Raw genomic sequence first — 265,275 nt, forward strand, 5'->3', positions numbered from 1 at the left:
CAGAGTGGCTCGGGCGTTTTTCACATTTTTACACCATATAAATTCCCAGGATGCGAGTAATAAGAACGAGCGTGGAAAGAGCGCCATTACTCCGGCTGGCGCGTGCTGGAAGATGACACTCACCGTTCCTGAGTGTGATCTCGCTTCCTTCTTTTTATTGACTTGCTCAACAGAGATCATGAAGGAGTCGAGGGATTGATGGGAACTTTAAAGAGCATGTAGCCATTCTCTGGGGTACACTGTATGTTGAGACGAGAAAGAAAAAAAAATGAGGGGAACCCTTGCGATATCAACTGCGGGCCCCCTGTTGTCCTTTTCCCTTCCTTTGCACACGGTGCATTCTCCAAGAGCTCAGAAGCCATCGCCAAAGTGAGTGAACCATGACTGCAGGCAGATGCTCCCCACATCTTTCCCTCTCGTCGCGCCCTTCCCACTTTACACCCTCCATTTCTCTCAGCTAAGTTAACACTCCTGCTCCAACAAGACGTCAACACGTTCTTATGGGAGGACTTCTGCTTTTAGCACATAGACTATTTTAATTTGATCGGGACTTGATTCCAGAGCTTGAGAGGTAAAAGCTTTGATCCTATTTTCAGCATTGGCCGCGAGTAGTTTGGTGTACAACGACAACATATTTGGTACTGTTCGGCATACACATTCTACGTGGTTTCTGTTGTCGTCCCATTTTCTGAGCCGATGCTATTTGATCATTTCGCCAAATCCCCTCTGGGCGATTGGTGACCAAATTAACACAGATGGGACATTTTCAGGCCTTTGGAAATGTTCATTGGACAGAATATGGACCTAAATATTGCACACTTTACAAATCTCCCTTGGCTCTATCCACTATTACAGTTCTGCATGTTGAAACGCACGAGAAATGGTTCAGAAACACAATACGCTTGTATTCGTCACATCCTCTTCATTATTTTTTCAAAAACAAGTTGACTTGGCTTGAGGCAAATCAACATCAGGCAAGTCGAAGGCACAAATCAAAATACGAGTACGTGCTGATGGTATGTTGTAATGAACAATTTCACATTCCGTATTTAGCACAACAGAGGTGTTGCTTCCCCCCTTTGTTCGAGGCATTCAAAACATGTGGGTGACAGCATTGCAAAGTACACATTTAATCGATAAAACAGTCAAAGAATTATCTTAGGAGAAGAATCAACCTATTCTGAGATGGGGGTTTTTTTCAATGGGTTTAATGTACATGAGATAGTTTCATCAGAGCAAGAAATTACCTTGGAGAAAATTACCTGACTACTCTGCGCTGCCTGACAGAGGCAAAGGACTCAATTCACAAATTCGGCCTTGAGAGAGTCAGCTGGGATCAGAAGAGAGAAGCTATTGGAAAAGGATGGATGAATGGAAAGGCATTCTGCGCAAGATTCTCACAAACTGCAAAGCATCCTTGCATTCAAGCACTGTCGTTCTGATGAATGATGTCATATCATGTCACGGGAAACAATCATTTTGGCTCAATCAGGACACACATCAATGTGTGTATGTATGCTGCAGAGTGCTTAAAGGCAAATATATATTGGTGATTCTTGAAAAGTGCCCAAAGTTCGCAAAATCACTTGGGAGCTTTCATGTGTCGGCTCTTTTATGTCCTCATTTCCATTTCCCATATGGAAAAAAAAAAAGAGTAGACATTTATTTCTAACCTACACATTTACTTATTATCTTTTATCAAATATTGAACACATCTATATGTAAAAATAAAACCTTGGACTGCTTTGTCTGTTTTTTATGGCATTGTTTTTGAAAACAATGATGAGCATTGTTTGATACGTACTGCGGATATAGACAGTATTACTATTATGTGTCCAACATCGACCTTATTGAGGTTGTCGAAACATTTTTTAAAATCGGTATGGCTTGACTCACCCAAAAACATGCTTGCGAGGTGCTAAAGCATTCGGGAGACGTGCGCCAAAATGGAATCTCAGCGGCCTCCTTGATTTTTCTCCTATCACCTGCGCGACGATTATCGGAGGGGCTCTCTGACCAGGAAGCTTGCGCTTCACTCATGTGAGCACTTCAATTGTTCTAAAAGGTCAAAGGGTTTTTTGGGAGGTAGGGCTGTACAATGTTTTGATGGCCTCATTTCATGTGTATCAAACACCGTGATGTGTGACAGACATGATACCGTATAATCCCTTTCCAGGGGGGGAAAAAAAAAATCCCCCCTCGCTGTACCAAATAATGCTGTAAATTGAAACTGCACTATTGGTGTGTGTATCATCCTTACGGCATCTTATTGCTGCAGAGAATTTCACTGTTTGGAGCGGCGGCTCCATACGCACACACGAAGGGATAGCCTGATAAAAAGGTAGCGTCGACGGGGGAGGAGGGTGTAGGATGAGAGGAGATATGGCACCGAGAAATTTCATTTCCTGCCCTGTACGCAAAAATAAATAAATAAATAAAATAGTATCAGCTGAGAAAACCTGGCTCAGAGATGGGATGTTTCCCCCACTAACATTGATAACCATTTGTTCATTTCCTGACAACAACAGGGAGAAAAGTGCAAAAGGCTCAGCCGAAATGGAATTATGCCCAGTTTTCACCTTTTCGTTTGTTCTGCGAAGGACAGGCGTCACGGACAGCTTGCAGTCGCGGTCCCAATCACAGCATCAGTTATTAGTTGAGAGAGCACCGCTGTGTGGTGAAAAGAGGGGTCAAATTCTCCGGCGTTTCTGCCGCTTAGCTTTTCTCCACCAGGTCGCATTTGCATTTTAATGGAAGGCTTTTATAGACTTCTCGGTGGCGTTCGCCGTGCCACAAGTGGCATCATTAAGTCAACTAAGCCGGATTAGTGGCGATATTGTGGTCAGATATCTACGCACCATAACAGAAACCCGTCTCTCTCTCTCGCTCTCTCTTCCAGGATTAGACAGAGACCTAAAAATCGAGGAGGGCTTTTCATACAACAAGTCAAGACGACAGCTAGTTGATGTATTGCTTGTTAAAGTGGGTCATCTTCAGCTGAAGGGGGCTCTCTGCTCCCTATTTCTGCTCCGAGGCCAGTGACTGACAAAATGATTTGAAGCACAGACCTGCAAATAGAAGTGTTTTCGAACAATCTGGAAGGTTCTTCTGTGGGCCTTGAAGTCTCAGGTGCACATATTAGAGAAAAAAAAAGTCACTTCCCTTAATTTGGTGCATCAACACAAGTGACAAAAATGCATCGCACCCCCCCCCCCCACCCCGACCCATTTTAAAGGAAATTAAACCGACAAACTTTGTCCTTAAGCTTGACAGAGAGTCTTCACTTCATTTTGTGCGCTCCAATTAACCTTTAAAAGGGTCCAACCTTTGCACAGAAGGACATGGATCAATGCCCCCAATGATACACATCTGCACAGCACCTAGAATGGCCTGAAAAAGTGGCTTTGCAAATGCTGCGTAAATATCAACCCATGGGTATTTGCTTTGAGTCCACAGGTCTGATGTGTGCCAGGTGCGGATAGAAAGCGTCGAGTTGATGAAGCGTTTGAAAGTTGTGCAATTTGGGATGTAAGGTCAGCCTGATCCTGAACTGCGCAAAGCGGAACGCATGCAGCGAGTTGGGAGATTGTGTCCTCTGTCAGTTGGTGAAACATGCATACAACGACAAAATATTTTGAGCCGAAACTTCCGTGCACCTTTAATTAGTTTCAACAAGGCTCTCGCACTCGAGATGGAAGACAGAACCATTCTTTGGGTTCCATCTGTAGTGTGAAAGGAACGAACCCACAGTGGAAAATGTCCTTGCTGTATGTTGTGACAGAATCAACCAACCCGAGATGTTTGTATTGAAAATGAGTCAAATTAGACTCTTGCATATTTTTTATGAAATACAAATTTGGTGTGTTTTGTCAACCACAAACGTTCAACAAAATCTGTTCCAAGATGCAGTTCGATCTCCTCTTAGTTAGAATTTTGAAACTGGTTTTCAGTTTGGACATAGAAACCCCTTTTATGTTATTGTATTTTTTTCTTGGTCAGGCTTTGATAAAAACATTAATGGTACACAGAAATTTAAAGTTCTTGAGTTACCAGTAAATTTGCACCAATAACAAGATAACCACTGTTTACTATACTTTAATGCCCGCTGTTCGCTGGGAATAGGGACGAGACTGGCCCACAAACTGCAAAAACTGGCAAATGATTGAAGCCCGTTGAAATGCATTGGGGGGAAAAAATTGCTCCAAAAAGTCTTCCGAAAAATGATGTTAAACAACAAATAAGCATTTTCCATGAAAAACATGGGAGAATTGGAAGAAACATTCCCCCGTAAAAATAAATAAATAAATAAAAACTGAAAAGAAATCTGTGACTAACTCAAGTACTTCAAAATTACAATACGTTGAAAAAATATGTCAAAAGAATAATACAAAGATGAGAGATGCTCTGCATGAATCTACTTTTTTTTTTACATTGTTATCGTTAAACAAGTGGAAGAAGAAGTTAACTCATTGTGAATGTAAATCTGTTTTAACCCTTTTGACAAGCAATGACAGGATGCTGGAGATTACTGTTTTAATCCATGTGTCATTCTTTCCATATTCAACTGATGATGGAAAAATCACAATGTTAAAAAGTCACTCATTATTTACTCATTTTGTGGGGGGGTTTTATGTATAGAACACCCCCTCAACACAAAAAGATTGAAAATGGACGGATGGATGGATGGATGGATAATCCCCTATACCCCCAACAACAACAAGAAAAAAAAACATCTTTTTTTTTTCAATGTTTGGTTCAGATCAAAAATTTGAAATATTTGAAAAATCAGGCCTTCATATATAGTTGGAGTTTGATTTGAATAATTGGTGTTTTTGGGACCGGGAAGGTTGGAAATGAGCGTTACCTAAGAAATGTTTAATCAACCAAGGCAGACTGCATACACACAGTTCATCGCTTAGATCGTTATGACACAATGGTTGAAAGAAGAATGGAAATACAGTAACTGACTGGGTTGTTTATGTGATTTTCATGTGCTGTGAAGTCTTTTAGTCATGAATGAACCGGAAACAATGCCATCAGACAGCAGTGAGAGATCTTGTCATGCCTTCCTCCCCAAGAATTAGGTCTTGTCCCTCGAAACAGTTCACAGCGGTGTTGTCCATGCTAAGACGGCTGATGCATCTTGGCCTCGACGCACTCTGACTGTGGCAACCAAGGAGCTAATGTCTAAATGCTTGTTACCAAACTTCTGGGTCAGGCAAAGCTGAGCAATTAATTCATCCATGAATATTAATGTAATAATAATAAATTGTTTATGTTAATGGCAATTCAAATTCAAATCTTTCCTTTTTTTACATGTTTTGATCTCACCCAAAAAATGTAAATATGAAATATCTGGAAATTTGGGCACGTTGTGTTAGGTCCGATAAACAACATAATAATGGGTCACTTCTGCATTCTTTGGTTGCCACTTAAAAATAGGAGGAACAAACGTAACTTGGATTTGCTTTGAATGTGAGTCCTCTACGTCATGCTTCTGCTGGATATTGTACATCCCTTTTTGCATTCTTCACTTCTTATCACCCCCTGTTCACGTTTTTTTGGAATAGATGTTTTCAAAACGTCATACAAAAAGTAAAAATAAGCGCAACATTAATCCTCTGACGCTCGCTGAACCGACCTCTCCTGAAGTCCGCCCTTGTGGCCTGTTTGACGAAACAATGCACTGCAGTGGCAGGACACCTTTTGTAATAAGTGTTAGAAAATGGCAAGTCAAAAACAAAAACATGCCCAGAGTTAATCCTTTGATGCTTGCTCAACTGATTTCCATGGAAGTCTTATGTGACAACATGCATGACAGCGACTCGAAGCAACTCAAGCCAACAAGGGGCACAATTCCCCCCCAATTTGGCTCCTGAATTTCAGTTGATGCAATTTGGTACCGTGTAAGGTTCTAAGAGATGCAAGTCATTATTGAGCATGGACAGAAAGTTTGTATCGTGGTAAGCAGGTGTCACATCAGGTCGGGACTGATAAGAGTCAGTGAAGCTTTAATCTGACAGGCGAGGTCATGTTTTACAGCTAAAATGTATACTTTGTGCTTTGGATGCACACTGACCAAACACACTATCACACACAAAAAAAATAGATGTCACTTGTGCATGTGCAAATATCGCTGTATGTGTGTAGTGCCCCTGTGCAGAGATGAGCTGCCTGTCACTCAGCAGGTATCTGGCCATGGAGGTCACACCCCGATAGTTGCCGGAAGAAGAGATTATACTGGTGTGTGTGTGTGTGTGTGTGTGTGTGTGTGTGTGTGTGTGTGTGTGTGTGTGCGTGTGTGTGTGTGCGTGCGTGTGTGCGTGCGTGCGTGTGTGTGCGTGCGCGTGTGTGTGTGTGTTAAAGAAAAAGGGCATAAAAAGCAGATTATGCATTGTGATATCAGACTGGGTGAACGCAGTCGACTGACTGTGTTTGCATACAGAGGTGTCACGGCCTTGCAGGTTGAGCTTTAATCCCCGCGCACACTGAATCCTTGCTGGCTGATTTGGCACTTTTTCAGGGTATTAGGCTACCAGGCGAGGAAGCTTTGTTTACCTAACAGGAAAGTCATCATGTTTTAAGGGGGGCGGAAAAAAACATCCAAACTATGCTCCTCTCTTCTCTGCTCTTGTGTAAGTCGTCTTTTACCTCGGTTTACTTGAGCGGCATTGAAGCCCCATTAATGCCAGCGAGTCTCTCACCTTGACAAGAATGTGATACCATCAAATAAAGTTCCTCGTGGTGAGAGGAGACATTAAGTTTGCTGGGGGGGACGGGGGGGGGGGGGGGGGGGGGGAGAACCTTGAACTGACGGGAATAAGAGGGAAATCAAATGCCCAGACTCTAACTGTATGAACATAACCAACGCAAAATGTCATGAATACCGTCCGATAATCCGATGTTGATTGTTTAGAAGAGTGTGTCAGGTTTGCAGAGAGCCTATAGCCACTTTGTCAAATTGTCCTACAAACACATTTGCAACTGCGTGTAGGAGTAGGAGACCTTGAACATGCGGACTGTCACAGTGCAGAATTCAAACTAACATTTATAATTATTGCTGATTTCATGCCAGCAGGAAGCAAAATGCAGAAAAGGCAGATTAGCAACAAAGGAAATGAACAAAATTGAATATGTATTCAAATCGATAGGAAAAGCTTGCTCTGATCAACGGTCTCTGAAATAATAATAAATTAACGGTGAAAGGTTTTGGTACACATTATTAATCCCACATTTTTTGAACTCATTTGGAAAGCTGCAGGGTTTATTTCCCATTAAGTTGACAATACCAGTCTGGTTTGCCGAGACCCTTTGTGCTAATTGTGTGTTGTTTGCAAAAAGCCATTTTCTGTTAGAGTGCACAAATCCATTACAGAGCTCCTCTTACCTCATATAATGGAGATTGAATTAATGCGAAGGCTAAAACATGTGGCCCGGGATTCCCGAAGATATGATTGATCATCTTATTGCAGGGTATTCATCCAGCTTGAAGCCGTTAATCGATACCATTACTTCTTCTTGATCTCACACTGGCCGACTAAAAAGACCCAAAACAAAGTAGAACGAGGGAGTGGTTTCATTGAATTGAAAAAAAAAGGTGTTTTAGAATTTAAACAAAAAAAGCAAACCAAAAAACAGCAACACTTGGGATTTTGCGCCTTAAGTGGAAACCTGAAGCCTTCCGTTCACCTCTTCTTTGGCATACTTGCCGGTGTATGTGACAATGTCAGGACTGCACACATCCAGCGTGCGTCATGCTGAGCTTTCTCCCTCTCTGTCTTATCTGCTCCTCCATTAGACATTATCTGCGCTTCCACATTCCCGATTTCTTTTCCCTCCTTATTAATTATGCTGCGACTCACCTTATACAGAGGGGTTGAGAGAAGCCCCCTGTGCCCCTGTGCCATGCTAGGGGGCCATTTTCCTCTCTGGTCCTCTCATGTCCTGCCCTATTGACATCAACACCTATTCAACGTCATGGGGGCTCTTTGAGCGCAATCCCCCAGTGCCCGGGACAGCCCGACTCAGTGATAAAACTCCCCCGACGCTCCGCCTTTATGCTGCCTGGACGAATGCTCCGGTGCTAGCCAATACATACAAATACAGCGAAGGCAACACGAAGGAAACGGCAGCGTGGAAATAATTCACGCTCGTGCTTCCAACGCTGCCTTATCAACCGACTGCATGAGCCGCATGCCGCTCGTCTCAATCTCCCCCCCGTCGCCGGTTTGCTTCATTTCTACTTACGCCACTTCCGATGGCTCGCTTCCATTTATCCGTTTAACACGCTGACAAAATGTGATATTACTTTGGAATGTTCGTCTTACATTCCGGTCCTCAGCTCTGTGAGGGCAATTCAAAATTGGTTGAAAAAGTGGTCACACTGTGCAGCCCAAACACAACCGGTGTTGCAGAGGAAGCACGTATGTGTGACATCCAAAGGCAGCGCTCTTTGTGCTCCTTATTGCGACATGTGCAATACACGTGCACCTAGCTGGAAAAGTGTGAAAAGGACACACAATCGTACATCAAGTGCATATGTGTGTTTGCATGAGAGGTCACACAACAGGTCATCGCACGTCAAAACTGACCTTTTGTTTTTGTTTTGTTCTTTCAATCATATTCAGGCTCAGGCCTACGATTTGAGGAAAATCTAAAATATGAAAATATTTTAAAGCATTGCATGTGTAATATCCTTAACAACGGAATACACTGCATGATAGAAAAGGTTATTATTCGACTTTTGAAACGACGTTCCCTTTGGATATTTTCCACGTTTCAATTTTGCTATGCTAACCTGTTCATCTAAATGTATTCAACGCAATGAGTCAAAATATTAGAAACAGCTGTCATGAAAAACTTTGAAACTCCATTTGTTTCTGGAATGTACACTGGCTTGATGAATGTAAAATCTTCTCCCCGCTACCTCCAAAAGCGAACATTTTATTCATGGGATAAATGGGAGGTCATGGTAGCACTTGTCACAGCAGGTTGTTTCACAAGGGTCAAGCACTGCCGACAGCAGCCGCTCCAGAATGTGAGTGTATGTGCGTGTGTGTGTGTGCGTGTGCGTGTGCATGTGTGTGTGTGTGTTTGAGGACCGAAATGTGATAACCCTGACACCCTTTGCCTCTCCCAATCTACATATTGATCCCAACACACACACACACACACACACACAAGCGCGCGCGCACGCACACACACACACACACACACACACACAATATGTGATGTTAATGAACCTAATCTCCAGAATCACCAGGTCTATGGGCCGGGAAATTAACGAGAGCAGGTTAAACACACACACAGTACATTCACTGACACCCTTTTCAAACTGTGTGTGCGTGTGTGTGTTGGGGTGAAATTGGTTTTCCTCAGGATTAAAGGATTAAAAAGGTGGTTAGTTCCTCAAAGTGCTCCAAATGCCCCCCTCAATATTCATTACAGCGGGTACAAAAGGCAGAGAGGAGCTCATAATGGCTCCAACCTTCTAATCATTTCAAGCAGGGTCGCTCCAGATCTATCGCAAGCCACCACACACACACACACACACACACACACACACTCACACATTCGCTTTTATCATTAGCTGCACTATTAGCATGCAATAAGTACTGTCTTGAAATCACAACAGGGCAGATTCCTTGCTTGAGATTATTGTGGAATTGGACTCTGAAAATGGCTGCAATATCATTTTGCCACCTGCTGTTTTAAGAGTCACCTCCGGTCTCCTCCTCTGCTCAAGGCCAGTTGCGCCATGATGCCGACAGGACTGGTAGCCATAAATATTGTTGGTGGGGTAATAAATCCATATCTGTGTGTACTATCGCAGCCAGGAGGCAGTTTAAGTTTCATGAAAAAGAGAGGGTGGCGGTTTTAATTGAAAAGGATTGAGCTTTTTTTACTGTGCTCTTTTTCACCCAGCGGGTTGCCACTTGTTCCCTGACAGCAAGAGAGGGACCGGTTTACATTGCGTATGCGTATGCGTGTATGTGCGTGTGTGCGTGCAACTGTTGGAATCCTAACAAGGCAAAATCGGATGCCATTTTAGGCCGCTGGGCCTTTTATTTGATCGTTTTGATGGTCACTGACCTTGATTATAGCAGCAATGCAATGGATGCGGTGGACGAGAAGATTGTTGTGACCGGGGCAAAAATCAAATAAAGGTTCCAACAAATGACAGCGATTTGATTGAGTCTCTCTTTTGCGATCACTTTGAAGCAAGTGACTTATTTTATGTTGACATGTCAAGATAAGCCACAAATACAATGCGTGCATTAAATCATGTCGGACACTGGATCAAATCTTCGTGCTACTTAAAATAAGATATCACAGTGCATTTCATTTATTGTTATATAGCTTGTTAAGTACATAGAAATAAAATGAGCAATCTCGATTCATTTTGAGCTGTGTTTTGCACATCTTGAAAAGTGATTGCTAGAGTTTGTGGTGAAAAGGATCACCATTGCCTCACTTGAAATGGAAATAAATCAAGACTCATTACAGGCTGAAATGATAAACAGGTCATCAGCAAACACTCCCACAGTGGCTTTACTCTGCAGGGGAATACAAACTGTATATTTAGGGGGGAAAAACACCCCATCAGCAGGAGATGGAAAACTATTCTGCACGTCATTTATCTTGCCTGTTGGCACCCACCACAGCACCACTTCAATCATGAGTCGCTGCGAGTACAGAAACACACTCACAAAACCAACTGGTGGTTTTTAATGGGGGAAAAGGTTTTTGACGAAAGAAGCAGCATGCTAACATGTGACTGACACATTCAAAATGTCAAGTTCACTTTTTTATTTATTTTTTAAACCATTTGATTTACTGTATTTGCTGTTCCTCTCATTTAGATCAATGCCCAGTATCTATTTTTTTCCTATTTGGATTTGCGTTATTAAAGCACAAAGCACCCAGTTAACTTCCCAGACAATCAATTGTGCTGACCTCTGCTCATAACTTGCTCAAGATTGTGATCATTAGCCGATTATTCCTGCCAATCTTATTGATTATCCATTTGGCCACAAGATGTGCAGGTAGACTATGGTGGGCTCCGAGAGGATATACTTTTCCAGTCATTTTTTTTTCACCATCATTTCTCTTGTTGTCTGTGGTGAAGAGTCCTGAACCTCCCCGTTTCATGCATCCGGAAGGTTGTATGGATGTCAGTCTAATGACATTCCCATGTGCTTGTAGAGTTTCCTTATCATTTTAAACACTTGGGTGAAGCTCTTTTCATTCTGGGTAAAAAGGAAATGACAACAAAATGGACGCCACGTTGACAATACAATTATTTAAAAGCCCAGTTTATTTAATGTTTTAATCAAAGCCTGTTTTTTTCAATAAAATCTTCTCAACAAACTCATAGTTACATAATAATGACAATCAAAATCTTATTCCGACGAAGCACTTAAAAAGTCAGGGACTAAATGGATGTCTGTGAGAGAAGCGAATGGCGAGTTTTGTCTTTGTGAGAAGTTATCTGTGCATCTCCAGGAGACGAGCCTCTGAAGAGTCCCCTCTGAGAGCTGCCAATGATATTGTTCTCTGTGATGTGCATCTGCTGCTTTGATAATCCAGTGATTTCACTTTCGCGGGGGGATTCTGGGAGCGCAAACATGCAACGACACACAAACTCCTCGACTGTGACTGCAGCCATTGTTCCTCCCGAACAATGTCTTCACTTTGATGCCTGTGACGCATGGCCGGTCGAGGGGAGGTTTTTGCAATCTGTGCACCCAATTCCCACTTGCTTTTTTTCTCTTTGAAAGCCCTTTCCTCCCTCCTGTGTCTTTAGAGATACCTAAACTATAAAATTCAAAAGTGCATCATCAACAGCTTCAGAATATTGGTGAAAGTGGCACGGCAATACTTAAGAGTGCACCACACTATGTAGAACATGACATTCAGAGAATCCAAGAGTTTGCTTTTTATGATGACGTCACATGTATTGCATTTACACGTTTTCTGTGCTTTTAAAAGCTGCGCCAAAACCTGGGATGGGGTTTTGTTGTCCTACAGCAGTGGCAACACGTCGCACAATCCTGATTGACAGGCTCAATCCTCCAATGTGTTTTGGCACAAAAGGCAACAAGCGGATAGGAAATTGGCTTTTGTCCCCGCCTCTGAGCTACTTAACCTGCAACTGATTTCTCATTTATTAAAACAGCCCTTACGCCCTGTAAATGCAAATGTACCGCAGTGGTGTCATTTGGAACACTGACTCATTAGGAGAACAGTGAGGATTGATCGATTTTCTAAAGCAGCCATAGTCCATGATTTGCTCGGATTTTTTTTTTTTTTACTTGAGGGGGAACATCAAGAAATTGTTCATTCTGTCTTCTAATACAGTATAGTTAAGGGCATTTTGAATGAACTACTCATTAATTATCCATAACTACAACTTGAAAGTAATTTATATATATATATTCATGCGTGATTTTTTTTTTTTAATGAAAAGCAGACGGTGTGTATTTAGCGGCTCTGAACTAACCCTAACTAAATGAAAATTTAAAAAAACTGCCAGCTGGAGCTTGAGGCCTTCGGCTCTATTCTGGTTGGCCTGTTAAAGCCAATGTAACAGTGGTTCTGCGCCCCCTACTGGCGAATTATGGCCGCGCTGATGCAGTCGTCATAGATAGGAGTGAGATACAAGGCTTGGAACTCGATGAGGGTTCCGCTTCAAGCTGCGACAGGACCAAAAACCTGCAGCGTACACAGGTAAATTATAACAACAAGCAAGACGAATGAGTTTCAGTTGCACTCTGCATTGTGCAAACTCTTTCAGAATTTATTCCAAAGCAATATGTAAACAGATAAGCATTATGGGACATAGAGAAGAGATTTATTAAAATGGAATTAATAACCCTTTTCACGTTTGGCAGAGTTCAGCTTTTTATTTATTTATTTATTTTTGGTTGAAGGAATCAATCATTCGGATGGAAATGACTCCCCATTACAGTATTGACAATCCAGTCGAGCTTTGCTTGAAAGGGGCGGAGCAACAGGGTGGCCAGGGATTTTGGCCATTTTCACATTGACTCAGGATTTTTAAGATGCCTTGATACTCCACTGGAAGTTGTGTTTTTAATTCTGGGCATAAATGTACACAAAATATGTTCTGAATTAAACACATTGAAAATTGTGCAAACTAAATTCATCATAATTCTTTTCACACCACTGTAAGCAAGTGGCATGGCTGAGAAGTCATTGTTTATCACACCATACACAGTCATGGTTTCTTGGAAAAAAAATTACACATGTACAGAAGCTTGCCGAACACACTCATAATATAAGCAGGAACAACCCTAAGTAAGAATCGGGGTTTAGAATGGTAAAAAAAAAATGTTGCGACATTTTTGTGTCATTGTGCTCTTAAGATATTAGATTTGAATGGTGGTCGACTAGTTAGTGGATCCGCCTCACAGTGCAGAGGTGCACAGTTCGATTCTAGCTCCAGCCTTCCTGTGTGGAGTTTGCATGTTCTCCCCATGCCTTTGTGGGTTTTCTCCGGGTACTCCAGTTTCCTCCCACATTCCTCTTGATCACTTCTCACTGAAGTGTTGTGCTGTCATGACCACACCACTTTAAAATTTCTGGCTAGACTAGCTAACGATGGGAAATCAAATCAAATCAAAAGGTGATGCGATCGTGGCAGTCGGGAATATTTACACACAAATGAAGAGTCAGCAGTCAGACAAAGAGGTGCAAATAAACCAAATGAAAATGTAGGGCAGAAAAGCAGGCAGTTGTGCGGAGAGACAAAACACAGGGGGGCAGTGGGACGTGACACAACATATTTCACTGGAACCTCAACTGAAAAGGGGAGAAGACATCAGTGCTTATTGCTCGACTCAAGGGTGCAGGGAGGAAGGTGATAGGAAGGAGGAAATGTGAGTACATTAAACAAATCCAGCAAAATCCATTGTTCAGCATTTCCAGAATATTAAAACAAGGGTGAATTACATCCTATATTTTACAACTAGGCAGTTGTGGGTTTGTTTGTGTGTCATCTGTCTTCAAATATTTCTTCTTTGTTTTTGTTTTGAATTAGTACGACACACAGTGCTGTGTCTACAGAGATTTCATTATGAGGCATGTTCTCCAAAAATTAAAACCTTTGTCATATGCTGAAAATGCAACTTTAAAATTACAAGCTACAGCTGTAAATCAGAGACAAATTGAGCAAAAAAAAAAAAAAAAGTTCAAGATAAGTTTCAAAAAGAAGTATACACGAGTGGTAAATCAAAAGATGACATTATCAAGTAATCGGGTCACTGGTGTTGACAAAATGTGGTCATTTGAGGAGACGGTGATCTGAGTGGTGAGTGGCTTGCTCACCGGGTCAGCTCACGGACAGGTCAGACTGTGATTGTTTGTCGCGGCATGCAAGCGGGAGGGGAAACAAATCCGGTTTTAATAAGGGCGTGTAGTTCCTAATCCTCGCCGATCAGCAGGTGAGGGCCAACATATGGGTCGAGACCACGACGAGGAGGCATACACACACACACACGCACACACACACACACAGCAGCTGTCACTTGTTTTCCAAGGCAAGACGGATTCAACAAGAGCACCGTGGTGCCGTTGGCAGCCAGGCCAAGGCAAGGAAAGGAAAAAAAGGCAGGAGAAGTAAGGAGGAGGGAGAGAGCATTGATGCTAAAGACAATTTCCTTCGGCCGCACTATTAGACACAAAGCACTCTAAATGAAGCATATTTCACTGAGTGGAAGCTCTGTAGCTCAACTAATTTACCAGTTTGTTGTTGTGAACACAATACGTTGGACTTGTTCATGGTTCCTTTGCTCTTGTGTGTTTTATGGGGATAGGATGCTCTCAGTGAGAAGGAGAGAGGAAAAAAAATCAATTTCCCCCCTGACTGACTCAGTTGCACACATCCATGCGCTGGCGCACAATCACACCTTGTCTTTTTACTTCTGTTTTCGATGAATGAAGGGAATTTGTGTTGTGTTAAACGTGAAACGTTAACCACACCAGGATTGTGGCGAATATGCAGAAAGGCTTCGAGGGCTGGATTTGGCTGTCTCCTTCCATTCTTTGTTTCCTCTTATAGAGTGCCAGCAAGGACTTCGCTCTGTTTCTCTATTTTTCCTTACCATCTTGTCCCATGATTCATCCCTCCTTTCTCTTTCTCTGGCCACCCTCTCTTAGTTGCCCCCCTCCCCTCCCCGCACCCCTTTCTGCTACCTCCCTCAGCAGCATCGCAACCCATTTCTGCCTCTTATGAAGTGTGAAAAATGATCGCTCGCAGGATCAAGTGGACAGAATTTGCCGGCGTAATGGCCTGACAAAATGAATCGTGGCCTTGCTTGCCATCCATCACCACTCCGAGGCGACCGTGGTTAAGATCTGTGAAGGTGCTGGCTTATTGATTACTAGTTGTAACTACAAAGTGTCTGATTCCGTGTTTGTTGCACGGCAGGAGAGGGGTGAGAGTTGGGGAGGAGTGGGGGAAGTCGGCGCTGGGTGGAAGGGAATACGTGCTCAGAAATCCTTTTTTGATAGATTTTAAATGGTGAAATATTGATTTCTGTCTGGTCCAAGGCCTCAGCCTGAGTAGGCCGCAGCCATTTGTTGGAGTGATAATGCCGGACACTCGCTTCGGCTGGTCACCATCACTCATCCTGACACTTGGAAAAATGAGGGAGGAAAGAACAAGTCGCGGAAGAATTGAGAAGAGAGGTGGATAAATAAATGGACTGCACAAACGCCTCACCCTCATTCAGTGGCGCCACCTGAAAGTGAATATTCAGTTTGCAGCAACATTTCCACGGTGCTAATATCAAAGGAACGCACCGAACAATATCATCACCCTCCAAGCTGTCGACATCTTGCAAAAGGTAAAATGGGGCGGCGGCACTGGCGGTTTGAAACAGTTTTCCCTAAGGTGGCGAGAGGGTGGCAGGAGGTTCAGTTGGGAGGGCAGAGGTTATACAGACCCCCCCCCCCCCCCCCCGCACCCCACCCTCCAGACTGCACAAACACTTTTCTAATTCAGGTTTCATTTTATGCATTCCCCGGCAAGTTTTATGTTATGCATGTCACGTGAGAACCATAGCTTAATGTTCACAATTCTGTGTAGGCGATCCAATAACAATTCACAACTGCCTGCTACAAACCATTATTTTGCTATTTTGCGAGCTTACCTGGCCGGCCTACAGTACTCATGGGCTTATCAGTTTTTTTTGTTGTTTTTCTTTTAAATCCCAATTTGTTTACTTTCCTGTCAATCATTCTACATTCTTGGCATGAGTTGACCAACCCAGAGGTGATTCTATGCAGCAGCAGTGCCATAATTATAGTGTCTTAACAGTCTGAATAGTTTCATCTTATTCTGCCACTTGTTGAAGTTTTTGTCAGTCACTTTGCCGCTGCAAGAGTTGACAAAGAAGCCCGCTAAACGGGGCCTATAGTTTAATGTCAACGGGCCTGTCGGAGGGCATTACATTCCACATTATTCTGCCAGCCGTCTACCATTGTTAAAGTGTGGTGTTTCCTCAAACTAGCGACAAGTTTTCTACCCTGCCAAATGACATTTGCATTTGGCACAGGACATTGCCAACGTCCAGAGCTTTATTATGTTTTGTACATTTTTGTACTTTATTTTATTACTTTTTAAATACTATTTTGAGCTTAGCAAGTATTTGTTGGCACAAGTGTGTGCAAATGTGTTTAAGTGGACTGTAGTTGTTTGTTATATCTGTGCAATACAATTATTTTTATTTTTATTTTTTCATAGGAATGATTGGAAATTCTCAAGTGGTTTCTAAAAAACATATTGTGCGAACCTTTTGAGTTGTTGGCTATTCTATTTGTTTAAATGTATTACATAAATATGTATGCTGATCTCTTTGTCAATGCTGAAAAATTAGTTCAGCATCTCATTTAGGGTTTGGGGGGGCTATATTTGGTCTTTGCCCAGGGGATGCGTGTGGGTAAAGCCGGCCCTGCATGACGACTACTTTATACACTTACATCATGAAAACTCTTTAAGTATAAATACAAAACTACATACCTCTAAACATACTTCACTCCTCGGGAATCAAGCAGTTTTTTTTTGTAAGGCAGAGGAAATTAGATGAGTCTTGTTTTTTTTGTTTTTAAAGAATTGTTGAGATAGGCTCCAGCACCCACCGCGAACCTTGTGAGGATAAAGCGAATCTGAAAATGGATATATATCCATCCATCCATCCATCCATTTTCCGAACCGCTTAATCCTCACTAGGGTCGCGGGGGATGCTGGAGCCTATCCCAGCTGTCTTCGGGCAGTAGGCGGGGGACACCCTGAATCGGTTGCCAGCCAATCGCAGGGCACACAGAGACAAACAACCATCCACGCTCACATTCACACCTAGGGACAATTCTAGAGAGTTCAATCAGCCTGCCATGCATGTTTTTGGAATGTGGGAGGAAACCGGAGTACCCGGAGAAAACCCACGCAGGCCCGGGGAGAATATGCAAACTCCACACAGGGAGGCCGGAGCTGGAATTGAACCCGGTACCTCTGCACTGTGAAGTCGACGTGCTAACCACTGGACTACCGGGCCGCCATGGATATATATATATATATATATATATATGTGTGTGTGTGTGTGTGTGTGTAATTTAATAGCACTAATCGATCAATTGATTGATTGAAATGTGATATCCACCCTGTCGCTGAACTTACTTTGACTTCTTCAACTTATAAGTTCATCAACGCGGCACTTCCGATCGCAAGTATGGCAGAGAGAGAAAGAGAGAGAGAGAGAGAGAGAGAGCGGGCACGGGCACGTCGTGTTTCATCGTTTTTCAACTTCATAAGGAGATTTTGTCGCAAATAAACTGCCGTGAACCTTGGAAGGCAAGAATGTTCCCTCTAATTTTCCATCCATCTGAGCATTCACACAACTCCCCAAGCACTCCTTGGATCACGGTGAGCAACATCAAACATGCACACGACGGCCAAACCAGTACAGGATTACACGTGTCCAAAATCTGCAATGATAACAAGGTACATGATGTACAGTAGTATGTTATTTTTAAAAAAAATAAATCGAACTACTTTTCTGTCAAAGTAGAACATATCATCGAATGGAGATTTATTACACAAATAAAATTGACATTGTTACTTTTATTTTAGCATACAAGTGATTTTAAGCATAATTAATTAAGCCTGTCTGTGCAACTTTGGTCACACAATTGTCCACTCATAAATATTGGAAAACATGTCATTTAATAAAACACAAAAATTCCAAGTCACCTGACCTTTGAAACGCGCGAAAGGGTCTAATTCAAGGGGTTCATAAACTACTGTATGTCCATGTTTGGACTTCCTGAATGGAGCGGTCCGTGCGTTGCCTGCAGCCTGTCATCTGTGGTGAGTGTGAGTGAATGTGTGTCAACGTCAGCATCAAACTACCGTACAACAACTCAGTGCGCACCCTCGGTCTTACTCGTGACACTGTAATGGAAATGGGAACAATCTGGTGTCCTGTTTGTCGATCAAAGTCGGGTGAAAATGAAGGAATGTGTGTAGAAAGCAGTTTTTCTACACACATTGTACTTGGGGTAATAACAGACATATGACAGAATTAAAAGGTTTCTCTGTTATGATTTAATGCTGCAGTCCAATTCATTATACCGCTTCCTCGAGTGTTGGAGTCTTGGCACCAGGAGACTATAATACTGTACAGTCATACAGATACAAAATGAAGAAGGGTTTCACAAATACTGTAGGTGACTCATATTTTGCAGAGGATATTGTTGTTTTCCTTCTATATGTGCTGCTTCACCGTTTGTGTTCAAATATCCTTTGCTTCAACTTTAAATGCTATCCGTCAGCATGTCAAGTTATTCATTGTTTGTTAGCATTAAGCTCAGCGGACTTTTTTCATTAGGCAAACCCAAAGTATGTTTACATACACAAAAACTCTTTGTTTTATGTTTTGTGTGACAACTTCAACTTCACCTTCAGCTGCGATTGACATTGACAGCTTGAAGTCTCTTTTTTGATGAAGAGTTCAATATTTGCTGAGCTGCTGCTTATTGTGAAGTCAGTAAAATTGAGTTCACTGCCACCATACGGCACTCATATCTTGCGCTTGTGAGCCAAAGCAAAACATTTTCCAAATAAGAGCTCCTGTATCAAAAAACTCAGTAAGCCACTTATACGATCTCAGGGCACCGCTGTACATATTTTCTTTATTAAAACCCATATTTTTAAAATATTGGTGATTTGCGAGGTTGGAGAGGATTTACTGGCTGTAGTTTCAATTCATTTCAATGGGGAGAATTGTTTTATATACTATTAAATGGACTTATAAGGTTGGTCGTGAAACAAATTGAAGCCATAGAGTAAGTCAACACTATACGGTACATGGTAGAGTATGGACCACCTCATATTCAAATATTTGCATTGTGTTGCCAGTGACAACTTTCAATATTTATTCTGCAGTGTCAATACCTTGTCTAAGAGATAACTACAAAACATTTTGCCCCAACCGTGATGATGATTACACCATGTAAATGTGATGAATAAACTCACACAGGTAACATTCATCTACATTAAAGACCTTGGCAACATATCTGCTGAGCCACACCGATTTAAGGCTGTTTGTTGCCCTGATAAGCAAATGGCACTTTTAATTTGGAACTATGGTCACAAACTGTGGCGTTTTCTCGGTGGTCTGCACCTAACGCAGGCCCATGAGAAAGGGAAATGCTCGAAATGCCTAAAAAGATGCATTCATTTGATAGCTAAATTAGCAGACGGATACAGGTAAAAGATCTCCCCTTTAACTGGTTCCACATTACTGCATTGTCTAATTACAAGACATCCAGATCAGCCTGGGAATCTGATGAATTAACATACTCTTCTATTTCTCAGACAACAGGGGATTAAATGCAAATTTCACATTATGGGGTCTAAATGATCATTTCCATTTCAATTAATTAAGATGAAGGATTTTAGGATCTAGCCCTGCAATGTATTTATCTTACTGCCCACAGCTTGACTGTTTATTAAGATATCCTTTATTCGTCCCACACTGGGGAAATGTTAACTGCTATGTTAACTCTTTTGAACATTGCAGGGAACTCAGCCTGGGACCAAACACACAAGCGAATGTACCTGACTTTAGTCTTTAGGGGGGCACATGAAATCCATGTGAGGGCCCAATTATAAGTGTTACCCTGAAAACAACTCTGTGAATGCGTGTGTGGCTCGTATGCAACCGTGCAACTTCTACAGATTTTTTTAGAGAAATGTGATCTTATTAATCATGTTTGGCTTCAGACAGGACCGCTCACAATTTCAGACGTTGTTCAAAAAGCCTCCACACCAACCCTGCACAGGGCAGCAGAGAGAGCAAATATAAAATGAGACAAAGAGTTACCAATAGGAGTAGCATGTGCACCAGTGTTATAGGACCTCGCAATAAGGTCTTCTGTCACCCGACATAGAGGGTGAGGACATCGCACGCCTGCCGAAGTGTCTCCTCCGAGGACACGATGAGGGAAGCCATGATGGGCTAAACATCAGGCATCCAAACTTAACCACCAGCAGCAGCGTCATGCACAGCTGCGAAAGCCTTGCATTTCGCTAAGAGCTGGGAGAAAGTCCCGCCATCACCCCAGCAGGAATTGATTTCCGTCAGAAAGTCTCTTGACACAGGGACAGAAAAGGCAGAAGAAGGACGACCGCACTGGGAGAAGGCACTCTCAGGAGGTGACTGAGACTGCTGAGGCACTCCAACAGGGCGTGCCTTCGGGCTACGAACAGTTCCCAGTCAACAGCCAACGACTGGGTCTGCAGGTACCCGGGTCGCTGCGGCTTTAGGACCCAGTTGGAGGTTGCTCAACAGCAACAGCAACAGCAACAGCAGGTGCAGCGAGGCAATTTGCAAAACAGCCTCCATCAAGCCATCCTCTGCATCACACAACGAGCATGGGGAGACTCCGAAACGACAGAGGCCGACTCCATCCTCGAACCCTGGAAATAAGACTCAGAGGAAGCCCGAGGAACGGCATCAAGCACCGGCAGGGCAGATACACCCAACACCACATTAGATTCAGGAAGAAAGAGGCACCTCATCTCCTCCAACTCAGCATGTAAACCTTCGAAGCAAGATGCCGCTCCACTAAGAACCTCATCTTGGAGGGACCAGGAGCAGTGGCAGTTGCAACTCGGAAACACTCAACCTGGTTACCTACTGCCTCAACATGGGAAGTACAGTTAACACAACTCTCCATCGCAAAAATGGCCCACGGTAGGACAAAGGTAGGGGACGCTGACTGCAAACCAGCAGCACACGCGCAGCACATGGCCAATGGTCGACGAAAAGACATGTGGCACAAAATGTGGCGATAAGCTGAGGCATGGTGGGCGGAGACGCGGGAAACTAGAAGGTACAAAGTACCGGTACTTCAAGGCAAACTTGTGGCAAAAATGTGGTAGCAAGACTGCTGGTAAATTCTGGCAGTAGAATTGCCAATATGAAGAAAGATAGATGAGATGAAAGGACAGGGGGCGCTGACGCCACCAATATATCCCTATAGCCAACTACAAAGCAACTCTGCGAGAAAGCCAAACGACAGCAGAGCACAACAGTAAGTAAGACGGACGCAAACGGTGGCCAAACACAAACACAAACACAAAGTCAGACCGCGGCAAACGTGGCAGAGGGCCGCAACCGCACAGAACACCACCTCGGCTCTCATAAACCAAGCCATCACAGCCACAGGAGGTCAAAAAATAAATCCACGGCTCCCTTGTCCAATGAGGTCACAAAGCACCCAGCGATGGAGATAAACAACAACTGTGATCTGCCTGCAAAAAGTGGAAACTGGTGGCATGCAATCAAAGGCTTGAGAAAGTTTTGAGATGTTCAGGGTGTGAAGGGCTCTTACACACACCCTGGGTCACCCGGGGGTCATTTACTGTACGTTTGCAGGGATGCATTCTTGACCTGCGTTTGCGCAAAGGGTTTCAAGCGCCGCCTCTACCGGTCTGGAGGAAAGTAATAGAAACGCTGTTGTGTCTTGTTTGTTTCACGTGCTGCACTGTAAAACAATGTTGTACTGGCTTTCTTCTTCATCGTGATTTGGCATTGGCCGGCCTCACCTGACATGGCACGGCAAGCATGAAATGAGGTTTGTGACTGGCTGCCTTAGCATTGCATTTGCAGACAAGTGTAGAATGAGGAGTACATGCAGTTCCAAGCATGGAAAAGCTATATCCTTCACTTTGAGATTAATATCTTGGACTTTACTATCTTGATATAGCTACTATAATGGTCAATTCTTCAGTCACACAGCAATTACAGCCAGCTTTGGTGAGTGCAGGTTAAGGGGTCAACAGAGGGACATAAGCAAGGGCAATGCCAACACACACACACACACACACACACACACACACACACACACACACACACACGCACACATGCTTTTAAACCATTTTACGGTGTGACAGCCTGTTAAAGATTAGATTCTTTATCATTTTAATGTCACAATAAAGAACTCAACACTTGTATTTCTTAACACAAAATATTTTGTACCTACTATGATGAAATCAAATTAATTTAATTTTTTTTTCAACATTGTTTTGATCAGAGAAGAAGACAACAGAAGCCTCAGTCTGTCACTGAGACAGACCCAACACAGCAGACGTCATCAAAGACTTTATTCTTTACACGTTGAATAGCACTCTCCTTAGTTTGGAAGGTGTAGGCAGGGATTACATTTAGATTTTATATGCTCGTGTAAATTCCTTTCTTTAGAAATCTCATTTAATCTTTAAAGTGCATGACTATATTTTTCAATACCAATTACTTGTTAAAGTTTTGTGCCTTTGTACAGTCAGTGGGATCAGTTGCAATGCATACACAGTATGTGAATGATAAAAGTAAATTGCACATTTGTCTAAGGAAATCTTAGGTGCTTCATGAAATGTTTTGTAAAAGACATGTTCATTAAATTTCAACATTTTCCTAGTGGTCTTGTGCTTCCTTAGACCAAAACAAAGGAAAGACATATTATTTTGGTTATTTATAGCAGAGTATGGTATAATTTTAACGGTCCGGCCCACTTGACATCTACCGAGGCCGTATGTGGCTCACAATGTGAAATGAGTTTGACACCCCTGCTTTAATCTATAAGCGTGAGTTTAACCGAGTCTACTTACAACTTACAATCGCCACCAAAATTCATTTGCACGTTCCTACTCTTGTTCACTTCAACCTGTAAAAAATAAAAACAAAAAAACAACAACAATGTGGTACAATATTTTGGATTTTGTGGAAGTTATCGTAATTTTTCCTAATAGGGGCACATGTTTGATGTAAATAAAATTCAAAACAGTGTGACGGTCACTTTTATATTTTAAAAAGTTGAAGTGGACATGAGTAGGAATGTGCGTATGAATTTTCGTGGAAGTTGGTCACCCTTTTCAGGCACTAGGTGAAAAAAAAAATGTCACAAACCAAGTGAGCAAGCAATATTACAATGCTTGCCTCCCTTCAATGACATGAGCAGGCAGAGAGGAGAAAAAGCAGGCATCTGGTAAGTCATCGTAAAAGAAAAAAAAAGTTGAATCACTGTAGATTTTTTAGGGGGTGAATTTCAGTTCTGTCACACTTTTTACAAACAGAGCTTTGACATGCGGATTTGGCCCAAACAAGTGTCTCTATAGTGACAGAAAAAAATTAATTTGAAAACAGGGTTTTTTTGTCACGTGTTTGCATGAAATTAAATCATCTTAATCCAGATACATTTTAAAGCATACTATACATCTCCTGAAAAAATGTATCTAAATCAAAATGATTCTTTTGTTTGCAGCCACTTGACAATATAAAATTGAGTAAATTAAGACACCATTATTTTCAGTGCATCTGCCCACTTCATGAAATAAACTTTTTATGTAACACAAAAGCAAAAATACTGCTACCAAGTAATAATACAACCCTCCCCATTTTTAAGCATTATGAGGATGTGATGTGTGATTCAACAACATCAAAAATCTGACATGCACATAAAAGTACCAGAATCAGTGCAGCCAAGGTAAATGCTCCAAAATTATGGGAAAAGGACTGTTGGGAATACATTCATACAATCTCTTGAAGCAAGTACTGTATTATAATTTGGATTGTAAACAAAGTTCAGTGCTTTTAAGAGGATTTAGGCCCGCTTGGAAGGCCTTGCTGGTTCTGACTTACCGCCACTGCATAAAACATGCAGGTTAGATTAATTAAAGAATTGACATGTTGTGATTGTGAGTCCAAGTGATTATTGTGACATTGCCTTTGTGTGTTGGAACAGGGGTGACTGGAAACAAATATGTTCTCGGTATTTTACCATGCTGCACAGGTAAGCACCAATTGTACACCAGCATTAAGGTTAGCATTGTTATGGGCGCCTGGGCTAGTCCGCAGACACAGATATAGACCACCAAGAGCCACACTGCTACGATGACAAGCAGGTGTAGCATTGGCGTCATAGCGAAGCGTGGATTCAAAGTTCATGTTGGTTGGAGTTTTGACATTTCAGCCACCTCCTTTGGGATGAAACCCCTGTACAGTGCAATATGATGTTTGGGTTCTGAGCAACACTGAAATTAGGCTGAGAGCAGGTGGTGACCGCCACCCATGTGTCTTCCATACGTAACACACACACACACACACACACACATGCAGCATGGAGGAAGCTCTGGCCTGCTGGGAGGTCTGAGGTCTGGCCCTCCACATTCCTTAGACAAGTGTCTCGCACCTGCTTCGCCTCAGTCAGTTTTTACTGGCCAACACACACACTCTCAGTCCACTGGTTTTATAGTCACTCTGAGGCAGATGGAGCCCATACCGTCATTCTGAAGCACATAAACAAATGCTTTGTGATAGAAATGATCATTCGCGTGCATGTTTGCAATACATATTTTTATACAAATTATTAACATGTCTGCCATTTCTATCCCGGATGACTGTTAGTCATGTGAAGGCAGTATCCTGATTTTGTCTCAAAGAAGAACAAAGCACAAACCAATTTCGGCCATCAAAACACACATACTGTACATCTTGTAGTACATACAGAAGGAAACAACTTCAACGGCCTTTGTGAGACAGGGGCACATGTCACTTGTTCAACCTGGATCAGAGCATTTGGTGGCACCCAAAATGCGCACGCCCTTGTGTGTGCAACACAAGGAACCGGTGCTCAGTACCCAGGCACAACCCAAATTGTTTTCTTCAGTCATGCTATAAAAAGAAAAAAAAAAGAACATAAAAGCCGATTTGGAGAGCAGTCTGGCACTGGAGCACACGGATGCATGACTGACTTGTCCTAATGGAGTTTTCAGTTTAGGATTTACAGTACACTTGTGCCGCTGTGTGAGAGGCAGCCACCATACATGAGTGCAATCTGTCTGTAGCAACTATGTCAGTGCGCCGATATCCTCCTGCAACTGTTGCTAAGTAGTGTTTGCTTGGCGGCTAAACCTCAAGCCATTCTTCTTCATGCCGTAACTCTCCCAGTGTCAGCACATGGAAGCTTGAGGTTAGCTCACCGCAGATGGAAACCAACGGACTTAACATCAGAGTACTCTTATCGTTTTCATCCTTGTGCAGCTAGCTCGCAGAGCATTCGAAATGTTGATTTTTACAAACTTCCCATTAGACCACCTAAAGCACATGAGAGCCACACAAAGCAGGCTTCTTAAAGGTACCCCCCACCCACCACCTCCTAACTGGGTATGAGAAGGTGTTAACTCATCAGCAACATGCCTCATGCATTAACCATCCCCAGCAGCTACAGCTGGGAAGTGGGAGCTCCAACGGCAACGTGTAGCCGAGGACTGAACGGGTTTCGTGTGTGTCGGATCGCTTGGAGCGCCATCACAACTGTGGAACTGCATGCAGCTGCCCCCCAAATGCTGGCTCCAACAAACAACCCATTTCACAGCTCACAAATCACCGCCACTGCGAACTATGAGAACCGATCCATTCCGGCCTTTGGAAGGAGACTAGCTCCCATGTGATGGTAATATTTCTATCAGCTCTTCCAGCACAAACATCGCTGGCTATTTCTGTACGTCTCATCGTCATGTCACCTCAGTTTGACTGGCAACTGATGAATGGTCGCATTGTACATCCTGTTAACAAGCTATATGATGCAATAGTCCCCCAAACTACAGAATTTCCCTCTCCCGCTGTAATCCAATCAGGTCTGGCCATGTGCGAAAAATATGACAATTGCATTTTTTAAACGAGGTTGCTCTGCGAAGTTTTGCCAAAGCGAGAAGGGAGATGGATGCTCCAGACTGTGTGGGAGCGAGCTGAGTGCCAGTTTGGATGCAGACCTCCTGCATTACTACTTCATTTTGCCGGGACTGTCAGGGGATGCCGGAGTGGTTGCATTGGCCAGCAAGTCTGTTCATCATCAACTGTTGGCAGAACACACAGCTTGTGAATGCAGCCTGGAAAACTGATTCCCTTAATCCACTTGGATTTGATGGCACACTAAGCCTATTAGACCACAGAGCTGTGGCAAATCATGCACTGAGTGTTGAAATACAAGCAGCGGGAGACTGACGAGCAAAGGACTAGTTTGCAGTCGGGCCGGGTAATCCAAGAACACTTGATTGACGAGTGGGAAAGTTAATCATGTGTTCTTTTGTTTTTATTTCTTTTCTTTTTTTTCAAGAACATTCCAAAGAAATCATGTTATTCTGTGATCTTTACCAAGACTAGAAATACTATTCAACAATCCTTTGCTTGAACCAAAGAAATGAATACTGAATGAGCAGCGGTGAGTGTACTCTGCCAGTACTTGACTAAATGTTTGTTTTTTCGATATCTGTACTTTCTACTCCTTGTCGGAATAGGCTCTTTACTTTTTCAACCCCCTTGGATGATGACACCCAAAAAAAAGAGAAAGATCAGGTCAACCTTGATTGATTGATTGATTGATCGATCCATCGATTGATTGATTGTGATCTTATGTTTTATACTGCAGAACAAAACAGGCACAGCAGGGGCAAGGAGGAATGTGAACTAGGGAACATTCATGACAATGAGACCACAGGTTCGGAGAAGGAAGATATTCCCTACCAATGGCCAGTTGAAAAATCACCAGTTTCTGGCATTCAAAATTTCTTCGTCCAATAAAAAACATTTAAAAAGACAAGCAGGTAACTACGTACTTCTATTTTTAGGGGAGTGTTTTCTTTACACAAACATCTGAGTGTGAGTATGTTTTCCACCCCGGCGAATAAAGGAAGAAAAAAAATGCCCAGTCGAAGTTCACAAGAAAACCTTACTTCATTCACTTTCCACCAGTCTGCTTTAGAGGGAAAAAAAAATCTTACAATGAATGCAGCACCAGCACAACATTCTGTTGTTGATTTCAAACCATTTTTACCGGAACACACGATCAACTGCATTCTTTACAAGAAAATGATCACTTGAATTAGCATAGGAATACTTTTGCTTTGAGTTTATTTCTACACTTTGAGTGTGTGGTGACATCAATGAAGCCCCAAAATGGAGGAAAACTTCTACTAGATGGCTGATTTCTTTATTGCCTACTATATGTTACTTGAATGTATCTCTGGAGTTTCTTCTGTAGTTATCGTGAAGGGAAGAAAGAGACCAAGGGAGGACAGAAAGAGACAGCAGGCTCAAGGTTCCTCCCTATAATTACAAAGATAGCACGCTCCACCCGGAGGAGCCGAGAAGCCAAGACTGTTCTATCAGCCCGGGAATGGCATCATTGCTGGTAAATTAATTTGGGGTTCCTGTCACTTGGGCCTTTCTGCGCTCTTATCACGAGCAGTGTAATATGGGGAGCTGAGAGGCTAGGGAGATATTGCTGAGGGCACTGAAGAAGGAGGAGGAGGTAGGTTAGGGTGTGGGATGTGTTGGTTGAAGGCCAGCAGGATGGGGAGAGTGTATAAAAGAGGGGGAGCTCGATAAGGTGAAAGACAGAAGCACGGACAAAACAAGCAATGCAAGCCCGGTCCCTGCTGGTTGTCAACAGCCGATTTCAGAGAGCGGTAAATTCGGTCGATGATAAGTGAATATGGCCTGGCATCCTATTTAGGCCTGTGGTCAGACACACACACACACACACACACACACACACAAGCGATTCATCTCTCTGACTGGCCTCCACACCAACGGCCTTCACCTATCACCACAATTTGTCTGCGTATCACAGCCCACGGATAAATCATCTCTGGAGGGTCCTTATTTAATTCCGCCCCCCATTTCCAAAAGGTCCAGCCTGCTCATGATCAAATGTGGGCGACACATACACCTCTGACCTCCTCTGTTGTGTCTAATTAACCCCTCACACACTACATTTAGCCTCAATTCCCTAATGGTGATGAATGACAGGGAGTCGTGATGGTGAATTCGGAGGGACACCGAATACATGCAGGGGTGTATCTTTTTTGTCATCCTACAGCCTGTGCATCCCGAACATCTGAAGGTGTTCCTCATTACACAAAGTAGATAAGACTGGAAACAATGACCATTTAAAATTAATAGAGATGTATTATCTCTGAGAAGGCTTCATTTTGCTCATTTTCAAACGTCGCGTTGAAGGCAACTGCTGAGAGAAATGACTGAGTCGCCAAAGGAAAATCAAAGGGGGGAAAAAAACAGCTCAATTTTGGACAGAGCTTATGCTAATAGTTTTGCATTGACGCAAAGAGTTGATCGACAAAAAGAAATTCTCAACGTATTCCTCCATTCAAAAATGTAATATCTATATAGCTGATGTTTATATACATGTAGATATAGATGCAAATATTGTGTAGCTAGAGGGGAAAATGAAATAGTATTTATGGAAACAGAGTACTAGGCCTTGATAGAGTGGAAAACAACAATGCAAGCTCTCCATTTTATTAGCTTTTCACTTACTGTGTGTAAATCCAGACACAATAATGGAAAACAAGCTTTGAATACACCACATATTGAGGTATATGGCGGAGGTCCAAAATGGAAAAAAAAAAAAAAAGAGTAATTTAAGCAAAAGACAATAGGACATGCATCATCAATTGAAGCCAATCCTGCTTGGATTCCTGCTGCAGAAATTGGTCCATGTCCAAGTATGTGTTGCGGTAAACGGGAAGGTGGTAACAATGGTGACTGTGACCCGTTTATGTCACCCAGTTATTTTTTTTCTCGACGCTTCCCCCTTTATAGGCCAAAGAAAAATAAGGTGTGCATTTGAATATCAATAGATTGGCCCCCGACCAACCCCCTCCCACGACTGCTGACAAAAAATGAGGGGAAAATATATATTTATGCCTAAATATCTGTTACATTACTGAAAAATAATTAAATTAAAAAGGCAGTGAGCATAACAAAACAATGAATATCTATAATTGTATAATAAGTAACATATTGTCAGTTGCGGGCGGCTGCTTTTTTTATTATTTATTTGTTGCAATTTGTTTCCTTTTCCCGCCATCTAGTGGACATGTACAGACATACACGCTGCTTACAATTAGCTCATCAATAAAATACATTTTATGAGATGGCTGTTGTTGATTTAGAACATTTTATGACCACATTTTCATTTCAGTCATTATGCAAAACGGCTGTACGCCAGTAACAAAAAGCTAATGTTGAACGAACAGAGCCAGTATTAGAAGTATTTTTCCATTCGTCTCGGATGTGTGAACATTGATTTAGTCATGTAAGACACAGATTGATCCCCCCCTCGTCTCACAGAATCCATCACATGCACATCATTTGCCGAGACAAGGTTAGAACTGACATGGAAATTCCGTCTTAATTAAAGCGGGGACATTTGATCATTCATTAGTTTATCGGGAACATGTTGTCACTAACTTGGCCGCGAATGCCCGAGAATAGATTACAACATTCGGGATTTATTTGCGATTCAATCAGGGGACATAAATAAAAGTGCATCTGGACACATGTCATGGGTGGAATGGGGATTTGATATGTTTAAAAATCATAGTTTTTATGACTCTTATTTGAAATAAGTGTTATATTGCTTCAATCAACTGCTGTTCGTGTATTGTGTCGCAGACACAGAGCAGATATTACCATTTTCTATGTGGCCACAAGATGGTGCAATAATACGTGTTATTTCGTGACGCACCGCAAACCCAGCATATGAGCATTAAAGATAACGATAATTAAATGTTTGTTAACCGAACAAACCATCCTCTGTACCGCTTATCCTCAGCAGGGTCGCAAGCAGTTATATTATACTTGAGGTAGCAGGCAGAAATGTTAAGGAGGAATCATGTGACTGGATATTTTTATATTACCGTACTTTATCATTTGCTATCACTTTTCATTATACTGCTACTTTAGCCATTGCTACATGGCATCTTTCACGATTTACATCGTGTAAAGCAGTGACTCCTACGGAGCCCCTAAGACTCCCAACCAGTGTGTCGGAGCGCACTAGTGAGCCGTGAGAGCTCTTGCAGTGTGTGTTGAGAAATTATCAGATTGCACCTAATTCGTGAGGTTATTTTTTCATTCACAAATAATGCATCTTTGTCCAGCTATCTTTGCCAGCAACTTATAGTTACAGAAAGAACAAATAAATGATATTCCATTCGATGGCAAAAAGTATGAAATTGACAAGTGTATCCTCTGTTTGTGACAATTTTGTTTGGTTATGTGCTGTGTCATTTTTTACACTTAAAATACATGCCTTGGCTCAATAAAAGTCGGGGATCACTGGTGTGAAGCATTCTGGCAACATACTCGGTGTAGCACAGTGGTGGCCAACCCGCGACTCGCAAGCCGCATGCGGCTCTTTGGCTGGTTCAATGCGGCTCCCAGGCTCTCACACGACAAGCGTCGAAAACGCCTCGGCAGTGGTGATGCCATTCAAACATGGCGCCAACTTCACAGAACGTACTCCGTTAGCCTATCATCAATCCCGTTACTTGATTGACATAGAGAGCAACCAATCAGATGACTGCATCACCGCTCATACGCAAACAACGGCGCTAAGTGCTAAGTTAGTCGGCGAATTACCTCTGATTTTAAGGCAGGGGTGCCCAGTACGTCGATCAGAATCAACCGGGAGCCAGCGAACCGGTCCCAAGTCGACCGCAAGGGGTGGGAGGAGGAAATGCGTGGGGGAAAAAAAGATTTGTTTGATTGTATCTTGAGCTTTCATTCGTTTACAGCCAGTTCCAACTGTTACTCATCGTGGTGTGCGTGCATATGTGCGCGAGTGCGTGCGTGCGAGCGAGCGTGCGTGCGTGTATGCATGCTTGGACGTGCGTGATCGAGTCGTTCGTGAGAAGTTGGTTGCTTCAAAAGCCGATCTTTGGCCAAAACCGTGTGTGTGTGTGTGTGTGTGTGTGTGTGTGCACGCGCATGTGCGGGGAAGGATATGATGTGGCTCTTTGCAGGAACTCAGTAAAGAAATTGGCTCTTCGTCTCTGACTGGTTGGCCACCCCTGGTGTAGTAGGTGCAGCATCGGTTGAAAGAATAATCAGCCGTGATCCTTTTCCGTATTTCTTCAAAGTAAGACTTTTGCCTAACAGGAAGTCAGAAGGAATGGTCCGATTTTGCAGAAAATTTGGCAAAGCAGGTGTCACGTGGCAAGGTGGTGGTGGACCCCAAAAAGCAGGCAGGAGGGAGGAGCAGGGTGTACTTGAAAGATTGTATTAAAACTCAGAAAACTAAATCCAAAACAAACAAAGTCCAAAGTAGCAAACAAAAATCACAACTGAAGCTAAAACAGAACCGTGACCAAAACATGACCGAAACAAACCTGACAGCAGCAGACAAACGGCAACAAACAAACATGACAGTAGCCAAGAGCAAACAGCAACAATGACCCGACCATGAGTGTTCGAGGCGGGAGTCCTTTTATAGAACTGATTACCTAACGACCAACAGGTGTGCAGCTGCAGGGGAAGCCCTACAGTGCCACCTGTTGGTCCCAAGCCAAATCATGACTACAGGTAATGGCTCTTGCGAATGGGGCACTATAGCCATGTGTATACTCTCACTTCTCACTTGTTATTAACACAGAGCTGAATATATAATAATAATAATACATAAACTTTGCCATTTAACTTGACGCAGCAAGAGCAACACTTGAAGATCTCTGTGTCATTTTCTTCTTGCTTAGAATAGATGTTTGTCTTCCTTGGATCCCCCCTCAGGGTTTATTTTTTGGTATGTTGTGTTTGAATGTATCTATCTATCTATCTGTCTATCTATCAACATCCATTTTCTAATCCACTTATCCTCACAAGAGGCGTGGCGTGCTGGAGCCTATCCCAGGACCCTTGGAGCAGGGGGGGTTGGTGGGGACAGGGGGGGGGGGGGGCACCTGAATTGATTGCCAGCCAATCACAGGGCCACATAGACAAACAACCACTCGCGCTTAAAATCACACCTAGGGACAATTTGGCGTGCCCAATCAACGTGCCATGCATATTTTGGAATGTGGGAGGAAAACAGAGTACCCAGAGAAAACCCATGCAGGCACGCGAAGTACATGCAAACTGGACGTGAATAGCAGCAGTGGTGTTGTCATTGTTGCCCTTCTGTAAATACATTTTCAGGTTAGTACACTGTGAAAGCTAAACAAGAAGTAACTGTAATTTTAACAAAATGTTTCATTCATTAGTCGCACTGTTATTGAGTTTGAAAGCACTTTTGTTGTGTGTTAAATACGATCTTTGTTGGTCATGGCCAAGTGTAACAGTGGGGCTTCCGCACTCGGAAAGGTTCCTCGGGCTGTGTAAATTCGGCATGACATTCCTAGCCTGAAACACGTTTCACAAAAGGCAGCTATGTGTTAGCATTCAAATATTTTGTGCTCAAGAGAGAGCCTTTTGCTGATGTTAATTTGTATTATTCATTTGTTGCATTTGTTCGACAGAGAATACCCCACTCTTTTCAAAGAGTATGCTATCAGGGCCGAGAATACCACATTCATTTCGATGGGTATGCTACTAGGAGCCAGAATACCTCATTTGTTTCAAGACTGTAGAGATGATCGTGGACTTGAGGAAACATCCTTCTCCACAATTGCCCCTCACACTATCCAACTGCTCTGTGTCAACCGTCGAGACCTTCAAGTTCCTGGGAATCACAGTCTCCCAGGACATGAAGTGGGAAGTCAACACCATCTCCATCCTGAAAAGGGCCCAGCAGAGGATGTACTTCCTGAGGCTGCTGAGGAAGCATGGCCTGCCACAAGAGGTGCTACGTCAGTTCTACACGGCAGTCATCGAATCAATCCTGTGTTCTTCCATCACGGTTTGGTTTGGGGCCGCCACAAAAAAGGACAAAAACCGACTTCAACGGGCAGTTAGGACGGCAGAAAAAATCATTGGCACCGCCCTACCCACTCTTGAGGACTTGCACACTGCAAGAATCAAAACAAGGGCACTTTCTGCTTGGCTCTCGACGAAGGCGGATGCTTCTGCTCTGCTCCCTGCCCCCCCCCCACCTTTTTTTTTCCCCCCTGCTCGCCACTTAGTCTTCTTGTGCTGTCTTTTTGTCCAACTTTTTTCCCTAGCCTCCTACCGTGTTTTTCATCCGAAGAACTAACCATGGAATTAGTTGGTTGGTCTCTCGATGTAATTGACAAAAAAATTTCGACGAAAAGAGCGGGCAGTGGGGAGCCTGCTTGCCCTCCGGGGACACTTGCTGCCGGATACGCCCTAGATCCATGGAGAAAGTGGAGACCGGTGTGCCTGACAGTACTGTCCGTGGAGGATGGGGAAGACATCTACATTATTGGCCTTTTGATAACAGGTATGCTGCTGTTTGGTGTTGGCAGCTTGCTGTTCTATCTCAAGATTCAACCGACGGGAGCGGCTTTATTGGAAGTGAAGAAGCTGCCGGTCATTCTGGATGGTTTGGCGCGAATGTCCAACACTCAGACTCAAGCGGTGACTGAGCTCAACCGCAATATAGATGCGGTTTTGGAGCGACTCCGTACGATCGACAACAACATGGAGACGTTGGAATCCACACTGCGGAAAGAATTTCTGGATCAGACTGATCGGCGCCACTGAGGAGATACAGACCAAGGACTCAAGGCTGTCTGGAATTGTTGGCAGCCGTCTCTCCAAAACAAACAACGCTATCTGGCCTTTCCCCTGGATGGAAATACGCACGGAGTCTAGGGCCCCCACCACCACCACCCCCCTCCTTCTCGGCCATCGACGGATAAGCCGGGACTGTCTTCACGATGAGCAGACCTCGACGATGCAGCTATGACCTGCACACGCATACACATACATAACTGGACAACCACACGCGCATACACATCCTTGTTATCACCGTCTTCATCGCTCCGATTGTTTTCCCCCGTGACGTGGTTCGACATGCAGAGCGCTCGTGTGAATCCGTGCAGCTGGTCATTTCGGACGCGTCACGGTTACCCCTCTCAACCCCCCCCCCCCCCTTCCCATTCATCCTCCCCCTTATTACATGGTATGTCTTGTGACTTGTTGTAACTGTCATATGCTTATTTCTGTGCTAGGGTCTTTTTTTTATCCTGGACTTAAATTATCCTCGGAAGAGGATAGTTCGAGCGTGTTTTTTTTTTTTTCCCTCTCCCTACCCAGCGTTTTTTCCTTTCTGAATTCTGATTGTAATTTCCCCATTGCGGGACAAATAAAGGATATCTTATCTTATCTTGAAAATCCTCCTGGATCCCCCGCACCCTGCCCACCACCTTTTCCAGCTACTCCCCTCCGGCAGGCGCTACAGATCCATGCGCACCAAATCCAGCAGACACTTAAACAGCTTCTTCCCTCTAGCCATTAACTCCCTAAACAGTCACTGACGTAGTCACTCTTCTTGTACAACAAATACTGCTACTGGTCACTCTAAAAGGGTTCAATGATTTTCTGCACCAACTGTACAAACTGTCATCGTATTGTATTCTACCACTGATCACTTTAGCTCTTCTTGATACTTTGCACATTGTCTCACAGTTGTCACTGGGTGGTACCACCGAGCTACTGTTCACTTACATTACGAAATGTCCTTCCATACCTATTTGTCATGTCCTTGTTTATGATGATACTAATGCAGCGTGTTATACCGGAGACCAATAAAGATGATTCTGATTCTGATTCTGGTTATGGTAACTGTGGAGAGTGTCCCCCGTTCATTTCAATGGGTCTTCTACAAGGGATGAGATTACCCCATTCATTTTAATGGGTATGCTACCTGGGGCCAGTATCCCCCATACATTTAAATGGGTAGGGTATGAGGGGCAATGTCCCCTACTCATTTCAATGGGTTTGCTCCCAGAGGCGAGAATACCCCATTCATTTCTATGGGTATGCAACCAGGTGCGAGTTTCCCCCCATTCATTTCCATGGGTATCCTACAAGGGGCAAGATTACCCGATTCATTTCAATGGCTATTCTACCAGTGGTCAGAGTTTGCGATTCATTACAATGGGTACACTACTATGGGTGAGTGAACCCCATTCATTTCCGTGGGTATGCTCCCCAGGCCGATAATACCCCATTCATTTCAATAGATAAGATACCAGGGGCCAGCGTCCTCCATTCATTGTAATGGGTATTCAAAATGGGGTAGGAATACACCTTTCATTTCAGTGCATATGCTATCAGGGGTGAGAATACCCCATTCATTTCACTGGGTATGCCAACAGTGGCCGGTGTCCCTCATTTTTTTCAATGGCTATATTACCAGGGGCGAGAATACACAATTCATTTTAGGGGTTATGGTACCAGGGGTGAGTTCCCTCCATTCATTTTAATGGGTCTGGTACAGGTGGTCAGTGTCCCCCATTCATTTCAATGGGACCTTATGTGGGTGTTACCAACTGAGTCATATACTGAGAAGGCTGTACAACGGAGGGCTTTATTGTCAGTGTCGATCCAGCATCATCCTGTTTTAACTCATTGCTGGCTTTCAACTCCATCTGAGCTCTATCATAAATTGCTAGTTTTATTGCTTGTGAGCAAGTCACTTTGATTAAAGGTATTGTCCAAAAAAACAAAACAAAAAAACGTATATACAAGTAGGTCAACTGAAGTCTAGTGCAGTGGTTCTTTACCTGGGTTCGACCGAACCCTAAGAGTTCGGTGAATCGGTCTCAGGGGTTCGTAGGAGCCTCTGCCGTGGAGGTTAAGACACACCTGACTCAACATGTTAATTAGTTATGACACGCCGGCTTGGTCATCACTGGCTGGTTCATTTTTTGCACAATTAAAAAAACTTATACTTATGTCTTGAAATTGTATTTGGGTTTTTTCTATTTTTAATAAATGTGTTTTTTAATGTCTTGAATTTGTAAAAAAAAATAATAATCTTGTTATTTTTCACGAATGAATGGTTCGGTGAATGTGCATGTGAACTGGTTGGGTTCAGTACCTCTAACAAGGTTAAGAACCACTGGTCTAGTGATAGACTTGCTTGACTTGTGTGCAGGCAGTGTGGGATCATTGAGGGTGTGAATGTGGGTGTGAATGGCTGTTTGCCAGCAGCAGCAGTATAAACAAATTAAAGCAGCCAAGATTCAGTCAAACCTTGATTCACAGGGCAACCTGCTGTCCCAAGTGAGACAGCCACCCAGCCAGACCACCATGCTGTTACCCTGCTGGAGGCCAGCTATTACCAATTCCTGGCTGGACCCGAGCAATATGCTGGGCGGCTGTGGCTCAGTTCATTGAGCAGGTTGCCGTGTGACGGAAGGTTCGGCTGTTTGAATCGTGCGTATTTTGTTTTTGCTTTTCTCTTGCTAATGACACCTGCAATGCCAGCACAAAAACACATCAAAACCATGCTGGTCTTTGTTGTTTTGTTTGTTTTCAGGGAAATCCTTGTTTTCTTTTCTTCAACTTGTAGACATCATTGTATTCCGTTAGCTAGACCTCTGCCATAGTGATCACACATTCAAGCATTTTGACCTGCAGTGCTTCCACAATGCCGTAGAAGCAATGCATTTTGAGGTCACCGACTATATGAGAAGGGAATTTAGTTTTGACACATGGGTAAACTGTTTTGGGAGTGATATGAGGCACCAATCAGGTTATTTTGGGCAAAAGCACTAAGTGAATGCAAATTAGCCAAAGCAATTGAGAAGGATCACTTTTGGTAGAACTGACTCCTTATATATATATATGAGTAAGGGATCTATCCATCCATCCGTTTTCGAATACACTTATCCTCACAAGGGTTGTGTGCATGCTGGAGATTATCCCAGCTGTCTTTGGTCAGTATGTGGGGTAGACCCTGAACTGGTTGCCAGGTAAATCACAGCGAAAGGTGTCTAGTTTGTAGCATATGTTTGGTTTGGTTTGGTTTGTTTATTGAACATAAAACACATATACAGTAATAATTTGACAGAAAATAAGGTAGATAAAAAAAGAAAGAAATCAATCTTCATACAACACAGTTATTATGTTCAAGGGAGTAGGAAGAAGTAAAAAACTTATCTAGTCCTACCCCGTTATGTGATTGTATCTAATAAATCATTTTTATATCAATCAGAAAAGAAAAAAGTAAGAAGAAAGAAGTCTCCATTAAGGCTCATACTTTACCCTTAACCGTGATATTTTTACAACTTTTGGTTTGTATCGGGATTATATACTTCCACACCCTGACACTCTTGTGTCAATTTTCTCTTGTATTCATAATGGATATTTATATACCTTTCTCTATTTATCAACTTAGTTCTGATTTATCATTATATTTAATGTTTTGAATTTATCATTGTAACTCTGATTGATGTAGGTTGTTTGTACTATTTTTTTGAATTTGTTTTTGAACTCAGCAAGCGATTTACTCATTTTCAGGTCCGTTTCGAGATTATTCCACAGATTAACACCTTTGATAGATACACTTCTTTGCTTGATGTTTGTTCTTGTTTTGAGTTTTTTGAATAAGTTGGTACCTCTTAAATCATAGCTGCTTTCTCGAATTTCGAAAAACTTCTGAATGTTTTGGCAGAGCAGGTTATTGTGTGCTTTGTACATTAATTGGGCGATTTTAAAGTCAACCAGGTCATAAAATTTCATCGTATTTAATTTGATAAATAGTGGATTTGTGGGTTCCGTATATTTTGATCTATTAATAATTCGAATTGCTTTTTTTTGTAGGTTGAGAATAGGGAGTGTGTTTGTTTTGCAGGCATTTCCCCATATTTCCACACAGTAGGTCATATATGGTAATAATAATGAAGTGTATAATGTGTACAAAGATCTCTTATTTAGCACTTCCTTGGTTTTGTAGAGGATCCCTACGGTTTTGGCTATTTTTCTTTTTACGTTATCGATATGTGGCTTCCAACATAGTTTTGAGTCTATTACTAATCCGAGAAACTTGGTTTCATACGCTCTTTCTATCTCAATTGAGTTTACCATAATTTTAGCTTGGTGTTTGATTGGTCTTGTGCCAAAAACAATTAACTTCGATTTTTTCAGGTTAAGTGACAATTTATTTCTGTCGAACCAGTTTTTTAATTTGTTTAATTCGTTTTCTACGGTTGTCAGGAGCTGTTTCAGATTTATTCCAGAACAGTAGAAAGTTGTATCATCAGCAAATAGGACACATTTAAATTGTTTTGAGACCTTGCAGATATCATTTATATATAGATGAATAGTTTTGGACCAAGCACTGACCCCTGAGGAACTCCGTGAGTGATTTTTAGTTGATTCGTTTTTTTATTGTTGAGTTGCACGTACTGATATCTGTTTTCTAAATAACTTTTTATCCATTTATAAGCTACACCTCTAATGCCATATCTTTCTAGTTTTTTCAATAATATACTGTGATCTATTGTGTCAAAAGCTTTTTTTAGATCTAGGAAAACCCCAACAGTAAATTCTTTGTTGTCTATATTAGAGGCTAATGCTTCCACAAACTCCATAACTGCCATTGAGGTGGTCCGTTTTTCCCTGAAGCCATATTGATTCTCACTTAACAGCGCATGCTTTTGTATAAAGCTATCAAGTCTGCGAGAAAATAGTTTTTCTAATATTTTTGAAAATTGTGGTAGTAGTGATATTGGTCTATAATTTGTAAACCGATGTCTTTCTCCACTTTTATAGATTGGAATAACTTTAGCAATTTTCATTTTTGATGGAAAGATACCAGCTTTGAATGACAGGTTGCATATGTGCGTGAAAGGTCGCACTACATATTCTATAATCTGCTTTATTATTGTCATGTCAATATTAAAGCAATCAGTTGACTTTTTATTTTTAAAAGTTTTTATAATATTTGATACTTCTTCTTGTTTTACAGCAGTAAGGAACATCGTGGAGGAGTTTTTTTCTACATATCTATCTATTTCAAACAAGTTTGTTGGATCAGGAATTTGTTTTGCTAGGTTACTGCCGATGTTGACAAAATACTCATTAAATTCAGTTGCTATTTCTGCAGTTTTTTCCAAAATAGTATTTTTGCCTTTGATAAAATACTCTGGATAATACATTTTTTTAGGACTATTTCTGATTACTTGGTTAAGTATCTTCCATATTTCTTGTGTGTTACTTTTATTCTGCTCTAATAGTGCATGATAATGATCTCTTTTACTGGTTCTTATAATATTTACTAGTTTATTTTTATAGGTCTTATATTTTTTTTCTGCTTCTTCAGTTCTCAATTTTAAAAACAATTTATATAAATTGTTTTTCTTTTTACATGCGTTTTCTATGCCTTTCGTTATCCATGGCTTACTTGGGTCTTTATACTTTTTGGAGACTTTAGTTAATGGAAAATGTTTATCATATAAAGAGATTATGGTAGACTGAAATACTTCAAACGCTGTATTTGGGTCTTCGTTTGAGTAGACCTCGGTCCAGTTTTGTTTTTCTAGGTCTTGCTTAAAGGCGTCGGTGGAGCGTTGGGTTCTTAGTCTTATTTCTGTTATGTGAGTTGTTGACTTAGCTTTTCTATCAAAATAATGATGAAAAACTGCAAAAACAGGTAGGTGGTCACTTATGTCATTAATGAGAAGTCCACTTTCCATTTTATGGTCAATCTTATTTATAAATATGTTATCTATTAATGTGGCCGTGTCAACTGTTATTCTGCTAGGTTTCAGGATTACTGGGAAAAAGCTGTTGCTGTACATAGTATTTATGAAGTCGGTTGTTTTTTTGTGTCCATTTGGGTTTAATAAGTCAATGTTAAAGTCACCACATATTATTCGTGTTGACATATCTCTCCTAAAACTATGTGAACAGTTTTAGGAGAGATATGTGGTCTTGCTTACGAACTGTATTGTTTCGCAGAACTGACTTGGACAGACTGTTTGGCCAAATGATCTTTGTGTTTAAGAATGCCATTTCAGTTGAAGAATTGAGCCAAACCAATGGCGTAAAACTGCAAGAGGTGGACTGTGTCACTCAAAACCAACTAAAAACAAAGGATCAAAATGAACTGCCCAATACTGTGTGAACCGGGCAGCAAAAACAATGAATTCAATTCAATTCAATTGTATTTATAGAGCACTTTCGAACAGCCATCGCTGCATACAAAGTGCTGTACATGGAGCAATTTAACATATACAATAAACAGGAAAACAAATCGGTAACAAAGACGGTAGAGAGCACCGAACAGTAAAACCAAGAACAAATCTAAGTCATGCTGAGTCGAATGCCAAAGAATACAAGTGAGTTTTGAGGAGGGATTTGAAAATGGGCAGCGAGGAGGCTTGCCGAATGTTCAGTGGGAGGTCATTCCAGAGAGAGGGACCAGCAACAGAAAAGGCTCGATCCCCTCTGAGCCTCAGTTTAGTTCTTGGTACTTCTAATAATGTCTGGTCCGCAGACCTGAGGCGGCGGGCAGGTGTGTAGGGGCGGATGAGCTCAGAGCGGTAAGGTGGCGCGAGATTATTTAGAGATTTGAAAACAAATAAGAGGATCTTGAAAATAACTCTAAAATGTATGGGGAGCCAGTGAAGGGATGCCAGAGTTATGTGCTCCCTCTTACGAGTACCAGTCAAGAGGCGGGCAGCGGCATGGAGGACTGGCTGACTCCAACGTAAAGGGAATTGCCGTAATCGAGCCGGGATGTGACAAAGGCATGAATTACTGTCTCAAAGTGTTCATGAGAGAGGAGAGGTTTTACTTTGGCCAGCTGTCTAAGGTGAAAGAAGCTGGATATACTTTGAAGTCAAGATGGCCCGAGTAAGCAGCCGGCAAGTGCTCTCATGAGCCTTGCTTTTTTTGTTGTTTTTTTGGTTTGTTTTGTCACTTTGTGTTTGTTGTTACGTCGTGTGGACCTGATGTGGACTTTTTTCAGCATTTTTTGGCCACGACATTCATCAAGGAGGAAACTCTGTGCTTGGTGGTTGCGCCTTCTCTGCAGCATGGGTATACCAGCACTGTTTTTGCCTGGTAGGAATGTCGGCGCCATTTGACTGTCGTTGCTGGACAGTCCCGGGGCGCTTGTGTCTTGCGCCTGTTATGGGCAGCATTTTTCACAGCCCCACTTTGTTCAGCAGAGAGATCGGTGCTGTTGAACGGTCTGCGGCTGGATGGATGTAAGGCTCGAGGAGCCGACGATGAGAAGAAAGGAGCGTTAGCGCGGAGCGCCGATGCGGATGTGGAACTGGGAGTCGCGGCTTGGAATTGAAGTGGATTTACATGAGACAGGAGATGTGAGCCAATCTCTTTTTCGTCAATGGACGCTACAGCTTCGTGTTTGCTTTCAAAACTTAGCTTTTAGCAGACGTGTGCACATTTTCAGCATGACGTCTCTGATCCACTGGTGAAAGGACACTTTGATCCTCTCCTCTTTCATCTATAACTGCTTCAGAGAACAAAGTGTATGCAGAAAAGTGGTGAAGATTGCACGACTGTCTGTGTCCTATGTGTTGTGTTGTGTTATTTTTGTTATTTTGACTTCAAAATGGCGCCGCGTGAGTGGCTGCCTTTCCAGCATCTCCTATATTTTGTTGTTCTACTTCTGCCTTTCATAACTTTGCTGCTGTGAATCGGGAATTTCTCCATTGCGAGACTAATAAAGGTTTTCTTATCTTATCTTAACAACGGCACCAATTTGACGATCAAGTTTGAAATCACTGTCCAGTCCAGTACCAATGAAGGTAGCTAATTCAGAAAAGCAAGACATTACTATTCCACTATCTTATCTAAGAAAAGTGTTTCATGTTTTTGGTAAATTGATAGCACAAAAATCGAACCAATACAGTACTTGCTAGCCTTTGGTTAAAAACAAATTACATTTAATGTGATTTTCTTTTTTTCTTCCCACGCCCCACACTCTGTTGGTGAAGCATTTTGCGTTCAGTGATTTATTTTGTTCCATTGTGCCAAGTTAGTGAGTTGAATGTAAATATTTTAATCTTGACAATGCAATACAGTACAATCCAAACTATCAGTAGAATGTTCTACTTAATTTTACATTTTACATTTTAGAGTTATTTTCAAGATCCTCTTATTTGTTTTCAAATCTCTGAATAATCTGGCGCCACCTTACCTCTCTGAGCTCATCCGCCCCTACACACCTGCCCGGCGCCTCAGGTCTGCGGACCAGACATTATTAGAAGTACCAAGAACTAAACTGAGGCTCAGAGGGGATCGAGCCTTTTCTGCTGCTGGTCCCTTTCTCTGGAATGACCTCCCACTGAACATTCGGGAAGCCTCCTCGCTGCCCATCTTCAAAACCCTCCTCAAAACTCACTTGTATTCTTTGGCATTCGACTCAGCATGACTTAGATTTGTTCTTGGTTTTACTGCTTGGTGCTTTCTACCGCCTGTATTACCGATTTGTCTTACTGTTTATTGTGCATGTTAAATTGCTCCATGTACAGCACTTTGTATGCAGCGATGGCTGTTTGAAAGTGCTCTATAAATACTGTTGACTTGACTTGACTTAATCACATTTGTTTTCTGTACTATTTAATTGTATTTATTTATTCAGCACTTCTACTTCTTCACTTCTTCAGTCGTTGAACTACTTTTGCTGCTTTTGTTTTATCATTATGAGATTGTGACAAGTAGGTTTGTTGTTGTTTGAGGAGAGCAATGTCCTGGCACGTGACGTCACGTGGTGGGTGGTACTTAGACGTGAGTGGGTAAAGCTTCGCAAAGCTGGGGACAAGAAGGAGACAGTTGTTGGGGGATTATCACCAAACTTGGGTTGAGGCACACCGCTGATATGGTTGCACGTCAAAGTGTCTCCTTTCGGACTCCCCGTGTCGGGCGGGTCAACATGGACGCTTTCCTAATGACGAAAGAAGGCCCGAGTCATTGTTGAGTTTTGCGCTAGCCGTTTGACGTTAGCTCGCGCGGCTAGTAACTCCTGCTGCTGGCGGCTTCAAACAACTTGTCAACAGCCAAGGCGATCGATAGCTTATCCCAGGCACAAATCGGAAGTGTTTTCGACACGCACCCACTGTACAGCCCTGCCGCGGTCTGTCGCTGTGCCGACGGCCATCGAATCAGCAGCACTTTAGAGAGAGGTAAGTGGTGTTGGCAAGTCGGCGTTTAAAGGCACCCACGGGAATGTGGGTCAGCCACGCTAACGCAGTGGTGCCTACTGCCTATCAAGGTTAGAAGCTAAGTAGCTAAGTTAGCATGTCGTGTTGAAGTCTTCAACGGTCCCCTAAGCCCCACCTAAAGTACACTGCTGGTGTACTTTATAAAATTGACTGCTCAAATACTGGAAACGTTTTACTAACCTATCGATTCTCGTAACGTATAGAAATTCCGATAACTGATATTGCCTCCAGTCGGTCGCGGGCGAGTGCAATTGTAAGGAAACACATTTCCACCACGTATTATCACGTTTGTCTTATAAGCAACTGGAACGGTCCAGTGGTCTTGCGTTAAGGTTTTATCGTGAAGAAGAGGTGAAGCTACGTCACGTTACGTTGGTTTAATCCACTAGGTGGCCGTGGAGCAGCCACCCCGCATCCCCCACTCAAAAGACCCCAAACCCACCCTCCCTCTGGCTGCAGCGAGCAACACAGCTCACAGCAGTGTGTACACAGTGCATACACCATGCCCCCTTGTACACGGTACACCCTTGTTCATGAAAGCCAAGCAAACAACAATGCAGATGGCTCCAGACAAACGTCAACTAGGTTTGAAGATAGCAGAGAACACAGTGAACTTCCCACTCACGATTCATCCCGTTCCTGTGTTTTTCTTGCTGATCTGGACTTTTGTTTGCATACCAGTATTGCTTGTTTAAAATGAATTAAACTCATGCAATTACATTTCTTATGACTGTCGTATCAAAAAATACAAATCAAAATGCAAAGCTATACTCTACTCATAAGACGGGTCCAACTGACGAGTCAAAATAATAATAATTGGGTGGAGTTTTGCCGATTAAACACAGACATATTCTTTATTTCTCATGGACACAATGCCTGAATAGCACAACTTAGTTTTGGGGATGGAATGGTTAGATTGTGTTTCCATCCATTTCAGTGGGAAACACCTCAATTTCTCAAAGTTTCTGGTTGTAAATGGGCTCACGGAACCAATTCGATTTGTATCTTGAGATTCCACTGTGTGTGTGCGTGTGTATCTAGCTATCTAGCTTTATACAAATGTAAATTCTTCAAAAAAAACGCTAATAATCATTCACGGTATGTTTCCCACAGAAAACGGGGCAAAATGGGTGGCGGAAGTCGGGGGGGAAATAGAAAATGGCCAAAGTATGAAAAAAAAAGCCTTGTGAATATGAGCGTCTGCAGGTATAAGCAAGGGTTGGCTGCTGTTTTTAGTTGTAATATCACTATTGAACACACTGGCATACATTGCTTCAGTCCTACAATGCCCTATTCTATGTGAGTAGGCTAGGCCTAATAGTTTACATCTATTGCAGTGTAGGAAAATTAGTTCTGCAATGAAAAGGGAAAAAAAGTAATCAGGCAGTACAGTGATATTGCTGTTTGGATTGCTACAGTCATATAGAGGTGCATTGTTCTCCTTGAAGTGAACAGAGATCTGCATGTCACCCACAATCGTTTTCTCAGCTCGTGGGCCAGAATGGCAACGTGACAGGAGAGAGGCCAGCCGAGCGCGCCTCAAAAAAAATCATGGAGGGCTTACAACACCCTGCTCCCGAGCAGCAGAACAGGGTCAACGGCGACCGCCTGCCAAGTTCTCCTGAGGATGTGGCTGATGTTAAGTGGCCTACGCCCCAGGGCTCAGATAGCAGCAGAGGTGCGAGTGCGTCGGAACATGTGGATCTGGATCAGCCCGAGAGCGACGTCGAGGTCAAGGAGGAACTGCAGGATGTGTCCAGTCAACAAGGCAAGCGGGAGAGAAGAGAGAGTGCAGATGAGGAAAACAATCACAGCAGTGCAGCATCAAGCTACACCGGTGAGACCCCCTCTCCCCTCCAGCTCTTGTTACGTTTTGAGTGGATATGCAGAGCCGTACTATTTATTGATGTTTTTCCCAAAGCAGACCTTTCCCACACGCCGTCACCATCGCTGTCTGAGCAGCTGCGTCTGGGCCGTGAGGACAGCACGACCTCCGGTATCAGTGTGGAGTGTAAGGTGTGTGGGGACAAGGCGTCAGGCTTCCACTACGGCGTACATGCCTGTGAGGGTTGTAAGGTAATGCCACCTGTGTGTGTCTGCCTTTCAAGAACACCAAGCACTCTGGTGTGAGTTTCTTGTGTTCTTTCCCACCCCAGGGCTTTTTCAGACGAACTGTGCGCATGAAATTGGAATATGAGCGCTGCGAGCGTTCCTGCAAAATTCAGAAGAAGAATCGCAACAAGTGCCAATATTGTCGTTTCCAGAAGTGCCTTTCTTTGGGAATGTCTCATGATGGTGAGTGAGAATGACATTTTACTTGATGGGTTAGGATAGACACTGTAGATAATCAGGGATGAGATTTTTCCACTTTTTGGCGGGATTCCGCTTTTTTCCAGTCAAAATGGACCTTTTTAATATTGTTCCAAATCCATTGAGAAAATTTTAGGGGGGCTATGGTGTTATTTCTGGGCTGCCGGACTTACTTGTCTTCGGCAGACTTGGGACTCGTAATGTTTACAAATAAAGTTTGCAAGCATCCATTTTGAATAAGGTTTTTTCTCGCGATGCGTTAGTTTGTAGTTACTTCGTATATGGGCTAAAACCAATGTCTTACTTGTTGTGATTGGTCGCTATGTCGGCAAATGCAGAATCGCAACCAATCCGTGTTCGCCTTCCTAAACCCCTTTCTCGCGAATTCTGAATGGTTTTGCACAAGGGATGTAGTGTATTGAAATTACTCGTGTATGTAGTCTGTATAAAACAAATGCCGAATGTTATCGAGACTTGTGACGAAGCTAAAGTGTGTCGGATAGATGCGGATCTGAAAACCAAGTTTCGATGGGACTGATTGGATAGAAAGCTGACGGTGTCCCCAGTAGGAACCAGTAAAGAGCAACCGTTGTCTGTGCTTGTGTCGGATTTCGTGAAAAAGCTCGATGTCACTGGTAAAGCTCTGTGTACAGTATGTGACGATGTCATTATACGCAAAATACCTTCTATAATAATAATAATAATAATACATTTTATTTATAAGTGCCTTTCAAGACACCCAAGGACACTTTACAATCATGAACAAAAACAATAAACCCATGTATAGTAAACAGTTTGGGACTTCACTATCAATGTATGAGGTAAGAATCAACAGCTTTTTATCACATTTACACAACATTTTATAAATACAAGTCATGAACAAATCTTAAATATGGCAGGGAATGTGTTTCCTTTTTTAGTTTTGATTTGGAGCAGCAAATTTGAAGTTACATGTTGGTGCTCACCAGGAACGCATAAGCAAAAACTTATGTATGTACTCCAAATAAACTTCTACTTGAGTATGAAGTGTCAATTTTATATGCAACTAGAGGATGGTATTTCAACAAAAATTATAAAATTATGTTGATAAAATTAATGGTGTTAAGGCTTTATAATCTCAAAAACCCATTAGCTTCCGGGGGCTTTGCCCCCTCTGCCTCTGAACCCCACTTAAAAAGCGATGATTTCTGATCTCGTTAAATGCAACCAGTCTGGAACAAGCTTGCTTGTCACCAAATAATTTACACATGTTAAACTTCTATTTTAAGGTGCATTGTTTGGATGCATCTCAATTGCGAACCTTTTCTGTTGCTCTCAACTTTTACGCCGTTCAGTGAGGTGGCTTTATATCAGTAAACAGACTGGGGCAATTTTAGAAGTATCTTTGAGCTTAGCCTGTTTAAATATGGTTTGTGTCCCGTTGTTGCTCCAAGCAATTTACATTGTGCTGCAGTGCGGAGGGACGTCTGCACAGACAGACATACCTCGGTGTGCGTGCGTGCGTAGGGCTTACTGCCACTCCGTCCCCAACTTGAAAAACATAACATTTTGTCATACAAAATGTAGCTATTACTGCTCCATTTGACAAGATATTTATAGCTTTGGCTTATTTGGTCACTTTGTGACCTATAACATTTCAGAAAATCCCTGGTATGAATAAAGTCCAATTAACAAGACAATGGCCAAAAAAAAAAAACATTACGGCAAATACTAGGGATGCAACTACAGTATTGCCCAATAATTATTTGGATGATCTTGCGAATCGTGTCATCATATCGCCGACTTGTATGCAGCGATGGCTGTTTGAAAGTGCTCTATAAATACTGTTGACTTGACTTGACTTTATTGAAAAAAGCTCAGATTCAAAAATAAATAAACCTCCCAGAATGAAGGTGAAAATCCAATCCAATGAGGCCGTACTTTGCCGTCAGTCTGTTTGGGTGGACAAATCAGGTGCCCTTTTCAACTTATTATGGGCTGTCGTAAACTCTTAGACAAACTGTCGCTTGTGACAAACATAGCTTTGATCGTGTCGGGTTTATTCACTGTTTTAGAGGAAGACATTTCACGTGCTATTTGCATTAAGTGTTCTGCAAACATTCCACGAGGGGAAAAAAAACTAAAGGATATTCAACTCCACAAATCTTGTCAGCGGCGGAAACTTCATTGGTACAGCGGCGTTTTCAAAGCCTACAAAAACACCCGTGCTGCCTGAAAGCCTGCCACAAAGAAACCTCATTGCCCGCTGCATTTGAAAAGTGCAAATATTTCAACAGATGACCCGAGGGCGAAAGCGATTACATCAAGGAAATGGACATTTGCCCACCATCGTTGATGACACTGGCTTTTGTCAGCGAACAAACCACTACAGTTAGTAATGTGTTGGATGCAGGGCTCAGTTGTGTACTTATTGTATTTATTTATTTATTTTACTATGCACATTTTCAGCTTGCAGTACATGTTAACGCACTTCATGAAACCTTGCCCATGGGTGTGTGGAGTCCTAGAAGTTTTTATTTTTTTAATTTTGTATCTCCGATGTGCAGGTGTCAAACTCAAGGCCCAGGGACCAGATCTGGCCCGCCACATCATTTGATGTGGCCCGCGGAAGCAAATCAAACATGTCGACTTTTATGATGCATACATTTTTTACAAAAATGTCAAATATGTAAAAGAGCTATTGTACGTTTTCTTGTTTCCAAACCCCTCATTACAATAACTTAAACTATATTTGAACAAACCATAATTCTTGACTTCCTTTTTGGTTTCACAGTCATGACGGCCCGCAACAAAAATGAGTTTGACACCCCTGCAGTAGAATGACACGGAGTAGTTATTTCAGTAAAAGAATTCCGAGAAGGTGATGAAAGCTGCTGTACGATTTCACACAGCCTCATGTTCAATAACATGCTCCACAACTTCACTCTGAGCGGCCCCTTTAATTTTAAACCCCTAAAAAAAATCTTCAGAAAATACCGAAAGAGTGTCATTTTATGTATTCTACGAAACAGGGTTATAAAGAATGGAGGGAAAAAAAATCCTCGAAAAACTGGGAAAACCCAAAATATTGAAAAAACCGAGAGAAAAAAATCGGAATTTGCAAATTTTCAGGTGCTGACTGCAAATATGCATTGACTGAAGTTTTAAGGAGAGTGGATTTTCTTTTATACAAGCATTGAGAAATATATTATGAAAAATGTGCCGATGCACATATTTAGAGCTAGGCCAATGTGGGGTTTTTTTCAGGGCAAACACTGATTATTTGTAGTCAAGGAGGCCAAAAACCAGTAAAACTGAATTATTTTATTTCTTTGTTTTTACGTCAAGTCAAATTCTTTAATTTGTTGAAATTTCATTCAGCGTATGTTTATTTACAACTTTTCAGATTCGCAAAATGTTGACAATTTTGTTTTTTCAATCTTAGACAATCAATATCTTTGTTTGGAAACTCGACAAAAAAGTTCATGGAGCCCTCAGCATCATCAGCACGTCTTAAAAAGTTAAATGAAAAGTAAAGTAACCCCATAGTTTCTACATGAAATAAGGTTTTTAAAAATTCAAAATAACAGATGTTAAACTCTAACTTTTTTCTAACAAACAAAAGGTGCAGAGTTCCCAGCATCAGCAGCATCTCTTATCAAGCTAACTGAACATTTAAATAAATAGTTCCCGGAAGTTAACACGGTTTTAAATGGATCTCTTATTGGTTGTCAGATTTTTAAAAAGGCAGATGCTGATATTCATCAAAATGCTGAATATCGCCACAGACAATCAGACCGACAGATAATCAATCGCTCTACCCCTAATTTAAAATGGCATTTTTGTCCTACATTTGGTCAGGAAATGCATGATCCCGTGTGGCCCCCAAATCGCACTGGTGAAAAATTGGGGCTCCTTCCAGCATTTAAGTTGCCTGTTCCTGGTCTACGTATATCTATACTAGGGCTGCAGCTATCGAGTATTTTGCTATTCGAATATCCTACTGAAAATTTGAGTTGAATAATCAGGTATTCAGACAATTTTTAGTGAAAGATGCAATAGGGCTGAACTTTATCCATTTATCGACAATTTGTCTCACCGTGGACTGATGGACATCAAGGCTTTTTAGAGATACTTTTGTAACCCTTCCCAGCTTTATGCATGTCAACAATCCTTAATCGCAGGTCTTCTGAGAGCTGTTTTGAGCAAGGCGTGGTGTACATCAGACAATGCATCTTGAAAAGAGCAAACTCTTAACTGGTGTGTGTTTTATAGGGCAGGGCAGCTTTACCCAACACCTTCAATCTCAACTCATTGATTGGACTCCAGGTTGCTGACTTCTGACTCCAATTAACTCATTAGCCTACGGGTTCACATCCTTTTTCCACCCCGCACTGTGAATGTTTACATGGTGTTCAATAAAAAAAACAACAACACGGCAACATTTTCCTGTGTGGCATTAGTTCAAGCAGACTGTTTGTCTATCGTTGTGACTTAGATGAAGATCAGAACAGATTTTATGACCCGGTTTATGATGAAATCCAAGTCATTCTATTATTCAAATAGAAATGTGAAAACATATCAGAATGTTAAAAAAAAAGTGTCTTTCTGTTTGCACAGCAATCAGATATGGTCGTATGCCTGAGGCAGAGAGGAAGAAACTGGTGGCGGGTCTGCTTGCAGAGGAGTTAAACCTCGGCAAACCGGGAGGCTCCGACTTGAAGACGTTGGCCAAGCAAGTCAACACAGCCTACTTGAAGAATCTCAGTATGACCAAGAAAAGGGCCCGCAGTATCCTGACGGGAAAGACCAGCAGCACCTCAGTAATACTCCGATTTTTCTAACTATTGATCAGAAAGTGTTATCGCGCAGTTCCTTCCAAACTGCAATTTTTAGGGCGGCGGATCACAAAGATTTATGATACGTCTCTTTCTCTCTCGTCTCGGCATTAGCCATTTGTGATCTATGATGTGGACACGCTCTGGAAGGCCGAAAGCGGTTTAGTGTGGAGCCAGTTGCTCCCAGGAGCTCCCCTGACTAAGGAGATTGGGGTGCACGTGTTCTACCGCTGCCAGTGCACCACGGTAGAGACGGTGCGGGAGCTCACCGAGTTTGCCAAGAGCATTCCGGGGTTTGTCGACCTCTTCCTCAACGATCAGGTCAGTCGCTTCTTCGCGCTACGGCGACTGGCGAGGTGAAGCCGTGGGGAGGACATCATCGGTGTGCCATTTGCGTCTGTTGCTGCAGGTGACGTTGCTGAAGTACGGCGTGCATGAGGCTATTTTTGCGATGTTGCCATCTCTCATGAACAAAGATGGACTCCTGGTGGCCAACGGTAAAGGCTTTGTGACCAGGGAGTTTTTGCGCAGCCTAAGAAAACCTTTCAGTGAGATCATGGAACCCAAGTTTGAATTTGCCGTCAAGTTCAACGCTCTGGAGCTGGATGACAGCGACCTGGCCCTCTTTGTAGCCGCCATCATCCTGTGCGGAGGTGCGAGGAAAACATCTCGGTGCTCCATGTGCTTGCTCAACTGTGACTGACGCTCATGTCTCTCCAGATCGCCCCGGCTTGATAAATGTGAAGCAGGTGGAGCAGAGCCAGGATAACATCCTGCAGGCCCTGGACCTCCACCTGCAGGCGAACCACTCGGACTCAGTCTACCTCTTCCCCAAATTGCTACAGAAAATGGCCGACCTCCGCCAGCTAGTCACGGAGAATGCTCAGCTTGTGCAGAAGATCAAAAAGACAGAGTCGGAGACATCGCTGCACCCGCTTCTGCAGGAGATCTACAAAGACATGTATTAAACTGCTCCGAGCAGTACTGTTACAGACGGAATACACAATTAGAACAATAAACCGTGTTCAGTTAAACACTGCTCCAAGTGAGGTCACGGCTGTGCCCAAGCACACAAATTGTCATGTGCGCATGCGGAATAGGTCACATAACGCTGAGTTTTCTTACCAAAGCTCCTCCCTGCTTTCCAGGGGAAACATTGTACGTTACATATACATAGATTTGCGCGGTGCTGTGGAGAAGAGCCGTCGGTGTGGGCATGGCGCATTCAAGCGTCTTTGGGTGGAGGGATTGGACGAAGCTGATTGCTTTTTGTTTACATCCTTCAGTCAGTGACCTCCAACTTTACCGTTTGGCCTTGTTGACCTCACTTGGCGCAGGTGCCTGTGCAATAGCATATCCAGTAGTCGCTGTGGACAGCCAAGCCATCTAGCCATATGCAATACACATCTGACCTGCACAAGTACAAGGGACACATCCTGTTTTTAGATCGACACATTATTTTGAAGTTTTTTCCTCTCCCTTGTAATTATGTCTAATTATTTGTAATTGTTGATTATATTTGTCAAACATGAACTTCATCACATCATCGGATGTACTTGACTGTATTTGTTGCTTCTTACCTTCCTGCTTGGTTTGTGAGAAATATCAACTTTACACGTTTCCTTTCATACAGTGACATGCACATATGAAATCAGTACAGTAGGCCAATATGCACATAACTTGTACAATTTTTTTTTAGACCCCACCCCTTTATATTTTTTTTTTGCAAGTGTTTTTTTCTTTTAGTCCGCCCTCATTTATCTATTCTACCTCTATTGTATGACAATATTCTGCTGTCATGTTACAGCATATGCCACTTTTGCCTTAATTTTTTTGTAAATGGGTACAATGTATTTCAGTAGTGGTCAAGCAAGCAAAAAGAAATGTGATTGAAATGTCAAAAAAAGTGCACTGGAAGTAATTGTGGTCTACCTCTAAAATGTGCCAAATACTTCATGTTCACCCAATGACTTGAAATGATCGGAATATGTTAACCAGAGAAATGACATCTCTTTCATAAACTACTAGAACTGTTTTCCACTCGTGCATAATTATTTTTTTAGTGGTGAGTGCTGATGATGACTATTTTTAGAGATAAAAGTTAGTAATACACAGTGCACAGTTGAGATTGAGAACAGTGACGATCAAGGGTCGACGTCACGTTTCTATTGGCTCGTCACTTCCTTAATTGGCGAATAAACACCAGTTGCACTCTTAACATAGTCGGAGGTGGAAGCGGGGCGGCTTGCACAGCAGCAACTTCAGCAGCGGGGACGGCAGCACACGCACAAGCACAAGCACAAGCACGTCGGCTGGCCGCGGACATGGAACGTTCGCGTTTGGCCCGTAATGGCAATATCTGCAGGTAAGTGCAAATCTAGCGAAAAATTGAGAATTGCAACAGGTAACTTTTACTCGTCGACAAACGGCAACCCTTGGCAACTATCCGTAGAAGGAAATGTTTCGAGGCGGGCGCAAGGCGGAAGTTAAAAAGCTGAGATGGACGTTGATGTTTTCTCGTGAGTGTAAACCGTTGTCGCGAATCTGTTCACGTGTAGTGACTGTAGTCTTGTAAATATCCACGCGCTTAAGTTTTGGGGACCCAACCAAAGCCGACTGTTGGCCAGGAGCACTAACTTTTGAATCTCAATAATTCCGTTGGCTAGTAAACAGTCGTGGAGGAATTGTTTTGTGTGCACGCGGCGCTTGCAGACAGAAGTCCATACCACACAAAGCTGGCGAGCCAGTTTGTTTTCCTATTTTTCGTTGTCGCTCACTCCATATGATTGCGCTCGTTGCTTTGGTGTCGCGCTGAAACTCTTATTTCCAAGATTCCAAAGCCCAAGCCTCGTACGTGTGAAACCTGGACTTTCAACGTGCATAACGGAGCAACCTTTATTTGTTGGCACATTCCGTTAAAAGCGTTGGTGTCGACGTGGATTCACTGACCTTAGATGTGATTATTTGACCGTGTTTTATGCAAGTGTGATTTCGGCTCGTCTTGAACAGGAAGAAAAGCTCATGCTCATTTGTTCTGGCTTTGTTTTCCAAAAGCTTTTCTAGTCATTTCTATTTTAACTACCGTGTTTAGTGGACCAGTGGTGGGAAGAGGGACTGCCGATACAAAACTGCGGTCAGGCCAGAGGCCAGCCTCCGCTGGCAAAATTTAAGTCAAGCCAGCCGACACAGTTCATACTCTGCCAGCGGCGTTGACCACCTTCGAAATAAAAGCTATCCAACTGATGCATGCACGTCAGTGGTTTGGATTTAAAAATAATCTTATCAAATAATTTCTTAGTGGTCAGGCAATGAGTTCACCCAGGGAGAATGAAAACTGTCTCAGAATAGCGCCAAGAAGTGTTCGGAAATTGAGATAGAAAAAAACGTTAATGTTGTTAACGCTACATCGCTGGTGTCAAACATATGGCCCCCGGGCCGGAACCGCCCCACCAAGGAGGTTCGATCAGGCCCGCAGAATAATTCAATGGTGAAAAAATGCATAAGACATGGAATCAATATTTTTAATAAGGTGCAATTCATGGGGCATCCGCTAGGAAACGGACTGATCAGAGTAGAAGACAACACTGTTTTGGTCAGAGAAGAAGACAACAACAGCCTCAGTCTGTCACTGAGACAGACCTAACACAGCAGACGCTATCAAGGACATGTGAATACTTTATTCGTTACACATTTAATCGCACTCTCCTTAGTTTGTAAGGTGTAGGCAGGGATTAATTAAATTTAGATTTTATATGCACATGTGTAAATGGTTTAAAAATTACTTTCTTTATAAATCTTGTTTTATCTTAAAGTCCGTTACTCTATTTTTCAATACCAATTACTTGTTAAAGTTTTGTGCCTTTGTACAATCAGTGGGATCCGTTGCAATGCATATATGTGAATGATAAAAGTAAATTGCACATTTGTCTAAGGAAATCTAAGGTGCTTCATGAAATGCTTTGTAAAGGATATGTTCATTAAATTTCAACATTTTCCTAATGGTCTGGTGCTTCTTTAGACCAAAACAAAGGAAAGACATAGTGTTTTGGTTATTTATAGCAGAGTATGGTATAATTTTAACGGTCCGGCCCACTTGACATCTACCGAGGCCGTATGTGGCCCACAATGTGAAATGAGTTTGACACGCCTGCTCTACACCAATGACTAAAATTTCACCTTATTTAAAAAAAAAAAAAAAAAAGTAAATAAATGAATTTTCATTATCCTGGAACCAGACCAGGGCTTGGGAACACTAGTACACCCCAGGTATCAACCCTACAGTACTTGCATTAGGATCTGATCTGGCATTTGGCAGCGGTTATTTTGCTGTAACCGGCAACTCGCAACCTGGTGTTATTTTGCCGTGAATCACACAAGAACTAAAAGTACAAATTCTGCCCCGTAAGAACTGGTTAGAAAGGTCTCCCCGAAGGTGATACTTTATTCAATCACTTCACGGGTTCAAATTCTGCTTTTATACCTTTTTTTTTAATGGAATTAGTTTACTATATTTACAATTTCTTGCAGCCAATCAGGAGCTGTAAATGAGCCATTTTGTTTTACCTGTTTATTGAAGGATTGAAAACGAGTGGAAAGATTTTGATTGAGCTTGTGAAAGAAAAACAAAAATAATTGGCAAAAATGATTAGGACAGCCCAACAATAAAAAGTTATTGTTCAGGTTATAATAAGCAAGGGGAAATAAAAGGTCAAATGAGTAAAAAAAGAGAGGAGTTGGGTTTTGAATAAAGTTCAAGAGTCTAACCTATGTGTGTATGTATGACGTATATTCATCACAACATAGTCACCGTACATAACAAACGTAGGATGTAAAATTAAATGTAAGAGTCATTGAAAATTAATGAATAACAAAGTGGGCAAATGCAAATAACAAGTACTACTGTGTTGGGAAAAGATAAACTGACAACAAACCTGTAATTATTAACTACCCAAAAAAATGGGTACGCCCTCAAATTATACAAGCATCGCAGTTAATTTGAGCCCCATCAAAACACCACAAATGGAATTAATATTTTTTAAGTTTGTCCAATAATTGCAAAGCATAGACATCTCAAAAAGCTTCTGTGGGCTGCCCATGTCACTTGTAGCCGGGTATTCGGCAGGAAGAGGCAGCTAGCGATAGCAAGTTTAACAAGGAGCTTCGGCTGGCTACTCCTGCCAACTGAATATGTTGCTATTTGGCTGCTAACTGCATTCTCGGCTCTATCATCACACCTCCACAGCAGTGAATAAGATAAACCTCTGACTTGTATCGTTTCTACGATGAGAATACTCGGAGAAATTTACAGAGGGGAAGCCGGAGAATCAATCCATTTTCTAATCCGTTCATCCCTCCGATTGGCTGGCAACCTGTTAAGGGTGTACCTTGCCCACTGCCCGAAGTTAGCCGGGATTGGGCTCCAGTATGCCCGTGACCCTTGTGAGGATAACGCGGTTCAGATGATGGGTGGGTGGATGGATTACTCATATTGGATTAAAAAAAAAAAAAAAATATTGCTTTGTGTCAAATCATTACCTCTTTCATGCACCCTGTAGCCTGATAACAGGATAAGATGTTGACTATAGTAACCGCTGTCCCTGAAAGGGTGAAGCCCTATATCAATATGTAAGATGATTGGCGAGTGAACAGTGCGACCAAGTGCTGGAAATTGTTGCGTCTTCTATTGGCATGTCAAACTCGTTGTGACTATCTAGCAACTATTTTTGTTTGCTCAAACAGGTTTGCTCAAACACGTTTTCAACCTGTTTGAGCAATCTGACCCATGGTTTAAAAAAAAAAAAAAAAAATATGGACATTACAAGTGCACTGAACTTGTCACCATTGTAATAAACGCGCCACAAAGTCAGCAGTAGGCATAATTAACAGAGACCAAGCCCTGCGCATGGACAATGTCATGTTACTGTGGTACATTAACATCACTGTAAAGAAGCTGCGTAGGAATGAAGAAGAGCGTCACCAGAGAGCAACGCCGTCCGCGCTTAAGCTTCATTGAGGTGCTTCACTGCGATAAACAGAAATCTCTTACCGGGTGGTAGCATCACCAAGCCCTGCTGTAGTGCTGTCCCTGCTTCTGAAATAACAAATTTGCTCCAATTGCCTTTATTAATGATATTTAAGAAGACACTGATCATGTTAATGGTTTCTCACAATGATTAGGAAACATAAATATGTATTAATATGCCACACTTTATTTCGATAAAACTGACGGTGGACAGCTTGGGTAGAAAATCACAATAATCCATTTCAGGTTAAATGTATTAAATCTGGCCTGAGGAAATATTTGGTTCACTCATGGTATTGTGCCCTTTTGGTATAATCTTAGCAGCAAGAGCTTTCAGCAATTTTATTTATTTATCCCCCCCCCCGCCCCGCTCCCGTCTCCTTTGATTGATGTCTGGTGTTGTGACTGGACTCCTTGGTTCAAATAGTTATCAGGTCTGGAAACTGCTTTACGAATGACCCACCCACCTCTGCTTTCTTGAAGGCATTTCTTGAATGGCTCATGCAGATATGGCTCGAGATGCTATTATCGACACGAATTGCCCACTCCACCGCCAGCTCAAATATGTCGCTACTACCAGAAAGGTGCATGCTGGTATGGTGAACACTGCAGGTAGTGAATGCTGCTTTTTGTTGGTTCCAGTCATGTCCTAAAAATGTCCATTTTATTTCAATTACTTACTAGAATTGTACTTCCCTCCAAGGTACATCCATGTCCCCCAATCTGAAGCTGGTGCAGATGTTGCAGGTCGAAGACTGTCTGTACCAACGATCTTCTCCTCCACATCCTCCTCCTCTTCCTCCTCCACCTCCACCGCAGCCCAACGTCCAGCTGACCGAAGGCGTTCCGAGACGTTTGCTCGTGCGCAGGCTGATGTGTCGCCAAGGCGGCGACGTGGCACTTTGGGGTCCGCGGTCAACTCAACAAATGTCACAGACACTGGGAACAGAAATGCTGAGAGACGATTACAAGGTGGGTGCCGTAACTCACGATTGGCTGCGTGCTGTAGAACGTTAGGTGTACTGAACCATTTGCAACGCTACGATACAGGGAGTGTTCCATTTCCCAAGTTATCGTTATGAATTCATCCTCGAGTCCATACTGCCACAAATCTGTCACAAAAATGCTTTCAATTACACAAAATCGATACATTTTGAAAAATTTCAAACACTTGAGCTATTGAAAATGAAAACAAAAAGAAGATGTTACTGACAGATTGTCAGTAAGTAAAATAAGTGATTTCACCCCACGCTTACCCTCAAAAAGGGGTGGGGAGTCGTGGACCCTAACCCAGTTGTCATCGGGCAGTCAGCGGGGTACCCCCAATCTGTCTGCCAGGCAATCGCAAGGTACACATAGACGAACAACCATTCATGGTCACAGTCACACCTAGGGACAATTTGGAGCGTTCAATCAACCTATCATGCTTGTTTTTGGAATGTGGGTGGCAACCAGAATACCCAGAGAAAACCCACGCAGACACCAGTTGAACATGCAAAAGTGCTGCAGTTAAATTATTTACAGCTGTCCAATAAAATGCTCTGTGCTAGATGCTAAAGTGCTATGTGCATTCAGTTACTCGCAATTAGGAGAGGGAGGGGCGTTCTCGAATGCGGACACGTCAGCCTGCGTCCTGATGGGAGCCACCCCAACATTGTATGTAGCAGGGGTGCCCATTACGTCGATCCTGATCTACCGGTCGATCTAAAACAGGTCCCAAGTAGATCCGAAGAGTGTCGAGGAGAAAAAAAACAAACAACCATTTGTGTGTCTTTGTACATGTTAGTAATATATATTTTTTTGTGTTAATGTACGCTGCACCCTAATCATCCTATCAGGCTCCTTTTCACAAAATAAATATTTTAAAAATAAAATAAAGCAGGTAAATCTTGAATTTATGGTGGCGCGTGATTACGTCACCGGAAGTTGTTTGCGCTCAGCAGTCTGCAATTGCAGCTTGTGATCAGAGCTGTTGCGCTCTATCTTTTATCGTCATTATTCTCATTCAGAGTTTGCTTCGTGTACAATTCACCGAGGGCAAAGAATAGGAACCTAGGAGGCAGGGGCGGTTCTGGATCAATTTCACTGAGGGGGCCGGGCTGGGGCCAGGGGTTTTGATGGGGGGGCACATTCAACCCAGGGCTAAAAAGACAGATTCGAAATCTTATTTGACTTTTTATTTCTTCAGACTTTGAAATTGTAGTCATAACATTACAGTGATGAGAAAAAAACAGTATTAGGAGGGCTAAAATGTCTGCAAGCGTAACAATACGTCTGTTGAGAATATTCAAGCCAGGGGATGATATGGTACCAGCCTGCCGGGGACAAAAATTGCAAATACACTGAAGCTAGAAGGCAATGTCTTATATATTGATCCTGTTAAATAAAAAGGGAGACTAAAAAAGTTACACACACGCGCGCACACACACGCACACACACTCACACACGCGCGCGCACACGCACACACGCAAATAGCACTCGTGTCGTGGTAATTTCCTTCTCTGCGGACTGTTTCTCATTTTCCCGCTCATTTTTAAATGGCGCAGCGCACTAAAGGGTCCGACTAGAATGTTAAATCACGCACTTTGGTTCCACCTTTCGCGTCGGCGACTCGGCACGGCTGCGTAATCTGCGCTCGGAGGGGGGGCCACAGGGGGGGCCAGAATCGGTGCTACAGGGGCACTGGCCCCCGTTGCCCCCCCCCCCCCCCCCCAGAACCGCCACTGCTAGGAGGGCCCAGGGAAGCACTTTAAAACGGTACGTGTGAGCTATGATAGTTAACAGGGTGCAAAAGTGCATCGCCATGCCTCAGTTTCAGGCTGTTTCTCATCATGGCGTGTGCGTGCGTGTGTGTGTGTGTGTGTGTGTGTGTGTGTGTGTGTGTGTGTGTGTGTGTGTCTGTAAGGGTAGATCCCGTGAGGTTAGTTGATCGAAAAGTAGATCTTTGGTCCAAAAAGTTTGGGCACCCCTGGTATGTAGTGTTTGTGAGGGGGACATGCAGGACTTTGTGAGTGGACTGGAAGGTTTGACAGTCGCCCAAAGTAGACCGAGCTGCAACAGGGTGTCCCACTAATGTTTGAGCAGACTTTGGTGTTACTTGGTAGGCAAGTGATATTACGCCGACTAAAACTGCGCCTCATGGTCCGTACTTATGACTTACGTGCCTTTTCTGTTTCTTTTGAGGACCAGAGATGTTGTTGTCCATTGAACGTGGTGTTTTTAGATATCAGTATCTTTCGAAATACAGCCACATATTATGTGGCCACAACTTTTAGAGTGACAAAAAAAAATGTAATCGCTATCGGCCGACCCTCCAGGCTACCGTATTGGTATCACCAACCGTTGAGGCAGCTCCACTACTTTTTTTAACAACTGAATCACAGAGGTCGAGTGTAATATGCCGATACAGAGTTGCGATTTGGTTTGACTTTTGAGGCAACCTAAGCGATGATGAAATTTCAGCGTACATCTCGTTTGCAGATGCTCACTCCCGAGTGTCGCCCAAGAGCTCTGAACAGTGTTCTACAAGTGTATGTGAAAAAGAGGTTTGTGTTTTAATCTCCATTTTTGTGTTCAATTGAACCCGACAAGATCAGGCTCATGTTCTGGTTTTTGGACAGGAAAGCCTTGCCGGCGGCACGGAAGCCACCGGTGGCGCTGCAGCCTCGTGCGCTGACGGTACGTTGGAGGCTTTCCTCCAGAGTCGAGATGTCATCTGTGGCATATGCATGGACAAGGTGTATGAGAAGATGGACCGCAGTAACCAGGTGTTTGGAATCTTGCCCAACTGCAGTCATGCCTTCTGCCTGCAGTGCATCATGACCTGGAGGAAAACTAGAGACCTCGGGTCTGATGTTGTCAAGTAGGTTTTCGTTTACACACGCGAATGCTTTCAAGCCTTTTGTGACTTCACAAGCGCTCTCTCTGCTTCAGGACCTGCCCACAATGCAGGGTGAGATCAGCCTTCTATGTGCCGAACAAATACTGGGTGGAAGGTCAAGCGAAGGAAAAACTAATAGCAGACTTCAAAAAAAAGTTCAGGTAAGCTCTTCAGTGCTCACCACGGTTACATTTAAGAACCTGATCTGAAGCTCAACTGTTAAATTTGTGTGGGTCAAGATTTAGGGGTAAAATGAGTCCTAGATTTAAAAAAAAAAAAAGCCAGAACTCAGGTTTCATTTTGAATTCAGAATGCTGTTAATATGTTAATTACGCTGTCCCTGTGAAGAATTGTCTAATATGATGCCAGTCCTCTGCCTTGCATGCTACCTGCTAACAGGAACTGCTTTGTATATGCTGGCAACAACCACCGGAATACTTTTCAAAGGGATTTTTATTCGGCAAAAATTTGCAGTCTTTACCATTTGATGCTGACAGCCTAGCAATCAGTTTTAAACAACGTGGGGGCCTCATTTATTGAAGGGCGTCGAAGAGCTTTGAAATGCATTCGTACGACTGAAATTTAGAGTGTGCCTTAGTACAAATCCGTATTCATCAAATATGCGGGCACCTGTAATATGCACGCCAATATTGATCGGATTGGCCAATATTGGCCATTTGATGCAAAATCTGTTACCTGCTCTCATGTCATAATTTGCCGATCGGTCAATGGCGTCATTGATGGGATCCACGAAATAAGACATTACAGGAAACACAATTTCGGTCATTCCATTCTGCCATCGTGTTTTGTGTGAATCTGAAAGCGAAACTATTTTTAGCCTTGCCGCGATTAATGTGAACAGACTTTGCTCTGGGGGGCCCGAGTTATGCCTCTGCGCCTTCAACCAACCAACCAATCACAACGTGATAGCGTTCGTGTAAGTTTGTGAATGAAATATCCGGGGGGAAAAAACATTTTGTTGAAGTCAAAAAAGAAGACGGCTTTTTTTGACCGAAGCGCTACTCTTCAAGCAGCCAACCTCCCGCAATCAACCAGTTACCGCACGTGCAGACACATGCGTGCACGGATGCCATGATGAGCAACAGCCATAATGGACCCTAACTTGCACGAAAAATAAAGTAGATACAAGACGAGACTGAATTTGTGAACAGGAAATCACTGCCTACCTTAGTGGGAGACCTGAAGCGAAGGCAGGGACGCACTTTTGTTGCGTCTTCAGTGCAGAAACGGCACACCGTAGCTTGCGTGGACCGTTTTAGAATGCTTCTCCTGGCGCTCCAGATTCCCCTTCTTTGCCAGTGCCATCGGTGAATTGCAGATTATTTTGTAGGAGACTAATAATGATAATAAAAAGATATATTGCAATAGGTCTGATCGTAACCTGACCGCTAACAACTTCCTGTTATGCAGGTCATGCGCCACCGTAGGTCAAAAGTGACTTTTTTTTTTTTTTTTGGTGGGGGTCTGTGAGAAAATGAAGCCGTTTACGGTGCATTGTACACTAACACAGCAATTTACAACATTGATAACACGCACCAATTTTTTTCCCGACACCCTTGCGGTTGACTTGGTAACGCTCCGCGGACTGCCGGTCAACCGTGATCGACTGGTTGCGCTCGCCTGAGCGACAGTATGTGTGTGCTTTCATTTTAGCATCTCTTTAATGAAGACCTCGAACAGTGACTATTAAATAACCTTCATCACAAGGTGGAAGTTCTGTGAGACTTTTGTGGCGTAGGGCGTGAACTTTGCGAAGATTCGCCGGGTGCCAAGTCTCACACGAACATCAGGTTTTGGTTAGGAGACGCGACAGTCCAATTAGCCAACCTCTGAAATTGTAAGCGGGATCGCTGCTATATTTTATGGACAGTAAGCGTTTTTGTCAGTAAGATTAGCGAGCGGGGAAGATGATATGCTGATAAAATTTTTAATATTGGGGCCAAGCGTTCTGATATTTGCTGCGGTTGACGTAAGTAGAGAGAGATGTTCACATAAACTTTGAAGATTGATTGCAGTTTTATGACACAGCGCGACGTGCGATGGCTCATTGCCTCACGTCTGAAGCGACAGTGTTTGGAAAGTAGCGATCATCATCGATGAGAAAGAGGCATTGAACTGTTTTCTCTTCTGACTTTCTCACATTGTCCGGACTTGTCATAGAAAACAAACCTCAGCTTTGGCTTAATATGAAAGTCTCGCACGTAACTCACACAAAGGCTCATGCGGGGTAGGTGGATAGGCGTTGTATCTATAATTTCACTGTTCTTCCACAAGGCTTTGTGTGTGTGCGTGCGTGCATGACAAATGGTTGGAGCAGTGCATAAATTTCAGCACATTCTCACAAATCCAAATGGATGAATCCCAAACCTTGCCTGTGAATGTTCCTTATTCCTACGCGTGGTCGAGAGGCAAAAATGCTACTTCTTCCCATTCGCTAAAATCTCACCTACAAATAGCCCAAAATTGTTTCTCGGCATGAAAATAGGTTTCTGTCGTGTGCAATTTTAAATTGAACTATTTTCTTACAAGTCAGGTTTTTCAAATTGGGAGAGCATTGTGCCAGCCATTTTTGACCATTTTGACAAATTTTTGAAGGCCAACAGAAAATTTAGTTCTCGAGCAATATAAGCATGGACCCTACCAAAAGAAAGCTTTAACCCTCTTCTTTCTTCAGGGGAAAAAAAAGTACATTTCTACATTTTACCTTTCCTTAGTAAACACCAGTTGAACATTTGTAAATTTCTCATTTCCAAGAAATGTTTTAGTTATTTATTTTTTAATTAAAAAACCACCAAAAGCGTGTTTATACGTTTTGGCACTCAATGATGGTGTTTTTGCAAATCAAATGAGTTAAAAAGGATCTGTCATGTAAAATCAACATTTAGCCATGTTAAAATGCTAGTTCCTCACCCGAAGCACCCCATGCCCCCAAAGGGTGATTTCCTCCATTCAGCCATCTCTGAGCATTCTTGTTCTCTAAGCACCAGCTCAGCCCAATTCAAGAAAATGATTGGGTCCTCAGTCCACCCCTGTACGGCCCCTGCAGACTGAACACATGCCCACTTTCTCAAGCAGCTATCAGGACGCCCAACAAGCGTATCTGGGAAAGGGGCGCTATGAGCGGTCATTTCTCAAGGACTGCCTGATAAACTTTGGCCAGCAGTTTTTTTGCGAAAAACAATGTTTATCAGTTTAAACATAAAATGTGCCAAATACAATGCTGATTGATCACAAACCTGAAAATTGATATAAAAATATTCACAAATGCTACTATTCCAACTCGCGATGGAGTCGCGTATGAGGCTGAGCCCACAGTGGCAGAGCAATTAGGTCAAGATTCTGGAAGTGACGTGAGGAGTCCCCGCAAGTCAAAATCCAGAAAACAGAAAGCCAAATTCACCTGAGGATGGCGGACACTCGGACGGTTTTTGCCCCAACAAACATTCACTAAAATGTCAAAATAATGACCAAGACCTGAAGAGAGCCTTAGTACTCACCCCATTTATTCATCTTATCAGCAAACAAAACAAAAAAGTTGATTTGCAGGCAGGTGAGAATCCCTTTAAAACTGGCACAATATCTACAATCAAACCTGCTGGAGAGGCCAGAACTGTAAGTAAATCAAACCGCTAACTAAATGATGACATCATGTAAGCATTACTGCACAAACGTTAGCGTCGTTGACAAGCATGATATGTCGGACATATTTTGTTGTGTGATAGATGCACTTCATTGTGACACACATTACCATGTGCATGAATGAATAGTACATCAATGATGTATAAAGATTGATACACGACTTTGAATCGAGGACGCAAGGCTCAAACGCTATGTTCTTCTATCATTGCCACAGCTGACTTTAGGGGGAGAGGGACAATTGTATTACTTTTAAAAAATAAATTACCATACTTTGCACAATCAATACTAATGTCCTACAATCAAATGCGTGTACGTATGGCTTGAGTGCAACAGTGACAACGTTTTCTAAATTCTAGAGAGGAACACTAGATTGTGGTTCATCATGTATGGGGAGAGATTTGTGTCAAAATTAGTAACACGGGTGCATCCAAAATTGTCATGTTTGTCAGATTCACAAATACATCGGCAACCCCCCCCTCCTTTTTTTTTTTGTCCGTCTCATGACTTATTTGTAAATATTCAATTCTGTGTGTGACGTGGCAAATGTGCATTTGTGGATCCATAGACACACCCATTCATTTTTCACACAAACGTCAAATCATTTTAAGATCTACACACACACACACACACAGGTCTCAGATATTCGGATGTTAAAAGATCATCCCTCCTCCGTCCGCCAAGAGGCAGTGTTGCTGTCTCCCATCGAACGGAGCGAGCCATCGCCAGTTTCTCGTTTTAAAACTTGGAATCTGAAAAACAGAAAATGAGCCAGAATTTCATGCGCACACCCCGCCTGATTCCGAATGGGTTGGTGAGGAACTGAAATGTACATTTTCTTTGCTTTTCAATGTATAGTAAGCAAAGCTGCTCTTACTATGTCCGCTACCAATACTGCCCCTTTGAGACGGAGTGCCTCTACCGGCATGACAGGTCTACACACCACAGATCATTCCTGGTACGTATGCTTTGCTGAACATGCCGTGCGCTGTTGCCACCACCTGAACGTGCCCTTGCGCTTCTCTTTTTGCCCCATTAGTGTAATACAGATGATGACGATGATGACGACGACGATGATGAAGAGGACGATGATGAAGAGGATGATGATGAAGACTACGATGGTCTGCTCAATTTCTTCATAGCCATGACTCTTCTTCGTGCTGACGGGGAGGATGATGATGATAATGATGATGGTGACAATTTTGACTTTCCTTTTTTCATAGCGGGGTATGGCTTCTGAGCCTCCTTTCCCTTCCCACGCAATTTTCTCCATGTGGAAAATGGTCCTAGAATGAATTGTCACCACACGACGATGTGGCTATGTTATGATACGACTGACTGTCCCACTTGGATGTTTTTTGGGGGGTTGGTGGGGAGGGGGGGGGGATAGGCGAGTCTCAGTTGTTACTTAGTAGGTCATGTGACTGACCTGCTTTCCCTCAACCAGAGAGAAACTAACCTGAATTGACTCTCCTGCAGTGGACAGCTTGAAATAAATGGTGCACACTGCTCAGATAAACTGTCTGGATAGGATAAATCTAACGACAAATTCAAAGGCTACTTCTTCCAGCTGGTTTTTTCCCCCTTTCTTATTGCAGACATTGACACCTTGCACATTTTTCTCTATGCCTCTCTCATTAGATTTAAGTGCTCATAACTGAGTTTACCAGATAAATGTTTTTAAATGTTACGTGGATGGACCCTTTTAAATTGTCTAAAGATAAAAAGTGTACTGTGCCCCTCTTTGGTTGATGTCCAATCCTGAATATTCCTGCCTTGGTGTACCCTGATGATACTCTAACCTTGTTTTGGCATAACTGAAAATTAGATTTTTTTTTTTTTTTTGTCTTTTAAAACAAGTTGTACTCGTACATTGAAAATAAACCTTATTTCAAAGTTTGCCTCACTGAAAATGTTCTGCACTCCTTTACTGATCATTTGAATTGGATGCTTCATTTTCTTCATTTCCCTTTCTGCAATGGCTCTCGGGCATTATATTCGCCGTATCACCTTAAACAATTCACAACTCTTGGGTACCAGCATGACTATCAATATAATAAAGTAGTAGCATAGTAGGTAGTGTTCAAAGGCAAAGTCCTCGATATAAGTAATTAGTGTAAGCCACTTAAACGCTACACAAAGTTAAACATTATCCATGTTGAAAAATGTACCTGTGACACAACCCTGGATACTTGGAAGTAAATGGATAGATGAATGTGTTAAATCAAAGCTCTTGACAAAGAATGTTTAATACCACTAAAATAAGATGGTAGTGATAGTCATTGATGATGTTTTGGATGAAATTTAAATGTTTTTGTATTTTTTAAAACTCAGATATAAAGGTCAAAATCCCTATTTGTCTTTCTATCTCAACGTCCATGGTGTAATTCTGAGACAGTTTGTATTCTCCCTGGGTGAACTCATGATGTCCTGATAGGTTGATTATTTTTAGTTATCATATATTTGCTTATCATTAATGTTATTATTAATGTTATATTGATATTAAGTGATTGAGTGATTAATTATGCTCGCAAAGAAGAAAGCTTATGCCTGACATGATAAATTAATTATGCTTGCAAAGAAGAACGCTTATGCCTGCAATCATTAATTGACTATGCCTGCAATGAAGAACGCTTCTGCTTTTAAAAAAGATATGTTCTTCATTATGTACTCACATTTATCCATTATATACTCACATTTATAATCAAGAATGCTTGGTGCACTGTGTGGAAGTTTAGGGACGCAACCACCTTTCCGAGGACGTGGTTGGGAAGAGATACGTGTTAAGACTAAACAGTGAGCAAGGTTGGACAGTTGAATGGAGCCATCAACACCAGCTGCAACGTGATGTTTTTGTAACAATTGCACACATGTACGTAATTTACACTCACATACACACACATAGTCGAATAAGTTCAGTGTGTGTTCAACAGCCCCCGCCCTTTAGGTTGGACACACCTATGTAGTAGATTTCCCAATAAATGAGGAGGTGAAGGGGGAGATAGTTAGGGTGACGTGCCGAGAACTGAAACCGAACGCTTCTCCTCGTTCCCTCCTGGTACCAGAATTGAGTCTCCTGTCTCCTCCTTGTGTTTTATTCCTGAGGGTCAAATTGGACAAACCGCAGAGAAGTTATTCTATCACATTTTACTACCAAGCCACTGATGAGCATGCATTATTTGGGCTGCTTTTATTTTCAAGCTGGTAAAAGAGGAGACGGGACTGCATACATTGTTTGTTTTAAAACTACCCTTATCTCAAAGGAGATCATCTTTTCAACACCATTCCTTTTTAGCAGTCTTCTTATTCTCTGTATCACTGTCTATTGACCTCCCCATAACACCACTCCTTTTATTAGTGAGTCATCAGAGTTTTAGTTCATCGGAATGTGTGCGCGTGCATGTGTGCCAACTTAAATCAATTAGTATTCTATTTTCAACAGCAACATTTTTAGTTTAATTTAAAAAAGTCACCATCACATCAGGATTCGAAAGCACAACCCATGTCCCGAGTTTTAACAAAATGACATCTCGGGTGCAATTGGATTATTTTATTTCGTTCTGTACCAATATGTACATATAAACATATTTGATGACTGGACCGCACGAGTTGTAATTGTGGTGTTTTTATTTCAACAAATACGACAGAAGTGCAGCGCCACGGCCTATTAACTAAGTGTCCACACGGTGGCAGACGATGTACACATGCGCAGTGTAGATGGCGGCAGATTCTGTTCCTTAAATTAACCTCGCCTACTACCAACGAATGCCAAAGGGCATTTGGGCAGTACCTCTGTGGTCGAGCTCACCTGGATATGAACGCTGGCCAGTTGCTGAGTCGCTTTGACGGTCAGTGGAAGCTTTTGGCTTGGTCGCTGTTCTCCGGGTTTTCCGGCGCCCACAGAGCGCTGGAAGTCTTCAGGCGGCAGCAGCGGGCCGGCCCCGAGAGCTCACTCTCCGACTTCATCGAAACACTTTGTCGAGATGAAATCAGCTGCCCGGGGATGGATGGGGCACCCTTTACCGTGTAAGTCCCCGCTGGTGGCAGCGAGTCAACAGTTACATTCGCTTTGTTATGCTGCTCTCAAAGGCGAAGAGACGATGAAGAAAATAATACTTTGTTTGGCGGATGGTTGTTGTGGGAGAGTTGCGCAAGTATGCGAAAAGAATGCGCACAACTGGCGTTTGTTGGAGCTACACAACCTCCATTTTTAAAACGAAATTTCCCATAGATAAAATCATAATCGAAATAATGAAGTCCGTAGTGTCACAACCGTGTAACCTCACTTTACTATACGAGACTGTACTGTAAACACAAACGGCACAATACCATACACGTCTTCAGTATAAATACTACGGTGGCCGACAGGGGCAAACGCAGGAATGATTCACAATAAGTTGTAAGCAAAAGAGATCATCATGATCAGATCATCAGCAAGCTCTGCAGAAGCCTGACATTGAACCTGTTCATTTGAATCAGGTGTGTTGCAACAGGGAGACTTGGAAAACATGCAGGGCAGCGGCCCTCCAGGACCTGAGTTTGACACCTATGCTCTAAATTGTCCCTTGGTGTGAGTGTGAGCACGGATGGTTGTTCATCTCTGTGTGCCCTGCGCTGAGCTGGCAACCGATTCAGCCTACCCCAGCTGTCTTCGGGCAGTAGCTACTGCGGGCTACTGCCCGAAGACAGCTGGGGTAGGCTCCATCACACCCGCGACCCTTGTGAGGATAAAGCGGTTCAGAGTATGAATGGATGGATATTCCAGTATTTGCAGAGTTTGGCCGTTTGCAGCATTTTTTTACTTGCAGCGTTTATGTTTTGTGCGTTTTGATTTAGTTTGCATGTGTGTGTTTGTAGTTTTTTTCGTGGCATATCTGAAATTCAAATTTATCCATTGCAATATTGTGTCAGTTGTTTTTGCAAATTTCTCACGGCCATTTTCCCCCTCACATGCAGTCAACCTCTGGTGTGGCTCTTTCCACCACTGTTCCAGCAAAACTTGCTGACGTTCATCTACCTGGTCCACTCGCGGTTCCACAAAGCTGCTGTCCTCCGTCTACTCCGGTGTCTTGGTCGGGGGCCCCATCCCGACCCGTGGGTCACCGCATGGAAGAAGCAACTGGAAAGAACCTTGGGCTGTCCCATGGAGGAACCCCTTTACAGCCCAGCGTGCGCTCGGCGACTAACGGCACTGTCACGGCGAGTGGGTGGTGAGACCGGTGGGTGGGCTCAGTGCTCTGGCCTTCCAGCAGAGGAACCTCAGACTGCACCTGTTTTGTCTGAGGCGGGAACTCACAAGAAAAGGAAGGGCCATTTTGATGCTCTAAGTAATGAGGATGAAGAAATTCAGCTGCAGAAGAAACGAATGAGGACGGATGAACACACCGCTGGGCGAGCACATGATCACGAGCCTCTGCTCGAAAATATGACGGTAAAGAAAAACAAGAGACAAATTTGTTCATTCAGCTGTCATCTTTTTAATGGTCTTTCTGCAACTGGTTAAAGAAAAAGGAGTGAACACTTCTTGCTGCAATGGCAGCCACCAACGTTGTAACACTTTTCACAGATTGCAGAGGAAGTGGACATGGATGCTTCACGTGAGATCCCAGGGTCGGAAAACTCCCACAATCATCTGCCTGAAAAAAATACTGTGGTAACAATAACTTGACTCCAATGCACGTTTTCCAATTATGGAGAAATTTGAAGATTAGACACTAGGGCTCTGCAATTATGGAAAATAATCAAAGTGTAATCACACTGGGACTTGAATCTTCTTTTTTTAAATTATTTTCAGCAGGAAATGATTCTAAACCTTGGACATTCTCTGTCTCCAATGCACTCTTTCCTCCTGCCTCATTGCTTTTGTACCACCTTATTGCTAGTTGCGCATGAGTCAGCGATGATAATAGTCCATCTGGAAAAAAATGATTGAATTATTCAATTCATTCTTTCAATCCGACTTGTGACTTTTGTTCCTAGATGGCAGTAGAATCAGAAACGGATGCAGCAGAACAGGGCAACACCCGGGATCCTCTGCCTGAACACATGAAGGTAAAGATGGATGCATTTAAATCCATCAGTTTGACCAAAGTTCTTTCAGTAAATGATGAAGCATGATGATTGGACACCCTCTTTGGTACTTTGCTAACCACAAATTTTCATAACTCCAGTTCCTACTGAGCAGATGTGTTGTCTTTTTATGTGCTCACTCAGGCGTCTATTCTTGAAATCAAGGAATTACTCCAAAGTCAGACCGAGGTATGAAGCCCATTGGTTTTCATCGTCTACACTGTAAGTTTTTTGTGACTGTGTTTTATCCTTTTACAGTGGGACCACCGCTCTCTTGACATGTTTGAAGTGCTGAATAACTGTAATGCCACTCAAGTATGTACTGTACTAGAAACCATTTTACACGGAAAGCTGCCACATGTGAGATCAAAGAGTAGCTCTGGCATTTATCTGCCTGTGCCTTTCAACCCAGCAAAGCGAAACATTGCCATGTCTGTATAGGTGTGTTCACACGGCAACTTTTGCTCCGGTGCAGCACCGGGGCTGCCCCCGTAGAGCGTTCACACGTGGAAAGTTACACTGGTGTAGCCCCTGAAAACAGCTTAAACCAGAGCAAATTTAACCCTGCTCCGGAGGTGGTTTAAAAATTTACTCCGGAGTAAATGCTAGTTTGCGGGGCAGCACCGATATAAAATGGTACGTGTGAACGCTACAGGAGTAGACTCGCTACGCATGAGAAGAGTTGATTACATACGGGTAGAATGTGTTGCTTTCGTGCTCTGTTGTACTTCCGTCATCTTTCCTTTTGTAGGAGACTGGACTGTCTCGGAGTTGTTTGTGTAGTTTGCTCCTCTGTTGTGTGTTCACCCCCGCCCCCCATAGACTTATTTTGTGATTTCCTCTCGTGATTTTCTGTTTGGCGCATTATGTTTGCTTTTCTGACTGTCATTGAAGTCATTGTTGATTTACTTTTTTGGGGGCGGTCATTGAACGCCTCTCGAGCAGAGAGCATGGAGACCGAGAAGGAGAAGCACGTGCCTGTAGTTGCTTGAGTTTAACAAATTAATAAGGTGTATGTTTTAAAAAGAACCAACACGACAGCTCTTTGTTTTATTTACATATTAATACAGAACTATCGTATCGCACGGCTGCAGAAACTGCCGTGTGAACGCAAGTGGGGCTGCACCGGGGTAAACACGCTTCGCTTTAGTCAGCAGCTTTTTACGTGTGAACGCTCCACAAAATTTGCTCCGGTGTAAGATATATCGCAACAAAATATGTCGGTGCAGCACCGATGCAAATGTGTGCCGTGTGAACACCCTATGTGTGTTTTTCACACAGCTGCGACGGCTTTCCGCAGTCCTATCCTTGTAGAACAGCAAAAATTGTGTTCAACACAACAGGGCAAGAGAAGTGAGTCTCAGGTGTTAAACTTCAAGCCCTGGTCCCAGCTTTCCACTATTACCCTTTGCACCGCTGCCGTGCCCCATCTGTAAAGCAACTGATACTACTTCCAAAATGGGTTATTTTGAGGGTTCACTTTAAACCCGTACCTTTTGTTCTGAACATCAAACTGGCAAAAGATAGCTTTATATGTCGTGGGCATCATTAGATTATCTGTCCACATGTGTTACGCCACCATTTGTGCTCAAACATTTGTTCCCTCTAAATGCTGGATCTATGGGTTACCTGTCTGATGTGGCCAACCTTGTTGAAAGATGCTCAATGGGAAATATGCCCCCAGCTCTCAGCCCCCATTCCGTGTTGGTATCTTTCACACAGGGCAGTGACACAGGAAATCACCAGCCACAGTACCTTTTTGGAGCCTTTTTGACTCCGCAAATGCCACATGTTGTTCTTTTGTATACAAGGTGCAAGTACTGTGTGGCGAATTGAGTTTGTCCGACTTAGCAGAGCACGCTCTGCCGCAGCTTTGCAACAGCATATTGGCTCTGTCGCCCGACCTCAGCTTCAGCACTGCATCGACGCTCATCAAGAATCTACTGCTGCCGAGGGTATGTGTCACAACTCACTTCTTAGGGTCACTGTGCAATGAAGTGCATGGCTTCACAGAAGTCGCTGTCTGCAGGTGCTGGCCCTCTTCGAGCCGGCATCCAGATGCCTGGTGAGTGCTGTGATGTCATTCTGCAGCCGTTACACCAGGTCAATGTGCCACGGTCTGATTGGCCCGCTTTTAGAGCAAGAGAACTTAGGTGAGACTTAAAAAATAGAAAAGATGCTGTTGTGAATCGGGAAGTGTCTAATAATTGGAGCCATTCGTTCTTTTAGGGAGTGCACAAGCTGAGCTCCTGAACAAACTGATAGAAGGCTGCCTGGATTCTCACAACAGGCTGCTTGTGCTTCAGTAAGACAAAACATTTCAACACTTTATTTTTTAGTATTGTCTGACCCCTCTTTTCCTTCCAGGATGACACTGAAAATATCATGGAATGAGACTCTGCTTTCTATTATTCACAGCTTGCTGGATTCTGAGGTTGGCAGATGTTTTTGCGTGGCAAGTGGCATCTCACAGTCAAAATGTGTCATGTTATATGTAACATGTCGGTTTTGTTACTTTTTTTGCAGCCTGACATGAATGAAGAACTGTTCACGCAGTTGATTGAACAGTTAGTTAGCCAGGCCCTGCTATTCACAAAATCTGTCAATTTTGCAAAAATAATGTTGACTGTTCTCACAAAATATGGCAACCTTGTAAGTATACAAAACATTATTGTTTGAATATTTGACAGTTTCTTTTAACAAGTAATTTTTTAAAACCAATATTCATGTTTTATTTTCCAGGTACCTGCTTCACACAAACAATCCCTGTCTGGTTGCCTGATGCTAAATGAGACATTCCTAAAAAAGTCACTTCAAGCAGTGTTGAAAAGAATCCCAGATGCATAATACAATACAGTTATTTATGTTTATATTGCTATATACAAAACTGTTGTTATTGCATATACTGCAGATAGCGTATACTTCACTTTTTTGTTGTTGATGGTTGTGTGCTGTATCCTTTGCTGCACTTGCAAAAGTACACACGTCACTTATCACCAATACAGTACAGTTGACTGAATATCGTTGCAGAATTTCTTGTTTTGACAACTAAAGATTTTTTATTCATCGTATTCAGTTTTATTTTATTCTATTTGTGTTGCTTTTCTTTTGGCACAAAAAAGAAAACCCATCAAAACAAATATATTGTATCACTATTTAATATATAAATCTGAAATTATTCTAATGCATTCTATTTATTTGGTGGGAAAAAACGATAGAATAGGAGAATAGAAAAGTTTTAAAGACTAATATTATAAATACCTAATCATAACCGAACTCCTTGGATGAATCCCCGTTTCAGGCGTTTGATGATGACGTAAAGTCCGGCAGCTTTTATTTGACGCAATTTCCCCCAGCTCTTCCTTTCTAGCGTAGCGAGGCCAGAGGGACAAGCCGCTAAAATGAGGTACCGTCTCTTTCAGTAAATTCATGACAAATTGAAATAAGGTTTGTACTAGTATTTAGCCGTATATCATTATTCAACCTAAATGAATCGAATGTGAAACGTTTGATCATTTCGTGTCATCATAGCACCTTGTGACCGTCCTGGGGACACCTAGCACTTAATCGTTGCGCTGCACGAACTTACGTTTCAAGATCTAATCCTCGTGCATCCATTATCATCCGACACATTTAAGATTACTATTTGGCGTCTAAATCATGGAACATTTGTTAGCCATCACTTTTTTGACTATATAAGTGCAGTTTGTGTGTTTCTGTGGGACTGGTTCGAAGCTCTTGACGAGCTACGTTTTTCCATTTCAAGTCAACGGTGAAAACACAATTGGAAAAATGCAACAACGATAAATACTCTATATGATTCTGTAATCAATAAAAGGGTCAATTCTGATCCCGTATATGGTGTTTTTTTCAAAATGAAATTTTAACATGTAGGAAGACAGCCAATTTGTGTTTGTGTCCATTTAGCTGCTATTAATACTATCAAGGATAGATTTATTAAGTAGCATCTTAATCAAATGGAGAGTATTGTCTCCCACGGAATAAAAGAGACACATCTAATCAATCTCGGGTCGTCATTCTTGTAATCCTACACTACATGCAAGTGTGAATGATGATGATTTTAAACTCATAACTCAATGCAGAAATTTCGTTAAAGAAAGTTGCGTGTTCACCTCACATTTTTAGTCTGGGTGCTTTGGCTCTCTTGTGTGCCATGTGTGTCATAAGTGCAGTGGGACGTTATCCATATTCACTTCATTTCTGAGCCTATTATACTTTGTTCATCTGTACACTAGCAATGTTAAGTGAAAGGCAGCTTAATTAAATGCACTTTCATCAGATGGCAGAAGTCAAGTCAACTGTATTTATAGAGCCCTTTCAAGCAGCCATCGCTGCATACAAAGTGCTGTACATGGAGCAATTTAACATGCACAATAAACAGTAAGACAAATTGGTAATAAAGGCGGTAGAAAGCAAAGGCTGCAAAAAAAGTAACAAGTAGAAGGTGCAACGAATCTGAGTATCTCCCATAATTTATGGTTAACTCTGCGAATTTGTGTCATAGTAAGGTTTCCAGAGACACCTTGTATGAGGCCGTGAGAGAAGTCCTGACGGGCTCAAAAACTAAAAAGAGGAAGTAAGTTTTCAGAGCAGCATTTGTCTTTGCCGCTGACTCTTCTACATGGCTAATGTGTGTGTGTTGCTTTGTTAGGTTTGTGGAGACTGTGGAGCTGCAGATCAGCCTGAAAAATTATGATCCCCAGAAGGACAAGCGTTTCTCCGGCACTGTCAGGTTGGACCATTTACTGTCTCACCCAACCTTGTCCATGTTTGTGTCTGGCTCTTGTCGGAATGTTGGCTAAAGAAGTAAGGTGGTAGTGTATAGACTTTTTTTTTTAAGTTCTGACAGGCCAGGCACTTGCATGGAGAAGTAGTTTGGGTAGTCTGCCTGAGTTGATCCAGTCTCGGCAGGCGGACCCCTACCCTGGGTCTTAAAACATGAGGGGAGGCTTTGATGGGCTGAGCTTGGAGGTTTTTTTTGCTCACGACCTTCTAGCCGACCAATGTTCGCTATATTATGAATGAAGACTCCTGGGTATGGCGGTATGGTAAGACTTTTAACATTGAAAATGTTAAAGTTGTGAATTGGATTGAACCTTGTGTGTGTGCTCTGAGTAGTGGCAGTGTTGACCTATAAAGCAAATCTTAAATTATTTCCAGAGGTGATGGATAGCAAGTAACATAAGGTTGCCAGCACCCTTCATTTTTGAGGAAGTAAAGTGGAGTGTTTACCTTTTAAGTACATATTGGGAGCATAAAAGAGTTATAAGATGGAGTAAACCCTGATGCAGTGCTGTTGCAGTTCTCCAATTCTGACTTGTGACTCTTAATGTCTAGGCTGAAGACTCTTCCCAGGCCAAAGTTCTCAGTCTGCCTTTTGGGAGACCAGCAGCATTGCGATGAGGCCAAAGCCGCCAACCTTCCGCACATGGATGTGGAGGCACTCAAAAAGCTCAACAAGAACAAGAAACTGGTTAAAAAACTTGGTGAGGACTCATTCACAGCTTGCACCGCTAAATGTTTTGTCTCCCTGGAATCTTGACCATTTGCACCTCTTCCAGCCAAGAAGTATGACGCATTCCTGGCCTCAGAGTCTCTGATCAAGCAGATCCCTCGTATCCTGGGCCCCGGGCTCAACAAGGCCGGCAAGTTCCCCTCGCTGCTCACCCACAATGAGAATCTAAACACCAAAGTGGACGAGGTCAAATCCACCATCAAGTTCCAGATGAAGAAGGTAAGATGAGCCACAAACGTCTTACGTGGCAGCCTCTCGCAGCACTTCATCCTGCGTTGGTGCGCCTCAGGTCCTCTGCCTGGCTGTGGCCGTCGGACACGTGAAGATGACCGAGGACGAGCTGGTGTACAACATCCACCTTGCCGTCAACTTCTTAGTGTCGCTGCTGAAGAAGAACTGGCAAAACGTGCGTGCCCTGTATGTCAAGAGCACCATGGGAAAGCCCCAGCGCCTCTACTAAAAGATGAGCTGTTCTATAAAAAATAAAAATGTGGACTTTCCAACCATGTTGGTGTGTAGTGCTCATTTTACCGTGCTGAAACACGATCATTCAATGAGTCGCGTTGTTGGTCGTAAACCTGCCGGATCAATCTTCTTCCGTCATGTTCACACAAGTGTTGGTGTTAGAAATTTAAAGTTCCAAATTAGGTGTGATGTCAACTTGAGAACTGTCAACCTTTGTTTGCTGTAGACAAACATGGCAAGGAGGAGGTGCAAAGCGACTTGTCCTCTTCTGCCTTGACTGTGGATCTCATAATGGGATTATCTATTCTCAGTACGGCACAGAGCGAGTCCATACGCGAAACAGCCACCATAAAATAGCTATGAGCTAGAGCTAAGGATTTGCATTCAACTGAGTGAGAAAATGGAGCAGTTTGAGATGGCCTCCGTCCATGCAATCGAGCGCCCTCGGGTGAGTCAACGACAGCGAAACATTCACCAAAATTCCACACGTGCAGAGGCTCCATTGTCTTTCAGCTGGATGTGGCGACCAATGGCTGCCAGGCACCTTTTCATAATGACGACGGCAGCGATTCAGGTAGGTTTCCTTTCCATTACAGGTAAACATGAGGGTCCTATGGGTCTAACCCCCCCCCCCCCCAAACAGCAATCCGCTGAGTATATTTAATGTGCTGTTAAAAAGCAGACAGATGCAAAAAAATAAATAGTGAAAATGAGGAAATATGCGGTTGATCCCAGAATGCACTGACGGTAATGGATGTAAATTGAAGATTTCAAAATTGTCAAAATGCAACATCAGACCTTAAGGAACATACTTTTTTTGGTTCCTTGTGGTGTCTGGTGTGCCCTAGACTGGGTCTGGGTGCGAGAGAGCACATTTTGTGTTTTATATAAGATAAGAAAACCTTTATTAGTCTCGCAATGGAGAAATTCCCAATTCACAGCAGCAAAGTTATGAAATATGATCTTTGAAGGAGTAATGGTTAAAATGAAAGATTTCATGATGTTTCTGGGTGCACTCCTGAGATAGTATGCTCTATCCCTAGGACTGGTTGCCTGAAGTGCATAGGTTATTTTAAATCCAAAGCACTGATGTCCATGTGGTCATTGTTTCACATTTACACATAGCCTTTTTATAATCCACTTATCCTCACAATGGTCGCGGGGGTGCTGGAGCCTATCTATCCCAGCTGTATACAGGCAGGAGGCAGGGTACACTCGGAACTGGTTGCCAGCCAATCGCAGGGCGCACAGAGACGAACAACCATCTGCGCTCACACTCACACCTTGGGACAATTTTGAGCCATGCATGTTTTTGGAATGTGGGCGGAAACGGGAGTACCCGGAGAAAACCCACACAGGCCCGGGGAGAACATGCAAACTCCACACAGGAAGGCCGGAGGCGGGATCGAACCCGAGATTTATGTTTGGTATCTAAAAGTTCAGTTTATGTTTAGATTCTAAATATACTACTGTGTTTTATAATTGTATTCAATTACATTATTTACTGTATTTCTTGGTTAACAAATGCTGTCGACTGTCATAAATGTGCAAAATTGTGACTCAAAAATTCCTGAAAAAGGAACTGACAGCACCAGCGGACAAGCTGCCTCTAGGCTGTGTACAATCATTCTGCTTATTTAAAAAAATGCATAACCAGTAATCAAGATTGAGACTTACATGATGAAAAAAAGGTAGAAGTGAACAATAATTACAATGTTCCTCCAGCATCCCCGCGACCCTCCTGAGGTTAAGGTCCTCCGTTAAGGTCATGGATGGATAAATTTGCCCAAGTGGGACAAAGACAACATTGATGTTGATTATCTTGGGCTGTCATCAATAAGTGTTGCACCGAAAACACACAAATTATACCGGTAATCGCGTCTTTTGAATGACAGAAAGCAGTCGGGAGGAGCCACCGCCAAGTAACTGGAACGAGCTGTCCATCATAGATCGAGTGGGCTTCAACAGGTCTCAGCCTGATATCCACAAATCATGTGTTTACTGTGTAGATTGAATGTGTTAACTGAGCTTTTGTTTTCTTGACAGTGGGGAGATGTCAGAGACTGATTTGGAAGTAAGTTCATTTAAGATAAGATAAGAAAACCTTTATTAGTCTCGCAATGGAGAAATTCCCAATTCACAGCAGCAAAGTTATGAAAGGAAGAAGTAGAACAACAAAATATAGGAGCTGCTGGAAAGGCAGCCACTCACGCGGCGCCATTTTGAAGTCAAAATAACAAAAATTACACAACACAACACATAGGACACAGACAGTCGTGCAATCTTCACCACTTTTCTGCATACACTTTGTTCTCTGAAGCAGTTATAGATGAAAGAGGAGAGGATCAAAGTGTCCTTTCACCAGTGGATCAGAGACGTCATGCTGAAAATGTGCACACGTCTGCTACAAGCTAAGTTTTGAAAGCAAACGCGAAGCTGTAGCGTCCATTGACAAAAAGAGATTTGTTTATTTCTATAGTTTTAGAGATTCCAATAACAAGGTCAGCTGCTAAAACTCACTTTTCATGCCTTCGCTTTCTTGAGAGGTCCTCTCGTTTTTAAAATGTAAGTGTCATGCACGGCGACACGATGGACGACTGGTAGCACAGTGCAGAAGTGCAGAGCAAATAACCAAAAGACTCCCAACTCCCCTCCCCGCTCTCACAAACACACGTGGAGTATGGCTGCAGCGAATTGTATTGGACCACAATGGCTACTTACCATACTGTCCCGAATATAAGACGGTGTTTTTTGCATTGAAAAAGACTGACAAAGTGGGGGTCGTCTTATATTCGGGGTCTAGACATTATCCCCATTCACGACGCTAGATAGCGCCAGATACCATTGAAGCGAATGCTGAACTTGACTCCTCAGGCCAAAGCGAACCCCTGTCGCGAAGAATAAAAATAAGAATAGCGGTAGCACAAAGAAGAAAAATAAAAAACAGCGGTAAGAAAGAAAAGAGAAGAAAATAATAGAAGAGATAACAGAAAATGGAGAAACGTAGCGACAATCTGGAGAAAAGTGGGTCGAAGATCGGCCAGGTTAACCGGCAGCTGAGGAGAAGTTATGATGTAATTTACATTTCAAAAACCAGAAGCCATTCATTTACGAATGTGATTGCACTTTAGTTTTTAAATATTTAAATCTTCAGATGTTAAGATTTGAATGAGGCAAAATAACATGCTTTTTCTCTCAAATATATTGTTATAATCATTTGTTTCAGCTGTACTGTAATTATTTTCTGTATAAAAATTAATTTGGTGTTCAAAAAGTCTTTTTTCAAACTTGAGTCTTGAAAAATAGGGGGTCGTCTTATAATCAGGGCCGTCTTATATTCGGGCCAATACGGTACTTGTGAGCTTAAAAAATGCGTTTGTAAACGTAGGTGTGAATGCATCCTTAAATAGATGAATAAATCAAATTGCTCAGGGCAGGGTCGCCATGCGTGGCAATCACATAATCAAAACGCACCGTACTATACATTACTACCATTGTTACAGGTATGAATTGGAACATGTAAATCGATACGGCAAATTGTGTTCCTTTTTGGGCATCCTCGCCGTCGCTCTCACAGAAGAACTTCATTCAGATCGCCTTGGCCTTCCGCTGCGACCAGTACACCCTGAAACAGAGGCTCCAGGCGGACGAGCATGCCCGCAACCTGGCTGAGGAGAACGTCCTGCTGGAGCTGTCCAGAGGCAGAGAGACGCTGGAGGTGCGCGCGGTGCACAACAAGATGGACACTTTAAACAAGGCATTTTGTTTTGCGTTTTTACCTACAATTACAAACAGCTCCCGGTGTCTTAACAAAAGCTCTTGGAAGTAAACCACTTTTCAACTCACCCCCTGTACTGCAATGCCGAGTACAGCTTTCGTTACCATGACAACCGAGAACAATTTCAAAGCAACTTTTCCATCACATGAGCAGAAAGAGGGTGAAGTGACAATGAAGTACAGTAAAATGTGTGCTTGTGGTGTTTTTATAGGTTCTAAAGGGCTTGTGTCTGGACAGCAAGCGCAGTAAAATCCTGCAGAGGCTGGAGTTGTCGTTAGACATCCTCACTGGCACCGTTGAACGTATCTCCAACACGGCCGAGGTTCTTGGAGCAGTGCACCAGGTACCTGTATGCAGCCAAGTTATTTATTGTTCACTTTTTTCAGGATAAACATCAGACAGACTTTCAATGAGATTTTGCAGTACGAGCTGTTTGTGTTCTTAGTGTATTGCTCGTTACACGTGGTCGGCAGGAGTGGACTTTTCCATTGCTCATCAAACGAACATAAGATGATCAGCTCTCCTCCAAATCTGACAAGGCGAGCACTGATGTGGCGCCGAACCCGCTGCTGACTGAAACTTCGCCGCCGCTGTCCCCCACCCTCCGGAACTCTGACTCATGAGAAAACTTCAAATCCCTTCTCCGAGCCACCTCCTCAAACTGGCTTTCCTTTCATTTCTGATGTCCCTTGTTCTATAGTTGTCATTGTTTTTCCCCCAATCTGTGCCCCCTGCCCCCTCCACCCGAAGCGCTATATAAATCCAATGTGTTATTAACTTTATTATGATTACAAGCTGCTGAAATGAAATGAATTTCCTCCATTGGGTGTCCAGGTTCTCCCCTAGGGCTCAGAGTAGGGCCGCTGCTCCTCTGCATTGAGAGGAGCAGGATGGAGCAGGTCGGCTATCTGGATAGCCATGCTCCAAATTGAAGGCATGCCCCAACCATTATATCCCATTCAGTTGTAAACGAGTAGTGGGGCTACTTCAGCTGCTTTGGTGTTTGGTGGAGGCAAAAGCATTGAGTCTTTTTGGTATGGAAGACATTGTATTTGGTGGCCAGGTGGTGTCGCAAGACACCTAATCTGTTAAGAAATGGATTTTCCACCTTCATGTAGATCAGGGGTGCCCAACCCTTTTTTGCACGAAGAGCTACTTTTTGATCCATTACCGCCCGCACTCGCTGGCCTACGCGCGCACTTGCACACGCATGCCATGATGAGCAATAGACATAACCGCTCCGAAAATGAATGAAACAGAAAAATAAAGTAGGCGCAAAAGTTTATTAAAAGGAAATCAATGCCCACCTTCGTCGAGACCTGACGCGGGGCCATGGGGCGCACCTTTGCAGCGTGTTAACTATCGTAGCTCATGTGTACCATTTTAAAATGCTTCTCTCGGCCCTCCAGATTCCCGTTCTTTGCTAGTGCCCTCGGTGAATTGTACGTGAAACAAACTCTGAATGAGAATAATAATAAGAAAAGAGAGAGCGCAACAGCTCGCAAGCTACAATTGCAGATTGCTGGGCGCTAACAACTTCTGGTGATGCAGGTCACGCGCCACCGTTGGTTAAAGATGATCTGCCTGCTGATGGGCACCTCGACGGTCGCTAGCAAGCAGGCCGCGCCGTTGGACACGACTCATTGTGGAGAAATAAACATTCACGGGGCAACAACTTTGGCATTGTGGTGTTTCATAAAACTCCACAGTTCCGAGCGAACCTTTACGGTGGACATCCTATAAGGCAAACCTGTGCAATAATCATGCTGTCCAATCAAAATCTTGATATGCCACACCTATGAGGTGGATGGACAATCTCGTCAAAGGTGAAGTGCTCACTCGGACAGATTTCAACAGAGCGAGGCCTTTTTGCGTGAAAAACGGGAGAAGAAAAACAAGTGTTGAGTTTCTATTCTTGTTCAGTGTAATCTGCTAAGAATAGTTTCAAAATTGAATTTCATTCTGAGCAATTGTCCTGTGGTATTGGGTGCTGACAATCATACGTGTTATGTTAATGGTGTAAAATCTGGACCGGTGAGTGCCTAACAGTTGCTGGCCGCCATGTACAACAGGAGGCTCGTGTGAGTCGGGCAGTGGAGCTGATGGTGGCTCACGTGGAGAATGTGAGGAGGCGACTGGAGCGACATGAAGCAGTGCTGGAGGAGGCCAAGAAGATGATCCAGCAGCAGAACTCCTGCAGGAGCATCGATGACACTGGAGCTCCTCTTGGTCTCTCATCGTTTTTCTTTACGTTTTTGTTTGCTTTTCCTGTGTTTGATTTGTCCGGATTTGTTTCACCCCTAGATCTGGATGAAAGTGACAGCTGGAAGAAAAGCTTTCAACAGGTAACATGTTGTCTGTGGCAAGATGGCTGCCGCTGCTCGCATTCAACCCTCTGCTCTTTACCAGAATGGCAGTCGCCGCAGAGTCAGCGTGTCACTGATTCCAAGTGACATCCAGGTGAGGCTTCTCTTACTGAGCAGGGTTCGAAATTCACATTTTTGAACACCAGTCATTGTGTTTCGTGACTCTCAAAAAGTTACCAGCCAATCAGAATTTCCATTGGTTAGCCCTTTTTCAAATATATACAGTATATTTCTTGGAAATGTAGGAGTCATTGCCAGTAGTTCAAAGGATTGACACCAAAACAAAGCAACGACTGGAAGGGGGCATCTTTTGAACTGGAATGATTCTGGTTCCGATTCCTGTTCCACGTTTTCAATGCAGTCCCATACAATTCTCGAATTTGATTCTTTTTGTAGTGTTGGGTATTCGTTTTGAGCGACTCTCAGCATAGAGTAAAATAACATTTGACTCGGGAGCCTCTGGCCAGCCTGTTTTTTTCCCCAAAAAAATTGATGTGTCTCGATTCAAATGGGAAGCTCATTGGCAAGCATTGCACAAGTCTGTTAACGATCCCTCATTTGAATCAGCTGTGCTGGAAGAGGGAGACATCTAAAACAGGCTGAATACGGGCTCCTGAGGACCGGACTTGGAGACGTCTACACTGAGTGACGACGCAGGAGAACTGAAGTTTTTTTTCCCCATCCGCCACTTCTTTGGTTTCAAGGAATCAGTCATCATTCGATAGCCCACGTCAAAGTATTGAAACGTCAAAATCTTGAAAAATAATTATTTTTGATTTCTTACCTAGCTGGTGTTTTTTTTTGCACCTATACAGTACATATAAAAATGAATACAGCTTCACACACTGGTGGATCTAGACAGTTTTAAGGTTGTCTATATACTGTATGTATGAAGCTACGGAGCCCCTAATGTGACATGGAAGGAAAAGAAACAACTTTGGGTAAATAACGCAGTTTTTAAAATGCACGTGCGTGGATACTGTAGCCTCTAACGCGCGGCTGTTTGAGAGACGACAATACGCGTCAGATGTCTTTCGCTTATTTGGAAGATCAAAGCAGATTTTATGTATTTGTATTTGAATCCAATCTCAAAGTAAAATTCAAATAAACTCGCCCGAGGATGAAAACTCTCCATCCTTGTTGCTTTCATTTACCCGGTAGATGACCTGAACGTACATTAAAAAAAGCGTTCCCTTGCAAATAAAAAAATAAATAAAAACAACAACAAATAAAAATACCCCCCCTGCGTTAGCTCGCAATCTTTGCGAGTGAACACAAAGTTTCTTTTTCCTTCCATGTCACCTTAGTGGCTCCGTATGTATTCGGGACTTACCGATCACCTTTTTTGGAACCAGAAAAAAATTAAATAAAAAGTGCAACAGCATCATTTCTTTCTTGAGATTGATAATTACGCTGAACATTAATCAGAGAATAGCTTTATGTGTCCTGAAACATATTTTTTACTCAGATTTTCAAAAAATGTCTTTACTTTTTTCTCCCAAAATATCTAATGAAGAAACTGCTCAATTCAAAACGTTTCAAAAAAGCGCCTTATTTGAATGTCCCCATCCCACAGAAGAGGGTGTGATGATAGTGCAACAAGCACACCCAAACTACGACATTTTCCCCCGGAGCTTTTACCAAAAAACAGTAAAGCATACAATACACCCATTCCTTAACATCTTTAATTGTAACAAATATATATTTCATTTGTAAAAATTTAATTTTGAGCCTGATGTGCGTGTGTGCGCGCGCGAGCGTGTGCGCAACAGGTTTCAAAGATGTTTGAAATTCACGGCAGCCTTGCTTTTCTCCATCTATTTATAATGAATTAGCCAATGATATAATAAAATAAAGAAATAATGTTAAACGGAAATACTGTATTAAATCGTTTATTTGGCTATTTTTTAAATAGTTTATTTCAAACGAATCAATGGGATCACTGACTCTTGCCATGATATTTCGTATTAGATCGTGTGTTCTCATGAAAATGATTTCTTTGCGAGTCAGCCTCTCCAGAAGGCAAAGCGCGAGTCCAAGAAGCGGGCTGCTCGTGAGGAGGCTGACCGGAGCCATAAATTGTTCCCCGCCTGCTCATCTCCCTGCTTGAGCTCGGCATCCAGCTGCAGCGGCATCAACAAGGACGACAGCTGCTCGGTGGATGGCAGGTGCTGCTTCGTGCCACCTCCTGTCCTCCTTTCTTCTTCTTCTTCCTCAAACAGCTTTTCTTCATCTTCCAGGGCACTTGATCTCGACGAAGTGTCTGCCCCTGCGCCTCACTGGGGGCCACCTCCCCAGCCGTCTCCCATCCCAGAGTGCTCTGTCCCGTGCAAAGCAACTGCTGGTGGAAAGGTGCCGCACAAGAGGTTATTCATCCTGTTTTCATCATTTAGGAGGACCGCAACATTATGACCACTTGGGACATTTTAGTATGAGCCAATTTAAATATTCTGAAGAACACCGTCTGTGAGCTATTTATTTACCTGCCCTGAGACTGTATGTTGGAGGTGAAATTGAATTCAAGTTTATCCCTTTCATGCACCAATAATGATAACCTGATAACATGATAAGCTGTCCACTGTAGTCACCGCTGTCCCCGAAAGGCTGAAATTTAGAAAATGGTACTATTCATTCCACCTTATACAATTTCTGTTGGTCTTGCTCATCTCTTAAAATATTTTTATCTTGACGCATCCTAAATGGATTGCACTGACACAAGGGGCAAAAAGAGGATCAAAGACTCCCCCCCCCCCCCCCGCAATTTTTTGCAAATGAATGTTAGTAGTACTCAAAGAGTACCATTATATTTGATGTCACACGCACACCTTGTTCCACCTCAATTTAACACACAGTTTCTGCACGGATGCACAGTTCATCTCAGAATGTCTAAAATTACATATTTTGCAAAATAGTAATTTTAAGAATTATTACGATATATAAATAGTACTGTCAATTAATTACATTTTTAAAGTTAATCAATAACACACTTTCCTGTCTTTAATCACGTTTTTTCCAATTTTACCTTTATTTTCTACAGTACGATGCTCGTAACTAACTCAAGGAAGATCTTGGAATGATATAAAAACCATGCAATAGAAAGCCAAAACTGGTCCAACAGCTTCTTTGATCCTTGAATACAATTATTCTCCTGTAAAACACAACGGTTGAACAAAACGATCACAACTGACTATTAATATTGGAGCCAGTGACGTGTTTAGTTCACGAATGATCAATTTTATCCCGAACTGCAAATGTGCCTCCCCATGATGGTCTTTCAGTTGCGCCCCGGACACAACGAGGCAGAGGTACAAGAGCAAAGCGTCCTTGGCAAAGAAAAAGGCTGACAAGGAGAAGAAAAAGTCCAACATCTGCCGGCGGATTTCCGTGTAAGTCTCCGTTTTTTATTGAATAATAGATCCCAATAAAAGAATGCACTGGTGATGACGAAGATGATGTTTGATGGCTGTCGTCTTCAGAGATGGCTCGTCCTGCGGACAGCGCCGTCAAGCCTGCCGCCGCTCACTGCTTCTCTGCGTCTTTGTGTTTCTCTCCTTCATCACCTGGATTTTTCTCTTTGTGTAAGAAAAGGTAAAAGAAGACAGGAAATATACTTTTTCCAATAAATACCTAAATAGTTGGCTCTTTGGAGTGCCTGCCCTCCCATTGCAGTATGTGTCCAAAAAAAAGGAAGTATTTTGTTAGCTGCCTGTTTGTAACTAAAAGTGTGGCTGTGAGTGGGCGGTTGCTGAGTTGGGATGTTCAAGTGCCGACTCCACGAGGAAAACACAAACGGTGCTTCACTTTTGGGATGCTCACTTTTCCTTCAGGCCGTTTGAGAACAAGTCACTGCGGCTCCGTTCGCAACACGGAACCGCCTCCCCAACAACGAGTGATTTCAAGTGGAATGTGTGGATGAGTGCTCCAATTCTTGACCCTTTCTATGATTTGGCCAAAGAATGTCACAGACCTTTCATTAAGAATGTGGGGATTTTTTTTTTTTTTTTTACATGTTGAAAACAGGGCGGCCCGGTGGTCCAGTGGTTAGCGCGTCGACCTCACAGTGCAGAGATACCAGGTTCAATTCCAGCTCCAGCCTCCCTGTGTGGAGTTTGCATGTTCTCCCCGGGCCTGTGTGGGTTTTCTCCGGGTACTCCGGTTTCCTCCCACATTCCAAAAACATGCATGGCAGGCTGATTGAACACTCTAAATTGTCCCTCGGTGTGAATGTGAGTGCGGATGGTAGTCCCCCGCCTACTGCCCGAAAACAGCTGGGATAGGCTCCAGCACGCCCCGTATCCCTTGTGAGGATAAAGCGGATCGGAAAATGAATGAATGTTCAAAACAATGCCATCATAGTTTCATCCACACTCTCTGCTTTGTAGTTTTGTAAAAACGTATGCCCAAAACAGACAATGTCCACAACGTTAAGTTGTACATTCTTTACTAAATAAATATAGAAAATAATTACAATGACCTGGTTAGTCTAACGACATTCTGCAAGAACAACAGTCATCAAAGCACCTTCAAAGTCATCAGTGAGGAATAATAAATCTTCCAATTCAACATACTCCATGTTACATTTGAACGATATGTTACACACAAACCAATACATTTATGTCAACCCTGTAGTAGTCTTAAGTAGGCATGAACAACAACCTTCAAATAGATGATAAATAGAAAAATGTTATATTAGGAATGCTTGGTCAACATTTTGTGTGCAAATTGTACGAGTTCTGCAGAAAACATTATGAGTGCCAAACCGGAGAACAATCTCCAAAAAAAAAAAAAGAAAAAACATTTGAACATAAATACCTGACGTGAAGTTTTAAATGACAAACGAGGGAGAGGTATGCTCATCTGGGGGTGCACAGTTGCTGCAGACGGGATAATCTCAAGAGTCAAAACACTTAATAAATACAGACTTAAATAGGAACGATAGAAAGGGCTAGCTAGCAAAGATCATACAAAGACTAAAAGGCGTTATTCAAGGTGAGCTACACCTGGCTCACTATTTCATGGTCCTCCGCCACAAACCACTGGACTGGGGTCCCGTCTGCAGCCCTCTGGAGAACCAAATTACCTGAACCCTGCGAGAAAACACAAAAGAATAGAAATGCTTTCAGTGTCGGTGTAGAGCAGCACCATCTGCCCATAGGGTGTCATGACATCAGATGGTGGCGAGGGGTGCCAGCATTCGGGCAGCACACAGCAATGGCATTTAGAACTCGCACACTATCATAAATAACTATTTATTATCATAAATAATATACCACATAGAGCGGACGTAAAAGGTCTACACACCCCAGATCAAATGCCAGTACAAAAAAAAAAAGAGATCAAGATAAATTATTCCAAAACTTTTTCCTCTATTAATGTGAACTATGACCTATACAAGTCAATTGAGGGAAAAAAGGAAATCTATTAGACCAGGGGTGACCATTACATCGATCGCGATCGACCAGTAGGTCAAGGACTGGTCCCAAGTTGATCCGAAGGGTGTAGAGCGGAAAAACCCCAAAACATTTGTGTCTCTGTGCATGTTGGTAATATCTTTGTTGTGTTAATGCACACTGCACCCTAATTATCCGATCATTCTCACTTTCACGAAAAGTATTTAAAATAGAAAAGAAAAGAAAGCAGGTCATCTTTAATCTACGGTGATGCGTGACTGCATCACCGGAAGTTGTTAGCGCTCAGCAGTCTGCAGTTGCAGCTTGTGATCGGAGTTGTTGCGCTATATCTTTTATCGTTCATCATCGTCATTATTCTGTTTCAGAGTTTGTTTTGTACAATTCACTGAGGGGAAGGGCAAAGAATGGGAATCTGGAGGGCCCAGAGAAGCATTTTAAAATAGTACGGGTGAGCTACGATCGTTAACAGGCTGCCTAAGTGCTTCGCATGGCTCAGCGTCAGGCTGTATGTCATGGCATGTACCTGTATGTGTACAGTACGTGCGCGTGTATGCGCAGGTGCGCTGTAACGGGTCGATCGCTGGAGGTTGGTTGATCGAAAAGTAGATATTTGGTCAAAAACGTTTGGGCACCCCTGTATTAGACAGTGAGAATAAAAAAACAAAGGGAGATAAGTTTTTGCACAAGTGTCCACACCCTCTTATAATGGAGTCCTTTGAGTAACTCCAAATAAAGTTCAGATGTTCTCTCTATCTCGTGTATGTGTGTGAAAACTATTTTTTTCCCACAAATTAATAGGTCAGTCCACATGTGTGCGTGTTATTTTTTCCCCAGTCAAAAATGTGGAAAAGAGGTTGCGGTCTTTTTGATGATGCAATGTTCATGGTTGAACAAACAGGCTCTTTTTTTCCTCATCTCCTGAAAAATGCTGATCATGGAGGTGCACAGATTCCGCTCGACGCCAGCGATATATCAAATCACATTATTATGGACTAGTGTCATGACTTGGAGACATAAAGCATTGATTATAACTGGTCACAAAATATACAGTGTATGCATTATGTTACTACACACTTGTATCATGACAAATGTTATTTGTCTTAATGAAAAAGAAAGGTAAAAATAGGGAGGTTTTTTTTTAAATTGTTTGATTATTTTTTTCTTTTAGTGAAAAAAAGCTCAGTGGAAAAAAAAAAAAGTGGTATTCTTAAACGAGATCAGCATTGTACTTGCACAGTGACGTTTAAGTGCGAGTCTCCCAGCCGGATGACGTCGTACCAACCTGATTAAATGGTGGCATGTGCAGTAAAGTGGGGCTCTTGGCTCCCAGTGGACTTTGCAGCTCCTCACAGCCTCGGACCAAGTTGTGGCTCTGACTGCGCTGGCGCCAGGACTTGAGCTCCTCTGACACCACCTCCTTGGGCATGATGCTGGGGTACTCCTTCAGCGAGGGCGTCCGCATCACCCTTGTATAAGGGGGCGGGAGCTTGGGCATCTTCCTTTCAGAAGCTGTGCCCTCTTGCCATGGTCTTTCCGACACCAAGTGCTTGCTCGAATCCTGAGGGGAGAGGAGTGGCGCGTTCCCGCAACCTGGTGGCATCTTCTTGGGTGCTGCCGAGTGGAAGCCGTACGGTGGAGGGGAGAGCTTGGGGATCTCAGTGGGCACATCCTGGCCTGGCATGTAGGAGGAGGTGGAGTGCTCGGAGCTGCTGTCCTCCGAGCTGGACTGGTACGCCCGCAAGGAGGACGACTCCGGGGAGAGCACCAGGAAGTCGGCAACGCAACGTCGCTGCGGCAGGCGGGATCGCGCTCTCAGAGACGCTGAGCTGGGGCACTCTTTGTCAGCAAATGGCTTACTTTTGGGAAATCTGTGTCGACATCACGCACACTTTTAGGTCGTCAAAGTAGTGCAACACATTACAATTCAGTCACACTGTACTAAAACTGACTTCAGCTGATAGTAATCCCACCCCCGCCCAAAAAAAAACTTTGTGCGTGTGTGTGTGTATACACACACACACACACACATATCTACTTTCTTCACAAGGATCGCGGGCGTGCTGGAGCCCATCCCAGCTGTCTTCGGGCAGTAGGCAGAGGACACCCTGAACCGGTTGCCAGCTCAGAGCAGGGCACACAGAGACGAACAACCATCCGCGCTCACAATGACACCTAGGGACAATTTAGAGCAGGGGTGCCCATTACGTCGATCCTGATCTACAGGTAGATCGAAGACAGGTCCCAAGTAGATCCGAGGTGTGTCGAGGAGAAAACAAACAAACAGCCATTTGTGTGTCTTTGTACATGTTAGTAATATATATTTTTTGTGTTAATGTACGCTGCACCTAATCATCCTATCAGTCTCATTTTCACCCCAAAATGTTTTTTTTCAATCAAACAAAGCAGGTAAATCTTGAATTTACGGTGGCGCGTGATGACGTCACCGGAAGTTGTTAGCGCTCAGCAGTCTGCAATTGCAGCTTGTGGTCAGAGCTGTTGCGCTCTATCTTTTATCGTCATTATTCTCATTCAGAGTTTGCTTCGTGTACAATTCACCGAGGGCACGGGCAAAGAATAGGAACCTAGGAGGGCCCAGGGAAGCACTTTAAAACGGTACGTGTGAGCTACGATAGTTAACAGGCTGCAAAAGTGCATCGCATGCCTCAGTTTCAGGCTGTTTCTCATCATAGCGTGTGTGTGTGTGAGGTAAGGGTAAGGTAAGGGTAGATCCCGGGAGGTTACTTGATCGAAAAGTAGATCTTCGGTCCAAAAAGTCTGGGCACCCCTGATTTAGAGTGTTAATCAGCCTGCCATGTATGTTTTTGGAATGTGGGAGGAAACCGGAGTACCCGGAGAAAACCCACGCAGGCTCGGGGAGAACAGGCAAACGCCACACAGGAAGGCCAGAGCCGGAATCGAACCCTGCACCTCTGCAATGTGAGGCCGACGTGCTCACTAGTCGACTACCTAGATGTGATTGTGACCGCGGATGTTTGTTTGTCTCCATGTGCCCTGCCTTCCTTTAAATTCTGATGTTTCCTTCACATTTTGGAACCTAGCAACAGCGCTTATAAAGTAGTGTGCACTTTTCTTCTTTTTTTTTTTGTTGTTGCATGTTTTGTCGCGTGTACCTGAAGGACTGGGAGTATTGTCGGCGCACATGCAGCTCTGGTGTGGAGGGGGCACTGGCGGAGTGACTCTGCCGCAGCGCAGAATTCTTAATGAACTGCGAGAGAGGAATTCTGTTGGAGTCTGCCGAGACCTGCGTTCCCGTTGTACTGCTTGGTGCAGATGACAAAATGAGAGGGGAGACATTTTGGAAATACTGACACGAGAGAGTCGCAATGGAGCTCCATTACTACAGAGGCTGGAATTTAAAACTCTCACCTGGAGCTGCTGCTGCCAGCAGGCTGAGGTTTTGCAGCCTTGAGATAAGGCTGGTCCAGACTGGACTCCTTCCAGGGAGAATTCTGGATGGGAGAGCGCTCATACTCCACAATGGACATCCGCAGGTTGGAGACTGAAGCAAAGGCAGGACCGAGAGAGTCCACGTCTGTGCAGAAGTCAGCATATGGCGTGAGAGCACTCAGTGAAGAGTCATGTACTGTCCATGTCGTACCAACCTCAGTGAACCTCATTTCCGACGGTATCAAAGGATTGGATTGACATGAGGATTATGGGATTTCTCTTTGGCTTTTTGTGGCTTTTTCGGAATGGACGAGGGTCTTTTAAACGGTCAAGACTATGGCGATGTCCAAGCAATTTTGGCCAGAGTTTCAGTGTGAAGATAGATGACAGGTCTTGCTGGTGTCACTCGCAAGACCAGCAGCAAAAGTACAACAAAAGCGGTCAAGAATCAAACACTCAAACATTCAGTCACTGCGCAACCCACTCTCGCAACTGAGCGTCACACATGACTGACTAATATGTTGTTGCGGCCCTGCTGGTAGCTGGTGACACGAGCAAGATTCCAGATGGTCACCAGCTGGCATCAGCGGCTGGCAGGGCCCCAGAAACATGCTGATTCGCTGTGGCTCAGTTTCGAGACCCGTTTGCCCATTGAACAAAAGTTCCACTGTTCCAATCTTGGCTAGGGATGAGATTTGATAGGATTTTTAGGAATCCGATCCCATTATTGATTCTTTTGAACAATTCTTTACCGATTCTCTTATTAATCCTTTTTTTTTAAGAAGATGAAACAGGTTGATTAGCATGTACTTTGTTTTATGTCTTAATTGTATCTGTGAAGAAGATACATTTTTAAAAGTACCACGACATCAAACCCAACAGTTTGCTATGCTCTTGCATATTGGTACCGTTTTCTCCCCTCGACAAAATAATATACTTTGCAGGTACTGCAAGTGGTCCTGTTATGCTTTCTTGTAAAATGGAAACAAACTTTCCAGGAACCATGTTTCTTGCTAGCCACGCCAGTAAATAACATCGCTACACAACCTGCGCGGTAACGTCATTCGTATCGACTGGAATTGATTGGGGATTTGTTTTTGTTTTTTGACAAAAACAGCAAAGGATGCCAAGGAATTGAAATTGGTGATAACAGCAAGACCAGCACGAAAACACAACAGAACCATGCTGGTTTATACTACTTATTTATTTAAAATAAGATCATGGCCAGTCGTCATGTGGATGACTGACCAGCCAAAGATTGTGTGTGCTGTTGCCAGTTTTATGATTCAACTTCCTGTTTTCATTCCATTTCCATTGACTTGACAGGACTCTCAGTCGCTATTGAGCAGATTTTGTGAGCAAACGACTTTGAATTTGTACCCGTGACTCGTATAGTGCGTTTGAGTCCATACGTTTTGTCTGTTCCTATGTTAGCTTATTGCGCAAACCAATGACTGGACTAACTCAAGGTCATGTGTTAGTCACATGCCAACAAAAGATAATTACATTTTACATGACAGACTAAATATGGTTGATTTCCCTTTACACTTGTGCGTGTGACAGCAATTGTTAATAAAGAATACATGTTTAGAGATGTTTATTATGCCTTGTTAGTCATTAAATTCAAAGAGTGTTGTTTCAAACACATGAATGTTCGACTAGTTAACGTCAGCTTATATTTGTATGACATTGAATAGAAAAGATTGTGGTCCAACTTTGAGGTCACACTGTTTTGGTCAAGCAATGTTCTGACAGTTCCACTTGAATTTTTGTCTTAGTGAAAGCAGAATTACTCCATTAGACCTCATGTGGTTATGAAGGTGTGCCAAATATGTATGGACATCTCAGACCAGTAACTAGGATGAGAATATTTGTCTTTTCTTACCTTCATCCAGGGCCACCACATCAGACAGCGAGCTGTCGTCAGACATGTTCAAATCTGGATTAAAATAAAAAATAAAAAGTCAAGTTGAAGCTAGTGCAGTACCAAATTTGGTCTTAGGGGGGCAGAAGCGTGACTAACCTTTGCTTTTAGCAGTGGCTTCGCCGATGCACGGAGAGCTGCACTCACTCCTGATCCTACACTGGAATAGGGCCTCCTGCAGCTCACGCACCTTCTTCTCCTCGCGCTTGCACTGCTGCATGCGGCTCTTCTTCTGAGGCTTGCTGAGCTTCTCCTCCAGCGAGAGTCTGCGCGCCGCCTCGTAGATCTGTCGCTGGAGAGCCAGCTCCGTCTCAAGGCCGTGCAACTCAGAGTCCTACGGCCAAGACACTCAGTTATAGCAGGAGATAGACTGGACTGGGGCATCTCAATGAGTTTGAATATTGTGGAGACATTTTATTTCAGTTGCTCAGTTCAAAAATTCTAACTCATATATTACATGGTAGTTTCACTACACACTCGGGCTAGATGTTTCATTGATTTTTAGAGATTAATTTGTCATTATTGACCAGGTCATGATTACTTTATTTTCGAGCTGCTTCCATATTTTGAAGTGCGCTCTCATTGTTACGATGACAAGAAAGACGGTGGAAGGCAATATGAAGTATATCGTGTGAAACTAAATTGAGCTGGAGGGCGTGCGACGTCACTCCAACAACAAGTATGATGGCTTATTTTATGATCTTAAATTCGTGAACATTTCAAAAGTGAATTTATTAAGATCATATACTTATATAATTCAAATTGAGAAAAATCTTTCTCAATTTTTCTGTATTTTTCCCCCCCATTTATATTATGTCTGTGAAATTGAATAGTAATAGGAAAGAAACTTACTGGGGGGAAAAAAAACAAACATATTTCAAGGCGGGCAGCCCAAGTTGGTGGACTGGTTAGCACGTTGGCCTCACAGTGAGTGCAGGGGTGAAGGGTTCGGTTCCGGTTCTGGCCTTCCTGTGTGGAGTCTGCATGTTCTGCCGTGCCTGTGTGGATTTTCTTGGGGTATTCCGATTTCCTCCCACATTCCAAAAACATGTGTGGCAGTTTAATGGAACATTCTAAATTGTCCCTTGTCCCAGACGCATGTACCAAAATGGATATGGTAAATTTAAACTGAACAACTGCACAAAACACAGCCACAAAATGTCACTGATATCATGACACTGACCTCTTCTTTTTTGGAAAGTACAACATCAATAGTTTGTCCTAAAATGATTAAGGATGTCGACAAGTGCAACCTTAACAGTTTTAGTATGCCGACTCATGGCATTTGGTAATGTGAAAGGCTGTATACATATTACTGGAAGTCACTTTTGCAATGCACTCGTTTTGCTTTTGATCTGCACTAAATATCAGACCAGTTAGGCGCCAGGTCGTCCCCAGCCGGAGGCTTAGCCGTTTATGTAGTAGCTGTGTGGCTGGAGCGCAAGGCACATGAACTTGAAGGTATGTATGCATGAATGTTCCATACCTCTTTTTCCAGATAGATTAGACCTTCGTCTAACTTGAAGGATGCACCGATCCTCCTCCTGACCTGCGGTGGGTTCTCATCAGGCATAAGAGGATAGTCAGAGGGCAATTTACCAGTCAGCTCCTGCAGAGGAAAAAAAAATAGTTCAATTCTTTCTCAAACAGATCACAAATGTGATCATGACAGTGCATTGAGGTTCGGAATGTGACTCCTGTAAATGGCAAATCCACTGATATTGACATGCACAATTTTAAAAATGTATTCCCAGAAAGGGCTCTCTCATAAGATGGAAGAAAGTACAATAAACCTGTGTAGCAACCTGTTGCCGTTCAAACAACAGAATAAAAGTGGGCTAAAGACTTGAAGAAATCAATTTGTGAATAGAGACTATGTCTGGCCTGGGAACGCCTTGGGGTTGCCCCGAGAGAGATGGAAGAAGTGGCTGGGGAGAGGGAAGTGTGGACTTCCCTGCTAAGGCTGCTGCCCCCGTGACCTGACCCTGGATAAGCGGAAGAAAATGGCTGAATGACGGATGGCATTTGTCAGTGAAAGGACTACCATCGTCATTATTTCAGAATTCCTACTTAAGGGGACAATTACGTTTGGGGATGTGCAGTGAGGTTTTTTTTTTTTATTGTAAAGTGGGTGCTGCGGCTAAATACAGGTTGGGAAACACTGGGTTAATCATCACAATATACAGTTTTGTTCTTTTTCGGATAAAATGTATTCTTTAACGGCGACCCGGAAGTCGAGTGGTTGCCATGTCGGCTTCACAGTGCAGCGGTACCGGGTTAGATTCCAGCTACGGCCTTCCTGTGTGGAGTTTGCATGTTCTCCCCGTGCCTGTGTGGGTTTTCTCCGGGTTCTCCGGTTTCCTCCCACATTCCAAAAACATGCATGGCAGGCTGACTGAACATTCCAAATTGTCTCTAGGTGTGAGTGTGGGCGCGATAGGTTGTTCATTTCTGTGTGCCCTGCGATTGGCTGGCAACCGGTTCAGGGAGTCCCCCGCCTACTGCCCAAAGACAGCTGGGATAGGCTCCAGCACACCCCGCGACCCTCGTGAGGATAATGCGGCTCGGAAAATGAATGAATGAAAGAATGAAGGTATTCCTTCACACTATTTCTAGTTGGAATACTGATGTTCATTTTTTTTTATGTGCCCCCATGCTGGTCCATAAGTGAGCCTTGCTACTTTAGTATAATATTCAAGATTCATGTTGTACAATGGCGTTGTTACATCAGGCCTCTTTGGCACCATTGTGTTGCTGTGACCTTTTTCTGGCTCTGCATCTTCCCGTCTACAGTATTCACACCCACAAATCTAGCTGAAACCAGTTCAACTGAGAATATGCAGTCTTCTGATAGTTATTGTTCGCACAAAACGGCAAATATTGAAGATAAAAGGCCTGGGTCAGAGTTTCCTCACAACTTCTCAGTGCGCCAAGTAAAACAAAGCTCTTCATGTGTCCTCTTAGAAGTCCACACAGAATGTCCAAAACTCTCTCATATACTACTGAAACGATCGCATGCACATGACTGAAATCTTCTCCCACTGCCGCTTCGGTTAAGCTACTTGCAGGCTGCTGGGCAGGGATTAGTGAGGTGAGCTACTGCAGAGCAATAGCGTTGTAATAGAGTAGTTCAGTGGCGAACGTGATCGGATTTCAGTTGTGAACGTGAGAGGTAATCCTGAATTAGGTGCCCGATGGCGCCTGGGAAGGGCAACACCCATGATAACGACGCCTGCATCATCACGATTGAGGCATTACTCACGGCTTCTCGAATGCACAGCTTCCTGAGTTCCAGCAGGCAGAGCTCCAGACGACCCTCCAGTGACTGCTGCTTGAGTTTGAGGGCTCTGGTGTGCGTGCTTGTGTCCTTGACGGGCGACGTGGGACTTTCTGGACCTGGCCCGCAAGCAAACTTCATCAAAGACGGCGACACACACCAAATTTCATGCCGTGGAACCTCGAAGTCAAGGGCATGCTTCTTACCCGAGTGCAATATGATCCCACTGTCAGTGTCGCTGATCTCCTCTTTGCTCTCAATGGCCGTCATCTTGACTCAGGAACTCTCTGACATGAAGTAAGGAGACATAATTGTCAGTGAGCAACCACATCATTCTAATAGACCTCGCTCTGTAGGGCAGGACCCTTCAGGTTGTCAGCGGTTCGGGCCCCAGCAACATGGATGTGGAGGCCCTCTTCAATCACTGCATTTATTAATAAACGACCTTTCTGGATACATGTCCTAATGTGCGAGGTTTAGGGGTCTTCAACATGCCCGAGCAGTACTCACAAAATAGCTTCTGACACAAAATTGGGTGTGCATGGCCACGTAACCGAACGCATGAAAATTGAACAGGAAGTGGAGTGTTTTGCTTTGAAGCAGCCATTTCAGGCAAATTGTAGGGCTCTCACTTAAACAAACTCCATCCCTTCATTTCAGTCACGCTTGTCTTTGTGAGGCTTGTGGGTAAGCTTGAGCCATACCCCAGCTGACTTGGAGCATGGTCCATCCTTCTTGTCTGGTCACGAGCAATCCAGACAAACAACCATTTGCACTAACATTCACATCAAACCTAACATGCATATTTTTGGAATGGGGGGATGAAGCCAGAGAACTCGAAGAAAAGACAAGACCAATTGAAAAGGAACTCTAATTGGCTTGCATCAGTGATCTTTTAGGCGTTCCAAGATGACATTGAAATATGCCCCAGTTCTTTCTTCCCCACGACGTGGCTTCATTCATGCTGCCCGGCTGCTTTATGTGACAAAAGTGAGTGGAGAGTGCCTTTTCACACAACAATCCAGGCAGCCTTGTGCACCGTCTTCCTCCCTCCCACGCTCCGTCACAAAAGAGGCACACCCCCCACGGGTTGACTCGGCACATGTGTGGGGTTAATCCCCATGGTGGTGCCATGGCGACGGCACACGGCCGGCCAAAGGAGCGTGTCGCCGTCAGGCACTGTCGCAGGGGTGTTTCAAAAGTTTCAGACCCTGAAAAAGACAGCAGATGGGCTGTAGAAATGACCCCAAACTCCCGCCCCCATCACACCTTCTCTCATGCTCTGCACCTGTTCTCCCCGCTCGCCCCTCCCTCTGCCGCCTATTCAACCAGTGGCCTTTAAACCCTCTGGGGGGCTTTGAAGTGGAAGAATGTCTCAATGCTGGGCTTGTCCGCTCTGCATCACGTCACAATAAAGACGCCTGAGACACGTTCACAAACAGGCGAGCAGTATTCACATTTAGGGCCACTCGCTTGTTGTTGTGTGACCCCGCTCCGAAGGAAAGGTCACATTGACGCTGATGTATGCACACTTTTGGATGACCGTGGTTGATACTGTAACTGTACAATATATGTCGCATAAAAGTTATTCAGCAAAACATTTACACTGACTTGCTCTACTGGTTGAGCATATAATCATATATGTACGGTCTCTAAAACCATGCAAGAAACTGCCTTAACAAGGAGTGGAATATGCTTAGCTTTGACTGAATGACATTTCTCAAAAAAATCATGATTTTGGAATCATTGCAGCATTTCAACAGGACCCAAATAAAACTGTGAGCTTTGTTCTGCCCACAAAAAAAACTGACGGCACTCCAGGCCACTGTGCAGAACACAACACAGAGGAAAACTTCGTCAAGAATAGCCTTCCGGAAAGAGTGCCTTTATGCTCTCTTTTAGGTCAATTCATTTATTCAGCATCTCACATGCTTGCTAGTGAGCCCTTGAAAAGCTCGATCACAAGGGATGGCATTACAGGAACTAACATGATTAGAGGATGTGCTTTGCTTGTCTCCTCCTTGTGATAATATCATGACAGCAAAAAAGGAAGTAAACAGCAGAGCTAAGAATGGAGGCATACGCTTCCTCCTCGGTGTTTGGAGATGGCTATCCGGGGCCTTTCCTGTCGGGATCAGGAAGATACAGAGCATATGTATTAGGATATGATCGTGCATTCCATATACAAACCCGAGTCATTCAACGCGGCAACTCATGTGCACTGAGAAGCAGCCGGTCACACAATGAGGCGTAGGCAGCCTGACTCAGTGAAACAACAGTTCAACAAAAGGCCTTGTGTCCAGCCAGAGGCTTCAATATCCTGCTGAGGGTGCGATATGTGCTGACAACACAGGCGGGAATCCAGTTTGGGAGGAAAAGTCATGTGGGACTTACCCACTTGCACCCCATAACTCTTTCTGTGGTTGTGTTAGGAATGAGTGGGTGGCTGTTGTGGGGTGGGTGAAGGGGCTGGGAGAGGGGAGCTGACTTGGTTGAAGCTGAGATGTTTCTACATTTTATCAAGCTGTTGAGGCACTAGCCACTTTTAGGCAGTTTCTATCTACAGACATGCATTTAAGTGTGTTTTTCACACACGGCTCGGCAAATTGCTGTCAATAGGGAATCACACATTGGGATAATTGGTTGACTGCCGATGCGCAACGATTAAATACTGACAATTGCTTTCAACGCAACATAGCAGGAGTAACAAGCGTTAAAATTCACACCCCCCGTTCTGGCTTTCTGCTATTCCCTTTCAAACAGCCGCCTCTGTTCAACCCACCCAGCGAAATGGCCAACGTGATGTGACAATATGACGGGCAGTGAGAGAGGCTTTTGCCCAATTGTGTTCTTGCTGTATCTGTGTTCTTGCTCGGTCGGCTGTGTGGTGCAGTGGAAGCTTCCATCCCAAGTTGCCATCAGTTCGTCACAGTACAGTTTGGCTCAAGTAAACCCAATCGGGCAGGATGTCATCATGCGAAATCATAGCTTCAACAAGACAATGTGCAACTGGTCAATCAACCCATCCATGTATTTAATGAGAATCCAAGCAATCTACCTTTCAGTCAGCTTCATCCAGAAACGCAGACTGGCCAATCACAGCAGTCATTAAACATTATTTTCTCAATTAAAGAAATGCTACAACACCATTAATATCCTGGAGATATACTGGAGACAGTATTTTGCCACAGAAATGAAAAACTATTCTCAGTTTTTCTGCCACATTGACTTTAGTTATGAAGTGGTGTGGTTGGAGAATTTGGTGTTTAAATATTTACAGAAACCCCCCCAACTAGGAGCAACAACTAAACAGCTTGATTCAAGCACCTTTTTCATCTTATTTGAACAACGCTGCGATTTTCATCCATTTTAAATGGGTCCGGAACGTATCCACCGCGGTTCACTAGCTTTGTCTGTTTCAAAGTAAACAAAACAGTTATCTTCTCAAAAACTTACAACTGGTATTAATTCAATACAATTAGAATAAAAATGAGAATATGTGGTTTAGTGACAGTACAATATGTGGCGCTAGCAAGCTTTACCATCTAAGCTAACAGGGCTAGCTAATAGCTCATAATTGTAAAGTTTATACTGTGCAAGCATATTTCTTTTTACGGTTTCTCTATCATCAGACGAAGAGGGATTTTGTCTTAACGAAAGGCCAGTTCTGATTGACAAAGCCAAGGTTTCATTGAGCTTTGAATATTTTGTGATATATTTGTTGTCTATAAATGTTGGTACTTTGCTTTTAGAAAAGTCATTTTTAGTACAAAGCACATATGAGATTTTAGTAAAAGAATCATGCAGCCTACTGGCTAGACATCGAAAGTGGACCAAAAATGGCACGACTGATAATGACGACCGTCACACCCATCTTCGCAGCCCACCCAACCGTGAAAAGTTACATACACGGAAGGGAGTGTTGATGCCGTGAGATTATAAACGGGGATGAACTGTCTCTCAGATTTCCCCTACCACCCTATCCCATGAGGCTTGGGAGCTACGATCGCCTGGAATGCTGCCACTGACGTGCTCGTTACCACTGCGGTTGGCCTCGGAATTGCCAAGTTGGACCGGCCTGAGCTCGCCGAAGGGAAACGGTGAGGGATGCCTGAAATCAAGCCGAGGTCTGCGGGAACCCGACAATTAAAATTCTCCACGGAATGCTGATGCGGTGGTAGAAAACCAAATGACTTTTCAGCATACCCAAGACCGAAGTCAAACTGAGGATCAACATGGGGGAGCGACAGGCCAGCGAAATGCGGAGGCTTGATTACATGTGCTCTGACAATGGATGGCATGGCACAAAAGTTTCCTTGTATCCACACAATGTGGGAGTAAGCCGAAACAAATCGAGTGGAGTGTGTGTGTGTATAGTGGCCACGTGGCTATTGTTGGTTGCTCCGCCAAATATCAATGTGAAGAAAATATTGTGTGTTTGCACCTCAGAGACAGCATATCTTATATTGTTCCAATTAGAAAAAAAATGTTTTGTTTGGTTTTTTTTTTTAAAACCCCTTTTCAAATTTTGTATGTGGGCCATGGCCCACATGAAACTATTCCACATTGCGTCAGAATTTAGCCAGCGTTCATTGGTGATGGCCTCATCTTGGTCATGCGGGGGCTTGTTTACCAGCAGAGACAATGCAAAGGGTAATCAGCACCACCTGAGCTGAGTGCAGTCCATATGCTGAGCAGACCAGGCCACATAGAGAAGAGATGCTCCATTGTTCTGCGCAGGCAGGGGATTGTGACAACTCATCCCATTGAGTCGTACTTTCAGTAGGACCAACAGGATGTAGATGCAGCTTTTCACCAAGGGTGAAATTCGATTGGGAGGTGTGCGGGTGTTGGGGACACTGCCGGGACGTGTTGTCTTTAGCACCGCAAGTTCGTCAACACGCGGAGTGTGACGTTGACTCTGCTGCAGTGGGCACAAACAACTTCAGTCACAAGTCTCACAGTGGCGTTTATCTGGGAAAAGACTATCAACAGGACATGCAGTGCATTTTGCCCACTCCAAGCGGTCACATATAGTGAATGAAATGTTTTGGATTTGATTAAAGCAACCTTAAAAGTCTTCAACGTGCTTTTCTTGAACCCGTGGATTGTCTGTAGTCACGATCAAAACTGAACTTGGCAATTCTACGGCTGTGGAAAGGAAAGACAGCAAGAAAGTACTATACAGTATGTGAAAAGTCTGTACCCATCATACAGCATATCATTGTCCACAATGGGAAAAGCGCCTCAGAAAGGAGTAGAACTGACTCCTAAGAGATGAATAACATGCAGGACTGTCACTATGAAATATTTTTACAATTGATTATTATAATCGATGAATCAAATAATATTTTGCATTAAAGTGTCTTACCAAACCTTTTTTAAGCAGTTATTTGCCATTTACAACTAAATAAGTATCACACGAGGGAAATTAATGTTGTTGGCCTACTCACTAAACCTTTTGAAACTGATTTGGTATCCGTCATTGTTTTCCAAAGTAAAAGCATTTGTTTTCAAATGTCTTACTTAAAAAAAATAAGATAACCAGTTTGCTTTCATGAAGAAGTAAAGAAATAAGAGAATAAATTACCTTTGTGAGGCTGAAATCCGAGGCTCTGGACAACTTTCAGTTAAACAACGGCTCTAATTTCGAGGCTGTGGACAACATCCAGTTAAATAACGGCTCCAAACACTTACTCAAATATGAAAACTGTTTTTGATTAATTTGATATTCATTGTGCACACTGTGATTTAAGAGGCATTGATGGCCCTTTTGCATTACCAATTTACGTTCTGCAAGAATGCTTAAAGTCTGTTTGCTCTTTTCGACTAACATGGTAGTGTACTTGGGCAACAAAGTAAATGCCTCCAAATAGAGTCGGAATTCATGTACATTCTAAGTTAAAACAAAACAAACTATTGTGATACCTGTCTAGAAATACAACGTGCACATGCAGAAACGCTGCTAGACTTGTTCTCGTACGAATACTCATGTCTATCAGACAAATCAGTTGTTGACTTACCGTTTTTGTTCGTCTTCTTCACGCCGTCATTACCGGTCCATCAGCAGTGAGACTTTCTCCAAAGAGCTGGTGGTCAAATGTGAAAGCAGAGCCGTTTAGGATGTTCCAGTCCACTCTAAATGACTATTTGAAGGGGAAGTACGCTTTAGTTTGGTCCAACTAGCCCATTAAGGTCACGGTTACTGTACTATTTAGACGATCTTGTATATAATGAGGTAATTGCACTCCAAAAACAACATACTTCCCTTTGTGTTTACGAAAGAAAGGTAACAGAAATCATCTTATCGCGAGGACTGCCACCCCTCCTTGTAGTGTTCGGAATGGTTCGGTCTGACTGCCGATTTGAGACACGCTTCAGCCTTTTGACTTGTACACGCGACTAGTTGAGGTGACGCCTGCCTCCCTCGACCGTTTTATCTTTGCTTGCCTCCTCTACAGCTGTTTGGACTTTAAAAAAGACTAACAATACACTTCAATACTCATTCTCTGGGAGTAATAATAAACTACGTATTACTGTGTTATTGTGTTTGATTGTCTGAAATGAAGCCCTGGGTAATCTTTATAAATACATTTTCATCCTTAAATCAGCTGCTCACAATTTTTGAAGATGCCACATTACTGTCCAGTTGTGTTGAAACACTTGACAAAATAATTTTGTTAAGTATTGATCAAGATTTACAGTAGGTAGTTCGTTCACATTAATAAATGCAGCACACTTTAATTCCTGCATAATGCCTTAAACCTGTGGATACAAAATCTTTGGGAGCTTTCAAGGTTTTAAAAATAGTTTTTGACTGAACCATTATTAACATGGTCCTTATTAGCTAGTGTTAAAAAAATAAAAATAAACAATGTAAACATACATCTGAAATGGACCACTATAAGTGATGTGGCTTTCCCTTATTTTGCCAAATGTCTCCAGTGCCTTAACCGGACCCTTGGGTATCTCCGGCTTGTGTGTCCTGAAAAGCCTCCTCCAGATGGTTCGCTTTCTCCCTTGGCTCCGTGAAGGAATGAAAAGATCAGCTCATTAAACAAAGAGTCATATCCATGTGAAAGAGAGGTACGAGTCCTCGGGGAGACGAGCTGCATGCAAATCGATCGCCAAAACATTTAAATGGCATCCAATAAAACACCAGCGAGTCTCTGTGAGCCATACGCTTTATTTTCACTGCACTCTTGGAACAGCAAAAGTTGTGACAGAAACCTTTCAGTTTTTCACTTTTGTTTAGACATAAGAGTGTTTTTCCAAAACATCCTGAAAACATCTCATGAAAGAGGTGTAGCCCTTCCACTGCTTCGTAGTAGTTGATTTGGGTTCAGGTTAAATAACACACTGACAGTAAAAAAACACATCAAAACCATTCACTCAGCACACGTAAAGACAACTGTGAGGAATACCTGAACAGACTGTATCGAACTTTGTGTTTCCCGCCATAAATGACTCCTGGTTCCAAGTTGGAGACGAGAGCCAGTGAATAACATGCACTGATGGCGGTTGCATGGCCAGCACTTCACTGCTCGAACATCTGCGTGCGTCTCAGATTGTCCTTTACACGAACAAATTCTGGTATCTTCTGCTGGTTCTCCCTCTGCCTTATCTCCTCCTGCTCGTACTGCAAAAATTAAAAAGCAATGCAGTTTTGTCACTCTCCTACCGTAGCAAAACTATGACATTAAACAGACCATCCAGTGATAGTCATCTGGGAAGTCATAGTGGTCACACTTAAAAAGTGAATGATTGATGTCCATGGAATACCATTTTTTAAATGGCGAAATTCTCAAAACAAACAAAGTTTGATGCCATACCCCGCCTATACCCCGACAGCATACACCAAAAAAGCTTTGCAACGCAACATCACCCGTTTGTTTAGGACATCTGCTTTTGACTCGTTTGTCCTCATGCTTTCACATGGATTGGTGAAACTATTGCTTGCAATCTTTTTTCTAACTTTCCAGGGGATGCCACTGGGTTCCCTTAGCCTCAAAAAGACTTGTCAAGTTTGCTTGTGCCAGCACATTCATATATTTACCAAGACTTGTCTCCATGCCAACAATACATCGACAGCCTGTGACCGGGTCAGTCAGAGTTCTCTGCTCACTTTTGCTTTTGAGGCAATGCACATATTATTGACACCTTATACAAAAATAGCATGGTCCAAGCTCACTAAAACAGAAGCGGACGGTGAAAATCGACAATTCAAAAATGAATGGACTGATACATTTTCATTCATTTTCCCCTCCAACCAGAACAAGAGCATGTGCTTAATATGCATGACTGAAGTGATGGACGCAATGATGAAAGACAAAGAGAGGAAACGACAGCTAAAATTAAGCAACTCCTTCTCTCGGTCTGATGCACACCCCGACACCATGTGTGTTGCAACAGCAAACTCAGAACTGTTGTCCGACCCCAAACATACATCCAAACTAATCAAGAGAAGCTTTATCACGGAGTAAAACAATGACCCAAAACAAATTGCCAACACAGCAAAGGACTTCATCAGGGGGAAAAAAACTGAAAGTTGTTACAGTAGCTAAGTCAGTCACTGGACCTTAACCCAATAGAGAATGCACTTTAGTTCCTGAAGAGGAGCCTGAAGGGAGAAACCCCCAGAAACAAACAAGAACTGAAAGACGCTGCAGTAAATGCCTGGAAAAGCATTTCATATGAAGACTGCAGCAGTCTGGCAAAATCACTGGGTTGCAAGCTTGATGCAGTGATTCCAAGTCATGGTTAGGCTACCAAATATTCAATAATATTCATTTTAGCTTCATTCAAAGTGTACCTACACTGTGTATATGTATATATATATATATCCATCCATCCATTTTCCGAACCGCTTGATCCTCACTAGGGTCGCGGGGGGTGCTGGAGCCTATCCCAGCCGTCTCGGGCAGTAGGCGGGGGACACCCTGAATCAGTTGCCAGCCAATCGCAGGGCACACAGAGACGAACAACCATCCACGCCCACACTCACACCTAGGGACAATTTAGAGCATCCAATCAGCCTGCCACGCATGTTTTTGGAATGTGGGAGGAAACCGGAGCACCCGGAGAAAACCCACGCAGGCCCGGGGAGAACATGCAAACTCCACACAGGGAGGCCGGAGCTGGAATCGAACCCGGTACCTCTGCACTGTGAAGCCGACGTGCTAACCACTGGACTACCGGGCCGCCCTATATATATATATATATATATATATATATATATATATATATATATATAGGGCGGCCCGGTAGTATATATATATATATATATATATATATATATATATATATATATATATATATGATGATGATCGTGATCATAGATAAAGGGCAGAGGAAAGCCGTTGTAGTGGATGTAGCGGTCCCAAGTGATGGATACATCAGAAAGAAGGAACACGAGAAACTCGAGAAATACCAAGGGCTCAGAGAGGAGCTGGAGAGAGCCTGGAAGGTAAAGGTGACAGTCATGCCTGTGGTGGTCGGAGCACTCGGGGCAGTGACCCCCAAACTAGATGAGTGGTTGCAACAGATCCCGGGAACAACATTGGACATCTCAGTCCAGAAATGTGCAGTGCTGGGAACAGCAAGGATACTGCGCAGAACCCTCAAGCTTCCTGGCCTCTGGTAGAGGACCCGAGCTGAATGAGGGACGGACACCACCCGAGGGGGGGTGAGACGAGGAATTTTATATATATATATATATATACCGGTATATATATATATATATATATATATATATATATATATATACCGGTATATATATATATATATATATGTAGATCGATAGAGAGATAGAGAGAGAGAGAGAGAGAGAAACTGTTTCTTTTTTTTTTGGTAATATCCTCAAACACGTGAAATGCTTTCTTTTCATGCCCCACATCGGCCTCTTTCCTATCGATGGGTGCAGGTGAGAGTGCTTGGAAGTGAGACTGTACAGATCTTTGTTGAATCTGCAAAGATGTTTAGGAACAGTATAGTAACACGCTCTGCAGTGTGGATGTATTGTGGGGTATTCCGTGGTGGCGGAGGTACATATTGTGATGTTATGGCGTTATTAGATCACGAAATACCCACTGGAGGCCCAGGTCCACAACTCACCCACTGGTTAATCATCAAGTTACAGTAGCTTCAGACAAGACAGTTATTCGCGTGACCACTTACACAGGTATGAAGTGGCTCAACTAGTCTCCCGTTGCTATTAAAATAATCTCTCTTTAAATTTTGTAGACAAAAAATAGCATCATGGATCCAAGGTGGAGGAAAAAGCAGCCGGCATCGCTTCTCAATAGAGAGACAGGTGGAGAGGGTGAAAACTTTCAAACTCTTTGACACCCAATTCAGCGATGATCTCACATGAAGCCAAAACATACTGCATATCATCAGTAAGACGAATGAAGGATTGTACTTGTTGAGGAAGCTGAGAAAGTATGGAATTCACCCCCAAACTGCTCAGCAACCTTTCCAGCTGCACAGTCAAGAGATTCCTGACCAACTCGATCACTGGCATGGTAACGAGACAGGGGCGAATCTCCAGCATGACATGAAAACTGCACAACACATATGTGGCGTCGCCTTCACTCCACTACACAACATGTGTGACAACCGTGTCACAAAGAGGACACAGAACACATCCACAACACACATTTTTCAAACTTCTCCCATCTTGCAGATAATACAATCGCATTACAGCCAAAACATCAAGATAAACCTACAGCCTCTACCCACATACCATTAGACTCCAAAAACAAATGAGATTACAATCTGTCAACCACACTGGAGAATATTTTAATTCTAACCCAGCTCACTTGAATGTTGACGCTGTGCATTACCTCTGCAGCCTGCAATACATGCTCCTGCAACTCTGCACTTTATATACAGTAATGTAATTTTTGGCATAACTAGACCCAGGCATGGTGGGTGGTTGACTGGTTAGCACGTCAGCCTCACAGTGCAGAGGTGCAGGGTTCGATTCCGACTCTAATGGAACTTTGACTCAAATGCTTTTTGCATTTAAGTAGAGTATTGCATGAAAATCAATTTAATGGGTTTGACCTCTGAGACTTCCATCAAGTATAGTGCAGGCTTAAAAGGTTTTGGACACCAAAAAAAAAAAAAACACTCTCATACAAAATGTCTGGAAAGATTTTGGCTGTATTGTTTGTGGCACAACTGGTATAAGCATCATGGCAGCAAAAAGAGAACCGCCACACGAAATCTTCAAAACGTGGATTAAAAGTTCAATATCTATTAACTATCTGCCAATGTGAGAGCAGCGTAAACACGCAGATTTGTTGTATCCCATCAATGCCATCCTGTCATCAAAATGCACAGTGAGCTGGCTTATACACGCCCTTCCTTGCACAGACAACAAATAAACAAGTTAAACAGCAACCAGTTGAGTAAAACATAAAACTAAGGTTTCCTGCCACATTCCAAAAACATGCGTGGCAGGTAAATTCATCCATCCATCCATTTTCCGCCACATATCCGAGGTCGGGTTGCGGGGGCAGCAGCTTTAGTAGGGAAGCCCAGACTTCCCTCTCCCTAGCCACTTCTTCGAGCTCTCCCCGGGGGATCCCGAGGCGTTCCCAGGCCAGCTGGGTGACATAGTCTCTCCAGCGTGTCCTGGGTCGTCCCCAGGGTCTCCTGCCAGTGGGACATGCCCGGAACACCTCAACAGGGAGGCGTCCAGGAGGCATCCTAATCAGATGCCCGAGCCACCTCATCTGGCTCCTCTCGATGTGGAGAAGAAGCGGCTCGACTCTGAACCCCTCCCGGATAACTGAGCTTCTCACCTTATCTCTAAGGGAGGGCCCGGACACCCTGCGGAGAAAACTCATTTTGGCCGCTTGTATCCCGAATCTCGTTCTTTCGGTCACAACCCATAGCTCGTGACTAGTGATGGGTCCATGAGGCCTCATGAGGCGTGTCGACACAATGACACACTGTGTTGATACTGTGCTGATACTGTGTCGCTGACCACTGCCACCTGCTGGACCTTCAAAATCCCTGCAGCCAACCCACTTGACATACTGAACAAACTGATTTGATGATGACGTGTATACAATGCACTACCTCACTCTACCCACAATAGCCATAAGCGCCATTGTTTATGTTGTTGTTTATGCTGTTTATATTGTTTATAATGTCTATACTGTTCAGATTACGTCTTTTTTATACAGTGTAGCTGCTATCCTTTCTTAGCTGTGTGTGTTTATTGCACAGCATGTTTGCATGCATATATGCACTGAGGATTGAGAGGAAGAAATTTCATCTATGCTGCATGTCATCCATAAAGCATATTTGACAATAAAGATGACATTGACCCTTGACAATATCATTCACATCCATGCATTCATATTGTATCATTCAATGTGTTTCAATAATGTGAAAATCATGTGAATGAGGATGCTTGTGGGCTTTGTCTTCACAAATTTTGATTTAGAAAAATAAGATGCTCCAGTGTTTTAAATTTCAGTCTGTTGCGTTTAATGCATGCTATTTCCCCTGTTGTGGAGAACACACACACACAATGGAATAAGACATGTCAAAAATCCGAGAGGCACTTGGTGAGACAAGGAGATTTTAATAAATACCTTATTCTCCAAAAGGAGATCAAAATGGCTCTACACGACGGACAATTTGTATTTGTCCAGAAGCTGCTCCATAATATGCACGTACTGAAGGAACGTCACTCGAGTGAAGCGCGTCTCAGCAGTCGATAGTCTGCTGCTCTCTGCTGTGAGCGCGTGAGCGCGAGCACGTACTCGCGGCGCCGACCCAACCCACGCCACATATTAAGCTTTGAACTACGACAACAGCTAAGCTAGTCTTGCCAATGTAATGATGGTCAGCAGACAAGGTTTACGTTTTATGTGACTTTTAATAACAACGTGGCAGAGTCATCAAACGTGCGGTGTGCTCACTCGCAGTCACTTTCTGGAACTCCCCCTTATAGGCGGGACCTCTCAATCAACTGGAGTATGACGTACAGTACAAATGTTCATAAAGCACTTCTCATATAATAATAGCCTATTATATGACAGCCGACATGACGCTCTAAGTCAGACGGACACATTTTTCTGATAATCAGTGTGTTTTCCGTATTGCCCAAACATACAGTATATTTTTATTCGAGCAAGGGTGAGGTCTGGCTTGTTTCGGCAATCGGCATTGTGTCGCCAGACGCACTTCCTTAGATACACTGTGCGGGCTTTTGCTGCGTCAACGCCCCCTGCACTGAGTCGACGCCCCCTGGACTAAGTGGTGCAGCCTGGACTGTGCCAAGCAGCCGATGCAGTCTAAACTGCGCCGGTGCAGTTCACGTGTCAATTAGCAGCCTGGACTGTGTCAACGCAGCCGATGCAGTCTAAACTGCGCCGGTGCAGTTCACGTGTCAATTAGCAGCCTGGACTGTGTCAACGCAGCCGATGCAGTCTAAACTGCGCCGGTGCAGTTCACGTGTCAATTAGCAGCCTGGACTGTGTCAACGCAGCCGATGCAGTCTAAACTGCGCCGGTGCAGTTCACGTGTCAATCACGTGACGTAATGAAGCAGCACATGCACCGACACGTGGTTTGCTCTGTGAGCCCGGCGCATGCGTCAACGCATCGGTGTCGCTGGACCCATCACTACTCGTGACCATAGATGAGGGTTGGGACATAGGTCGACCGGTAAATTGAGAGCTTCACCCTTTGGCTCAGCTCCTTCTTTACCACGACAGACCGATGCAAAGTCCCCATCACAGCAGACGCTGCACCAATCCGCCTGTTGATCTCTCGCTCCCCCCTGCCCTCATTCGTGAACAAGACCCCAAGATACTTAAACTCCTCCACTTGGGGCAAGATCTCCTCCCCGACCAGGAGAGGAGATCCACCCTTTTCCGACTGAGGACCATTGTTTCAGATTTGGAGGTGCTGATCTTCATCCCAACCTCTTCACACTCGGCTGCGAAATGCTCCAGTGAGAGTTGGAGAGCCCTGCTTGAAGGAGCCAACAGTACCACATCATCTGCAAAAAGCAGAGATGCAATACTGAGGCCACTAAAATGGACCCCCTCAACGCTTCGGCTGCGACTAGAAAGTCCATCCATAAAGGTTATGAACAGAACCTGTTTGCCATGGGTGACCCAAACCCCAGACAACTTAGCTCCTAGGATCATTGGGACACACAAACCCCTCCACCACGGTAAACTGACGGCTCACGGAGGGGAGGCAGGTAAATTGTTCACTCTAAATTGTCTCTAGGTGTGAGTGTCATCGCGTATGTCACGTTCCGTACGAAGCAGGAAAAGGGAACTGCTTCGTACGTAACGGAGAAAACGAAAACAAGCGGATCCCCGAAATAGCAGGCTCCGACAAGGACTTTGTAAAAACAATAATATTTATTACAAACAAAAATCCCGCCTAATAAACAACAGAAAACGCTGGTCAAAGGACGATAGCCAGGAAAGGAAAAACGCGACAACAGAAAACGCTGGTAAAAAACGAGAACCAGGAAAATAAGAAAACACGACAACAGAAAACGCTTGCAAAAAACCGGCAAGGAACGTATGTTCATACAAATACTAGATCAAGCACGATACTATAAGAATTCCCTTGGGACGACGAAAATGTAACTAACCGCGAATGGTATCGAATAATTTGTGAAACATGGGCAACAGCAGTGGCACGGCATGTAATACTCCGGCAGTGATTTGACTGTCGGAGCGCCTAGATATAGCAGGTGCAATCTCTGGCAAATAGGCAGCAGGTGTGCAGGCGACAGAAGTGAACGCGTGCCACCTGCTGCCGAATACGGATCATGACAGTACCCCCCCCTCAACGGACGCCTCCCGGCGGCCCACCCGGTTTGGACGGGTGAGAAGCGTGGAAGTCATGAATCAGGGATGGATCTAGGATCCAGGAGCGGGGGACCCATTGCCGATCCTCTGGCCCATAGCCCTCCCAGTCGACCAGATACTGGAACCCCTTACCCCTGCGCCGAGAGTCCAGGATGGCCCGCACAGTGTACACGGGGTCACCGTCGACAACCCGCGGAGGAGGAGGCGGGGTGGGAGACGGAGCCAAGGGACTGGTCGCCACCGGCTTGATCAGCGAGACGTGGAACACGGGGTGAACCTTCATTGAGGCCGGCAACCGGAGCTTGACCGTGACGGGGCCGACGACGGAGTCCACCACAAACGGTCCGGTGAACCGTGGCCCCAACTTGGCAGACGTGCCGGCCAGGCGCAGGTCCCTCGTAGCCAGCCACACTTTCTGCCCCACCACATAGGTCGGCGCCGGGCGTCGCCGACGGTCCGCGATCTGCCGGTTCCTGGACGCGGTGCGGGACAATGCGGCCCTGGCCTCCTTCCACACGCGATGAGCCCGTTTGAGGTGGAACTGCACCGACGGAACCTCCACCTGACCCTCCTGGGACGGGAACAGCGGTGGTTGGTATCCGTAGGCCGTCATGAAAGGGGACCGCCCAGTAGCTGAAGAGACGAGGGTGTTGTGCGCATACTCCACCCAAGGTAAGTGGTCAGCCCAGGACGAGGGACGGTGGAGACACACGCAACGGAGGGCCGCCCCCAGATCCTGGTTAGCGCGCTCCGCCTGCCCATTGGACTGCGGGTGGTATCCCGACGTCAAACTCGCCGTGGCCCCCAGGGACCGGCAGAAACGCTTCCACACCTTGGACATGAACTGGGGCCCCCGGTCGGATACAATGTCCTGAGGGATGCCATGGAGGCGGAAGACATGCCTGACGAGGAGGTCGGCGGTCTCCAACGCCGACGGCAATTTGGACAGAGGGATGAAGTGGGCCGATTTAGAGAAACGGTCCACGATGGTGAGAATGACGGACCACCCACGGGAGGGGGGAAGACCCGTGACAAAGTCCAGGGAGATGTGGGACCAAGGTCGAGGAGGTATGGGGAGTGGTTGGAGCAATCCCGCCGGAGGCCGATGCGAGGCCTTGCCGCAGGCGCAGGTGGAGCAGGCGCTGACGAACTCCATGACATCCTTCCGTTGCGCCGGCCACCAGAACCTCTGGGAGATGAGGTGCAAAGTCCGGTTCACCCCGGGATGGCAAGCCACCTTGGACGCATGCCCCCACTGCAACACCTCCGAGCGCAGTGGTGGAGGCACAAACAGCTTCCCTGCGGGACAATCAGCCGGGACTTGGACCCCATCTTGGACCCCCTGAACCCTCCGCTCGATCTCCCACCTCAACGCCCCCAGGATGCGATGATCCGGAAGGATGGCTCCTGGTGTGGGGTCCCTTTCCGCAGGATCGTGGAGGCGGGAGAGGGCATCAGGCTTGGTGTTCTTGGATCCGGGACAATAGGTCAAGGTGAAATTAAATCGTGTCAACAGAAGCGCCCACCGGGCCTGTCGCGAATTCAGTCTTTTCGCGGACCGAATGTATTCCAGGTTCTTATGGTCCGTGAAAACTGTGAAGGGCTCTTTAGTCCCCTCGAGCCAGTGTCTCCACTCCTGTAGTGCCGCCACCACAGCTAGTAGTTCACGGTTTCCCACGTCGTAGTTCGCCTCGGCGGCACTGAGACGACGAGAGAAAAAGGCGCAGGGGTGCAGCTTCTGGTCAACCGGAGAGCGTTGAGACAAAACTGCCCCCACTCCTGAATCCGAGGCGTCCACCTCTACTACAAAAGGGTGGTCAGGATCAGGATGCTGCAGTACTGGTGGGTTGGTGAAGGCTCTTTTCAAGTTTGTGAACGCTGTGTCTGCGTCCGAGTCCCATGTAAACGGGAGCTTAACGGAAGTCAACCGGGTTAACGGTAGAGCCTGTTGGCTATAATTACGAATGAATCGTCTGTAGAAGTTGGCAAACCCCAAGAAGCGTTGCAGTTCCTTGCGGCTGGTGGGTGTAGGCCACTCCACCACCGCCTTGGTCTTTACGGGGTCGGCTCTCAGTTTACCCTGCTCGATGATAAATCCCAGGAACGAGATGGCTTGTACGTGGAACTCACACTTCTCTGCCTTGACGAAGAGCCTGTTCTCTAATAACCGTTGTAAAACGAGCCTGACGTGCTGTTTGTGCTCCTGTAACGACCGGGAGAAAATTAAAATATCATCGAGATAGACGAAACAAAAAACGTTCAGCATGTCCCTCAACACGTCGTTAACCAGACTCTGGAACACAGCGGGGGCATTAGTCAGACCGAAAGGCATGACTAAGTATTCGAAATGGCCTAATGGGGTCTTAAAAGCCGTCTTCCACTCATCCCCTTCTCGCACACGAACCAGATGGTACGCACTACGCAAGTCTAATTTTGAGAAAATGGTGGCCGATTGTAATGGAGCGAAAGCGGAATCTAACAACGGCAGAGGGTATTTATTTTTGATCGTAATGTCGTTGAGCCCCCGATAATCCACACACGGCCGTAACGACTTGTCCTTCTTCTCAACGAAGAAGAACCCGGCACCTAACGGTGATCGTGATGGTCTGATGAGACCTGCAGCGAGCGAGCTATTAATGTAGTCCCTCAAGGCCTCTTGTTCAGGTCGAGACACTTGATATAATCGAGAGCTCGGCAGCGGGGCGCCCACCTGCAGGTCTATGGCACAGTCGTACGGACGGTGCGGAGGTAGAGATCGGGCGCGATCCTTACTAAAAACCTGTTTCAAATCGTGATAGTAACTAGGCACCCCGTCAAGGCAGATGTCTTCAGGGGCATCGTTACCGACACGCGTGTGCCCCCCTACGGCAGACCGCAAACAATGCTCGTGACAGAACGGGCTCCATAGTTCTATGGCCGGGCGGTTCCAGGAAATGCTTGGGTTGTGAGTCTTGAGCCAGGGTAAACCGAGAATAACCGGAACGGCTCGGGTATGCATCAAATAAAACCGTCTGTGTTCTACGTGATTCCCTGACAACCTGAGTTTAAGCGGTTCGGTGATCCGTGTTACCACCGCTAGAAGGCGTCCGTCGAGGTCGTGAACACGTTTCTTTTCGGCTAGTTCCTCACTCGAACAGCCTATCTCCGAGGCAATGTCGGTGTCCAGGAAACAGTCATCGGAACCGGAGTCTATCAGGGCCCAGATCTGACGCGCACGAGACGCCCCATAGATCTCACCCTCGAGTTCCAGTCTCCTGGTGCGTCCCGGTCGAGAGTCGACTCTCCGAGGTTCTCGAGATTCAGCGCGGGGTCGTGACTCACAGTACTCGACGGTCGTAGGTGGTTGAGGTCCCGATGGGCAGGGAGCAGCCCGATGTCTCGGTAGGTCGCGGTTTGAACCAGCCTGGTCCTCAAACTGGCGCCGTCTCTCCTCCGGTCGGGAATTGCCGCCCCCCAGCTGCATCGACTCCTCCCTGGCGGCAGCCCTCCGGTCGCTGGGGTGCTCCCCGGACCCAGCTGTCCGAGTTGTCTCGGGGGATGCACCGTGGTCCGCTGTGTGCCGGAACGGGAACCATCCACCTCCGCGCTCCCGGCTTCTCTCTCTCAGGCGATTGTCCAAGAGCAGAGAAAGATCAATCAACTCCTCCAGGTCTGTACTGTTGTCGCGGGTGGCCAGTTCGTCCTTCAGCATCGTGCTAAGCCCGCGACGAAACAAGCCACACAGCGCCCGGTCGCCATAGCCACTCTGGGTGGCCAAAATGCGAAACTTGATCGAGTAGTCCGCCACGGATTGTCTTCCTTGGCGGAGCTCCAGGAGTCGACCCTCAGCCTCTCTTCCCCGCACGGGATGATGGAACACCCGACGAAACGCCGCCACAAAGTCGGGGAAGGAAGACCGAAGGTTCGGTTTTGCTTCGCGCACTGCAATTGCCCATGACGCCGCCCGACCAGTCAATAAGCTCATGACGTAGGCAACCTTCGCGTCATCGCTGACATAAATGGAAGGCTGCTGGTCAAAGATGAGCGAGCACTGGTGGAGGAAATGCCCGCACTGACCATGCTCGCCTCCATAGCGTGGAGGATGTGGAAGCCTCGGTTCCCTACAAAAGGTAGGAGACGGGACGGGTACCTCCGGGGTAAACGCTCTCCGTCCTTCTAAAAAATTTACGCGAGGTTCGTAATCCTCGAGCCTGTGAGCCAACATGTTGACCGCGCCGCGGAGCTCGGAAATGGTTTGGTTCTGCTGACTCCTAAGTTGCTCTTGGCGGGACAGAGCCGACAAAACCTTATCGATGTCCGCGGGATCCATGGTGGCCGGAGTATTCTGTCACGTTCCGTACGAAGCAGGAAAAGGGAACTGCTTCGTACGTAACGGAGAAAACGAAAACAAGCGGATCCCCGAAATAGCAGGCTCCGACAAGGACTTTGTAAAAACAATAATATTTATTACAAACAAAAATCCCGCCTAATAAACAACAGAAAACGCTGGTCAAAGGACGATAGCCAGGAAAGGAAAAACGCGACAACAGAAAACGCTGGTAAAAAACGAGAACCAGGAAAATAAGAAAACACGACAACAGAAAACGCTTGCAAAAAACCGGCAAGGAACGTATGTTCATACAAATACTAGATCAAGCACGATACTATAAGAATTCCCTTGGGACGACGAAAATGTAACTAACCGCGAATGGTATCGAATAATTTGTGAAACATGGGCAACAGCAGTGGCACGGCATGTAATACTCCGGCAGTGATTTGACTGTCGGAGCGCCTAGATATAGCAGGTGCAATCTCTGGCAAATAGGCAGCAGGTGTGCAGGCGACAGAAGTGAACGCGTGCCACCTGCTGCCGAATACGGATCATGACAGCGTATGGTTGTTCGTCTGGCAAAAGTGGCACCAAGCTTAGAGCTTGCCTCCACCACCTATTTCCCACGCGGAGGTGATGTAATGTCACATGCGTCCAGTCCAACAAAGCTTTTGGGGACCGTCTTGGAGGTTGATTGTTGGTTTTGCTTGAAAAGTTCCTGCTTATTTCAGCAGGAACTTGGAGAGCTTTTCATGTGAAGGGGAGTATCTCTATCTTTTCTCTTTTGCGTTCCTGACCTCTTGCAGCTTCTGCTGTCTTTTGCGAAGCTCCGTCTCCAGATCCGAGGGCCGCTGCTGAGCCATCTCCTGGTCCCTGTGCAGCACCAGTCGCCGCTGCTCCAGCACTCGCTTCAGCTCCGGCTTCTCCTCCAGGACAAGGCCCCTGCAGGCAGAGTCACAGCTTGGCACAAATGAAGTGAGCAAACAGAGAAGCTTGGCCTCGCGTACGTACCGCTTGTGACTGAGCAGCAGCTCTCGGTGCAAGTTCTGGTAGCTCGGTGCCTCCACAGAAGAGCCGTTGACTCTCCGGGGCTGAGTATCACTGCTGCCGTCCACCGTGCACAGACTCAGTGTCTGTGCGTGGCTGAGTGGCGTGTCTGAGAAACATGCATGTATCACTTCATGGACCTCATTCTGCTTTTAAACACTCTTCAGCTTCAAAATCGCATTGACATTTGATGACCATTTTGCACATCGCCACACATTGAACAGCCATATAGAATTAATATTCTTCTAAAAATGCCTTTGTTCAAATTAAGGCCTTATGGTACTCTCTGCAGTTGTTTTCTATGAATTCACCACACTGATACAACCCTTGTGACAATACAAACAATTTAAAAAAAATTGAATGTTCATTGTGTTCGTAGAAATAAAAGTAAAATTGAGATAAATTGTACCGAAGTGTGAGTGTGCGCGCGATTGGCTGGCAGCCTGTTCAGGGAGTACCCGGCCTACTGCCCGAAGGCAGCTGAGAAAGGCTCCAGCTGGCCCCGCGACCCTCGTGAGGATAAGCGGATTAGAAAATGGATAGATGGATGGATAAAAAGTACATTTCAAGGCTGTCAGTGGTAACAGTGCAACCAAGAGGCATTTCTAATATTTTGTCCCAGTCAGTCATTCCAGCACTACAGTGTACCAAATAAAGTGGCAACACATTTGAAAAAAATACATCAGTATAACGGTATTTTAATAAAATGTGTTTAGAAAAACAACTTCATTCGAATTGTTTATCAAAAAGAGACCACAGTGTGTTTGACCACTTGTTGTGAAAGGTTCACAGGGTTTTCATCCCACCGGCCATTTGGATTACACTGGTCTGCATCCAAAAAAAACAAAGAACAAAAAAAAAAAAACAAAGAAAACCAAGAATGACATTAATAATTTCTAGATCTGTTTTTCGCACTGAAGACAGCTGTACCATTCATTTTGTCGCATATTCGTTTCCAGCTTTTCTGCTTCACGCTGTCCAGAAGTAGTTAATGTTACCGGTTACTTGTTTTCTTAGTGTTCGTGGATGTATATTATTTACAAAGTATATGTTTGAAGTGCATGAAAACTGTCCGTTTAGATGAAACACCTGAAAACAGAATTAATGCAATTAAGTGACCACTATCTTCATTATTGTATGCCAAGTAAATACAAGTACCGTACTCTTCTACCCCTACACAGCTTTCATATGCCAAACAACGATACAAAATGTGATATTCATTTTTTAAAAATGGGTTTCTGTCATTTTTTAAAAAAAGTCAAATTAGAAAGAATAAAAATAAAAAACAAACGAAACAAAAAAAAACAGTAGCACATACAGAAAAACGGAGATAGTTGGATTCTACATCTGAAACCGCCTGAGAAAATGTTGTTGGCTACTTTATTTACACACATTTTCTTTAAATGCAGAATGTTATCTATGAATTTATGGAGACCTGCAAATTTTCCAAACATATTTATCCTGTTGAAACACTGAATTGACTCAGTCTGAACCTGTTCAACATACGTTATTAGTCTGTGCACAATTTTGCATTTTAAAAATTCGCTCTGGAGGAGCACTACATATGTATTTCATGAGTGTTTGACGAGTGCTTTTAGATTGCTGTTTGATTACTATTTGTTAGATTTGCTTTTGTGCCTCAGTGTACCTTTCCGATGATGTCCAAACCCACCTTTCTGTGAGAGAGAGAGAGAGAGAGAGAGAGAGAGAGAGAGAGAGAGAGGGAGGGAGAGAGAGCAAGAGAGAGAGAGAGAGAGAGAGAGAATGGGGAAACAAAATGTGACATAAAAATGTTAATCTTTCTAGCCAGACCATCAACATCCAATCGACTGGTTAGATGGGTCATTTAAATAACGTGAACATGCTGGCTGGACTGCTTTAACACTCGCATGCAAAACAAGAGTGATGTAACATCTCTGTTGGACAGTCGGAAGGCTCAGAGAGCGGTCGGTCATCGCAGGGTGCAAGTGCAGTAAGCTCACAACTCATCTCATGGGGGCAAGGAGTGCACCGAGAACTACCATACCACCCACATGCAATGGCTGCTTCACTCACTTGCAAGTGATTACAGTGATGACTTGCAAAATTAAATGAGATCAATTTATATTTGAATAATTTGCTTCCAAGTCCAAACTCTTCCCATAAAAAAACAAAACAAAACACACACTAACTGTACAGACACAATCTTACTAGTAAGGAATAAGGTAGGGTCATAAATGAATCTCCATAAAAAGGGATGGGGGGCAGGGGGGGGGGGGGGGCGTATCGTGAGCCAGGCGGCAGCCGATGGTGGTGAGCTTTGTGCTCCCAACCCCAACTACAGTAGCTGCAGGGGCGTGGTACATCACCGCTCTCTCAGGGAGGGAGCGCATGCCGGTGTGTGAGGTCGAGAGGTTCTGGCTACCTTTAGTCAGGCTCGTCTCGACACACAGCTCCGGAGCTAGTGCTCTTGCGGGGCTTAAACTGTCTTCCAATCTGGAGTTCCGTAAAGTGAGAGCCGCTGAGCGCGTGCGGACATACTTATTGCCCCCTCCCTTGCCTGTATGTTAGTGTTCGCGCCGGCGGACAAGAGGATAGCCTCTGTTTGCCTTCGGGTGGGAGAACACGTCCTAACTGTTGTTTGTGCCTACAGTATGCACCAAACAGAAGTTCACCCTTCTGGAGAGTCCTTCGATGAGGTGCTGGAGAGGGCTCCTGCTGGGGACTCTCTTGGCAGGCCTCAAAAGCCCCCCTGGGTGAAGTGGCTAGGGAGAGGAAAGTTTAGACTACCCTGCATAGTTTTCTGACCCCAGATGAGATGAATGGATGTACCAGTATGAAATGAAATCAACCATTAATTTCAGATAAAAGCTTTGAAGTACAACACACACATAACCGTCTTCTAGTAAGAAGCATATTGCAGGTAGCAAATGGCTGGGGTCTATCTCGCGCAAGGAGCTAATGCAGCTGTCGACATCTTCACTTGAACATTGCGAGCCGAGAGGCTGAAATGCACGTCAGCAATCATAGAAAATGCAAATCAAAGTCATTTTTTGCACCAAAAGCTGCTCCATACTGACTCGGGGATCTGTCAAGCCCATTGCAGTGGAGCAAAAATAGGAAGTATGTAGAGCCAACCAAATTAAAGTTGGTAACAGCACTAAATATGAGCTAACAGGAGCAACAAAACATTCTCAGTCATCCACATGACTCGTGGCAATCATCTCCCACTCTCACTGCACAATGACACAGAAACACGATCACTTACATCCTGTGAATATTCATTTTCTCTTATGACTGCCTATTCAGACGAAGCGTCACAAAAAAAACCAAGAAGAAAGAAAACAAGGGGAAAAAACCCTATGGGGTTAATTACAAGGTAATAATCCAAATATCAAAGGACAGTCAATATTTACTGCCATATTCTAACACATAGTTTAGCCATGTGCATCGGTCACTATTCCAAAAGTCACACACACAATCACTGTATCACTTTCTGTGACAATGTTGTACTTCCGATCTGATCCGAGGGAAATTGAAGGATCCTCACCGGAACGCAGTCGAGATAACAATGTGACCTGATTGGGTCGATGATTGTGTAGTTGTGTGGCCCACCCACAAGCACAAACCCAAAAGGTGAGCAACAAAATGTAACCACTCACTTTGTTTGCATTGGACTCTTCCATGGCATAGAGGGCGGGGAGCTTGTCTCTTTTGGTCCAGTCTTTTTTTTTTTTTTTAGTCCATTGTGGAATAAAAGAAAAAACAATGCCACCTCCTCACATTCCCTCTGCTGTCTGATTCTTCACAGCGCATTGACTCAGGTGTATTGTTGTTGACGTGGAACTTCAGTGTCACTTTGCCGCTGGAGTAGACGCTCCAATCTGATTTCGCCATTCAAGATGACCTCACCGGCCCCCATGCGGCATAGGATACAGGATTAGTTAATTGGCATGGACGCAAATGCAGCTTAAATCCAATATAGCACAGATTTATTACCAGTCCACCGCTCTGCTGTCGAGTCCATTAATGGCTGGCAAGGGACTCCAATAACTAACAGGAAAATCATAAAATGCATTGTTATGTTACAGCCAGAGCGGGTCTGCCTGCGTGACACTACTTTATAACCTACAGCGTGACGTTTATCTTTAATAGCTTTAACCAAAGACTTTATATAGCATCACGTTCACACAACAATGGGAGGTTGCTGCCACACACTACACTGCCAAATCAAATGGGAGCAAACGAGGGTTCATTGTGTCTTGATTAAAAACCCCCGTGCCCTGCAGGTACACATCATGTACACCTGACATGCGTTGTGTTGCAAAAACAAATGCATGCCACGAGGGTTTTAAAACCCATGCATGGCATGCATTGTTTTTTTTTTGCAACACAACGCATGTCAGGTGTGCATGATGTGTACCTGCAGGGCACAAGTGTTTTAAGGACACTTTTACATGGTCACAATGGGCTCCACCCTAGATTGGTCACCAGTAAGTTGAGGATTGAACCCACAACCTTCGGGATGGGAGACAAACACTCCACCAGTGAGCCCATGCCACCCCTACAGCGTCCAACATAATACCGAAAATCATTCCCAGTCAGCCCCAAACTGCCCATTTTCTTTACTGTTTATCCCATTCAGGGCTGTGGAGAGACAACGCCTTTCCCAGCTGACATCAGGTGAAAGCCAGGCTCCACCCTAGATTGCTCACCAGTAAATTACAGGCCATATCTAGGGACAGACATTCATCCATTTTCCAAAGCGCTTTATCCTCACAAGGGTCGTGGGGCATGCTGGAGCCTATCCCAGCCATTTTCGGGCAGTAGGCAGGGTACACCCTGAACCGGTTGCCAGCTAATCGCAGGGCACACAGAAACGAATAACCATTCGCGCTCACACCCACACCTAGGGACAATTTTGAGTATTCCATTCGCCTGTGATGCATGTTTTTGGAATGTGGGAGGAAACCGGAGTACCCGAAGAAAACCCACACAGGCACGGGGAGAACATGCAAACTCCACACAGGGAAGTCGAATCCTGCACCTCTGCACTGTGAGATCGACGTGTTAACCAGTTGGCCACCATGCCGTCCCAAAGGACAGACAACCATTCCAAATCACATTGTCACCATCACCAATTGGGTTCTTAACCAACATGGCCTGCATGAAAGTAAGGCGAACGTACCAGCACAACATCACTGGCATAATGTATAATTTTTGCATTGCCATATTCACAGATTGATTCTCTGGGTATTTTTGTGAAAACTTTTGAAGAACAATAAACATCAAGTCGCGTGTGTAGTAAGCGCACTAAAATCTCTGGTGGTCTCCAAGTACTTTTGTCCAGCAATAACCAGTGTTTCAGTGTTTTAGAGAGTTCAAGAGGATGGCGAGTAGTCATGTGATGACTAAGCACAAGGGTTGCTTCTGTTAAGACGCGTATGGCCCCGAAACGGGTTTTAATTTGGGAGGTTTCTCCTTCCCGGTTTGGTTCCATTGCCAGTGGCTGGATAAGATTCTCGACTGGTGTGAAGGAGCTTTTTCACGGCAAAAGACAATGCTTTGGATCCCCCGCGACTGGTGTGGTGCATTTGCTGGATTTCATCGGTTTGAAATGTTTGACAAGAAGCGCTGAATGTAGATTTTGACTTTGTTAAGCTTTTCGCTTGCTGAGTCAAAAGAGAACAATATGTTGTGTTTTCACATTTTTACATTGCTGGTTGGTGTTATTTGACCTTTATTACCAATTGTTATGTGTCATTTAAGAGGATGTTTACAGCTCGTTTTGTTTCCAATTATTCGATTAACTTCTGTTTTGACTGTATTTGCTCGACAATTTACAATGCTAAAATGTTCCCGGTACTTACAATGCTGCCTGTAAACTTAATAAAACTTTAATGATAGTGAAAGTTTGGACTCTGGAGTGAAAATTACAAATATAATTCATCTCAATCAGAAATGAAAATGTCGAGAAAGTTGAGCGAATGAAAGTTACACCATCAACAAGGAATTGTGGTCCAAACCCCTGAGCTTCGTCTGCATGATGTAGTTGTAGCGGTGAAACTCGTGACAGACGGTGCCCACCTTTGACATTGCGGCTGGTGTCCGCCAATGTGACTTGGGGTCCCTCAACATGATGCTTGCCTCAATGACAACCAGCAATGCAGCAGCATGTGTGCGTGTCTGGCCCAGGCCAACTGCACTTGTACAGTGGGACCCACAAATCTGTCCAGCCTTGCCCGCTATTCTCCGAGGGTGCACGGGTTTCTTTCTAGTGTGTCCAGGCTCGAGTCCCTGCATACAAGACAGCTAAACAACTTCGACATACAGTGCATGTAAACAATTTCCTCCGACAAAGGCCTCAATCTGGAGAGTTAAGTGTAACCCTGATTGTCACATGTGCATGTACGCAGGGCCCTAACCTTTAGATGAATTTGAATGTCAATACCAGTGTTGATAAGTTTTAGCCGGAGTTATTATTTGCTATGTTATAATTTTTCCAGTCGCTATAGACGAGGGCTACAAACTTGACAGTATGGAGAAACTTTGGAAGCAGTGGAAAAAAATGACATGATGTCGAAGTGTCTGTCGCAAAAATAAAAAATAAAAATAGCAGAAATAGTTGGCTGCTAGTTTGTAACGCCACATTCCCCGCCTCTTCCTTGACATATTTTCACTCTTCTCACTCTCATTCTAAATGGCTCTGATAAACAGTGAAATGAGACGTTGTCCATCGCACCTGTATTATTGCCTCCAAACCTCACACAATACATCTTTTTTTTTACGCTGCCAATTAAATTTATCAAATCGAACACTCAATAAGCGGTGTGTTGACCTCCAGGTTGGTGGCCGCGGGGTTTGTCCAGATGTGCATGCAGTCTTAGGAAAACTATGTATTCGCCACAAGTCATTCTTGTCTAAGATGGACAAAAAAAGAAAAACTGACATACTACTCAAGGTACATATTTTCAATTAGTACCATTAGCTAATTTGTCTTTTTGTTACGCAATTCATAATATCAGCAAAGCTATGAGAACATGTTTTGATAGTTGACCAAATTCAAAGCTAGTGAAGAATGTGATACGTACAATGATTACTTTTCTTCTTTTCAGTGTCAGCACTATGTAATGGCAGCAAAGTATTTTTAATGCAGAGAAGTTTTCTCCGGTGTGTGGAAGTTATCGAAACAGGTACTGTAGAAAACCCCAATTCCAATGAAGTCAGTACTTTGTATTAAATGTAAATAAAAACAAACGACAATTATTTGTGAATCCTTTTCAACCTCTATCCACTTAAATACACGGTACAATGTTCAAATGTTATGGAAAGGGTGTTTAAAAAAAGACTTGTACCACTCTATGGTGACCTGTCACCGGCTGAGTACCCAGCTAACAGGCAAACACTGCAAATAAAAATATAATAATTAATTATCACTATCACATAAATGATGAGTGGTACTTGAGTGGTAAAAGTGCTAACCAACCTTAAGTCAGGATGGGAACAGGCAGACTTTGAAGGTGATACCATACCACGATGAGGCAGGCTGCTTGTATGGATCTTAACGCCAAATACACTTATTTGTTCTAAAGATAGTGCATTTTATGTCGATTTCAATAGCTTTGCACTGTCCTGAGCTTCTCCGAAATTCTGATAACTGACTAAATTTGACCATCCTGTTGTGGAAGTATCTCCATGGCTACCGGCCCGTGTCGTGACGTAAGGTGACGAGTCGATTCGTTAACGTCTCCATTCGACAAACATGAGGATGCTTTATTTGTTAAATTTAATCCAGAGATATTTTTAACAAGTGTTGTATTCTGACACCTTAGACATGATCAGGCAAACTTCCTCATATGTAACGGTGCATTTATTACATACAGCTTTGCCTTACCTGTCGGGCAATTTTTTCATGACGTAATTGAATGTACTTTTGCTTATTTTAATAGTCGTGTTGTTTTGGACAGATAGTGTATGTTTGTGTTGTACTGTTTCAGCAAAGTTATCCAAAAGAGAGAGGGGAGGCTGTGGGTGAGGGGGTGGGGGGGTATATATATATATATATATAGAGAGAGAGAGAGAGAGAGAGAGAGAGAGAGAGAGAGAGAGAGAGAGAGAGAGAGAGAGAGAGAGAGAGAGAGAGAGAGAGAGAGAGAGAGAGAGAGAGAGAGAGAGAGGGGAGGTCCCTTTTCCCGTGATGCAACGCGAGTGTACGTATTCTTCCCGGAAGTGATCGTCAACGGCACAGTTTGAATGGCTCGTGTGTGGCGATGCATGTTGCGTGCGCGTTTGTGACTGCGGGTGCACGCGAGTGAGTATGTTCGTGAATGTGGAATGCGTGTGATTTTCCTTAAAAACCTACACACTGATCTTATTTGATCTGGTCGTAGTTGTGGCCCGACTTTGACCGGAAGTGATAGGAAAAAAAGCTCGCTTAGCCTTCGTGGCGATGGGCAACAGGCTCGAGTTAACCTTCAGGGCCGCCACGCTTTAAAGTTGTGGTCAGAGGTGATGAATTGATCAGATATACTAGTTCGGAGTGCGTTTGCGTTCTTTCCAAACTGCACGACGGACAATGAGTAAAGAGGCGATTCTGATCTAACCACAACGGAAGAAATGAAATCAAAAGTTCAACGGATACATACTTGTATGTTGGCTATTTTTAATTCTCCGGCATTTTATTTTTAAGTTGTTATTGATACCGTGCGTTTTTGTTAGTTTACTAATGTCGCTAAGATTAATAAACGAGTGCCACATAACTAAGAGTAGCCAGCTAAGCTACGAGGGTTAGTTTATTGTCATTGCCTAAATGTGTAGAAAAAAATGTTTAATACAAAGGGCCTCGGCTACACAAGACAACAAACAGTTTCTTCTAATGGTGTACATGCATTTTAACTATAACAACAATATTAAAGACGAAAAATACTTATAGGTTGTAGTTCTGCCTTTCCTTTGACTATACAGTATTGTGTCTTGAACGTCTACCGCCACACTCTGGACTGGAATATGTACTTCAAGTGTATCAACGGCAAAAGCAAAAAAGCCTGTATTAAGTGTAAATGTAGATGTATACATACATGTATGTATGTGTATTATGCCGCAATATGTCAGGGGTCATCAACGTGGTGTGGCCCAAAAATAAAAAAAACGTGAATAGCCAGAGGAGGCATGTTCTATAAACCACAATTGAAAATGTTAGCATTTACAGTGGTTCGTAGAAATAAAGTTTAAAATATTTCTATTTGTTTTCTAAATCATTATTTTTTGTGAGAAATAATTTTAGCAAATTTGTTATTGTAGGGTGTATGGAATTGGTCGCGCTCCAAATTCAGTCCCCAAGAAGTAGCTCTCGCTTTCAAAAAGGTTGGTGACCCCTGAACTTTATAACGTTGAATATATTACTCTAATGTACAGTAGGCCTACATAAAAATAAACATGTACTGTATCCCGTCGGCGAATTTAGTTACCAGAAAGTAGCTGATATGTTTAAATCATCCATCCATCCATTTTCCGAACCTCTTGATCCTCACTAGGGTCGCGGGGGGTGCTGGAGCCTATCCCAGCTGTCTTCGGGCAGTCGGCGGGGGACACCCTGAATCGGTTGCCAGCCAATCGCAGGGTACACAGAGACGAACAACCATCCACGCTCACATTCACACCTAGGGACAATTTGGAATGTTCAATCAGCCTGCCACGCATGTTTTTGGAACGTGGGAGGAAACCGGAGTACCTGGAGAAAACCTACGCAGGCCTGGGGAGAACATGCAAACTCCACACAGGGAGGCCAGAGCTGGAATTGAACCCGGCACCTCTGCACTGTGAAGTCGATGTGCTAACCACTGGACTACCGGGCCGCATGGTTAAATCAGGGGTGTCCAAAGTTGGTCCTCAAGGGCCGCTGTCCTGCCTGTTTTCCAGCTCTCCAAGGAGCAACGCACCTGATTCAAATCATCAGGATCATTCTAATACTGCTTCAGAGCTGGCTGAGGAGCTGCTCATCTGAATCGGGTGTGTTGCAGCCGGGAGAGATGGAAAAACAGGCAGGACAGTGGCCCTCCAGGCCCGGAGCTGGACATGCCTGGTTTAAATGAATACCCAGGCATTAAAGGCAGTACAGTTCTCATTGTTGGAATACATATTCTGCCATCTAGTGGTGAAAGCTTTTAATTGTTCCCGACAACACCAACCTCGAGGACTCTGGGCAAGTCAGACCAACAATCTAAACCAGGCGTGTCAAACTAATTTTCGTCGCGGGCGACATTGTAGTTGTGGTTTCCTTCGGAGAGCTGTTATGCATGTGAACCCATCTAAATGTATGAGCGCATTGTATTGTGAAATATGGGCTGCTCCCTCGACACTGGGGGAGGTGGCAGCACTGGGCAACTCCTTCAGCCAGAGACTGACACACCCTACACCCGCGCTGCAAGAAGGAGAGGTCCCGCCGGTCGTTCCTGCCGACTACTGTCAGGCTATTCAATAGACGGTCCTGAAAACCTGGACTCACCCATTTTTAATATGCTTCTATTTATATTTTATATTTATATACTTTGTCTTCTACTTTCTCCCTTTCATAATTTTGCTGCTGTAAATTGGGAATTTCTCCATTGTGAGACAAATAAAGGGTTTCTTACCTTGTACACAAATGGATAACTAGTTTTGGAATCAGAAGCCAGAAAATTATTTGTTAAACTATTTTGACATGTATTTGAAAGGGGTGGGTGGTAACAAATCCCACCTCAATCTTGGTGTTAAAAGTGAATACATTTTGCTAGAAACACTTGTTGTCAACACACACGATGTACCTTTGCGGGCCACATAAAATGATGGCACGGGCTGGATCTGGCACCCGGGCCTTGAGTTTTACACCAGTGATCTAAATAACACCCTTATTTACACACACACACACACACACACACACACACACAAAGAGGAAGTGATGTTATTGTAGGAAAGAATTTTTTTGGTTTGTTTGTTTTGTTTTTCATTGTTGTTTTTGTGTTTGTTTTGTCACTTTGTGTTTGTTGTTACGTCGTGTGGACCTGATGTGGACTTTTTTCAGCATTTTTTGGCCACGACATTCATCAAGGAGGAGACTCTGTGCTCGGTGGTTGCGCCTTCTCGGCAGCATGGGTATACCAGCACTGTTTTTGACTGGGAGGAATGTTGGCGCCATTTGACTGTCGTTGCTGGACAGGGGCGCTTGTGTCTTGCGCCTGTTATGGGCAGCATTTTTCACAGCCCCGCTTTGTTCAGCGGAGAGATCGGTGCTGTTGAACGGTCTGCGGCTGGTTGGATGTAAGGCTTGAGGAGCCGACGATGAGAAGAAAGGAGCGTTAGCGCGGAGCGCCGATGCGGATTTGGAACTGAGAGTCGCGGGTTGGAGTTTGAAGCGGATTATGTGGGACAGGAGAAGTGAACTGATCTCTTTTCGTCAATGGACGCTACAGCTTCGTGTTTGCTTTCAAAACTTAGCTTGTAGCAGACGCGTGCATATTTTCAGCATGACGTCTCTGATCCACTGGTGAAAGGACACTTTGATCCTCTCCTCTTTCATCTATAACTGCTTCAGAGAACAAAGTGTATGCAGAAAAGTGGTGAAGATTGCACGACTGTCTGTGTCCTGTGTTGTGTTGTGTTGTGTTATTTTGACTTCAAAATGGCGTCGCGTGAGTGGCTGCCTGTCCAGCAGCTCCTATATTTTGTTGTTCTACTTCTTCCTTTCATAACTTTGCTGCTGTGAATTGGGAATTTCTCCATTGCGAGACTAATAAAGGTTTTCTTATGTTTTCTTATGTTCTTATGTGAGGAAAATGTGATCCCACGCTAGCATAACGGGATTTTGTGGCTATCCACGTGTGCTAAAGCAAAATATCTTGAGTGTTTCTGTAGATACATTGACTTCAGTTTAGATGTGAAGGTGTATATGCTTTTGCTTTTTTTAAACAATTGTTTTCAATCCAACCCCGGGAGATTTTTTAATCGTATAACTCCTTTCAATGTGTTTTTAAAATTTATTACGTGCGTCATTTACGTAATGACTGGTTCTTTAAGTGAACCTTCGAGTATGACTGAAGTGCGGCCATTCATAAAAACAGAGATGGAGGAACCGAAATAGCGCTCGCTTAGGTGATTGGTTGTGTTTGACTGACATATGTGCGTGCCAATGGCAAGGGAGCACTTGGACCGGCTCACAGCGAGCGCGGAGGGGTCTCCATTGAACAAAATCTGCAGTCGCGTTTTTTTTTTTATTCGAAGCTATGCGGGGAATGAAGGAGTGGAAAGCAAGGTAGTGTTTCATTTTAACACGGGTGAAAAACTTCATTTGCCAGGTGAGACGTGCGGTATGAATATCATTTTATTTTGCACTGGTGCCTTGTACGCTTCGTTGAAGTAGATGCGTGTAAAATCGTACGCCATTTTCTGACGGAGAGGCAACAGTGCGTCCATTTTTTACTCCATATCCGTCACCATAGCGCAACCTCTTTTGGCACTGAGTTTTCTTCGGAATGCTTTGTGTGTACCTCGCCACCCCTGTCGCGTATTTGTATTAAATTACTCAATAATGAAGAGCTGCACCAGCAGCATCATTCACCCCTGCCAGGATCGAGTTTCACTTCATTGTGAAAAACAACGACCCCGCCCCTCTCTGCGTCAACTCCATTCGCGCTTTTGTCCATTTACCTATTTTATTTCAGGAATGTTATGGCTCCAGTTTGACTTAGCACTCACAATTACAATTCACATTGAAGACACCCAGGAAACTCTTGCTCATTTGGATCAGTACATACTGTGATCACTAAGGTTGATGATTGATGCATCCATCCATTTTGTGATCCGCTTTATCCTCACGGGGATTGCGGGCTTGCTGGAGCCTATCCCATCCGTCTTGGGGCAGCAGGCGGGTACAACCTGTATTGGTTGCCAGCCAATCGCAGGGCACACATAAACAAACAACCATTCACGTCCACAATCACACCTAGGGACAATTTAGACTGTTCCATTAATCTGCCATGCATATTTTTGGAATGTGGGAGGGAACTGAAGTGTCTGGGGAAAACCCACACAGGCATGGGGAGAGCATGCAAAGTTCGCACAAGAAGGCCAGAGCACGGAATCAAACCCATGACCTCTGCACTGTGAGGCAGACGCGCTAACCAGTCGAATACTGTGCCTTACAGATTGATGCATCATTCACTCATCCAGCCATCCATTTCCAACACCGCTTATGCCGAACAGGATCGCGGGAAGTTGCTGGAGCCGATCCCAGCTGACTTTGTGCGCAAGGCATGAACTGATCGACAGTCAATCGCAGGCCACATATCAAGACAATCAACCATTCACAGCCCCATACACACCGTCACTGAGTGGGAACCGATCCCACACTGCCCGCAGACAAGTCAGGGGTGTGTACCACTACACAGTCAGCGACTCCCATTCAGTCATATACGGTCAAACCTCGGTCTTCGAATGTCTCTGTTATCAACCAAATCGGATTTCGACCAGAAAATTCAGAGACTTTTACGCCTCAGATTATGACCGAAAACCGGTTTTTGACCAAACTGAGCAAACCCAAATACGCCACTCGACTCCTCTCGGCTTCCTTGTGTAACGTTCATTGTGAGCAGACGTGTTTGTTGTGATTTACGCAAATCTGACTGTTTTAAAAAAAATATATTTCTGCATCGTGTATTAGCCCCTAATCATGAGCTAATAAAATAGTTTCGGTTATGGTTGAAAACCAAGGTATGACTGTGTGTGTGTTTGTGTGTGTGTGTGTGTGTGTGTGTGTGTATATATATATATATATATATATATATATGTATACAGTACTGTATGTGTGTGCATGTATAATATTTCCACTGTCTTTGAATTAAATCATTACATATTCCTGCAAACTCACAAACAATCAAATAGTCATAAGTCGTCTGAAAACTGTAACACCCGCTCTTGTTTATTCCATCCAGGGTGAAGACCTTTGCAACATGGACTGCTTTTATGACCAACAAGTCCCCTTTGTGGTCCCGGAGAGTGTGAGTTTGGACCACAAGTTGTTGTTTAGAATGAATTCAAGGATGTCACTTAACGCCTAAACTTTGCCGTTTGTGTATGAACATGTCACTAACAGGGAACAGAGCAATGCCTCACTGACAGGAAAAGGAAGTTTGTGGATATCGGTTTGGATCAAGACTCAGAGGGTATGGCCACAATGTTTTCCCTCTCCAAAATCTTGTGTGTAATGTGTAAACATTATCGGGAAAAATACTTTTTAAGTATGCATGTCTCGTGATGAAATTGTATTTCCTGTTTGCAGAGCTTTTCCAAGATCTCAGCCAGCTTCAGGAACTCTGGATAGCAGAAGGTATAGCACAAGGCATGATGGAACATGTTAACATTGACCTCCTGGAACATTGGTATGTAGTATGTGACCTTTTGCTCCCGTTTTTGCTTCCTGCCTCTCCAGCTCAGGCTCCTGATGATGAACAATTTGTCCCAGATTTCCAGTCCAGTAACGGTGAGTAGACCGTTGAGGCTGGAGCAAGCTTTGCAGAGAACATACAGTACATACAAATTATTCAAAGATGATATACTATGTATATGATCCACTGGTTAAAGGACACTTTGATTCTCTCCTCTTTCATCTCAAACTGCTTCAAACAACAAAGCGTGTGACGGAAAAGTGGTTAGGACTGCACGACTGTCCGTGTTTTATGTTATGTGTTGTGTTTATTATTTTACTTTATGTTAACTGTTTTGTTAAGCGCTTTGTTACAGCTGCCGCTGTTGTGAAAGCGCGATATAAATGTATTGTATAATATTGTATTGTATGTGAAACAGTTCCCAGGGATCTTACCATGTCTGTGTGATGCTCTTGTAAAAATACCCTAAGAATAAAGAATGATGACATACTTTACATCACCAACATCTGCTCTTGCTGAAATTGACCCATTTTGATGGGTGAAAAAGAGAGACAGAGAAAAATAGAGCCCTTCTAGACGGGCTACGGATGAATAGTTGTCCTGTGGCACAAGGAAAATTATGACGAAGGAAGCAAAAGTCATGTTCTTGAACAGATTTTTTACCTCTTTCATGTTTGTAGCCATGTTTCAAGTGCCGCCGGTCAGCACAGTGAAACAAGAGTCCAGCCCATCGAAAGATCTGTCCCCCACCAGGACGTGTCACACAGGCGTGTGCCTTTACAGCAACTGGTAGGACGCCTACCTGGAAGAATACTTAAATGATAAGGGCAGAGTCTCGTCAGTGCTACTCATCTTTCTCTCCACAGTGCCTGTGACAGGAAACCAGCTGAGTTGGCACGTACCTCGGCACCCGCCGCCACCCCCCTGACTGGAACTGCACCACAACAACAACGGCTCGCTAACGGTCCCGCGAGGCAGGTGTCCGGCTGCCCCACCCGCCACCACCGTATGCCACAGGGCAATCAAAGCCATCAGTTTGCGTTGCCACACCCTCCCATTGGCTCCCTTGTTGCAGCTTTCGGTTCAGGGCAGAGGTGAGTGTAAATCATTTTTTGTCAAAAGCCACCTGAGCATAATTTTTTAAGCCTCTCAGAACTTGGCCTGTTTTCAGGGGTCAGTGCTCTCTAATGAAAATAATTGCTGAACCAATGCAGAGTCTGGCTTTCACTACCATTATGACAGAGCCGTGAGACTGAAGGGGACGAGTTTTCTATTTGCCAAGAGTGTGAAAATAAAAACAATTCATTTGTGCAGGCAGCAATTCTTGCACATTTCACACCAGACTTTCAAGTTTCAAGCCGCTGCCAATTACAGTACTGCTGCAACAATTGAGCAGGTCCCCGCTAAATTGTTAGCAAGTCAAGTCACACAACCTTGCTCAGTTACAACATGCAGTACACAACGTAAAACGTTTCAGAGATCGTAAAACAAAAAAAGTCTCAATTGACAGTTTGAGATTATGATGAACATATCTGTAGGGCTAACTTTGGGCTGTCAACTCAGCGAGAGGGTCAGATGTGCACACAGAGCTGACATAAATGGTTACCCTTCAAATGTTACGAATAGACTCTGTCAAATCGTACTTAATAAAGCCTTTGAAGAACTCTTACACAGTTGTAAAAAAGATTACAAAATAAAAAATAAATAAATAAAAGCAAAAAATAACAATGGAAAATCAAGTGATAATGTGAGATTGAGAGGTAAAAAAAAAGTGCCTCTTGTCCATGTTACCTGACGACTTTACTTTCAGGCGTCACACCGGTTCTTCTGACTTAACGGCAATTAAATAGCTACGTGCATCCTTTGTAAATCAAAAACAAAAAAATATTCTTCAAGATTATGAAAGCTATACGAAATGTTACACCTTTTAAATTATCCACATCCATTTCAAATGCAATGAATTAAAATGATTCCTGTAATCATCAACCATCAACATTTCCAATTGTAAACAATGTAGAAATAAAACAAAAAATCTTCAATTGAATTTAGGCTCCTACCGACACGTTGTTAAGTGGCATACCAAAGATATTTGCACATTAGTCACTGGGCGCTCAGTACGATGCGTCAACACTCGCTGTTGTTTGCATGTGTCAGTTGTATTCACACGTTTACATTGACATGGGAGTCATACAGGAGTCATTAAATGGAACATTTAATGACATCCAAGTAGATGTCATGCTGCTTGAAACTTAATTATGCTAGACACTTATTTTCATATGTCAACAGCCAGCAGACAATGTCCTGGAAATGTCAATCATAAAATATGTGAGCTTGCTGACAGGGTGGACCATGACTGGGTGGACATTTTTGGCTAATGTTAGCATTTTATGAGCACTTAGTTTGCTCTTCACTGAGCAAAATGATTCAGTTAGCAAGTTGACTCTACTGTTTAACAAATCAAGTTTTTGAAAGGTGATATTTCACTTAGACAGAGAAGATTTGTTAAGCGTGACAACATTCAACTACACACGTGATGAAAACTACAAAAGATGTGTAAGTGTAAATACTCATTCGGTAAGTATCCACCGTTGCAGCCTCCATTGAAAAAAGACAATCTGCTGGTCGTAATTTCACTGAAAACATCAGAGGGTCTCTTGGCAGGGAGGAGGAAGCTGTTGTGCGTGGAATGTCGTCAAAAACAAGGCAGTACGAGAAACCTGTTGAACAAGTTGCACCCAAATGAAGAAGTGGAAAACATGAAAATGCGAGCAGGGTGTGCACAGTCTGACCACGTAAACATTAGCAGTTTAGTCGCCAATAATTAGCCGGCAGCCACCGGATGACAGCAGTGAGGACAAAGAAGTACATTTTCCACAATATGTCCCTCTTCTGGCGGACCAAAATCAGTTCTGGGACAGTGGAATGACCTCAGGAGCGTTGAACTCAACAGTGGAATGCTCCACTGTATCTTCCATTAAGTAAATCTGCAAATGTCCTCTCAGGTTTCAGCGGCAGATGTCAGAACCATGTCTGTCCTTTCTACCGGCAAAGAAAATGTTGAACATGCCCGGCTCTCACTCAAGCTACGCGGGATGCCCGTTGTATCAGCGGCACCTGTCGGAGCCTCTGGCTCCAGTTGGCGGTGGAGGCGTTTGCAAACAGGAGATGGTGGATTCGCGCTACCCGGAAGCAGTGGCGTGTGGTTCTAGCATGGCGGCCTTCGCCAACATCACCATCAAACAAGAGCCGAGGGACTTTGGCTTTGACACAGGTGTGAATTGAACTGGGTACCTGCAGGTGCCTTTTCACCTAGCAGCTTTGTTCAGGTTACATGCACCAGCCTACGCAAGACATTAAAAAAAAAAAAACATCTTTCACTTCTGTGTCTTGGAGAGGTTCAAACCTGCCAGTCATCATCCTTTGGCAAAACGTCAGTCGTGTACCCGCATGGAGGCTCAGGTGAGCGCGGGTCTCTTTCCCCCCTCGGTCATGCTTCAGTGTGGATGTGTTGTTCATTTCATTCTCCACTTGCAGCTTTTGGTCGTGACGCAGAAGCCCGCTTCAGCTACGATGACGCTTGTGTCGTGCCGGACAGACTGGAGGGTAAGAGCAAGGACTTGACACCTGACCACTCATTCTGACTAAAGTGGCTTTGTTCCTTATGCCCAGCTAAAGTAAAGCAGGATGGTTTGCCCTACCAGCGGCGTGGCTCCCTGCAGCTGTGGCAGTTCCTGCTCACGCTGTTGGACAACCCGGCCAACGCACATCTGATTGTGTGGACGGGGCGTAATATGGAGTTCAAACTCATTGACTCTGAAGAGGTTAGTTTTTGTGCGCGGCACTAAATCTCAAGATTCCTAATCTTACACGTTTTTTTGTTCATGTTTTCTTCTCACAATTCAGGTGGCCCGGCTCTGGGGAATCCAGAAGAACCGGCCTGCCATGAACTATGACAAGCTGAGCCGCTCGCTGAGGTACTACTACGAGAAGGGCATCATGCAGAAGGTAAAAGTGAAACGGAAACTCTCCGACCCAGTCGTCGACGCTGAGTGCTGAGCTCCTCTTCCGTGATTAATTCCTTTGACAGGTTGCTGGGGAGAGATATGTATACAAGTTTGTGTGCAACCCAGAGGCCCTCTTTTCCATGGCGTTCCCAGAGAAACGGAAGCCCAGTGTGAAGGCCGACCCTGACGCCCTCCCCTTCGTTGGCGAGGAGGATGGCTTAACTCTGCCCCCGTTCGAGGAGGAGGGTCCTTACTTGGCGGACGGAGGCGAGCAGTACCTTCAGGGACTGATCTTCCCCGAAAGCTGCCTGTACTAGGCCACAGTCTAAAGGATAGTGATGTGGGATTTTTCAGATATAAAATCTAAAAATGACCTTCGTCTGGTATGTTTTAGCCCACAGGACCCCTTTGCAGCCAAATATCAAGACACACGTTGTGCAGGATTGAATCACAATTTTACCTTGGAACATGCACATTATTCGGGCAAATGTAGTCCACGTGAATTTGGCATGTCCTGGCACGCTGGTACTGGTGCTCACGTAGGCCTCACATTGCAGAGGTGCAGGGTTCGATTCCGGCTCCGGGCTTCCTGTGCGGAGTTTGCATGTTCTCCCGTGCCTGTGTGGGTTTTCTCCGGGTACTCCGGTTTCCTCTCACATTCCAAAAACATGCATGGCAGGTGAACGAAACACTCGAAATTGTCCCTGGTGTGAGCGCAGATGGTTGTTCGTCTCTGTGTGCTGGCAACCGGTTCAGGGTGTCCCCCGCCTATTGCCCGAAAACAGCTGGGATAGGCTCCAGCATGCCCGCGACACTTGTAAGGATAAGCGGATCAGAAAATGGATGGATAGATGGATAGTCCAGGGGAAGTGCTACAATTCAACCAAAAACAAATCTTTCCAAGCCATGCAGCTCCTCACCCTGCCTGAAAGAGACATGCTCGTATTTTTCAGGTCTCTTGATCCTCTTATAAATTTCTCTTTTGACATGTTGTTTTTCTATTTAAAAGCTAATATTTTTGTCATTAAATGAACTTGTAAGTTTTTCAGTAGAACTGTTTTTGACAAAACTATAGCCCATAAGTTTGATTCACTGCCGCCCTAATGCTAGTAAGCAGGAGAATTTCTTACAATCCGCTTCAGGGTGTCCAAATAGTTTGCTGCTTTTTGTATATAGTAGAGTAGCTTCAGCTACAGTCGAGTCCTGCATACTTGCGGTTCAGCACTTGCGGGTTTACACAAAAAAAGAATGGGGTTTTTTTGGCTTGTTTTTTTTTCAGCCCCCCCCCTCCATTTTAGTGGGAAACATACATTGAGTGTTAATCTGTGTTTTTTTGGGGGGGGGGGAATCTTTTTTTTCTTTATGTAATTAATTTTCTTTATTTTCGTTTCCAAATGCATTTCGGTGGATTTTGGCCATTTGCGGACCAGCCGAATTGCGGAGGTCGACTGTATTTTTATTCTGTCAATGAATCTAGTATATTTTTGCAAAAGGCTGCAAGTTGCACAGTTTCACTTGATGTGTTGGTGACAGAGCGGTGTTCTTTTTTGCAGATGAAACATCTTTCGTTGTGGGATCACCGCAGGAGAATATTGGCCTTCATATATTGTACATGTGCCTTGTGTTAATCTTCAATGATAAAATAAAATAATTTTACTCAAATGCATTCTCTAGCATTTATCCAATGATCGTCCAGTTCTGGCCAGTGGAACAATACACTTTACAAAGCAGCCGATGCCCAGGCCAGCATCCGACTGCGTAAAAAAGCTGTGGCACCGTGGGTATGAACGAAAAGGAAGTCATGTCAGTTACCTGTGATAAGGAGCTGATTCTGAACACAATATGAAGGTATTCAAGCGCATATTTAGTCAATGAAATCTACACACAGCACTACACATTTCACCACTTTCTTTTTCGTTGGGACGGCTGGGGCTTTGACATTGAGGCTGAGCTTTCCCTGCCGCTTCAGAGCAATCTCCACTAATTGCCTAATCACCCATGCCTGCACACAAGTCAGACAGGTTTACCACAATCCAACCAGCGACTTAGTTTGTAATTTCGATCCATCCATCCATTATTCAAGTCACTCATCCTCACGAGGGTCGCGAGCGTGCTAACCAGTCGTCCACGGTGCCACCTTTTGTATTTTCCATTTCCTTTACATATTAATTGTATTCATTTTTAGTTATCAAGTGTATTCAAAACCATTTGATGTTTTGACTGTTGAAACTGTTAAAAAATGCAGCAGACAATATCATAACGGCTCTTTTATTTTGCAAAAAATGTTTTAGTCACTTGGAGCTCTGTGTTAAACTCAGCTGCCTCCAAAGTCACATAGTTTGATTGAATTCCTTTTTATAAATTAGAATGGTATATTATGCATGCAATACCGCATTAGCCACTGAGGATTTTCACCTTCCACAGACAAATCCACAATAAACACAAGATTCCCTCGATGGTCCAGATGAAGCTGTGTGGAAAAGAGGGGGGGGGGGGTGGGTTGGGGGCAGGGGGGGGGGGGGGGGTGGAGAGGCCGCAGTATGAAGTTTGCGATTGCATAGTACATGAAGATCCTCATTTAATGCACACAGCATGCTGCTTTGCTTTGAAGTGCACATGACTGAAATCTTGATTTTGGAACCATATACATACTTTATGTCTCTTCTGTGGAGCATCTCTCAAAAGACTATGTACATTTGTTATACATATTTTTTTAAAAATCACCACGTATGCCCGCCTGTTGCTTTTTGACTGCAATCAATGTTTTTCTTCATCTTTCCCAAAGTGTTGTTCAGCATTTCAACTGAGTAAAAGAGAGATGTACTTTGCTGTATTTCCTAATCATGACGCTCATAACAGGACACAGAGACATGAATGATCTAAAATGTCATCCTTGTTCACTCATGCAGCATACTTGAACATTGTGTTTTACTTTGTCCCATTTCTAATGGAAAATAGTTCCTCTCAACAAACCAGAGGTATATTGTACTGTGGGGCAGAATGGGCAGAAAAAGTTGCCTTGTTTATATTTTATGCTCATGTTTAATGTGCTTCCACCATTTCTACCTATTGTATTTCTTTCCTCATGAGACTAACAGATATTTTGGAGTCAATACACATTAGGGTCAGGATTGTTGAGCTAGTGGGCATCAATTCAACATCAATATGGCATCCAAATCCAATCTTCAACATCAAATTGATGTCAAATTGATGTCATGTGCTTGCTGGGAACCACTGCTCTAACTTAATTTCATTATTTCCATCATATGATGCTAATGCGGGCATCTGTCATTAAAATGATGAGCATTCCAGTATTCTGCGGAGGATTCCAATTCAGTCCTGTATGCTGCGGCAGCATTCCAAACAAACTGCAAATGCAGCAGTTGCACTGGTACACATCCACCCCCCCCCCCCCCCCCCCCACATACCAAGAAAACCAAACAGCCAAACAGTGAATGTCAAACACAACATATCGCAGATCAGAGACCAGCCTCGCATTTTGTGTCCCATTAAACATATACATTTATCATGGCCATCTTGAATTAGTGAACTTGACATTCAAATACATTTAAAAAGTAGTTATTTGTGTTTACTCTCGATTTGGATGTACTGTATTTACCAGTTGTTATGTGGCATGAACTTCATCATTCTCAATTCAGGTGCGGTCCTCCGTACCAGTTTCAAAGGCTTGTTTGATATAAATCAGGAAATATGCTTGTTTTATCATCCCTCATCGCCAATGAAGATCCTACTATCTACAGAAGTCACTTAGTCCACACATATGTATGTATGTATGTATATATATATATATATATACTGTATATATATATATATATATATATATGGGCGGCCCGGTAGTCCAGTGGTTAGCACGTCGGCTTCACAGTGCAGAGGTACCGGGTTCGATTCCAGCTCTGGCCTCCCTGTGTGGAGTTTGCATGTTCTCCCCGGGCCTGCGTGGGTTTTCTCCGGGTGCTCCGGTTTCCTCCCACATTCCAAAACATGCATGTCAGGCTGATTGGACACTCTAAATTGTCCCTAGGTGTGAGTGTGGGCGTGGATGGTTGTTCGTCTCTGTGTGCCCTGCGATTGGCTGGCGACTGATTCAGGGTGTCCCCCGCCTACTGCCCGGAGATGGCTGGGATAGGCTCCAGCACCCCCCGCGACCCTAGTGAGGATCAAGCGGTTCGGAAAATGGATGGATGGATGGATATATATATATACTGTATATATATATATATATATATATATATATATATATATATACACTGTATATACTGTATATATACAGTATATGTTTCCATCTATACATACTGCCAATTGCTAGCTTACTAGTGTTTGTCATCTGGAACTAACTTCATGATATCCTAAATCCCCAGCTAAAAGAAAAGAAAACAACAACACAAGGTGCCTTGAAATCATTATTAGCTACATCTGCACTTCCTTATTTCACTCAGTTCAATCACACTGTCAATTAAAAAATTGCTGCTGTGCTGTGTTGCATTGCAAATTTAGGGAAATAATGTAAATGGCTACACAGATACAAGCTCATATCATTTGACATAAATGTCTCACTGAAGATCTTTTGGTTGATTTGGAGAATGCAAGGGTGAAACTAAATCTAATTTGTCAACCAATGTACAAATGGGGAAGAAAAAAAATGTAGGTGAAAGTTTGACAAATATGCATCCAGGAAACCAGAAACTAAATGCAAGCCACAGGTGGCCAAGCAGGAAGCTGACTGGCTGATGGAAGAGGGCGGGTCTGGGAAGGACCTGAGGAACCCCAGCTGAAACACAGGAAATAATTCACTGAAACTACACACAAAGCCCAAACAGAAAGCTCACCTCTCATTTAAATGCTATCAAATTGAAATTGATCAAGCAGACGCTCTTTAAATGTTCTCCAAATAGCTTATTATAATAGCTTCCAGACTGCTTACAACAGAAGCAGAGCACTGTTTTCTCAATTTTAGTCTGACCTGTTTGCAGCAGTAAGAATTTTCCCCTCAATAAATGAACCACTAAAGCTGTGCGATTCAAGAAGTAAGAAGTTCAATGACCGAAATAGTCCAAGAATGTGAAGCACCAATTTTTCAACTCGGAGCACGCTAGACAACTACCAACCCATCCCCTTGCAAGCCCAATCCAGACCACACGTCCACAAGCTAGAGATTCAGAAAATCAGACATCCAGGATAGATACAAAAGATCTATGAAGGAACGAAGGAAGAAAGGAAGCGGACGTTAATCATCTATTAGCATGCAATAAGCTAAAGGTTGAGAGGCTTTTTACGTGGTTATGGAAGGGTCTGTGTCCAGTGGGCTTCCCACCTGGTGTGACATCACATCAGCACCATGCAACCACTGCTGATGACAACGAGCACAACCTATGCAATGTCTTCTGCGCGGGATCCAGAAGGTCCAGTAGTTGCTTGGGTATCATGAAACTTCAACTTCAATTTCTGTGAATGTTTTGGAGGTTTAATACACAAATAAGTTAACGACCCTGAAAAATAGGGAAAACTTGGGACAATCTTGGCTCTGTAGCAACGGTTATTTGTGGGTGGAATTTGGGACATCTGGTCACCCACGAAGACTCAGCAAGGTTCAGAGCCTGTGCCGGGAGTCATGGCTGTAGCTGCCCGGGGAGCTGCGGTTGCGGTGTGGCTTGTATGCATCCTGATAGGGGTCCTGGTAGTCCTGGTAGGGGTCCTGCGCCTCTCGGCTGTGCTGTGAGCCTGACGACATTCGATTGCGTCCCTTGTGTGCCCGTTCATTATGGTAGTTTTCCTCAGACGTCATCAGGTTGCGACGCTCGTTTGCAGTAGAATGATCGCCTGTGTGGTTGCTCTGTTGCATTCTTTGGCTCTGGTATTAGAAGGAATGAGTAAAACATGATACAAATGGGAGTATGGGGCATAATAAGAACCCGAAGAGGTCACGGCATACCTGCAGTCCAGAGATGCTAGTAGGGTATGCTGTGAGGGTGCCGGGGCCAAGATTGCGTCCCAGCAAGGGGTTCAGGGGTGTCGCCATGGAGGTATGCGTTGCTTTCCAGTAGGCCTCAAGGTATTCTGCCAGATGCTCACAGGCGTCCTCGAGCTGGTTCTCGTCTAGGATGATGTCAAACATTTCCTGTGGGCAGCAAAACGCTCGGCGGCTATTACTTATTGTCATTTCAACGAAAGCAGAACAGTCAGCTATGAAGATGGCCACCTACTGGAGGACATTGAGCAAGTTTGTCTGCAGCCACTAGCTGGACATTCAGGTGTTTGCTCTGGGACTTTCCTCTGGACTTGACTAGCCTCTGCAGAACCTGGAGGACAAGGACAGACAAATGTGTCACTATGATCAAATTAGTGCGGCTTTTGGGGGCTGCTCAGCAGAGTTCAGGGCTCCACATGACTAAGGCATTACGACCCTTAAAAATGCGCACTAACTTCTTCCAGACTAAGATTTTGTCATGGATATTTGGAGGAATCATGGGCGTTGTCGTAAATCCTTGGGTCCCAACACCATGTCAAGCTACTGTGGCGCAAAACGCTCATTGCAGATTCAAAAAAGGAAGAAAAACATCTATCTAACATGGTACTGTTACCTTAATATTGGGGAATTCCTGCTTGAAAAAAAAATCAAGACTTGATTGTTGTTTGTCCCGACAAAATGCATTTTCTGTGATCTATCATGCAACTCCATTTTATGCTGATGTTCACGACCACCATTGTTAAACAGTACTTGCTCGAGCTTACCTTTGGTGAAGACACTTTGACGTGGACAATAATAGGGGCCAAAGAGGTCTTGAGGAGTTGGGCTGGGTGGTTGATGGTGTCGGCATCCAGCACTACCAGTTGCAGTGAGCGGGCCAACTCAAAGATGCGCTCAATCTCACTTTGCACTTCAGCTGATGACACAAGGCATGAGTAAGGAGTGGCTGAAGACGCTAAGAGAGAACTTTATCTGGGCAACAACTAGCTTCCCATTTAAAGTTCCATTCCTTACCTAAACTGGAACGGGTGTTGGATCGCTCTATAATGGCCCTCTTGCTGGGGTTGTTGAGGACGGACCTCTTGGCTAAAGATATATCTGCAGTGACTCGAGTGATTGATATCCTGCAAGAGTGAGACAAACAATCTACAGATCCACGTGATGGTAAGAAAGAAAAACAAAAAAGTCTTACCTGCCATCAAATCTGTGCTTGAGAAAGTCAAAGAGTGCCTTCTGCATCATATCAGTCACCTGCACAGACGAGTTTTCCATTTGCAATGCCATGACTGCTGTTTTTGTCTTTTAATCCATCCATCTATCCATCCATCTATCGTCGATCTATTTTCTTCTGCTTATTTGAGGTCATGTAACCAGTGCAGCAGTTTAAGCAGGGATGACCAGACTTCACCACCACTGAAGGCATTGCAGACCATGCAGAGGGACAGAATAACCTGTATCAGGAAGTCAGGTAGCCCTTACTTACACTCCTGGAGCAGCAGCCACACAGCAATCCCAGAGGGACATGGTCAAATGCCTCTTCCACAAAGTACACATTGGCTGGTTGGGAGAAGTCCCATGCATCCTCTAGGACACTGCTGAGTGTTCAAGGATGGTCAACTGTTCCAATGCCAGGATGAAAACCGCACTACTCCTCCTGAATCTGAGAAATGAATTCCGTATGGACCCCCTCCATAGAAGCCCTGATTAGGGATTACCAGGAAGGCTGGGGATTGCGATCCCCCTATAATTGGAACACCTGCACCGGTTCCGCCTTCTTAACGATATATGCATTGTAAGTGGGAGAGTTGGCAGTGAATTGGATAAAAAGGGGACCGTCACCCCAGTGCATTCTGCTTGGCCTGCCAGTACCCATTAGCTACCTCCAGAGTCCCACAGGCCAAAAAGGCCCGACAGGAATCCTTCAGTTTGACAACATCCATCACCACCAGTGTCCGCCAACAGGTTTGGGGTTTTCTCCCATGACAACAAAGGAGGCCCACAGGGTCCACGCTAACTCAGTTTGGGGATACTGTATGCCTCCCACTATTCCTGGATATGGTGAAAGTCTTTTGTAGATGATAACTGAAACCGATTCTGTCAGACCTTCCCAGAACACCCTCACATTAGATTTGACCGCTCCACCACGATAAATTGACGCCTCCGGAAGGAGGGAAGCCAAGCTCAAGTACAGCACAGTAGCACACATAACGTCTTCTCAAGCTCACCTCATAACCCTTGAGCGAAGGTCCCACCAGCACCACCGGTCTCATGGAGGGAACCACGTCATACGGGGGGATGTGTTCCGTCTGTCAATTCAAACATTTAGTCAGCAGCAAGCGGCTGAATATGAGTGAGACAATGGGGCCAAAATAACACAATCAGAAAGCTCCAATGGGCAGCGGATGAATGCGGATTACAATCAGTTGTTAAAATGACAGGCTTCTCTTGCATGATGCAAACGCGCTGAAACTATGTTTCCACCAAGCAGTACAGTTCAGTTTAAGCCAGCATGATCTATCCGAAAGTGCTGTGTGTTTCCATCGCAAAGTGTGTTGGTGGGATTGTGTTTGCCGTGTCAGCTCCATATAACAGTGTGCTATCCTATCCTAGCCAGTCATATCCAACAGCTGCAACAATGATGAAGTGCAGTTTGTCAGATAGTCATGGAAACGTAGAACATCTGACAATATGTTTTATACTTCTTTAGCATGTTGTTTTTCGTACAAGAACAAAACAAATAGTTATGAGAAAAGGTATTTTGTGGTCTTCCCATCCCATTCCCCTTGTTTTTGGAAGTTATGACACTCTGTCATCATCAATGGAGGGACTGCCGTATCTCTACTGCCACCCTTTTGGTACCCTACCACCAAAGGTGATTGCTCTATGACTGCAAGAGAAGCTCAGCTTCCCCTAAAATGTCCAGAAATAAGTGATCAAATACATGTGTGTACATGTCATTGATTAAATATGCACGACAACACGCTTAACTTTTGTTCCGAATCAGCTTCTTATCACTGGTTACTCTCTTCTCATCCATTCCAGCAGCTTCGCTGCGCTTTAAACTGTGTGGACGCTGAGAGTCTACAGCGCGGACGCTAGGCGTCTTGAGAGTTGTGTCCCAATGCATTGAAACAAGACGAGTCATTGGATAAATGCTGGTTTTGTCCCGCCCATCGGACGTTCAGCGTCTCTTGGAGTCTATGGACAGCGGGCGTTTATGGGCTGGCCTGGACGCTCATCTTTTCTGCATAATGATTGGATGATCTGTCTGAGGCTAAATCTCTTTTGGATTGACAGCGAAAAAATGAGCCAATCGCCGATCTTTTGGTGTAGGCATCGTGGGACCATTTTTCAATTCTCATTCTGTTCTGAGTTGAACTGGAGACTTCTTCTAATCCTCTGAGCGACACTCTCTTTGTTGAAAACGACTAGCGACAAATTTATCTTTCATTTCTGGTGGATTCTATTGTAGTTGCTGTAGTTGTAGGACACTAGTTAAGTCCCTGGAAAAGACTCTTGTTGGTATGACAGGGTCACAGACCATTTTCTTGAAAAGGAATGGAGAGTAGAATTCACGTATAAATAAACGGACACATTTTATGATGTAGGCCGAAATTGAGCTTCCCCTCCTTGACAGACCAGCATCCGCCACTGCATACCGCACTGCAAATGGTGCCAGGTGTGCTATCTGGTCACTTTCACAACACGATCTACTCATGAAATCAAACTGCAATGATTGATGAAAACAAGGCTTCAATGTAACAAGAGAATGAAAGGATGAGGAGCAACATGCCAATGTTGTCTGCAAAGAGACATTTAACTGGCTGATTACGGTTTGGATTTTTAAAGATGTGAAAAAAAGACAACTTTGATACTTCAGTGAGCCTGAAGTATTGCGCTCCGTGTGAAATGCGGCCACTTGCTGCAGCGCCACAAGCTCCTGTCATTCTGCAATGGAGGCCACAAGAACTCAGTGGATGCTTCATGAGTGGGTCTCACCAACTTACCACTTTCTGTTTCTGCTTTCCTGTGGGAGGGGAGAGAAGACAGCGACAGTGTCGTCAGTGGCTGCTTGGGGAAGGAGTCACAGTCAGAAACCTTGCGTGCCTTGAGCAAAGAAAACCTAGCAACTATCAACTAGGATTAAGAAAAATGTGAGAAAAGGTGTTTCTATGTTCCTATCATATTCACAAAATCACACGAGTGCTGTTCGGGAGAGGGGAAAGTGTTCATAGTCTTGTCGTTGGATTCACACTGTGGTAAGCCCCACTCTCAGAACGCCTGCAGTCCTCAACTGGAGGAAGAGGAGCATCATGGGAAAATGTACCAACAACCATAAGGCAGTGAACTTAGGCTCTAAGCAGAGATGGCTTTATGCGCTTATTCTATGCTCTTGCACTTCAGGAGGCTCGTCTCTAAGCAGGTGGCTGGCTACTTAGAGCCCACTCCCCCTGTCTGATGCGCTCACCTGCCGCGGATATGAGGGGTCGGATAGAGGCAGACACCTCATCCTCTACACTGGAAGAGGAGTTCCCTCCAGACTTACTGGAAAACACAAGAGGGGGATAAAGAGAGACAGAAACACAGTGTGGCATTAATGCGGAAAAACCTGAGAAAGCCTGAGGAAATGTTAAGGGATCAGTCCAGGAATTCCAAATACAGTGAATTTGAATGTGTCCGCTTGTCTGAGATGCTTTGGTGGCAGTCACCAAGCTCACAAGTAGAGCGCTGGAGCAGTCGGGTCCACAGAGATTAGCGTTACGAGTCAACTTTGAAGCTTGACAAAGTGCATGAGTTAGTGCACAAATGCTGGGTGACATAACCATCAAGACACGTTACGCACGCGACAAAGCGCACACATAGGTAAAGGGACCTCTTATTAGGGCTGCTGAAAGCGACTGTGTGAGTGGAGGAGAGGATCGAAATAGGCATGAGTCATCAAAAGATCCGCACCCAGTAGAGAGACCAAGAGAATGTCAACTGTTTGGCACCACTTTTACTTTTACTTAATAAAGACTCCAAATCGTACCAACTTTGCAAATGCAAATGTAACATGTTCTTAAATTAAAAAAAAAAAAAGCCCCAACCATAAGAAGTTTGGATCATTTTCATTCACTGTCAACCTTACAGTCCGTGTTGAAAACGGGACATTCCACATACGGCCCAGAACGTGATGGTACTCTTTGCACTTATCCAGCAAAGCACATTGACTGCACTGCTACTGCATCCAGTGGAATCCCTGTACTCACCAAAATCTTTCTTCACATTTCAGTACCGCATGTATGCAAAGTTGAAGTGCTTTTTTTTTTCCAGGTGCCATTATCAGTGTCTGCACATGGCACGTTCCCATGTAGTTTTTATGGTGAGAAGTCCATTCAAAGTTTTACCCATATAGGCTTCTGACTACGGGAAGCTCAATTCACACAAATGTTAATTAAACAACAATGTACAGCATGGTCTTATACTGCTTACCCTTGGACTCGTCCTCTTTTCTGCTCTTGCTGGAGCCTGATGTTCTCCAGCTTGAGGGGACTGGGGATGAAGCCGATCTCGCATCCCTCTTTCACCAATCGTCCGATCCACCAGTCGTTATTGAACTTCTAGAAAGAACACAGGAAACAACACCACAAAGTTGACTCCACCTTTCTTCACTCATGTTATATAGATCATAGCTGATGGGAAAAAAACGCCCATCATAACCTCTTTTATGTGGAGAAAGTCCTTGGCATCAAAGGAGATGGCTGTGGCGGGAACTGGAACGTCCTCATCCAGAGCGCCACAGTAGCTGACATTGGTCCTCACAGCAAATGCGACAGGTTTGGTCTGGAGACACAGTCACATTATGAAATGTACCCGAATTCTTGAAACCAATCCTACACTGTTTTTTTTTTGTTTGTTTTTTTTGTGCATGTGGCTACCTTGGCTCTCTCCAGCTGGATGGTGGCCTGCTGCTCCCGCTCCTGTCGGCTCTGTCCCGGCCCTTGGCTCTGGCTAGGGCTCTGGCTCTGCACCTGGGCCTGCACGTCACGTTCCTCCTCCAAAGAGACATCTGAGTCTGATGGTCTACTAGTGTATGAATCAGCTGAGCCCTGCAAACATGTCATGAACCAAAGCAGAGGCTTCCTTCGGCTGTCTGCAAATAAACATCAGCAATTCAAGGATGTTTGGAATGTTCAATAGTGCAATCAAGAGAAGGGGAGAATTCAGCTCATGATGGTGTTTTCAAGACTGATGGCTCAGCACTTTTTCATTGCTCGCCGTCTCTGTACACATCTATACTATGTATCCAAACTGGCCTCTCACAAGGTCTGGCATGAGCATACTTCTGGATTTTGGCATCATTAGGACAACATGGATGTCCAAAGGGTGAAATGTAGTCCACGGGCAAAAAGAACACAAACACCCCTGGCAAAATACTATTCACTGCTGGACTCTCCCTGTTTTGGTATTATTAAATAAAAGGCGCATTCTGCTGATTCTATGCCTCAAGATCAGTTCAGCGCAGCATGCTCAGCTGAGGAAGTCATCTGTGTAATGGCTTTTTCAAGGAGACAAAACGGTTACTTAAGCTTGAGTACAAATTTATAAAAGATAGGCTACTGTGTGGATTGGGGTTGAGTTGCGGGAAATGTTCTTGAGGGCTCAGGCTGCCTTGATTTTCTGTCTCTCTTTCACAAGTAAGCCAATAAACGCGCGTGTCCTCACACCATTTTTACCCTCATGTCAAATCACTAAGCGAAGCATCTTTTCATCTATCTGGATGCTTTGCAGCATCCGAAGCCTCATCCAATAGAGTAGCTTCAGCATGTGACTCATCAACATCACAATCCACTTAATGACATCACGATGCGTGATTCTGGGCAGAGCCTACACAATGGGCTGCCTCAGGTGGACTGAAAAATGCTCGGTCGCGTCTATTTCGAGCAGTGCCATGTCACAACGAACATCTTTCAGTCTTCTTCCTGGTGTCGGGATTAGCTCCATTTCTTGGAGCATCAGACCGATAGGCACTGAACGGTGTCAGGCTGCAGCAGAAGCCGCACATCATGAGCAAACATGGTGGCGACCCGCATAAAATTGACGGAAGACACATCAGAGGCCATCTGCCCAAATGTGTACCACACACACACACACACGCACACACACACACACACACACACACACACACACACACACACACACACACACACACACGGGCGTACCCACAAACACACACACGCAACCCCCTTCCAGTCAAGGCAGAGTCCATCATCACACTCTGTTGTTGGCTTACAGGCCTTTCGACGATGCTACGGGGGAGCGCAAAGCCGCACACATCCAAATACTCACCGCCTCAGAGTCTTCAAATCCATGCAGGTACAAATTGTCATACATGGAGGTTTGTTATTCCAACGCGCGCCTCTGATACAGAAAGGGAGGGAAGAACAAGTGTACAGGCAGAGGAAGAAGGAGGGGGCGCCAGAGAAGGGGGGAAAAGGATAGATGGGATGACGACAATCACTTCTCTTCACGGCACAGAAGGCTATTTAAACAAAGAGAGATCTCTCTCCTCCTGTTTGTTCCTCTGGAGCCTTGATGGATGCACCGTCTCCCTGGTCCCACAGAGCTGCTGGCTGGCTCACATTATAGGATGGAGAGGCTCTCCCTGGAGGTAGCCCGATCCTGGCATTTCATTTCATCACACAGGCAAACAGCGAGCAGCAGCACAAGCAGATCCTGCCTCAATATCTAAGCCTGATGACTGAGCAAATGTGCACCAATGTGATTGGCTGCCTCGCTGGCCACTCAGCTCAGAGGTATCAGGGATCAGTGGGGGAGGAGGGTGGAGCAGCATCCTCCATTTCCTTTTTGAGCCCTTTCTCAGAGAGCTGAAATTATTGCAAGCATTCAATAGTAATAATGTTAATAACACATCATTTATTACAGTTACTGTTACATTACTGGTTCATTTTATTATTATATTAATCATTTTATCTTGACAGTTTTAAATAATTTTCACGATTATCATCATCCATCCATCCATCCTTCCACTTATCTGGGGTTGGGTCGTGGGGCAGCTACTGTAGCAGGGAAACCCAGACTTCTCTCTTGGCAGCTACAATGTCCAGCCCTTTGTGGGGAATCCCAAGGCGTTCCCAGGTCAGCCCGAGGACATTGTCTCTCCAGCATGTCCTGGGTCATGACCGGGGCCTCTTCCCACTGGGATGTACCCGGAACACATCACCATGGAGGCAGTCTAACCAAATGTCTGAGGAACCTAATCTGGCTCTTCTCAATCGGGAGAAGCAGCAGCTCCACTCCCTGAACCACGTCGCCATCGGCGACTGAAACCACACTTACTGTATGTTTATGCATTTAGGGTTCCATCTGGGTTTGCTCCTGGGTTCCACCGGGGTATCACATGCGTTAGCCCACATGGGCTTATGTGGGTTTTTAACTGGGTTCAAAATGGGCAATTTTATATTGTATTTGCTTGTATGCAGACCCGTCATTACGAACCCAGGGGCCTACAGTCAAGGGCAGAATTAAAAAATAAAATAAAATAAAATAATTCCTGTCAATCTCTTGACATGCTTGGCACGAGTTTACCAACACACCAGTGATTCTGTGCAACGCTGTGGTCGTAATTACATTATCTTAAAATTTGCAATCGTTTCATATTATTTTGCTTGTTGAACTTTCTGTCAGTCATTTAACCACTGCACAGGTTCACAAAGAATCCCACTCCAGGTGGCCTATATTAATGCCAAGTGGCCTATATGGAGGCAATAAATTCCATGTTATTCTGTCATTTTTTAATTCATCAGCCAATAATATCATCGGGGCATCTGTGGACCTATCACACACCCATATGATTCACTCCGGACGTCAAGTGAGAGATCCATGCATGCATTTGTTAATGCAGCCAAGCTGACAGGATCGTAGAGGAGACGGGCGAAGGATCGGAGAGCACTGATAGAATTAGCGTTACTCAGTCAACATTCCATCCAACTGAATTCACATCTCACTTTGATGAAAAGGACATAGTGATGCATGTGCCAGCTTTATACACCCCTATCAAGCACCTGTATTGCTTTTTATAACTATCACGATAGTAGATGGCCAGAACTACTATGGTGCATCCTTGCGATCACTCACTGTGAGCGGGTGCACCGGATGAGGAAGCAGCGCTGGTGCGTTCGATTGCGGCCTCCCTGGTGTTGAAGAGCTACCCGCGGTTTGTAGGAAATGAACACCGGTGCTACGTCTTTGTTCTTCTTTTGATAGCATGTAAAATGTTTGCCCCTTTGTTTGTCCCTTCTTGTTGTGACACCCTGGCCATCCACAACAGCTGTCTACCATTTACAAAGTGTAGCATATGCTCATACAAGTTTTCGAGCCTGCCGAAATAGCATTGTTAAAGTTGGCGCAGTGCATTGTGTCGTCAACATCTAGAGTTCAGATTATTACTTTCTAAACGCTATTGTTTACCTGTTGTAGGCGCAACAGTGCAACAATTTTGTTCAATGTAGTTACTTGTCATATCATCCATCCATCCATCCATTTTCTGATCCGCTAATCCTCACAAGGGTCGTGGGCGTGCTGAAGCCTAACTCAGCTGTCTTCGGGCAGTGAGCAGGGCACACCCTGAACTGGTTGCCAATCGCATGCTCACACTCACACCTAGGGACAATTTTGAGTGGTCTATTAACCTGCCACGCATGTTTTTTGGAATGTGGGAGCAAACCGAAGTACCCGGAGAAAACCCACGCAAGCACGGGGAGAACATGCAAACTCCACACAGGAAGGCCAGAGCCGGAATCGAACTCTGCACCTCTGCACTGAGAGGCCGACACACAAACTAGTCGCCCACCGGGCCGCTCCTTGTTATATCAGTGCAGTACGATTGGCCAATTGGCTGTTACTTGTCTAGCACGAACGCAAATGTGTACATCAATGAACATTGAGCCAAAAAAGAAAAAGACTTTGGCATCGCATGACAGGCCCACCTTTTTGAGTTAAAAGGACAAGATCCAATCTACATGGACAGCAAACCTTAAATAAAACTCAAAGGAGCACCAGAGGAGATCAAGGTGCTGGCGATCACAGACATCACTGGGATTGAGCGTGGCTTTTCTTTGGGTACTCCGGTTTCTTCCCACATTCCAAAACCATGCTTGGTAGCTTAATTGATCATTCTAAATCAGTGGTTCTAAATCTTGTTAGAGGTACCGAACCCAACTAGTTCATATGCACATTCAACGAACCCTTCATTAGTGAAAAATAAAAATATGATTTTTTTTTTTTACCAATTCAAGATATTAAAATGCATTTACATGAATTAAAAACAGAAAACAACTTAAATAAAAATTAAAGACAAAAGTATACGTTTTTTAATTGTGCACAAAATGAACCAGCCAGTGATGGCTAAGAGAGCGTGTCATAACTCATTGACATGTTCAGTCGGGTGTGTCTTAACCTCCATGGCAGACGCTCCGTCGAACCCCTGAGACCGATTCACCGAACCCCTGGGGTTCGATCGAACCCAGGTTAAGAACCATTAACAACTTATCTAACTTTGCTCCATACATTTGCATAGCACTGCTGATTGCATCTTGAATGGCGCCTTTTGCGACAACCGCAAGTAAGTATTACCACAGACAACATTTACATTACATATACAAAGATAAGATGCCTTCCTGAGTACGTCGATGCCGCAGCCGTATTGGCTGTAGCAAAGTGAAGCAAATTATAAATATGCTTCCTCCTTGCAGATATATCATCAAGCAAAAACTCACCAGATCAATACAGCATTATTGCTTTTGATTTGCTTTATCCTAGCACAGTTTTCCGATATTATTTGCCAAATTTAGATTTAATATTAAAGCCTCATACAATATGGCAGATTGGCTGACATATCACTCCGACCCGGTTCAACAACTGTCTGCTACAGATATTAAAAGAAAAAGGAAGCAAATATTCAATTCATTATTCATTATACATTCATGCCACTTGTGTATGTGTGTGTGTGTGTGTGTGTGCGTGTGTGTGTGTGTGTGTGTGTGTGTGTGTGCTGCCTTGCACCTGTCTGAGGATGAAGCTGGTCGAGGTAGTGCTGCCGTCAGACCTCTTCAGGCGGCTTCTCCGGGAATAAGTCCCCCGGCTCACCTGGAATAAGCATAAGGAGCAAAAGAGAAAACCAGAGAGCTGCGTTATTATTAACACACTATTCAAGTTCATAATCCACATATTTTGATGACCATTAATGACACCCCAGTTGATGCGATAGGGTCGAGAAAAAGAGATTTCACGAAATGGCGGTTTACAGATCTACTATATGCAGTCCTTAGGTCACATGTTTGGCCGGCCTGCTGCTTGAGACAATCACTAGTGGCCTGAAGCGTCGAGAAAAAGTGCTAAATGCTTGTCTTGCATTCTCATCTGTTTGAATTGCAAATTAGGGTACGATCCCACCATGGGTTCCGATAAAGCACGGCCAGGACAGTTCAGTACAGCAGTCGAGTATAGCACAGTAGCGTATCCTGCTAGCATGTCTGCCACACAGTTGAGAGGTTTGGGGTTGAAATCTTGGCACAGGCCATCCTGTGTGAGGTATCAAATAGATCTTCGATTCTCTCTTTGCTTGCATGAGATATCTCGAGGTACTCCAACTCCCTCTCACATTCCTAAAACATGCATATTAGCCTCAACGTAGACTGTCAGTGTGACTGTTTTTTGTCAACATCACTGGTGGGTGGATGAAATCCTCATACTGCCAATATCATCACTTTTCAAGGGACCCACAAAACAGCACGTGTGTTCAACCATTAACATTGCATCGTCAAAGAGAGTAGGACATTTTTAACACTTGAGATTGGTAAATAATTTGGATAAATAACACCCGCAGGCCAATCGTATAGATTTGTGGAAAAAAGGTGAGATTTACCAAATTGTGACATGGGGGGATTCGGCTCAATGTCATTTTTGTGTACCCTGGGATGGGCTGGCAGCCAGGGAGAACCCCGCTTCTCACCCAATGTCAAGCTAACGTCGGTCAGATTTTAGCTTGTGGTGTTTGTTCAAGATGAACCCTCTCTTCTTGGCTCCTTATTGCATAACCCTTTGAATGAGTCAAAACTGCAAAGAAACACAATTTCAAAACAGTATGGCACCTGGCCTGTTCTGCGATTGGCTGGCAACTGATTCAGGGTGTCCCCCGCCTACTGCCCGAAGACGGCTGGGATAGGCTCCAGCACCCCCCGCGACCCTAGTGAGGATCAAGCGGTTCGGAAAATGGATGGATGGATGGTGTTCAAGTTATTGTGTCGTTCCTGAAGCAGTCAGGCTGGATCTAACCAGAGACAATTTTGGGGATTCAAATACCATGTTTCAATACTACTGCGTTGACAGTTGGAGGACTAGAAATCAGCATGATCAGAAATCCGCTCTTTGTCTCACCCCTATAAATGCCATATATAACAGCGGACATACTCGCTCGGGAGCAAAATTAATTATCTGCCAGTGATTTGTCCCATTTATGTCTGAGTCTCCAGAGTGAACGGCAATGTCAGAAAAGTCAGGGCCCACTTCTCTCACTGTCTGAAACAAGGCCGTTAAACTGGGTCACCATCTCTCTCTGTCACCAAATGCATGCCAGGAAAAGCCAAAAAGAGAGAGCTCCTAAATAGCCTTCGATTGTAAGTAGACAGAGAATGAAAGATATTTTGTATCGCAGCCTAACAATATTTTTACCCATAAGAACTGTTTTACCTCATTGTTATTGCTTTCAAGAAGGATGTAACTACAAGTCACCAGTCTTAAAAAGATGATTGACACATTGTCAAAGGGCTCCCATAGAAGAGCTCAAGTTTGAATCAGACGATATGAACTGCCACACTCAACAAAATGTGAATAAACAGAATTCCTGAGCACATTTAGAGGAGATACCTGAAATATGGGCGCCTGGATACCCTCACCAATCTTGTTCCGTATGTAGATATGTCGGGACATTTCAGCCAGGACATCGGTCCAGACTGCTGGCTGCTCCGGTGCGGCCCAGCGGAGGGGTGCCGGCTTTGGGGCTGCGTGCTCCAGCTTCACACGCCACAGCGGGACATGAGCGCTCGCTGTCTAATCTCCTCCGCGGCGAGGACGCAGGTGCTCCTACTGCTGCTGTTGTGGACTGAGAAGCTTGTGATGATGATGAGAATGATGATGATGATGACGATGATGATTGTGATGCTCGCCCACTCATAAGCAGATGGACTTGAGTGATAGATGAGGGAGGGGGGGTCTTTATTTAGCCTGTGGAGAGGGATAATTATAGGCTATTTTAGACACTGCGTAAGAGTTATTCCAGGCTCACCCTGGACACGAGATCATTTAGAATAATAAGCGCAGCGTTCCAAAAGATCATAGATTTTCACAAATATGCGCACTGTCTGTGGCGCGACACTTTTTCCTTTTTGCCTTCCACTTTGAATTTCTTTTGTGCCATGCCCAAATCTGCTTTCCAGGTGCTGTCGTTTTTGCTGAATTTCCTTACAAAGTTATCCTCAACAATATTGTTTGACTGAGTTACAGCACGCACGGACACGAACGATGGGGATGGAAGGCTTACCCAATTCACAGAGGTGATCTCCTGGTCATCTTTACATCATCCACAAGTTCTGCTTGTGCAGCCGCCACTCTTGCAGGAGAGCAACAGCCCACAACTGGCAGGCAAAAAAAAAAACTTGGCACCGCCAAACCAAGCAATCAAGTAGGTTTCAATTCGTGAAACGGTCATAGCATAGCCAAACACAAATATCTCCCAACGCTACGTCGGCGGCGTACAGTACGTCGCCAGTCTGCCTGCTTCCGCCCTCAGCCGGTCGGCCACCCCTCTCCTGTGCATTTAAGGCCTCTTGTCTCTTCCTCTCTGTGTCTTTTACTCATGTCATCTAGTGCTCCGACTGTCTCACATTACCCTACTATTTTACCCCTGCAGATGGTTTTTTTTGTTGTTGTTGTTTTTACTCTGACTTTTCAGATTGCGAAGATCGCCCTGATTGAGTTAACCTTCTTTCCGATTCAAATTCCGATTCAGATTTTCTTTGTTCTCTTGCCAGTCATTTTTCAAGCCCTTATAAATTTTGGTCACATTTTATTTAAAATTCCTCTGAGTCCACCCTTGAATCCTTCCCTTCAGACCTTTACTAGGGCACCTGGCACCTAAGGCAACCAAGTGAAGGTTCTGGCTCCTCTCATGATTCCGCCTTCTTTTCCAAGTCGCGTCCTTCAGATCCTGTCTCCAAGTCACTTCATTTCCCACCATCTTCCTCAGTCCCGTACCATTGTTTTTTTTCTACTACACCTTTCCAAGTTCCTGTACACTCCTGTCCCTCAAATCGTCAGTGCTCTATAAATTACATTGTGGCTGACCGATGAGGCCCCGGCTCCTGCTCCTCGGCAGTGGTCGAGGCCACTACCCCCACCTGCTTCATCAGCGCGTGCTAGTGGTGACCCACTGGGCCCCGGAGCGCGTGCAGGTATCGCATTTGGAGCTCAATTCATGCGTCCTGCAAAGTGAGAATGTGTCCTGCAAAATCAATGCTTGCTCTCATACCAAACTTGGTCACGGTATCGGCCAAAGCCTGAGGCAACCAAATTAATATTATTTGACAGTTCGACACAGCTCTGTCTCCGCATCGAACCCGCAGTTGTACAACCTCAGTGAGAGGTTGCCGTCAACAGTTTTTTATTGTTGTCATGAGACCGCACGCACGTGCAGTGAAAGTCAGGCACGCTGGCAGATGAGCGTGCACCTTATGAAGTCAAAAATGGAGAAAGAAACTTACATAAGTGAACAATCAAAATCTCTTCCACTAGATGGCAGAAGGTACATAATTAACCGGTGTAGCCTTTTTTTGTGAACGTTTTCCTCAGCGGTGAGAGATTTTTTTTCCAATGTGAAATACTGTATGTGCATTTGCTCGGTAAAGGTTGGGAAGCACTCGAGTCGTAAAGCCCCAGACTCATTTTTATATTATAAGCTATTCCATTTTTTTCCCTTATTAGCATGTATTGTATTGTATTGTATTATTGGCCTATTTCTGAGCACATATTTCGGGGAATAGGGCATTGTTCATATACCATGTAAATAGGTTTGTGTTGGAAATGGGTATACCAGTATCAATGAGTCTGCCCACGGGGTGGAGACGCCACATTGCTGCCACGCGGAGCAGTGTTCCACATTGTCCCTCGGTCCTTATTTTGGTGGTCACCGTACGCATGCCCTGCGGCCACCCTCTAGCCCAGCTGCGGCGGCGGTTCAACTTTGGATTATCTTGTGATTTAACAAAGAGGGGAATTACTTTTTCACATAGGGACAGGTAGTTACGGATTTTTTTTGTGCCTTAATAAATTAAATTGGCATTTAGAAGCTGCATTTTTTATTTCCTTGGGTAATCTCTGTGTGATATTAAAATAGTTTTGATGAACTGAAACCTTTGTATGTGATAAATATGCAAAGAACACAGATATCAGGAAGGGGGCAAATACAATTTCACAGCACTATAACTGAGTTATCAAGTGTGTCATGCAAGTTTCTGTGCTGGTCAGCATCATTTCAATGTGTAGAACATTGCTGGGTGTGCTTTTTCAAATGCAGGAGATGAAAGTGGACTTTCCTGAAAATTCTTGAAAATACAAAAAATCTCAGTTCAAGTCCTTTTCCTCAAGTCATGACCACTTGAACGTGCTCCGAACATTCGCGTCTATTGCACGTATGTCAGCTTGCCTGTCTACCTGTTTGAACATTGCGCTGGGGCCGTACCTGGCCGATCACGCATGAATTAGTTTACACAAAACGCTATTCAAATATTCGACATTCAATGATTAATCTGCCTTTTGTGTGCACACATGCACCCTTTGTGGCTTCCGTTCTCGACGAAATTTCAAAATCTCCGAGATATGGCGATGCCATGAGGATGCGAGGGGAGGGGTGTTACAAGTGTTATTGCCTCAACATGGCTACGCTCGTGAAAGCAAAATAACGAACTCAAACGCCTGTTCGTTCAATGTTGTCAACAAATATCCGAATTAATTTTAGGCATGTTTTCCTCAATTTTCCGGAGGAATTTTCATGAAATTTTGAAAATCCGTGATCCCGGGAAAATCCGGAGGACTTTCATCAGTAAAATGCAAGTCAAGCCCATTTGGCTTTTCCTGGAAAAATCTGCTCACGGCCTGTTTTGAGGCTGTGATTTTGGTAGAACGTTAACAAAAATGCTAATGGCCCATGAACCTGCAAGGCCTCATAACTCAGTGGTTATAGCACTGTTCTAGTAAACCAGAGTTTGTGAATTCAATTCTCACTGAGACCTCATCGCGTGTAACCGATTTCCGAACATGTGTGTCAAGCAAGTCTCTGTAATTGTCAGCAATGTTAAAATGTGGAGAACATATCTTTATCTTTCTACTGCAAGTCAAGCAATGGACTTGGCTTTTCCCGGAAAAATCTGCTCAGCACCCGACTATTTTGAGGCTGTGATTTTGGTAGTACGCTAACAAAAATGCTAACGGGCAACTAGCATCCAACGCCTCACATCTCAGTGGTTAGACCACTGGTCTTGTAAACCAGCGACCAGTTCAATTCTCACTGAGGCTTCATCACATGGAACGGAGTTCCTGTCATCTGTCAAGCAAATCTGTGCACTGGTACTTGTCAGTATCCTTCAAATGGAGAGAACATCACTTTTCTTTATTTTTCTACTGCAAGTCAAGCAATGGACTTGGCTTTTCCTGGAAAAATTTGCTGAGCCTGTGATTTTAGAAGCACGTTAACAAAAATGTGAGTGACCAATGAGGCTGCAAGGCCTCATAGCTCAGTGGTTAGCGCACTGGTCGAGTAAACCAGGGGTGATGAGTTCAATTCTCACTGAGGCCTCATCATATGTAACTAAGTTCCTCTTATCTGTGTCAAGCATATGTGTGTACTTGTCAGTGTTCCTCTCATGTGTACATCACTTTCTACTGCAAGTCAAGCAACGGACTTGGCTTTTCCCGTACAAACCTGCTGATGACCTGGCTGTTTTTGAGGCTCTGATTTTGGTAGCACGTGAACAAAAATGCTAACGGGCAGCTAGCATACAAGGCTTCATAGCTCAGCGGTTAGAGCACTGGTCTAGTAAACCAGGGGTCATGAGTTCAATTCTCACTGAGGCCTCATCACATGTAACTGAGTTCCTGTCATCTGTTTACTTGTCAGTATCCTTCAAATGTGGGGAACATCACTCTTTATTTTTCAACTGCGATTCAAGCAATGGACATCACTTTCTCTTCAACATTCTGCTACAAGTCAAGCAATGGCCTTGGCTTTTCCCAGACAAATCTGCTGAGGACCCGACTATTTTGAGGCGGATTTTGGTAGCTCCTTAACAAAAATGCTAATGGGCTGCTGGCATGCAATACCTCATAGCTCAGTGGTTAGAGCACTGGTTTAGTAAACCAGGGGTTATGAGTTCAATTCTCACTGTGGCGTCATCCAATTTTTGAGGCTCTGATTTTGGTAGCAAGTAAAGAAAATGCTAACGGCCAGCTAGCATCAAAGGCCTCAGAGCTCAGTGGTGAGAGCACTAGTCTCGTAAACCAGGGGTCGTGAGTTCAATTCCCACTGAGGCCACATTGCATGTACCTGAGTTCCTGTCATCTGTGTACTTGTCAGTATCCTTCGAATGTGGGAAACATCACTTCTCTTTATTTTTCGACTGCAAGTCAAGCAATGGACTTGGCTTTTCCCGGCAAAATCTGGTCAGCACCCGACTATTTTGAGGCTCTGATTTTGGTAGGTCGTGAACAAAAAGGCTAATGGGCAGCGACCATCCAAGGCCTGATACCTCGGTGGTTAGGGCACTGGTCTTGTAAACCAGGGTCAGTGACTTCTTTTCTCACTGAGGCCTCATCGCATGAAACTAAGTGACTGTCATGTGTGTCCAGCAAGTCTATGGACTTGTCAGTATCCTTCAAATGTGGAGAACATCACTTTCTCTTTAACGTTTTACTGGAGGTCAAGCAATGGACTTGGCTTTTCCTGGAAAAGTTTGCTGAAACGTGACTATTTTCAGGCTCTGACTTTGGTAGCTTGTTAACAAAAATGCTAACGGGCAGCTACCATCCAAGGCCTGATACCTCAGTAGTTAGGGCACGCCCCTTGTAAACTAGGGGCAGTGACTTCTATTCTCACTGAGGCCTCATCGCGTGAAATTAAGTGACTGTCATGTGTTTCCAGCAAGTCTATGGACTTGTCAGTATCCTTCAAATTAGGAGAACATCACTTTCTCTTCAACATTCTACTACAAGTCAAGCAATGTCCTTGGTGGGCGGCCCGGTAGTCCAGTGGTTAGCACGTCGGCTTCACAGTGCAGAGGTACCGGGTTCGATTCCAGCTCCGGCCTCCCTGTGTGGAGTTTGCATGTTCTCCCCGGGCCTGTGTGGGTTTTCTCCGGGTGCTCCGGTTTCCTCCCACATTCCAAAAACATGTATGGCAGGCTGATTGGGCGCTCTAAATTGTCCCTAGGTGTGAGTGTGGGCGTGGATGGTTGTTCGTCTCTGTGTGCCCTGCGATTGGCTGGCAACTGATTCAGGGTGTCCCCCGCCTACTGCCCGAAGACGGCTGGGATAGGCTCCAGCACCCCCCGCGACCCTAGTGAGGATCAAGCGGTTCGGAAAATGGATGGATGGATGTCCTTGGCTTTTCCCGGACAAATCTGCTGAGGGCCCCGACTCATTTTGAGGCTCTGATTTTGGTAGCACGTAAAGAAAATGCTAACGGCCAGCTAGCATCCTAGGCCTCATAGCTCAGTGGTTCAAGCACTGGTCTCGTAAACCAGGGGTCGTGAGTTCAATTCTCACTGTGGCGTCATCCAATGTAACTGAGTTCCTGTCGTCTGTGTCAAGCAAATCTGTGTACTTGTCAGTCTTCCTCAAACGTGAACATCACTTTCTACTGCAAGTCAAGCAATGGACTTGGCTTTTCCCGGCAAAATCTGGTCAGCACCCGACTGTTTTGAGGCTCTGATATTCGTAGCACGTGAACAAAAATGCTCCCGGCCAATGAGCCAGCAAGGCTTCATAGCTCAGTGGTTAGAGCACTGGTCTAGTAAACCAGGAGTCGTGAGTTCAATTCTCACTGAGGCCTCATCGCATGCAACTGAATTCCTGTCATCTGTGTCAAGCAAGTCTGTATACTTCAAACTTGGAGAACATCACTTTCTTTTCTACTGCAAGTCAAGCAATGGACTTGGCTTTTCCCAGACAAATCTGCTGAGGACCCGACCGTTTGAGGCTCTGATTTTGGTAGCATGTGAACAAAAATGCTCACGGGCAGCTAGCATGCAAGGCCTCATAGCTCAGTGGTTAGAGCACTGGTCTAGTAAACCAGTGGTCGTGAGTTCAATTCTCACTGAGGCCTCATCATATGTAACTAAGTTCCTCTTATCTGTGTCAAGCAAATCTATGTACTTGTCAGTGTTCCTCTCATGTGTACATCACTTTCTACTGCAAGTCAAGCAACAGACTTGGCTTTTTCCGGACAAATCTGCTGAAGTTCCAAACATTTTGAGGCTGTGATTTTGGTCGCACATAAACAAAAATGCTAACGGCCAGCTAACATGCAAGGCCTCATAGCTCGGTGGTTGGAGCACTGGTTTCTCCAGCATGTGGCAGAGGAGGGCCGTCCTTCCAGCTTGCACATCTACTGCCAATGTAATCTGCCGACTATGTAAGGTCTCCCATGTGCCATCATGACTGTCACCAAGTGTTAAATTCGTCAGGATGTTCTATGTTCTTGCTCTTTATTTTTCTGCCTGCCAGGTTTTCTGCACTTACTTTTGTCAGTAGTTTTTCATTGTAGTTGTAGTCATATTATCGTATATTATTATACACACTTGGGTTTCCTCTTGTCAGTTTATTGGCAAGCGATTTCCATTTTTTTCTATTCTTGCCTTTGTTACAAGCGTTTTTGATTGTCTCGTTTTACTGATGTTGTACCAGCATTCTTTGTTGAACTTTGTTGGTCTTGTGACCTATTTTTGTTCGTAAACCTTTTTTGTCAATTCTTTCCGAGTATTTAAAAACCCTAAAATGTAGCAAGACAGGAATGTATGAAAGCATTTTTGACCCACTGTCAACTGTTATTATACATTGATAAATTGTATGTTTTTTTTCCTTTATGTTTGTATTGAACATTTGAGAAAAAAGAAAGTCAAATGCAATTCCCAAATTGGTCACGTGGTAACTGCAGCCAGTGAAGCTTTGAATGTCATCATTTTCAGCTCCTCCCCTAAATGAAGCAAGCCTCGATACAGGTGTTGTGGAAATGCCCCCTTCATTCCTTGATGCACGCTTCGAAGCCTTGTCACGTCCCGTGATATCACGACTTTTTTTTTTTTTTGAGTGCACACCAGCCTCACCTCCCTTTACCCCTGCAAATGCGCCCTTATCCATACGATCAGTAAAACAGTTTTTGATTGTTTTGTTCTTTGTTCTTCTCTCTCTCTTTTAATCCATACCCCACCTACCCAGTCAGTTGGGGATGTTTTCCTTTCACCTTACGTCTGTTACCACACTGCTTGCTGATGTGGCCTTCTGTTGATTTCTTAATGTCAGATGGAGTAAAATCTGTGAAGTACATTGAGATTGCATCCGCTGTGAATTGGTGGTGGATAAATAAAGATGATCTGATAGATGCCTGCCAAAGAAGGGACGATTTACAAACTATTGCAGGTATTTGGGTGGTTTTCATTGTCCAAATGTAGTGTAAATGACGTCCAGTCGCTGGGAGCATTAGAGAATGAAGTAGCCCTGCTTTTAGAAGACAAAGGGGCCTCATCTACAGAGGCTGCGTCTGCACAAAAACATAATATACACACTTTTCCACACTCATGTTGAGATACTGTATATCAAGCCGGACTTGCACAAGTAAAAAAAAAACATTGTTTTCAACATTTGGCACACATGACAATATTTTTAAAAATCAAGCAATTTTATTGCATAATTTCCATTCGGTATTTTCAGGCTTGGGAAGAAACAGAATACATCCATTGAAGTTACGTATGCAGGATACAAAAAATGTAATGTATTTCGTTAGGGTTATAGAAAAACATATCATATTAACGGTCTATTTCTTAAAAACTGTATTATTTTTCAAGATGATACATTTTCAATGCAGACAAAGCAGGCTTGTTCATTTGCGCGTAACGAGAGCATACACTTCCTTTATACGTCTAGCTCAAAGTTTACAGTCAAGAGGCGGGAGGGAGGCTTTGTCGTGTCCATACGCGCCATGTTTAAAAGCAACATGGAGTGAAAGGAGGAGTGAAAGGAAGAAGTGATGACCACTGGTCACTATTTGGCACGATGGCATTGAAGGACTGATTGATTTTAAACATCTACAACAGAGGTGAGCAAACTACGGCCCGTTGGTCTTTTTAATCCGGCCCGCCGAAGGTTGGTAGACAATTAAGGTTCGATGTAAAGTCATTTCATTTGGACTTGTAATGACAGGCATTTCAACGCCAGGTAGCGCAGTTACTTGAAGTTGCAGAGCACAGGGAGGGAGGGTGAGACGATATGGAAGCCCGAAGTCGCGCCAACTCAAGGAACTCCCGCTCGATACGACAATACAACACAATACAATCAGAATAACAGCGACATGCAAGTGACTCTTTATTGCAGTGAGTTTTACTGGAATTGCGAAAATTGTTATGTCCTGTAGATCATGGCATCCAAACGAAGAAGAACATTAATGGCCGCGGAAGAGAAAGTGAAGTGTATCTGATTAAACAAAGCGGGTTACAAAGTACAAAACATTCAGGAGACGCTTGGAGTCTGAAAGACTCAAATCTACGAGACTTTGAAAAACGAGGAAGCGATTCTTGCTCAGCCCGATTCTGGCTATTTCCATGCTCAGAGTGAATTGCTTGCAGCTCAACAGACAGTCGAGTAAATTAACGTTTCTGGAATGGTTTGACTGTTATCGTGCTAAAAACTTTACGCAAACTGGACCGCTAATAAGAGAGGAAGCGAGTTCCATAGCGCTATGGGCATCGAAGACTTCGAAGCGTCCCGCGGCTGGCTTCAAAAGTTCATTGCACAACATCGGCTGACCAATGTTGTCTTGCGTGGTGATTGAGGGGAGGTCAAGTTCGAGACAGTGAGTGAGTGGAAAGAAAAGCTTCCAGGTCCCTTACTTGTCTCATTTTGTAGCAAATAGTCCTAACTTTGTTATATTTTGTCATATACCTGTCCTGTATGCTGCAGTTTTTGGGCAATATATTGTTGCACTTTGTTGCTTGTGTTGTCACACATGTTGTTAACATACTTGGACGTTCATCACAGGACATATACCATAGTTGTTTCACTGTTCTCATTAAAAAAAAAGTATGGTAATACTTTAATGCTTTTGTTCTGTTGATGTTTGGTATGGACTGTCAACATATACAGTTTTTTTTATCTGTACTGTATCTTGTGCTGACCCGGTTCACGTGTCAAATTTAGAAATCAATGTGGCCCCACAGCCAATAAGTCTGCCCACCCCTGATCTACAAGGACAAGTGTGAGCTGTCAAAGTCCTGCGGTGGCGCAAGCTCGGCCGCTGCTCTTAACCTTGCGTCACAAATCACCAACCAATTTACTCTTTAAAACCATATCAATAATAAAAACGGCTAAACTTGGCTCGGAGAATAAACATGAGATTTGTTTTCACTCGTGATGGCACCAACCTTTTGGAACAAGCAAATCTACTTTTCCTCACGGTCTGAATAAAGTCCTGTATTTTAATGGCGTGCGTAAGCTGTCGAAAACAGCTTACCTCATGCAAAGAAATTGTTTCACCCGACTTGCTATCTGTCTGTCCGTCGTCCGTAGCACCCCGAACAGCACCGATTATGCTGACTGCCTAAAAATTCTGAGATTGACAATTTGGAATTTTTGTGCTTCAAAACCATGCATATTATTAAATATCCCATGGCTCGTTACCTTAAATGAAACACATTACAATATTTCAATTCGAAACATTTTTTATTATTAAATGCATTTCAGACAGCTCATATAAAGCTGCAGTAAGGACAATGGATGTTCTTTTTCTTTTTTATCATTTTCATTTGAAAACTCCCAATCAGGCCAATAATAATAGGTCAGACGCAACAATAACCGTGAACACATCCTCTTCAATTCTAAATGCATTCATGTAATCATCAAAACCTTTTGTATAACATCTGTTGTCAAAATAAATGCCTTATCATCAGAGGTGGGCATTCTATCAGACTGAATGAATCATTCAGTTCGTAAATAAAAGTCACTACTGCATGTCCAGAAACATGTCTTGTGTTTGCTTCCGACAATCTCCTAATCAGTCACCAGGAATTAACCAAATAGTAATAGAGAGAATACCTTAGCTTAGCTTGCGCTACCTTGCTTGGTTGGAACAACTTTAACATCAAGTGGGCGCACATGGGTGCACACACACACACACACACACACACACACACACACACACACACACACGCACACGCACACGCACACACACACGCACGCACACACACGCACACACACACACACACACACACACGCACACGCACACGCATACGCACGCACACACACACGCACACACACACACGCACACAAAGACACACAGAACTAAAATTTAGGATAATGGCTCTACAGTGTAACTTAATGTCACATCCATCCATTGATGACAACATGTATCCTACTCACAGGGAAATGAGCCAATTTCAGATGATTTAGGATGAGAGGCAAGGTACACCCAGTTCTGATTACCTGTCAGTCACATCACTGACATACAGACACAACATGGACAGAAGAAGTACAGGGACGTGAAATGTACAAAGATTTAAAAGCTTCTGGTTGTGAGACAAACATGTCAACCCCCCTCAAACTGTCCTACCAAAGAACAGGTTCATGTCTCTTGAGCATTACATTATACTAAAATATATTTAATTGTTCCAAAAGCATTGAGAGTATGTAATAAAAACAAAAATGATGTACTATTTACGTCTCTTCAGTCAAACATTCCAGGAAGCAGGATTTCTCCAGGAAAGTCTTCTGGTGGGTGAAAAACCAAGAGCATCCACTTTCCCTGAGCAAATCATTCACTTGTTGTCATTAATGAGGAAGAAAAGCCTGCGGCTTCGTCATCCCCAGGTCATTCAGTTGTCGTCTTTTGTGTTGTTTCCTGCCAGTTGATTTTGTGAAAAGTGAGCTCTGTAGGTCTCAGTTCTTGTCTTTTCTCTGCACGTACAAGTGTGCTTTACAACATGTTTTTTTCTGTTTTCATTCATAATTCTCTTCTCTGCAAGCAGCAAAAGTCCAAGACGGGCCAGTATTCCATCCTGTCCGTGAAGTTATGTCTTTCATTTTCTTCTTTTCAGAAATAAAATAATAATAAAATAGGAATATTAGTAATATGGACATGCTTAGTGAATCCTTAGCGGTTTTCTTCTTTTCACTTTGTTTGATCTCTTAGTTGCCAAACAAAATTGCAATTCTTGATTGAGATGTTGGCAAAGTATCCCATGGAATGATATCAGGTCATTTGGGTATTTTAGCGTCCACAATCACCTGGAGGATTTTGGTGATTCGGTTTGAGATGTTAGCTGTGCACGTAAGGCCTGCAAGGTGCTTCTGAAGGAAAGTCATACTTGCTCATGTTGGGCGGGTAGTAGGTGGTCGTGAACATGTTGCTGGAAGGGAAGTGGCGGCTAGTGTCGTCATTTACGTGAAGATTGTTCTTGTGTAGCATCTGCAGGGTTGGGTTCAGTCTGAGTTACCAAAATATCAACAAACAAGTGGAAGATTGTGGAACTGAACAGATTTGACCATGACCCACCACGACTTCCATGGGAATGTACTTCTCATTTTTTGGCGTGGCGTTGTCATGCTTGTTGTATGTGAGGTGGTTGTGCGTGCTGGGGTGGATGACCGCTGACTCTGCGGATGGCCGGCCCAGATGGCGACAGTAGGCGCCGACCAGCGCCGACAAGAGGGAAGCTGCAAAAAAACTGGCCACGCCCACGGCGACCAGCTGGAACATCGTGAAAGCTGTCAAAGACAAGATGGGCAGTGAGCTCGTGAGAATTACTATGTGCACAAATTTGAAAGATAATGCGAAAAACGTACTTCCACAGTTGTGATCCTCCTGTTCAGGCAAAATTACTAAAACGGCACAAATGGAAATTGAAATGGGTCAGACAAATTATAATGAATATTTTTAGACGGTCACTTTTGGGTTTTTTCACTTTCATGACAGACACAAATTTTAAAACACATCTGTCCATCCATTTTCTGTCGTGCTCGACTTTTCCTTGTTATGATTGTGAGTGTGCTTGTCCGTATCCAAGGTGACATCGGGTGAGAGGCGGGACTGGTCGCCAGCCAATTATTGCAAATGTTAAAAATTTATTTTGAAATTGTCTGGAAAAGCCCTTAGAATGGCAATAATTTGACGCTGGGGTGGATTATTTCTACTCTCGTTATTTGGTTGAGGAGATTATGTTTCCAAATTCTAACAAATCAGAGATTGACCAGCAGCAGGCAATGGATTGTGTTGGACCGTCAACAGTGCAGAAAAAAAACACACAAAAACAAAAGATCAGTGACTATTTAATGTTCCGTTCTGTCATTAATATGTAACTTTTATTTATTTATTTATTACCATGGAAGGCATTGAGACCATCTGACAGACAAATCATTGTGTGGTGTTTACCTGCCACCTCGTGTGTCTGGCATGGTCTGGCCTGGCTAATGTTACCCTGGCACAAAGTAGCTTCCTGGTTTTCAGCGCAGGAGCGAGAGCGATACTGGAGGCTCTTCTCATCACAGTCCCCCCAGTCTGACCACACACCCCAACCTGATGACCAGAAGGGGGACAGGGGGGAGGAATAATTACAATCCATCCATGAACCTGTTCAGTGTCATCACATGGCCTTCAAGTCCAGGGGTGGCCAACCAGTCAGAGACGAAGAGCCAATGTTTTTACTGTGTTGCTGCAAAGAGCCACATCATACCCTTCTTCGCGCGTGCGGACGCACATACACACACACACACACACACACACACACACACACACACACACTTTTTTTGGCCAAAGAGATCAACTTTTGAAGCGACCAACTTCCCACGAACAACCTGATCGCGCACGTGCAAGCACACACACACACACACACACACGCCCGCGCTCGCTCGCACACACGCACTCACGCGGGTGCCCATCAGTGGCTGGTCGTCAGTGAAACAGGGCACATGGAGACAAACAGCATTTCAAACTCACATCACTCTTGTCATTTGCGTGGCATTTATCAGTATATTTATACTGATAAATATAATTTGGGCAATCACACAGAATTGGCTCGATGAGTGATGTACCTTCACAAGTGTGTGTATTGCAAAGTGCCTCTTCAGTGTGAAGACCAATACAGATCCCACCTCCATTGGCAGGAGGTGGATTGTCACATGACCTTGTCCGCAGAAAATGGCCACCCCCACAGCTCACAGTACACTGGGACCATGAAGACCAACATGACCAGGCTCCACCCACTAGAACAAAAGCAGTCATGCATGGTGGCAGAGTTTAGTTGACCATACATTCAAAAGGCCCCCAGTTTGCTATTCTGAACACTCAAAAATGTCTTTCTGTGTGGGGATTGCATTTTCTCCCTGTGCTTGTCGGTTTTCTACAGGTGTTACAGACCTCACCCACCCACACGCACCCATTTATTTTAGATATCGATTGACCAAGGTGCATTCACAAAATCCGGTACAACATATCCTGTAACAAAGAATTCTACCTGGGCATGGTTGCATGTTGCAATCTTGATAATCCACGGGGGATCCTACACACGCACTTGGATTGGCCCTGCCCTCTGCTGTTGAGCAACCACGTTTCCGGGTTCGAAAGCCTCTGGAACATTGCTGGGAACAGGTGGACCATAATTCCCAAGATTCCCAGTGTGTACCTTTGGGCTGTCTTACCAAGTCATCAACCAGAGCTGGAAGTAAGATACAGAAAATGATTTCTTAATGCGTCCCAGTACCGTCTCAATGCACCTAATAAATGCCTTGCGGTCTCTTGTTCTCACAGTCAGTCTGGCAGGTTCCAGAACCATCATTCGGACAAAACCTGCTCTCTATTTTCTTCTTTCCTAACTGAAGTTGGCGGACATCCCTTAGCAATGCCCGACACGTGTATCTGTATCTCTGCTCTTGGCGTGATCCATCTCGACTGACGTTGACTGGCATCCAAAGAGTCCACGGCGTATTGCGGCGCACCTCAGGGCAGGCCTCCAGATTGCAGGTCTTATACTCCTAAACAGCAGAATCAATTGGGTCACTGTTACGGTCCATTAAAACTGAGAATCAAGTGATTCGGAGCACAAGCAACACATTACTGTGGCACATCCAGGACAGATGTTTCCGTTCTCACAGGTTCTGGTCCTGGCATGTACCCCTCCTCCACATTCAGCATTGCATTGAGCCCAGGGCCCCCATGCAGTCCACAGCACTGGTAATGGGCACGTTTTTTTTTCATTGCACAGCCTGAAAACACATAATTCTTCCTAAATAGTGGTGTTTAATGCTCACCATGTGCAATGTGTGTTTATTTTTTCTCTTTTAATGTCATAAAAGATATTTCCCTGTGAACCCCTTTCCGTCTAATTCCTTCTCACCTCTCTTCTCGACCTTGGCCAACACAGATTCGACCTCCGTAACGAGGTGAGGGGTTGTTGCAGGACCGCTGCCTCACTTCAAAACCGACACCGCAACTGCTGGTACAATGGCCCCATGAAGACCAGGGAGTCCAGCCACCATTCCTGATCAGCAGATGGAAAATCAACATACTTTTACATGTGTCATTGTGATCCAGTAATATATTATAGTGTTATTATGTCAGTGTTGATGTCTTCGGTTATGGGGGCATAATAAATGGCCATTCACATGCATTTATTTAAATAAATCAACACTTGCTTCCCTCTCCCGTCTGTAAACTAACTTGTTTGCTTCTGTTGGAGTCAGCAATCACAAGCACGCACACACTTATAGTACGGTCCACGATATTTAGTGTCTGTTCATTCTGGGGGTCTTTGGGGGGGAGGCGGTATTCCCCCTGCTCTTTCCTAATTGGTGGCCCCCGTTCCCAATTTAGCTGACCAATCAGTGAAGGGGAGAGTGACCCAATAAGCAATTCATTTCAGGTGTTCCAAGAACTGCAAAGATTAACCACCACTTTTAAAAGGACTCAGTTACAACTGGGTCCCACTTCCCATGGGCTCATCATCTGTGGGAGGGGCCAAAGGGGTCAGTTGCCCTGTGAGCTGGACGGCACCCCTGAATACAGAAACTAGCTCTAGCGACATGGAATTTCACCTCACTGGTAGGAAAGGAGCATGAGCTAGTGTGCAAGGCAGAGAAGTTCTGCTTAGATATAGTCGGACTTGCCTACACACAAAACCTGAGCTCAGGTACCCGTCCTCTCGAGAGGGGTTTGACTCTTATCTACTCACGGGTTGCCCACAGTGACAAACCCACAGCAGGTGTGGGCATTCAGATTGATACCCGGCTTGGTGCATGTACTTTGGGGTTCACCCCAGTGGACGAGAGAGTACCATGCTCCATCTTCAAGTTGGGAGGACCGTTCCTCACTGTTATTTGTGCCTATGCACCAAACAGCAGGTCAGCATACCCACCCTTTTTAGGGTCCATGGAGGGTGTGCTGGAGAGCACTCCCCCTAAAGAGTGCTCTCCATCGTTCTGCTGGGGGACTTTAATGCTAACGTTGACAATGACAGTGAGACTTGGAGGGATGTGATTGGGAGGAGCGGGCCCCACAATCTGGTGTTCTGTTACCAGACTTCTGTGTTCATCACGGATTGTGAATAATCGTCCGTTGGTCGTATTGGTTGCCGCAGCACTTTGAGCTTACCGGGAGCAGTTGGCCACCTGAATGTTTGGACCTTTACAGTCGACCCCACCACATCGGGCCACAGGTCCGTCACATAAACGGGACCGGCAGATGCAACTGCTGATGGAACCCTCGCCGTCATTGTGGTTACATGGTTGCCATGTTGCCCACGGGCCAAACCCGCCATCCTGCTTCAGGTTCCTCACCTGAGGAAGAACAAATGTGTGTGTGCATGTGTCAGAGAGAGAAAGAGAGGCAGAGAGGCAGCGAGCAAGTAGAGTATGACCTACTGGGCACTGGGTGATGTTCTGGGTCCAATGGTTCATGTCAGCGCTCTCTTCAATGGTTGTACAACGCTCCTGTTTGTGATCCCAGCCACAGTATGGGTCCCGAGCTTCCAGGCAGTCTCTAATTACAACAGGTGGCTGATCAGTGTTCAAAATGTGCAGGATTATATAATAAACATTTCCGTACCGCTCAGTAGGATGGCTGGAGCATCGTTCTAATGGGATTTTCACCAGCCTGTCATCGAGCCCCACAAACAATGATCTGTCACTCTGTAGGATCTGCAGGCTCTTGATTGACCCGACTTGTCCATCAGGAAGGATCCTGAGCTCCTCCAGGTAGCAGCCATGAAGAATAGTATTTGTTGTGGCGAGAGTCTTCAAGATGGTGCCATATTCTGATTGGCCAAGAGAAAACAGTCACGGCTTTCATAGTAATCATAACGTAAGTCAGTGTCATGGCTCATTTACCAGTGCCGATGTACATGACTTGGTAAAGGGCATCGCGACCGCGCACAACGTCCACTACCAGCTTGGAGAAGCGTACGTTGTTCTGAGTGAGCAGAGGATTGACCGTTACCGGCTGCACAGCATCATGCATTAGAAAGAGCCGCTGAGCATCCTGGAGGTTGCGTTCAGTCAGGTTCCCACCAGTGCCGCCTTCATCCAGCGTGCCACACTGAGGATACAGAAAAAAAGAAAAAAACTGTATGCTGTCCATCAGAAAAGCCTGTCCCCTGGAATACATGAATACACATCCACGTGCGGTTACCTGGAAATTGGGAATGGGATTTGGAGCAGAGAGCCAGGCAGTGCGGGGGTTCTCCTGGTAGCGGAAAGGTCCGTTGAAAGCTTGCGTGATGGCAGTCAGGTTGAAGGCACAAACGGCAGTTGCGGACATGCTGTTGCTGTGGGTGGTTTATCACAGTTACAGGTGGGACAGAAAAACACAATTTCTGCAAATGCAATAGCAAAGAAATGGGGAGTACAAACAAGTAAAAATATGTGCGGAACGCTGACAGAAAAATGACAGAAAATAGGGAAATCATCTCAACTGAATTCAAGCGCATCCTCAATATCAGTGCCATCGTTACACTGTGAAATGGAGAAAGGCAAGACTCTGGTTTGTGCTTGGACGCGAATATAATAGAAGTTTGAATGGACAGGTCTTTGGGCACCAAAGCCCATACTTTACGAAATGGAGTACAGTACAGTATTTAAGCAGTATGAAGGATCACTCACACATTAGTCGTGAAAATGCCATAGATCAAGTCCTGCTGTGGTAAGTAGAAGGTGCTCTGTAGTTCGTTGTAATGAAAGGGAATTTCTCCTGAGCGTGAGCAGTTTAGTCGGGCCTTCATGAAGGTAGTCCAGGTGTCCTCCAAGAGGAAACGACCGCCCATGTCGTTTTTACACACTCGGGCCACGCGAGAGAACACCATCTTTCCACAGTCGTTTTCAACAGCAGTTTCCCTCAAGAAGAAGTACGCGAATCGGCCAATGTCATAAGCAGACACAAATTGAGGCTCTAAAGGGGGTGAAGTGATAAAAACAGAAAGGATAAGATAAAGAGAAGACTGGCAGACCATGTGCGTCTTTGTTTACCATTGAGCCACTTGGAGTTGTACTGGGCCGTGCGCAGTGGGTGCATGTTGCCCAGGCTCCTGTAGATGACAGGGTCGCGTCCAGAGAAGTCAATCACCGTGGCAGCGTACAGCTCGCCAGTCTCCGAAATCATGGCGGTGGAGTTGTGGCGGGGGTCATAGGGGCATCGTGCAACGCCGTTCACTGTGTCCAACGCCTGACTGATGTTATCAATCTGACAGCAAATAGGAAAGCATTACCCGTTGCGTCTGAATGTTGCTTTTGAAGTCTGGAGGATTTGCATTGGTTGGTGAAACATCAAGATCGCACCAACCTGCCTGGTCATACAAACAGGAGTGAAAGCATTGGTCCCACACGTGACAAGCGTGCTCCCGCTGAGCAACAACACCCGTATATAGTTTTGACACTCCTCCTGCATATAAACGTGACATGTGACGGTGTCATTGATTACGTTTTATTCCAGAGACACTGCTCTGCACTGCACTGATCTACCTGCGACTTCCCCTTGCTTTTGCAGGAGCGCATTGTGTCTTCATCGGGTGCCCATTCTGTTGCCTGAAGCAAAAAACAAACAAACAAAAACAAAAACCCTACTGGTTTGGGAACATTTAAAACTTGACACAAACTGTAGCACTGGCAAAGCACAAAACTGTGATTGTACCTGTATTAAGGAGACATTGCTCAAACTAAGTCGGAATAGAAAGTTTCTGTAAAAGACAAACAATGTCATTCAGTTTTCAGTTACTTCTCTGCCTGGCGTGTAATTACTTGCACCTCGCTGCCACAATAAGCTGCTTTCTGCTCATGTCCACGGTCAACTGAGAGAAGTCCTTTACTCCTGGGCGTGAGAACTCCGACACCCATGCCTTCAGGCCTGTGATAACATGGAAAAGCCAATGGTTAAAAGGAGAAGGAAGCCTGGCCATGCTACCACAGGAACTAATACAATACACTACGATACATTGATATTTGCATAGCGCTTTCACAACAGCTGCAGCTGTAACCAAGGGCTTTGCCGAACATTTAACATAAAATAACAATAATACAACAGAACACATAACATAAAACACAAAAGAAAATATACTGTAGTTGGGTCCCCTTTGCGTCACAATTTTATATCTTTTCTGTAGACTCATATGTCCATTCGGTCAGGCGGTCAGTGTGGCTCACTATAACTCATCAACAAACCCAAATTCCAATGAAGTTGGGCAAAATGTAAATAAAAACAGAATACAATGATTTACAAATCCTTTTCATCCTATATTCATTTAAATACACGACAAAGATGTTATTTCATGTTCAACTTGATGAATGATTTGGGGTTTTTTTTTTTTTTTTGCAAACGTTCTCTCATTTTGAATTTGCTGCCAATAACATGTACCCAAAAAGCAGCAAAAGACGTTGAAGGACTGCTGTTAAAAAAAAAAAGTTTGGAATGTTCCACAAAAGAACAGGCGTGTGTTGTCATTATTTGGTATAATCGGAGCATCCCCAAAGGGCTCACATGTTCACAGGCAAGGATAGGCGTGAGAGGGAGATGTTTCACCACTTTGCGAACAACTGTCTGAGCAGATAGTCCAATAATTTAAGAACAACTTCTGCTAACCGTGCATTCGCACCAATTTGTGTGTACGTACGTCTTCCACACAAAAGTGGGATGAATCAACGTCTTCATAAGCAAAATTCAATTCGTGCATATTCTGCGAACACAGCCTCAGACCTTGCATACAAACAAATGACAGACCAGCCTCTGGGAAAAAAACCTCCATAAAAAACCTCATCTACTACCCAATACACACAACATATTGAAACTACAGTCAAAGATAAACAGTAATAATTTTAACAATAAGATTAATAACTTAAATCGAGAGTTTGCTATTGAGTTGACTAATATGCAAATAAAGGACACTTCTCACGTTACCTCATTCTGTTCACGTGCTTGTGCTTATGCACTTGATCGAGGAATTCGACCTTTGTGCTAAAATATATAACATACTTCACAATCCCATGCGGTCGACCATAGCGGGAGGCTATTTCACTTTTCAGTGCAAACGCTGGTAGGCCAACAATGTTTAGTGTCAATATCTAAATTAATGAGACTAGAGGTTTATAGTGGACCTTGACAATCTGTAGTGATGGAGAAGTACACAGAAACTTTAGACAGGCAGGGCAAAAGTGCGCTGAGTTGCGTTTCACTGGAGATTTGGATCCTTATAAACTACCAACAGCAAGAATGGATTGAGGCCTTTGGAGACACAGGACTGTTCAGCAACGAAAGTTGTGAGTCAGTATTTGCAAAAAAAAATCTAATTGATCAGTTTGAACATTGAATCAATCTCTTGTCTTTGTAGTGCATTCAGTTGACTATCGATTGAAAAGGATTTGCAAACCATGGTATTGTGTTTTGACTTATGTTTTACGCAACATCCAAACTTCTTTGGAATAGGGTTTTCTCATTCATACTGAAGGTTTGATGGTGACAAGGCAGGGCTCTCAAATTGTGTGTTTTTCTCATCCAGTGATTCTCAACGGATGAGAAGGGACCCACTGTCGCTCGGATGCTACTACTTTGTTAGTATGGGTTAGTGATAGACTGTGGCATATACTGACTTAGATAAAAATTTGTAGGAGTGGAACGCTGGATTTAGTCCTTTACTGAGTACTCATTTGAAAATGAGATGGGTTGATATAGTGTTTGGTGTGCACATATTTCCTTGCTTCTTGCACCAAGTTTAGTTATAGGGAAGTCATTGATGAGTCGCTGAATGATTTGCGTTGAAAGAGAGACTTCTGTAACAGTTTTATAAAAGCAGCAAAAACGGAAGTAATCACAAACAAACAAACAAAAAAAGACACTTGTATTCATTTTTCTCAAGATGTCCTCACCTTGGTTGGACACGACTGGATGCTCCTTTCGATCACAGTCTTCAAGTTTCATAGAGGGTGGCTGGGACAGACACACAAGGCCACACATGAGCAGCACAACACTGCAAGGAGAGAGGGCCCATGCCCCCCACCTTAATGTGACCATTGTTACAACTGCATCCAATCCTCCTTGCGGTGCTGTGGAAGTACCTGCAAAAGCCAAACAAATGCATCTTTCCAACAGGGTGTCATCAGTCATATTGAACGTCCACATCTATTAAAGTGGAGTTTTCACCACCTGCCAGTACATCAGACTGAAATGAGTTCCCTCGTGGACCGTTTGCTTGGTGTCTTTCATTGTCAGCAGGACTTAGGCAAGGCTAGTTCAACTCAATAGCCCAAACCAATGATTTATAGCTCTGGCTATAAAACGTAGCCTGCCACCCATGGCGCCCTTTGTGATTTAGCGAGCCCATTCAAAGACCAGCCTGGGCTTGGTGCCATATGGGGAAAGGGGTTGGACCTGGAGGCTTTTTCACCTTTGAACCATACATAACATGAAGGTTTTTTGGGGCAGAATTCCTTGTGTGTCAAATACCCTCATAGAAAAAAAGATGTGAAGATGAATTTTTTTTTTTTTTTTAAATGAGCCCACAGGCTTCTTCAGTTTGACCAATAGTCGTCTGAATCTGGGTCGCATTAGGTGGGCCTGGCCCTGTCATGTTCTGCTCTGCTTTGATTTTGTTTTCAGCACCAGCGAGAGTGTTGGGCGTGACCCTTCAGCGGTGCTCCTGTGTCGCATCTCAAAATCAGGTTCCCTTGTATTTAAGGACTTCCAAGATGGCTAGTGTTTGTTGGATTATTGACCTTGTTTGCTGTTCATGCCCAAGTGCCATTTTCTAGACCTCATGCTCTTGTGCATAGTCGCTTTTGCCTCCATGGATTTTGGTTGAGTAAGTATCCTTTTCGTCAAGTTATTTTTGACTAGTGTTCTGAATCTGTGTTTGGACTCTTGTCATTTCGTTTTGTGGATTTTTGGTTACCAATTTTTCCTTTCCGGTTGCGGGCGCTTTTTTTGTTCTCGATTGGTTTTCCTGGCTGTTGGTCACCAGCGATTTCTGTTTATACCTTGCCGATCATTCGCTTTTGTAATAAGTGGGCAACCATTGACATTTCTTAAATCGGAAGGAGAAATTGTGTTTCAGGGATTTTTGGTGAATATTTTTGTCAATTTATGATGACTGTGTTTGTACATTAAAAGGCTCATACTACTCCAAAATGGCATATGAAGAAAATTTGAGGTGTAATAATCAGTGGGCCTCTATTGCCATGTACTACTGCAATCAGAATTCGAAAAGGAGTTTTACTTGTTTATTGGGAAATATTTTGTCAATTTTTGACTATGTTCATCCTTAAAATGTCTCCTACTTCTCCAAAATGACATATATGATGACAATTTGAGGTGTCATTTTCCATTCAGCCTACTACAGCAATCAGAATGAGAAAAGGTGTTTTACTTGATTTTGTTTTTTTGTTGTTGTTGTCGATTTAGGACTATTATTGTGAATTAAATACCTTCTATTTCTTTAAATGAGAGAAATAATTATCAGCTGTAGTAGGTAGTGGTCTACAATTTTCAGGTACTGCTCCATTTAAAAAGAAAAAACTAACCAAATAAACAAATATTATTTGATTTATAGTGATTCGTCCACCTACTGTACGTAAGCCAAGAACATGTAATTATTGGAGGGTCACTAACACAGGCGCTAAGAGTCAAAAAGTCAGAAGCCTTACAATATAGCCAATCTACAACGTCTCTTGTTTTCAAAGTTGCGGTAAAATATTTTGATTTCATTATTTAAACAATTGCGGTTAAGATGTTTTTGACTCTGTGATTGGCTGGCAACCTGTTCGGGGTGTACGCCGCCTGCTGCTCGAAGCATTTGTGAGGATAAAGCGGTTCATATAATGGATACCGGTAGATGGCCAGATGGTTTTAGACTTGTGTGAAAAAGTATTTTAACCTGTTAATAATTACAACAACAACAAACAAAAACAACTTTACAGTGAAGGTTTTACAATGGCCACAGAACGTTTCCATTTGTATTATTTTAATTACAGGAAAATAATGTGAAATCCAACTAAATCAGATCAGAGATTGACCAACGTCCCAGAATCGATGGTGTTCGGCATTCGTCTCCACTGTATAAAATATGGGAAGACGTGTGTTTGCAGGAAATGGCCATAATGCTGAGGGAACATATGACTACCAGAGAAATGGACAGAAATGGAGGCCAAAAGTAGTCGTAGTTTTTTTTTTTTAGCCCAGGAGCTTATTGCTAAAGCTTAACTCACTTCTCACGCACTTGCAGCTTTATTTTCTGATTTTTTTTTCTCTCTGGGTGGGCTCAAACTTTTGTCACTGTGTGCTACACTGCAGTAATCACTTAGATGCCTTCTCCTTGCTTGGAGAGACACGGGGGCTGCTGAGTTTGTAGAGCTGTCAGAGCTACACAGTACAGAAGGCTCCAACACTAAACATGTTGATGGGGATAAGCCACGTAGGACCACAAACCTCCTAACCAGATGACAAAAACACCATTTTAAATATGGCCAAAATACATCCACATGTGCCAGCTATGTCCTCTGAATACATTTCATTTTTCATAATACATTTCTCAATGCATGTATGATGGATCCAGTATAAAACAGCAAAGGGTTCTGAAGCAAACCTTAAAACAACCACATACTGTGATTTTTGTTTTCCCAACGCAAAGGTGTACCTTCCGTGAAAATTACTATTCAACGATGGCACAAAACTGCTGAACAGCAAAGCAACATTAAATACAAGAACTCCTTTTGTCCATTTTTTTTTCTTCACAAAAATCTATTCACTCAAAATGTTAACATTATTGAGGTCTTATATTTGTCCTGCATGTCATTCCAAATCTGCAAAAAATGTATTAGGCCGACTCAAGTTGTAGAATAGGGCAGTATAAGAACCGGTGAAAGCACAACTAAGCCGTATCTTCCATCTTGTGGTCATAGTGAAATAACAACTTTACACTATAAGAACATCGTTATTCGCGGGTGATAGAGAGCGGGTTGGCATGCGAATAGTGAAAATCTGCATATAAGATAAGATAAGATAAGATAAGATAAGATAAGATAATCTTTATTTATCCCACACTGGGGAAATTGGCAGTCTACAGCAGCAAAATTGGGGGGAAGAAAAAAAACAAAGTGTTTCATTGCACAAAATAAATGTTTCAGAAAGAACTGTACACAGTTCAATAAAAGTGCAATATAAAATATATTTAATTGCTGCCCATTGAAATGTTTTCACACACAAAAAAAACAAAAAAGCGGGGGTTTACTCCTGCCCCCACAACACTAAAACCAAGTATAAAAAGAAAATATAAGAAAAAACTGCGAGTGTTTGGGGGGTCCACTGTCGTCGAGGAAACATGGTTAAATACTCCCCCAAATAAATGAATTAAATAAACAAATAAATAGATCATAAATAAATAGGTTTTTCATTCATCATTAGGCCACTAATATTGTGGCCAGTTGCCAATTCCTGATCAATCAGAACCTTTTTCAGCAGACCCCAACAGTGTATTTGAGTGTTTCACTGTTGCCGTCAAGCACAAGGTTCGACTCCAGACATCCTGAAGCCGTCGAGTCTTGAACACTCAATGTTTGCCCCTCACATTTGAATGGATGGATTTGATAAAAGAATGATATACAAGACAATACATCATTATTTACATAGTGCTTTCACAACAGCTGCAGCTGCAACAAAGCGCTTTCTAGAATAAAATGGAAGAAAGTCTGCGGGTCACCCAACTGAAATAGTTTCCTTTTCTGCCAGAGTGTGTAATATTTCACCGAAACGGCTACTTGCGCTAGGCTCCAAGCAAACGGACATGCTGAGACACTGAATGCACACATGAAGAGAGCTTCATTAAAATCCAGTCAAGGCCTCTTTACTGGCATTATTTATAACAGGGATATTGATCACAAGTCGTAATGTCCTCATTCAAAAGGGGTTTAATTTGTTCCGCATGGCATCCCAAAGAAAAAAGAGCTGCTTTGGGTCTGACTTTGTATCTCTGAGCCTTGTCTGAACCAGAGCACTTGGACTCCATCCCAGCATCATCAAGAGGCACAATCCCTCTCTCTGCCCTGAGCCACCTGCCTCCTGGGATCCCGGGATTCCAAAATTGCTGCTCTGTCTTTCCAGCAAAACAAAACTAAAGTCCTCATTGCAACATTGGTAGCCTCCATGTGATATCCTCTGCATGACATGACATAGGTGGAGAGCAGTGGAGTCACGTCATGCGCATAGGAGCATGTTCGGACCTCAGAAGGCATCCAAAGTCTCCCCATTAAAATATTCAAGAGGGGGGAGCGTTTCCGAGGCAGTTCTCAGCTCCTTCCTACCGAGGTGAATGGCCTCTCTGTGCAACCTGCCAACTATCTGCCAATGGGCGCACTCTTTTACAAGTGAATGGACTTAGTTTCGCTACACTTAAAAGGAAACACTAACGGGCCATGGCCGCACCACAACGGGCGTTCGGTCGATTGCCAAATCTAATGATAGCGGTTTGGCAATGGTGAGAGGAGGTCGGGAGCAGGAATCCTAAAGAGGCACAGCTGCACTGGACACTTCTCCGCCCATCCTCTTATCTCCCACTTATCACACCGGCCCCACTTCTGTCGCGCTGACTAGCGACAGGGCTCGCATGTAGGGTCAATGGTCGTTTCATTCTGCTGGTTTGATTCAGGAATACAAGTTATCCAGTGGCTATAGCAACTCAAAAGGATGCCCGTGGATCACCTAAAATGTCTCATTGGGAGCAAGAGACCTTGCAAAAGGACACATAACATATTAGGACATGGACAAATGCCTAATTAACATATTGTCATTCAAGTCAAATATGTGCGAGAGTGAGGTGCAAAATGAGCCTGCACAGAGTAGGCGGGCAAACTGGCGCAAACAGCAAACGTCATGCATGGCCCCAAGCGCACATGCACCGAGAAACACGGGCATTTGGCAAATATGCAAAGAACATACTTAGGAACCTACTTGTTCACCATCACCAAAGTAACGCTGCAGGCAAACGGCAAGCGTGGATCCCACGTCACATGTTGAGCAAAGAGATGAGGAACAAGCGAGAGAAACAAGTTGTTACGCACTGGCACGCTGACCGGCCTGAGGGAAGAGTAAAGTGGAGTGTGATAGCGGGGCTGCGGGTGGTGAAGCTATCCTACTTATGCACACTAGACTGTTCCTGAAGGGGGTGGGGTGCGGTGCTGTGGTTATTTTTCAAGTCTACAATTGGGTTTTCAGCCTACCCCCTAGGCTTTACAGGTTCACACTTTTTATACTACTACTCCAAATACTAATTCCATTTTGAGACCAAATACTGTACTTCAAACTCTGGTCATGTCTCCAATTCAGTTATTATCTTTTAAAGGAATAGGCATTGTCTTCAACCAGATATATACCGTTATTGAAATGCGCTGTTCAAGCAAACGTATTAGGATCAGACGAACCAAATCAGCAATCAGCATTTGCTGCAAAAACCAGCACAAGGAATTCGTGGAACTAAGAAATAAACCCACCCACAATTTAGCAAAATACAGATTATATGCTGTAGTGCTGCATGTTGTTTTATGACGATGGAATTGTGGTAACAGTAGCATCTTGTCTGCAGTCACTTGGTTACGTTCCCCCCCAAGATGACAAACAGACACAGATGAGTCAATCATTCAGACACAAAATGAGCTTAGGTCAGGCTACACAAAACTATAAAGTCTTTATTGAGTCAGGGACTGGGCCCATTGCAAAGATAAACATTGGTTCAGATAAACAAAGATATCCAATCTGGCCTAAAGGAAGCAACACAAAAACATCAGATTTACTTCAAAAATATATTGCAACAAAGGGGCATGTAACGTAAATGATACACAGTGTAGATTTTGTAATTACTGGGGAAAAAAAAAACTTTTGCCATGTCTGAAAATTTACATGACAACCGCTAACATGCAGTTTCTCCGTACATGGCACGACCAGTTCTACTGGTGCAAGTGAAAACGTAATAATAAAATGCAAATGATTATTCTTATACAAAATCAAACATATTGATTTTGATATGGGTCATTTTTGACCCACTTATGGAAAAGTGTGGAGTCAGTCACTTATGCATCTATTCTAAGGTCTTAATTGCGAGGAGGGAAAAATGCGCACTATGGGCTCTTGCGCGAGAGCGCAGTCGAACAATGCACATGGGTGTATTTTTTAAAATAAATTTGGGGGGGGGGGTATTTTGCTAGACTCTGCACTGGTAGAACTGACTGGAATGAGGACGTTGCACCTTTGTGCACCGTTGTGGGATGGAAATAGTCTTTTCCCACCCAATCCTAGTGGCGTCCCTCATTTGCACCAGGGCGGTCGGAGGCGTTGTACATACGAGTGCGATTTGCTTGGCATTGTGAAAACAGATATAGACTTGCTAGGTTCTGGGCATGACATTGGCAGATAAACTGCAAAGTCTCGCCTTGCAGATGATGTGGTCGACTGTGCATGTGACATCAGCAGTTGGAGACCGTCTTGCACCCCTGATCATGTGACTGTTGGGGAGGGGGGGTATTCAAATATATTTAAGATGATAATGAATATATTTCATTCAATTAACTGATTTCTATAATGATTCAGAGGGATTGTCCCATGCTGATGTCATCTTTAATGAAGGCAATACCATGAGAATCGTGGGGTACACCTTGGACCAGTCGCCATCCCATATAGACAAACAAGCATTCACACTTTCATTCACATGCCGCATGCATGCTTTTGGAATGTGGGAGGAAGCTGGAAAAACCCACATGGGGCAATCGAACGGGGTGGAAAGACTGAAATGCAACTATGACAGACGGCCTCATGGGGACAAGCACAGGGAGAACATGCAAAGTCAACACAAGGGTGTTGGAGCCAGGAGCCTTAATTAGAAGCCCGAACCTCAGAACTGTGAGGCAGCCATGCAAAACACTCGGGCACTTTGTCCACCAAGCCTACAAGGTTCAATAAAAGGCTCACGCAATTAGAGTACCGGTATGTTTATTTTCACTGTGCAGCCAAATATGCTAGTTGGGAAAAAAAAACAACAAAAAAAACGGTGATTCTTGTGCCACAGCTTTTCTTTGTAAAGATGACAATGGTCTGTTTGTACTGACAAAAGCAGTTATAAATTTAGCAATTTCCGTTGTAGTTTCAAGTTGACAAAACTTATTGCAAAGTTAATATTTGCCTGGATATTGAAAATGGGGTGTGCTTTGAAAGGAATAGTCATGGCTATAGCTTTATGTTGACTGCTATTAGACTGTGGTGGCGTGCCGAATATTGTGGCTGCTTAGTGTGCAATGTGTTAATCAGATGTGGCTCCACTTGCTTTGTTTGGATATAAACTCGCCTTGAAATCTTCTGCTGAAGGCGAGGAGTGAAATCAAAAGCACTATAATTTGTCAGACATGACTGCAGACACCTTTCAACATTTGCAGCCTGTATTAATGAGCATAATTTTGGTTTATTCATCTCCAGAGAGCTACACGAATCCACAACCAGCAGCAAAGGAGGCCCGCATTGGTTAGCCTGCCCCGTGTCCCCACGCCCACTGACAGAATGAACTTCAATGGCAGCCTTGTGCAGCACACAGCACTCCACTGTGAAACAAGCCTGCGTGTCACCCAGGAAATATTGACTTTAAACGCTTCAAACACACATCTGACTTTGCAAAACAAGATGCCTTAACAAGCTTGGCAGTGTTGGGGTATGACACTCCTGCAGTTGCCGAAATTTATCTGCCTATGCAGAGGTCACACGCACAAATAGATGCACAAATAATGTATCAAAGTTGACTGGAGAGAGAAATTCTGGGAAAAAGGTTGATATAAAAAGTATCCAAAAGTGGGGGCGCAGGAGGAAGTCATCATGTATATTTTCTTGTGTGTAGGCAGGGCTGGCCCTGGCCAATGTGGAGCTCAAGGCGAGATTTTATTTCCACCCCCTCCATCAATGATTTACATACGCTTAGAAGAGAAGCAGAATTTCTTACTTTGTCTTTAATAAGATAACATCACACAATAAATGAATTGAACATTTTCTTCATTCATTCATTTCTTACATGGGACAGGAGAAGAGGGCCAATCTCTCTTTTTTATTAATGGATGCTACAGCTTCTTGCATGACGTCTTGGATCCACTGGTGAAAAGGACACTTTGATCCGCTCCTCTTTCATCTATAACTGCTTCAGACAACAAAGTGTATGCAGGAAAGTGGTTAAGAGTGCACGGTTGTCTGTGTCTCATGTGTTGTTTTGTATTATTTTGTCATTTTTTTGTAAACGTTTCTTTTGATAGCGGCGCGGACACCCGCAGCGGCTCCTCTTGTTTAATGTTGAGAGGGAAGAAATTTCATCTGTGCTGTATGTTACACGTACAGTACATTTGACAATAAAGTTGATCCAATCCAATCTTCATTTCATGACTGTTTGTTTAGTGTCAAACAAATCATGCTAGTGACTTGACCTCTCTTTCTCCCATTTTTCCCATACTTCCCTGTGCACTGGATCATTTTGGTCATTTGGACGTTCACACAGTTCTCTGGGGTCTCCATATTTGCATAGAGCCAGCAGTATACCAATCGGCCAAAAAAGGGTATTTGTTGTTATCCTTTTTCGTAATGCTGACTGAGCATTGTTTTAAATTTTAATCTGTTATCTTTTTTTGTTGGCAAGTTGCTGTAAATAAGAGCAGCTTTTCCACTAGAAAGAGATTAATCCATTTATACAAGCTTTTTTTTTTTTTTGGTGGATTTTATTCAATGATGAAGCTTTTTTTTTTTTTTTTTTTTTTGCCTCTTTTTATTTCAACATTCAGTAGTATGACAGTTCATCAAGAAGATTCATTCCATTTATACTGTGTCTGAGCCGCTTATCCTCACGAGGGTTGCGGGCATGCTGGATCCCAGGCGGGGTACACCCTGAACTTGTTGCCAAGCAAGATTGTTACCATAGACAAAAAAACATTCGCACTGACAATCACACCAAGGGACAAAAACTAAAATAAAAAAACTACCATGCATGTTTTGGAATGTGCGAGGAATCCGGAGTACCCAGACAAAACCCACGCAGGCATGGGGAGGAGATGTCCACTCCACACAGGAAGGCCAGGGCCTGGAATCGAACCCTGCACCTCAGCAGGGCGGAAGTGCTAAACAGCCAACCATCATGCCGCCCTAGTTGAAAATTAAAATGATGTATTTGTATTTGTTAATGCCTTTTAATATGAATCTTTCACTAAAAAATTGATTCTTTAAAGTGTTGTTATTCAATCATGGAATTTGATTTTCATATACATACCATTTAAAGTGCAACTACCATAATAATACAAGAATAGTGGCCCGGTGTCCCAGTGGTTAGCGCGTTGACCTGACAGTGCAGAGGGTGTGGGTTCAATCCCGGCTCCGACCTTCCTGGCGTTTGCATGCTCTGCCGTGGGTTACTCCGGTTTCGTCCCACTTTCTAAAAACATGAGTGGCAGGCTGATTGAACACTCTAAATTGTCCCCAGGTGTGAGTATGAGCGGGGATGGTTGTTTGTCTCTGTGTGCCCTGCGATTGGCTGACAACCGGTTCAGGGTGTCCCCAGCCTACTGCCCGAAGACAGCTGGGATAGGCTCCAGCACACCCCGCGTCCCTTGCGAGGATAAAGCGGATCAGAAAATAGATGGATGGATAATACAAGAATGAATTTAAAGCAGACAACGCACAACGCGTAAGCCGCCCCTCAGCCTGGGCAGGAGCGCTGATTTCAAAATAATTCACCTATCTCCTCTTCACTCATTTAATTGATTATGTTCATTTCGATTTACCCCTGCTTCTTTTTTGCTTTAACTTAATTGTTAACAGCAATAATTAGTTTGAAAATAATTACAGGATATTCTTCTTCTTCTCTAAATGAATGGATGGATGTTCATTCATCCTCCGAACCGCTTAATCCTCACTAGGGTCGCGGGGGTTGCTGGAGCCTATCCCAGCCGTCTTCAGGCAGCAGGCGGGGGGCACCCTGAACCGGTTGCCAGCCAATCGCAGGGCAGACAGAGACGAACAACCACGCGCGCTCACACTCACACCTAGGGACAATTTTCAGTGTTCAATCAGCCTGCCATGCATGTTTTTGGAATGTGGGAGGAAACCGGAGTACCCGGAGAAAACCCACGCAGGCCCGGGGAGAACATGCAAACTCCACACAGGGAGGCCGGAGCTGGAATCGAACCCGGTACCTCTGCACTGTGAAGTCGACGTGCTAACCACTGGACTACCGGGCCGCATTACAGGATATTGAAGATGAATTTTCAAAGAGTTTGTCGCTCCCTAGAGGCCACGGTGTCCTTAACATTTGCCTATACTGTACAGTACTGTACTGTAAGGGTGAGTACTGTATCGCCTAAGAGTGACATATTTGTGTGCGTGTATACACAGGGGTGCAAATATTCTTTTCATGTTTACTCACACGAGAACCAGGAGATTGTTTGGTACTCACTGTGGGGTCTTAAGTAGAGTCTTCCGCGATGTCTTCCTCTGTCACTCCCACTATCATCCGTTTCAGTTGCCAGCATGGTAAATGAAGTTGCTGTAGATCAGGTGTTGTTCAAACTCGACCTCAAAGGCCGATGTCCTGCCTGTTTGCCCTGTTTCAAACTCCTGCCTGTTTGCCATTTCTCCCTGCTAAAACACAGCTGATTCAATACTCTTATATATATATATATATATATATATATATATATATATATATATATATATATACACACACACACACACACACTATACAATACTTGGGTTGAAAAAATAACTAATTTGGGGTTACATTTGACCCAATTTCTCTGTTAAAAAAGGACCAACCCGCACTTGGATCAATTTGAGCCCAAAAAAAGGGTTACAGTGATCCCTCGCTATTACACGGTTCATTTTTCACAGCTTAATTGTTTCCCAGATTTCTTTGCGCAGTTTTTTAAAAAAATTTTTTTTTAACAATTCATTGTGTTCGGCATCCTGATTGGCTAAGAGACTGTAGACCAGTGGTCCTCAACTAGAAATGCTGTTGGTCCACTTTTTTTTTTTTTTTAACAAGACCAAGGTCCGGTCCCATGCACGGCGGTCATGGGGAGCAGGGCTATATGCCCATTTAGTATGGTCAAGCCAAGCTTATACAAATCAACACTCCTCACAACCAACCAATAATGGGGTGCATGAAAATAACAATTATTCACTTTGCCGGTACACAGCAAATAATGAGTGGTATTGTGTTGAGGCACAGGAACTCTTTTATTTTGTTAAGTTGTGCCTGCTTAATAATAGAAATAGCCCTTTTAGGGAAATACAGTAAGTCATTTTTACTTTAACTTTGTTAAACAGTAGTTGTCTTTTTTTCCCTTAATTTAACAAAAACAAAACAAAATACTCATTTTACCAAAATAAAGACTAAACATGAAAACAAAAATATCCTTTTCATTTGTACAATTCCCCTTTTCACATCCCCTCTGAAATCACTGAAAAATATATCAGAAGAGGAGTTAAGAACCATTTTAAATACTGACACAAGGGAGCACAGGAATGTGCAGTGCTGTTCTTCCACTGAAGGTGAATGCAATGTCTGAGGCATGCAAATATTTTTTGAGGACGCCATTGTGATGTTCATTTACCACGTTGCGGTGTTCTGCTGTTAAACAGCTGCAAAGATCCCCGGGTAGACGGGAGCAAACTGCACACAATCGAAACCTCCCGCGATTCGTCTTGTCTAATTGTCTGTGTGCGGCTCTCCTGGGCTGAAGCTGTGAGCACACTGTGGCGTCGCGCATGCGTCTGTTTCCTGACACAATCATCCATTTTGAATGCGTGTGTATTGGGATAGACGCGTGCTGACGCTTATGTATGGGCACACCTTAAGTTCAGAGGAGCCAATCAGCGCATCGTATATGCTGACGCTTATGTATGTTCACACCTTAAATTCAGAAGAGCCAATTAGCGCATCGTTATCGCCGACATGCCTGCTCAGCCAGGGTCTCCAGTCGCTGCTGCGGTTCTCTGCATTACATCTGTTAGTGCACGCAAAGAATACAACGGATAATTTTAACAAGCGATCGCGGTAATAATAATAATAATAATACATTTTATTTATAAGCGCCTTTCAAGACACCCAAGGACACTTTACAATAACAAAAAACACAAAACAATACGGGTTGAGCAGCGGCAGCCAAAACGTGCCAGCGTTCACTCAACCCGAAGGTCAGAAAGAAACCACAGGGGAGGGAGAGAGGGAGAAAAAAACCCACGCTCGAACTACCCTCATTTTGAGGATAATTTGAGTGAGGCAAAAAAACTCCTGCACAAGCATATGACAGTTACAACAGGTCACAAGACATAAACAATGAAGACGGTGAATCAAGGGAATGTATGAGGGAGGGGGTGATGGTGGGGGACTAGCTTCCGTGCATATTTTCATCAGGGGAAGGTCGAGATAGCAGATGTTGTTTTGGTAGCAGGCTGCCCAAGAATTTAAGACAGCCTTGAGTCCGTGGCTTATGTCTCTTTAGTGGCGTCGATCAGCCAAATCCATGATTTCAGTCAATATTTGTGCACGGATTCCAGTTTTCTCCAAGTTGTTGTCCATCCTGCTGTGACGCTCCAAACCCGCAACAGTTTGTGGTTGAGCACAGTCTGAGTCTGAGTGTTGGACATCCGCGTTATGCCATCCTTAGACCGGCAGCCTCGTCCAATAGAGTCGCTCCCGTCGGTTGAATTTTCGATAGATCAGGAAACTGCTCACACCAAACAGCAGCATACCTGTTATCGGAAGGCCGAAAATGTAGATGTCGTCCAAGTCCTCAACGGACAGTGTTGACAGGCACACCATTCTCCGCTTCCTCCAAGGATCTAGGGTGTACCCAGCAGCAAAAGTCCCCGAGGGGCAAGTAGGCTCCCCATTGCCTGCTCTTCTCATCGAGAAAATGTTGTCGATGGCATCGAGAGACCGGCCAACCAATTCCATGTTTGTTTTTAGGATGAAAATACGACAGGAGGCTAGGAAAAGTTAGACAAAAGACAGCACAAGGACTGAGTGGCGAGCAGGGAAGGGTGGAGGTGGGGTGGGGGACAGCGCAGAAAGCAAAAGCGTCCGCCTTCGTCGAGAGCCAAGCAAGAATGCGCAGATTATAGTCCAAAAATATAAAATGTAAAACGTAAAAATCACTTTATAATTTATTATTTTATACAATTTGCCGAGGGTCCGGACAGAGGAGGTCGGCGGTCCGGTCGTGGATCGCGGTCCGCCAGTTGAGGAAGACTGCTGTAGACCAACGTCAACAGTCTTTGGTTTCATTCAAGAGAGGTTTGTATTGTATACCTAAGTGCTTCTCACTTCTTGTAGACAAACATGAAGGCGGCAACAAACACAACAAATGCATACCTTTACTTAAATACATGTACTTTTCATCAGCATTTTTTGTCAGATTACTTTTTAACTTTTACTCCCTATATTTGAAAACATATGGACTTTATATTCTTTTGTCAAAACAATTACTTTATCAAACACCCTGGAAGACGACAGTGTGAAAAAAGAAAATCCAAGTAAGAACAGCAACAGATTCGAAAACGCAAGATGTTCCCCCTCCATGCGCCTTATTTAAGAAAATTGTTTGTTGGCTTTGGCAACAACAATCATTGGAGGGGAATGCATTGTTTTGTCACATGTCATCTTATAAAAACTTGTTTCAGTTGTTCGGAAACTCTCAGTCTCATCTAAAATATCACATAAGGGTTTGTTGTTGTTATCAATCGCTAATTTTGCATGTTTTGGTGACATTATCAGTTCACAATGTTCGCAAAACTATGGAAAAGCATTGTTTTATAAACATAAAAGTCTAGCCAACATCAAACGCTTGATTCAGAAACAACAACATGCGACACATAAAGTGATTTCTATCCCTCTCGTGATGTAAATTAGCAAAACATTTTGTGTGTTGGGTTTTTTTTTTTTTGCTACTGTACCTCTGCCATTGCTCAAGGTCGAAACCCAACACAGCCACTTGGTTTTGTTGGTGGCCCTGAGCTTCAAGAGCAATATTTTACTTAGATTGCCATCTACTGGAGAAAGTCATAAACATCCAAGTGGAGTTTCAAGCTGTCAGAAAGAACGCCCGTAAAAATGCAGTCAATCAATAAATCAAAATCTTTATTAAACCAAATAAATAAATAAATAAATGAAACATATTGAGACCAATGTCTCTTATTCAAGAAGGCGGAATACAGTTCACCTCATAACAATAACAATACATAATATACATAAAAGAACACCTACAGTACATAAAGTAGAAATGAAAAAGCATAAAAGAACACAGTCCAACGACAAACAGAAAAAAAATGTTGATGGACTACAATGCACCCAGAGTGTAGAGCAGTAAATACTGAGCGATTAAAAACATGGCCGGTGTAGAGCGCTTTAATTTTATTCCTTGATATGTTTGCATTAAAACGCCGTATTTTTTAATTAAAGAATACGACTGAATATTGTATATTTATCTAAGCACTATAGCTCCATCGTACTTATTTAGACGAGTAGGTGAAAAAAGTAACGCAGGAATACAACTCTGAACACAGTAATGCCACTAAGTAGAATGATGATTAGACATTAACCAGACATTGTATTATGGAGATCTACAATAAATATCATTGAAAATTTCGTGGGGTTTTTTTCTGCCGTTATTTTGACATATAAAATGCTTTGGTATGTTATGAGGATTTTTTGCTCTTTATAAGGATTTTTTTGGTAGTTTATACAGGTTGGCGCTCCGAAAGGTTGACAGGTGTGGTATCTATCTAACTATCTATCTAGTTTCGGTGAAACTCGCTTCTGTTTTCTTGTTCATATTTTACACATTTTCCCGCGATTTGGCACATTGTTTTGCGACTGGGAAAGGGACACTCACTTTTCCGCGTCGACGTCATCCAGTAGACGAGCAGAAATTATTTTAGCCAATGGCGCGAGTCTATGAGACAACTGATGGCCAATGGATGTTAAGAATAGTTGCTAAAATAAACCAATAAGAGGCCAGCTGCGTTGTGAGACTGAAGCTGGGACTGCCGGGCTCAAGTCGCCGCGTCTCCACCCGGCTGGTCTCTTTTGGATCTCTGCAATGGCGGAACAGCAGCAATTCTACCTTTTGCTGGGTAACCTGATGAGCCCTGACAACAATGTCAGGAAACAGTCAGAGGTGAGGATTCATTAGTTCCATTAGTTTTCACGCCTGACAAATGGGAGATTGGAGCTAAGTGGCGTGTCTTCTGTCGCCAAAGCTAACCGCCCTGCTATTGCTAAGTGTAGCCGCGCGTCATTTTGGTAGCCCACGTGCAATGTGAGCCAGCATTGGCTAGTGGTCAGCTAACACTACATTGCTAACCTGCTTGACCGTGTTGCGTAGTTTTGAACGCACGAGCAAGCTCAGAAACGTCAATCGTCTTCATGATATTCGCAGAGTCGCACTCACGCAGCCCTGTCCCTCTCCCCCCCCCCCCCCACACACACACATTCATACTCAAAACTCAAATGCACACGCGGCTTCGTATCGTTGCCAGTCGCTTGGATTGGGTGTAAACATGGGGCGGTGAACTAAAATCCTCAGCTGGTAGGGAAGCGAGGAGTCTAGCTAACGCTAGTGTACAGGAAGTAGCATGGAGCTACATAACGCGAGCTACTTCCCGGTGGCTAACTTACTTAGCAGGTAAACTAGCATTGTGCACTTGCACTAATCAGTGAATGGAATGTGAGGATCGTTTGATTGGTTTCCCCCCAAGAAAGTCTTTAAAAATAGCATTCGTTAAAAACAACACATTATTACGGAAGCAAGTGTAGAGCTATGCAAGAAACAAATGAATGGCCCTTGATAGGTCTGCTTGCGTGTGTAATTGCTGTATACATGGTACTCGTCTTGGTTAATGTTACCCAGGGGCACTCTGTTACACGTAATTGGGAGCCTTCTCAAATCATCCACCTGCCATCTTTATGACATTATCTCGATAGACCAGTTTGTTTTTAGTCGTTCTGTCGTCTTTAGTGCACAATGACGACCCGCCTGTCGCGCCGAAGCTTTGTTATTACGAATATTATGCCGGTCCTCTTGCAGCATTCAAGTTTTTTCCTCGAGCTATTTGGCCTTTTTTTTAACAATCAGCCATCGACACTGACGTCTTTCAAACATGAACTCTCAGCTTCAATGCAAACTAAAATAATCGCATTACATTCATTTGTTCCTCACGTCATGGCGATTTGTAATCAATTACATTCAACAAGTTGAATATATTCGCATGTACGTCCCGTGTGCATCGTGTCCCCTCTTTGCAGTCTGGGGCCCTTTTAAGTGTCATGCAGTCAGTTCCTATTGGAAGTGCTAGCCACATATACCTGGTCATCTTGCAGAACCTCATGGTCTTCTGTTGCTCGCTTTACATTGTATTTTCCTCACCTCAATGTTTCGATTGTGATTTAATATACAGTTATTTTTTTTCAAGGCCGTCTTCCAGTAGTTTTTAACAAACAAAAATTAATCTGTATTTCTACTAGTAGTAATGATAACATTTTGGCCTTATAGTTTAGGCTTCCGCTAAAATAAAGACAACTGAACTATACATAAACTCATTGAATACCACCCCTTTTCACTGGAGCAACCCCCTCAATCCCTCACATTTTACTGACTTTTGACTGATTTGCAAGGCCCACAGAATTTTCTGTTCTATGGCTATATATACATGCAACCTGTCAAAATAAAGGTGAGACTCTCTTCTTTCAGCGGGAAAAAAAAGTCCGTTTCTATCTTTCTCCGTTCGTTGGCAATCAGCATTAGAAAACTGCTAAGTTTGATGGGAAAGGCCGATTTTCTGCAGAAATCCAGAGAAAATGAGCTTTTTGTAAAAGCATGCATTTCAAGCATCATTTCAAGTTTTACACTATTTTTTGCTTTTGTGGCAGCTCAAATACCTCAATAATGTGTTCCTCCTACAAAAGAACATTACAAATAATGTTTTTGTAGCAAAATAATTTATTTGCACACAACAAAACTAGTGAACTATGAACAAAAGTGCAGCTGTGGAGAGGATGGTTTTTGGCTTCCATCCAGTTTGTCACCACATCGATTCATCCCACCACGTCCAGATGCACGACCTATAAATTATAGAAACATAAAAAGTTGCAAATATATCTTGCTGCAGAGTGAGGTACAATAATTTTATTTACCTTTCTTTCCACCACCAAAGCGAGGAGTCGTCATCATTTGGCTGCTGGTTGGACAATCTGTAATGTATAGAAGTATGTACAATTACCACACTTTTATTTTTCCATTTTTTTTTATTGTTGCTTTCCACATCTCTCACACACACGCATACATGCTCGCACACTGCTATTTACACCATTCATTCCACGTTGCTCAGCATCCAATTTGAAATGAAATGGAATATGAATTTAACACTAGTGGTTTTAGCAGAGCTGAGCGGACCAAATGTGTCCTGTTTTTTTTTTTTTTTTTAAACCTATGGTGACATGCAAGTCAGCGCATATTTTCATCCACATCTACGAGACTCATCAACCGTACATAAATGATTAGTGTTACTGGCAACTTCATAGTATAGCGGGGAATGTAGCGGTACATAAAAGTGACTGAGGAGGCATAAGAAGTGATGAAGTTTTGAATGGGAACTTGCAAGCTAGTCAGCAGTTACCTCCTCGTTCCAGCGGCTCTGGCGAGGACTCTCAGCTGCTTTCCGTTATGTCCGAAGGCACATATTCGTCCGACATATCGGGATCCAAATCGCTCTCCAATTCATCGTTTTCGCCGTCGTCTTTACGAGACGATTCCAACGAATCGCTGACGTGTGCCCGGCGTCGGCCATGCGAAGCAATGCAGCCTCTTTGCCGTCATCGCTGGAAGTCGCCGGGGAGACGATTTGTGGGCGATGTGGGGCATCGGGAGGCACAAAATGCTCTGCCAGGCGATGATCGCTGACGTGGAGCAAGTTCATCTTCATCAGATGAACTCGAAACTCGGCGTGAGCTATGCGGGCCGCGTGTAGCACGCCATGTTTGTGCAGGCCGACGTTCGTTTGACGGGTGCCACTTTCGATTAGTGACCGAAGCGTCATTTTCTCTTCCACACAAACACCATCTCATTTGTTGTTTTGTTTCGAGGACGCTTTTATACCGAAAAAAAATCATTTTTAGTCATTTCCTTTTCTCCATTGTTGCTCGTTGCTAATGTTCCAATCCACTATCCACTTACGCCCCTCCTTCACTGTACACCCTTTCTACTACTTCTGCGGCGTGATCCTGGTTGATTTTTGCACCACTGCCACCCGATGGCCATTTTTTTGCTATTTAACATTGCCGTCAAGCCTAATCCTGTGGTGAGAAGTTGCATCGGACTTGCACCCTCCCCCATGAAAACACGTGATTGACGTATTAATACGTCATGGGGAGGGAACGGCTATGCGCTAATTGACGTATTTATACGTCAAAGGGTGTAAATGAGTTAATAAGACGGTTTATCAACTTGAAACACAGTCGTTGACTGACAAAACATTTGGATTTGCAGTCTTTTAAGCGTTCACTATGACAACAAAATTCTACCAATATAGATCCCCATGCACATACACAAAATAAAGCCAACCAACAGAATCATCTTTTTTTTTTTTTTTATCTCCCCCAAAAGCGCAGCATTCGCGATTTGAAAATTGCGTTCTACGACATTACAATGCCAATGTGAGAAAATTAAATGTAGTTTTAGAACATGAGACATAAAGCAGACAGTTCTATTTGAACTGGTGTTGTGGTAAGAAAAAAATCTTTAGAATCTTATTAATTCAGTGTTTTGGTTCCCTTTCTAATGAGTCACTCATGTTTCAGTTGTAAACTTGTGGCGGCATGAATGAACTATTATACAAATGTACAGAATCCCGTGTGTGTGTGTGTGTGTGTGTGTGTGTGTGTGTGTGTGTGTGTGTGTGTGTGTGTGTGTGTGGGTGTGGGTGTAGGTGTGGGTGTGGGTGTGGGTGTGGGTGTGGGTGAGAAAAAACAGTGTTGTTCCAGACATATTCACCTTGTCTTAAAGCATTTACGTAAGATTGTTTTTCACTGCAGTTCCAAGTGCCCAACTCACGATTTATGCTTGGTTTAGTCCTGGCCCAAAATGAGGCAGAGGTTGTACCTTTCTGCTTATGCTGTGAAGCCCAATGGTTCAAACAACTTTTTATGTGAAACACTCCCATGTATTTTATTAGTGAACTTATTTTTAGTTTAATTCATATCTTATTGAAATTTAAAGTATAAATACAGTAACTCGAACTATTTTGATGTGTCTCCGGCTAATATTGTGGTTGAACAGATTTCAGGTCATCATCCCGTTATCGGGAGCAAAAAATTTCAGGTCCCTATTTTTCATCTTCTCAAAGGTTCTCGTGCGCACATTGTAGTTAAGTGGCTCCTGGTCTGGCCCATCAATGGTCACATTGCAGCTGATGTCCTAGTGACTCGCTTTGAATTTTGCAAAGAGGTGTCATAACCTTGGGAAATGTTAAATTCTCAAGTCAGAGCTTGAGAAACATCCGACATAACGTAGAGTGAAAACGGCATGGAGAGGGGGGGGGTAGGATCTTAATGGTTGTTCCCGGTATTTTCAGCTCTAGGACACGGGACACTTGCCATACCCTGACGTGGTGAAGAAGGCACAGTGAAGCTCCACTCCTTTTAAATCTTTGATTGGTTGAAAGTGGTAGAAAAATGTGACTTACGTTTTTTTCTTTCCCTACATGATCAATATGAAGTTGAAATAAAATGTTACTGCCAGATATGCTTCACCTGCATGTCGCCTCCTCCGTGGTGACTAATCCAATTGCAGGGGTGTGGCCTACTTCCCGTCTAAACCAGCGGGGAAAAGGCAGCAGCCTCCCTTCTGTTCAGTCACTTAGCAGCTTTTGGCGGCAACTGCAAGGCAATCTTGGGCTGGCTCATTGCCGTCATGCCCTCTCCTGCATCCTACCCCTACAGTAGGTACCGAAAAAAGTGCAGTTGGTAAGGTTGCGAGTTTTGGAATGGTCCAGACCTGAATCAGACTGTAAATCTTTAGATGATGCCCTCGCATCCCGACAGGGTTTTTGCAAGGAAGAGTTGTCAAAGTCTTATGTGTGTCTTATGTGTTTTGTTGTGTTATTTTGACTTCAAGATGGCGCCGCGAGAGTGGCTGCCTTTACAGCAGCTCCTATTTATTTTGTTCTTCTTCTTCTCATAACTTTGCTGCTATGAAGTGGGAATTTCTCCATTGTGAGACTATTAAAGGTTTTCTTATCTTAAATGATGCCACATCACAATGTGCCACACTGATTGTCCTAAAAGATTGAGTGCAGCGGCAAAGTAATCGTTTTGAGGGCGCCCATATTTTTTATTGCTGTTTAAAAAAAAAAATTTTTAAACGGAACATTTTGTTGTGCTGTTCACATTTCAAAGAGACCATTTCCAATTTGAATCAATGTATTTTTGTTGTTGTTTTGGCGATGCAGTGGTGCATATCCCAAATGTGGCACTTAGGGAAAAGCAAGCTGAATGACTTGACTCATGGGGTGAAAATCCAGCCTTGCATGTCTCCCTCTAACCGCTGCCCGTTCTGTATTCCCAGGAGACCTATGACACCATCCCTGGTCAAACAAAGATCACGTTCCTGCTTCACGCTGTCAGAGATCCATCTGCCGCAGAGGAGGTGCGTGTGCATCTGTACCCTTCAGAGAATGCATGCGTTAAACAGTTTGGTGGCACCTGGAGGCCTCTCACCTCGGCCACGACAACCGCTTGCGATGGATCAGTGCTTTGGTATCGGGCCACTTGCGTGGATCCCAAGTCTTCCTCCCAGCCGCTTGGTGCCTGCGGATAGCACACCTTGAAGCTGATATTTTTAGTCTTGAAATGGAAGAAGTCCGAGAGGTGCTCCATCCGGTCCGGGAAGAATGCTGCTTAGATTGCTAAAGTGTTGGTTATGGCAAAGATTTAGCGGAGAGGGGAAAAATGGAATCATTTCTTGTATTTTTGTTGGCCAACCACCAGGTCAGACAGATGGCAGCAGTGCTTCTGCGCCGGCTGCTGTCGTCCTCCTTTGAAGAGATCTACCCGGGCCTCACAGTTGACATGCAGACGGCGATCAAAACTGAACTTCTGACCAGCATCCAACAGGAGACCTCACCAAACATCCGCAAGAAGGTCTGCGACATTGCGGCAGAGCTCTCCCGCAATCTGATCGGTAACGTTTGAACACTTCTAGCTTAAGTTCCAAAAATCACATGAGGACATCATGTTTTGGATGATGTATATAAATTGTTGTGTCAATCTAGATGATGATGGGAACAACCAGTGGCCAGAGGTTCTTAAGTTCCTGTTTGACTCTGTCAATTCGGACAACGTTGGCCTGCGAGAAGCTGCCTTGCACATATTCTGGTGAGAGTCATTCTCTTCAATGAATTGACTGCAGACTTGTGTGAGATTGATCATCATGTTTAGAAATAGGGCTGTACAATACATAAAAAAAAATGCCGATATCGAAATAGCGGCCCATGCAATAAGTTTCTTCCTAAATTGAATTGGACCAGTCACACGCAAATTTAGATGTGCATCGCCAGCCAAACAGAGTTGAGTGTTATCTGGGGTAGCGACACACACACACATTGTTTATTTTGCCACATTTAAGACTTATCGACTGTTAATTTTGTGCAGTATGTGACCAGCCCGACACATGAACAAGGTCATATTTTAGACCTTGTCCTTGCTTATGGTCTACCGGTGTCAAATCTGGAAGTCCTTGAAAATGGGATTTCTGATCACATGGCAGTTTTATTTGACGTAGTCTTATCGCATGCTGCTGTGAAATCTGCCGCTCCTAGTTTTAAACGCCAAATTTTTAACCCTCGCACTGCTAGTCGTTTCTCTGATGCCTTTAATAACCTTTGCGTACCCTCGTCTAACACAGAGGAACTCACCTCTTGATTCAACTCATGCCGTGCCATCCTGGATTTGGTGGCTCCTTCAAAAACTGTGCTCCCAAAACCTAAACCCGAGCCATGGTTTAACGACATTACCCGCGCAGCTAGGCAGGGGTGTCGCAAAGCCGAATGCAAGTGGAAAAATGACAAATTGCATGTCTCTTATCAAATTTGGAAAGACTGCTGGCGTAACTACCAGCTCACAGTAAAAGAGGCCAAAAGAGAATATCTGTCGGACCTTATTCAAGCTAACCGTCACAACCCACGCGCACTATTTAAAACGATAGATTCTGTACTCAAACCCCCTCTGCCTACTTGCTCGGATTCTTCACCCGAGATGTGCAACAGATTCCTTCAGTTTTTCATTGATCAGGTCTCTACAGCTAGGACTCCGGTCTCAAATACCGCATCTGACCCCTCTGTCCATGTTCCATGTTCAGCTGTGCTAAATTCTTTTGAAACTGTGTCCTTGGCGCTTTTGGAGGATGTAGTTCGCCAGACGAAGCCATCTGGCTCCCCTTGCGACTCTCTTCCCCCGCACTTCTTTCAGGAGGTTCTCCCGAGTGTTGGCGCATCAGTCTTGGATATCATCAACAGCAGCCTCTCTTCTGGTGTAGTTCCCCAACAGTTTAAACATGCTGTGGTCCAACCCTTGATCAAGAAACCTGGTCTTGATCCAGATGTGCTGTCAAGTTTCAGGCCCATTTCCAAACTGCCTTTCATTTCCAAAACTCTGGAAAAAGTGGTGCACATGCAGTTGAAAATTTTCTTGGATGAACATAACATCTTGGAGGTCTTCCAGTCAGGTTTCAAGACGATGCATAGCACGGAGTCAGCCCTGTTACGCGTTTCTAATGACATCCTCCTGGCAAATGACTCTGGAGACCACGTGTGTCGAGTTTTATTGGACTTAACTGCAGCATTTGATACAGTGGATCACAGTATTCTGCTGTCTCGTTTGCAGCACTTGGTGGGCATTGGCGGCAGTGCTCTTGAGTGGTTTAGGTCCTATTTAGCTGACAGAACCTTCTGTGTCAGCCTTGGCTGCTCTGAGTCACGCACTGCTCCCCTGTCATGTGGTGTTCCACAGGGCTCAATTCTGGGGCCTCTGCTGTTCTCGCTGTATCTGCTCCCATTGGGTTCCATCTTAAGGAAACATGGTATTCCCTTCCACTGCTATGCAGATGACTGCCAGATCTATGTCCCACTGAGCAAGAAAGACACCTTCTCATTAAGGCCACTCCTATCCTGTCTGGAAGAAATCAAAACCTGGATGGCACAAAATTTCTTGAGATTCAATGAAAAGAAGACAGAGGTGATATTGTTTGGTCCCAGTGGCCCTTGTACATTCCATCCTGTAGACTTGGGCCCCCTGTCTCCTTATCTTAAGTCAACAGTCTCAAACTTGGGCCTTAAACTGGACAGTGATTTCAAACTCGATTGGCAAATTGGTGCCGTTGTTAAATCCAGCTTCTTTCACCTTAGACAGCTGGCCAAAATAAAACCTCTCCTCTCACATGAACACTTTGAGACAGTAATTCATGCCTTTGTCACATCCTGGCTCGATTACTGCAATGCCCTTTACTTTGGAGTCAGCCAGTCCTCCATTAAGCGCCTTCAGCTGGTCCAGAATGCCGCTGCTCGCCTCTTGACTGGTACTCGTAAGAGGGAGCACATAACTCCTACTCTGGCATCCCTTCACTGGCTCCCCATTCATTTTAGAGTTATTTTCAAGATCCTCTTATTTGTTTTCAAATCTCTGAATAATCTCGCGCCACCTTACCTCTCTGAGCTCATCCGCCCCTACACACCTGCCCGGCGCCTCAGGTCTGTGGACCAGACATTATTAGAAGTACCAAGAACTAAACTGAGGCTCAGAGGGGATCGAGCCTTTTCTGTTGCTGGTCCCTCTCCCTGGAATGACCTCCCACTGAACATTCGGCAAGCCTCCTCGCTGCCCATCTTCAAAACCCTCCTCAAAACTCACTTGTATTCTTTGGCATTCGACTCAGCATGACTTAGATTTGTTCTTGGTTTTACTGTTTGGTGCTTTCTACCGCCTGTATTACCGATTTGTCTTACTGTTTATTGTGCATGTTAAATTGCTCCATGTACAGCACTTTGTATGCAGCGATGGCTGTTTGAAAGTGCTCTATAAATACTGTTGACTTGACATTGGACAAAATCAATAAATCATCGTCATCTTAAAAATGTCATTTCTTTTGGTACATGTTAAATAGTGCTATATTTGACAACCTTCGCACATGTTTTTGCAATATCGTGCAGCACTAGTTTGAAAGCATTCTGAATTGTGAGACCTTGTCTTGGGCGGATGCCCTTAAAACGTGTTTGACTTTTTTTTTTTTTGGTCTTGCTTGGTTTCAGGAACTTTCCAGGAATCTTTGGTAACCAACAGCAACATTACATGGATGTTATCAAGCGCATGCTTGTCCAGTGCATGCAGGATCAAGCAAACCCTCAGGTAAAATGTGGCCAACCTTTAGGTCAGCCGTCATTGCCGTTTGAAAGTGTTGTGATTTAGTCGATGTTTCTTTTGCTCCCTTCAGATCCGCACACTGGCCGCCCGGGCTGCATCCTCGTTTGTCCTGTCCAATGAAAGCAACTCAGCCCTGCTGAAGCATTTCGCCGATCTCCTGCCAGGCATCCTGCAGGTCAAGACTCTTGACCGTTTTTCCTTCACTCATCTATTTATATCCCAAAAGAGTGTTGTCAGATACTGAGACCATTCTTGCATCAAGTACCGCTGTAGGTACTGAATCGACACTATCGCAAAAGCGGTGGAATAATATTCCACAGCTTAAATAACTTCAATTTATTTGGATTTGTATTCATTCAAACAGTTACTCCAAGGATACCAATTAGAATACAGTGATCGCTCGCTACTTCGCGGTTCGTTTATCGCGAGTTCAGTGCATCGCGGATTTTTTCAAACATATTAATTAAAAATTTTATTTATTTATTTTTTTACATATACATGGAGTACAGTACTGTATATGTTGCTCTATGTGACTCGCTGTTGTTTTGCAGCTTCTCGCGGACTATAAATTCTTTTTTTTTTTTACCTGTTTATGTTAATTGGACGCTACTTCGCGGATTTTCGTTTATCGCGGGTGGTTTTGGTCCCCATTAACCGCGATAAACGAGGGATTACTGTACTGTTAATACAAATTTTTTCAACACTTTGGAACAAATGAGGAATATACTCAACCGTATTCAACACTGCTAATAATTTTCTATGTATCCAACACTTGGCACCAAAAGATTTTAAGTCTTTAGGGAGGATAAAACAGCCTTTCATGTCATATGCCAGTTTGGGTCATCTACTTTATTTCATCTTGTGAGGGGAAATAAAAGAACCACCTGGTGTATCAACATGGCGTCCTTGTTGCCTCTGATCAGGCAGTGAACGAGTCCTGCTACCAGGGAGACGATTCGGTCCTCAAGTCTTTGGTGGAAATTGCGGACACGGCACCCAAATATCTCCGACCGAACTTGGAGGCCACTCTGCAGCTCTGCCTGAAAGTGAGTTGGGGGAAGCGGGCGGCGTGAGTTTGGCGCCGTTCTCCACGCTATGCTGCTGACTGCAGCGCCCGCCGTGTTTCTTCAGCTCTGCGCGGACGGCAACTTGCCCAACATGCAGAGGCAGTTGGCGCTCGAAGTCATCGTCACCTTATCGGAGACTGCAGCAGCCATGTTGAGGAAACACACCGACGTTGTGGCTCAGAGTGGTGAGTGGTCCTTTATGACATGCTGGATTGTTACCCATCCTTCAGACCATCATACAGACAGACCGCAGTCGTCAGGAACTGATCTGTGTGTGTCCAGTGCCCCAGATGCTGGCTATGATGGTGGACCTAGAAGAGGATGAGGACTGGGCCATGGCTGACGAGCTGGAGGACGACGACTTTGACAGGTGACATTCATGTCGCTGGCAAAACGAAAACCTTCTTGCGGCACCGCCCACTGACATGTTTGCTCTGACACCCAACAACAGTAATGCGGTAGCGGGAGAAAGCGCGCTCGACAGAATCGCCTGCGGTCTGGGAGGAAAGATCATTTTGCCGCTGATCAAGCAGCACATCAGGCAGATGCTGCAGAACTGTGAGTACATGCACATTGACGGACGGGGGCGGCAACTGTGCCACTTGCGGATGCGTTCCCCTGGAATTCAATGAAGCTCGACTAAAGCTAGTGTCGCTTTCTAGCTGACTGGAAGTACCGCCACGCCGGGCTGATGGCGCTGTCGGCCATTGGCGAAGGCTGCCACCAGCAGATGGAGGCCATCCTAAATGAGACCGTCATCTCTGTACTGCACTTTTGCGCAGACTTGGTAAGAAGTCTTTCCTCTTGGAACGATGCTGCCGCTTTTTAACCGGGGTGAACCAACCAAACATAAATCCTCCTCAGCATCCACGGGTGCGCTACGCCGCTTGCAACGCTATCGGACAAATGGCGACCGATTTTGCACCCACTTTCCAAAAGAAGTTTCACGATAAGGTAAAGTCGCGTGAATTCAAGTGAGCCGGACCACTCGAAAGCCATTGTGGACTCCGACCTTCCTCCCTCCCAGGTGATCTCCGCACTGCTTCAGACCATGGATGACCAGAGCAACCCCCGAGTGCAGGCGCACGCCGCCGCTGCTCTCATCAATTTCACAGAGGACTGCCCCAAATCCCTGCTCATCCCTTATCTGGACAGCTTGTTGCAGCACCTCAATGTCATCATGGTCGCCAAGTTGCAAGAGGTAAACCAAAATCTTCTTTTCGTTTCGTCTCGACTCGGCTTCAGGTTCTTTAGAGTTCTTTCTTCCCCCTCCCGAGTTGTTCCAAAAGGGCACCAAACTGGTCCTGGAGCAGGTGGTGACCTCCATTGCCTCTGTGGCGGACACCGCCGAGGAGAAGTTTGTGCCATACTACGACTTGTTCATGCCCTCGCTCAAACATATCGTGGAAATTGCGGTGCAGAAGGAGCTGCGGCTCCTTCGGGGCAAGACCATTGAGTGCATCAGCCTCATCGGTCTGGCTGTCGGCAAGGAGAAGGTAAATGCAACAAGTGCGTTCGGAGAGGAGTCTGATGCCGATGCTGCGTGTTCCCTCGTTTCGGTTGTCCGAACCAAGCTTTTCTTCCTTTTTGTTAGTTCATGCCAGATGCCTACGCTGTCATGCAGCTGCTTCTCAAAACCCAGACTGACTTTAATAACTTGGATGACGACGATCCACAGGTGAAAAGGCATGGCGGTACTCAAAACTGTTTTAAGTTGTCTTGTTCTAAAATATTTATCTTGATTTCTATCAAGATCTCGTACATGATCTCGGCCTGGGCCAGGATGTGCAAGATCCTGGGAAAGGACTTTCAGCAGTACCTCCCAGTGGTGATGGGTCCCTTATTGAAGACTGCTTCCATCAAACCTGAAGTGGCTCTCCTTGACAGTAAGTTGGCTTCCTGCTCACGCTGTGGATTAAAAACAATTATTATTTTTTTTAGTCTGAGGTTACACTGAGCATTGTTTCTCGTAGCCCAAGATATGGAGAACATATCAGAGGATGATGGCTGGGAGTTCGTCAACCTTGGAGACCAGCAGAGTTTCGGCATCAAGACCGCCGGCCTGGAGGAGAAGTCCACCGCTTGCCAGATGCTGGTAAGCATCTGCTGTAATGCAGCGAGTACTTGTCAAAGTATTGGTGCCCGTTGGTGACCATATGATGGACCAATACAAAAGGTGACTCATATTTGTAAAATTAAACAAAATACAAATTGGAAAAGCCGGTCGTCTACCGGTATACTGTGATGACTGTACAAATACAAGAGTATACTCTCACACTTTTAAGAATTTTTTGTTGTTGTTGATACCCATGTTATTGTTGTGCGAATGTCACATAAAAGCATAATTTAAAAAAAAAAAAAGCTTTGTTAGAGTTTGTGATGTGACAACATGTAAAAGTCCGACAAGCCAGGTTTTCGAGTCACCAGACATTGCCGTTGATGAGCTAATGTTTGTGTTTCAGGTGTGTTATGCCAAAGAGTTGAAGGAAGGTTTTGTAGAGTACACTGAACAAGTGGTGAAGCTGATGGTTCCTTTGCTCAAGTTCTACTTCCACGATGATATCCTTGTTGTTGACCCGTTGGATATTTTGCAAAGATTTTGAAAAGCTCTTCTCCCAAAAAGCGTTGTATGTAACCAAATCATTTCAACCGGCCGGGAAGAGGAATGCTTTTTAAGGCGTTCGATTTCCTCAACTGAGTCACGTGTGCGAGTGGCAGCGGCGGAGTCCATGCCCCTGCTGTTGGAGTGCGCACGGGTTCGGGGGCCGGAGTACCTCACCCAGATGTGGCTCTTTATGTGCGACGCCCTCATCAAAGCTATCGGGACGGAGCCAGACTCGGACGTCATATCAGAAATCATGCATTCTTTTGCCAAGGTAAGAAACCGGAGTCCTTTCACTGCAAGGAATGCTGTTCTGCTGGTCCGTGTGTATTGTGCCCTCCCTGAACGTGCAGCCTTTAATTTGGTAAATGGCGAGCGGGCCGCCCCATGAGCGGCAAAGTGTTTTATTTTCTCATGGAAACATTTGCAACCGGGGCAGATAAAGAGGGGTTTTTTTTGGGGGGGGGGGGGTTAAATACAGGGGGTGAATAAATTTATCGCATTCCAATCAACATCACACTGTTGTAGAATGATTTATTTTTAATAACAACCACTTTTGCTTCATTTTGGACAGTCGGCAGGCTTTGTGTATTTTCTTCATAGAATGTCTCAATAGGTTCAGTGCTTAAGAAAGGCAGTCCACATCATTTGTTTCGTGAAACAAAATTGAAGTGAGAGAAAAAGTGCCACAGGTTTGTTTGCCTTGTTTTTGTAATCTGATTTATGATTTATTGATTCATGTTCACGCCACACTTTGGCAGAATTGTGTGAAGTCGTCATCGGAAACATTAAAGAGTGCAAGTCAAAGTGTCAGGAAGTTGGCAGCTGTAATTCAAGTACCGGTAGATAAACTAACATTAATCAGATTGTTTTCTTGAAATATAAATTGATTTATTGCTTGTGTTGGTTTGAAAACAATCATCCATTTTCCGATCTGCGTTATCCTCACAAGGATCCCGGTGGGGTGCTGGAACGTATCCCAGCTGTCTTCGGGCAGTAGGTGGGGTAAACCCTGAATCGGTTGCCAGCCAATCGCTGGGCACACACAAACAACCATCCGCGCTCACACTTACACCTAGAGACAATTAAAGGTGTTCCATCAACCTGCCACGCATGGTTTTTGGAATGTGGGAGGAAACCGGAGTACCCGGAGAAAACCCACGCAGGCCCGGGGAGAACATGCAAACTCCACACAGGGGGGCCAGAAATGAACTCTGCACCGTGAGGTCGACGCGCTATCCAGTCGCCCACCGGGCCGCCTTTGTAAAGAATCTCAAGAAGATAACTGCATATTAAATCACAATATCGAAATGGGGTTTCCCTTTCAAAATCGCTCAGCCCAGCCAAAATATTTACCGGCGCGTTCAATAGATGAACAGTATTCTAACCGGCGCTTTCTTCTCTAGTGCATTGAGCTGATGGGTGACGGCTGCCTGAACAACGAGCATTTTGAGGAGCTGGGTGGCATTTTGAAAGGCAAACTGGAGGAACACTTCAAGAACCAAGAGCTGCGGCAGGGTGAGGCTTCACAGGCGGCGACTGCGTGTTCTGCTGCTTCCTCGACTTACTCTTATTGACGCCACACTTGCACCTTTCAGCCAAGAGACAGGATGAAGACTACGACGAGCAGGTGGAGGAGACCTTGCAGGATGAGGTAAAGGTTAATCGTAGGCTCCGTGAAACTTGGCGGGCGCAGGCATAATAGAACCCCTCCGGTCTCCCAGGATGAGAACGACGTCTACATTCTGACCAAGGTGTCAGATGTCCTGCACTCCGTTTTCAGCAGTTACAAAGAGAAGGTACTCCCTTGGTTTGAGCAGCTGCTCCAGCTCATCGTCCAGCTCATAGTACGTATTCGTCCGTTTGGATCACCAATGAAGGATTGCATTGCGCCTTGATCCTCGAGACCATTCACTGACTGAACGTGGTCCTTCAGTGTCCAAACAGGCCCTGGGCTGACCGACAGTGGGGGCTGTGCATTTTTGATGATGTGGTGGAGCACTGCAGCCCATCATCCTTCAAATATGCCGAGTACTTCCTGCGGCCCATGTTGCAGTCTCTGTGTGACTCTAGCCCAGAAGTTCGCCAGGCGGCCGCCTACGGAGTTGGTGTCATGGCGCAATACGGAGGAGAGAACTACCGGCCGTTCTGCACAGGTATTACTGGCTGTATATTCCTTTTGTGGCTGGTATGCATTAACCCCCCCCCCCCCCCCAAACATGGGGCACAGTTTTTGTCCTGCAGATCGATGCAAAAAAGAGCGCACGGTCTGTAATTTCAATGTGCACTTGCAATGCCTGATTGAAACAGCATGAGGTGTTGGTGCGTTGTAACAAGAATTTTGAACAATGGTGGAGGTGAAGATCACTTTGAATTGGGTTGCCCAAATTTGTCAGATGACAACTCTGAGGATCTGTTACAACCGCGCGGCGGCACTACATAAAGCCGACGCAACTAATGACAATTGCAGGTTTTAGAGATTGGTCAAAATGATCTTGTCACTGCTTAAATTAAAAATATTATTGAAGTAATTGTGGGGAGGGGGAAATAGGCACGCCATTCTCATGTGGTAACGCGGACCATTACCAAATTGTGTCCTACATATAAAATAGGATTCTGTGTAGTTACAAAATTTCATTTCTTACTAACGATAGTAAATATTTGTATGAAAAATACATCTTGACCATAAATATCAAATCAGTGTGTGTTATGACAATGTTTTCATGACTGACTAATTCACATGCTGCCCATAACCTCTTTGCACTGTCAGTTGCCCGGTGCAGATGATTTTAAAAACTGTGTAGACAGGTTTGCACATTTGCATTTAAGCCGGGCGGATGTCCATTTTCCAATCAGGATCATTTCTAGTGACAGATGTCGGTTGTCACAATGTTTTCCCCGTTTACACCCGCCAGAGGCCATCCCCATGTTGGTCAGAGTCATCCAGGGAGCTGATTCTCGCTCAAAGGAGAACATCAACGCCACAGAAAACTGCATCTCTGCTGTCGGAAAGGTCATGAGGTTCCGGCCCGAATGTGCCAATGTCAATGAAATTCTCCCCCACTGGATCAGATGGCTACCTCTCAATGAAGATAAAGAGGAGGCTGTCCACACATTTGACTTTCTGTGTGATCTCATTGAAAGGTATTGATGGCATTCAATCTGCACATCCCCGCCCAAGTCACGTGACAATTGGAAAAACGGACATCTTGAAGTGATGCTTTTCCCTAAACTGCCATCTTGTTTCCGCTTCACACAGTAACAACCCTATTGTCCTCGGACCAGACAACTCGAACCTGCCCAAACTCTTCCTCCTCATTGCTGACGGGGTGGCAAATGAGTCGGTGAAGAGCGAAGACGCTTGCAGCAAACGTCTGGCAAACGTGGTGCGTCAAGTACAGGTGAGCTCCGCGTCTGCCGCTGTTGCCTGTTCGCCCCTCATAGCGTGACGGACACTTGGCTTTGTTGTCCAAGGTTTCGGGAGGATTGTGGTCCCAGTGTGTCGCGACGCTAAGTGAGACTCAACAGAAAGCCATACAAGATTTACTGAATGCCGCCTGAGCCTCCTGGTCAGACTTCGCACCCTTCAAGCCCCTGACGAAAAGTTGACTTTTCCCCACACACACTCCTCCTCTTGATCTGCAGGATGTAGGATGCTGGCTTCACCCTCCCGACCACCCCACCTCCCTCCGGGCCTATTATACACACTGCACTCAATTGACTGGAGCAAAACTTGAGGACCCTGACGTCAAGGCCTAATTTATCTCCTCAAGCTCGGTGTTTGTTTCCAACCATTCCCTCAAGTGTGACTTGCCTCTGCCCAGAGACTGACGTTCAAGTGCACTAATAAGGATTGGGCGGGTGCGGGCTTACTTTTGGGAGAGGGTGGCATGGGACAGGACTTTCTATTGGACTGCGCAGCTCATTGAGTTGAAAATGCACATTGGGCAATCACTGCCTGCATTCTGTGAATTTCTATGATCCCCGACCTCCACACCCCCCCACCCCCTTTTTTTTGGTTCCTAGTTACCTGGGGGGAGATGATCTCTGTCAGAGGGGATGTTTCAAAAGTAATGGCATGTTTTAAGTGGGCTAACTATCGTGAATTTACTTCTTCGGGTAGTCGGTGTCAACTTAGCAGCTTCCCACCCTATCCATAGCCTTACGGTTTGCTGTTCAGATGAATAAGTAGGTTTTGTTTTTCTCGAATGTCAAAGCACCACTTTTAGGTAGAATCAGGAAGGGAGGGGGAGCTCAACCTGTCGTTGGTCACTGCCAACCAAGTTGAAGTCTAACCGCTTGTAGATTATTGGTGCGTGCTAACGTACTCTTTGCTATTATGGTGTTAACCCTTTACAGCCCTGCAGGTATGTGAAATTTCACAAGTTACCTACAATAAAATGACATTGACAATTCTGAAAGGTTTTATATTCACTTGTTTCATATTTACTTGGTACTCCATAGGCAATGCATACGGGTAATGAGACTCATAACTTTTTAATGGGACGTCAAGCAAGGTAAAATTTACATTAAAGCTTTCAACCAGATCATGTGACGTGAACCTTGCTGAAAACTTTGATTTACCCCAATGTGCAACAGCTCACAGAAAATGCTATTGGTACAGCAGCCTCAAAACTACGTAAAAGGCTAAACTTTTCTTTACACTGCCATTTTGGCTTGCACTGCCACTTGCTGTCAACTAAAAAGGACTTCACTGTGGCAGTTTTCCATCCCTCCGACCAAGAAAAGTGCACTGGAATGGCACTTGAAATAGGAGGTCCAAGTACCGAAGTCGAAGAAACTAAAATGTCTACGCCAATAGTTGCTTCATTGTGACGTAACCGGGCAAGAGCGACCCCTATGTAGACAGACTGTCAATGGCAAAATCTAATTTAAAAGACTGGAAAAATATATTTGGCTTTATCACATGAATTTAGTTATGTGACATAACGTATTTTTGTACTGACTGAGTGAAGATATATTACTATCTTCCTGCATGAAGTTATTCTGTGAATTTAGGTAAATAAAGCGAATAATGATGGCAGGTTTGCCAGAGGTCACAATGTGTTTTGAGCCACAAAACAACTTGCCTCAATCAACCATCTATGTTTACATTTGCCTGGAGTGCATTGACGCAACTGGTACAGTCGGATAAATCTGACTTTTCTGGAACGCAATGTCGGCTAGCAGACTGCACGACCAAACCCAGTAAGGCAGTGACCTGGAGGGGGGAGGGGTAGCCTTTATTTGGCACTGTGATGTTATTTCCAGTCGGGAGCAAATCGTAAAATGGCCGCCTCCTGAGATGGATTCGAAACGTGTGGATTTTGCTGCTGAATTTCATATCCCACAACTGCCATGTTAATCCGAATGCTGTGTTTACACTAGAGGGGGTAATTAAAATATTGTCAAGAAAAATCTTGACTTCCCTTTAAGATGTGTGTTGTAGTAAGGTATTAAGTGCTAACGGCCCCCCCCCCCATGATTTCTGTCAATCTCTGACTGAACAACAAACACTATTGTGCCAGGTGTTTTGGGATGCACTCAATTCAAATCCACAGACCAGCTGGGAACCTGGAGCTAGAGCAATCGGCGTGTAAAGTTTCATTTGCTTAAGATTGAACGCTTTAGGCAACTACAGCCCCCGGCAAAAATTGTGGAATCACCAGTCTCAGAGGATGTTCATCCACTTGTTTAAATTTGTAGCCAGGGGGGGAGAAGAAAAAAAAACTACAGTCTTCAAACAGTATCTTTTGCACTTTTAAGTGCTAAATGAAATCAAGGGGGAAAAAAATGTAGTCAGTTTACACCCATCAGAGAAAAACTAGTTTGGAATCACCTGGTGACGGTGTTTGGTGTCAGTTTGGTTCATCGTGGGTGCAAATCTGGGCTGGACTGCCTCTGGCAAAAGGCCCTGCTGCATTTCATCTTCAATAAATGCACAATTTTCCCTTGAAGAAAACTGTCCATGACAAAGCTCCAAGTTGCAAAGCACATCTGGCAAAAGCAATCTGCGAAAGTTGAGAGCCAGATTGATGAAGAGTACTGTTATCACTTAATAAAGTCCATGCCCCCGAGACATCAAGCTGTCAAAAAAGCCAGAGGTGGTATGTTTAAGTGTTCTTTTGCTGTCCCCCCCCCCCCCCATTGTTCCAAGATTATTTCCTCAGAATTGAGTGATTCCTTACTGTTTTCTCTCTGCTTGGTCTAAAAATGTAACAACTGTATTACTGACGACCACATTTTTGCTTGCAAGAAGCCAGAGAGTCGCCATTTGAAATGACTCTAGTTTTGTGTCATGTCTGTCATCTGCTTCTTTTCTACAAATTTCAACGGCTGAATGAATATCCTCGGCGAGTGGGGATTCCACCATTTTTGGCAGGTGTTGTAGTTACTCTGTGAAGCAAAACACATTCTCAAGGTAATTGCATCCCCGATTTTAACTTGGTGCACATTGAATTAAGATGTACATGCTTTTTTTTCTGCACGGATGCTTAAAGTGACTAGGTGAAATATTTTAAGCAGGACCCATGTGCGTGTCAGAGGTTCTACATACAGTGAATGTTCTGTACAAGCTGGGACACTACTGGCTTTGGGACCAAAACATGTCAGGGAAGAAACTTATACGTAGTTGGTGGGGTCTTGCAGGACAGCCGATAAATTCTTTTGCTTGCTGATGACGTCACTCTACTGGAGCATATCCACAAAGGCGTCAAACTCGTCTATGTTTCTCTCATAGATGGCCAGTTTCTCTGGCAGCGAGTCCTGCACACATACCTTGTTGTTAGTGACAAATTACACTGCTGAATTTTGCCATCGAAAGGTTTAAAAAAAAAAAAAAAAAAAAAAAACATACTACGAGATCATCAGCCATCGACTGGGAACTGATGTGAAGCGAGAGGCTGGCCAGTTGTGGAGGGTTTTGAAACTCCCTGTAGAACGTTCCTAAATCCATCGGCATCAAGTCGTCTTTCGAGAAAGCGGGCCGCTAAAAAATAAAATAAAATAAATAATACATGAACCAAGTCGGGAGGGAATTGCAGCACTTCTCAAAGAGTTGAGATGACGGACGTACAAAGTCGACCATGACAAAGTCATCGTGCTGCCCTGAGCCCTCCGAGCCCTGAGAATGGAGGCTGGCCTGCAGAGGGGACATGCAGGAAGGAGAGTCTGGAGGATGGACCTGGCACACACGCACACATACACACAGACGTACGTAATGTCATTCTCAAGTCGTCGGGGGCCAGGGCCAATGCAGAGTGAACCCATGGCATCCACGCTTACCATTGGATCATTGTCCTCAGAGTCGAGGCCCCTAGGAGCAAATGCAGCAAATGGCAGGTCCATCGAGGCCGATAGCTAAAAACACACCAAAAAAGTATCGGCGCTGAAAGCTACATATTTGGTCATCATTTCTAATGTTGCATCAAGATTATACGATGCAATACACTTTTTTGGGCTTTATTTTTGACATAAGCCACGATAGTTACTTTTTCCAGCCTGGGACTGCTGGGAGTATAGAGACTCCTGAAAAATGTAAAATGGGAACTCGACAATCAATAAAGTTCAGGGAGCGTGAACTCTGTTGCTCCGCACTCTTGGCAGCGATCTTTATCGAAGACAGCCAGTTCAGCCATCTTCGCCTGATGGCTTCTCCATGGAGAAGTGACACATACAGGCCTCGAGACAAACTTTTTGGACTGGGTGCACCGGTGCAAAAGTGAATTGCGCCAACATTTTTGACCCTTTCACGTTGACAGAGATGCCAAACAATCGATATTCCCTTCTTGAACAATTTAATAAAGACTGTCAAAGCATTTAGTCAGTTCACATCCCTCATTTATGTAAATATTACTGTCCTTGATATTATTTCATGGTTCACTTATGGCCTTGAATTTTTCACACAAGCCAAGCTTTTAGAAAACCAAAACATTTGTGTTTCATAAAACTGAAATTCACATATTATAATACATCTTCATTTCATGAGCGTTTGTTAAAAAATGCTAACCTAATTCAAATAGAGTTGGGAAGCTGTGTTCTACATAAAAACAGAACACAATGATTTGCAAATCATGTCCAACCTCGATTTCATTGAATACACTACAAAGACAACATATTGAATGTTCAAACTGAGAAACTATTGTTTCTAGCAGATAATCATGAACTTTGAGTTTTATGGCTGCAACGCGTTCCAGAAAAGCTCGAGCAGGGTCATGTTTTCTTTTCACAACATTCAAAAGACATTTGGGAAGTGAGGACACCAATTGTTGAAGCTTTGTAGGTGCAATTATTTCTCATTCTTGCTTGATGTACAGCTTCAGCTGTTCAATTGTCCAGGATCTCCATTGTTGTATTTGTTACGCTTCATAACGCCACACATTTTCAATGGGAGACGGGTCTGGACTGCAGGCAGGCCAGCCGAGGACCCGCGCTCTTTTACGACAAAGCCACCCACCTGGTCCTAGTTCGCCCTTTTCACCTGTGGGGCATTCCAAACAGCTGTTTGATGAGCATTCGTCCACTTTCTCAGGTCTTTTTGCCGCCTGTTCCAGCTTATTTGGAACGCGTGCAGCCATACAATTCCAAGTTCATGATTATTTGAAAAACAATCAACTTTATCAATATTTCATATCTTGTCTTTGCAGTGTATTCAATTCATCAATAAATCAAGGTTGAACATGATTTGCAAGTCAAGCCCTCTTCAGATCACGCCACTGACGTTTGATGGAACGACTCATAATTCCATCAACCTTGACTAAGCCCCAGTGTTTCGAAAAAGCAACATTTGCAGATTGCACATGTGCAATCACCACCTCAGTTGTTCATTTTTATTTCCCTGGACTTTTTTTTTTCCATTTGAGCTAAATAAAGACCTGGCATTTGAACAGAGGCGTGTACACTTTTTATATCCGCTGCATCATTATGTAGAATCATCCTTTTTTTTCTTTCTCGTTGTGTATATACTGTATATTCCTTACCCGTGTATTGGGCTTATTGACAAAGGCTCCAACTTTCCTCGTCAATGCATTAAGTGACTCGACTGGGTCAGAGGGAGAAGCACTCCTCCTTCCCTCTCCGCTGTGGGACAAAATGTCGTCGTCTCCACTGGGAAAAGAAACAACACGTGAGGTCAACACACGACAGCAGCCAAACTACCACCCAAAAAAAGAAAAGAAAAGAAAAATCACATCATCAAATCATTGAATTTGTGAAATGACATCAATCTACAATTACCAGCTGGCAGGCGTGTTGGGCATGCGCTCAAGTGTCAGATGTGCATCGGTGGCATGATAAGGCTGCGCTGGATGCAACATGAGCCCGTCCTCCTTCCCGGCATGCAGTGTCTGAAGAGCATAAACTTGAATGTTTGTCTGGAACCTGTCAGCGCCCGATTTGCAAGCGGAGGCGTTTGCTCCTTACATTATCGGTACGATCAAATATCGTCATCCCGTATAATTATCGTTCCGATTGTTACCTGGTTTGGATTGGCAGCAGTATGGCAAAGCTCAGTAGTTCCCGCTAGAACAGGAGGCTGGTAGGATAGCCTGGAATTGTACAGCTACATGTGCAAACAAATGAGAGAACAGACGTATGAATAATCTTTGTCAAATTCAGTGTGTATTGACTGCGCTTGTCGGTACTGTCGTTAGTAAGTTAGTCGTGATGGAAAAGAGTCAAGGTCGATAAAAGCACAAGTGTAAGCAGGCTGAAATCCAACTAAACAAAAAGACGTGCCAGTGTAGACTCACAGTGTGAGTGACAAGACCGGGAACCAGCGGAAACTGTGGATTGTCCAGAGGAAGGGCCTTAGACAGTTTAGAAGGAGAAGGGCTGAGTGTACAGATGCACTGAAAAGCGGTCCAGTGGCGGGAAGAAAAGAGGAAAGAATGAGACATGAAAAACAAGTAAGCGAGTAGAGAAAGAGTTTGATCTTTTCAGCACATTGGTTTATCCAAGCAACTTAAGTGTAGTAGGGAAAAGGGAGAGGGGTTGTCGTCTTACCTGGGAGGGCGGGGAAGTGGAGAAGGAAGTTGTGCAAACCTCCTGTGAATCCTGAACTCCTGCAAATGCTTCGCCATGATCATCGTCTGGTGCTCTGGGGCAGAGGGGATTGGAATTTGCTAATGGGTCAGTTAAGTATTATTTAATAAGAATAATGTGGCTGTGACTTTCTTTAATTCCTGCATATGTCAGATTTGTGTCCAACAAAACATGTCCAGATATTTCTGGAATAAGATAACTGCGAAAAAGAAATGAAGTATCCTTAATGGTAATAATTTTGTCATGATTCGGTTTAGGGACCAACAGGTGGCACTGTAGGGCTCCCCCGGCAGCTGCACACCTGTTGGTCATGGGTAATTAGGGCTTTAAAAGGACTCCCAGCCCGAACACTCGGTGTTGGGTCATTGTTGCTCTTTGCTACTGTCATGTTTGTTTGTTTGCTTGCTGTTCCTTTGCTGCTGTCATGTTTGTTCTAGTAGTGTTTTGGTTATTGATGGTTTTTGTTTGTGACTTTGGATTTAGTTTTCTTTGTTTTAAATACAATTCGTCAAGTTCACCCTGCTCCTCCCTCCTGCCTGCTTTTTTGGGGTCCACCACGCAACGTGGCAAATTTTGTTTGAATTTTTTTCCTTGTGAGTACAAAGTGAGTTGTAAAAAAAAAGAAAAGGAAAAACGAATCAAATCCACACAATTTGTATTCGTATTCACGGGGAATGAATTCAAACACAAATTAGCATGATTGCGGAGGCAAATCAATCACGCATACGTGTTGTGTTGTGTTATTTTTGTTATTTTGACTTCAAAATGGCGCCGTGAGAGTGGCTGCCTTTCCAGCAGCTCCTATATATTTTTGTTCTACTTCTTCCTTTCATAATTTTGCTGCTGTGAATTGGGAATTTCTCCATTGCGAGACAAATAAAGGTTTTCTTATCTTACATCTTTTTGACAGCTGTAATACTCCACAGATTTTTGTGAGTAAATTGAGAGATGACCATTATTTCAATTCACTGTGTTATATTTTACCTGACAAATTTTTGGGGGGTAGTTTAGTATGAGATTTTTTTTCAAAATAAAATATGTGCCTTGGCTGGATAAAGGCTGGGAAAGGAAACATTCAAAGCCCTTTTTATGAGTGTATTAGGTACCTGTAGTTGCAAGGCTGACCCATATTTGCAGGTCGCTGGCTGCCACAGGGAGGGTCCACAAAGTGGTCCACAATGATCCCCATGATGGGCACAGACCGCTCAAACTGTCTGCAAGAGCAAGATGCATTTGCAACACGTTCACTGTACATTCTATGACGGCAGCTACAATATGAAAAGTCACATGAGACAGTAAACACTACCGACCTGTTGGACATTAAAGCGAGATTGGTGCGATAGGCACAAGAAAGTGTCACAGTGCCAACGGGGGTTCCCACAACACCAATACGCACCGTCTGGAAACCTTCAAAAATGAGGAGCAACAACTTGATTGAGCAAGCTATTGATGCAAAAAAAAAAAAAAAAACTCCAAAAAAAATCATCTTTGGATGATGGTAGGAATTGTAACCATCTACAATACAACACACAGCCGAATAACAACTACCTTCTCCTAATCCTCTCATCTGAACTTCCCCAAAATAGATCCTAAACAAGAGGCAAAAACAATGAGCAGACGGAACGTTGGGTGACAAGCGATGACAAAACGATGTTAACTCACCTGTATAATATCACATAGTCATGTCCCTGCTTTCTGGACAGTTTGTAGGCAGGCGTTACTCGCGTGACGGCCAGCAGAGACTTGAGAAGGACGGACAAACGGTCGTAGACGGTATACGACACTTTAATGTCCTTATCACACCTACAGAGGAAAAAAATATGTTGACTCATTTTGTTTCTGCCCTCTAGGGTTGGATTCAAATGTCAGAGCGGCTGATAACGACTGAATGCCTATTTTTTTCCCACTCTCTATTTCAATGTGCATCTCAAAGGACATATATCTCACGCATGCGCGAGCAGTACCGCAGAGCAGAAGTCAACAATAAGACTGCTGTCAACTATAATACAAATAGGAATTAATTTAAAGAAGGGCAACCTCTCCTCTGGATGATGGTCACACCTCTAATGTATCATCCTTTGACCACATGCAGTGTAATTGTCCACAGTTTCGCTATACTCTAGATTTACAGCATTTGTTTTAACATGTTCATTTGTGTTGTTTCAGTATGTGCAAGCGTGTTCACTAATCAACACATTCCAATGATGTCGGGCTGGCACTGATGGTGTATATCCCATTTGTACATGTAAGTGGCTACATTGCAGTCTCATCAGCACATATGCATGTGTACAAAATTGTTGGTTACCCCTCTATTAATGAAAGACAACCCCCCCCCCCCCCGCCCCAAAAAAACCCCACTACCAGTGCAATACGGATGACAAATGATAATCACACTATGCTTTTGAATAGTGGTCTAACAGATTTATTTATTTTTTTAAATCGTGCAACAGGTTTGGACAAAAATTAGAGTGCCCGAGAAAATAATAAACTAATTTGACCATGGGGACATGTTCAACCAAGGTGTGTCCTCTATTTAGCATCACAGGTGTCTTCAAACTTGTAGTCACAGTCATGATTTGCCTGTGACAAGTAATCACTTGTGCTGTTTGGTGACACCATGTGTGAACACATTACAAATGAACATGAGGAAGTGAAGGAGAGAGTTGTCTCAGGTGATGGGAAAGAAAATTACCCCAAGCATCGTGATGTTCCTGTCACTTAAGGTAAACAACAATTTTCAGAACTTCTGGCCCTATCTTGTACCACGACAGCAGGGGTGTCCAAACTCAGTCCTCAAAGGTCACTTGTCCTGCCTTTTTTCCAGCTCTCCCAGGAGCAAGACAGCTGATTCAAATCATCAGGATCGTTCCAATGCTGCTTCAGAGCTGGCTGATGATTTGATCAGCTGAATCAAGTGTGTTGCAGCCGGGAGAGATGGAAAACAGGCAGGACGGTGGCCCTCCAGGCCCGGAGCTGGACACGCCTGCTCTACAGCCATGTATATCGTCTATTTTTCCAGACAGTTTTTCTCTTTCAAAAAAATAAGCTACAAATGTTTCTTGAAATGAATTTGGCCTTATTTTTTCCCCTACATTTGTAAGAAAAAAACCCATCTTACTTTTCATTCATCTCCAGGCACCAAGTCTCTAACTCCATCGAGTCCCCCTGGATGAAAGACAGGCACATGATTGTCCAGTTGGGCTGGTCCGCTCTTGACTAACATTGCTTCACGGTTTTAATCTTTGCACTAAATCAGAAGGCACAGGTTTGAGGCCTTCATTCACCTACCCACCCTAGACCTGCAGCACGCCTATTCTCCTATAGCTGGTTGCTGCTTGAGTATTCAAGGCAAGTTAGTGGACTCTGGGAAACAGCATGTGGCTTATCTATTCACTGACTTCACTCCAAGCAATAAAATACATTTATAAATTCCAGTAACTGATATGATTGGAATTGTGCCACCCATCCGTCCATAAAAGACAAAATTGTATTTCATCTATTTTTATGGCGGTATAATTCTTTATACCGTAGCTTCTGTAACTCCTGGCAAACATTGTGGAATCACCAGTCTCTGAGGATGTTCATTCAGTGGTTTAATTTTTTTAGAAATAATAGTATGACTCAAAACTAAAGTAAGTTCAAAACGACAACTATTGGGCTTTAAGAAACATGACAAGATATCAAATTAAAAATGTGGTAGTACTAGTATTTGTTTAGACCAGGGGTGTCAAACTAATTTTTGTCACGGACCACTTCGGAGTTACGTCATCCCTCAGAGGGCCATTATGACAGTGAAGCAGAATAACTGTTCAATCATCACATTTATTACTTGTACACAAGAAAAAAAAATTATGGCTGACGAGTTTTGAAATCAGTCAAGTATTTGTTCGATTATTGCTCAAGTGAGTGTAAACAGGGTAAGAAACTTATTGCAAAATGTTACCGTTATTTATTACGTCTGACAATTTGAGATTTCGGTACAGATTTAAATGGAAGTTGACACAGATAATTTGCTTTCGCAGGCCACATAAAGTGACGTGGTGGCCCGGATCTGGCTCCCGGGCCTTGACTTTGACACCTGTGGTTTAGACCAAGCAGAGAGGAAAAAATGGAATCCCTCAATTCTGGGAAAAAAAATTGGAATCATGAAAAACTAACCCCCAAAAATAGCAGCAAAACTACACTTCAACACAGCACCACTACTTTGTTGCACCACCTCTAATAATTTATTTCTCAGAATTAAGTGAGTCTCTATTTTCTTTTCCTCTGCTTGGTCAAAAATGTAATGTTTGCTGACTACATCTTTTTTTGGGGGGTGTAGGTTGGGTGGGGTGGGGGGTAATGTTTCTTAAAGCCAGAAAGTTGCCATTTGAAATTATTAGTTTTGTGTCCTGCTTTTTTCGACATACTTGAACATCTGCTGAAACTGGCGAGGCCCTAATTCTTACCTGAGGTTGTCTACAGCAATGGGGAGTTGAGAAGTCAGGTGACGTGCCGGGGCATATCGGTGACAGAAGACCACGGGCTATACTGTATGCTTATTGCACAATGTGCAATTGCGTTGCATTTCTTGTTAGATTTGTATTTTATTTTTATATATTCCACAGAAATGAGGATTTTACCTCCGAAGTCTTTAGAGAGATCTCCACGCACATTGAGTGTCCCACGCCTGGAAGTTGGCCAGCCAATGCTTTCTTGGCTTCATGGGTGACTTCGGGGATGTCTTTGATTGCTAAATTGAACTACAAAATAATTATTTTTTTAAAAATTACACCCACACTTAAAATGAAACACAAGCAATGTAAACAACCTTTAAGTTGAATTCAACAAAGCAGTTACACTCTGATTTAAGAGTGAGAGAGATGTTTGTGCCAATGGCATACGTAATTTTGACATCTGTGAAGGCACTGTTAATGCTGAATGGTACATACACGTTTTGAAGAAACAAATGCTGTCATCCAAGCAATGCCTGTTTCATGGACGCTCCTGCTCATTTCAGTAAGACAATGCCAAAACACATTCTGCATGTGTTACAACAGCGTAGTATGTTATTTGTTATTGTAAAGGCGCTTATAAATAAAATCTATTATTATTATTATTATTATTATGACTACTAGACTGGCCTGCCTACAGTCCAGACCTGTCTACCACTGAAAATATGTGCCTCATTATGAAGCGTAAAATACGACAAGGGAGACCCTGGACTGTTGAACAGCTGAAGTTGTAAATCAAGTAAGAATGGGAAAGTATTCCACCTACAAAGCTACAACAATTAGTGTCCTCAGTTCCCAAACGTTTTTTGAATGTTGTTAAAATAAAAGGTGATGTAACACAGAGGCAAACATTACCCTGTCCCAGCTTTTTGGGAATGTCTTGAAGCCATAAAATGCTAAGTTAGTGATTATTTGCTAAAAACAATCGAGTTTGTCAATTTAAACTTAAAATATCTTTTTTTCATTGTAGTGTATTCAATTAAATACATGTTGAACATGATTTGCAAATAATTTACTCTGTTTTCATTTATGTTGAACACAATCTCTCAACTTCATTGGGTTTGGGTTTGTAAATATCACATGCCTTTCTGAGCTGCGTGCGGGACCCTCAGTGGTGGCAAAGTCTCAGCACATTTCATTTGTGGATATGGTCCGATAATTAAAACTAACAACGGTGCCTGCATATTGTGCAGAGCACACATGTACACAAAGCCAATCAATTAAAAACGTTCGATCTGCGCTCAAAAATAAATAAATAAATAGATAAATAAATAAATAAATAAACAAACACGTTCGCTTTACCCAGTCAGAGCCAGTTGGTGTTGAAGACGAGCGAGTACATATCTTCTCACCAAGGCGAGCCTGGACTATCACCTGAACAGTCTACAAGCACATCAACAATACAATGAAACGGTTGTTGAACACAATCAAGAAAACTTCGATTTATTTTAAAACTACCAAGAAAAAAGCCATTCTAATTTATTTTTAAGCATCTACTCACCTTTAAGGCAAAGAACTTGATGAACTTATCCAAGTCTTTTTTATCCTGTGGACTCAGGTCACTGTCCATGTTGTTACGACCCTGCAATTGAGCATGAGCACATAATGAACCTGTTTAAAAAGCATAAATGACAGCAACGAGCAGGCACCGCATTGTTAATAATACAGCACTGCCGTAAACGAACATGTAGATCTGTCGCTCAAACAAAAACAAACAAACAAACAGCAACAAGAAAATCCCCATTGGATATGAAGTCGAATTTCGACCTTGCATTAGATATGCAGCTTTTGAAATAATATACACTCAAATATATAGTACGATACATAAAACAACGCAGTTAGAATCATGACGTTGTGGATAATTATTATTTCATGAAATTATTACAGCAGAAACATATATGTGATGCCAGTGCGGCTTCTATGTCTCTATTACACTGCCCATGGATCTACTGTATAGAAGTGATTCGGAACTTTAATGAAAACCCCTTTGTAATGTACACCATAACACGTAGAACCTAACAAGGCGACAATAAATTAATAGGTTCTCCATCAAAAGAACTGATGAATCAGTCTAAGGCCAATGCTATGCAGGCCATTAAGCTAGCTGGACGTCGCAGATTTCAAACCGATCATAAAAAGCAAACCTACATTAGCGTTTCCTTTAGCAACGTGGCTTTGATGAGGTACAAACCAGCTCGATCGATCGGACCTTTGATTCGATTTTACAGAATCACGAATAAGAACAATTCTGATATAAACAACGTCAAGTGCGGGTATGCTACATTTTTGTTTATCTACCCCATGTCGACGTGTTTAGCAAACAAAGCTTTCCCAATTGCACTTTCGCGAATTTGTATGGAGGCCATATAAAAATGAGAAATGCAAAGAATCATTTGGCTGTTTTTAATCTATGAAATTTTGTTAGAATTAAAGGCTGATTTTGCCATTAAAAGTGATATGTATGAGGCATAGCCTTAAAAATAATTTGGCCGAATCTAAGAACGAGTGTAGTAAGGCACTTTTTCTTCATAGACGTAGTTGGCTGAGAAGGTAAATCGGAAAACATCTAAAAGTGGTTTGTTTGATAGTTTATGTGCATCGTGTGTGTCAATATTTCCGATATTGTGTATGTGAATTGTTGGCCTTGAGTGAAGATGTTTACAGCTGACACATACGACTTAATTTGACATCTACAGTGTGGTTTGTTTCGCAGGTTAGTTTCAATTAATTCGCATAAAATGTGGTCTTTATGCAACGGGGTAACATTTATTTATGGAGATTATATACAGTGAAAAGCCAAATTAATGGGTGACATTTGAATAGGCGGAATGTTCACCAGCATATATTGTAATTTGAATGGGTACTTATTGTGATTTGTATAAGCAGCATGGCCATCTCAATAGCCATTTTGGACTGTGATCTACTGTTGCATGGCCGCGGTCACAAGACCCTGGACCGTTTTGACGTGGGCTCTGTATCAGACGACTTCCTTCTCACACAATTTGGCTTCCCAAGAGAGTTTATCCTTTACTTGGTGGAGTTACTCAGTGAGGTAAACTTCTCTCATGCTTTCAAGAGCACACTATCACACTATCTTTCTGAGAGCGAGCATGGTATTTTGTGTTTCTCTTGTCTACCAGTCCCTCTGTAGACGCACACAGAGATCCAGAGCCATCAGTCCTGAGGTCCAGGTCCTGGCCGCGTTGGGCTTCTACACATCCGGCTCTTTCCAGACATCAATGGGAGATACTATTGGAATCAGCCAAGCGTCCATGTCCAGATGTGTTTCCAATGTGACCAGAGCTCTGGTTGAGAAAGCTCCTCAGTTCATCACATTGCACAGGTAAAGGAATAATCAAGATGTAAACTGATGTAGATGAAGAATGGTGTTTGTGTAGAGAGGTCGTGATCCGAGAGCAGACCTCCCAGGAGTTCCAGAGGGTGGCAGGGATGACGGGTGTTCTCGGAGTGCTTGACTGCGTTCAGGTTGCCATCAAGGCTCCAAACAGCGAAGACTCATCATATGTGAACAAGAAGGGATTTCACTCCATTGGCTGTCAGCTTGTTTGCGATGCCCGAGGCTTGTTACTTAGTGCAGAGACTCACTGGCCCGGTGGGCTCAAAAGTGTAGATGTTCTGGAAAGATCTGTCCTACATAAAGAAATGCAAGAAACTGAGGAGGGCTATTTGCTGGGTAAGAATTTTTGTATCGCCAGGTAACATCTAGAAGTGTAGTTCTTTGATGATGAAAAATAATTTTAAGGTTTTCTGCTTATTAGGTGATAGCCGTTATCCTCTCAGGAGGTGGTTGATGACCCCGGTGGATTGCCCTGAATCCCCTGCAGAGTTTGGATACAATCTTGCTCACACAGCTACACATGAGATTGTGGATAGAACGTTTCGAGCCATCCAGACTAGATTCAGATGTTTGGATGGCACCAAAGGATACTTGCAGGTATTTCACTTCTATTTATATTGAGAAAGCGAACATGACAGAACACACACTGTATGCTTTTGACATGTACAATCCCCGAACTAAAGTACTGTTGCCATCACTGCTCTGCACAGTACTCACCAGAAAGGAGTGCATCCATCGTGTTGGCTTGTTGTGTTCTCCACAACGCCTCCCTCCAGTCAGGATTAGATGCCTGGACTCTGGAAAGGACGGACCCCCTGGAGCAACCCGAAACTCTGGAGCAGAGACCCGAGGACCGTGACGTTCAGGCTGAGGAGCTTCGCAAACAGCTTATCCTCAAACACTTCAGCTAATGTGTGCCTGAACTCAGCGGGGTTTTGCTCAAGAACAAGTGGAGTTCACACAAGATGGAGTTGTGTTTACAGCAAGAAAGCCAAGAGACAGTGATGCTGATGCAGATTTTTAATATTTTGCTTGTTTCTATTCTACTGACTACACTAATATAACAGGCATATAAGAAGGAACATGCAAGACACTGTACAACAACAACAACGGTCCTCTGTGAACATGACTTGATTTTCTTCCTAAACTAGTATTTGTGACCCAGCTTTTTAAATTTAGTTTTCATTGTTGTCCAGGTTTGGAAAAAGTGACAAGAGTCCTCCATCCGTGCCGTCTTCCTCCTCCCATCAAAAAGACTTTGCAACACGTTTCCACAGGCAATTATATTTCACGCCAACTAGGCCTGCATTTACAACTGCACATCATTTATGACATTGCTGAGGCAACTTGACAAATGGGAAGGTCAAAACAAATACAACAGATGGATTTGGAGACAGATCATCCCAATGGGCAATCGCGGGCACAAGAATCTTCACACTGTACTGAATTTCTCACATGAACAGAACATGGGTAAAGAATTTTTTTTAACCTCAAATACTTTTGAAAATGGTAGTGGTGTTTCATGCCTGGGAATGTAATTTGATAAACATATATATATATATATATATATATATATATATACACACCCACACACATTTTCTATAAACAGCAATAAATACATCCACACAGGCATTTTACTTGACAAAATATTTCTAATCCAATCAAAAAGTCAATCAAAGTTTGTTATTTTTGCCCTGATTTCACAGTCACTCTGATTTAAAGGCGCGGGGGGAGTAATTTTTGGTGGCGGCAGTGAAACAAAGTAATTACAGCAAAAAGACACAAATCCCCAGGAGGATGCCCACGGAGCAGTACATAATAACTACACATCACCATCATTTCGATCATTTGAAATCTTGACACAATTCCCGACGATCAACATGTCTTTTTATTTTATTAAATTTTTTTGTAGACCATAAATATGCTCTTTTTTATGCTCGGAATATATTATGAAGCAATATTGTCATTTTTAAACTTATCTACCATAGAAAACCAACGTGATAATATGTGAACTAAAATTTAAAACAATATTTTTTGTTGCATAATTTAAATATGCTCATTTTTTTTATGCTGCAACTATGTACACACACACAGTTTTTAATTTCATAAAAATACTTCACGTCACGTTTCCCGCCCTCCTGTCAGAACTCTTCAGTAGGAAAATACAGGTGTAGAATTTATGGGTTGCAAAATGAATGCCATGAAGTCAGGTTGAGGAGAGACCTCTTGAATGCAGTTAGAACTCACAAAGCTTTCATAGCCACAAATGAATTGACGTTGTGAGGTGCCAAACTCTCAGATAAATATTCAATTTGCGGGGTATTAAGTTGGCACTCTTGACTCGATCGTATATGGCCAAGTGGTTTGAATATGAATGGAAGGCACTTGAAAGGCTTCCTATGTGAGAGGACACGAACGAGCATGTCGACTTTGAACCATGTTAGCAGAGTGCGCAAGCTGAGGAGAAGCCAACAGTGGCGGGCAATGTGTGCTGATATAACAACATGAGTGAGATTTATGAGGTCATTATTTCCATGTAACAATGTGAGATCTTCAAATATGTATATATAAAATATGTGCCAATGGTGGCTTGGGCGGGCTACGTGAAGCTTGAGGGAGGGTCAGCTGTGGCGGTCCGAGCTGTCAGAAGAAACCCGAACCGTCGTTTGGTTTAGTTTCTCTGAAGGGGATGAAGTAGACGTCACTGTCAGTGGTGGTCATCATTTAGCATGCAGAACTTTGGAGTGGTATAATGGTACCTGTGGTCCGACTTGGGCCCGCTTGTCTGGTTCTTGTGGACATCAGCCGTGTGGCGGCTCGTCTGGATGTGGTTTTGCGACCGCAACCTCTCCACCAGTAACATTGCGGGAGTTCCCTCCAGTGGAGACCCTTCGTCGAAGAAGAGTAGGCTGCGGGAGCGGACTGCAACTCAGAAAGGAACACAGCTTACTGTCATTTGGTTGGCCTGGACGGTATCAACATGGGGAGAAAAGAAAAACAATTGTACAATACAGCCTTTTGTGTCTGAAAAATGTGAAGGTGAATTCCCAAGTTCAGTTTTTAGGGTTTCTTTTTGTTAGAAGTTAACCGTGAACCGTAAAAATAATGAAACGCTTTGTCTCCATGTTGAAATGAATATTTTGGCATCTTGCATGGTGGTTGGAACGCCTGTGTTTTTGTGCATCCGGTACATTTCTGGTTGCATTCTGGACTGTATAGGTAGGATCTCAAGTTGAACTTGAAAAGTTCCGCTGTATTTATTTTGTTAAAAAAACATATTTTCTTACTATGCAAACCAATTTATTCTTGCGCTTTCAAGGATGCTTCGTTTTTAACGTTTATAGTCTAAAGCGCTCATCAGCAAGCTCTGATACTGATCCTGCTCATTTGAATCTGGTGTGTTGGAGTAGGGAGACACATTAAGCATACAGAATTGGGTTTGGACAGCCCTGGCACAGATTGTACAAGTCTGCTTTTCTTACTCATCAATCCGCATCCCATAGAAAGATAGTAGCACTTTTCTTTGCGACGTTCTAAATGAAACTCCCTCCCTGTCCTGCCCCCCACCCCAACCCCTGCCTCCTGCCACAGACTGTGACTCTCTGTCAGCATCTGACATCCGATTATTGCACTTAAACAATGCACGACCTAAATTTAACCCGCAATAATCACAAGTGCCCTTGGTTGTCTGTTGATTGCTATTAATTGTTTTATTTGTTTATATTTATATATGGTATTTCTGTCTTGATGTCTTTTTTATGCAGTTCAGTTTTGCTGCCCTTATTTTTAGCTGTGGGTGTTTCAATGCACTGCATGTTAGCACTATGGTTGAGAGGAAAGTAATTTCATCTGCGCTGTATGTTGCACATCGAGCATATTTGACAATAAAGCTTGACTTGACTTGAAAGGTACAATTATTGCGAGGCAACATACCGTTAGTGGTGGTGTACAGGTCCGCTGACTGTTGAGAGGGAGGGGAAGAAGGATGTAAGGAGGAAGAAGAGGCTTGAGTGAAGAAGGAGAGAGGGGAGAGGCAAGGAGAGAAGGAGCCCAACACCAGGACAAAACACAGTGCCATCATCTGCACAGAGAGAACAACACAATTTTTGGCCGTGTATGTATATTCAAAACCCACGGCAGGAGAATACAAGCCACCACACTTACCATCAGGCATGTCCCTGTCTGAGTCGAGGCCATTTTGCAAGTGCGCGGGACAACTTTCCCTGAAATAAGTGATTGGAGTTTCTGGAGCTGATGGAGAAGTGTTCTGCAGACACACACACGATAAAACTGATTTGTCCCTCGTACAAAGGGGGGAAGCAGCATTGAGAGAATTTGGAAAAAAATAAGAAGATGGGTTTAGGGCATCACCATGATCAAGTCGGGTAAAGAGAAAAAGAGCATGTGTCCCCCTCTCAAAATCTCAAAGGAAACACTTGACCGGACATAAAAACCTCAGATGAAAAGAACGGCTTTGCATTAAATGACTGCTGAATGTTACCCCGAAGTTGGCAGTCGGGCCACCACTACAGTAGTCTTTTCCGTTTGATCAAAGTTTTTCTGGTGGTCTCGGTGGACATTGTTCTCTGCAGCACTTCCGAACCAAGTGCACGAAATAGGAAACTCCCGTTGGTATGCATATGCATGCATCAATAGTTCTATACTTGAGAGCAATGAAATACATTTAAAAGAATGGAAGGCAACTGTGCTCATACAAGTGTTATATACAGTCACATTCAAAGAATGAGTGCAAATGGAAAGATAAATATTGATCATAATATAAGAGTACACAGTACGTATTTTATTTTGCATCATGGTGATTGTACAAATGTAAGACTGTATAGACTGTGTCCACGACGTATTGACCAAACTTTCACCTGATTTACACTCAAAGAGATGAATGCATGTGTTTGCCATGAATTTAGTCCAAAATCAACAATTGTGACCTCCCCAATGACTGTTAAAGTAGCCCGATGCAAGAAGTACACGATGCCGTTGTTTTTGCGTGACCTGGAGAGCAGGGTTCTGATGGTATGTGCTGCAATGGCACAACGTGGACACTGAGGGGAGACACGCTCACAAGAACTCATCTGCACATTTGGGCAGCCCCTTGACTCTCACAGAAGCCACCACCCCAAAAGCAACCACGTGAACCCAAGGAATTCTCGTATCTCTCGTAGGAACATTCAACTGGAAGATGAGCAAGTCAGGCAGGCCGTCAGTCAGTCAGCCGTTCGGCCTTTGTCACTCCCTTGTGACAGAGAACACACACAACACACACACTTTGATGTCAAACCGCAATGATTAATGGCTGCTGAAAATATACAGCATGTATGAAAAGGCCCCACGGACTGTCTCTGAGTAAACGCGGTGGGATGAAATATGAAGGGCAAGTCAGAGCCATCACGTGCTGATCTTCATCTCGACTTGAACAGGACACATTGAATCAGACCAAACATGTTTGGAGACTTGCTTTGTTGACTCACGTTGACCAGTTTGTGCCAACGCAACCATTCTAGCGAGTGATTGTTTATGAGTGTGTGTGTGTGTGTGTGCGCGCGTGTGTGGGTGGGCTAGATGTGGAGGGTGGGCGTTCCACGATGAAAACTTAAATTACAGACTTCAGCAGATAGAACCCCCCCTGGTCCTCCACCAATGCTTCTTCCAGCCAGCCTTTGCGACAACCTGATCTCTCTCCAAGATGCAGTCATAACAGTAATTTCTTTACTGCATTTTAAATATACAGTCGTGTATGGAGGAGAGATACATTTAGCATTCGACATATGGTCTGCAGACACAGAGAGTGGGTTTCTTTTGTTCTCTGCAGTTCAACATCATGCTGTATCCTTTAAACTGATAAACCAAAAACACTTCCAGTGGGTTTTTTTTCTTTTTACATTTGCGGTCTGTATGTATAATGAATTAAGGTTTCATTTTGCTAAGGATACGTGTTTCTTCTGTGCGTATGAGTGTCTCAGCTTTTGACCTGGCCCAGCCCTCTTTGAAACACGAAAGCCAGGTCCACATAAACTGATAATTGTGCCAAACTGGAGCAGGATTCTCCCCTTCTGAGCAAAGTTAGCAAAGACCTGACGATCAGATGTCTATTGACAGGAGTGCCAATAGCCCTTGACATGGCGGAAGAAGACACTGATCTGCTTGAGTCCTCTGGCAGGTCGAGGCGCACAAAGTACATTCATAAGGAACTTCAAGTAGACCTCATTGGGCGGATGATGTAAAGTTGCCTGTCAGGTGAACACCGATCCGTGAATTGGGCACTTGGAGACTGCTTTGCACCTGGATCGTCATACATGTCCTTGTGTGTTCCCCTTCTATAGCTGTACGCAGCAAGTGGCATTATTTTAAAAATATATATTTTAAAGATGTTAATATTATTATCAATAATAATAATAATAATAATAATGTGTTCAATGAATAGTTTTCTGCAACGATTCAGAGGGTTCAATGTGCACTGTTGTTATATTTATGAGTTGTATACAAGAGGGGTCCCCAACCGCGGACCGGTGGTTTGGTGCAGGGCCGCACAGAAAGAATAAATAACTTACATTCTTTCCGTTTTATTCATTTCGGAATCTGGAAGATGTTTTATTTCGAAAAATGACCGGATTCTCTGTTATATCAGTCTACAGTGTGTCACTCTTGACGCAGGTGAATGCGCGCTTCTCGGTCATGTGATAGGTTGCCACATAAAAAAACAAACGTCTTTGAACGTTTTTTCGGGAAGGGTAAAAGGCCCAGCCAGGAGACAGAAGAGGAGCCTACAACTTTCAAGAAAGAGAAGGCGACATTTAATAGACAGTATCAGGAGTCCAATTTCAAATACGGCTTTATCTCAACGGGAGATTCACACGCACCAAGCCTACTCTGCATAATAAGCGGCGATGGTGAGTCGTATTTTTCATGCCCTTTTTATTTGTGGCTTATCTTATTTTGAAGGCACATTTACGGTAAACGTTACCGTAGCGACCAGAGAATGTTGCGGCCAAATAGGACGTTCCTCGTGTCATGATTCGTGTTTATTATTATGTTTCGAAAGTACCACACTTTTCATGCAGGTCATATCATATTATATTGTTGTATCTATCCGGCCTTAAAGGGCCGGTCCTTGAAAATATTGTCTGACATGAAACCGGTCCGTGGGGCAAAAAAAGGTTGGGGACCTCTGATATAAAGCACACGATGACATTCCCTACACATGTCAACGGAGCTCAGAATCTGTCTGTCTGCACCTCAAACAAATTCACAAGAATCACATCACACTCCCTGCAGCAACACCTGTCCATGTTTTCAGCAGGAGTAAAGTTTAGTCTAATTTCAGCCAGCAAATTATCAGGTGAAGCGGGCCCATTTCAAAGCAAATGCCCTCAAAACGCTGGAACACCCAGCATGGCACAAAGAGATTAACCAAATTCCCAAAGAAGCACATCGGGACTTGCATTGACAAAAATTAGGGTACGCCTGTTTTTATGCCCTAGTGCAGCTGCACTATATACGAATACAGAGCCTATATAATGTCACAGCTGTCTTTTATCAAAGGGGGAACGAACCACCTTGTGTGATACACAAAATTGAAACAAGAGAACAACAACCAACAGAAAAAAGGCAAACATTAATGAGCGCTTCATGTTATTTAAAAAGGACAAGTTTTTGTTGCATTCACGCGTCAATCTATTGTCCGTTTTCGTGCCTCTATTAGCTGACCATGTGCAGTGAGCCTCACCTGTTGGCCGTCTCCAGGTTTTCCACTTTTTGCCACAAGTCACCGTTTTCTGACGTGTAGTTCTCCACCCTGGGGCAACAAAAACAGCCACATGCTGTTTTATTCAGGCACAAAAAAATACAGAGAGACAGAGTGCTTCACAGATTTATTCGACAATCTGTAGCTTATGTCAGGCCAGCGAACAAGATTTCTCGTGATGCACCCGTAAACCAGGAGGATGATGTTGCCTTCTTATTCACTTTAAACGGTGATCTGGAAATGAACTTCAAATCCCCATTTTCACAGAGACGCATGGATGGTGATATGATCTCACTGATCTCATCCCAAAAAGAAAGATTCGATAATCCTGCCGTTTGCTTTAAATGCATCTCATTCTAAGCGTACTCCCTTCGGCCAGCCGCCTGCTGCTTACTTTCCAAGGGATCATCCATTAATCCCGCAGCTCACACGACGACAAGAACCCAACACAAAAACGAATATAAAGAGACCATGCTCTGCTTTTATGATGAGTCTCGGCTGACCTGTGGCAGTGGCTGCACACTGAGCTGGGAATACTTTCAAATTACAAACAGCTGGATTGCGCCCCCCCCCCTACTCTTTCCCATCACTGGTGTGTGGTTGGAGTGCACTCTTATGATGCACACAAGTGGGAGCTGGAAAGAGAGTGTTGGTTTGCACTCAGGCTTTTGCAAGGTGAACTGTGATTTAACTGGACTGAGACAACAGGGTGTGCCAATGATGCACTGTTGGAAGAAAGGGCATAAATGGTTTAAGAGGCAACTAGGGGTGGGAGGGATTGTCGAGAAAAATGGAAACTCACTTTTTCTCCAGACATTCCACATATTCTTTCTTCTTCCGCCGACTCTCCTGAGCTGAGATCTGTTTTTTTTTTAAACGAACATCGGATTATTTTCTTGTCAGAAGCTGCATTGACTGACTTTTTATAGGTAAAGTTACAATACAAATAAATAATAATAATAATACATTTATTTTGGAAGCGCTTTTCATTGTACTCAAAGACACTTTAGAAGAGTTGAAAACACGGGATAAAAATGTACACTTTAAAGCAATGTATTCATGATTTAAAAGAAACGCATCTTGAACAAGAGAAACAAAAACAATGCAAAAATGGGTAAAAGAGATTAAAAGGTGTTAAAAGCATTGCGGAACAGGGGAGTTTTAAGAAATGATTTGAAGGATTGGAAGTCAGTACAGTTTCGGATGTGTTGTGGTAGAGAGTTCCAGAGGGTGGGGGCGGCGACAGAGAAAAAAGGCTCGGTCCCCCCAGGTTTTGAGCCTGGTCACGGGGATGGCGAGGAGGTTTGTCTTTGAGGAGCGGAAGTTGCGGGAAGGAGTTTATGTGGGTGAATGGATGAAATGTATTCAAATGCAGGTTTATATTAAAGTACCCTTTAGGAATGAACATTTGAATCAATAAATAAAATCATCATACAAGTCAGTGACAGTGCAGCACGGTGCCGCAGTGAATAGCATGCCTGCCTCATATTTCGGACCACAGGCAATCTCTTCCAATCAAATTAGATCTTGAAGCTCATTACATAGCTTGTTGTGCTCAAACAACAAGTGCATTGTACTAACTACCATAGTCTGCATGGATTGCTTTGGTGTGCTCGTGATGCCATATAAAAACAGAAAATTGAACAATGAAAAATGTTGTTTTATTTTATCTTCCCAAGTGAAGGGTTATGACATGTTTATTCCATTTTGGGGTTACTTTTGAGCTGGGTCAAAATCTTTCAATCCATCCATCTATCCATTTTCTGATCCCCTTTATCCCCCTGCCCCAGCAATCTTCGAGCAGTATGCGAGGGACACCCTGAAACGGTTGTTAGCCAATCACAGGGCACTCAGAGACAAACAACCATTCGCGCTCACACTCACACCGAGGGACAATTACGGGTGTGCATTGACCTGCCATGCATGTTTTTGGAATGTAGGAGGAAACCAGAGTACCTGGAGGAAACCCACGCAGGCACGGGGAGAACATGCAAACTCCACACAGGGCTGCCAGAGCCGTATAAGAAACCCTGCACCTCTGCACTGTGGGGGCGACGCGCTAACCACTCAACCACCGGGCCGCCATCTTTCAATCCAATATGTGTTATTTGAACTCCTCAATTGCTCGGTTATAAACGGTTTCACCCAGTATGGATCATTTGTATCCGGCATTGACTCAACAGACGGGCTGTTTTGTTTACAATGTCAAGGCGTCATCACATTGACAGACGTCCAGCCCTCCAATTAAAATCTCCATACCTGGCCAGTTAAGGCTCAGTGAGAGCGCAAACGGACGATAGGCACGCACCGTTTCCGCATTTGGGCTTGGGAGGAGTGATAGCTTCTGTAGTTTAGCAGATAGTGACTCTTTAAAATATATCGTACTCGCAATCTGCTGAAATGAAATCAAGCCACCATAAGTGGCGTATTACCTTATTATTTTCTCCAGTTATCCAAGTGTGGGCAAAGCAATACAGTACAATCATTTCATGAGCTATTTGCTGTATCACAAGTACATACAGGTCCGTTTGTTTTTGGTTTGAGTTTCCGGCGGGAGTTGTGGGCATTTTCCTCTGATGCCGCACCTGTCACATATTACCAACAGTGGACTACTTTAGGACTGCTACACCGACAATTTACCATCACATTATTTGGCTTGCTTGCAGCCCATCTACCAAGTGCTTATTGTCTAGACGTTCGATTCTTGCTCATGCCGTGGTTTGTCTTGTGTTGTAAGTCGTGTTCTTGTTAATTTTGTGTTGCTTATTCTTTCTCACAATTGGATTTTTTTTTTTTTTTGTCCATTGGTGACAAGCTATTTTCCTGATTTATTTCCTTGCATTCTGCAAGCGCTTTTTGTTTGCTACATTTTCTCCTGGCTTTCTTCAACCAATGATCTAATTTGTACTTTTAGTTTTTTTTCTGTAATAAAGTTTTGTTTCTGTAAGATTATTTCTGTCTCGGTCTGCTTTTTTAGGACCCTCTTCTGTTCCGGAACCTTACACGTGTGAACAGACAAAGCATGGCTTATTTGCTCCTTTGCACAAAAATGTATGCACGCACACACTCGCATATCCAGGGTTGTTTTATGAATATACTTTATTTATCTGGACCCATTTGGTTAACTCATAAAAGGTCTTCTAAATCTACAAACATTTCTAGCCCACCTATCAGGGAAGATGGTCAGATGGGTGTACTGCATGCATTTTTACAGCATGTTTATTTGAATGACAAAAAGTTAATTAACCCAACACTAAGGAAAATTATTTACCTTAACTCAACTGTTGGGTTGAATCGACTAACCCATTCTTTTGGCTAAAATTAACCACTGTTGGGCTGGTGCAAAAATAACCGAGCGCCTGGGTTGAAAATAAATTGAATTGATTTGAATGTGTACGATGAGCGGTGGAAATGAAGCCTTTTCTTCTCTTTACTGTTTATTGAAATGTCACAACTTTTGCTGCAGCATAACCTTTGTGTGGCACCAATCATATGTACTTTTTTAAGATGCAATATCTTGAGCCTTTATCTCACGATAAAGGGCGAACAGTTGCCACTGTTGGCGAAGGTAGCAAAATGAGCCTTTATGTGAGGGTTTGCAAGACACTCTAGTGGTTTTTCTTATCATGTTCGAAATTCCCTTGCGACAAGAAAAGCCATTAACACTGTTGGCAGACGTCTGGCGACCATTTTGGCAACCGTTTGCGACCTTGAATGAACCCTGACAAAACACGTACCTTCGCAAACACTTGCAAACGTTCGCCATTCAGTGGGGTAGGGCTATAGAAGTACATGCCATTTATCTGAATCAAGGGAATACTGGAAAGTTTGATATATCTCTGGTGTTCTCATTTTTGTGTCTAGTCTTGTATTCACCAAAATAATCCCCCTGGCTAATTTTAATGCAAGACTGAATGTTCGGAACGGATGTGACGTCAAGTCATTGACTGGGCTATCCCTTGCACCCACCAGTTGCTATTGAATGATACGGCAGACCGCTTGCCTGTGAATGAAAATCTGTCTTGTCTTATTTTTGTCTTGCTAGATGACCCTAATAGCCATTCCACTGCCAGGAACACCGGGAGGGAGCGAGTCAACGCCGCCGGCTTCCTTACCAGACAGCGGGATGGCCCAGGATCCACCTACCTGGTTAGATGGCCGTGAACATCCAGACTCGGATATGTATGCATTTATTTATTTATTTCTCTCAACAGAAAGGGAGTAACCTGACCCGCGTCACCGACAGGCTTCCGCCTTCGCATGCGGCAGCTGATTATTTATCATGAACTGCAGCACCGTCCTCATCTAACAGAGGGTCAGCAAAACAGCCGTCAGCAGTGACGGATTGACAGACCTTTGGTCAGTATTGACTCTGAAAAATAGCGAGAATGACTCAGGATCATGAGAATCTGATTGCCGCATTGAATTGGAGACACGCTTCGCTTTCAACGCCGCTTCTTGCAGGCAAGTATGGCTGCACGCATTAGCTGCCATAACGTCTCAACAAACAGGTACCGCAAGCTATTATTAGCTTGTTTTAATACAACCAGTGGAGCCAAAGATGCGTTTGGATGCATTTTTTCTTGATATGTCACACATATTTTCCCTTCTGACCATCACAGGATAATGGGAACCAATAACTCAACTGTGATGAGCAAAACAATGAATGCACTGTATGTTTTCAACAAATGGAAAAAAAATCACATGGTACCTTATTTTTAATCTTTCGTCTAACTCTCTTCAGAGCCTTCTCTTCACTCTTGGTGAGAGGAAGTTTGTTGGGTACAGGGTATCCCTCAGCGACGAGGGTCCGTTTCTCTTCGTCTGTCAGCAAGAGGGGTCCGGAACCCTGCAGTTTCTACGCAAACAACAATCATGGCCATTTGTGAGAGCATTAAAAGCATGTTTTTGACTGGTGATGAGCAATCATCATGGGAGGAAAGAAGGAGAAGGAGAGAAAGGATAGGTGGCGCTACTGACGTGTGGGGCAGTTAGTAGAGGCGAAGACGAGATGGCCGTGGATGAGGAGGAGGATGCGGAGCCACGGCCCGCTGGCCTCTGTTGTGGTTGCGGGGAAGACGGAGGCAGAGCGAGGTGCGGGGAGGAGGGCGGCAGGGAGCCGTCACTGTCACCGTGGTTGCTGCTGGGAGGAGTGGGTGGAAGCTGCAGGGCATCATCTGGGAAGAAGCGGGGTGAGGACCTGCTGTGAGGATTGTGGGCTGACAAAAGGACGGCCAGTTGTGCAAGCTGTGCGTACCAGTGGGCAGGCAGAGGTACTGTCCCATCTCTCTGGGCTCATCTTTAATAGCCACAGTCTTAACTTCATCCGGTGGGTGCACCTGAGCAAACCAATCGCACTCCTTCACACTTCAACCGGGATACATGAAGGGTCTCCGATTTGTGGAATGCTCACTGTGTGTCTCCATAGCGACCCTTTCCGAGCAGGGGCGGGGCTTAGGATAAGAGGTGGGCCTTCCATAGGCTGCGGATCTGACCTTTGAGCCACATCTGGCTCCTCTTGTTTCACTAAGATGCTCGTCAGGTCCTGACTGAAGCTCCATTCAAATTCTAAGCGAGAGAGGGAGGGGGAGAGAGAGAATAAATCAATGAAATACAGATGACCTTACAAAATGAGTTATGGTGTCACAAACTCTGAATATGCATCGATATGTGATTTAACAAACTCCACCATTTCAAGACCACAATAGAATTAATTCAAGGTGTATTTGACTGGGTACTGATAGTCACTGAATTGAGGCTTGTGTGAATCGAGCACAAAAAGGCTTCCTGCTCTTTGTTTCTGATGCTCCATCAGGTCATGTGACTGACATGCTCCTGACATTCAAAAACCCGTCATTCAATTTATTATCCGAGTCAGCATTCTCATTTTCAACCAATGCAGTTAGCTCCCATGCCCACCCAAATTCCTTCTGTGTTGTTCCTCACGTTTGTCACACTACCTCCCATGTTTAAAGCATTTTTCTCCCACATTCCTCAGCTGTTTTTCCAATGCAAATCTCATTTCCCATCCATGTATGATTACCTCTGAGGCTCCTCGGATGTCTATAGTCTACTTTCTTTGTATGTTCAAAAATTGTTTCAAAGTGTCCCTTATTTGGTCAGTTTCCTTCCACACACTTGCCATGTTCCTCTTATAGTTCCCCTATTTTATTTCCATGTTTTTTTTGTTTGTTTGTATTACTCAGTTTGGACATCAGATACATTTCGGACTTTGGTAGCGGAGCATCCTGCACTGGACAAATAAAAATGTTGGCTTTAACTTCTTGTAAACTGCTTGTAAAAGCTGCTTGTAAAAGCTGCCCTTACAGAATTTCTTTTAAAAAGAGGGCAAAAGCAATTATGTGTTTCTTTGCCAGTGAAAAGGAACACAAGTCATAAATCATAAGCGCTTCCTGACAAGCCTCGTTATTATACTACACCGCAGAGGGATAGCACTCGATCGTGCAAGCATGGTGCATAATTTGGCCCTGGTGAGTGTGTGTCGACAATACATTAAAAAGAACAGAAGCTTGTCTTCAGGGTCCTGCTTCGAGTGGTGATCTTTGACACCTTAAAATGCTACCAACCACACACACACACACACACACACACATTAAAATCTGAGTGCCTGCAGGGCTTGACATTGCGGATGAAGAAATTGAATCGCTGGGGTCTGGGCATGACATATGAGAGTGCAAACTGTATTTATACAGGTAAACTGCAAGATCTCCCCTTGCATGTGATGTAGAGAGCCGCACATGTGACAAGGGGATTTGGAGACCACTCGTCAGTATGTTGCAGGGTCCATAAAGGAAATGAAGTGACAGAGAACAGCCTTGGCGGTGTTCAATCCTCACTGGAAATAAATCAGACTTACTGCCGACAATGCAGATCAAACTCTGACATTGGTGGTACAACAACTGGATAGCCCGTGTCAGGGTGTTCCGGTACCTCATATTCCGAAGCACCCCTCCACAGAACACCAGAGGGACACCGTCAAACGCCTTCTCCATGTATACAAAACACATGTAGACTGGTTGGGTGAACTCCCGTGCACCCTCGAGGACCCTGCCAAGGGTGTAGTGCTATTCCACTGTCCCATGGCCAGGAGAAAAACCACACTGCTCTTCCTGAATGATTTGTCTTCCCTACGAACCCTCCTCTCCAACACCCCTGAATAGACCTTACCAGGGAAGCTGAGCTGTGTGATACCCCAGTAGTTGGAACACATCCTCTGGACCAACTTCTTCAAAAAGGAGGGCCACTACTTTGGTCTGCCAATTCAAATGCGTGTCAATTGAAGAGGTCTTCAAAGTATTCTCTCCACCGACTCACAATGTCCCTAGTCTAGATCAGCAGTGCCCCATCCCCACTATACACAGTGTTCATGGTGAAAGGTTTGCCCCTCCTGAGACACTTCATAGTGGACCAGTTTTTCATTGAAGCCATCCGGAAGTTGTTCTCCATGGCCTCACCGAACTCCTCTCATGCAAGTTTTTGCCCTGATGAATGCCAAAGCGGCTTGGCCAACCGGTACCTATCAGAAGCCTCCAGAGATCCACATGCCAAAAAAGCTTGATCAGACTCCTTCAGCTTGACGTAATTCCTTACTGTTGGTGTCCGCCAACAGATTTGGGGATTTACCGCCACGACAGGCACCGACCACCTCACGGCCACAGCTCCGGAGGCGGGGAACATGGTCCACTCAGACTCAATGTCCCCACCTCCCCAAGGATATGGGTAAAGTTCTGCCGGTGGTGGCATGTGAAACTCCTTCTGACAAGGGACTCTGCTAGACGTTCCAAGCAGACCCTGACAATACATTTGGGTCTGCAAGGCCGGACCGGCATCTTCCCCCGCCATCAGAGCTAACACGCCACAAGATGGCGATGGGTTGACAGCTCCGCTTCACACCCTTGCAGTACTCATTGTCATTGTCCGCGTGAGCACTAAGGTCTCCCAACAAAACGATGGAGTCCCTGGCAGGGGCGCACTCCAGCACAGGCTCCAAGGACTCCAAAAAGGGTGGGCTCTCTATCCTTCTTTGTGCATAAGCACAAACAACAGTTAGCACCCGTTCCCCCCCCCCCCCCCCCTCCAAAGGCAAAGGGGAGCTACCCTCTCATCCACCGGGGTGAAACCCAATGCTGAGGCACCAAGCCCAGGGGCAATAAATATACCGACACCTGCTCGGCACCCCTCTCCATGGGCAACACCTTATATACAATACAGTCCAAAGTAAAGATAGTAAAGATGGTTCGGCTTTGACTGACGTAACTGACTCACTCAGAATCTCTCATTCATATTGTTGAAGGTTTGGGGTTAACTCTCATTCACTCCCAAAGACGTTTTTATATGTCTTTTCAGATTTGTTTTAGAATTGACTGGTACTGAATGAGTGAGGTACGACCTACTGCATGCTGAGCCTTGTGAAGCTATGAGCTTGAACGGATACCTGCACCACCATTCTTTAACGAGCAGCAAAAGCAACCATCTTAGCTACCGGTAGAAGTAACATAAGAGTATTATTAAATTTAATGGCATCAGAGTTTATGAGGCATTAATGCTACTTTGGTAGAACTTGATATTTACGACAAATTTTATACTCATTGAAAAGTTATGGTTAAAAATAATAGGCTGCAAACTGTGTCATCCCAGCGGGTTAAAGGGAGAAAACTGTGCTCTCAGCAGGACAGAAGCTGTAATAAAGCAATAGTTGGTGCGGCATGGCGGGCGGCGGCGACAGTAAAACACATTGCTTGGCTTCAACATGGACCTTCATGAATCAGTAAGTCGAGTGGAGCACAAAACATTTGGGAATGAACTTAAAAAAAGAAGAATGTTAAGATTGTCACCTGTGACCGCGAGGAACCACCATCCACCCCCGACACCCACTGGATACACGGCTGTGGTGTCCCTGCGCAAGACAGCAATGTCCCTAACTGCTCATCAGGCGTTTAATAGCCCCTTGCTCCAGTGTGACCCAGTACCAATGTTTTTTTGCTTTGTCCACTACTGCGATGGGACAAAAGCAGAGGTCGAATCCCGAGTAGGTGTATATATAAGATAAATAAAGATGATTCTTTTTCTTCAAAAGAAAAGAAAAGCAGGCACTCGTATTGGTTAAACATCCCCCTCCAACTTTCTCTCGAGAGACATGTCTTTATGAACTGCGTGGCGTTTACTCGTTTCGAGTATTTCCATAGGGTCAGCCCACATTGAAATAAATACCTGTACAACCAAAACTTATTGTAGTTCTCACTCTTGCTTTTTTTAAGTAAAGCAATCAAATTCAAACAATTCAATTATATTTTTACCTACCTCTGGCTAAAAATGCTTCAAATAGTTCCTCGGAATTTTTGCACCGAACATGATTTGTGCAATTTGTTATTCTATTTGAGTGATAATTTTCAATATCCTTGACTGTAAGAAACAATAAATGTGTGAGCTCCCCAAATAACCCACTCCGTTGATGCTTTTTCTGCAGAAATATGCAGAGGTTATATTGAACTTCAGTAGCTGTCTCTGCACAGTGGCTTGGATATGGTGAAAGTAATGAGGACTACACAATTTTTGTGTTATAATACATGTGCTCCCAAAACCTGTTTTGCTTTGTATAAGAGTGCAATTGTTCTTCCATCACGGTTTGATTTAGGGCCGCCACAAAAAAGGACAAAATCCGACTGCAATGGAAAGTTAAGACTGCGGAAAAAATCATTGGCGCTGCCCTACCCACTCTTGAGGACTTGCACACCAGAAGAACCAAGACAAGGACACGGAAAATCCCACTGTACGTCCCCCCACCCCCACACCCTGCCCACCACCTTTTCCAGCTACTCCCCTCAGGCAAGCACTACCGGTCCGTGCACACCAAATCCAGCAGACATTCAAACAGCTTCTTCCTTCTAGCCATGAACTCCCTAAACAGTAACCCAAATTGACCTGTATGGTGGCTCTTTGCATTTTTGCACACCCCTGTGGAAAAGCATTACCGCAATAATCATTGTAGCTCCAGCTCTGTACTTACTTGAACCATTGTCACTGATCTCTATTCCACAGCACCAGACACTTTAAAGCGCTCAAGTACTTCTGTACAATTGCACACTTAAATTTGCTCTACGAATAGTGCTACTGGTCACTTTAAAATGGTGCAATGATTATCTGCATCAACTGTACAACTGTTACAGTATTGCAGTGGTCCTCAACTAGAAATGCTGTAGGTCCACTTTTGTTTTTTTAATAAGACCAAGGTCCGGTCCCATGCACTGCGGTCATGGGGAGCAGGGCTATATGCCCATTTAGTATGGTCAAGCCAAGCTTATACAAATCAACACTCCTCACAACCAACCAATAATGGGGTGCATGAGAATAACAATTATTCACTTTGCCAGTACACAGCAAATAATGAGAGGTATTGTGTTGAGGCACAGGAACTCTTTTATTTTGTTAAGTTGTGCCTGCTTAATAATAGAAATAGCCCTTTTAGGGAAATAAGACATGTTTACTTTAACTTTGTTAAACAGTAGTTGTCTTTTTTGCCCTTAATTTAACAAAAGCAAAACAAAATACTCATTTTACCAAAATAAAGACTAAACATGAAAACAAAAATATCCTTTTCATTTGTACAATTCCCCTTTTCACATCCCCTCTGAAATCACTGAAAAATATATCAGAAGAGGAGTTAAGAACCATTTTAAATACTGACACAAGGGAGCACAGGAATGTGCAGTGCTGTTCTTCCACTGAAGGTGAATGCAATGTCTGAGGCATGCAAATATTTTTTGAGGACGCCATTGTGATGTTCATTTACCACGTTGCGGTGTTCTGCTGTTAAACAGCTGCAAAGATCCCCGGGTAGACGGGAGCAAACTGCACACAATCAAAACCTCCCGCGATTCGTCTTGTCTAATTGTCTGTGTGCGGCTCTCCTGGGCTGAAGCTGTGAGCACACTGTGGCGTCGCGCATGCGTCTGTTTCCTGACACAATCATCCATTTTGAATGCGTGTGTATTGGGATGGACGCGTGCTGACGCTTATGTATGGGCACACCTTAAGTTCAGAGGAGCCAATCAGCGCATTGTTATCACCGACATGCCCTGCTCAGCCAGGGTCTCCAGTTAGTCAAACATTATCCACACACAGTTGCGCTGCTGCGGTCCTCTGTAATACATCTGTTAGTGCACGCAAATAATACAACGGATAATTTTAACAAGCGATCGCGGTAATGCGCAGATTATAGTCCAAAAATATAACATGTATAACGTAAAAATCACTTGATAATTTATTATTTTATACAATTTGCCGAGGGTCCGGACAGAGGAGGTCGGCGGTCCGGTCGTGGATCGCGGACCGCCAGTTGAGGAAGGCTGCAGTATTGTATTCACCCACTGATCACTTTAGCTTTACTTGACACTTTGCACATTGTCTCACAGCTGTCATTGGATGGTACTACCGCACAACGGTACCCTTACATTCTGGAATGTCTTTCCATACTTATTTATCATGTCCTTGTTTATCGTAGTTGCTTGTTATTGATGATAGTAGGGTGGCCTCTACTACCGGAAACAAATTCCTTGTGTATTCTACATACTTGGCGAATAAAGATGATTCTGATTCTGATTCTAATATCTGGACTGCAAGATGGTTTGTGCAAAGCTTCCAAGTGAGATTTTCATCTCACATTTATTCCTCCCAAGAGTGTGTTTTCAGTAACCTTATAATTGTCATCCCCATCTATTTAAACATTTCCCTGTTGTATTTTACTCCAGCATTGTTTTTAATGATTATTTATCTGTACGACTACAATTCTGTACGACTACAATTTGCTCTTTTCTGAATTGAAGAGCTCTCTGTATAATATGATTTCAATGCTGCCAAGACCCCCGATTTATTGTACGCTCTGCAAAAAAAAACTGGCTTAACACCTCAAAATCTTTACACCGATAATTGACATTGACTGTACAGTACGGTAATATTAATAGATTGCAACCCATACTGACCCCGTAAGGCTCCATAACTCATGTCCAAGGACATAGAGCAACAGTTTCCTAGTTTAACACGTTGTTTTCTATTCCACGAGTCACTAACAATCCAATTCAAACCTACTCCGAAAAGTTGCTTCCATGTTAGAAATGCTATGCACTTTCCGCAACGCCGTGATTTTGATGCAAGGATTGGCCAGAAAACGACTACTTCCATCCCACAACGACCACGAAGGTACAAGCACCCCATTGCTCCCAATTCTACCTGTGTAAAGTCGAGCAAAACATCAAAACAAAGAAAAGTCTACTAATATGCACAATTACACTTGCACTCAGCACGAAAATACGGCCCTGTGTCTGCTGGCTTGTCTGGCAACATCATCAGACCCTCAAACCCTCCCGTCCCCACAAGATGAAGTGGCTGGGGAGAGCTAAATCTGGGCTTCTCTGCTCAAGCTGCTGCCTCCACAATTTGACCCCACAAAAGTCAAGATGGATGGATGGACCGGTTGAAATGACAAGTTACAAATATACGGCTGTCCGATATCAGCCCATACCCCAATGCAATTAGAAAACGTGCACCATACGATATAACCTTCTACAGTTTGCATCATTATTTTTGATGTGTGTGGTATTGGGTTAACTCTAGTGTGACATTAATGGAGCGTCCCAGATGGCCACACAACAGCTACTTTTGTCTTATGTCATCCTTGTTCCTCACTCTCCAGGCATGACTAATTCGTTTTTAACCCAATCCAACTGCTACATGAGTGTAACAGTTGGATTAAGCACAGGTTGATTAGTGGCGCCTGAAGTGAGGGGTGCAGATATGATGTGCTAAAGAGACAGCTGTTATGTGTGCCGAGGTGAAGAGATATTAATAATAGTCTGCGCAGTGTGTGCACTTCAAGAATGTTAGAGGCTGTACGTTTTTGTGTGACAAACGTGACACCCTACACCTCAGACACTTGTATGTAGAACACTGAATGAGGATTAACGGGACTTCAGCAACGCTGCTTCTGTGCAGTAGCATGTTTCCACCCCACAAATATTTGTATTTGGCACGACTACCGGGGCATGGATATAAACAAAATTGCGCATTACACTGCATTACAATCTACAGTAGACAACAAGAGAGGAGCAGCGGCTCAACTCTGAGGCCCCTCCCAGATGACCGAGCTTCTCACCATATCTCTAAGGGAGACACCCTGCAGAAGAAACTCCTTTCGGCCGCTTGTATCCTGGATCTCGTTCTTTCTGTCACGACCCACAACTCGTAACCATAGGTGAGGGTTGGAACGTGAATGGACTGGTAAATTGAGAGCTTCGCTTTTCAGCTCAGCTCCTTCTTCACGACGACAGACCAATATAGTCCACATGACAGCAGATGCTGCACCGGTCTGCCCGTCGATCTCACGCTCCCTCCTGCCCTCACTCGTGAACAAGATACTTAAGCTCCTCCACTTGGGGCAAGATCTCACGTTGTGTTTCCTTTTGCAAACCTGATGATGACACCTAGTTTATTTGCTGAGTTTCTTTGGAGAGACATTTTCATACTTTTGACATCTTCATTTATAAACCTCTTTGGCCCAATCAAAGGTTACCATAGCCTTGTTTGGGATCTTCCTTAAGTACCGGTACTCTTCTTCTTGACTTTGGAGAGTTAGTTTTAGCGGACTCACTCTTTGGCATCGTTCAAAACAAACTGCGCAAACGGCATTCAAAACTAAGCAGAATCTATTTCAGGTCAAACACATAATCTTATGAGGATTGAATTGGATTAAGTTTGAGAGTTAAAGTGGGGAGAGAGAGAAAGAGAGAGAGAGGGGTTCTTCTGGCTTTGGCAAGACAGCACTCAAAACCATATGCTTGTCATAGTGCAGTGTGTGTGTGTGTGTGTGTGAACGCGCGATAGGTGGGCAGGGCTTACTTAGTGGGAAAACTGAACAGTCAGAAGGATACCCAGGATAAATGGAGAACAGAGGAGCATGCAGACAATCAGGCAGAGATGCAAAACCAAACCAGGAGGAGAGAAGAACAAAGAAGAACCTGCACTTCTCGCACACAAATTGTGTCATAACCAGAGATGGGCGCGTTAATTTTGCCAGTTTGTCATTCACCAGCGGCCGGGCCACCCATCCGTCATCATCAGTCCGTCATTATTTCAAGCCAAACCGTCAGCCCGTCACTCCATCATTTAAGTTACTTTAACCATGTTTCTTTCCAATTCCGTCATCCCTAAATTACTGTTCAACGCCGCTATTTTATAAGACTGTCAGTAAATTTCACCGGCCCTTAAGTCTGGCGCATCAGTCCGTCATTCCAGCACTCCGTTGTCGTGACTTGACGATTCTGTCATCTCTAAATTACAGTTTGTCACCGCTATTTTAGGACCGTCAATAAATTTCACCGGTCCGAGAGACCGCGGCAACGTATGCAGGATGTGCCACAAGCATTTAGCCCCTCGTTTCTCATGCCCTCGATTGAGCCCACCAACCTCACAACTACACTCCGGCAGCAGCCACCACATGATGTTGCCTGGTGCTGAATTCAATCCTTCCATCCATCATTCCATTTGTCTGAACCGCTTTGTCCTCACAAGGGTCGCGGGGCGTGCTGGAGCCTATCCCAGCCGTCTTCGGGCAGTAGGCGGGGGACACCCTGAACCGGTTTCCACTCAGCCAATCACAGGGCACACAGAAACAAACAACCATCCGCGCTCACACTCACACCAAGGGACAATTTCGAGTGTTCAATCAGCCTGCCATGCATGTTTTTGGAATGTGGGAGGAAGCCGGAGTACCCGGAGAAAACCCACGCAGGCCAGGGGAGAACATGCAAACTCCACACAGGGAGGCCGAAGCTGGAATCGAACCAGTACCTCTGCACTGTGAGGTCGATGCACTAACCACTCGACCACTGGGCCGCCTCATTCATTCCTTTTCATCAAAATTTGAAAAACGCCATCACATCAGTGTGTTTTTCCACCCTCCTTCATTGAACATTTTAATTGAATGTGTGATCAAGTGATGGAGTCATGATGGCCACTATTTATTCATTTTACTTTATGGGAACTGTTTTGTTAAGCGCTTTGTTACAGCTGCAGCTGTTGTGAAAGCGCTATCTAAATCAGCATGTATTGTATTGTATTTATGATCCAGTCAGCATATGATAATCTTATTTTATTCATTTGTTTTGCTACAATTAAAATATATGATTTAGTCGCCAAAAAGAATATGTAATTTTGTGTATTCATTTTCTGACGATAGAACGCACTTGAATAAAACGCACATACCGACACACACACACAAGGGGAGCTGATCCTCGCTGAGTGACAGTGACAATGTGTTAGAGGAATCTATGAGCAAAATTGTATCATGTTTAAAGTTTCGGTTAATTTGGGCACGTCTAGACATACTCAGCGCAGAGGTGTCGGCCGTTTAGGCGGAGGGCCTTTCCTGAGTAATCACGTTAAAGCAAGGGGGGCGAAGGCTAAATTCAATCACAGAGTGGGAATAAACAAATTGGGAACAAAGAGTCGTTGAATACCAAATGACAGTTTGGGAACAGCTGTCGCGCCCAGGTGGACATTAGTCATCAGCAAAGTCTGTGACTTGTGTATTCGGGTAAATCAAATCATTACCGGGGGGCGCGGGGTGCAAATCTCGGGGGCAGTGTCTTTCTTGTATTTTGCAATAAAAGTTCGAACCGGCGGAGAGGGAGGGAAGAGTGTGATCGCGGAGCAACTAACCGTCGTTCGCTCTCAGAGATCCGCTCCCGCCGATATTGAAGACAATTTTCCTGTGTGCCGAGTCATTTCTTTAACTTTGTCCGAGAAAATCTCTGACACAATGTTATGATCCAGAGTTAATAGCAATTAACATGCTTTAGATGATTTAAACTGACACAGCATATGATTAAAAACCTGACATAGAAAGTATAAAGGTAAATAGCATTAGGCTATTTGTAGCAGGAAAAAAAGCATTAGCCTGTAAGATGTAAATGCTAAAAACCAAATAAATAAAAGGGTACATAAGGCAAATATAAAGTGGACCTCTTACTTTAAGGCTCCTTTTACAGCCCAGCTACATAAAAATAAGGTTGACTGATTTACTGATTAGTCTGTAAGAGATAGCAGTCAGCCAAAAGAGGACGGCAGAGGAAAATCGTTGGTGAGTCTTCGTCCGGACTTATTTGAAAGTATTTTTCCATATTATAGTAACTGGACAATGTTTTGCATTTGAATCTACAAACAGACTTCATCTTCCAACCATGTACTGTCTACTCAATAGAGGGGGTCTTGACTTTTGTGCTAAAAATAGTATCATATCCCATAATCCCATGCCGTCGACCATAGTGGTGGGCAATTTTGCCTTTTCATTGCGAACATCGGTACACTGTTAGTGTCAACATTAAGATTACTTCATACGACTAAATGTTTTTAGTGGACTTTTTCTTTTTTTTTGGGGGGGGGGGCAATCTGTAGAGATGGAGAAGTACACTGAAACTTTAGACCAGGAGTGGCCAACCGGCGGCTCTTTGGCTGGTTCAATGCGGCTCCCGGGCTTTCACATGACATGCATCGAAAACGCCTCGGCGGTGGCACTGCCATTCAATCAATGGCGCTAAATACAGCAGAATTTACAATGTCAGCCTATCACCAATCCCGTTACTTGATTGACATACAGGGCAAGCAGTCAAATGACAACTGAATTTTGCTCTTTGCAGTAACACAGTAAAAGAAATTGGCTCTGACTGCTTGGCCACCCGTGGTTTAGACAGACAGGCGAGTGCGCGGTAAATTGCATATAATTGGAGATTTGGAGACTCTGATTGCTAACCCAAAAGCACTGTTCAATGTGATTTATATCGATCTTCTGCGTGCGTGCGTGCGTACATATACAGTAATCCCTCGACACTTCGCACTTCATGTTTTGCGGCTTCAGTGCTTCGCATGTTTTTCCAAAATGCTGTATTCATTAAAAAAAATAACACTAAGTAAATAAAAATGATTAAAAAAATATAAATGAAAAAAATACAGAGATGTCGGCAGTCATATTGCGGCAAGGTGCGTCGTTTAATTTTGATGCGTGAAAGAGAAGTTTCCCTGCATGCCGAACAATAAGATGAGTTGACTCGGGCATTGTGCAAGTCTGTCCTGTATTGTACATGCCGCAGGCACTCATACAACACGCGACGGGTTCCGGGCACAACATTCGACCAATAAGAGCAGAAATAAACTTATCCCGGGAGCTGATTGGCTGCGCAGCGTTGCAGCCTCACCCAGCATTTTCCCTTGTGTCTCGCCAGACCCTTCCAGGCTGTAATAAATTGTTTTTATTATGATTTTGTCATATCTACTGTAAGGCGGCATGGTGATCGACTGGTTAGCACGTCCCCCTCTCAGTGCAGAGGCGCAGGGTTTGATTCCAGGCCCGGCCGTTTTCATTATTATTCCTGTGCTTACTTGTGTTTTCTCCGGTTTTCTGCCACATTCCATAAACATGTACCGCAGGTTAATGGAACATTCTAAATTGTCTCTAGGTGTGAGTGTGAGTGCGGATGGTTGTTTGTCTATGTGTTCCCCGGGATTGGCTAGCAACCAGTTCAGGGTGCACCCACGCCTACTACCAGAAGACAGCTGGCATAGGCTCCAGCACGCCCGCGACCCTTGTGATGATAAGAAGGGATTAGAAAATGGATGGATGGATATCTACAATATATTCAAGAATATCTGTTAGGGTAGGGCACTTCACAAGCACTTATACAATAAAGAGGCAAAATGTTCTTATGTTTATTTGTCACCCCAAACTGTTCCATGCTAAAGTGTCATGTAAAATAATGGATTAACAGCTATTACATGGAAATCAAAAAATAAACACAGATGTTGCTGTAAATTATAAACCTTCAAACAACACACATGGAGCAGTCCATGGTATTGTATACTTATCTTCTTGTATAATAACTATTAACGAGGACATGGGGAAACAACAAATAAATGTGAAGCCGTCTCCCGATTGCTAAGTGATGTTTGGCCTTGTAATCAGAGCAACAGCTCGTGGTGAAAAAGAAAGGTGGACAGCCAAAGTCGTCTTTGTCATTCGCTTTTCTTGTGGGTGGGCATCAAATCGCTGGTTCGTAATGATTTTCAAAAGCCTGTACACGCCTTTTGTGCCTTTCCCCCGCGTGCGTGCATGTGTGTGCAAAATGACAAAAACCGTTGCACCAAACAAAGCAGCGAGTACCTCCATTATCTATTGCTAATCAGACGAAGAGATTGGCAAGTCATTAGAAAGGTGAGTCACCCACCAGAGTCTTGGTCCATCTTGACTGACAGGGCGGGGCTCTGCGGGGCGGAGTCTTCACTCAAAGAGTAGCTGTGTTCTCCTTGGATGTCTGTGAAGCCACAAATTAAAGCAGGTCATTAGCACGTTGGGTTGGCTGGCAAAATAAATGTAATCATATTTATGTTGAAATGTAAACGTGGTATTGTGCTTTTGCTGAAAAAGCAGCGCGGCCCCGATGAAGGCCATTTCGAAGGCGGAATTACTTGGCAGAAACATTGACCTGTTAAAAGTCCAGATTTTTGGAAGCCAAAGCCAATATGCACTTGTGAATTTTGGAAATTGACCTCTGAGTGAGGGAGGAGGTTACCTGAACGTTTTTTAGGGGGAACTCGATATAGTTGGCCTCAATGCCGTTGGCTTTGAAATGTTAGTCCAATTGAGGGTTTGCGGTTCATTTCTGTGCGGATGTTGGCTGAAGGGTCAAGCAGCTGGCTAATGCACAGGAATCCAAGGAAATGAAGAGGCCATTTAAAATTGTTATTGGGGCTGCAGAGTGTTTCTTGGATTTCTACCCCTTGAAAGCACGTCTTCAATCCTCAACTGGCAGCAAGCGAGAAGACGACACAGGATGACTGAAAGCATCACTCATCCTGTGGAGGTACTGTATATGTTTGCCCTTGGTGCAGTACATCCGCATCAAATAAGGATGAAAGTTAAAGATGATGATTGTGACCTGGACTGCTGTTTGTTTCCATGTGGAGGAAAGAATGTCTGTCTGCCAGCAGGGGGCGGTCTAGCAGGTGGTCTTCAAAGAAGCTGCTGAATAATTCACTGCTGAAGTCGTCCATCTGGTCACCTGAGAATGGCTGCAACACAAAAAGTTACAAATGGATTCAAGAAGGTGGAACAGCTGCTGTGCAGATGCCGCGTGAAGGGGAACTTTCAGAAAATATTTTATGGGGGATGAGTTGGACTTTCTTCAGCAAAGGGGACTGAATTTGTTTTCGGTTTCAAAAAAAATATATTTCTCAAAAGATAATTTCTCAAGGTATGCAGCTTATAGTCACTGTGTCTATAAATTTGGCACAGCGTTCAAATAACAAGATCACACACATGGGTCCGACCATCGAGAGTGTCAGAGAGAAAGGTGAGAAAGCGCAAACAGTACGGCACCTCTTGAGTTAGGTCTAAGGATTTGGTGCTTTGCTCAAGCGAACATCAACAGTCGTCAGGAAGCAGACGAGCCAACAACTACAGTAGTTGCCATTTTTTAAATGAAATTTTCACAGTGGGGCTTGAACTGTGTGACTTAAAAGTCATTTGTGCGTACCATCCCTGTCGAAAGGGAAAGCAATGTTCAAATTTGTTGAGTCAGATATTTTTTCCACAAAAGAATACTATTGGTCAGTCCCCACGCGGGTCTGTTATTTTTACACAGCTTTTTTTTTTTTTAAATCAATCTAAAGTGTTCTTTGTCAATGTAATGTTAATGGCAGATAGTTTACCTGTAAAGAGCCTCCATCAAAGAAAAATGTTCATGGATTTCATATGAATCACCCTTATGAAAGTTAGCAAAGTAACAACCCACATTGCTATTAGGAAGTGAAGATGAATGGATTTTAAGGCATTCCCATGAGTCAAACAGTCTATAATGACCCGATTGTCACCTCCACTGTGCTGATGTCATTGCATACAACACATGTTCATTCTGAAGTCACCGAGCTGAGATGTTCTGGAAGCCTGGGATACTGCGGTGCTCAGACTTCACGGGCATCCAGGGAGATTTTGATTTGAATGAGGCAAGAAGACTGCATTTCAATGTTGGATTCCAGGAAACACGGGTGAGCTCATGTGCCAAAATAGCATGAACTGTCGCCGCATGTCAAATCACTTCACAAGCATGAATTAAAAAAGCTAATGAGGATTAATGTTACTTTAATATGAACTATGGTCTGAGTGTGCTCAAATGGCTTGCTAGTAACCACAAAGCAGCGCTGCAGGTCCATTCCGTGCTCTATATCCATCCATCAAATTTAAATAGCAATGACCATACATTAAAAGTGAATTGACGTCACAATGGTGCAGCATCTTAAAATGTAGTTTTAACCTCAAAATGTCATCGTACATTATGTTAGCTTGTCTTTGCGGTTGAACATGCCTGCATTGAATGTCTGGGATGGGTGCAATGTTCTGTGAAATCACATGGAATATAAGCACACATATGACTAAAAGGGTGACATTAAATTAAGAAATATTGTATTTGCTCCATTAGGAGGTTAAGGACCACAAGATCCACATGGCTAGACATGAAATAATGCTGCAGATCTCCTCATCCTTTCCTGCTATGTTGAACCACAAACTAATATAGAACATTAACATTGATGTCATGTACAAAAAGGAAATGTCTTGAGGACGCTCACTGCACTTGACACGACGGAAACAGAAATAGGGGTCCGTGCATGACACGGGCAGGTAAACTGCAAGCTCTCCCCTTGCAAATTATGTCGTCGGCCGTGGCAATTGGAGACCGCCTTGCATCCTGATTGTGCGCTTGTGTGGGAACGCCACCCTGCCCCAACACACAGACGCATTTACAACAGTGGCTGGGTGCTGTTAAAATATTTTCCATATGATAATGATTATACTCTGTTCAATGAATTGATTTCTAAAATGATTCAGATGGATTGTCCATTGCTGATGCCACATACTGTAGTGTACATGAACGAAATCGGATGACTTCCACTACGCACACCCTCAGAGGTTTGAACTTATCTACCTGCTCTTCAATCAAACCCACCAAAATCACATTCGACCACCTGTACTGCAAAACAGATCTCCTTTTTGCAAGTCTAAAATTTAGTCTACTTTGTGTTATCATATTTGCAGATGTGCTGGGGGGTGAGGGAGGGACGCTCGGTGAGGCGTAGTGCAGGGGTGACCAACCCGCGGCTCTTTGGCTGATTCAATGCAAACTTTTCACATGACACGCATCGAAAACGCCTCGGCGGTGGCACTGCCATTCAAACAACGGCTCTAAATACAGCAGAATTTACTATGTCAGCCTATCATCAATCCTGTTACTTGATTGACATACAGGGCAAGCAGTCAGATGACAAATGAATTTTGACTTTTAGGTCACAGCACATGCACAAATAACGGCGCTAAGTGCTAAGGTAGTCAGCAAATTACTCCTGATTTTAAGGCAGGGGTACCCAACACGTCGATCGCGACCCAATACGTCGATCGCGATCGACGTATTGGGTAGCGGCAGCGGACTGGTCCCAAGTTGAGGGGTGGGAGGAGGAAAATGGGGTTTGGGGCGAAAAAAAGAATTGCGTGTCTGTGTGTTTCGGTTTCGTTCATGTTCCAGCTGTTGCTCACCATGGTGTGCACGCGTGCGTGCATATGCGTTGCATACGTGTTGCATGGTTGGGCGCCCGCGTGCATGTTTGCGTGCGTGCATGTGTGTGTGCGTGTGCGTGTATGCTTGCACGTGCGTGATCAGGTCGATTGCGCGAGGTTGGTCGCTTCAAAAGTCGATCTTGGGTCAAAAAAGTTTGCCCTATCTGGCAAGCTGACCCAAGTAGTAAGTAACCGCTGCAGCTCGCATGCAGACCTTGCCTGCTTCGAGTGGCAACAACGGAATACAAGCCAGATGTGAAGAGGATTGTTCAAGAGAAGAAATGCCAGAAGTTCCTGCACTAGGGTGCTCAGCAACTTGCATAGGAAGAGAAAAACGTTATTTTATTTTTGTTTGTGGACTTGGTTAAACTGAGAGTTTGTGTGTGTGAGACAGTGCACACACTATTCATTGTTGAAAATGACTGCCCTGCAGCACTCATTATCATGTTGGTGTGTGACATTTACAATACATCTGGCTGAGCAGAAGTCTGTGTGTGGGTGTGTGTCTGTGTGTGTTTGTGAGAAAGCGGAAGGGATGGGGTGATGTCCATGTGTACGATGTGGCTCTTTGCAGTAACAGAGTAAAAAAATTGGCTCTTAGTCTCTGACTGGTTGGCCACCTCTGGCATCGTGCATCTTCTAAGTTCACAAATCCACGGATCTAGATCATTGCCCTGGCAAGAAAATGACGATGCACTCATTTTTCGCTGAGGGCAGTCGACTTTCTGTTTCCACATTGTCGGATAAGTCATACCAATCTACTAAAAGAGGGCCCCAAAAGTGTTTTGTTTGATTTTTTTGCCTTTTCACTGTTTCAGTGATCGAAAAGATGAAACACTTGATGATGACGATGAAAAACCAGAAAAACCATTTGTCGACTTGCATTACAACTCGGGATCATGCCACCGGCAGAAATAGTCTGATGACTTGGTGGAAGTGTATTAACCCTTTCAGGGACAGCGGTTACTACAGCGGAGGGCTTATCATGTTATCAGGTTACAGGGTGCAAGAAAGGGTTAAGAATGGACAGAAGACAAAGTACAGCGAGCTGGTGGACAACTTTTTGGACCAGAGCAGCAACAGGGCTATAGTGTTTCTCGTTCCAAACACTATAGCCCTACTTTGCCCACCCATGACAGATTTCTCCCTCCTCCAACACACTTGATTCAAATGGTCAGGATCGTTATCAGGCTTCCACAAAGCTTGCTGGTGAGCTGATCAATTGAATATGGTGTGTTTGGGGGAGGGAGACGCCTAAACCAGGTTGAATCGTGGCTGTCGAGGACCGGGCTTGGGCACCCGTGCCCTTTGGGTATTTAAACTTCTCAGCACAAGTGTATGTATCACAATTTATCACGAGGTGGCAGACATACAATTGTGCTCATAAAGACACATTGGTCATAGCGGCGTTGTAACAGCTGAGTATGCCGAAGAAAAGCGGAATGTGGGTTGTGTTTCATCTTTGATATAGAGCATATGGTTTAATCGTTCACATTTTTTTTTAACATTGTCACGGCCTCATTGATCTGAGAAGCGATTCATGTTTAAGCCTCGACAGACATTTAAACTCTTTCAATGCTCATGTCACATGTGTCCTATCTGTCTTGGCTCAGTCTGTTTCTCACAACAGCCGAACGTGATCATTATAATCTTTGAAAGTTCCCCAAATGCTTCAGTGATCCACTGGGATTACTCTGTCGGTTGCGTCAACCACATGAACCATACAAATACAAACGAGAGGTTAGTTCTAATGTTAGGACAGACACTTGTTGCGAGAACTGTCATCAAAGTGGACCTTTCATTTTCTTTGCACAAAGCTCTATGCTGGGAAGCGCTTTAACTCTTACAGCTTAGTCTCATACTTGTGTGTCATTAGCAAGGGAGGAAAAGAGCAGGCAGGAAAGCAGATTTTGCCTATGCTTAGCTGCAATTATGAATGCAAGGTGCCGCCGCTAGCTTCCATGAACATGTTCATGAGCACCGATTCAAACAATTTGCAAATGACAAGAGTAGCTAAAGTAGGCGAAAGAGGAGCAAAGTGAAGGCCACCTTAAATTCACCAGGTTGCGTGAATGTGCAATCGAAAGTAGGGTTCGCCTGATTTTTATCGTGTGTTGTGCACTGGAGACAACCGCCACAGCACAGTGCAAACACAAGCATACCTTCAATCACAATTGTTACTCTCCTCCCCGAATAATCAAAATGTCTTTTGAAGTAGGAAAACTGACCTGTGAGAAGCAGCACTGGGCACAAATGCAAAGAAGACAAGAGTCTAGTCGGAGAAGATGAAATTTTGGCTTTTCTGGTAACTACAGGGCAGTGTCAAACTCTTGTCACTTTGACTGTGGTGCAGGACATGCGAGATATGTTCTCCAAACACTCAACGCAACCCGTTGCTCCTTAATTTGCATCTGGCAACGGTGCCATCTTAAGGTCGCTTCCTAACTGGATCTGGTTCTGGTTCGCATCACAATCAGGGAGTCTGAGGAGACTCTCAACGACTAATCAACAACTAATCAATTATCATCTTGATCGATAATTATTTTGCTTAATTATTGAGACAATTTGTTTCATTGAATACTGACCAAGTCCTCAGAATGTCAGTTTCTCAACAGTAAATATTCTGAGATTTATGTAGTGCTGCATGAAAGCGGACTTATTATCTATGTGTTTAATTAGAGGAAGAGCTTTGCAAACATCTGCTTTTACTTTGGAAAACAATGATCAACATTTTTGCCTATGTCACGTACCAAACCAGTGATATCATCTTAATTTCCGTTTGTGCTTTTTCAGCAGTGTTAATTTGGAAATAATGTCCTAGGTTTTTTTTTTAAATAGCAGGTGAAATTGTTTTTTGTTATCTCATTCAATGATTCATCAACAAAATTATTGACAAATTAATTTATTATTAAAGTAAGTTAGTTGCAGCCCTAATTACAGTGGAGCTCCTAGCTATGCATGCATTCGTTTTAAAGCTTCTTTTTGATCCAGGAAAGTATTCTTTCTAGTTTTCAAGTACAAAGCAGTTTTAAGAACAGTTCCGTTTTAATTCAAGGTATAGCTTTTGCAGTGATTAAAAGACAGTTCTTGTCTTCTACAGTATGTTAAAATTGTATGTATGGCTAGAATATTATTTGAATGATCCTTTCAAAAAAAAACAATAATTCTTCTCTGGTCCTTTCTTATCACTCAAATTTAATTTTTTTGTTATTTTTTTTTCCTAATTTATCACACACTGACTCACTCACAAAGGAGACGATGATAGTTTCTGGGCTGGTGATTTAACTCCAGTTAGCAACCGAAGTTAGAAAGAAGGAAAGCCCTCTATTTCAACTGGCTACAACCACCGGCGCAGACGTGACCGGGCCCACCGAATCATCAAGAAAGTTGATCACCTGTCTTATATTTTAATTCAGTGGTCCCCGAACCTTTTTTGTGCCACAGTCCAGTTGAGACAAGCACATGTTGTTCGCGGACCAGCAACCTTTTCTTTCACGCTTTTAAAGCACTGGTACTGACAACAATGATAATTATAGAGTGATTGAAAATGTTATTAACTTCGATTATTTTCATGAATTTCAAAGAGTGTTCTTCTACTGTACAACAAATAACACTGTGAACTAAGAAAAAGACCAAACACGACTAATAATTACCCCTTGTAATCATTTTTAATCCTTCATACGGCGTTAGCTTCTTGCAAATGTGACAGATCAAAAGATGACATGAATGATTGCTGCTTTCATTCGGTGTCATAATTGCATTCTGTTTAGTCCCCAGCAGGTGGCAGTGGTGTTCCGGTCTTTCCGCTGTGCGTCTGTTCCGCATTTGAACATGAACTATTTCAGGACATCGGGAACAACAAGTGACTCTCAGAAAAGACACCTTGCTCATGCCACTTGTTCAAGTGCAGTTTTCTAGGTGTTACCAATATTGCTCCATATTCTTGTTCTTTTCCGGAAGTAGTTTGCCAATGTTTATTATTACTCTCCGTTTCGGTATTTTCTCCACAGGGTGTCCGGGCTCGCCCTTAGAGATAAGGTGAGAAGCTCGGTCATCCGGGATGGGCTCAAAGTCGAGCCGTTTCTCCTCCACGTTGAGTGGAGCTAGATGAGGTGGCTCGGGCAGCTGATTAGAATGCCTTCTGGACACCTCCCTGGTGAGTTGTCCTGGGCATGTCTTACCGCCGGGAGGCCCCGAGGACAACCAAGGACACGCTGGAGGGAGTATGTCTCACAGCTAGCCTGGGAATGCCTCGGGATCCCCCGGGAAGAGCTGGAACAAGTGGCTGGGGAGAGGGAAGTCTGGGCTTCCCTGCTAAAGCTGTTGCCCCCGTGACTCGACCCCGGATAAGCGGTAGAAAATGGATGGGTACATGGATGGATGGACGGATGGATTGGTCATCTTGTCGCTTGTTGACAAGCTATTTTCATTTGCATTTTTCCCTTGCCTTCTGCAAGTGCTTTTGATTTCTCTTGTTTTCTCCTGGTGTGCCCACGAGTGTCATTATTAGTATTTTGTCAGCTTTGCACCATTTTTGTTGTAAATGAATATTTTTCATCCACATTTATCTGAGTTTACGTTTATAGAGTCCGATTCTGTTCCGGAACCTTCCGGAACCATAACCAAATTATCCGACCATACACTCTGTAGACTCAGATAAAATTTTGCATGCGCTGGCCAGCCAAGGACGACTGGTGGGACGGCAGGCCTTCGCGCTCACGGAGCTCCGCAGTGCAGTTGCTTAGCTGGCCCAAAGGCTCGAGGCTTTCGGGTCTAGCATTGGCCAACAAAGTTCCCAAGTATCGCACCCCTCAGAACCACGCCCGTCACCTGTTGTAGCGACCCCTCCCGCGCTACCTAGTTGGGAGATTAACTTGCCTTACCCGCCTCATTATAGTGGTGAACCCGGTGCTTGCAGTCAATTCCTGCACCATTGCAGTCTCATTTACTCGACCAACAGCCTACTACCACTAGATAGTACTAGGATTGCCTTCATTATGAGTGTGTTGACTCGTAAAACTCACAGCAGGTCTCATTCGGCGACCCAAGTCTCCATTGGGGGCCAGATTTTTCTTTAATGAGGAAAAAGACAAGTCTTTGCATCTGTGTGTGGATTACCGAGGGCTAAACGAAATTACTATTAAGAATAATGACCCTCTTCCTCTTTCGGACTCAGCATTTGCACCATTACAGTCAGCCAAAATGTTCTCAAAATTGCACCTGTGTAGTGCCTACCATTTGGTAAGAATTGGCGAGGGGGATGAGTGGAAGACGGCATTCAAGACACCTATAGGACATTTTGAGTATTTAGTCATGCCATTTGGCCTTAGCAATGCACCGGCCGTTTTTAAAAATCTCATTAATGATGTTCTCAGGGATCTACTCCATATATGTTGTTTCGTTTATCTCAACGCCAGATTGATTTTTTTCCAAAAATCTAAAGGAACACCAACAGCATATCTGAACCGTTTTGCAGCAGCTTCTAGAAAACAAGCTATTTGTTAAGGCAGAAAAATGTGAGTTTCGTGTTGAATCCATATAATTCCTGGGGTTCATGAAAGAGCGGTGTCAGCTCAGAGGTGATCCTTGGAAGACTCAGTGATTGGGTAGCCTACGCCCACCACTAGAAAGTAATTGCAATGTTTCTTGGGATTTGCTAACTTCTACTACGGCTTTATTAGAAATTACAGCTAAATGGCAGCTCCATTAACACGTCTCACATCCACTAAGACACAATTTCGATGGAATTCCGAGGCTGAAACCTTCAATGACCTCCAGAATGCTTTCACTAACCCGCCTGTAATAAAAACCACCCTAACACCGAACTTCCGTTTGTTGCAGAAGTGGGCCCTTCGGATTCAGGAGTGGGGGCAGTGTTGTCCCAGCACTCCCCAATCGACCAGAGACTCCAACCCTTGCGCCTTCTTCTCTCGACGACACACGAAGACCGAATAAAACTGTGATGTGGGAAACAGGGCACTACTGGCCATCGTCCAAGCATTACAGGTGTGGAAGCATTGGCTCAAAGGCACTAAGGAGCCGATCATAGTGTACACCGATCAAAAGAATTTATCATACATTCGTTCGGCGAAGAGACTTAACTTCCGTCAAGCCCGCTGGGCTCTGTTATTCACACGTTACACATTTGACATTAACAAACCGCAAAGGATCAAAGAACACCAAACCCGACGCAATATCACAAATTTATGATCTAAACGAAGAAAGGACAACTTCCTACCAGACCATAGCATCATGGAGGCGCTTAGGTGGGAAATAGAGCAAATAATTGAGGAGGCTCAGGAAGAGACTTTGGTTCTGGCTGGGTGTCCCCCACGTCTCCGCTCAGAAGTAATACAGTGGGGGCACAGTTCCAAGATAGCTTGCCATCCCATAATCAACCGTACCCTTCAGTTAATTATGCAGCGATTTTGGTGGCCGGAGCTAATGAACGACGTCACTGACTTTGTTCGAGCCTGCTCTGCTTGTGCTGCTAGTAAGGCTACATGCCAACAGCCCGCGAGGTTATTGCACTCATTACCGGTTCCACCTCGACCATGGTCCCATATTTCTCTGGACTTTGTCACTGGCCTTCCTTGGTCCCGTGGAAAGACTGTCATCTTGAATAAAACTTCCCATTGCTGATGAACACTTGGGTCGACTATGGGACTGCATTGTAATGTTAGTTATTATGACTGTAATTTGGGACCTAAGTATCTTTCAAAGTGGCACTTGGTGTAAAACGTTTGAGCACCACTGCTCTAACACATCCCACACCACACCATCTTTTAGAGACAACTGATCATCGGGCTTTTACTGACTTTGTTCGTAAAGTGGAATCGTGCGTTGGATGACATAACTGTGAGTCTCACCATTTCATGGATTTGGATGCTCATCACGATTATTTTCTGATTGTTTGAAATGAAAATGCAATTGTGCCACAGAGTTAAAAGAAGAAGTCAGTGCTCCCTACTGTCTTTGATTTCATGTGGCTACAGTGGTTTGGCTGCATTTAGCTTCACTTGAGTTAATGTGGAGACTAAAGTCAGTTATAGTTCTCAGGAAAACAGGAGACACACATACACACACACAGCATGCCTGCTTGCATTCCTTCTTCCAGCTGCATGGCCAATGCGAAGAGAGCATGCAAATAAGATGGGCGTGCCTTTCTACAGCTGGAGTGCAGGGTTTGAATGGGGAGTAGCGCAAAAAAAGAAAATTGAGAAATTACAATAGAACATGGAATCAAGTTGGGGTGACAAACTCGCTTCGTCACAGGCCACATTACAGTTATGATTGCCCCCAGAGGGGCATTATGATTGAAACCAGATCAATGTCTTTTCACTTCACCAGATTATGCGCCACACAACAGAATGATGGATAACTCGTTTTGGAATCAGAAGTCAAGGAAAATTATTTGGTAACAAAACACTGCCATTTTAGATGTCAGGTTTGGTCCATTTGCTGCTGACGTTTAAGCATTTATGTCTAATGCTGGCCAAATTTCTTAGGGCACCTGTTATTAAAAAGACCATCAAGCATAATGAAGTTTTATAATGACAAGCTCTCTCAATTTGATGAGCTCTCAACATTTGACCATCTTGAACAGGAGAGTGAATTCATATTTTTCCAGACAAATTTGCGACTGCTCACTTGGCGTCTATGAGAAGTAAAAGATTAATCATATGCAACAACCATTCTTCCATCCATACATTTTCCACACCACTTGTGATCGGGGCCTCTGTGATCTGACTTCGGGTGAAAGGCAAACAGCAACAGTCAATCACAGTGACACTCAGTGGGACCTGAACCCATGCTGCCTGAACGCGAGTCAGGCAAGTGAGCCGTTCGATCATCAGTGACTCAAACGTAACATTCAACCACGCAAACCAAAATTTCTCTCCGAGAATGTCAGACAATTTGCATAATTTATTTGTGAAGCAATTATGTGTTTGACCTTTTTTTCTTTTTTGGGGGGGTTAGAAACAAGTGCATTTTGGTTCAAGAGCTTTAACATACGGAATCATAAAAGATGATGATTGTTGGATCCAATGTCAGGTGTGCTTTGGCTCACATGTGTCTTGCCTTTTTGCTGAATCACACAAAATGCCATCCATTTCCCGGAATGAGCTTCTTGTCACCGCTGCTATTGCTTCTTCACAAATAAGCATGATGTACTCAATTTTGTCACCGTGCGTTGCATCAGCTGTGATCCGGTGCATGATGTCACAGAGGAAGCAGGTCCTGGGTGCTGCTGCTGTTTTTGAATGAAAGTCAGTGGATGGCAGCTGTGCGCTGAGTGCAGGTTTAGCACTGTTGCCTCATAACAAGATTTTTCTGTTGTCACATCTTCATGTGCATTGAAGACTCGACATTGTCTGTTTCTACGAATGTGAGTGTGATGAGTCACCCATCCTCCGAGTGACTGGTGATTGAGTTGACCCAATCCGGTCAGAACGAGGGCCGGTGACAAACAACAACAACAACAATGGAGGCGAACGAGGTCTCCAAGTACTTATGTCTCAGTATAAGAGAAAATTGATATTTTAGTGAAGATGGGAATAAAAAAAGCCATTGCAAAAAAGCGGACACTAAGGAGTACCAACCATATTAAAGTGTTCAGAGCTAAGGCACACTAACAGAATAAATAGGCTATGTATGTCTTATTTGGTCATTCCTTTGTGTGAATCATCAAAGTGAGAATAACATGATGATGACCAATGTGCTTGGCCAATTAGCGACCCTTAACTGGCACTGAAACTAGAAATAGTACCTGGTAGCTTTAGCAAGAGGTGCCTTGTTGAGCTGGGTTGGTACAGTGCCATGGGGAAAAAATTTAGAAAAACAACAACAACAAAAAATGACTGAAAAAGGAGATATATATTGTGGATAGAAAAATAATCATGTCATGGTCTTGCAGAAAGATCATGTCACCTAGTATCTGATGTGAGGCACACACGCACAGACACTGATAATCAGATTTTGACACCCGTTCGCTCCTTCTGATTGAAGTCATTGAAGGCCTGATTATAGGAAAGATAAGCCTGACTGATCATCCTGTGATGTGGTGTCTCAACAGTGATTTTTTTTCCCTCTCCAATCTGCGGTTGGAGGATAAGTAACTTTGTGTTGTCAATAGAAATGATGAGAAAAAGGTTCTCCACTGCAATGTATGCAAATAGCTAGTCTACTTCCGTGAACTTCTTCGACACCACCTTCTTTTTCTTTGTATTTTCTGCAGTCTGGATGATCTGTGGCATTATACTGAAACGTCCAGAGGTAAGCGCACCAATGGGGGGCGGGGGAATCTATCTTCCTTATATACTGTAGAATAAAAAGAAGAAACGAGTAAGGTTAGCTGGAGTTATTGTTTCCCATTTTGAATACCGTTTTTTTCTGGAGTTTTACACTTTAAAGGGGTTAATTTGGCGGTTGACTGATTTTTACTGAACTCGTTTTGACCCACACGCACGTGCGCGGACGCACACGCGAGGTGAAAAGGGAACAGCACCGGATGTGAAGCAGGATCCGTCTCCTTAAGTCCGGGTCCGGGTGGACCATCCAGCTAAAGTGCGTTTGTTTTGAAGACAATTAAAAGGAGGCTACCGGCAGGAGGCAGGCGCACTTGGTTACGCGCAAGGTGTCGCACGAGAAGTGAGCGGCGTGTGTGACTCACCACGTTGGTGAGGAAATCTCCGTCGTGGAGTTCCTCCAGGTCCAACAGGTGTGTGCCTCCAGGTTGGTAGAGTTTATCGGCCGTTAAAGTGTCTAAAATAGACTCCATCGCTGTAGCGTATGGCCGCGCACGTGCTGATAAGAACTAATTCATTCAAAAAAGGTTCCGAACGTCTGTCATGTGTGCAGCCGCGATATCAGCGTCCACGGAGGACGCGAGTCAGTCACTGGACTTTGGCTCCGAGTGACACGCTCGACGGTGGCGACAATTCACATCAGTCTCCATCCAGCTGCGAGAGAGCCGAGCTCCGTCTTAGTCTTCCAACCGCAGCGCTGTCGCTCCCACGGTCTGATGAATATGCAGCAAGCCCCGCCCACGCGGCGTCACGTGTCGCACACACCCAAACAGACACTGTACAATATTGTGAATTCACGTGCAGATGCTGTGCAGGAACTCGAGGTCTGAAATCAGCCTGTATTGGTTGGGTGGCCCTGTCATGTCCAAATTAGCCAGGCAGCACCCTGCCGCATGTACTCTTGGGTCAATGCCGAGTATGTAGTTCTTTATGATGGCGACTGGGGGCGGAACTAAGAGGTGACTGAGATTTTGGGCCCTATTTTAGTGCCAAGTCTAGTGCAAAGCACAGACTAACCGTGTGCATGGGTGGAGTTTTCTTTCTTTAAGTATTTTGCTAGACTTTGCACTGGAAGATTATTTTCGACTAACAGGGCGTTTGCGCCGTTGTGGGATAGAAGTCGTTTGTTTTTCCCAACCGATCCTAGCGCCATCTCTAATTTGCATACAAATCAGGGCGGTCCAAGTCCAGTACGCCCGCTGTACTTGACTTTGTGGAAACACAAATGGACTCACTGAGGTCCGTGCCTGACATTGGCATGTAAACTGCGCTATCTCCACTTCGGATTATGGAGTGGGCCACGCATGCGGGACAGCCTTCAACCCTGATCGTGCATCTGTGTACGAACCCAAACCCCAATCCAAAAACACCTTCCTCCAATTCGTTTTCATACTCTATACTAGGGGTTGCCAACCTTTCTGAAACTAAAAGTGACTTCATATGTGCTGAATAATGCAAAAGGGCTTCCAGTTTGATACACACTTCTGAAATAACAAATGTGGTCAAATTACCTGTAATAATGTTAATATTATACGGCATGTGAATTATTTAATGACATTCATTTATGTGTGAAGACACTGATCATGTCCATGATTTTCACGTTTAAGAAACAGATACAGTACATTTGAATATGCAACATTTATTTATTTCTGTAAATGTCTGCCAGTTTTTATATCGTCAAAAAATCACTTCTACACCACTCCTAGGAAATCACAATGACCATCTGCAGCCCCTTCTGAAGGTTTCTTATTTTTCCCTTCGAGTTTTGTTTTTGTGGGTTTCTTTGCCCTGCTGTGGGGTTAAGATCAGGGGATGTCTTTAATATTTGTCAAATGTGGGCATGTGAAGCTCTGAAACTTTTTAAAGTTTTTTTTGTGATTAAGACTATAAAGTATAAACACATTTAACTTGAACACTGACGAGCAATTGTTTGCAATAGGTTCGTACGCTACTCATGTGCCACATTGGTGTCCTCCACTCAATGCAGTGCCGGGACAAAGGATTTCCCATCTTACTGGTGTCTGATTTTGGCAAAGGAGTGCACTAAAACGTTTCAGATCATCAAGCCATTTTTAATCTCTCAAAGACAACCCAAGTAAATACAAAATGTCATTTGAAAATGGTTTGCTTATCAAGGGAGAAACCCAATCTGGCCCTTTGTTACATACCGGCGCGCTAAATGCTTTTGGTTGTGTGAAGCACAATGGGTTGACCTGTGTGTGAAATGTGCTTCATAAATGCAGTTGCCTTGCCCTTGTCTTTGTGAAAAGGTTGCAGAATCATGCACGAACCTGTGACAGACCAAAATCAAGATGCCTTCCTTTCACTGGCCACACCCAGAATCTGATTACCAGATTTGTTAATCACTTGTCAGACAAACTGGAAGAGGCCACAAGAGCTCAAAAAGTAACATCCCATGATCTAAAGACAGTCAAGAATAAATGATGACTGAACCCCATTAGTCTAGAAAGGTTTAGAAATCCATTGTCAAGCAGGACTCGAGACTGCGGGCAAAATACAGGTACTGGCAAACTCGGGCAATTTTTCAGCTTGTGCAGGTAAAAATGGCATGATGCTCACTGTGCTACCATCTTGTTCATGTTGAAAATATGTACAACAACAGCAAAATAATAGTTTAAATTACGTTGTTGTTGTTGTTTGTTTTTTTAAAGAGTTGGGGCATAACCAGAAAATGTTCAGGGTTGGGGGTAGGGGGTATGATCGGGTTAAACCAATTCCTCACTGAGTGGTGGGCATGCATGCGTACTTCATTCCATAGCCAGAACATGTTTAAGCAAAATAACCTTTTGCTGATCTTAATTTACTACATAATGCAATTTTCTTTGCTGTGCTTTGCTTTTCCCAATCAGAGCGATCAATTGTCATTGATTGACTGGCTGCTCCACTTGGGGGGAAGGGGCGCTGGTGCGCCAGGTAGTGCAGACTAAACAGTTCAGGCACCAGCTGTGTTTGGATATACGTAAAAAGGGAGCGCAGTAAGCAGTCCGACTAGGTACACGGTGCGCCAGTGATGGCTGCGTTATGAAATAAATAGGAGTGGAAGGCACTCTGCCTCTCTGAACCTACATGCTCTCAGTTGTGCACGGGTGCCAGAGGGGATTTCTGAATCTGTATTTCGTGTGGCAAGCTGCTGCTTCTGCAAAGGTCACGTGCAGGCGTGTACATCACACACCACAACAATACTAATTGTTTCGCAAATTAGAAAACGGAAGCGGTCTATCGCTTTTATTGTTGTTGTTTTTTTTTAATAACTGAGAAGAGAGAGGTGGATACTGGTGCTTAAGAAGATCCAGCGGAAGTTGCCATAATAGCGCTTGTGATGAATAGACAGGGAGACATCGGCCAAGCAGCAGATGAAGAAAAAAAAAAGTACTGCTTTCAATGAAGTAATCCTCAACACAAAACAGAATTATGTCCAATGTGAGTGCAATCGGGCAGCAGGGTGTTCGACTGGTTTGCACGTCCGCCTCACAGTGCAGAGGTGCAGGGTTCGAATCTGGCTCTGGCCTTCCTGTGTGGAGTTTGCATGTTCTCCCCGTGCCTGCGTGGGTTTTCTCCCACATTCCAAAAACATGCATGGCAGGCTGATTGAACACTCTAAATTGTCCCTAAATTGGTGTGAGTGTGATGGCTGTTTGTCTCTGTGAGCCCTATGATTGGCTGACAAAAATTCAGGGTGTACCCCACCTACTGCCCGAAGACAGTTGGGATAGGCTCCAGCACTCCCGCGACCCTCGTCAGGATAAACGGCTCGGCTAATGGATGGATGTGAAAAACACTGCTGAGAAGAAAGAACGCAAAGTGTCATCTCACATTTGCGAAGAAACAGCTCGATCACCCTCGAGACCTTTGGAGAAATATGCCGCGCCTAGGCAAATATTAAACTTTTTGGAAGATGTGCGACATGATGAACATAATGCTCACGTGTTCTTGGGATACGCCGCAGGACGTTGACCCAACATCATACCAGCAAATCTATAGCTGAATGGCAAAGAAAAACGTCTTGTGCCAAAATAGGTAAATACATCCTTAAATCTATCATTGGAATAATAACGTCACATTTTACTAGTCATCAGACTCAACACAAAGGCCTGATTTCAGTTTTTGCTGCCAAGTGCGGCACAACCACTTTCTAGGTTGAGGGGGCAATGACTTTTTTCACATATAGGGACAGATTTCCCCCAAAGAATAGATGTAGTGTAGGGTGATAATTTAGAGACAGCCTGTTTACTTGGGTAAGAGTTGTGTTTGTGAGATATGTGAGATATTAAAAACGAGATCATGCTTGATTATCTGAAACATGTAAATGTGATCATATATGCAAAAAAGAAATACTGAACTCAGGAAGGGGACAAAAGCTTTTTTCATGGCATCGTACATATACTGCACTCTTTTATACTATAAATGTCAAACCAAGTTGCCAGGTTCCCACGACAGAGTCGCAACAGGGCAACACTAATGTGTGATTCTCTATTGCCGACTGTTGCTGTCATCTCTATTTCCATGTCTTTTTAAAGCTGTTTGTTAATCCTTCATTTCAAATTGTAACGCTGCCGTCCCCCAAATTTGAAAAAAAACAAACTATTCTGCAGCTCCAGACCCCACTTTGATGAACAAGACTGCATGTAATGTAGAAGCGTGAGATGAGCCGGACCTATTGTAAGTGTACAATTTTGCTTGTATCCCTGATCTGTTACACAATCTATGATGCAGCGAGAGGACCAGTTATGGTACGTGTGTAGATTTTGCCATTTTGCATTTACTACATTCAGCAGTTTGCCAGAACACGGCATGGAAACTGAAACCGGTCTAGGCTGTCGTAGACAAAGAAACCCAAATAATTGAAATGGCATTGATGTTTGCGTGGGATGAATTCTTACACACAGTAAAAGTTACGCATGTGGGCAGGTCCTCACAGTATTTGTATTTAGCTCCAAGCACCAAAGTTCAACCTTGCAAACCCATTTTGGAATCTGTCCGGGCTTGCCAGGGGATTTGCTCCTCATTTGTAAAATCTGGGGCATTTCCAAACGTATCGGAATAAAGAATACATCTCTGACACAGAACCACAGTTAATAACGCTCCCTTCTCGATTGTTACCAAATGAGCTCCTGCTTGTCTTCCACCTGCTTCTTCGATTGTGTGATTGTCATCTCATCGTCCTCATTTTCTAAAGTTCAAACTCCTTAAGGGAGAGGCTGTTTCCCCACCTCTGGGTATGACGACGCTATGCTATGCTCCAACAAAGGGCCACCTGCCAATGGGACCGTAGGCTTCTTCATACAACAGTCAATCGTTTTGATTGTCTACGACAGGAACCTCGAAATTTGAGCATAATCTGTGATGTCACACTGATGAACCATCTTAGAAATATATATTTTCCCCGCATTGAAAAGAACATAAAGTGAACATGTGTCAGCAAAAAAACATTTATTAAATCGTAAACTTTTATGTATGGATATTAACTGTACCATTTTGCTCATACTGTACTGAGTAGCGAGACAAATGTAAATTCTCAGCATCGTCACTCTTTTCTTTTTTCTACCATCATGTGACATCATCAGAGAAGATGAGAGTGAAAAAGCAAACGTTTGTGGCATGAAGCCATACGCTGCTTACAATATGTTTAAGTCTCACAAGA

At 43.8% G+C, this 265,275-nt stretch overlaps 14 protein-coding genes, 4 long non-coding RNA genes and 7 other non-coding genes across 45 annotated transcripts; 16 read left to right on the plus strand and 9 right to left on the minus strand.

Annotated features, from left to right (window-relative positions):
• Positions 1-43,047: 43,047 nt before the first annotated feature.
• On the plus strand, positions 43,048-52,648 carry ppardb (peroxisome proliferator-activated receptor delta b). 2 transcript variants are annotated; one of them, XM_086126446.1, is made up of 8 exons: positions 43,048-43,447; positions 44,975-45,323; positions 45,408-45,562; positions 45,643-45,781; positions 50,396-50,598; positions 50,728-50,934; positions 51,023-51,266; positions 51,334-52,648. In XM_086126446.1, the coding sequence occupies exons 2-8, from the start codon at positions 45,038-45,040 to the stop codon at positions 51,579-51,581; spliced, it is 1,482 nt and encodes a 493-aa protein (XP_085982572.1). In that variant the 5' UTR covers positions 43,048-43,447; positions 44,975-45,037; the 3' UTR covers positions 51,582-52,648. The 2 variants fall into 2 exon arrangements, with proteins under 2 accessions (XP_085982572.1, XP_085982583.1); XM_086126457.1 differs by having other exon boundaries at positions 45,411-45,562.
• A 183-nt stretch (positions 52,649-52,831) lies between these two features.
• Positions 52,832-66,085, plus strand: mkrn4 (makorin, ring finger protein, 4). 4 transcript variants are annotated; one of them, XM_086126507.1, is made up of 9 exons: positions 52,832-52,978; positions 57,119-57,247; positions 57,339-57,607; positions 60,116-60,180; positions 60,256-60,497; positions 60,569-60,676; positions 65,031-65,130; positions 65,212-65,293; positions 65,396-66,085. In XM_086126507.1, exons 1-9 carry the CDS (start codon positions 52,938-52,940, stop codon positions 65,410-65,412), a joined length of 1,053 nt encoding a protein of 350 aa, XP_085982633.1. In that variant the 5' UTR covers positions 52,832-52,937; the 3' UTR covers positions 65,413-66,085. The 4 variants fall into 4 exon arrangements, with proteins under 4 accessions (XP_085982633.1, XP_085982624.1, XP_085982643.1 ...); XM_086126498.1 differs by having other exon boundaries at positions 65,212-66,085; XM_086126517.1 differs by lacking the exon at positions 57,119-57,247 and having other exon boundaries at positions 65,212-66,085.
• On the minus strand, positions 64,018-68,119 carry LOC147211374 (uncharacterized). Its single transcript, XR_015102607.1, has 3 exons — positions 67,981-68,119; positions 67,131-67,272; positions 64,018-64,924 (listed from the first exon to the last, which is right to left on the minus strand). It is a non-coding gene; the product is annotated as an uncharacterized LOC147211374 (long non-coding RNA).
• Positions 67,901-73,260, plus strand: fance (FA complementation group E). 3 transcript variants are annotated; one of them, XM_086126470.1, is made up of 12 exons: positions 67,901-68,198; positions 69,129-69,603; positions 69,739-69,825; positions 70,152-70,223; positions 70,386-70,430; positions 70,500-70,556; positions 72,053-72,196; positions 72,271-72,394; positions 72,471-72,546; positions 72,609-72,675; positions 72,768-72,893; positions 72,984-73,260. In XM_086126470.1, the coding sequence occupies exons 1-12, from the start codon at positions 67,987-67,989 to the stop codon at positions 73,086-73,088; spliced, it is 1,590 nt and encodes a 529-aa protein (XP_085982596.1). In that variant the 5' UTR covers positions 67,901-67,986; the 3' UTR covers positions 73,089-73,260. The 3 variants fall into 3 exon arrangements, with proteins under 3 accessions (XP_085982596.1, XP_085982604.1, XP_085982613.1); XM_086126478.1 differs by having other exon boundaries at positions 72,660-72,675; XM_086126487.1 differs by having other exon boundaries at positions 72,113-72,196.
• On the minus strand, positions 69,626-73,547 carry LOC147211376 (uncharacterized). The gene is made up of 3 exons (XR_015102608.1): positions 73,503-73,547; positions 72,215-72,372; positions 69,626-69,808 (listed from the first exon to the last, which is right to left on the minus strand). It is a non-coding gene; the product is annotated as an uncharacterized LOC147211376 (long non-coding RNA).
• On the plus strand, positions 73,500-76,283 carry rpl10a (ribosomal protein L10a). Its single transcript, XM_086126537.1, has 6 exons — positions 73,500-73,647; positions 74,767-74,838; positions 74,914-74,994; positions 75,600-75,748; positions 75,824-75,996; positions 76,067-76,283. Exons 1-6 carry the CDS (start codon positions 73,643-73,645, stop codon positions 76,235-76,237), a joined length of 651 nt encoding a protein of 216 aa, XP_085982663.1. The 5' UTR covers positions 73,500-73,642; the 3' UTR covers positions 76,238-76,283.
• Positions 76,284-76,542: 259 nt separating this feature from the next.
• Positions 76,543-86,765, plus strand: irag3a (inositol 1,4,5-triphosphate receptor associated 3a). 6 transcript variants are annotated; one of them, XM_086126621.1, is made up of 13 exons: positions 76,543-76,690; positions 76,756-76,816; positions 78,138-78,210; positions 78,289-78,316; positions 79,796-79,960; positions 80,232-80,363; positions 82,093-82,249; positions 82,325-82,365; positions 82,430-82,480; positions 84,397-84,554; positions 84,627-84,752; positions 85,665-85,772; positions 85,863-86,759. In XM_086126621.1, the coding sequence occupies exons 1-13, from the start codon at positions 76,643-76,645 to the stop codon at positions 85,966-85,968; spliced, it is 1,254 nt and encodes a 417-aa protein (XP_085982747.1). In that variant the 5' UTR covers positions 76,543-76,642; the 3' UTR covers positions 85,969-86,759. The 6 variants fall into 6 exon arrangements, with proteins under 6 accessions (XP_085982747.1, XP_085982757.1, XP_085982721.1 ...); XM_086126631.1 differs by having other exon boundaries at positions 79,820-79,960; positions 85,863-86,752; XM_086126595.1 differs by having other exon boundaries at positions 82,093-82,365.
• Positions 86,766-86,810: 45 nt separating this feature from the next.
• Positions 86,811-102,517, minus strand: inavaa (innate immunity activator a). Of its 3 annotated transcripts, XM_086126572.1 has the most exons (11): positions 102,430-102,492; positions 101,997-102,061; positions 96,613-96,693; positions 96,392-96,525; positions 94,616-94,738; positions 93,229-93,463; positions 93,091-93,144; positions 91,185-91,350; positions 90,929-91,078; positions 89,080-89,665; positions 86,811-87,473 (listed from the first exon to the last, which is right to left on the minus strand). In XM_086126572.1, exons 3-11 carry the CDS (start codon positions 96,674-96,676, stop codon positions 87,381-87,383), a joined length of 1,605 nt encoding a protein of 534 aa, XP_085982698.1. In that variant the 5' UTR covers positions 96,677-96,693; positions 101,997-102,061; positions 102,430-102,492; the 3' UTR covers positions 86,811-87,380. The 3 variants fall into 3 exon arrangements, with proteins under 3 accessions (XP_085982698.1, XP_085982689.1, XP_085982707.1); XM_086126563.1 differs by lacking the exon at positions 101,997-102,061 and having other exon boundaries at positions 102,430-102,517; XM_086126581.1 differs by lacking the exons at positions 101,997-102,061; positions 102,430-102,492 and having other exon boundaries at positions 90,929-91,075; positions 96,613-101,980.
• A 1,055-nt stretch (positions 102,518-103,572) lies between these two features.
• LOC147211380 (protein FAM107B) lies at positions 103,573-123,576 on the minus strand. Of its 2 annotated transcripts, none has more exons than XM_086126653.1 (5): positions 122,686-123,576; positions 118,268-118,295; positions 116,584-116,728; positions 116,370-116,514; positions 103,573-104,045 (listed from the first exon to the last, which is right to left on the minus strand). In XM_086126653.1, the coding sequence occupies exons 1-5, from the start codon at positions 122,899-122,901 to the stop codon at positions 103,944-103,946; spliced, it is 636 nt and encodes a 211-aa protein (XP_085982779.1). In that variant the 5' UTR covers positions 122,902-123,576; the 3' UTR covers positions 103,573-103,943. The 2 variants fall into 2 exon arrangements, with proteins under 2 accessions (XP_085982779.1, XP_085982788.1); XM_086126662.1 differs by lacking the exon at positions 122,686-123,576 and adding an exon at positions 120,261-120,494.
• A 1,245-nt stretch (positions 123,577-124,821) lies between these two features.
• LOC147211381 (small Cajal body-specific RNA 2) lies at positions 124,822-125,200 on the plus strand. Its single transcript, XR_015103043.1, has one exon.
• A 3,567-nt stretch (positions 125,201-128,767) lies between these two features.
• Positions 128,768-136,685, plus strand: LOC147211382 (ETS translocation variant 5-like). 4 transcript variants are annotated; one of them, XM_086126688.1, is made up of 14 exons: positions 128,768-128,927; positions 130,563-130,628; positions 130,724-130,793; positions 130,910-130,957; positions 131,060-131,110; positions 131,696-131,804; positions 131,882-132,109; positions 134,018-134,286; positions 134,409-134,474; positions 134,550-134,618; positions 134,685-134,836; positions 134,919-135,020; positions 135,103-135,286; positions 136,573-136,685. In XM_086126688.1, exons 2-14 carry the CDS (start codon positions 130,581-130,583, stop codon positions 136,668-136,670), a joined length of 1,494 nt encoding a protein of 497 aa, XP_085982814.1. In that variant the 5' UTR covers positions 128,768-128,927; positions 130,563-130,580; the 3' UTR covers positions 136,671-136,685. The 4 variants fall into 4 exon arrangements, with proteins under 4 accessions (XP_085982814.1, XP_085982823.1, XP_085982799.1 ...); XM_086126697.1 differs by having other exon boundaries at positions 135,103-136,685; XM_086126673.1 differs by having other exon boundaries at positions 134,409-134,618; positions 135,103-136,685.
• LOC147211383 (uncharacterized) lies at positions 130,520-134,076 on the minus strand. The gene is made up of 5 exons (XR_015102621.1): positions 133,583-134,076; positions 131,918-132,090; positions 131,679-131,828; positions 131,026-131,138; positions 130,520-130,943 (listed from the first exon to the last, which is right to left on the minus strand). It is a non-coding gene; the product is annotated as an uncharacterized LOC147211383 (long non-coding RNA).
• Positions 136,686-138,815: 2,130 nt separating the features above from the next.
• On the minus strand, positions 138,816-154,212 carry LOC147211384 (voltage-dependent L-type calcium channel subunit beta-4-like). 2 transcript variants are annotated; one of them, XM_086126717.1, is made up of 14 exons: positions 153,933-154,212; positions 152,070-152,153; positions 146,924-147,094; positions 146,706-146,828; positions 146,478-146,605; positions 145,474-145,550; positions 145,013-145,032; positions 143,231-143,311; positions 142,198-142,256; positions 142,020-142,129; positions 141,770-141,921; positions 141,241-141,336; positions 140,970-141,155; positions 138,816-140,888 (listed from the first exon to the last, which is right to left on the minus strand). In XM_086126717.1, the coding sequence occupies exons 1-14, from the start codon at positions 153,993-153,995 to the stop codon at positions 140,628-140,630; spliced, it is 1,611 nt and encodes a 536-aa protein (XP_085982843.1). In that variant the 5' UTR covers positions 153,996-154,212; the 3' UTR covers positions 138,816-140,627. The 2 variants fall into 2 exon arrangements, with proteins under 2 accessions (XP_085982843.1, XP_085982852.1); XM_086126726.1 differs by lacking the exons at positions 152,070-152,153; positions 153,933-154,212 and adding an exon at positions 148,335-152,057.
• Positions 154,213-157,841: 3,629 nt separating this feature from the next.
• On the plus strand, positions 157,842-157,914 carry trnat-agu (transfer RNA threonine (anticodon AGU)). The gene has a single exon. It is a non-coding gene; the product is annotated as a tRNA-Thr (tRNA).
• A 206-nt stretch (positions 157,915-158,120) lies between these two features.
• On the plus strand, positions 158,121-158,193 carry trnat-agu (transfer RNA threonine (anticodon AGU)). The gene has a single exon. It is a non-coding gene; the product is annotated as a tRNA-Thr (tRNA).
• Positions 158,194-158,576: 383 nt separating this feature from the next.
• Positions 158,577-158,649, plus strand: trnat-cgu (transfer RNA threonine (anticodon CGU)). The gene has a single exon. It is a non-coding gene; the product is annotated as a tRNA-Thr (tRNA).
• Positions 158,650-159,813: 1,164 nt separating this feature from the next.
• trnat-cgu (transfer RNA threonine (anticodon CGU)) lies at positions 159,814-159,888 on the plus strand. The gene has a single exon. It is a non-coding gene; the product is annotated as a tRNA-Thr (tRNA).
• A 203-nt stretch (positions 159,889-160,091) lies between these two features.
• Positions 160,092-160,164, plus strand: trnat-agu (transfer RNA threonine (anticodon AGU)). The gene has a single exon. It is a non-coding gene; the product is annotated as a tRNA-Thr (tRNA).
• Positions 160,165-160,364: 200 nt separating this feature from the next.
• Positions 160,365-160,437, plus strand: trnat-agu (transfer RNA threonine (anticodon AGU)). The gene has a single exon. It is a non-coding gene; the product is annotated as a tRNA-Thr (tRNA).
• A 3,589-nt stretch (positions 160,438-164,026) lies between these two features.
• LOC147211391 (semaphorin-5B-like) lies at positions 164,027-179,919 on the minus strand. The gene is made up of 22 exons (XM_086126741.1): positions 179,788-179,919; positions 174,717-174,905; positions 172,605-172,704; positions 172,492-172,537; positions 172,323-172,385; positions 172,144-172,242; positions 171,831-172,044; positions 171,468-171,753; positions 170,998-171,133; positions 170,697-170,904; positions 170,416-170,623; positions 170,232-170,349; positions 169,963-170,147; positions 168,710-168,853; positions 168,431-168,578; positions 168,122-168,347; positions 167,831-168,031; positions 167,409-167,579; positions 166,750-166,893; positions 166,164-166,199; positions 165,874-166,085; positions 164,027-165,786 (listed from the first exon to the last, which is right to left on the minus strand). Exons 2-22 carry the CDS (start codon positions 174,859-174,861, stop codon positions 165,637-165,639), a joined length of 3,240 nt encoding a protein of 1,079 aa, XP_085982867.1. The 5' UTR covers positions 174,862-174,905; positions 179,788-179,919; the 3' UTR covers positions 164,027-165,636.
• Positions 179,920-189,876: 9,957 nt separating this feature from the next.
• Positions 189,877-207,405, plus strand: ipo5 (importin 5). Its single transcript, XM_086126753.1, has 26 exons — positions 189,877-190,025; positions 195,468-195,548; positions 195,890-196,082; positions 196,174-196,276; positions 199,204-199,300; positions 199,386-199,490; positions 200,239-200,361; positions 200,447-200,567; positions 200,665-200,752; positions 200,834-200,940; positions 201,045-201,169; positions 201,247-201,336; positions 201,410-201,583; positions 201,660-201,878; positions 201,977-202,060; positions 202,136-202,268; positions 202,356-202,477; positions 202,845-202,941; positions 203,086-203,258; positions 204,391-204,502; positions 204,583-204,638; positions 204,709-204,831; positions 204,921-205,140; positions 205,900-206,128; positions 206,244-206,385; positions 206,459-207,405. The coding sequence occupies exons 1-26, from the start codon at positions 189,948-189,950 to the stop codon at positions 206,543-206,545; spliced, it is 3,282 nt and encodes a 1,093-aa protein (XP_085982879.1). The 5' UTR covers positions 189,877-189,947; the 3' UTR covers positions 206,546-207,405.
• A 60-nt stretch (positions 207,406-207,465) lies between these two features.
• On the minus strand, positions 207,466-219,836 carry atg13 (ATG13 autophagy related 13 homolog (S. cerevisiae)). Of its 2 annotated transcripts, XM_086126765.1 has the most exons (18): positions 219,667-219,836; positions 219,020-219,100; positions 218,821-218,901; positions 217,648-217,767; positions 216,144-216,190; positions 214,688-214,828; positions 214,574-214,614; positions 214,336-214,432; positions 214,132-214,239; positions 212,987-213,080; positions 212,734-212,832; positions 212,460-212,543; positions 212,219-212,328; positions 211,963-212,089; positions 210,269-210,343; positions 210,060-210,167; positions 209,841-209,972; positions 207,466-209,749 (listed from the first exon to the last, which is right to left on the minus strand). In XM_086126765.1, the coding sequence occupies exons 2-18, from the start codon at positions 219,086-219,088 to the stop codon at positions 209,672-209,674; spliced, it is 1,611 nt and encodes a 536-aa protein (XP_085982891.1). In that variant the 5' UTR covers positions 219,089-219,100; positions 219,667-219,836; the 3' UTR covers positions 207,466-209,671. The 2 variants fall into 2 exon arrangements, with proteins under 2 accessions (XP_085982891.1, XP_085982899.1); XM_086126773.1 differs by lacking the exon at positions 212,734-212,832.
• A 110-nt stretch (positions 219,837-219,946) lies between these two features.
• On the plus strand, positions 219,947-224,783 carry harbi1 (harbinger transposase derived 1). 2 transcript variants are annotated; one of them, XM_086126780.1, is made up of 6 exons: positions 219,947-220,068; positions 220,405-220,570; positions 220,659-220,861; positions 220,917-221,212; positions 221,298-221,473; positions 221,587-224,783. In XM_086126780.1, the coding sequence occupies exons 1-6, from the start codon at positions 219,980-219,982 to the stop codon at positions 221,785-221,787; spliced, it is 1,131 nt and encodes a 376-aa protein (XP_085982906.1). In that variant the 5' UTR covers positions 219,947-219,979; the 3' UTR covers positions 221,788-224,783. The 2 variants fall into 2 exon arrangements, with proteins under 2 accessions (XP_085982906.1, XP_085982915.1); XM_086126789.1 differs by having other exon boundaries at positions 220,033-220,231.
• On the minus strand, positions 223,413-260,288 carry creb3l1 (cAMP responsive element binding protein 3-like 1). The gene is made up of 13 exons (XM_086126802.1): positions 259,979-260,288; positions 247,637-247,769; positions 246,926-247,012; positions 234,049-234,203; positions 233,893-233,974; positions 233,616-233,812; positions 233,347-233,493; positions 229,438-229,496; positions 228,618-228,686; positions 225,041-225,143; positions 224,810-224,957; positions 223,636-223,798; positions 223,413-223,556 (listed from the first exon to the last, which is right to left on the minus strand). Exons 1-13 carry the CDS (start codon positions 260,084-260,086, stop codon positions 223,520-223,522), a joined length of 1,488 nt encoding a protein of 495 aa, XP_085982928.1. The 5' UTR covers positions 260,087-260,288; the 3' UTR covers positions 223,413-223,519.
• LOC147211396 (uncharacterized) lies at positions 227,575-240,260 on the plus strand. Its single transcript, XR_015102638.1, has 3 exons — positions 227,575-227,781; positions 232,681-232,784; positions 232,850-240,260. It is a non-coding gene; the product is annotated as an uncharacterized LOC147211396 (long non-coding RNA).
• Positions 260,289-265,275: the final 4,987 nt, after the last annotated feature.

The sequence above is a fragment of the Hippocampus guttulatus genome, chromosome 1 (genome assembly GCF_054856545.1).
Source record: "Hippocampus guttulatus isolate MCC_2025c chromosome 1, RoL_Hgut_1.0, whole genome shotgun sequence".
Taxonomy (NCBI): Eukaryota; Metazoa; Chordata; class Actinopteri; order Syngnathiformes; family Syngnathidae; genus Hippocampus; species Hippocampus guttulatus.

What these genes read in the sequence shown, in the direction of transcription:
- ppardb (XM_086126446.1), top strand. Translation starts at nt 45,038, where the DNA reads ATGGAGGGCTTACAACACCCTGCTCCCGAGCAGCAGAACAGGGTCAAC. An exon ending in GAAAGACCAGCAGCACCTCA is followed by an intron (nt 50,599 to 50,727) that starts GTAATACTCCGA and finishes TCTCGGCATTAG; the next exon opens with CCATTTGTGATCTATGATGT. An exon ending in CGCCATCATCCTGTGCGGAG is followed by an intron (nt 51,267 to 51,333) that starts GTGCGAGGAAAA and finishes ATGTCTCTCCAG; the next exon opens with ATCGCCCCGGCTTGATAAAT.
- mkrn4 (XM_086126498.1), top strand. Translation starts at nt 52,938, where the DNA reads ATGGAACGTTCGCGTTTGGCCCGTAATGGCAATATCTGCAG. An exon ending in CGTAATGGCAATATCTGCAG is followed by an intron (nt 52,979 to 57,118) that starts GTAAGTGCAAAT and finishes GCTTTCTTGAAG; the next exon opens with GCATTTCTTGAATGGCTCAT. An exon ending in CTCGGGTCTGATGTTGTCAA is followed by an intron (nt 60,498 to 60,568) that starts GTAGGTTTTCGT and finishes TCTCTGCTTCAG; the next exon opens with GACCTGCCCACAATGCAGGG.
- fance (XM_086126470.1), top strand. Translation starts at nt 67,987, where the DNA reads ATGAACGCTGGCCAGTTGCTGAGTCGCTTTGACGGTCAGTGGAAGCTT. An exon ending in TGCCTGAAAAAAATACTGTG is followed by an intron (nt 69,826 to 70,151) that starts GTAACAATAACT and finishes TTTTGTTCCTAG; the next exon opens with ATGGCAGTAGAATCAGAAAC. An exon ending in AGAATCTACTGCTGCCGAGG is followed by an intron (nt 72,197 to 72,270) that starts GTATGTGTCACA and finishes CGCTGTCTGCAG; the next exon opens with GTGCTGGCCCTCTTCGAGCC.
- rpl10a (XM_086126537.1), top strand. An exon ending in CGTTTCTCCGGCACTGTCAG is followed by an intron (nt 74,995 to 75,599) that starts GTTGGACCATTT and finishes CTTAATGTCTAG; the next exon opens with GCTGAAGACTCTTCCCAGGC. An exon ending in TCAAGTTCCAGATGAAGAAG is followed by an intron (nt 75,997 to 76,066) that starts GTAAGATGAGCC and finishes GGTGCGCCTCAG; the next exon opens with GTCCTCTGCCTGGCTGTGGC.
- irag3a (XM_086126595.1), top strand. Translation starts at nt 76,643, where the DNA reads ATGGAGCAGTTTGAGATGGCCTCCGTCCATGCAATCGAGCGCCCTCGG. An exon ending in GATCGAGTGGGCTTCAACAG is followed by an intron (nt 78,211 to 78,288) that starts GTCTCAGCCTGA and finishes TTTTCTTGACAG; the next exon opens with TGGGGAGATGTCAGAGACTG. An exon ending in GGAAAGGTGCCGCACAAGAG is followed by an intron (nt 84,753 to 85,664) that starts GTTATTCATCCT and finishes ATGGTCTTTCAG; the next exon opens with TTGCGCCCCGGACACAACGA.
- inavaa (XM_086126563.1), bottom strand. Translation starts at nt 96,676, where the DNA reads ATGACGGCCATTGAGAGCAAAGAGGAGATCAGCGACACTGACAGTGGG. An exon ending in AGCCACTGCTAAAAGCAAAG is followed by an intron (nt 93,145 to 93,228) that starts GTTAGTCACGCT and finishes ATTTTAATCCAG; the next exon opens with ATTTGAACATGTCTGACGAC. An exon ending in CAATACTCCCAGTCCTTCAG is followed by an intron (nt 89,666 to 90,928) that starts GTACACGCGACA and finishes ATGTCGACACAG; the next exon opens with ATTTCCCAAAAGTAAGCCAT.
- LOC147211380 (XM_086126653.1), bottom strand. Translation starts at nt 122,901, where the DNA reads ATGCAGGGACTCGAGCCTGGACACACTAGAAAGAAACCCGTGCACCCT. An exon ending in CACCAGCCGCAATGTCAAAG is followed by an intron (nt 118,296 to 122,685) that starts GTGGGCACCGTC and finishes TCTCTCTCACAG; the next exon opens with AAAGGTGGGTTTGGACATCA. An exon ending in GACAGCAGAAGCTGCAAGAG is followed by an intron (nt 104,046 to 116,369) that starts GTCAGGAACGCA and finishes TAATTTTTGCAG; the next exon opens with TACGAGCAGGAGGAGATAAG.
- LOC147211382 (XM_086126673.1), top strand. Translation starts at nt 130,581, where the DNA reads ATGGACTGCTTTTATGACCAACAAGTCCCCTTTGTGGTCCCGGAGAGT. An exon ending in GTGTGCCTTTACAGCAACTG is followed by an intron (nt 131,805 to 131,881) that starts GTAGGACGCCTA and finishes TTCTCTCCACAG; the next exon opens with TGCCTGTGACAGGAAACCAG. An exon ending in GCTTTCGGTTCAGGGCAGAG is followed by an intron (nt 132,110 to 134,017) that starts GTGAGTGTAAAT and finishes ATGTCCTCTCAG; the next exon opens with GTTTCAGCGGCAGATGTCAG.
- LOC147211384 (XM_086126717.1), bottom strand. Translation starts at nt 153,995, where the DNA reads ATGTCCCGACATATCTACATACGGAACAAGATTGGTGAGGGTATCCAG. An exon ending in TCCAGGCGCCCATATTTCAG is followed by an intron (nt 152,154 to 153,932) that starts GTATCTCCTCTA and finishes TGCTTATTCCAG; the next exon opens with GTGAGCCGGGGGACTTATTC. An exon ending in CCAGCTTCATCCTCAGACAG is followed by an intron (nt 147,095 to 152,069) that starts GTGCAAGGCAGC and finishes ACATGTTTGCAG; the next exon opens with GGCTCAGCTGATTCATACAC.
- LOC147211391 (XM_086126741.1), bottom strand. Translation starts at nt 174,861, where the DNA reads ATGGTCACATTAAGGTGGGGGGCATGGGCCCTCTCTCCTTGCAGTGTT. An exon ending in TCCAGTCGTGTCCAACCAAG is followed by an intron (nt 172,705 to 174,716) that starts GTGAGGACATCT and finishes ATGTTATCACAG; the next exon opens with GCCTGAAGGCATGGGTGTCG. An exon ending in CAACATGCAACCATGCCCAG is followed by an intron (nt 167,580 to 167,830) that starts GTAGAATTCTTT and finishes CTTTTGTTCTAG; the next exon opens with TGGGTGGAGCCTGGTCATGT.
- ipo5 (XM_086126753.1), top strand. Translation starts at nt 189,948, where the DNA reads ATGGCGGAACAGCAGCAATTCTACCTTTTGCTGGGTAACCTGATGAGC. An exon ending in CTCTGCAGCTCTGCCTGAAA is followed by an intron (nt 200,362 to 200,446) that starts GTGAGTTGGGGG and finishes GTGTTTCTTCAG; the next exon opens with CTCTGCGCGGACGGCAACTT. An exon ending in GAACCAAGAGCTGCGGCAGG is followed by an intron (nt 204,503 to 204,582) that starts GTGAGGCTTCAC and finishes TGCACCTTTCAG; the next exon opens with CCAAGAGACAGGATGAAGAC.
- atg13 (XM_086126765.1), bottom strand. Translation starts at nt 219,088, where the DNA reads ATGGACAGTGACCTGAGTCCACAGGATAAAAAAGACTTGGATAAGTTC. An exon ending in TCAAGTTCTTTGCCTTAAAG is followed by an intron (nt 218,902 to 219,019) that starts GTGAGTAGATGC and finishes ATGTGCTTGTAG; the next exon opens with ACTGTTCAGGTGATAGTCCA. An exon ending in CTGCTGCCAATCCAAACCAG is followed by an intron (nt 212,329 to 212,459) that starts GTAACAATCGGA and finishes TATGCTCTTCAG; the next exon opens with ACACTGCATGCCGGGAAGGA.
- harbi1 (XM_086126780.1), top strand. Translation starts at nt 219,980, where the DNA reads ATGAGGCATAGCCTTAAAAATAATTTGGCCGAATCTAAGAACGAGTGT. An exon ending in AGACGTAGTTGGCTGAGAAG is followed by an intron (nt 220,069 to 220,404) that starts GTAAATCGGAAA and finishes TTGTATAAGCAG; the next exon opens with CATGGCCATCTCAATAGCCA. An exon ending in TGGTGGAGTTACTCAGTGAG is followed by an intron (nt 220,571 to 220,658) that starts GTAAACTTCTCT and finishes CTTGTCTACCAG; the next exon opens with TCCCTCTGTAGACGCACACA.
- creb3l1 (XM_086126802.1), bottom strand. Translation starts at nt 260,086, where the DNA reads ATGGAGTCTATTTTAGACACTTTAACGGCCGATAAACTCTACCAACCT. An exon ending in GAGATTTCCTCACCAACGTG is followed by an intron (nt 247,770 to 259,978) that starts GTGAGTCACACA and finishes TTTGTGTTGCAG; the next exon opens with CCATTCTCAGGTGACCAGAT. An exon ending in AGACAGGGACATGCCTGATG is followed by an intron (nt 224,958 to 225,040) that starts GTAAGTGTGGTG and finishes CTCTCTGTGCAG; the next exon opens with ATGATGGCACTGTGTTTTGT.